The following is a 247598-nucleotide window of genomic DNA, read 5'->3' on the forward strand; positions in this document are numbered from 1 at the left end:
CACACCTTCCAAAAAGTTCAACTTATGTCTCATCAGTCCACAGAATTTTTGCCCAAATGACTTTGGGATAATCAAGATATTTTTGGCAAATATGACATGAGCCTTTGTGTTCTTTTTGGTCAGCAGTGGTTTTGCCATGTAACTCTCCCATGGATGCCGTCTTATTGTTGAATCATGAACACTAATTGGGGCAAGTGACTCCTGCAGTTCTCTGTGCTAGACTGACTGAGACTTGTCATGGCACTTGAAAACAGTAATAACATAATTTATTCAAAAAAAATTCTCCCCAAGTTACTATCTTCCACTATTTTGGATTAGTATTAGTACTATTTTTATAGTATAGTATAGTATAGTTACATGTTATAGTATAGTATGTAGAGATCAATTAAAGCCGCACATCATTACGTCACCATGTGACGCCCCTCCAGAATTTCACGTATAAACTTATAGTTCGTCTTCGCTATGATGCCATATACAGTTTTGGGTGTTTAATTTTTTATTTACTGAAAGCTTCAAGTGTAATGATTGAATTATCATTAATATCTTGAATATTGTTGTCCATGTAAAGGTACTGACTGATGCATTTTGGCCTTCATCCTTCCACAGAGTGTATCAGGTCTCAAATGAATGGCAGGTGTATGAATAATTAGTCTGTGACATTGGGAGAAACCAAAAAAGCCACTACAAAAGTGACATGACATTCAGCCAAGTATGGTGACCCATACTCAAAATTCATGCTCTGCATTTAACCCATCCAAAGTGTACACACACAACAGTGAGCACACACCCGGAGCAGTGGGCAGCCATTTATGCTGCGGTGCCCGGGGAGCAGTTGGGGGTTCAGTGCCTTGCTCAAGGGCACCACAGTCGTGGTATTGCCAGCCCAAGTCAAACTCTCTAACCAATAGGCAACGACTTCCCCAACATTGTTAGCCCTTACAAAGTATGTTGAAAAATGAGAGAGAGAGAGAAAAGTACCATAACAATTATTATTATTAAGGGGGTGAGTGCGGCATACTAATAATGGTTTCACAAAAATGGAGTAAAATCTAATTCATCATTCTACCCAGGAAAAATGGTAGCTCTCAAATAAAATATCCAAAAAGCTTCCCGTTGTAAATGTCTTTGTAGTCTACCACCCTTTCTAATAGATCCAGTCACTGTTTCCAAACCAATAGTTTTTTAAGTAGAGGGATTAGAATCACGAACAGACACATAATGCACTGACATAGGATAAACTTTGTTTCTTGCATGAACTGCATTTTTTGGATCCAATAATCTATCTTGCAACATATTTTTTGTTTAACCCACATAGAAACAGTAACAAGGAAACTGAGGTCTATAGATTACATAGCTATACATACTCTTACAATGTATAAATGATTTGAACGAATACATTTTCTTTGCAGACATCTACAAATGATTAATTACATTGTCACAATGATTGCAACGTCCACACTCAAAAATCCCTTATATTCCTTTATCCAACAATAACTTCTCACAACTTTATCATTGATTGAGGGAGGCTTTCTGTAGCTCACTATTGGAGCTTGATAAATCTTGCATGAACTATGATTGATTTCCCAGTTTATTATAATTAATTATATGTTTGATTGGTGTTCTTCTTGCTTTTCCTTTTAAGAGGGTCATCCTGTTGTAGTTGTCACTTTTATTCAAAGCCTGATCCACACTTAGATGTTCTTAAGATTATGTTTAAAAGTACTAAAGAATAATTTTTAGTATAAGTGCAATATTAGCACATGAAAATAGAGCACTATAAGTACATTATGGAAGTGCAAATTTTTCTCCTGGTCAAGACATCTGTGGTTTGTGGTTGGAAAGAAACGCTCACTTGCAGTTGATGCAGACCTCTATAAAAGAGCTCCACATGTCTCTGAGGATCACATCTGAACCTTGATTCTGAAAGCTTCATCTTCACACTGGTTAGAGATCCTCTGCTAAGATGCTCCGCAACATCTTTCTTGTCAGCTTGCTCATATATGCAGGTAAAATAATCACCAGTTCAGTTCTAATATGACTTCTATTTTGTGTTAAATATTTGTTTTATGCTTGAAACATTTGTTTTAAAATGAATTATTGTCCATTTATTTGTAGTTTGTGCAGCTCATTGGGATATCAGTGAGGTGGACTCTGCTGAGGACCAAGATGAAGAGATCTCTGTAAGCATCTCCTGATTACAACAGTTTATTAAATAAGTGTATACTTTAAAATAATGACCGATGCACATATCTGTTCAACTAGACTAGGGAGGAAACTTTTCACTCATTTGCATGTAATTAACAGGTGATCGTTGACTGGCTAAGCAGCACAGTTTATTACATTGTCTCTATGAATGCAGAGAGATTTGAAGATTTGCTTTTGTTATATTGTTATCTGCTTTACTGTATATGATTTATGTTTGCTTTAAAGGACGATGTTTTTCAGGCTGACAGCATTCCGAAACAGCAGTCAATTGGTGAATGCCTTATATGCAAAACGATCGTACAGGCGGTGAAGACATTTCTCTCCCATAAACCAACAGTGGTGGGTGTCATGATTAATACTAAATTATTGACCTGACCATACATCTCACAACAACTTTGACTTAATTTATATATATATTTCCCTCAGGAAGAAATCAAAACCAAGCTGAAAAAGCTCTGTGATATATTTAACCATAGGAAAGATCAGTGTGAGAACTTCATTGAGAAGTATATTAAGACGCTGGTTGATGAGCTGATGACAGATGACGCCCCAAAGAAAGTCTGCTCTTTAATTTTTATCTGCTAAAAGGTACAGAAAAACCCATGCTAAAAATGTACAATCATGTCTTTTTTTCCCCGCAGTAATATGGTGATAATGGTTAAATGAGGAGATTAAATTAGTTTTTTTGCCTTTTTGTTTGTTTGTTGCAGGTCAGAACCATAAAGGAGATCATTCTTATACATGATCAAGCTCATGGCAATTTCTGAATGAGAATAAATTACTTTGAAAGCATTACAGCAGGGTTCCTCAAATCTTGTCCTGAAGGACCAATAGACTGCTGAGTTTAGCTCCAACCCTGATCAGACTCACCTACCTGTGATTTTATAAAGATCCTGAAGACAGTGATTAACATGCTCAAGTGTTTTTGAACAGAGTAGAGCTAAACTCTTCAGGAAAGTGGATCTTGAGGGCCAAATTTGGGGATCCCTGCATTACAGTGAAAAAATTAAATTAAATAAAATATGAATAAAGCAATCATTTATCTCTTTTCTTTTCTTTTTATTGTTTTCTAATTATTATCAAACATTTTTAAAACAAAGTACATAAAATCTAAAGAGAATAAATGTTAACAACAACAGCTCAACAGCAAAAAAAAATTAAATAAGAATAATCATAATTTCTATCAGATCTGTTTCATACTAGTGCATTGTTTTGTCTGCATTGCAAAGAAATAAATCAAATTAAACTGAAAAGTATATGTTTACATCAAAATAAGTCAACTATGTTTCTTGCAGAATAAATATCAGTTCAGTCCATTGTGATTATGACAGATGTGGTTGAGGTTTGGACAGCTGCAGATAAATGAAGGGTCAGTTTACTTCTGCCATATCCAGGACAGATCAAACCATTTAATGTGGCTGATGATGTCATTTCATGAATAAAACACGTTAGAAAAACAACAAACGTGGCAGATGCAATCAGATGAGATGTTAGGAAGAGATGGCTAAAATTGCACACGATCCATTGCGCTTTGGTGAAGGATTCCACAAGAGTATCTGACAATTGCATCACGTGGGTCAAGTTTAATTACATGACTGACTTTGCATTATTTTTAATGTTAAAAAATTTACTTGTTTCTGAAGGAGCCTGGGCCACAACAGTTGTGCTTTGTTGTTTTGATGCATCTGATTGCTGGGCTGGGGACACAAAGACATGACCACAGCAAAACTGGAACAAAACTATGTCTGTGTACTGACTTTATGTAAATTCAACACAGAAAAGTACTGCATCATTCACCAATGACAGTCCCAAAGCAGACAAGGTGATGGTTCAGAAGTTTCAGTCAGTGTCCAGAGTTTAACTTCCTCTCCAAAAGTGCTCTATTTGTGGAGGTGTAATGAGGATGGATAACATAAGAATTACAATTGATCTGAAACCAAAAAGTCAAACAATAGAATTATAAATAATAATGAAAAAAAATTATACTTGCGTGTTAATGTTAATGTAAAAAAACCTTGACTTTTAGGGTGGCAACATACATTTAAAATGTAAAGAGTGCAGCATCTTTCATGATAATCCTATCCCTGTGAATTAAAAATTAAATGTGAAAACAACCTCTTCATATGACTTTTTATGTTATAACACGAATGCTAGACGCATACATGTATCCGTTCATTATGCACTACGTTATTTTAACACAAGCTACCCAAACATACTGTAAGTTACACCTATGCTAGCGGTCATGCATGAAATCCTGGCGACGCCATCTTGATTAATTCAAGTGGAGGTGATGTATTTCCTGTTCGAGAGCCTGTTCAGTTTATGCCTGGCTGTGATAAACAGCAATGCAAGCGATGTCTTCTCATCTGTAATATCAGTAGTGCAGTGGGCAAAAAGACAATTAATGAATAATTTTCACACAAGCGACCCGAGTTCGAGAACACCTTTACCAAAACTTGTTCTAGGCTACTCCTTTTCCCACCACATATCAGATTAGAAAGGTGTGGCGAGTGGGGCGGGGCCGAGAGGCGTGGGAACGAGGAGTGAGGCCAGGTGTAGTGATTGGAGATGAGCTACACCTGCGCCTCACCGCCAGTATCGAGTCCCACGTAGGAGATGGAAGGATATAAAACTGGAGTGACGACCGTGAAGGACGAGAGAGGACCAGGCCTGGGACATTATTTTATGTTTTGCTTTTTATTTGTGCGCGTCCAGTCGCCGTGAGGGGCTGACGCGCTGTTTTGTTTATTTTTGAATTATTCAAATGTTTTTGATTGTGCGCTGGTTCCCGCCTCCTTCTTCCCGATGTATAGGAAGTTTGAATCGTTACAGTGGTGCCGAAGCCCGGGAGAAGGAGGGACGCGCTGCTGAAGATCCCTCGCCGCTGTGGTGAATCCGCGGTGCCCTCGAGCAGGCAAGGTATGTGCCGCCATGGACGCTCGAGGCGGTGGGCTGGAGCGAGTTGCCGGGGACGGGCGAGCTCGCTGCCGACCGCCCACGATATGGAGGGGCGGCTGCCGTCCGTGAGGGAGCGGAGGAGTCGGCGCCGTTCGCCAGGGGGCCGGAGCCTGCCGCCTCCGTGACGGAATCTGGAGGGGCAGGGAACGGGGGACTCCTGCCGCTGCCCAAAATCGGAGGAGCCGTCGCCGTCCACCGGGCGGCGGAGGAGTGTCGTGCCGTCCGCCGAGGGCCGTCCAGTGCCACCGCCGGGCACCGCGGAGGAGATCACCCAGCTGGTGGAGGGCCGAGCAGCAGTGCGTCTGGGAACCGGATTTTTTTTTTTTTTTTTTTCTCCCCTCTCTCGTCCTTGTCGCTCCTCCTTCCATCTCCTTTTCTCTGGCCTCGTCTGTCCTACCCCCAGGTTCCTGCAGGTCCCCGTGAGCGGTCCCCCCCCGGAGGGAAGGGGGGGGGGGAGTAGAGCGCAGTCTCGAGGGTACCCCCCGGCCTGCGAGGGGCGATGGGGGTATGTGGCGAGTGGGGCGGGGCCGAGAGGCGTGGGAACGAGGAGTGAGGCCAGGTGTAGTGATTGGAGATGAGCTACACCTGCGCCCCACCGCCAGTATCGAGTCCCACGTAGGAGATGGAAGGATATAAAACTGGAGTGACGACCGTGAAGGACGAGAGAGGACCAGGCCTGGGACATTATTTTATGTTTTGCTTTTTATTTGTGCGCGTCCAGTCGCCGTGAGGGGCTGACGCGCTGTTTTGTTTATTTTCGAATATTAAAATGATTTTGATTGTGCGCCGGTTCCCGTCTCCTTCTTCCCGATGAGTAAGAAGTTCATATCGTTACAAAAGGCATTTACTTTCAATAATAATAAAAGAAATATTTGAAAATTTGAAATAAAATATCTCATTAATAATACAATGTGAAGGGGTGGTCAGAAGTATAGGAAGGCTTTTGTCCCAATAAAGTTGCATTCATTTAATAACATTTTAAAATATTATTTTAAGATGTCTTAAAATAATCTTTGAGATGTTTGTTTTATTAAAGACTTTTTAATGAAATTTAATTTAAGAAAACTCACCCTGAGGGATTTTGCTTTATTTGCACACATGCTCATAAATACATTTTACAGTTCGCATACATCTATTTTTAGTCACAAATGCGATTGAAGTTTTCTCTAAAAAGGATGAGAACTCCATGTGGCACTGCATCAGCAACAGTTGCAAACTCTTGGACTAACAGGAATTTCATGCTTATCTAAGAACCCAGCATAATTATAGATTGAACCATTTTGATTGAAAGGTTTAGACGCACAAATAATATAATTTTTAAACCAATTACTAAAAGAAAAGAGATTTGTGTTTATACAGTTGTTTCTTATTATTCCAGATTAGATATGTGTGAGGTGTAAAATTGTGTTTAATACCAAACTAATAACATTTGCATATGAAAAAGGGACAATTTGACAGGGATTTTCACAATGCTTTAATTAAAAATTAATAAGAAACTTAAATCACATAGTTTGGAAAATATAACATCAAATTCCATATAGATGACAGCTTATTAATGTAGTTCTTTATCCAATTTATTTTAAAGGTATAATGTGTGTCAGGACTGTATTGAATATATTACAACTGGTGTGACATCTTTGGGTCACATGTCTAGGAAGTTATATAGATTTAAATATTTGAAAAATTCACCAAAATTACACAAAATCATATTTCCAAAATCCAAGTCATGTATGGAATGTGTCAGGATTGTGTGAAGATCAGGGCCATGCACAGACATTTTTGAGTGGCAGTGGCCCAAACAAAAAAATGGGGCAAAAGGAGGGTGGGTGCTTGTTATTACAAATTATCCAGTTTAAAAGAAGAGATAGCACACTGTAACAATTGACTTTATTGTAGATGTTTTGATAATAGTGGGCTTTCCCTCACTCTCTGAGCCTGCTTCTGTCTCATCTTCAATAGAAGAAGTGGAGAGTGGGGTAAGTTGAGCCAGAGGGTAAGCTTACCCATCCACTGCATCTTGGCAGCTGTTCACTTTTACTGTCATGTGACTCTGTATTTTGGAACCACCAATCATTTTTGCCAGACTGTGAAAAGGAGAAACACATGGTGGGAATGGAAGGCACCATGGCCATAGCCAGGGTTTGGTCTGGGTGGGAGTTGTGCTATAATAACCCCACTCATTACACACACTAAACACTTTAAAAGAGACAAATATAGATGTTTGTGAAAGATGTTTTCTCTGTTTTGGAGGAATGAGCATTGTTAAATGAAATCACATTGCACCATTACTTTAGGTTAGGGGTATATGATTTTATCAGTGGTTTATTATTCATTCAGGAATACATAGGCCTATTACTGTTATAGTTTTCATCAATAACCATTGCTACAGTATATAGATGATAACTTTGTCAATGTTGTTTGTACGACTTTGAAAATGTAACAATATGAAATAGCATAGAAGTAACACTTGTTTTACAGATTTCTGCACTAGTGTTATTTGCTACTGTTTTGATAGCATTGATAAAGTTTCTGACAGATAATATCATGATGTGTTTTTTTTGCGTTTGCCTTACCGGATGTGGTATCCTGCTAGCGGTAACATGTCTGTGAGCGCTTTTGATTACTATCAGTTTAAGTTCTGGGAGTGTTGCCAGATATTGGTATGAAAACAAATAAAAATAAATAAATGTAACCTGTAATTACTAATGGCCAACAAACTCTGTTAAGTCTGTTTTTAGGAAGGCTACAACTTTGGTGTTCAACATATTGTTTCAGAGTGCAAACAATTAAACATCGAAATTTAATCTTAATTTGGTTGGATTTATGTTGTTAAAGTTAACTTTAAGAAAATAAATATGACTGTCTTTAAAATGAAATAATTATAAGTTTTAGACATTTAATGTAATTTTGTACATAAATCTATATTTTATATCTACTAATAAACAACTACTTTAGAACATTTATAATATTTTGTAACTATTTACATTCCTACAATTAATATGAATATGAATACATTTTAATAGAATATGATATGTTATAGATTACTAGTATCAAGACAGGTGATTATAATGGGAAATATACTTAGTTACAAGAATTAAAGTGTTACAAACTGCTAAATATTCTGAATGATTATTTACCTGCGTGAGCTTTGTAGGCTATTTATGTTTGTAATGTTGAACTGTCTTTAGCAGCCTCCCTATGCTCTTTCTCTCTCTGTCTTCTTTTTTGTGAATGCATTTATTATTTATTTATTTATTTTTACTTTTTAGTCTGTTGTGTGCCAACCACATAATATTTGGTGTTATCTATATTGGAGCTGTTGAGCTACAATAATTTGATTGGACTCTAAGAATATGGATATGCATATTTTATACAACACTTTTAGAAGGTAGAGTCATTACCAACAAAAACAAAAATGAATTACTAATTCAGTGTATACAGCTTTGAGCTGGGGTGATTGGTGATTGGTGAGAGAGACTCTAGCTACCAGGTGCATGGCCCTTGTATCACATGACCAGGAAGTTATATAGATTAACATTTTTGAGAAATTCCAGATAATTGAAAAATCCTTCCATATTTCCAAAAGCCAAGTAATGCATGATGTGTTAGAAGCTTTATCGAATATATTACAGATGCCAGATCAAGTTTCTACAACTTGTTGGAATACAATGTAATAACAATGTAACAAATCATAGTGTATATCCCATTCACAGCTTAAAATTATGAATTAATGTTTTTTCACTTAATTCACATCTTTACATTTAAATTTTATTGGCATGATGCTTTGCATGTTTTCGAATCTTGGATTGCATATCTTTTATATACATTTCATGCACTTTCATGCACTGGTCCAGTCTGACCGATGGCCAACATAAAACCAACTTCACCGCACTGTCTGTGCCATCTGTTTACTCATCCACCGCAAGTGAAAGGCAGGATGCATCTTAGATATCATCAGTTAACTGCTTAACTAAGTCATGGGCAAGTACTTCTGTTCTTCTGGTTGAAGTGTCACTGGATAGAGGAATTTCTCTACATCTTCTGTCTCTCCTTTTCCTCAAACAAAGCCTCTGCTATCTCCACTAAACACTTCTTAACTATCTCTGAATCAGAGAATGGCTTCTTGTTTTTGCCTAGTACCCAGGTCACCCAAAAAAGATGCCTCTGTAGCTCTTTCTTGATGTGTCAAAGCTCTCAAAAGCAACTTGTTTATGGATTCATATGAAGTCTTTATCGGTCGTAGTTTTGCTGTCCTCACCTCTTTTTTTTTTGTGTAGATATTGCCATTCAATATGTCTGTGCTTTGTTACAGAGAAAATATGGTAAAGGTTTAGTTCACCCAAAAATTTAAATAACCCCGTGTTTTACTCTGTTTTACTCATTGCAGTAGGTGTTTGTGTTGAACAGTACACAAAAATAAAGTCTGCGCATTCATCCATTACAAAATATGCCTCACACAGCTGCAGGGCATGAATAAAGGCCTCCTGTAGTGAATCCATGTGTTTTCTAAAGAAAAATGTCCATATTCTATCTTGTACGAATTGCATTTTTGTGATCCCATAATCTATCTTGCAACCTACGTTTAGCTTGACCCACACAGAAACAGTTACAAGGACACTGAGGTCTATCGATTACATACATACTCTTACAGTGTATAAATGATCCTTTTGAATACATTTTCTTTGTGCAGACATCTACATCTACAAATCATTTAGTTTGAATTACATTGTCACAATGATCACAACATCCACTCTTAAACATCTCTTATATTTAATAGCAGATCGAGGGAGGCTTTCTGTAGCTCACCATTGGAGGTTCTTGAATAATCTCACGTATACTTTCCCTAAGTTTCTATTAATTATACGTTTGATTTCATGTGATACAGAACTTCATTCCATCACAAAATATAGTTGTGTTGAGGTGTTCTGCTTGCTCTTCTTTTTAAGAAGGTCCTTCTGTTGTAATTGTGTCACTTTTTTAAAACCTGATCCACATTTAGATGTTCTTAAGATTATGTTAAAAAGTACTAAAGAATCATTTTTGGTATATTAGGTACATTTTTTTTTACCTTGTTTCCTTGGCAAGACATCTGTGGTTTGTGGTGGGAAAGAAACGCTCACTTGTGGTGGATGCAGACCTCTATAAAAGAGCTCCACATGTCTCTGAGGATCACATCTGAACCTTGATTCTGAAAGCTTCATCTTCACACTGGTTAGAGATCCTCTGCTAAGATGCTCCGTAACATCTTTCTTGTCAGCTTGCTCATATATGCAGGTAAAATAATCACCAGTTCAGTTCTAATATCACTTTTATTAGGTCTATTAATGGTGTTAGGTATAACTATTTGTTTAATGCTTGAATCATTTGTTTTAACATGAATTATTGTCCATTTATTTGTAGTCTGTGCAGCTCATTGGGATATCAGTGAGGTGGACCCTGCTGAGGACCAAGATGAAGAGATCTCTGTAAGCATCTCCTGATTACAACAGTTTATTAAATAAGTGTATACTTTAAAATAATGACCGATGTTCATATTTGTTCAACAAAACTAGGAGGGAAACTTTTCACTCATTTGCATGTGATTAACAGTTGATTGATGACTAATTAAGCAGCACAGTTTATTGCATTGTCTCTTTGATTGCAGAGAGATTTGGAGATCGAATTCTGCTGTATTCTTATCTGCTTTATTGTTATGTGATATAAGTTTGATTCTTACAGCAATGTTTTTCAGGCTGACGGCATGCTGACACAGCAGTCATTTGTGCCGTGCAAGTTATGCAAAACGGTCATGAATTCAGTGAAAAAGAAACTCTCCCATAAACCAACAGTGGTGGGTGTCGTGATTAATACTAAATTATTGAACTGACTTTACATCTCACAACAACTTTGACTGAATGTATAATTTCCCTCAGAATGAAATCAAAACCAAGCTGAAAAAGGTCTGTAATTTAATGACAGTTTATTTGAAGAAAGCTGAGTGCAATGAGTTAGTTGAGGATTCTATGAAGATGCTGATCAAAGAGCTGAAGACAAATGACGGGCCAAACACCATCTGTACTAGAGTTCATTACTGCAAGTAGGTACACAGAGATACCCATGCCAAAAGTTTACAATCACATCTTTTTTTCCCACAGTAATATGGTGATAATGGTTAAATGACGACATTAAAAAATTTAGTTTTTTGCTTTTTTGTTTGTTTGTTGCAGGTCAGAACCATAAAGGAGTTCATTTTTGTACATGATCAAGGTCATGTCAATTTCTGAATGAGAATAAATCACTTTGAAAGCATTACAGAAGGGTTCCTCAAATCTTGTCCTGGAGGACCAATGCACTGCCGAGTTTAGCTCCAACCCTGATCAGACTCACCTACCTGTGATTTTATAAAGATCCTGAAGATAATGATTAACATGCTCAAGTGTTTTTGAACAGAGTAGAGCTAAACTCTTCAGGAAAGTGGATCTTGAGGGCCAAATTTGAGGATCCCTGCATTAAAGTGAAAACAAAATAAAATATGTATAAATCAATTATCTGTTTACTTTTGTTATTATTGTTTTCTAATTATTAAGCTTAATAAAACATGTTTAATTCATCAAATAAATAAAATCAAAACAGAATAAAATGGTATTCAAATATTCAGAGACAATATTCTCACGTACACTTACAGGCTGTGATGCAGATACAGCAGGTACAGATACTGTACTCTCTCATGACTCCCATTAAAACTTGATGTTACAGCAGCACTTTTTTGTCTTTGTCTTGTCTGATCTGATGCTTCACCACTTCTGGGTCCTAATGCTCTGACAGACGCCCCCTCAGAAAACAACAAACTGTGCATATACTAGTGATGCAGTTAGACAGACTTCTTTCTTATCGTGTCAACAGCTTAAGAAAAATATGAATATGCAATAAAGTGCATACATTTAACAACATGCTTCTATTTATATTTATTCCGACAGACTGATGAGTTTATGGATGCCAAATGAATATTCTGATGCAAATGATAGTTACGTCGCACTGTTTACAAGTGCAAATGAGTGATTACATGAGACATTTCAGAAAGAAACTGTTTCTTACAAAATACCTTTTGATGTCTATTCATGTTTATTTCCAAAATTAGTAAAGCCAAAGATGTGATGGATTCACATGCCACTTGAACTGAGGTGCTAAAACCTGTCATGCTGTGACATAATGATCTGCCGTTGGTCAGTAACATGGTATCATGTGATGCGAATTCACAGGTCAGAACAAAAACTTGAATATTTATTTATGTTATGTAATAATCTGTGTGACTCCATCATTGCCTTACTTGATGTGATGTTCCAGAGCGTTCCAAAAAGTCCATTTAAAAAGATATCTCCTGCTTAGGGAGTAGGGAAGTGTAAACACTGTGTAGGGAACACACCTATAGTCCTCTGCCCTGTTAAACTCCACCACTTTCCAGTTTTAGACTAATAATATTGCATCTCCTGCCTATTATGAGCAAATTACACAAATTTGATAGCTCCGTTAATTTCATTATTACACATGTGATATTATGTTATATACAATCATCATATACCACTTGAAAATAGACATTATATTCATATAAATAGATAAGTCTATTAGTCTTCACTGTTATTTCTAAGCCTTAACTGGTGCAAAATACAGTGTATCACAGACCACATCCAGTCATCTGTGATGTATCTACAGGTACTTGTTTTACACTGTTTGTCCACCAGGTGATATTGTGAGCAAATGAAGCCTCAAGAAACGAACCCTTTTTTTGAGCAACTTTGCTGAAAAGCTTCATGCTTCATCTCGCCATCACTATTAGCAATAATACTGATTGACTGAATATTTAAGTAAAAAATGACATCTTTACAGGTTCAGGTTTAAATGTTGACGGTAGATAATTTTTTTGGGTGAACTATCCCTTTAACTATTTCAAGTGTTTAATGCCATAGAGTGTTCGCTTTAGTTGGAAAGTGTGGTGAAATTCTACACTAGAGCTAATGGTGTGATGTGGTTTTGAATATCAGGTTGTTGTTTTTTTTTTCTTGCTTATTTTTCATGTACACAACATTTTCTGGAAAATAAATGTGTGAAACTATAATGTTGTGTGACATGATACTTTTCCAAACAGAGGGTGCTTGAATCAGTATTTTATTGGTCTGTTTCTTGGTCCACGGCACTATACCATGCATGCACATTGATATCTCATGCCTGATCATTGTCAGGTTGTCAAGATGGATGTTGACACATCCTTCATTTCAAATTTTGCACTAATGAGCTTCTCAAACAGCTTTTCCTGTGAGAAACTGCAAGATCATGTGTTTACATGCAGCTATGTAAATAAAAATGAGACAGGAAAGAGTGTTTTTCATAATTCTGAGTGAATCTGTTCCATAATATAAGGCTGCAATATACACAAACACAAACACAACGGATGCCAAGGAAGCAATACTTCCGGTCTGAATTGTCAGTAAACCTATTACAGGTAAAGTACCCTCAAATTTCCTTTGAGTTTAAACACCCTGAGTTGAGTTCATCACTGATTTTTTATTTGAACCTAAAACCTTCCCAACATCAGCTCAAATGTTTTACCAATCATTCCACTGGCAGGATACAAAAGAAAAATATGCAACAAAATCACAAATGTATGTATCCGAGCTGACAAGACACTTGATTAAATATTAAAATAAGTGGAGGAATAGAATACACCTTGAGGATTGAGATAGGCCAAAGGCCTAGTGGCAGTAACCATAAAATGCAACTAAATGTCCTTTTTTCCACAAGGGGGCATCAGAGAAACTCAGTAGTCTTTTGATGTTAACAATAACATTGAATCACAATGATGTCTTTTTTTAAATATTGTAAATAAATGTATATATATATATATATATATATATATATATATATATATATATATATATATATATATATATATATATATATATATATATATATATATATATATATATATATATATATATATATATATATATATATATATATATATATATATATATATAATTGTTGCTTATTGGTATGTAAGTGTTTTGCCCCTGTCTGTTGTGTACCTTGTTTGTCTCCATAACTACCATCATTAGTTAGTCATTAGCCATAGACACTCACAGTATATGCCATTGTACTACATTATATACTCACATTATTAGGTAAACCTGTTCAATTGCTTGGTAAGACAAATTGCTAATTGTGGCACTGAGTATAGTTTCTGACCATGTCCACCCCTTTATGACTACAGTGTACCCATCTTCTGATGACTACTTCCAGCAGGATAATGCACCATGTCACAAAGCTCAAATCATCTCAGACTGGTTTCTTGAACATGAAAATGAGTTCACTTTACTCAGATGACCTGCAAAGTCACCAGATCTAAATCCAATAGAGCAGCTTTGGGATGTGCCGGAACGGGAGATTCGCATCATGGATGTGCAGCCAACAAATCTGCAGCAACTGCGTGATACCATCATGTCGAAATGTTTCCAACACTTTGTTGAATCTATGCCATGAAGAATTAAAGCAGTTCTGAAGGCAAAATGGGTACTAACAAGGTGTACCTATTAAAGTGGCCACATGTTCCATGGTAGTACCACAGCAGTTTTGGAAGTACCTTATGATGGAAAATTCAATTTCAGTGCAATCATATTTATTACTGACACCATATTGTCTATTTGTAGATATCGATATCTACTGATTTTGCATTCTAGAAATTAAGAAATGTGATTAAAAAAAAAAAATGTTAAAAACACCCACCCTCTAATTTTTTTGACACCCTGTCGCACATACAGAATGTACAATTTTTATTTTATTTTATTTTTTTATCAAAAACACACCCTCTGACTTTGTCACTAGTAGCACCCTGAGTATCACATAAACAAAAAAATGCCAAGAGGGACTGTACATCTTCACATGTTGAGGGTTGAACTGTTTCTCTTCGTCTGTGGTTTCTGGTTAAAACCAATATTTTTAAAAAGACTTGCACCAAAGTCCCTCATCAAGCAGAGTGCAGTTTGCAGTTCATTTACACTCTTTTGCCAAACAAGATGCTGCGGAGTATCATCCTTATCAGCCTGCTGATATCCTCAGGTAAAATGAGCAGTTTGTCTTTTTATTTGTGTGCCTAGCTAAAAAAACCACAGACTTAATTGGACTAGCTTTAGTTCCTTGATGTGCTATGCTGAACCAGCTTTAATATGCCCAATATGTTTGACTGAGCTCATGCAGTTTGTCAAATTACTCACATACTACATATGTCTTGGATTTTTCCGTACAGTTTGTGCTCTTCAATGGGAGATGCAGAAAGAAGATTCTACTGGAAATGATCTTGGAAAAGGCTCTGTGAGTTCTTCACAACATGTATCATGAAGGTTTTTCATGACCTATTTTGTGTTCACCTGTACACAAGTACCTCAGTGAACTGCTTTCACCAGATTTTGTGTTAATTTTTAATATAGAAATTTCTGTCTTTTAAAAGATTGCATTAATTTCTGTTATTTTTCAAAAAAATTAAAGATTCCCTAAAGTTTAACATGAACGTGTAAACTTTGATGTAAGTAAATAATGTACACAAAATTAACTAATATATCTGTAGGATTATCTTAAGTGTCCATTTTTCGAAATTGAGATTTAAACATCATATGAAAGCTGAATAAATAAGCTTTTCATTAATGTATAGATTATGATAGCACAATATTTGGCAGAGGTACAACTATTGTATAACAATCTGGAATCTGAAGGTGCAAAAAACATTAAAAAACTGAGAAAATCGTCTTTTAAAGTTGTCCAAATGAATTTCTTAGCAATGCATATTACTAATTAAAACTTAAGTTTTTATATATTTACAATAGGAAATTTACAAATTATCTTCATGGAATATCTAATTAATATCCTAATGTGTTTCAGCATAAAAGAATAATCTATAATTTTGACCCATACAATGTTTTTTTGGCTATTGCTAAAAACATACCCCAGCAACTTAAGACTGGTTTTGTGGTCCATTGTTTCATTTTACACCTTTTATCAAAATTCACAAACTTGTTTGAAAATGGGAAAAACAATCTGATCTGTTTACATTATGATGAACGAATTTACAACTATTAATAGACCAGAAAAATACATTAGATTTTCAAATGTATGCATCAATCATGATAAGACGTTAGATCTATATAATGAAAGAGTGTTAGCAAGATGCAAATGTCCGATTTGAACTGTTAGGTTCTAACTGTCATACTGTATGTAAACCATTTGACTTGTTATTATATCGTATCTGTTGTCTTGTTAGGGGGAGATACAAACAGAACAGCAACCTGCAATGTGCAAGGTTTGCAAGTGGGCAATGAAGAAGCTGAAAAATCAGATTTCCAATGGAGCAACGCAGGTTGGTAACAGTTCTGTTTCATACGCTTTTAGAAAAATTCATGTGAGATTAATAGCTTAATGTTAATTCTTCTGGTCACATTTCTGCAGGACGATGTTAAAAAGATGCTGGCGATGGTCTGTGATGAGATTGTCTTCCAAAAGTCACTTTGTTGGATATTTGTGAACGAATACAAGGAAACTCTGGTCGAAGAACTTTCAACTACTGATAATGCCACAACCATCTGTATTAACATTGGAGTTTGCAAGAAATAGGTTTTTAAAGTTGAAGAATTCAGTTTTCTTTGATAAACTGAAGAAATACGCAAGGCTTGTTTGTTTGTTTCTAAAGGACTTTTTACACAGTATTTTATTCGTGTCATTATAAACCCAATTTCTAACTCTGGTTAATGTGATGTTTTGTGTGTTTCAGCTTTGTCAGTCCATTTAATTCTTACATTTATATTCAGAAAAGTCCATTCAGGAAAGAAAAAAAAACCTTTATAGAGTCAGCAATATGTGAGGATGTGCAATGTAAGAGTGATAAATGACACCAACCCTGCAAATATGCAAAGCTGAATGTTAACCCAGGATTTAGGAATGTAGCATCTGTACCAAATGTACTCAGGATTTCGTTTTCCCATATTTAGAATGACTCGGGCTGAAAGGCATACTTCATGCTAAATGAAAATACTGTCATCATTTACTCACCCTCAAGTTATTCCAAATCTGTATAAATTTATTTCTTCTTTTGAACTCAAACATTACAATTATTTTGAAGAATATGTGTAACCAAAGAGTTGATGGTCCCCATTGATTTCCATAGTATTTTTTCCGTACTATGGAAGTCAGTGGAGACCATAAGGTGTTTTGTTACCCATATTCAAAACATCTCCTATGTTCAACAGAAAAAAAGACATTCATGCAGGTTTGAGTGTCAGTAAATAATGAGAGACCTTTTATTTGAATGTGGACTACAACCTAGCTATTTCAAGTCTAAAAAGCCATTGAATGTTAGCTTTAGCTGGGAAGTTGGTGAACTTCCTGGAACTTCTGCACTAGAGATAATGGTGTGGTTATTGTGGTGTTGTATGCCACAGTTTTCTGCATATTTGTCATGTATACTCTACTTTACACCACTTTTTTGCTTTCAGTTGAAAATAAATGTGTGAAAAAAACCTTAATGTTTTGTGACATGAGTTCTCACTTATTGGTCCATCCACCGGTCGCAAATACTTTTACAAACAGAGGATGCTTGAATTTGTATTTTACTGGTCTGTTTCTTGTTCTATCAGCACTGTACCATATACATTGATATCCCATTCCAATTTTAAACTCACAAATAATCCGCAATAGAGAAAATTTGGAGAAAGACTGTCAAGACTGTGAAAGACTGAGAGCCTCTCAAAAAGAACAAGAAACATTACAATAACGATCATTATCAGTTTGGTTGTCTTTGCGCAGATGAGCTTCTAAAACAGCTTTACTTGTGAGATACTGCAAGATACTGCTACTGCAAGATTATGTCACCACAAGCAGATTTTAGCAGTAATACAATTTATTGTGTAAACAAAGAAGAATTATATCATATTTGTACTAGTAATTCCTCCCATTTGCTATCAGTTTTGAAAACTTGGAAAGCAATAGTACAGGTCAATATTGTGAACCTATTACTATTCCTTTAAATATGATTTCATCATTGTTTTGAACTTACAATCTTTGCATTATCAGCCCAGACCTTTACCAACCAAACCACTGACAGGATACAAAAGCAAAATGCACAATAATTTGACAATTTATGTATGTGAGCTGATGAGACACTGGTGATTAAACCTGAACATCAACTGAGGAAAAGAAAATATTGAAGATTGATATAGGTCAAAGGTCGCTGGGCCTCCACGAGGGCGTTAAGAAGACTTTGAAAGCTAACTGAGATCACTAAAGGGTTGGCAGACAAGTCCAAAGACACAAGAGAGGGGATAAAAGGAAAAACATCTAAAAACAACCATAAAATTCAGACCTGTATGACATGCATTATTCTATGGAACACAAGAACCAAGAACCACCTCTTTAAATGTATCAAATTAGGTATTAATTTGATTGGTGTAAGAGCAAAATAAATTCTCACATCTAAAATGGAAAACCACCACCTCAAAAAAAAAAAAAAAAAATTGGTGAGGTGAGATTTTGTTACTCTCTCTAACAACAAGAGGATGATGGTTAGAAAGAATAAACGGTAGCACTTTATTTTACAGTCCTGTTTCCCATGTACATACTATGTACTTATTATAGTAATTACAATAACTATGTAATAACTAGGTACTAACCCTGAACCTATCCCTAAACCTAACCCTACCCCATGTAGTTACCTTGTGTTACCAGAACTTTCTTAGATAAATACACTGTAAGTACACTATAAGTACATGTTAGTACACGTACTGTAAAATAAAGTGCAACCGAATAAACACAAGAACAACTAAACCCAATGATGTTTGGTTCCTTTAACAGTTTTCTTAGGCGAACTCTAAAAATTTATTTAACAGATTCAACCGTGTACAATTACAGAACAAAGGACTGTAATGAATTGTTTCTTTTTAGTCCATCAAACACATACAGTACATTTTGAGCGGCCAAACAGGCCATAATTATTGAAAAGCTTCTTGCAAACTCTGGTGAAGTAAACACTTATCAACGTTAGTGAAATTGATTACTGAAAAGCCTGTAAGTTTCTTGATTAGCTGGATCTGTTGAATCTGAATCAGTCAGAATCTGTTGAATCTGAACTCTTTTGGCCAGTGGCTCTTCTACTTGATCTCACAGCTGCCTTTGATACTGTGGATCATAATGATCTTATTTGCCGTTTAGAACATCTGATCAGTATCAGGGGCACAGTCTTATGATAGTTCAGTTCTTATTTCAAAGATAGGTCTTTTTCTGTAAAGTTACTCAAGTTTTCCTCATCACCTGCCTCAATTATTAGTGGAGTACCTTATATATGCACCCTTTGGGGAATATTATCAGGAAGCACAATGTTTCTTTTAATTTATATGCTGATGTACCTCCCACTAAAAGCTGGTGATTCCATTCAACCATTGCTGGACTGTATCTCAGATATCAAAAAAATGGTTATTAAATAACTTTCTTCAACTCAATGAGAACAAAACTGAAATTAATGTTTTTAGTCCCAAAAAATGAAAATAGATATTAAGGAGCTGGACAATCATTTCCCCTCCATTTCCTCACAAGTAAGAAACCTGGGCGCTAACATAGATTCAGAATTATGTTTGTCCAAACAAATTAATTCTGTCATTAGGAACCGTTTTTATTGATTACCGGTCATCTCCAAACTTAAATAATTTTTGTCTTTTCAGGATTAGGAGAAGATTATTCTTGCTTTTATTACCTCATGTTTAGATAGTGTAACTCACTGTACTCAGGTGTTCCTCAGTCATCACTTTCACGCCTCCAGTTGGTACAAAATGCAGCTGTAAGGCTGCTGACTGGGGCAAAGAAATATGACCATGTCACTTCAATTTTAGCTTCACTTCACTGGCTTCCAGTCCATTTTAGGGTTCAGTTTAAAATTCTTTTTTTTTGTTTTTAAAGCTCTTAACAATCAAGCTCCATTTATCTTAAAAATCTTATTATCCCTTTGCCATCTACCAGACTTTTAAGATCCTCTGACAGGGCTCTTTTATCTGCCCCTTATTTCCATTTGAAAACTAAGGGTGACAGAGCAATTTCAGTCTCTGCCCCCTGTCTGTGGAACCAGTTGCCTCTAGACTGCCACCTTGCAGCTTCCATTACCATTTTTAAATCGAGGTTGAAAATGTATTTTCTTTCCTTAGCATTTAAATTTCACTTCATTGTTGTTTTATTGTCTGTATTGTTTGCTTTTTTCTGTTTCCTTTTCTCTTTTCATTTTGTTTTACATTGTTCAGCACATATTCAGCACTATAACTGAATATTGGCACGTAGATGTGTTCAGGCCAGGACTCTTATTAAACATGTTAAGTTTGGGGCAGATTAGACACTGCATGTTTAAAGGGGGGGTGAAATGCTGGTTTTCACTCAATATCCTGTTAATCTTGAGTACATATAGAGTAGTACTGCATCCTTCATAAATCCAAAAAGTCTTTAGTTTTATTATATTCATAAGAGAAAGATAGTCTGTACCGATTTTTCCGGGAAAAACACGACCAGCTGGAGGTGTGACGTGTGGGCGGAGCTAAAGAATCACGAGCGCGAATAGGCTTTTGCGTTGAGAGCATGTGGAAACTGTGACATTACCATGAGGGAAAACCCATCATCCAAAACAAACCATGGCTTACAGTCAGATTCAGCCATTTATTTATGATCCAGAATCAGATCCAGAGGCTGAAACTGAACGAGAGCAGCAGCAACGACTCGCTCCGAGCGGGGCTCGAACCCGGGTCTCTGGCATGGGAGGGGACGCACTAACAAGGAGGCAGAGATATTTGAAGCAGTTTTACTCACCGCCTGCGGTTACAACACACGATCGTGACCCTTTTTCCTTGGGATTGCATCATTCTTAAGAAATAAACGATACGCAAATCCGTCGTCAAACTGGGCCTTGTGAACAAGCATCTTCGAAATGCAGGGAACAAACAAAAACACTTGCGCAACTCCGTTGATGCTCTGTAAAAATAAACTCAATCCACTGGTCCCTTAATGCTGTTTTTTTTTTTTTTGGTAATCTGTGCAGGGTTGTCTTGCCCTGGCAACCAAAAACACACTCCTTCTGTGACATTTCGTGACGCTCTCTCTCTGATCAGTGAAGTCTGTTGTGCTCTCAGTGCTCAGCTATACGGGAGCGCACGCTCTTCCGGCAGAAGTGCCTTAGGACCCATATAAGGAAATTCCGCTCCATCTAACGTCACACAGAGCCATACTCGAAAAAAACTTGTGACAAATTCCGAAACTTGTGACAAACCGGAAGAGGTATTTTTGGAACAGAAATACTCCTTCAAACGTACAACTTAATTTTTGAAACTTTGTCCATGTTCAGCATGGGAATCCAACTCTTTAACAGTGTAAAAAACTCAGTATGCATGAAATAGCATTTCACCCCCCCCCCCCCCCTTTAAGTTAGTGTAAAAAGTCATTTCCTGTTGCCAGCAAGTGGTGCTATGATTATAAATGAATACTGGCCTTTTGATGTGTTCAGGCCAGGACTCTCATCAAATGTGTGAAGTTTGGGGCAGTTCGGACATTGCATGCATGAGTTATAATTTCCAAGGTTCGTGGTGTTACTAGCATGCTTTAGCACTTTGTAAGTATTGCTAGCATGTTTCATGTTTAGCACTCAGTGGCTTATTTTAGTGTGTTGGAGACTAATAAAACTGCACAAATATAAAGATAACGTTTGACCCTGGACCACAAAACTGTTAAGTGTCAATTTGTCGAAATTGAGATTTATACATCATCTGAAAGCTGAATAAATAAGCTTCCATTCCATAATCCATTGATGTATGATTTGTTGGGCTAGGACAATATTTGGAAACAACTATTTGAAAATCTGGAATCTGAGGGTGCAAAAAAATCTAAATATTGAGAAAACTGCCTTTAAAGTTATCCAAATTAAGTCCTTGGCAATGCATATATTACTAATCAAACATTAAGTTTTTATATATTTATGGAAGGAAATTTTGATCAATGTATTTTTGGTTATTGCTGCAAATATACCCCAGTGACTTAAGACAGAAGTTTTTATGGTCCAGGATCACAAATTTTATCACAATAGATTGATATAAGCTTTCTGGACCAGAACAAGAAATATTATTATATACCAGGTTTTGTTACTCTCTAACAAGAGAGTATAAATACAAAATAACTAAAGTAGGCGTGCAAAATTTAATTTAATTAATTTCAACACTGTTCCACAATACATACCATAGTTGTTTAATGTATAATGCCAGTTATTAGATTGCATTATAGATGTTTCATGGTTGTACAATTGCAATGTTGAAAGCAGCTTCTCTTATGATGGCACATTCAATTTCTGTGCAATAGCATTACAGTCTGAAATATGGTACTATTTAGATATAGTGTGTGTAATCAAAGTACTATATATATTTTTTTTAAATAAGCATCACGCATACAGGAAGATGTATAAAACAAAAAAGTAATACAATCTTGACATGTTCGTGCTACTCATCTCACCCCACAATTTATGTGGTTTCTGGTTTAAAGCAGTGTTTTAAAAAGGAGTGGCACAAAGACAATCAAGCAAACAACAGTTTTCAGTCACATGTGCTCAGACTCTTTTGCCAAGCAAGATGCTGCGGAGTATCATCCTGATCACCCTGCTGATTTCCTCAGGTAAAATTAGCACAGATAAGTTGTTGTTAATTATTTATATTAAACAATTTCTATATATTTTGTTTTCCTCACTGAAAAACACAGCTTAGACTGATTTGGAGCAGCTTAAGTTCAGTGATGTGCAATGCTGGTCATATGAAAACCAACTTGAATGTACCTAAACTAAACATATCATTCTTACGGTTTAACTGAACTCATGCAGTATATTGCAGAACATTTATTACTTAATATGTCTTATATAAATCATGCATTTATTCCTTACAGTTTGTGCTCTTCACTTGGAAATGCACAAAGCCAAATCTATTGAAAATGAATTTAAAGAAGACTATGTAAGTTGTCCTCAATGTTGTTTATCACAATCCCATTTTGTGTTTACATTTAAAGAAGCAAAGCAAACTATTGCACCAGATTGTGCATAATTAGTGCTCAAACAAACATATTTAATACAGATATTTTCTTGCCTTTTTATGATTGCATTTATTTATAGTATTTTGTCAGATTATTATTGTTTTACCAAGCATTTATGCCTGTGCAAACTTTTATAATAACAAATGTACACAAATGTATCTAATTTAGTCATTCCCAATGATCTACATTGCTGCTACTGCCATTAAATCCTGAACAATATACATTTTAAGGATGTTTAAGTCATAAATTACACCATTTGAGCATATTAAAGTTGATACAAAAATAATTTAAAACATTTTACAGCATTTTAAACCGGTATTTCCGCATCCCATTTTCGAACAGACTTACTATGACTGATATTTAATTTTTATTTACATGGTTGTAACACTTCTCACTATTGTATACTTTTTTCCAATTATTAAATGTAACAGTTATAATAAAGGTTTTTAGTGTGTGTTTAGATAAGGTGGTGTACATCTTTGATAGTGACCCAACTGTCATGTAACTATTGACTTTAATATGCTGTATCTGTAATCTTGTTAGGTTGAGATGCCAACAGGACAATTCCCTGGAATATGCTGGGCTTGCAAGTGGGCCATGGGGAAGCTGAAAAGTCAGGTCACCAATGGCTCAACTAAGGTTGGTAACAGTACTGTTTCGTACTCTTTAATAAGTTCATATGAGGCTAATGGCCTAATGTTAACTCTGCTGGTCACTTTACTACAGGAGGACATTAAAAGGATGCTGGGGATGGTCTGTGATGAGATCGGCTTCCTGAAGTACCTGTGTAGGATGTTTGTTAACAAGTACATGGGCACTTTGGTCGAAGAACTCTCAACTACTGATGGTGCCAGGACCATCTGTGTTCATGTTGGTGTTTGTTAAAGACCTTTGAAAGTTTAATCATTTTTTAAAAGTTTAAGTCCTTTCTTTGATAAATTGAATAAATGCATAAGGCTTTTTAGTTTGTTTGCTTCTTAAGGGCTTTTCACACTGCTCTTCAAGAGATAGTTCATCCAAAAATGAAAATCACCCCATGACTTACTTACCCTCAAGCCATTCTAAGTGTATATGACTTGCTTATATGACTAATACAATCGGAGTTATATTAAAAAATGTCCTGGCTTTTCCAAGCTTTATAATTTCAGAGAATGGTGGTCAAGATTTTGAAGCAAAATAAAGTGCATCCATCCATCATAAAAAGTGCTCCTCACAGCTCCAGGGGTTAATAAAGGCCTTCTGAAGCAAAGTACAGCATTTGTGTAAAAAAAAAAAAATATCCATATTTATGACAGTTAGCAGCTAGAGATTATTTGATATTTTTCTTACACAAATGCATCAGATCGCTTTAGAAGGCCTTTATTAATCCCCTGGAGCCATGTGAAGCTCTTTTTATGATGGATAGATGCACATTATTGTTCTACAAAATCTCAACCACCATTCACTGTCATTATAAAGCTTGGAAAAGGCAGGCTATTATTTAACTCTAATTGTACAAAACTACGAAAATCATATGCTTGATGGTGAATAGATAGTCAAATGCACAATTGTCATTTTTGGGTAAAATATTACTGTCGTTCTAAACCCTGCCTTTAACCCCCGGGTAAATAAACCTTTCACACTTTAGAAGCACTATATATAGTGTATATATAGTGCGAAACAATGGGGTGTTTAAATGTTAGGGCTAACCACTTAGCAACAGTTATGGAAAAGTCGCATGATAAACTGTAGGTTCAGCTTTTAAGGGGAAAAAATGTCAAATGGTGACTGAAAATGTGCTAAAATTTGAGTGATAAAGAGTCTGTTTCATTCTTAACTTTACAGTCCAAAAACTCCATATAGAGAAAAAAGGAAGCATACTTGGAAACATATAATATGAAGATGAGCAACGCAACTGTTGACCCAGAGTTAACTGTTTCAAGTGTGAAAAGCCCTTGAGTGTTCGCTTTATTTGGAAAAACTGAGCTAATATCAAGTGCACTAGAGCTAATGGTGTGATTATTGCACTTTTGTATACCACAGTTTTTTTTATACTGTATAATTTTTCTTTAAATTACGCCACAATAAATGCATGCAACTCATGTTTTGTGACTTGTTTTTGCTCTTCCAATTTTTGGAGATACTTTTACAAACAGAGGATGCCTGAGTTCATATTTATTGGTCTGTTTCTTGGTCCATAAGCACCACACAGCATATTAATAATATCCCTTGCCCATTTCAAATTCATAATTTCTTACATTTACCAAAAAATCTGCAAAAAAGAAATGGGTTTGAAGTCAAGTATAAACAAACATGCATGTCCATACAAATAATTTCAATAACAAAAATACATAATGACTGTACACATGCTACAGTATGTAGACAGTATTTACAGACACATTTTTTCAAGAATTTGTCCATTAGACTATGCTACTGCCAGAAAGAGTTTACTGAGAAGCTGCGGTGATGGTCAGCATGCATTTGGAGTTGTGAGAAAACACATGGGTTCTGATCTCCATCTCCAGCTCTGCTGCAATCCTGGTCTAGTTTATTCAGACAGACTTTCCAAACAAACATCACCCAGAGGTCCTGACACCTGACAGCCTGTCATGAAAAACAAGAGGAACTTCAAACATTAAAGGACACAGTAAAAAGTCATATTCATAACAACAGTGATCATTATCAGTTTGGCTGGTGACACATCCAGCAATTCAAACATTGCACAAATTAGCTTCTCAAACAGCTTTTCCTGTGAGCAACTGATGCTGCAAGATTATGATGTGACTACATGCAACTTTATAACAAAAATAAGCTTGAAGTGTCACAAGTGTCAGAAATGTGTCATCACTTCCAGTTAATTTGATATCTAATATGTTCATGATATGCCTTTTTGCAGCAAATAAAATGTTACTTGTCAAAAAAATTGAATAACATCATACTTGTACTTGTAATTTCTCCCATTTTTGATCAGATGCTCAGAAAGCAAGGTCTGAATTGTCAGTAAACCTATCACATGTAAAGTACCCTCACATTCCCTTTAAGTTTAAACCTCTTTGCTTAAAAGGATAGTTCACCCAAAATTGGAAATTCTGTCATTAATTACTCACCCTTATGTCATTCCAAACCCGTTAAGACCTTAAGATATTTATGATGTATTCCGAGAGCTCTCTGACCCTCACATAGACAGCAAGGATCCTTACATGATCAAGGCTCAGAAACGTACCAAGGAGATTGATGAAATAATCCATGTGACATCAGCGGTTCAACCATAATGTTATAAAGCTTACATAACTTTATTCAACAATTTTATAACAGTACAAAAATAGCCAAAAACAGCCCACAAGTCCAAACATCTTAACATCTTCAACACAAGATCAAAACCAGTGGAGCCCAGTTTATTATGGGAGAGGCACACTGTCCACATATTTCCAGTGCCTGTGAGAGCATAAAATTACAGACGGTATAGAAACAGCATTCATTCAGGTGTATAACAAAGGTCACTTCAGATAGACGCATCTGATGGGGCACCTACTGGCCATGGCGTTGGCTGAGAGCAGATGGTGTTGCTGCAGGAAGCATGCAGAGAGGCCACAAGCTTGCAGGGACAGAGTGGAGAGCAGGGGACAGGCGGACAGAAGACTTGCTAATGCCTGCATCCAGCCATCACCCAGAGGATTCATGCTTAAATTCAACTCCTCTAGACACTACAGAGAGAAAAATGTGAATATAAAAGGAGAGAGGGGAAATTAATATATAACATATATAATCAATGTATGCTATTAAAAAGTATATTATGCATCACTCTTTTCATAAAATGATGATCAACAAGTTCTCAGCAATCTGATTTCATGATGTGAGAATTTTACATCTGTTCTTTTAGACTTGACCATTAACGCTTTCCTCGTGAAACCACTGAACTAAAAAAGGGAAGAAGTTCATTTCTTCTCAGAGAGGAGCAAAACTCATGACCACATACTGACAAGAGAGTCTTAAATATCTTATATTCATTCTTCACACGTAGCTGCAGATCTCAGTGAAAACATCACTGGGTGACTCATGCAAGTTGTGGTGATCAGGCAGTTAAGATCAAAACTAAGATATGCTTGTTAAAACTCAGCTATATATATACATATATATATTCTGGATATTGGACATTCATATTGCGATTTGCTATAAATTACATTTATGCAAGTGATAAGTTATTAAAAGTGTAATTAAAGATGCTAAATTAATCTTAATGTGAAAATAGGAGAAAGAGCTTAAACATGAAATATAATAATATTTTAAATATCTATTATCGACTGATTTCATTAAACAAAAAAAATATGATAAGAAAAACTCTAATAATGGCCAATAACTGATAGGAAAAGTTCTGTAATGTCCGTCCCTAATAGATGATCTTATATTACTGGAACAATGAAAGTACACTTGCATGGAAAGCAGCTTGACTCTTCATTTCAAATTTTTTGAGCCCCTCTCTAATGATCTGAAGGGCTGATACATCTAAAATTTGGGCATGGTGGCTGCCGCAGACATCAGTTCTGGAAGGAGCTCATTATTCAGAAGTTTGGCAGAGATGCGCAGCTCTGTGAGGCTGGCCTGCAGTTTCAGGGCTCGGAGGAGAGGAGTCAGAGACGCTGGAGGCAAACTGAGTCCACAGACATTGGCTGCTGTCCTGCATCTCTCACAGCCATGTGAGCCAAACAAGCATGTTTTGTGATAAAGATCTCAGAATAGAAAGACACAACACTCACCCACTCCCAGACTTTGACAGCAAGAACCTGCAATAGGTGGATTGACCAAAGGATTAAAAAAAGAAAGGTTTGCAATGAAAAACAACTTCAACTTTCAACCTCTACACCACACAAGGATAATGTATGGCTTCAGACTACTTAAATTGATATTTTTTTTTCTTTTTGGAGCTTGACACACTTTTGTTTTAAGGTTAAAAAAAGCAGCCTGGGCTATTTAGTTAATAACATGGAACAAATAAAATAAATAAACAGAGAATGCTTTCATTTACTTGATGTAACCTCGGTTCCCTGAGATGTGCCCAGTGTTAGAGCACTAATAAGGGCTCTAAGGGACCTGGACATTATCTTGCCCGAGCTTAGCTTGAGAAAATCACTACATCCATGGGAGGTTAGACAGCTCAGATCCGTGCCTGCAGGGCGGGGATGTCTAAGTTATAGAATCTGGCAAAGTGGACACGACGACCAGCCAGTGGCCGCACAGATCTCACTGATAGATATGCCACTGGACCACGCCCATGAGGAGGCCATTCCCCTTGTAGAGTGGGCTCTCACACTAATAGGCCATTCCAATCCTTCAGCTGCATGAGCCAAAGCTATTGCATCAACAATTCAGTGAGACAATCTTTGCTATGTAGCCGGTAGACCCTTCTGGTGGCCTCTAAAGCAAACAAATAACTGTTCAGACTGCCTGAACAGTTTAGAACATTCCACATAGACCCTCAGAGCCTTAACAGGGAAGAGCTTGTTTGGTCCCTGCTCACCGTCTTCAGCGAGGAGCGCCAATAGGGATATTACTTGCACTCTAAAAGGAGTAGAGAGCACTTTAGGAACATAGCCGTGTCTTGGTTTAAAAAATTACCTTACAGTCATTGAGCCCAAACTGAAGACACAAAGTGCTGGTTGACAGCGCTTGCAAGTCACCCACTCATGAACTGATGCCAAAGCAAGGAGAAGGGCCATTTAGAGCTATAAGGGCCGCAAGTCAACCGAAGTGAGTGGCTCAAACAGGGACCTTTTCAGGGCCCTCAGGTCCATGGATAAGTCACAACGCGGCGAAGTCTGAGGGTGAGGAGGATTCTGTCTCCTTGCGCCCTTCAGAAAATTAACAACCAAGTTGTTCCTGCCCATTGGGTGGCCGGCCTCGAGATAATGATTAGTTTCTTTGAGCATGCATGGGCATGCTTCTTATACAGCAGCTCTTACGGAAAAGTCAGCACGTAGGATACATAACATGAAAATGGCTCCAATTGCCATGCAGAGCACCAGTTGAGGAATATTGACTATTTCTGGCCATAGAGCCATCTCTTGGACGGCGCTTTTGCCTCAAGAACAATATTACTTACTCCTGCTGGGAGCCTATCAGACTCTTATCAGACTCAGACTCCCAACTAGGCACCAGTCATGAAGGCTCCACAGCTCCAGTGTTAATTTCGTTGACGAAGACTATGACGAAAAATATTCGTCAACTAACCTTTTTCACGGACGAAAACTAAATAAAAACTAAATAAAAAGTCAGGTATGATGACGAAAAACGTGACGAAATATAACTGACACTTTAGTCAACGAATAAAAATGAGACGAAAATATATGGGAGGGACGAATGGAGAAGAGATCCAATCAGTGCGAATCTTTGAGGGTAGGTTGATCTATGCAGAAGCAGCCGAGCCATTTTAAAAAGCCGCGGCAAATGCAAGCGCAACAGCTAAACAAAGCAGCAGTTACACAGAAAAGAGAACAAAGATGAGTTTGCAGAAATTCGCACAGTTTCGAGGACGTTTTCATAACAGTTAAGTTGTTTACACAGGAACTACACTGCAACCTTTTGAAATGCCATTGCGACCCAAATTTTTATGGGGTCGTAAATGTATCACTGATTATTTTTGTACCTACTTATGTGTAATGCTATGTTTTAATATGAGCATTTATTAAAACAGAAATGTGTATTTTAAGAATACGTTTTATAACGTGCTCCAAGCATTCAACACATCAAGTTGGCTTCAGCCCCGCAATGCGGGAAAGTTGAACTGAGCAGAGCAGCTGGTTACTCGCGTAACACTGAACCGAGCTCTCTTTCAGGACGTTTGCGTCCTCCTGCACCCTGAACGAACAAATACAAATCGCATTTTAAATAAACATAAGAAAAAGAGCGAAAAGTGAAAGAGCTCAATTCAGCAGCGTGGTGTTCTGGTGTTCAGGGAGCAAGCAGAGACGCGTCTCAAAGTCTTCTTGCTTTTGTACCGACAACAAATACATACTAAATATGTCGAAATACCCGTCTTGGAAAGTGTGTTCGAAAAAGTCTGTAGTTATGTCTTCAGTGAAAGTAAAGCGTTGGAAAGAAATCGGATGCGTATCTTAATAATGGATGCATTTGTCTCTTAAAGTGACCGCGCCTAATTTACTAGCTCTGCTGTCAGTGTCTTTAATGTATGAAAATGAAAGTAAATCACTCACTGCTCTTGATTGAATTACTTTGTAGTTTTAACAAGAATTTATCCAAAGTCAATCTGAAAATCAGATAGAATAGATTATATTGTTTTACTAGTGACAAAAAAAAAAAAAAAAAAATATTAGGGACCTGAGCATGTTTTGCTTAAGTGTTTCTTTCTTTAATTTCTAATGCAACCTTTTCACACCACAGACTGAACCAAATTAAGCATTGCATCAGACATTATCAAGATGAATTTGTTGTTCTGACACAGTTTAACCCTGAGTTATTGTCATATTTTATTACCAATTTCTAAACTACAGCAAATAAACTGTGATATTGTAAGAAATGTTGAAGGTGTCTGAATACATTTTGGTTGATTGTGTATTTTATTTTACAGTGAAGACTATGCAGTGCTATTTTAAATGAACAAAAACAAACTAAAAAAAATGTAAACTTTGTGTAAATAGCACAAATAAAGAAATAGAATGAACATAAAATACAAATATAATATAGGTGGTTGTCTATTTCAATAATACTGTACTTCATCTTGAAAGAATGTCATATGCATTGCATATCATTCAGGACGAATGCATATCTTTTTCAGAGAGCATGTATATTTTTCATTGAGAGCAGGCCTTATGTTTATTTTATAAATACCATTCCATAACAGACTGATGGAAACATTTAGTCAATTCAACTAAGTTGACTTTGTTCTACTAAAAAAAAACTAGACTAAGACTAAAAGACTTAAGACTAGACTAAGACTAAAACTCTTATGATTTTAGTCGACTAAAACTAGACTAAGACTAAAACATTTCAGATGACTAAAATGTGACTAAAACTAAATGGTGTGTTATTCAAAAGACTAAGACTAAGACTAAATCCGAATTTGCTGTCAAAATTAACACTGCACAGCTCTGGGTGGGGATGCCAAATCATGCCTTTTGCCTGTGAGAGAAGGTCCCTCCTCAATGGAATGGGCCACAGGGCCATCGTTATGAGCTGCATCAGCTCTGGAAATCAAGCCCTGTTCCTCCAGAGTGGAGCTACTAAGAGAAAGAACCATTTTTTCCCTGATTCGCCTGATGACTTGGGGAATCAGGGCGATAGAAGGAAATCCATACAGGTGAGCCCTGGGCCAGTCATGGACCAGGGCATTTTGCTGTATCAAGTAAAATGGTGGGCAATGAAAGTTGTCTTCTGAGGTAAAGAGGTTGACCTTTGCCTTCCCAATGACCGGCCAGATTCGCTGTACCTTCTGAGGATGTAGCGCCCAATTGCCCCTGGCTACTTTGCCTCTGGAGAGCATGTCCACTCCCAGGTTCAGCTAGCCTGGCACATGAACAACCCTTAGCGAAAGGAGTTTCTTCTGTGCCCAAAGCAGGAGGTGACGAACCAACCTGTATAAGGTGTGAGACCTAAGGCCGCCTTGGTGATTGATATAAGACACCACTGTCATGCTGTTCGAACAGGGCAGAACGTGGTGACACTTGATGGCCAGAAGGAAGGTCTTCAGGGCTAAGGAGACCACCAATATTTCCAGGAAGTTGATAAGCAGGCATCGTTGCTGAGTTGCCCAGGAGCCGAATGCCGGATTGCCCTCCAACAGCACACCCCACCTGGAGTCTGATGCATCTGTTGTGATCACCTTCCTTCTAGAGGCCACGCTCATCCTCACTCCTGTTTGGAACAGGTGAGTGGTCTTCAAGTGAGCCACAGCCGCGATACAGTGGTGGTCCACCCTGACCGGAAATCTTGTCAGATGCCAAGTGTGGGGCAGGACTAGGGCTTTCAGAACAAGCCAATCGTCGAGGTAGTTTAATTCACGGATATGCCTGAGAGGAGAAAGAGGGGACAGTCCGAACGGAAGGACAACATACTGATAGGCCACTCCCTCAAAAGCGAATCTCAAAAACGTGTAGACGTGAAATTAAGCATCTGTCAAATCCATGGTCAAAAAGCGAGCTGTTCAGATGTCTGAGATCTAGAAAGTGGTCTGAGCCAGCCGTCTCTCTTTAGGACGAGGAAAATAGCTGGTGAAAAAGCCTGACTCACTGTTTGCTGGAAGCACTATTTCCACAGTACCTTTTGCGATCAGTGTTTGCACCTCCTGCCGGAGAACAATAGCTTCATTGTGCGGAACAGAAGTTTGAATAATGCTTCTGAAGCGTGGTGGTCTGCGAGCAAACTGCAGCAAGTAGCCTCGTCGAATTGTTTCTAAAACCCATATCGATATTCCCGGAATATATAATGGGAGGAGAGAAGCTTTATTTTCTCGCAGCTGAATTTGTCCGCTGGTCCTCACTTGTGAAGCACACCGGTATGAGAGGACACGGGGAGGGCAGGGCATGCGGGCGTTGATGAAAAAAGGCAACACGTGAGGGTAGACAAGAAAGGCTCATGCTCACACAGAAAGAGCACAAACCATCATCGAGCGTAACCTCTGCATGGGAACTGCCGAGAAAGATGGCACACTCGCTTCTTCGTGTCTGTCTTCATGGTGCAGGAGCTCCTTGCACGATCCACACTCGCGGCGTGACATTTAAACATGCGTGCTGAAATTTGCTCTTCCACTCCTAATCCCGGATGTCTGTAGAGATTGCGACACGTCACTGCCACGGCTTCTTCTATGGTGGTGAGCAGAGCTGGAGCTTCTTCCATGACTTCTTCTTTGCAGTAGAGTCAGGAAAGAGATGATCATTGTCGCTGAATGAGAATTGATCTGATGAATGGCGCTACGGGTCGACTTATATAGCGGTCGGCCACGCCCATTCTGGTGGGTTGAAGCGCCATTGTTTTTCGCAGCTACACAAACGTGAACAAATCAGGCTTCAGCAGAATGGAAAAAGGAGTATTTCCCATACATAACAAGAATGAACTTCACTTCAAACACCTCCAAGTTATATATTTATAGCATATTACTGTTTTGAGTCCTTTGTTTTTAATGTGATGGTGCAGTTGCACTGATGCCATACTAAACCACATTATGACTAATATTATCTTTTGGTTTGTATGTCAAGTTTAAAATTATTGAAATGATAATATAAAACCAAATGAAATGAAGAACAAGTATTCTAAAGACTTGACCATACAATTATGATTTTGGTAATATCATTTAACTAAAAAAAAAATATATATATATACGTAAATATATAGTTCCAAATATATGAAAATGTGATTAAGAAACTTCAGAATAGGGGAAGACATAAAACTAATTAGCAATGGGAAATAAAGTTTAGTATCATTAATATCTGTCTATTCCTTTTATTATTATATTATACTGTATTGTATTGTACTATATACAAAACTGTTATATATTAACAATTTCTTGTTAGTAAATGTTTAAATATTTTTACATTTTTAAAATATGTATTATTATTATTATTATTATTATTATTATTATTATTATTATTAATAATAATAATAATAATAATAATAAACTATTTATTTTCCTGGCAACTCTTTTGCTCCCAAAGAATGTTTATTTTCTACAATCCCTCTGTAAATGACTCTAATCGTGGCTTTCATTCTTTAGTCAAAAAAAAAAGTAAAACTTATGTATGACAAAAATTATTTGCTTTTCATTAAGCTCTTTAAAAAACCCTACAAACAATAGAAAAATACAGAGACGTTCGCCCATGATCTCTGACCTCTTCATTAGTGTGTAGGACAGTCAGCATTGGATCGTTGGGTAAGAGAAGAGCGCCCTCTTTCTGCAGGGATAGACACAGCAGTGATCCACAAGTCTTCACACAACCACGCCACCGTACAGGAGTCTGCCTCATTGCACAACACAACATATAACATCTACAATTACATACATTCAATGACCACTAAACACTATCTGATACATTCAAAAGCAGCTTCAGACCTGTGTGGAACAGGAATCAAGAAGACATTGCCCCGATCTCTGACCCTCATCCTGATCGGTCCAGCAACATGGGCTTTATTGACTGATGATATTAATTTTACTGACTGATGGGAAAGAAGTGCAGGGGCATTGGATGGGCTCAGATCCTTGAGTCATGATGGGACTTTGTGGCCTGAAATTAATTAATTTCAGTGTTGGGAAATGTTAGTTTTGAAAGCATTTCAAGAAAAGTGTTACATTACCATATTTATCATAATATAAAAAACTATAAAATATTATAATTTTTTTTAAGATAAGCTAGCTATGCAACTCATCCTCACTGCACATTATGTCTCTGCACATCATCTGTTTAGCAGTTTAACATATTGTGTATATTTAATTTTTTGTATTGTCTTCTTATTTTTTGCAAAGTCTAATAAGAGTATGCCAGATGTATCACTGCTTGTTGTATGTCATATAACTTGTATGTGACAAATAAAATCTTGAATCACCATCTGCCCGTCACCATCTCACTCGCTCAGACAAATATCCTGAAAACATGCATAAATAAACTTCATTACATCAAAATATACAGGACCGTTTTCTATCATTTTTTTAAGTATAGAAAACGCAGCATTGCACATTGCATAATTACTTAATTGAACATTTAACTTATAAAATGTTTTTTTTTTATTATTATTATTCATTCAAATGGAGCTAAAATAAAATACAAATATTTGATCAAACACTTATACTAAAGAGAAAATTAGAACGACTGCCTTGGCAACTAAATTAAAAATAAATTTAAATAATAAATTGACTAAAATTGAAATACCTCTCCTTGAACTGTCACCTTATCGTGGTGGAGAGGTTTGAGTACCCGAATGATCCTGGGAGCTATGTTGTCTGGGGCTATATGCTCCTGGTAGGGTCTCCCAAGGCAAACAGGTCCTTGGTGACGGGCCAGACTAAGAACAGTTCACAAAACCCCTTATGGCAAAATTAAAATCAAGGACCGTGACCGTGACGTGGCCTGGAGCCAGGCCCGGGGTTGGGGCTCGTATGCAAGCGCCTGGTGGACTGCAAGCCCGGGTAGTCGTGGAGGCAAAAACTCGGGCCTGGGAGGAGTTCGGTGAGGCCATGGAGAAAGATTATCGGTTGGCCTCGAAGAGATCCTGGCAAACTGTTCAACACCTCAGGAGGGGGAAGCAGTGCCCTACCAACACTGTTTACAGTAGAGATGGGCACCTGTTGACCTCAACTGGGGATATCGTCGGGCGGTGGAAGGAATATTTCGAGGATCTCCTCAATCCCACCGACTTGTGTTCCGTTGAGGAAGCAGTGGCTGGGGACTCGGAGGAACACTCGTCCATCACCCGGGCTGAAGTCATTGAGGTAGTTAAAAAGCTCCTCGGTGGCAAAGCACCAGGGGTGGATGAGATCCGCCCCGAGTACCTCAAGTCTCTGGATGTTGTGGGGCTGTCTTGGCTGACACTCCTCTGCAACATCGCATGGCGGTTGGGGACAGTACCTCTGGACTGGCAGACCGGAGTGGTGGTCCCTCTTTTCAAAAAGGGGGACCGGAGAGTGTGTTCCAACTATAGGGGGATCACACTTCTCAGCCTCCCTGGCAAAGTCTATGCCAGGGTACTGGAGAGGAGAATTCGGCCGATAGTGGAACCTCGGATTCAGGAGGAACAGTGTGGTTTTCGTCCTGGTCGTGGAACACTGGACCAGCTCTATACCCTTTCCAGGGTGCTGGAGGGTTCATGGGAGTTTGCCCAACCAGTCCACATGTGTTTTGTGGACTTGGAGAAGGCATTCGACCGTGTTCCTCGCGACATCCTGTGGAGGGTGCTCCAGGAGTATGGGGTCGGCGGCTCCCTACTTAGGGCTGTTCGGTCCCTGTAAGACCGGAGCAAGAGCTTGGTTCACATTGCCGGCAGTAAGTCAGACCTGTTCCCGGTGCATGTTGGACTCCGGCAGGGCTGCTCTTTGTACCGGTTCTGTTCATAATTGTAAGAGCCATATGTTATTCATTTTATTTGTTTTTTTTTTATATAGATGTGGAATAAATAAATAATTGTGTGTTAAGAATTGTAAATAATTATAAAAGTAAATAATTGAATATGTGCATTATATTTCATATTGACAATGATGTCATTTCCGGCCAGAGCCGTTAGTTTTTTTGTGATGCAATATTGAAGCGAAACAGTTTTTTGACCGTGTAACATTTTTCCAGTTAATTTTGTTATTAAACTTTACCTAAAGAAAGTTTCTGGACTACGGAATGTTATTCGAGTTCAAATCACGCTTATACATGAGGAAGAAGTAAAAAGGATAAAAATTTGACGGATTGCAATCACATAGAAAGTCAAAAAACTCGCAATGAAAAGAAAAGAAAGTGTGCGGAAGGTGCGCACTTGATTCGACGGTAAAGACATCATCAAGGAAATCAACGTCGGTGTTTGAACACTGAAATGTTTAACGATCGTGGAATATGAATAGGGGACAGTGCTTTATTCTCCAGTGGATTTAAAACTGCGTCACAGAGAAGAACGTCGCTACTTGTTAAAGTTCGGCTCTTTTGATTGAGGTAACGGACTTTAAATCAGCTATAAAAAGGCAATGCATGTTTGAAGAAACTGGAATGTATACGATTGATACAGAAAGGTGCTTTGCGTACTTTTAATCGTCTGCAAGCAGTTTGTGCATTGATTGAATTAAGATGGCTGAAGAGGGAGAGGACGTTGCACTTTCTGAACACAAGAGGGCGCCTTAACCCAATGAAAGAGCGTTGGAAGAACAGCTTCATCGACGCATTGGACTAAGAAGAGCGAAATTATCTGCTCTTACCAGTAAAAGCAAAGCCATTGAAAGGTTGATGATTGATGAAGAAAATCTGCAGAATGTACAAGATTTGATGCAACTTGACTTTGCACAATTGCTAAACGAATTTACTGAGTTAAATTTGCAAGTACAAGATCTTTTGCCTGAAGATGAAAAGATTGCAGATCAACAAAATTGGTTTCAGCCTAAATTGGACTCCCTGAGAGAATTTGAAAAGAAAACAGGAAACTGGATAGCTGCTGTTAGTGATAAAAAAGGCCAAAAAGATAATGTTGATATGGAGGATGATGTTAGTCCTCACGACAGTGTCTCACAGGTATCTGCAAACAAGAGTGAATCTAAAAAACATGATTCAGATGTTGGAAGTGGATCAGTTTCCTCCTCAGTATCATCAGCTTGCGCAAGAGAAGAATCAAAACGTGCAGCTCTGCTAGCAAGGGCAGCATCCCTTAAGAAGAAACAACAACTTGAAATTGAAAAAATGCAACTTAAAGCAAAAATGGAGGAACTTGAAATAGAAACAGCTCTTGCAGAAAGCAATGCTAAATTAAAGGTCCTAAAAGAGTATGAACGATCAGATGACGGCAGAAGCAGTGTACAATCTAAGCCAAGGAGGGGAATCCACCAGAAGTATTCAGAGCTGAAAACAGAACTGAGTAATGATTCACCAGGTCATTCATCTGTGGAAAAAACTCAAATGAAGGCCATCTCAAGCCCAGTGTTACTTGCACCACCATTTGACGCATCAAGAGCCACAGGCCACAGTAACAATCGTCAAACAGATGACAGCCTTATTCAAATTATGCAGAAGCAAAATGACTTGACTGAATTACTTGTGAAACAGCAAAGACAAATTCAGCTTCCAAGTAAAGACATTCAAGTGTTTACTGGTGATCCACTGACTTTCAAATCTTTTATCAGGTCCTTTGAACATACCATAGAACACCAGATAGACAATGAAAAAAACAGTATACCGCTGGGGAGCCACAAGAGATTGTAAGAAGCTGTGAATATATGCCTTCAAGCAGAGGTTTCAAGGAAGCAAAACGATTGCTCCAAAGACATTATGGAGACGAGCTAATCATAGCTAGTGCTTATATTGATAAAGCTTTAAAGTGGCCTCAGATCAAGTCTGATGATGGTAAAGCTTTGAGTGCGTATGCTCTGTTCCTGATTGGTTGTCGGAATACAATGGAAGATGGAGAGTTCATGGAGGAAATGGACAATCCTACCAATATGAGAGTTATACTGTCAAAACTACCATTCAAGATGAAAGAAAGGTGGCGATCAGAAGCTTACGACATCAAAGAAAGACAAGGAGTCAGAGCAAGATTCACTCATTTAGTTGACTTCATTGATCGTCAAGCTAAAGTGGCCATGGACCCTCTCTTTGGTGACATACTGGACCATCGCAATGTTGTAATAGCAAAGGGAAATCAGAAAGAAAAGTATCCTACTAAAAAAGGAGTAATAAAGAGCAGCTTTGCAACCAACATTTGCATGGAGGAAAGAAGGCCTCAAATTGTGTCCAGGAAACAAGTCAGTTCCCCCAAGAGCCTCAACGCCTTTGAAAAACCATGTATGTTTTGCACCAAGGATCATGCTCTAGAGTCATGCAGTGAAATAAAAGAGCAGCCACATAATGTACGTGTGGATTTCCTGAAGTCTAAAGGCTTATGTTTTGGCTGCTTAACTCAAGGCCATCTTAGCAAGACTTGCAAAAAGAGAATGGAATGTAAAGAATGTTCTCAAAAACACCCAGACATTCTGCACATTAAAGATAACCAAAAAGGTACAAAAGATGTTGAAACACAAGAACAGAAGATCTCATGTGCCCAAGTCTCCCTTAATCACCAATCAAGTGAGAACACAGAGTCTGGAGGAGATAACTGTGTGCTTTCAATAGTGCCAGTAAAAGTCAAGTCGAAGAAGAGTGACAGATATGTAGAAACATATGCTTTCTTGGATGCAGGAAGTACAGCTACATTTTGTACTGGTGAACTGCAAAGGAAACTGAACCTGAAAGGGAAGCCAACTCAAATTCTACTGAGCACTATGTGTCAAAATAAAACAGATGAGCAGAAGATAGTAAACAGTTTCATTCTCACAGACTTGGAAGTGTGTGCATTGGAAGACACAAAATATTACGAGTTACCTAAAGTCTTCACACACAGCAGTATCCCTGTTCAAAGCGAGAACATTCCTAAACAAGAACACATAAAAGAATGGCCATACTTAAACGAAGTAAGCATACCTAATATTGATGCAAATGTAGACCTTCTGATTGGAGCCAACAATGCAAAGGCAATGGAGCCATGGTACATCATAAACAGTCAACAGGGTGGACCCTATGCTGTGAAAACTGCACTGGGTTGGGTGGTGAATGGACCCATCAAGAAAGAAAGCAACACTGCAGAAAAGTCCAAACTGCCACATCATACAGTTAATCGTCTCTCAGTGGTGGAGATAGAGAAATTGTTGATTCAACAGTACAACACAGATTTCCCAGAGCGACACTATGAGGAGAAAGAGGAAATGTCAGTGGAGGACAAACAGTTCATGCAATCAGTGCAGGAAAAGACTAAGTTTGAGAATGGGCATTACTGTGTAAGACTACCCCTGAGAAATGAAGCAATCAAAATGCCAAATAATCGATGTGTTGCCGAACTGCGTGCTGCTAACATGAAAAGAAAGCTTCAAAAGAACTCAAGTTTGCTTGAAGATTACTGTAGCTTCATGAAAAGTATAATAGACAAAGGATATGCAGTTAAAGTTCCCCCCGAACAGCTTGTTCGCAATGACAACAGAGTCTGGTACATACCACACCACGGGGTGTACCACCCAAAGAAAAAGAAAATAAGAGTGGTTTTTGATTGTACTGCTTCGTTTCAAGGCATGTCCTTGAACAGCCAATTGCTACAAGGTCCGAACCTCACAAACACACTCATTGGTGTCCTTACCAGATTTAGGGAAGAACCAATAGCCATGATGGCAGATGTGGAGTCGATGTTCTATCAGGTGAGGGTTCCTGAGGAGGATGCAGATCTGCTTCGTTTTCTTTGGTGGCCAGAGGGCAATTTGAATGCACCTATAGAAGAATTTAGGATGATGGTGCACCTATTCGGAGCCACTTCGTCACCTAGCTGCGCCTCTTATGCACTGAAAAGGACTGCTGAGGACAGAAAAGAAGTAGCATCTCCGAAGGCTGTTGAAACAGTTATACACAATTTTTATGTTGATGACTGCCTGAAATCTGTGTCCACAGAACAAGAAGCTATTGACTTAGCAAGTGATGTTCGGAAGTTGTGCGCTGAAGGAGGTTTCTGCCTAACCAAGTGGGTAAGCAATAGTAGAAAAGTACTATTGTCTATTCCAGAAGATCAAAGGGCCAGTGGAATAAAGGACCTTGACTTAGATCAGGATTTTCTGCCTATTGAGAGAGCACTTGGCATCCAGTGGTGTACAGAAAATGACGCTTTCACATATAAGATCAAGGTACAAGAGAAGCCATTCAGTAGGAGAGGTATTCTCTCGGTTGTTAACTCAATTTATGACCCCCTTGGGTTTCTGGTGCCACTCATCTTACCAGTCAAGCTTCTTCTGAGGGATATGTGCAAACAAGGATATGGATGGGACGAAGAGATTGACGGTAAACGAGCTGATCAATGGGTCAAATGGCTTGAAGATTTAAATCACCTCTCAGACTTTCGGATCAAAAGGTGTGTAAAACCAGAAAAGTTTGGTAACACAACAGAAGCGCAACTGCATCATTTCTCTGATGCAAGTGAGAGTGCGTATGGCACAGCCACTTATCTTGTACTTACAAATGAACAAAATCAGAAACATTGTTCATTGTTGATGGGAAAGTCAAGAGTTAGCCCTCTCAAACAAATCACAATCCCTAGACTTGAGCTGACAGCAGCAACTATAGCCGTCAAAGTAGACAAAATACTTAGACAAGAGCTTCAAATTCCACTACAGCAGTCGGTTTTCTGGACGGATAGCACTACAGTGCTCAGCTACATTGGCAATGATAGTGCACGCTTCAAAACATTTGTAGCAAACAGGATCTCACTTATACGGGATGCTACTACTTCATTACAATGGAGGTTTGTCAAGTCAGCAGAAAATCCTGCAGATCAAGCTACTAGAGGTCTTAAAGCAAAGGACTTTGTGCAAGAAGAAAGATGGTTTAAAGGGCCCAACTTTTTGTGGAAACCAGAAGAAGAATGGCCACAAAGCCGAGATCAAATTAATCAAGGAGCACAACAAGACCCTGAAATCAAAGGTGAAATCAAAGTCAATGTTCTTAACATTAAAGAAGGCAAGGACATTGTAAGCAAGCTAATTGATTTCTACTCAAGCTGGTTTCGTCTGAAAAAGGCAGTGGCATGGATGATAAGACTAAAAGAAACACTTTTACAGTTATGTAAAGTAAGGAGACAATTCCAAGAGTCCATTGCTCAATCAGAGAAAGACCCAGAAAAACAAGCATCTCTTCTACAGGAGCAAATGCAAAAATACAGATCAACAATGGAGAAAAGGTCATTGAGCCTGGAAAACCTGAACCAAGCAGAAATTCAGCTCATTCAATTCAGTAAAAAACAACAGTTTCAGGATGAAATTGAGGCTCTGAGAAAGAATATTCCTGTTAAGAAACGAAGTAAGTTGTTCAAGCTTGACCCTGTACTTCAGGATGGGATACTAAGAGTGAGAGGTAGGCTCAACAGAGCAGCCATGCCAAAGGAATCCAGACATCCCGCAATCCTCTCAAAATGCTCCAAGATTTCAACTCTCATTTTAAATGATATTCATCAAAGATGTGGACACTGTGGTCGAAACTACATGTTATCTATTCTCAGACAAAAATTCTGGATCCCCCAAGCCAATTCAGCAATTCGAAAACTTATCCATAAATGTGCAGTTTGTCGCAGACTCAATGGAAGAGTTGGATGAGCAAAAAATGGCAAGCTTGCCAGAAGACCGCTTGCTACCTAATAAACCCCCTTTCACGAACGTGGGCGTAGATTACTTTGGACCCTTCGACATAAAACGGGGTCGGAGTACTGTAAAAAGGTATGGAGTGTTGTTCACTTGCCTAACAATCAGAGCAGTACACATTGAGATAGCAGATAGTTTGAACACTGATTCTTGCATAAACGCTTTGAGACGTTTTATAAGTAGAAGAGGACAGGTGTCAGTCATGCGCTCAGACAATGGAACAAATTTTGTCGGCGCAGAAAGAGAATTGCGAGAAGCACTGAGGAACCTGGACCATAACAAAATTGGAAACACCATGCTACAGAGAGGGATTAAATGGATCTTTAACAGTCCAGCTGCTTCTCATCAAGGTGGGGTTTGGGAGCGTCAAATCCGTACTGTAAGAAAGATACTCAACGCTCTCTTAAAGGAACAGACTATTAATGATGACAGTCTTCATACCATCATGTGCGAGGTGGAAAGCATTGTCAACAACAGACCAATAACTAGTACCTCAGAAGATCCAAATGACCTTGAGCCTCTGACACCTAACCACTTATTGTTGTTGAAAACTCAACCCAGCTTACCACCAGGTGTCTTTAATAAGGAGGACCAATATGCGAGAAAACGTTGGAGGCAAATCCAATACCTTGCTGATTTGTTCTGGAGCAGATGGACTCATGAGTACCTGCCCATTCTACAAGAACGCAGTAAATGGTCAAAATTAAAAAGGAACTTTGAAACTGGCGATGTGGTTCTAGTTGTGGACAGTTCTTCCCCTCGCAATTCATGGATAATGGGAAGAGTAATTCAAACCATACCAGACTCCAGTGGAACTGTACGCCGTGTAAAGTTAAAGACCAAAACAAATGTACTGGAGAGACCTGTAAATAAATTGTGCTTAATTCAGGAAGCAATTTAAGCATGAGGAATAACAAGGAACTATCAAGAGTAAAGATAATTAAAGAAACATGTGGAAGAACTAAGTAGCTATTTCTTATGCATAAATGTCCAAGTTTAAGGGCTCTTAGTATTAATGTCTATAATAATTGTTTGGTCTCCTGCCCAACCAATTAGGGGCCGGATGTGTAAGAGCCATATGTTATTCATTTTATTTGTTTTTTTTTATATAGATGTGGAATAAATAAATAATTGTGTGTTAAGAATTGTAAATAATTATAAAAGTAAATAATTGAATATGTGCATTATATTTCATATTGACAATGATGTAATTTCCGGCCAGAGCCGTTAGTTTTTTTTGTGATGCAATATTGAAGCGAAACAGTTTTTTGACCGTGTAACATTTTTCCAGTTAATTTTGTTATTAAACTTTACCTAAAGAAAGTTTCTGGACTACGGAATGTTATTCGAGTTCAAATCACGCTTATACATGAGGAAGAAGTAAAAAGGATAAAAATTTGACGGATTGCAATCACAATAATTTTTATGGACAGAATTTCTAGGCGCAGCCAAGGGCCGGAGAGTGTCCGGTTTGGGGACCATACGATTTCATCGCTGCTTTTTGCGGATGATGTTGTCGTGTTGGCATCCTCAGACCAGGACCTTCAGCGTGCACTGGGACGGTTTGCAGCCGAGTGTGAATCGGCTGGGATGAGAATCAGCACCTCCAAGTCCGAGGCCATGGTTCTCAGTCGGAAAAGGGTGGATTTCCCACTTCAGGTTGGTGGAGAGTTCCTGCCTCAAGTGGAGGAGTTCAGGTATCTTGGGGTCTTGTTCACGAGTGAGGGAAGGATGGAAAGTGAGATTGACAGACAGATCGGTGCAGCTTATGCAGTAATGCGGTCACTGTACCGGTCTGTCGTGGTGAAGAAGGAGCTGAGCTGTAAGGCAAAGCTCTCGATTTACCGGTCAATCTACGTTCCTACTCTCACATATGGTCATGAGCTGTGGGTCATGACCGAAAGGACAAGATCCCGGATACAGGCGGCGAAATGAGCTTTCTCCGTCGGGTGGCTGGGCGCTCCCTTAGAGATAGGGTGAGAAGCTCGGTCACTCGGGAGGAGCTCAGAGTAGAGCCGTTGCTCCTCCACATCGAGAGGAGCCAGCTGAGGTGGCTCGGGCATCTATTTCGGATGCCTCCTGCACGCCTTCCCAGGGAGGTGTTCCAGGCACGTCTCACCGGGAGGAGGCCCCGGGGAAGACCTAGGACATGCTGGAGGGACTATGTCTCCCGGCTGGCCTGGGAACGCCTCGGGGTCCCCCCGGAAGAGCTGGAAGAAGTGGCTAGGGAGAGGGAAGTCTGGGCATCTCTGCTTAGACTGTTGCCCCCGTGACCCGGCCCTGGATAAGCGGAAGATGATGGATGGATGGATGGATGGAAAATTGAAATAAAATTAATTAAACTAAACTTAAATATTAATAAAAGCACGTAACAAAATGGTTAAAACTTAAATTAAACTTAAAACTAAAAACATAAAAGCAAAAACAAATATAAAATATGAATAATTACAAAAAATATTAGTATAGTGCTATCAAACGATTAATCATATCCAAAATAAACGATTTTGTTTACATAATATATGTGTACTGTGTATATTTATTATGTATATATGTATAAGTATGTATGTAATTTTTTCTATTGTTTCTTGTTTTTTTTTTATTAATTAATTTTGTAACATTTTGTAAACTTTCATAACATTACAAATGTCTTTACTGTTACTTATGATCAATAAGTATTCCATCCAATCCATCCCTCCTGAATAAAAGTATAAGTCTGCGATGTAAATGCATTGCTGTATGAAATCACTGTATGAAATCATTTCTTCATCCCATCACACAGCCCAGATTCAGCAGCAGACGGGCTTTCATCTCACTCAGATCTCGTGATGATACGGTACCTACAAAAACAGAGATACAGTATACAAAGTCTCCTTTTATAGCAAACATAGTAGATTATCATAGTATATATACTACCTACAGTACTAGTAGTAGTATTTTGACCAGGTAAACCATGTCATTTTATATGCATAAATTCATTCTTTAACCTTCCAGGTGCTCATATACAATGGCCAAACTCTTCTTGAATGCATCTTCTGCATGCTTCAAGCTGTCCCGTGAATTATCCGAATCAAAGAGGAAGAGGATTGTTCGTCCAATAGTGGCCAGAGCCCTCTGCTCCTCTACTGCATCATGGACAGATCGAGCCAGATTCAGATGAAGCCTCTTGTGCTGAGAGAGAATCTACATGTGAGGATGACTCTAACTAACATGTCCTTGCAAACTTATACAAACATATTTTATACATATATTTTAAATTATATATGGATGGATGCATAATTATACTGAATCACAGAATGCAACCAAAATATGAGTTTTTGTTTACATAATATATGTGTTTATTGTGTATATTTATTATGTATATATAAATACACATACGCATATATTTAAGAAAAATTTTACGTTTATATATTATTATATTTATATGATATAATATTTATATTATATAAATTATATGATTTAAATACATATAAATATATTTTTTAAATATGTGCTGTATGTGTGTTTATTTACACAAATACATTATATACACAAACTTTTATCTTTGATACGATTAATCATTTGGCAGCACTTAGATATATACACACACACACACACACTTACATTTACATATGTAAACAAACCAAAACAAAAAAAAATGTGTAGATGGGGTGGCTGATTGGCTACTGTAGTTCACGTCAGGAAGCTCCCATGATGCTCTTTGTGTCATAATAATGTCCATATCGAGTAGCCATCTTGACGAGGACTTTACCCTTCTTTTCTTTTTTTCTCAGTAAAATGTTTATTAAAAAGCCACATATCATATAACGGTGAGGTACACATATAAGATTCTGTTTATTTACTTTTTTCTAATCACCAGTAGTCTCAATTATATTTAATGAATATTAATGTTATTAAAATGCTTAAACCAAGTTTTTTTTTTAGAGTAACAGGTGTTACTATTATTATTTTATGAGACTCAAGCGTTGATAATCATTTACTTAGTTTATTTTTTTCTTGAAAGTGTATTTACGAAGCCAGCGATAATAAAATAATACTTTTAAGCATAGCTTTGGAATGAATTTGGGGAATACACTGGACTTTCGTGGTTAAAAAATTATAAAAAGTTGTACAACATATAGCCAAGTTCTTACATGTATATATGACATGTCTTTCAGTTCTGAAAAACAAAAAAATGACAATGACTTTGAGCAGCTTTGAATTTTGTTAAAAGATTTAAAAGCCAAGCCATCACAAATTTGTACAATCCCTTAACTAGATAACCACAGCTGTTGCATTGACCTTTGCTAAATTATTGCACATTTTTATTGAAAATCTTTTTTCACAGTTCATGAGCTTATTTATACAGCAGAAAAAGAATAGCCTGCAAGTGTGCTTCCAAATAAAAAGTCAAACAAACCCATGTTTCTCATTTTGTACATATTTTCTCATTAACAATAAATATCTGCTCTACAAACAGCTGTACAGTTTGGGTTTATTATCATACTGTTTCATGTAGTTAGAGTCTGTGGACTCTAATAGGAGTCTCTTATATCTCGAGACTCTTATAGAAAGTCCAGCACAATGTGAGCAGAAGAAAGGCACTGCTGGCGAGCGATGTAGTTCACATTTTCTTTCCAAGTCACTTGCCAAAACTTATTAACACATCAGCTGTGGTTGGTTGTGTAAAATTAAGATTGTTTCAACTCTAAACTGGCATTAATAACGTCAGGTAGCCGAAGAGTCCTTTAGATTTGATTCTCAAGATGATGATCTTGCTTCATCTCTTCCTGTCGGTGGTTTCAGCTGATCCAGCAGCTCCATGAAAAGGGAAACACGCTGAATGAGCGGGACGGACTTTTCGGCCCGCAGGAGGCGAGAATATACGCTCTTGTAGATCTTCACATGCTCCTCTTCTTTACCACTGCATTTAAAAACAAAAAAACACCACATATACATTAAGCGCCACATCTCGAAACACTATAATGCTTTGTTAGTAATGATACTAAATCTGTTGAGTTTATATGGAATATGGTACTGAAGTATATTGCGTATAAAGTGTGCATATTTCATATCTCTCACCTAAGTTTGCGTTTGCTTGCAGTGCTGAGTTTGATAAGCTGCAGCAGCAGGAAGGAGAAACTAGGCTCAAAGACACCAGTTAACTTCACAACCTCATCAGTGTTGAGCTCAGAAGAGGAAGAACTATCTGAAGCCTGGAGTTCTTCAGGTCTGTCCGAGTCTACTGGCGTCAGCATCTGTCAACATACAGCACATAACAGTGTAAAACTGACCATTCAACAGAGAACAATTGTTGTTGTCATTATAAATAATAATATAATTCTATAATAATATAAATCTAAGACACTTTTTCAAAGGGACTTACAAATGAGAAATCATTATTGTTCATAATAATAATAAACAAAATATTAAACACAAATAATTAAATATATAAGACACTAGTCCATGATGAGGAGGATCATGATTATCATCATCATTATTATGATTATTATTATCTTTATTGTCTTCACAGACAAATTCATGCAAGGGACTAACAAATGAGAAGTTATAAATATTAATATTACCAATAATAGTAATGATGATAAATATTAACCTTAATATAATACAGTTTATCCAAGAGAGTTACAAATGAGAAATATTTATTTATTATTTTCAATTCAATTGATAATGATGATTAATAAAATAAAACTAATATAATAACCTTTTATAGGCTATATTGTGCTAGGGAATAACAAATTAGAAATTACTACTACTAATAATAGTAATGATAATAAATATAATTATATAGTATAAATATAATAACCTTAATACTCATTTATTCAAGGGATTTATATATTAGAAATTTATATATAATAATAATCATAAAAATAATATTATAATATTTATATAATAAATATTAACATCTTAATTTAACAACCTTAATACAATGTACTTGTACAATCTACAATGGACTAACAAATGAGAAAGCATTATTATTATTATTATTATTATTATGATCATAATGCAAATTAACATTAATAAAACAATGTTTATATAAGACACTCACCTAAGGGACATATAAATGAGATACTATATTATAATTATTATTATTATTATTATATGTCTGTGTATATACCTTCTCTTGTTGCTCCAGCAGCTCTTTATGGATGAGTCTGAAAGCGTGACGTGTTTCACACATGATCTCTAGAGCACCTGTCAGAGTTTTCAGTTTCACAGCACTACTGTTCTGACCTGGAAAACACAATCAAACACCCGATAAGAGGTTTCCTCGTGTCCCTTCAGCCTCTCCCAGATGATATTTCCTGCAGTCTGTTTCTCACCTGCCATGGTGAACTCAGCGAAGGCTACTCTCTCCAGAAGCGTGCGGAGCAGCTCGCACGGGGCGTCACTCAGACTAATGAAGAGACGCACTGCCTTACAGTAATGCTGCTCTGCCAGAGCTCTGTGCTGCTTACGGAGACTCTCGTCTCCAACCTGAGAGAGAACAAACCTTGTTAAGTCTCACTGCATGTTGAAGATGAAGGTGTAGCTTCTTCCTCTGCAGGTTTCTGATGCTGTACCTGGTTGCGGTAGCAGCTGTGGTACATTGAAGCCAGTCTGTGGTGGATAGTGGCTGCTCTGTACTGGTAGAGCGGCTGGCGAGCGGACTCCGTCTGCAGATCGCAGTACCTCAGGGACTTCATCATGGTCTCGGTAACTTCCCTCTCGATCTGAAACACAGTCCGCTCATGTCAAGTGGAGTTCATGGTACAGACAGAATAAAGTGTGCGTGTGTGTGTGTACCTGCTCCTGTGCTTTACGGGACAGCGGTGCATAGTCCTGGAGGAGTGTGGCTAATGTGAAATATGTTGTAGAGAGTTCCCAGTTTACAGAGTCCCAGACGGCTGAGTGACTCTCCCTGCAGCCCAGAGACTTCAGTGCCCGCTGATAGTAATCTATCGCCTATTGATGCAGAGAGAGAGAGACAGCTACTGTGATTAAGCTACAGTAAACAAGGACCCTCTTTCTAGTCTTATTATGAATGAAGTATAACATTTACAAGAATCAATTTATCCAAGGGACTTAAAAATCTGAAATGTATTACTACTACTAAATATTATCTTTTTTTTGTATTATTAATAATATTATTGTTGTATTTTGATATAAAAATAATACAATTATCATCACCATTAAAATCATTATTCTTACAATCGGCAAATCAAATGCATTTCAGAAGCTGTTAAACATCTTAAATGTTCAGGTACAGTTCAAGACTTTATGTGTGATAATTAACCTTGTTGTAGTAGAGGGCTTCTTCTGGTGAGAACTCGCCGCGGCTGTGCTCTGATGTCATCACGCAGTGAGCCTGAGCGCAGATACGCATGAGTCGACCGATGTTACACAGCAGCAGGGCTGTGTTCACAGAGTCTGAAATTGCATTGAAATCCTGCATGCCCTTCTCAAAACATGAGAAACTCTTCTTCCACAGCTCCTGCTCAGCCATGCACACGCTCCTGCGTGCTGGAGAACAAAAAGCTATACTTCACAAACTACTTTCGATAAACCACCCCTAATGTTTGTTGTTAAAGTCTAATAGAAACTTAAGAACCCCTTACCTCCTTGTTTCTCCGCCTGCATGGCCGCGGCCTGGTTCATATAAAAGACCCCCATCTCGTTACGGATATTACCAAGCCGTTTCAGAACCTGACCCAGCTGCTCCTGTCCCAAGTCCTTCAGAACTCCTGAGGTCAAAAGGTCATGGGCGGCCTCGTAACACTTGCAGCTGACGATCAGCTGGTACTCTGGGTCTGAGGCCAGATCAGTGGCCATGCTAAAGGCTGAGAGACCAAAAAACAAATGTTATAAGACACAGTCTCTTCCAAGAGTTTTAATATCCAATCCACATCACTGGTCCAAAATCCCATTCCACATCGGTGTTGCAGTAATTACAGTAGCTGCTACCATAATAAACAATATATTATAATTTCTTCAGCACAAAGAGCGTGTGATGTAGTGTACAGACCTTGGCAGGAGCTCTCGCGGTGCAGGCAGTGGAGGATCTCCTGGTCGTCTTTAGTCTGGTAGTTGTATTCCTCCAGATAGGCGGCTCTGTTTGAGGTATTCTGGGCCAACATGAGCTGAACATCTCCACACAGAGACAGACACTGGCAGTGGAACAGAAGCACCTGCGGGTGGAGACCACCACCAATGGAGCAATAGCCATCTATAGGAACAGATAAAGCACATCTCGATCAAGTTTGAACAGATAAGCTCTAAAGAAGCTGCTTAATTAACAGTCTTTAATTATATATTTTTAACTTCCTGTTTTAATAAGAACATATCATGCTCAAGTGTAAAATATTCACATTCAATATTCATATGTCTGAGGTCAGTAAAATATTTGTAATGTTCCTGAAACAAGACTTTATTATAAAAATTATAACATTACAATTTTAAATAATTGTTTTCTGTATTTTAACTTTTTTAATATATTTGAAAATGTCATTTATTCCTGTGATGCAAAGCTGAATTTTCAGCATCATTAAACCAATCTTCAGTGTCACATGATGCTTCAGAAAACATTCTAATAATTTGGTCTCAAGAAACATGTATTAATTTAATTTAAGCATTAATTACTTAAAAAATTAAAATCTTACTGATCCCAAACTTTTGAATGACAATGTATGTCCTGAAGTTTTTTGACAACACTGAGAGCTGCTTGTTCTTACCGTGGCACTGCAGAGCCAGTTTGATATAGCGCAGGGCCCGTCCGTACTTCAGCAGGTTTGTTGCAGCCTCTGACAGGACATAGTACGCTTTCGACGCTTTCAGGAACAGCTGCAGTTTCATGCGGTGCTGCCATGTGCCCGGTAACATCCCAGAGCGGGTCGGCACCTTCAGCTCCTCATTACACGGCCCGACTGTGGGAACCAATATGAAGATGAGCATTGTACATAATCAAATAATGAAAGAAGAAACCGGTTCAGAGGAAGTGAATGGATGAGGTGACTGACCTCTGTCCAGAAGCAGAGCGATCTCTTTCTCCACGTCTCTAGCTCCATTCTGACTCCTCTCCTCGTATTTTAGAGGGATAGGTGTACTGGGGTCGGCCGCAGGAAGGTCACTCTCTTTCTTTATGCTGCTATCCACAGCTTTTAAACCCTAAACACACAGATGAGGTTTTGCATTAGGGTTATTTTTTTGAGATGGATGGATGGATGGATGGATTGATGGATGGATGGACAGACAAGATAGATGGATGGATAGACGTACAGACAAGATGGATGGATGGGGACAGACGGACGGATGGATGGAGGGCAGAAAGACGGACAAGATGGATGGACGGACAGACAAGATGGATGGAGGGATGGACGTACAAGATGGACTGATGGATTGACGGACAGACAAGATGGATGGACGGACGTATCGACAGATGTACTGATGGATCAATGGACAAGATGGATGAATGAATGGACAGACAAGATGGATTGATGGATGGAAAGACAAACGGATGGACGGACAAGATGGATGGATAGATGGACAGACAAGAAGGATGGATGGACGGATGAATGGATAGATGGATGAACGGAGAGACAGGATAGACAGATGAGACAAGATAAATGGATGGACAGGAAGGACAAGACAGAATGGCAGATGGATAGATGGAAGATTATGGATAGATGGATAAGACAGAATGATGAACAGATGGATGGATGGACAGATGGATTATAGATGGGTGGGTGGATGGATGGATGAATAATAGATGGACTAATGGATGGATAGAAAAATAGATTGATGTATAAGATAGAACGAAGGATAGATAAATATAGATAGATAGATAGATAGATAGATAGATAGATAGATAGATAGATAGATAGATAGATGAAGTCCAGAGAACTAAGAAAATGCATACACATGAACAAAAATATGAAAATAAATATTGATCTAATTCTCTTACCTTTAGAACGTAGCTGAGAACCAGTCGGCACTTCACCTCCTTGTCTTGGGACACAGGAAATGCACCGTTGGGCTGGAAGGCAACATAATGCTAATAGTAACATGATACATTGGTAACATGATGCTAAATCATTATGCAAATTCATGCAAGGTGGAAAAGAGTACGTTTACAAATATCTAAATAGACCATTTTATCTTCTACTATACATCAAATAGCTTATATTCAATAATTTCAGTGTACAAAAAAAGACTGATCTCATACTCTGATTTGATGTGTGCTCTTGTATTTCTCTGGAACCGACAGCTCCCAGACAGACTTGATGATGGCCACAGCTTTGGAGTCATCCTGCGGCTCAAAGGAGGTGCTGTAGGAGCAGCTCTCGTCTTCCTCTTCCTCCTCCTCCTCCTCCTCCTCATCACTGTAGCTGTCTTCAGATCCCCCGCCCCTCAGTGACTCCCCGTTCCCCTCGTCCTCACTCACATCATCCAGCTGAAACAGTTCTGCCAGTGTGTAGTGAGCCGAAGCGATGATCTAAACCAGCAAACAGAAGAAAACTGTCAATATCATGCATCAGCTCAATATCATGCATTACATTAAATTAATATAATGTAATGAAGCTTCATACCTGTGGATGCCGCTCCTCATCCAGCAGTTTAATACAGTTGAGCAACAGAGTTCTGATGGTCCCATAGTTCTTCCTGTTTTGGCTCTTCTTTAGCATCATGTTGCTAGCCACTCTGTCATGCAAAACATCAAATAGATTTGTCTCTGATGCTTACTGATGAAACTTATGGAACAGAATGGTAGTTATGAATGTAAATCATACTTGTAGAGAAGCACCGCTACAGGAAGTGTAAAGGGATTTTGGCATTTCTCCTCTGCCGCTTCTTCACACAGAGTAGTGAGGTCATACAGCTTCACGATGTCACTTCCACTAGCTGAATGGACACAAAACAGACATTAGTGATTTAAGAAGTCACTTTAGCTGAAGAAGTTAGAAAGCAAACTTAAGAACATCAGCCGCCCACCTTTGAAGAGCCAGTACGTGTGTCCTTCTTTGGTACAGTTGGATTTCAGGAATGATAGGATATTCTGTGCAATGTCTTTGACAACCCGCGTCGAGAACGTAGAGTTCTCCAAATTCGGGATGTCCTCTGTCTTTATCATTTCATATTTCTGTAAATGAAATAAGAGTTGTTAGGAAATTGTATATTGTTGTACATCAATATGTGCAAAGCTATTTAATAATCACCTGCACAATGCCATTGACGTGAAAGCACATGACCAACTCTGGTACGTTACACATCAAATTATCTAGCCAGTAATCAATTCCTGTGAGAATGTTGATTGGTTTGTTGTTGTCCCTGTTAAGACAAAGTGAAGTATTTAAAATAAATATATACAATTCTTAAAAGATATACGAGTACAAAAAATATTTCTGCAAGTTGTTTCCTATGCTCAACAAGTCTGCATCTATTTAATCAAAAATGAATTGACGTGAAAACGTCAATAATGTAAAATATTGCTACTATTAAAAATAACCTTTTTCTGTTGTAATATACTTTAAAATTTAAATATTTAAATTGACAAACCTCAATTGATGCTCAAACTATTATTATCAAGGTTGAAAACAGTTGTACTTCTTAATATTTTGTGCATTCTTTGATGTATATAAAGCTAAATATTATATTATAATATAATATAAATATTAAATATAAATTTAATGCATTCTTGTTGAATAAAATATTACTTTTTTAAATCTTACTGACCCCAAACTTTTGAACACTGGTATAGAGTTTAGCCTTCAAATTTAATAAATTTGGAAAAATTCAAAAGCAGATAAATATATCCTAAAATATATGAAATGGCACAAAATTAATTAATTAATTAAATGTAGAAAGTGAAGTGACATTCAGCCAAGTATGGTGACCCATACTCAGAATTTGTGCTCTGCATTTAACCCATCCGAAATGCACACACACAGAGCAGTGAGCACACACACACACACACACACTGTGAGCACACACCCGGAGCAGTGGGCAGCCATTTATGCTGCGGCGCCCGGGGAGCAGTTGGGGGTTCGATGCCTTGCTCAAGGGCACCTAAGTCGTGGTATTGAAGGTGGAGAGAGAACTGTACATGCACTCCCCCCACCCACAATTCCGTCCGGCCCGAGACTAGAACCCACAACCCTTCGATTGGGAGTCCAACCCTCTAACCATTAGGCCACAACTTCCCCTAGATCTCTAACCTGAGTCGTAGACTGACTGCTGGGTATCGGCCACCTCCAAATATGGGCATATTTGATCCCACAAGCATGTGGATGTCCTCAAACGTCCATAGAATATTCCGGACAAAGTCATTCCTCAAACCCTGAGACCATAAGAGAGATAGAGAAAACTAACATAAAAATATTTTTTAAATGTTGTAAAGGCAAAATGTTTAGGTGCAGGTCAAAGATATGACTTTGGAAGTTACAGAATGTTAATGAAATGTTTATTACCTGACTATTTTCTCCTTCATTGAACAATGTGGGCAGATTCTGCTCTTTAGAAACCGAAGACACGTGACCTAATGTGTATGTATCCACCTGCTCCTGAAAGACAGTGAACAAGCTGATTCAGCCTCAGATTCCCTCAGAGCACATGAGAAATGAGAAGCAGACGAAAAGCTGAGCGCACCTGCTTTGGTATCGCAGACTCGTCAGATTCAGTGGTGGAACTGTTGTAGGTGGCAGGCCAAGACGGTCCTTCAGCCGCCGTCCCACATCCCTTTTCTGCCGCCTGCTCTGTATCTGACGGCACAGGCACTGCAGTCCCATCACTGTTAATACTGAAACACAGGAGAGTATTGTGAATGGAAGTGATGAAATCAGTGCTGTAAGGGGATGGCAATCATGTAAAATCAGTTCTCACCTGTAATAGAGAAACTTCGAGAGGATGGCCTTCTCATTCCAGTGCTCTTTACTTTTCTTCTTTCTTTGCCACTTTTGGTCGATCAGACGCTGGTAAAACTCCTTAAGCCACGTCCAGTCACCAGTCTACAGGGCATTTGGAATATTAGGCTAATCTGATGGCATAAACACTCCCTTCATATATAAAATAAATCCTACATCATTTGAAAAGCATAAATAAATGTTTTCCTGCTAAATTATTCAGTATATTGATACCAGGTTTGAGGAATAGACATTAGAAGGTTAAATGGAGATGCTCTTATAGGCTCCATGACCAAATACAATAATGCTAAGAGAATAAAGTGACTATTCCCCGTTACCTGTGATGACCTCATGAACAGCTCCTGAATGTCCAGTTCATCTAGCAGTAGCGTGCCGCCCACTCTGTGAACAGCCATGCTGACATGAGACTTACTGTAGGGGATCTTCAACAACTTCTTGATATTCTGTTTAGATCAAGAAAAAAAAAGTCATAAATAAACCATTCAAAATGTAAAAACTAACTTAAAAACAAGGCTGCATTTATTTGATCAAAGAAACAGTAAGAAACATAATATTGTAAAATATTACTGCAACTTAATATATGTTTTCTACTTGAATATAATTAACAATGTAATTTATTCCTGTGATGCAAAGCTGAATTTTCAGCATCATTACTCCAGTCTTCAGTGTCACATGATCCTTCAGAAATCATTTAAATCTGCTTTGCTGCTCAAGAGACATCTGTTATTATTATCAATGTTGAAGACGGTTCTGCTTCATATTTTTGTGAAAACTGATAACATTTTTGGGATTCTTTGATAAATACAAATGTAACTTTATTCATGTCTTTCCTGTCACTTTTGAACAATGAATACATCCTTGCTGTATAAAAGCATTAATTATTTCACACACAAAAAAAAAAAGTTTACCTTGCATAATGTTTAGTTATATTCTCTAATATCATTATACAAACATATGACAGCAGAGCACTGTGATCAACCAATCAGAATCAAATATTCAAGAAAGTAATTTTAATTTATTGCATCATATAAAGAAGACTTTGTATTCTCAATACAACACTCACCTCTGAATCAGACACAACATCAACATCATCACCTATACAGTCAATGAAGTCGTACGCCATCCCAAAACTGCAATTTAACAAAGAGAAAAAAAACAAGTAGGTGCAGAAAGATCAGCTTCACCGCCATCTAAATATACAAATTTTCATTAAAGGGGAAGTTCAACCAAAAATTATAATTCTGTAATTAATAACTCACCCTGATGTTGTTCCAAACTTGTAAGAACACAGATTAAGATATTTTTGATTAAATCTGAGAGTTTTCTGACCCTGCATAGACAGCAACACAACTGACACATTCGAGGCCCAGAAAGATAGTAAGGACATTGTTAAAATAATAAATGTGACATCAGTGTTTCAACCATACATTTATGAAGCTACAAGAATATTTTTTATTTGCAAAGACTATTTTAAAGATATCCTCACAACCTTTCTGGGCCTTGAGCGGGTCAGTTGCACTGCTGTCTATAGAAGGTCAGAAAGCTCTCGGATTTCTTCAAAAATATCTTAATTTGTGTTCCGAAGATGAACAGAGGTCTTACAGGTTTGGAAGGACATGAGGGTAAGTAATTAATGACATTGTTTTCATTTTTGGGTGAACTATCCCTTTAAATGTAACGTAAAATGGAATACATTTGAAATGTAATACAGAAAAGCTCACATTAAATGTGACACAAGCTTTCCTGCAGATCAAACAGCAGAGCATGATGCTCGCAATGTCAAGATCATGGGTTTGATTTCCAGGGAATGCAATGGAAATCGAACACAAGTTACTTAAGATAAAAGCATCGGCCAAATACACAAATATATATCTAAACTAATAGTGATACCTGGAGAAGGGTTTGCTCTTCCTGCTGGATCCGAGTACGGTGGTCCCTGCGGTGCCCAGCTGAGTATTTTCCCGCAGCCAGTTTGCTGGGGGCAGCTTGAGGTCGGTCTTCTCCTGTAGTAATGCATAGGATGAGGACGGCGGAGCGGCCGAGTACTTCACTACCGCACGACTCTTCACTTCATTGTTACCCAGACAAATAATCTAAAACCACGAATAACATACATACAACATTCATCTCAATAGGACTGAACATCTTTGAACCTGATGACATCCATCCACATTTCCAGAAATGCAAAGCAACATAAATGCATAATTAGTGCACATTCCTGTGGCTCAGTGGTAGAAAAGGGAAAAGGGTTGTGGGTTCGATTCCCACATGTTAGGTAAAAAATGTAAATGCACTGTAAGTCGCTTTGGAAAAAAGCGTCTGCTAAATGCATAAATGTAAGATATGACCATCATCTTACTGTAATGACAGTCTCTAATAGTGTCACATTATAGTGTTACAGGGCTCAGGACACAAACTATCAGACCTGTTTGTTGTCTTCAGATGCAGGGCTGCTCTGATCCTCCTCATGTCTGGGATCTGAGTCCGTCTTCTTATCCTGAGAGCTCATATTCACCTCACTCATCCATCCATAACCTCCACAAAACGACGAATTACACGAAGGTAACGTTTAAAACATACAGTCGCTGTTTCTTTCACTCATACGCAGTAACTGATCATAAATCTGCTAAACTAACTAACGTTACTGGATCACACAGCAGACCATGTTGCTTTTTTCATTACATTTCTCACAGTTTTATCTTAAATGTCGATATGCAAGTGACTTGCAGAAATCTGTCAGATTAATCGATAACTCTCAGGCGACTAAATAAAAGCTGTTTTCTGAGGAAATCCTGTGTCTATCACCTGGCAGCTTCTCTAACTGTAACTGTGAGCGTTCCAAACTTACTGTAGCTCTAACCCGGATGTACACGTGACGTCAGCGAAAGGACGTTCTAGAAAGGAGTGGAAAAATGTAGAAATGCGTTAAAAGTGTCTTTGACTAAAATACTACATATAATTTTAAAAACACATCAATATGAATTTGTTATATATTTAAGATATATAGGTTATATAATGTACTAAATACTCATAAATATCAGTTTATTTGTATATATTAGTTTTTTCATATCGTAGTTATATAAATAATATACCCGTTAAAACGCATTAACGGTATTTTAAACTAAAATAATTACGTTAGATTTTACTTAAATGTTATTTTACGTTATATTTTCAATTATTATAATAATGGCATTTTATATATTGAATGTGATTAAAGTATTATATTACTATATATACATGCTAGCTTTACTATAACGTTATATAAACGCTAGTTTATAATTATTACTATACATATAAATAAATAATAAACAATTGTATATATATTATTATAAACGTTTCTCATCATAGTGTAATATTATTAACTTCAGTGTATCTACATACAGGTATTGCGTGTTAAAAATGCATATATTTATTGTGATTGTGTTTTTTTATTATTATTGTGGTTGTGTGTTTGTTTTCTGTGCTCGGTTGTTTATGAATATCGTATGCGTTCTGTTGCCATGGTTACAGAATCACAGTTTGCTCTCGTTCACCTGAGTTCACCTGCTTTAGTTAGTAGTAAACTTAGTTATGTGTTGTGTTTAAATTTATGCAGTGACAATGAGTAATGGAGGCAAGAGATACTTTAATAAGAAGAACAAGAGTGGAAACTGGGTAAGATAACCACTTCTTCAACAAGTCTTCAACTTTAGGCTGAATTTTACACTGCTCTCGCCTAGTTCTTTCTTTCTTTCTTTCTCTAATTGATTTATTCATTCATCATTGTGCCTGCTCGTCTCTTCCAGTTTATTCCCACGGTTGTGTCACAGACTGAACAAACACGTGATCTGTGCATGAGCACAGGTTCAATGCTGGCACATGGAGTTCCTCAAGCCCTGACACAAGAAGAGGAGAGATATCCCAAAATATTCATCGATCCTGAAAAGGTTAGCTATTGCTATTAAAATAAAGTGATATTTTGATAGGTATTTCATATTCAGATTTTACTACAAAATACAGCAAATTACAGCCAGTGTTAGATAGTAACTGATTATATAATCTGGGTCACATAATCAAAAAAAAAAAGGAAATATTAACAAATTTAATATTAGATTAAATGTTCGGTTTGATTATTTTAAAATACTCAATCAGACTACAGTTACTTTTTTATTTATTGCATGATTATGTCATGGCTTATGTTTTAAGATTTAATTAAAATATTATAATAACAATAATTTATTAACCCCTGTATTCACAAACCCCAGTTTGGAAAACTATCATGTAATTTAATATGAGTAATCAAAAAGTCAGATTATATTACCTAGAATGAGTAATGCAACGGATTTCATCATTAACTACAATTTCCGTCATGTAATTTTTATTCAGTGATGGGCTACAATTAAATTGACTACGAAAAAGAATTTCATCGAGCACTGGTTACAGATAGAAAATTTCTGGAGGAAATTATTTTTTAACTGTAATCATGCTGATTCATCCTTTTATGAAGAAAGATTCTCATGTTGAGGCTTTCTGTGGCAGAAAATAATGGGCAGAGAATATCCACTGTCAGCACATGATAACCGCACAGCACTGCAGCACTCTGTTGACGTGTATGATCAGGTGAGCTCAACATTATGATAAACAGTTATTCTATTTATCATATCTCAAATCTTTATGAACATGTCCCTGTGTATGTGTTCAGGGTTTCGGCCGTAAGAAATGTTTTGATGAGCGTCGCCAGCATAACTCTCATTTCTACCTGTGCCATTATGATGAAGCCTTGAGTCCGGATAGCACAGCACAGTGGGACCACTCAGCTTATCGAACCGACTTCCTGCCTAAACAGGAAACAGAGGGCAGAGAAGACACACTCAGAAGACGCTTCCCCAGAGATCACTCAGCGAGGTCTCAAATGAACACTACGGATCAGGCCGAGGAGTGTTTCATGTGGTTTGGGAGGGATGACTCTTACCAGAACACTCCACTAAGTGTACTAGCAGTCACCAACCTCTCATTAACCCCTTAAAATAACACAATCAGAGATGATCAGACTTCAGTTACTGTTTGTGACACAAGCATGATACTCTAATGTCATTCTCTGCTTTAACCAGCAGAGGTCAGTGTCCTATTGTCTGTCTATGCTGGGCATGACCACTAGAGTACTATAGCTTTGCAGGGTCACAAATTCTGAAATCTGTTTCACTATGTAAAGAGCATCAGTTTTGAATGTGATATACTGTATAATAAGAAAACAATAAACAGTTTCAGCTCAGTTGTATGTGAAAGAAAGATTTTTTTTTTAAAAAAATATTTCTTGTATTTATCAACTTTGTCAGCCTATATGTATTAGAACAAACTTATCTCAGAAATAAATAACTGTGACAATAATTTAATGAAAAATAGTGTTATCTTACTGACATATTGACTTTTTTTCATATTTGGAATTTTTGGTATACCAGCATAATATTTAACTTATTTTAATAATTACTAACATTAAAAAAAATATATTAAAAATGATGTTACTATTACTAGAGTAATACTACTATTACTTAAACTTTTTTTAATTTTTGCTATAGGCAAAACGTTTCTAATTTTTGCTTTGTTGAACTTGAGATACTAAAATACCTGAAGTAAACCAATAATTAAAAATTAAAAAAAAAAAAACAATATAATAATTTTTAAATAATAAAAATGACACAAGTACATAATAACACTACTAAAACTTTAAAATGAAGGTGAAAAAATGAAAAATATATAATGTTGTATCAGTGAGAATAGTGAGAACTAGCGAGAATCACAAAATTAAATGGCCATTTAATGTGGCATTTTACTCACCTGATGTGGTTCACAGTGAGAAATGGGGATTTGTGTGGATATAAGGGGGAAAAAACTCAGCAGGGCAGTGTGACGTTCGGGCTAAAGCTCAGAATCCTGTCTTTGAAAGAGATTAAACAGTGAACGGCGTTACGTTATCTCAGCTTCAAAGAGAGAGCATGAGATTGCCATCTTATTCTAGCAGGTGTTGCATTTGAAACGGCAGCTGTATCGCAGTCTGTGCACACCTGGAAAAACACAGCGAGGAGAATCCTCTGTGCTCTCCAGATTTCCTTGAGCCACACGTCCAGATTGCAGGAACCCAGGGAGAGTTACTGGGAGGAATCGCCGTCTTTGTTTAGCCCACATTTTGAAATGTAATCCAAGAACATGACATCAAGTAATTAAGTATTTATTTCTTTGATGGTAATGAAGTTTTGCACATTGCATTTCTTTCATAACCTATTCTAGAGGATAAGCATGTTGCCATGGCGATGGCACAGAGAATTCTCTTAACATTGTCTGTTCTCTTAATATTGTCTGACTTACTCTGGTGCTGGATCAACTGATAGTCTTTGTTTTTTCAAATGCTAAACTTTGATCTTAATGTTATTTGTCTCTGTGCTGACAGCTAATTGCAATTCTGTTGAAAGATATATAGAAAAAAAATAAATAGCTGGACACAAGCTGATGGATTTGCTGAATGCAGAATAACCCGGTTGAGATCAAAGAACTGCATCTCATTGAGATTCATCTTTTATTGTGCTGCACTTTAAAGGGCTCCGGCGCACCAACAAGCATTTGAGTTGTGTTAAAAATAAACTAAGTGCATTTTCTTCCAAAACAGGAAAGTTTTCAATAGATTGTTACATTTCCATTTAACCAAACCTGTTCTGGTTTCTATTATGAAAGGATAGTCAGATGTCAAGGTACATTATAAAACATTAGAGTGCATTATGTGTTAATAGAGTAGATTAATCATCATAAATCATTTCTGAATTAAGAGCCTTAACTTAAGGGCATTCCATCAATTCATTTCACTGGCCTTGTTATAATTAATACTGCCAGATAATGAATTAATGAAACAGTCTGGCATGTTTTACACGAGAGGTCAAGACAAATAATTTAACCCATACCGTTCTCTGCTGATGAAATAATTAGTGCATCTTAACACTCTAATTAGATTTTTTTTCCAGACAAGTGTAAACACATGTTTCTTTGTAATGCAGAGATCTGTCTGCAGTTATGTTTCACAACGCTGAGATCTGCTGTCTAAACCCTACCTTTGATTATAATTCATAGAGCATAATTCGGTTATGTTTTCTCCTCGTCAACAGCATCTTTTCCTTGACGCTGTTATTGTGAGATATTGCTCACTGTTGCATCTCAGCTGCACATCCTTGTTTTTCAGCTTGGCCCGGTGATAACTCTGTCTAACCTTGAGAAATGGCTGCAGGAGACCCGGCACACAGCAGAACAAACCTTCATTGCGATTAAATATTCATTCAAATGAGTTTGAGAGAGCTGCTGCATTAGAATATGTCATTGTTTAAGATTGCTCACATCCGTACAGGCGTATATCAGTCTGAGTGGATGTTACAGCACAGAAAAACTCAGTGTTTGGTGTCAGATGTCAGTATTCAGTGCTGCACAGGTTCACTCAAGTGCTTCATTTTACAACTATTTGATCAAGCTACTCAGGTGAAGCATGTTCTTTTAAAATGAAAACACTGAGTCAAGCCAATTAAAAAAAAGAAAATGAAGCAATTTTTAAATGTTTTAATGAGAACCTAGCTAACAAAATAGGTTCAACATTCAAAATTGGAACTTTCCATTTCATAATTTTCCATGCATTATGTTTACTTTTGAATATTCTCTAAATGATTTGAAACCAACAGTAACATTTAGAAGAACGTCCAACTAATATGTTCCAGAAATAATACATTCCATGAATGTTGTTTATAAATCATTTTTGTGCTAATGTTTACTAATATCAAAACATTTGTAAAGATCAGATAATTTTGATAACATTCTATTACATTAATAAGAGAATGTTTGTTTATAAATTCGAGAGAACCTTGCCAGAACATTCGAGTACATTTAAAAACATTGTATTTAGGGCTTTTTACACTTGAAAGTTTTAATCCTGGGTCATTCTAAATCTCCTGGGTTATCTTGTTTCACTTTACACACTGCTCACAACTTTAACATACGCTGTCATTTCATTTTTCTTTGTTTTGTTTTGATAACTGTACTGCCTCAATGCTTTGATGTTCTGTACTGTTAAAGGAAAAAAAAGCAAGAATTGAAGAAGATTTGCGATATACATGCTTAGAAGATTAGAACTTCAAAGCGAGTTCATGATTCAGATTCATTTAAATGCTAATCATTCAGATACTTCGGAGTGGCTTCTTGTATCATTACTCACATCGGTACAATCATTGATTTAGATAGAAACTTTGGAGCACATATGGCGAATCAGATGTTTAGATTGTAACCTTTGAGAAGGTTGAGGAATCATTTTGATTTAGATTGGAACTATCACAAATAATATAAAGGGGTCCTTTTTCACCTTCATTTTGTTTTTCTTGAGCCTTTCAGAGGTGGACTTGCTGGTGCGTTTGGGATCATCGTCCTGCTCGACAAACTGACGGCCGGACATTCTCCTTCAGGATTTTCTGATAAGAGTGCAGAATTCATGATTCCATCAATTATGTAAAGACGTCCAAGTCCTGAAGCTGTATAGCAGCCCCAGACCATCACACCTCCACCACCATGTATGACTGATGGTATGATGTTCTTTTTATGAAATGCGGTGTTGGTTTTACGCCAGATGTAATGGGGCACACGCCTTCCAAAAAGTACAACTTTTGTCTCATCAGTCCACAGAATTTTTGCTCAAAAGTCTTAGGAATAATCAACATATTTTTTGTCATATGTGAGACAAGCTTTTGTATTCTTTTTGGTCAGCAGTTAATTTTGCATTGGAACTCTCCAATGGATGCCATTTTTGCACAGAATATGTCTTATTGTTTAATTATGAACACTGATCATAATTGAGGCAAGTGATGCCTGCAGTTCTTTAGACGTTGCTCTGGGTTCTTTTATGACCTCCTGGATGAGTCGTCGTTGTGCTCTTGGAGTAATTTTGGTAGCCCGGCCACTCCTGGAAAGGTTCACCACTGTTCCAAGTTTTCTCCATATGTGGATAATGGCTCTGACTGTGGTTCACTGGAGTCCCAAAGCTTAAGAAATGGCTTTTACAACCCTTTCCAGACTGAAACATGTCAACTATTTTGTTTCTCATCTATACCTTCCTTTATTTAGATCACTGTATGATGTGTTGCTCTTTAAGCATGCTTCATTTTGTCAGACAGGTTCTATTTAAGTGATTTCTTGATCCAACAGCTCTGGCGGTAATCAATCCTGGGTGTGGCTAGTGAAATTATATAAAATAATGTTTTTAATCACATTTCTTTCATGATTTAACAAGAGGGGGCAATACATTTTTCACATAACGCCAGGTAGTTTGGACAGTTTTTTTCCCCTTAATAAATGAAATCATAATTTAAAAACTGCATTTTGTATTAACTTGCTTTACTTTTATGTAATATTACAATTAGTTTGATGATCTTAATCTTTTAAGTATGACAAAAATGCAAAAATAAAAAAACAGGAAGGGGCAAAAACCTTTTCACGGCGCTGTATAAGGGGAGAAAAAGAGAGAGGAGAAGATGTGAGGGATTTGTGAGGATGAATATGTGTTTGTGTGTGTGTATCCTACAAGAAAAACAAATGTTTACTTGAAACTTATTGCCTAGTTTCACAAACGCTTAAGCCAGGACTAGGCCTTAGTTAAATTAAGATATTTAAGCAACTTTTACAAAGTGCCTTAGAAGAAAATATTAAGGTGTGCATCTTGACACAGAACATATTTTAAGATATGTCAGAGCAAGATATTTTCAGCTGCAGACAGCTCAAACATGGGACTAGCTTAAGCCTTGTCTGTGAAACTGGGGGTATATGAAGTGCATTTGCAGTTGAGCCAAAAAAGACAATGTCTTATAGAGAAGAGAGAAATTCTGTGGATAAAACATGTGCATCAATAACACATGCACATTTTATTATCACATTTTATTAAGCTTTGCTTGCATATTTGTATTCAATATCACTGTATTTTATATTGTTCTTTTTATGCTGCATTTTTTGGCATATCTTTACATATTTTGGAATTACATTATCTGCATCTGCACTACAGTATCTGCTTAACCACACACATCTATATGATTTATTGTCAATATTTACTGTTAATCAGTGAAAGTGTTTGTATTTATTGGCTAATCAACCTGATGTCACTGTGGCTGTCTTGTAAAGATCTGTGATGCTCTGACCTGAAGTGACAATAAACTACTTCGATTTTTTTTATATTAATCTACCTCCAACTGAATGATGTGAAGAAAAGCACTGACATACCTCTCACTGTTGCCACTGTCAATTATGAATGATGAATATTTTCATTTTTAAAGAGGAAACACAAATTGCAGAAATATTTCAGATTCAGTACTATTTCTAGGTCACTAATCTGCTCTTTTCTCTCAGATGTGAGCAGAATTTTTTTTTTTATTAAATTCAAGTTCAATATAATCTCAGACTGAAATATATACATTAATATTCTCATCTAGTTTCACATATTAGGCTATTTCATACTTTGTAATTCATTTATAGTAAATACCTAACCTAATTATTCAAATTAAATTTCACATAAACTTCAAAAATGAGCTCTCTTAAAAGTAACAAAAATCAACACCAGGGGTCAAGTATAAGAGAATTTCCAGTACAGTGCGAAAATAATTGATGTTTGTGTTCCGCAGGCCTGCTGTGGTCAAACTGACCAGTAAAAACGCACTCGATTGTGGGCGTGACCCCGCGCTAACCGCGCCGCTATTGGCCAGCTCAACCCAAAGCCCCGCCTCTTTCAAAAAGATAGAGAAAAAAGAAAAGGAAAACAGAGAGACATCTCAATCCTTGCAACTGGGGAAAAGAAGAAAACGTAGTGCACCATAGTCTCCGAATCACCTCCTCTTTTTTTTGAACCCCTTAAACCACCTTCTTGCGCTCTGAACCAAACTGAGCCACATTTCTAAGTTATTTCAATCACCCAAAGCCAAACATCACAATCAGATATTCAGTTTTGGGCCACGCTGGATTAAGTTTTGTAGCATTTTAAAGGTGAGTCGTTAATCATGAACGCTTCTACGTTGTATCTGAGCAGCGGATTGTCTCTTAATGGATATATGAACCCGATATCTTCATACATACATAGGCGTTTGTCCAGGTAAGATATAAGATGTTCTCGCCGGTTGTTGGTTTGAGGAACCGCGGCTGGTTTTGCGCGGTGTGTCCGTTCATGTGTGTGTTTATTCGCCTGCGACATGGAGGGGATGGGTGGGCTTTTCGCTGTGTTTCTAATATCCGAGGACATCTTGAGCCACTCAGCGACTGAAATAGTTTGAATGACTGTAATATTGGCTCTTTGATCCGTGGCTACATTGTATCGGCGGATTCTTCTGGATTTGGTTACATTGCGCCCGTTAGATCAAGTGTTGCAACAATGCATAAAACAGCTTTATTAAAACTGTTGACATGTTGCATGTGTACTGATAGGATAGCATTAGCTTAATGTTGCATGTCTTTTAAGGACACTATGTAAGGAAATGTACAATTTGATACAACGTGGATGTAATATTTAGTTGATAATGTATGATTAGGTTGCTAAATAAGGTTTTGGCCAAGCCAACAACCCCTTGTATGATGTAGTTAAAAAGTTTAGTCTGGTTGCTGAACTTATAACATAAATGTTTTTGAAGATTTGTGATGATTTCTTACAGAATTAAAACAAGATATTAAGAAATGTGTGTGTGTGTGTGTGTGTGTGTGATGCCCCTTTGTCTGTGCTGGAGGAGAGGGGGTGTGTACAGATGTTCTCTACCAGGACATCTGCTGTTTCTAAGGGCTTTGTCAAGGGCCCTTTCAAGGAGGCACCGGGGCCCGAAAGAAAATGTCACTTTTCCTAGCTAAACTTCACAAACTATGAAATGTGATGTAATCCTTGCCGGTTTAATGGATGCAATGCATGTGTTACTCACAAGCAGTTATGTATTCTCAGTAGGTTGCATGTTTGGGTTTGACGACTGGAGACCTTGATTTCTAACACGTCCATTATGTTTCCCGCTGAGAATTCTCTCTCTCTCTCTCTCTCTCTCTCGCTCACCCTGGAGCGCTCACATATCACACACTGAATCATAGTGTACATGGCAGCATACGAAGCAAGAAGGCATTTATTAGAGTCAGACAGGAAAATGCAAAGGGCTTCTTTAATATTTTTGGCACCCTGTTCTTCAGGTGTGAGGAGGGAATGTGTGCATTCATTTATATGTTGCTTGGATCAGTGATTCTCAAGTGGGTTTACACTGGATATCAAGTGGTGACCCAGTACAGAAATGTTTCTTGAACAGAATATTTAGATTTTTGAGATTTTTTCTTTAATGTTGTCTGTTGAATATTTTCTCGTACCTTTCATGGTGGTGAATTTGCACCAAAATACCATAGAAGTATCTTCTCTTTCTTTTTTAAAAGTTGATGAGCCTGTTTGGTTTTTGTCCTAATTATGCACCATTATATAGGTCATGACTTCACACTTTTGGGCCGCTGTGACCGCTGTTTTGTTTTTTTCTGTTACAGGCACTTCAAATATCTTCCTACTTTTAAACAACTTCATGCTTTGGATTTATGGTGCTTATATTAGCAAATGAAACTATGATTTCTGCAGGCTTTAAACTATAAAGAAGTTATAGAAGTAAAATGTTAGTCTATGTTTGTCAACAGTAGATTTTCATGTGTTACATCGACATCATTTACTAAAGTGTCATGCAACAGTTAGGCCTGTTTCAAACTTATGAAGGACATGATTCATACTCTCATGTGTGAATATCTAACAATATTAAGAACAATGCATTTGATGTAATGGAAAACAATACACATGTTCAGATAATGTTTTTGTTTGCATACATTTGCTGTTTAAAAGTGTGGGGTCTGTAATGTTTAAAAACTTATTTGATAAAAAATACAGTAAAACCGTAGCATTGGGAATTTTATTTCTATTTAAACTTTTAATCTATTTTATTCTGACTATTTTAGTCATGTTCCTACAGGAATCATTCTAATATGCTGATTTGTCGCTCAAAAACGTTTATTATCATTAATGATGAAAATTAGAAAAAAAAAAGATTTTCATTTTTTTTTGCAATGCTAACTTTTGATCAGTTTACTACATCCTTGCTGAATAAAAGTATTAATTTCCTAATAAAAAATTCTTAGTGACCCCAAGGTTTTGAACAGTGGTGTACTGTATCTTGCATATTTCAAGGTAGAACATATATAGTCATATTTTTTGTATGTGCTGCATTCATCGGGTTAGAAGTGTTGTGTTGTTTGATAGCATATATGCTGAGCTGTGTGTTTTCCAGCCTGTAGTTTTGTCTTTTACATGTGAGCGTGTGTTCTTTCTTTCCCAAAAGTAATGATAACATCCAGTGTAGCTCTTTTTTTCCATTGCTGTTAAGACCAGGAATGTTGACATTCCTCCGTGAGCGGAGCACAGAAGAGAAATGTGTTTGTTTTTGAGCGAGTGTAAGGTGATTTTTAAAGAGCGACGCTCACTTGAGTGGTACAGAGAGGATGAATATTAATGATTTTTCATCAGTTTAATACCTTGTTTAACACACACTAATATGGCCTCTTCTGCATATATTCTAGTGTAGCATTCCGGTGATTTTCAACAGTAGAGAACTGAAAGGATGTCTGACGGTGCCTGATAGGAAGGTAATTGGTATGAAATTGGAACATGGCATCAGCCTAGAGCTGCAGAATTCAACCTGTATTTCATTCGCCGCTCGTCTGAGTCTCAGGGATGTGTCTGGCTGTCAGTCAGAATGTGATGAGATTCAAGCTCAAACGTCTTGAAGAAAAGATTCATTCATTCCCCTTCTTTACTATTAAAGAGTAGATTTATAAAGAGACTTTGAGGGGTGAAAAACATAATGGAATACTGCAGGAACTCTGTTTTGAGTGGTTTTTGCTGTAGATGTCAGTGGACCTCTTCTGTTTTGTGATCATTCACTCTTTCTCCTGCCAGACTCAGTTGTAAAGGAAATGCTACAGGCTTTGCTTCCGGTTTCTTTCGTACAGGCATGAGATCCTTCATGTGCTTGACAAGGGTGGAAATCCTTAGTGTAAATTTCAGATCTGATTTGCCTACAAAAAGAGAATTTGGTTCAGTTAGCATGGGTGCTTTTACTGTGTAACTAACAGAAATTATAATTCCTTTTGTGATGAACCCATATGCATATAGACATTTTGGCCAATTCTGATAAAGATGATAAGACTGCATTTCTAAAAATGCATTTCTAGATTATGTTTATTACACTGCGCCATGTCGTGTTTTCGCATGCAAAAATGGTCTTTCAGTTGTTTTGTGTGTGTAATCAAGCACTAGACAGACGTGTTTAACTGTTGCCCTCGCATCACACACCTTTTGGAGCATCTCACACTTAAAAACTCTCTACTCAAGTTAAAAGTAGTTCAATTAATTTTCTTCTTTTTTTGTATATTTTTAAGCTATTTTGCTTCAACATAATTTTTTTTCTGCCTAGTGACAAGTAAACATCCAGTTTTGTACACATTTAGGTATAAATTTTATTGCACTGTTATTGACATCATTAGATTTCAATTGTGTCTTTTAAAATGAGTAAAATGTCTTTCTCATAATTAATTGTTTTTGTTATGTGCTGAGGCAGAAAAAAATCTGCTTTAGTAGCACTGACACCAAACATTCAAGTTTTATTTCTATCTATATTCTGAATATTTTTAACAGAGGGGTCTGTTGTTATATCATTCACCTGGTTTATATAAAATTTTATTCCTAAAAAGCATGGTTCAAAAGTATTTTTTTTTTAAAGACAATTTATTACATAACAGTCTTAATGTATGAATGAAAGTTATTGTAAGTTAACAATTTTCAAATTTCTCTCTATTATACGTTATACATTGTTTTTACTAAAAGTACACCATTGAAATAGGAAAGACATAAGATCTGCTTCGGTGATGCTGATGATACTGATAAAATTGGCAAAAAGATGAGCAAAAATCATTTCTGTTTCCAATACTGATGTGTTCAGACTCATATGATCGATTACCAATATATTGCACGACTAAATTGTTCTCTTGGATCTTTTGGCTTTTCATGAACATTTTGAGCATCTCTGACAGATAAGGGCATAATAACCCCTCGTCCTCTCAGGCTAGAGCAGATGTCCTTTAAGTCAGCCTGTGGATGTGAGGAAAATGTCTGAAATTGCTGATGAATGTTGAGTATTAATCCCCGAGCTGAAATCATTTTGCGCTGTAGGAGGTGATGTGAGCAGTCTCTCCTCCAGGTTATTAAAGTTCGACTCCAAGAGCGAGAGTCAAAGCAGGGTCACTGAGTTCAGCGTGTTATGAAGGGGTCAGCGAGGCAAGGGGCCCCTTCATTGTGCTCGGGCTGTGAGGGGTCTCTTGGCTCATATAACTGTGACCATCACAGATCAATACAGCCATCACGGAGGTATTTGTGGAGTCCTTTTATAAATGCCAGTTCACTTGCTTTTGCTTGTTGCCTTGTATTGTGGTGTTTCTGTGATGAATGTGAAGAGGTTTCTGTTGTACATCGAGATGAAGAAAGCGAGAGATATGACTGAGAAAGAACGTGATGTGTTTGGAGATACAGATGTGTGGGAGCGAGGTCAAGTGTTTGTGATTTCGCATGAGGAGGTTTCTGTTCACGAAGAGCGGCACAGAGGAACATTTTGTTGATGTTGCAGTTGCACTTTTGTTGCTCAGACTTAATTGAGCTCTCAGTTATGTTCCATTTAAAGCTGAACACTTGCAGCATCAAATACAACTGCAAAAACAATGGCTTAGTTTTGCTGAACGATTCTTTTATGTATCAGTTTGAAAACTTGTCGGCATCTCTCTGAATCTATCTCTTATACTTGTGTAGCTAATAATAATAAAAATGATCATTTTAAAAGATAGAAAGATAAATAAATAAATGCAAATCTGGCCAGGAAACATTTATATAAAAAATATAACAAATATATTTTGGACCAGAACAGCATAATGAAATACATTCTTCAGAGTGATTATTATATTTGGTGTAAACCTTGTGCTAATGTGCTTTGAATGGCCAAGAAAAAAGTTACATATACACATATATATCTGGACAAAATAAAAATATTTACATTGACACACTGATTATACACAGATTTTTCTTTTTTTTTCTGAAATTGTTTTCTGCCATATTGAAAGATGTAAAGACATTTAGATCTTAAACGGAGAGTTTCTCTTTCAGAGCCCAGGTGACTTCATTGTCCTCCAAAAATGTTCTTTCAACAGTTTTTCCATGTTGATTTAATACTCTGTTATGTTTTGCAGTTAAGTTTCATACTTTCAGGAAAATTAAAGGTAGAGCCAAATGCGTCAGTAGTGTGGTTTAATATTGGAGGAGTTTGCTTGAGAAATATTAAGATTTCTGGCTTTTGATTACAGATTTCAGACAGTACTACAGTACATGGTCTAGAGGAGTCTAGGCTCTTTTTCTTAGGAGAAAATCATTTAATTTGCATTCTAAAAAATAGTGCTGATTCTGAATAGCACTGAAAGTGGTTCATTGGCTTGTAATCATAGGGTAACCTCTTAAAGTGCTGTATAGCTCCTATCTTTAAAGTGCTGTACAGCACCTCTGTCAGATAGACTATAGTGCTGTAGAATTATAAGAGGAACCCCATTCTTCTCCTCAGATTTCAGATATGTTACTTCACACTCATATGTTTGCTATGAATGGGAATTTAATACAGGGGCAAAAGTTGGTTTGAATGACTTTTTTATGCACTGGAATATTTCCTTTTACAGGGGGGCCTTGAGAACAAAATGTTCAAGAACCGTGCTATCTTCAGGAAATACAGTATTTTAATGTCGTTTTTGAATCATTTCCCAAGCTAGACTAAGAGACAGTTAGACAACCTTTAAAAAGACGGGCTTAACAGGTTCTTATACAGTAGCAGGGCTATGTAGCACCTCAACGACCTCAAAGAACTGCTTAAGAACCACATTTTTTTGTGTGTGTTTAGAGGAAACAGTTGAGATATTAAAGAGATAGAAAGTGAGATATGTGACTCAGACAGAAAGTGATTTGTTAGGAGATATAGGAGCGAGGTCAAGTGTTCATGACAACTCGGTGGTGTCTGCAAAACAATGTTAAAACCATAGACATGGCGCTTTATCTTTTATCACGCTCGATCAGTGACACATTGGGAGTGTTCTCTCTGTTCTTCTCAACTCTTTCAGTGCCTCCTCTGATAATCTTCCAGTATGTTTCGACACACTTTACTCAAGTTGATTTAAAATCCGTCTGCTCTCTTTGTGTGCGTTACAGGAAGTGAGACAGTTCAGAGTCCCGCTGCTTTGATGAGCGCTGGCATTTCTAAAGGTCTCTGGAAAAAACTGTTGTGATTTGATGATCTGCATATTTCAAATGCCACCTCAACAAAGTGCTCCAGAGCTTTTAAAGACGAAACATCTTGAGAGCGATCACACAGGAGTTTGAAATTCACTGCTCGATTTGGTTAGGATTTTTAGTTCAAGTGGTAAAAGAATATATAGATGAATCTGATAAAGAAAAGACCAGCTCATATTTCACCACAGGATCATACAGGAGAGGGAAATATTTTTAGGACCATTTTTTTGTGACATTATTTTCATAATAGTTGCGCACATTTTTCCAACAAAAGTCATAATGGAAAATAATTCCTCAGTTGAAATTCATAAAATAAATTCAGTGCAGCAAACACAGACTGATCAGACTTGAAATTGTAGTAACTACAAGTTCGTATCTGGTTAGTTTGCAAATGCCTTTTATTCCCTAAAGGTGTGTGTGTGTGTGTAGATAAACAAAATATATATTTTTTACTTGTATTATTATCGTTTTGTTTGTATTCAGTTATGTATTTTTATTTCAGTTTTCATTTTTTTTATTAGTTAATTCATTTTATTAATTTTATTTTATTAATTTTATTTTATTATTTATTTATTATTTATTATCTATTTTTTGTAATTTATTTAATTTTATTGTTTATGTATTTTTATCCATCCATCCATCCATCCATCCACTTTTATTTATCTGTGTTTTTATTTTTTCATTTGTTTACTTGATTATTTTTTCCTTTCTTTCTTTTAGGCTGAAATATGACACAAATTTCACAGTTTTCTTGTGATTGAGGAGTGAGTGAAAGAGTTTGACACCGAGAGTGTGGAGTATCAATGCAACGTTTAATGAAAGTATTCACATAACAGCTCGGATTTGCATAACACTTAATGAATATTAAGATGAAGTGAGGTCAGTGTAAATGTGTCTATTGTGCAGGATAAACATGAGGAACGAAACACACAAACATCAATCACAGAGAGTCATACCACACACACACACACACACACACACACACACAGGTGCGGCTGAATCAAAGCAGCAGGTTTGTGAATGGAGCAGATGTAATTCATGCTTTGTGTGAAGGAGTGCTTTAGAAACGCGAGTCTCTGAAGTGGATACAGCTGATGTCTCTTGTGCCTCTGAAAGGTGTTTTCTCTTCTAGTGCTGCATGAACCCCCACAAAAATGTACATCTCAAACTCAAATCACTTATTATGACTTGTGCAGCTCTTCAGATCAGTCTTATTGGTTAATTAATTAAACAGAATGACATAAAACAGTCTTTCTGCTAATATTCATCTAGCTAATCATCTAAATGCTACTGCTCTTTTTTAGTTTTTGCTCACTGTTTCTATGGCAGGTTTATGCCGTTCTTTCCTCTGACCTTAAACATAACAGTACAGGTCACAGGAAGTGATGGTTGCCTTGGTGACAGAGGATGGTCATGGTTAATTATTACAGCATTCTGTCTTTTTTTGTATGGAATAATATTGTTATTGTGTATCTACTGTAGTTAGCTTTAAAATAAAATTTACAATATTTTATTTAATGCATTTCTGTTATGATTATTCTATATATGTGTCTTTAGATGTTTTTTTGAAAATGAGTAAAGACTCAAGTCTCATGTCTTCAGTGTCACATGATCCTTCAGAAATCATTCTAATAGCTCTCGGAACATTTTTGTGTAGAATGACTAAATAATGTTTTTCTTTTTATTCGTGGTGTCTGTTAAGTCAAGCAAGTATTGCTCATATAATCTGAGCCATAAATAAAGACTTGCTTTTGACCCAGTAAATAACCACCTAGCTACTGGAGGAACACCCTGGCAACCACCTAAAAATGACCTGGAAACCACCTCAGCATCATGACACCACTCATGTTTCCTTAAAGGGACCTACCCTCCTGTTTTTCAAAACCTGTGTATTATTATTTTCTTCTTCTTCTGTTGAACGCAAAAGAAGATATCTTAAGGAATGTCAGTAACCAGACAGTTTCTAGTAGCCATTGAAATTCATAGTATAAAAAAATAAATAAATGCTCTAAAAGTCAATGGCTAGAAATGACAAAGCGATTTTCATTTTGAGGTGAACTGTCACTTTAAATGTGAGTGGTAAGTATAAAGTCTAGTGACCGCTGTATTTCCTCTCCAGATACCTCATGAGATGCAGGAATAGTTTAAGTCTTCTTTTGCCATCGGCGATTATAATTTTGACAGTGTTTTAGGTCGAGTGAGCTGTGAAGGTTTCTTGTGACGGAGTGCGATATTAAACTGTGTGTGTGTGTGTGTGTTAAGTTGTTAAACTCTAATACACTGCTGAATCAACGAGGTGTTAAAGAGCTTGCTTTCACCTCCTCAAACACTAATGTTATTGGCTATTGTTGCTGCCTCGCAGGTCAGATCTTTCAGATTACCCAGCATACAGCTGGAAAAACTGAGTCTTTGCTGACCCTGTGACCCACATTGCCTTGGAGAACAGATTGTGTGTGAATGAGTTTGTGCAACAACCACAAAACAAAAACAGTCAATCGTGGCCAAGGATGCTACAGAAATTGCTTGTGCACTTACTGTGGTCATTGAAAGAGAGATCAGGAAAAGATGGAAAGGGAGGAAGTGCTCAAAAGGATGAGGACTGAGAAATGCAGGATGCCTTTTTTTAATTGAAAATGATCTGTTATGAAAGACCCTTTATAAAACGATCCATCATGCATTTCTTTCATGGTTCTCTCCTGTCTGGAGGGTCGATATTTGTCCTTCAGCAGGATGGATGAAATTGAGTCGTGTTTTTGTAGGATGGCTGTGTGTGTGTGTGACGTGTGCTCTGATCAGTTTCAGGTTGAGTGAGAGGGCACCGGTTCTTAAATCGCTGAAGCGAGATGTGTCTGGGTGAGTTCGTCTCAGCGTGGGACTGGAAGTCTGTTTGTGTCTCTTTCTCAGCTCAGGGAGACTGGCAGCTCTGCACAGACACTTTCTGATTTCAAATGCTTTTTTTAAACCTCAAAGGCCCAACAAAACACACACAAAAAATATTGCTGGTTTGAAGTTACAGACTCCAGTCACCTCGAGTCTTGTCAGAATCAAATACAGCATGAAAATTGACCTTATTTCTGTGCATGATTCATCTCAAGAAAAATGTAAATTACTTTAATTTCTCTATTTAACTTTTCTGCTGATGGTATCCAAGGTCATATAATGAATTTGTTTTACTCCAGTAATTTTAGTGTTGTTTGGCATTAATCTCTAGACTGTTATGGTGCTTGCCAAGGCATTTTGAGCTACGGTAGTTGCTTCTAGGGGTGATTGCTTATTAAAAACACATCAAAACTCATCACTTATTATGTAATCGATATAATAGTCAGTAAGATGTTTATATGATTTTTAAAGAAAATTAAACTTTTTTTATTTAGCAAGGATGATTGACAGTAAAGACATTTAGAATGTTACAGAAGTTTTGAAATAAACTGTTCTTTTGAACTTTAAACTCGTCCTGAAATGTATGACAGTTTCCACGAAAATATTAAGCAGCACAAACACTGATAATATATTGTATTTAAAAATATATTAAAATAATAAATTATTTTAAATTATAACAATATTTTACAGTATTGCTATTTTACAGGACTTTTGATCAAATAAATGCATCCTTAGTTTTTTTTTTTTTTAATGTGAACATTTTGTATCACTACTGGAGTTTTATGTTATCTTTTAGTTATCAAAGACTGTTATCATATGAAAATATTAGTTTATCTATTTGTTGTTTCTCCAGCCAAATGAATGCTTGAAGCTCATTCTTATTTGAATAGTATCATGATGGCTCCCTCTAGCGGCTAAAATCGTGTCATTTGTTCAGTTGTCCTCTGGTTTCATCTGGACTGTGTTTTTCTGTGCAGGTGTACAGTGGCGTTATGCCCACTGGAGGATTCTGGGGGCTGTAGTTTCCTGTTGCTAAGCTCAGTGAACAGCAGAGGAGGAAAACAGAGCTGCCATGGCTTTGATTGACAAACACAAGGTCAAACGACAAAGACTTGACAAAATCTGCGAGGGTAAGAAATCTCACAGTGACTCTTAAGTACTGTGTCTGTACCATGGTGCAGTGATGGTATCAAATGATAATACATAATCTAACATATAAATGCTATTTTATATGTCCAATAGACTTCTAGGAATATGTAAGAATGTGTTTTTTATGCACTACAGTTTATAAGTCTCTTATGCTCACTTATTTGATCACAAATACAGTAAAAACAGTAATATTGTTAAATATTTTTACAATCGAAAACAACCGTGTTTTATTTGGATATATTTTAAAATGTAATTTATTCCTGTGATTCAAAGCTGAGTATTCAGCATCATTCCTCCAGTCTTTAGTTTCACATGATCCTTCAGAAATCATTCTAATTGCTGCTCAAGAAACCATGAATAGAAAGTTCAAAAGAACTGAATTTATTTGAAAAGGAAATGATAAATATGTTTAATGTCCAGCTTCCCAAATGTTCTTATTGGTCCCATTTGAAAGCCATCAGAGGCAGATTAAAAAACCAAAGGAATAACTAGTGAAACTAAATGCACATTTAGTCCAAAACACATGCTGAACATTCACCAAAGTTGACATCAGTCATGATGATGCAATGTTCCTGTAATGGAGCAGGAAGTTAAATGACTGTTTAAACCCCATATCACATATACAGCGAGACACACATACATGCAATCAATCTGTAATCCCCGGATGCTGGGAAAGTTTTCCATCCTTTCCACAGAAAACCCATGGTTTGGCATCTCTCTGCTGCCTGATATTATAAGTGTATAAAAGTTTGCATTTGGCTCCTGGACCCCCTCGCTGGGACTCCTGAATGCGGTTGATCTGGCAGCCTTGCGTTTTCTTCCTCACACATCAATTAAGCTCACGGTTTGGAAACCGAGGAGGGGAAATGTGCCTCAGGGGATGTTGTAAACGACACTGTGTACAAAGAGGAAGGGCCAGGGAGTCATTAGTTTTTTGGTCTGACAGGGTGTAGTTTTCATATGTGAGATGGAGACTGCTGACCGCTGAAATGTTGTTCTACAGCTTTATATGTTTATTTGTTTTATCTTATGGTCTTTTTTAGTATGTCTCCATGTGCAGTAAAGGAATGTGTTATAGTCCCCATGATCTGTGCAGATTATTCCAAGGAAAAAAGTTTGCTTTTGTAATCTTCAATCAAAACATTTCTTCCTAAACTAATTTGTTTGCGTTTGACGTCATTGGATAATGTTAACTAAAAGTCAAATAGCTATTTAGACAGTGTTTTGGTAAACTTGTAATCAGTCTGTCAGTCTCCATTCTGGTATGGAACGGCCCTTTTTAAAAATTGATTTGACTCATCCCTCATTTTTTCATGCTGAATAATACTTTTTCACTTGGAAATGCATCATACTGTGGACGTGAAAGAGTTTGTGATTAGTCGTGATTTAAAAAATGTGTTTTGTTTTCATGTGTATTGCGTTGCTTTTCTTCAAAGAAGCTGAGAGATGAGTTGAAATAGATTTCTGTGGTCATCAACATTATTCCTCCAATCCTTTTGACTGAACTTGAACTTGTATTGAACCTGCAACATTCCTTTAATGCTATGCAAGTTGACCTTGTTGCATTCAAAGATATTTCATGCTTGCTTGCATTAGACAAATAAAACAATTTCAATTGAATGTATAATTGTTTATTTATTTCTAATAAGAAATAAGATTTATTTAACTTTTTTTAAAATAGTTTTTGATTTTTTTAAATACATACATTTTAATAATAATATAATTTGATCATTTATTTAATTTATTGTATTAAAATAATGTTTATTGCTATTGCTATGTTTCACTACAAAGAGTATCTATTTTTATTTTAGAGTGAAATGTTACAAAAAGTAATGATTCTTGTTTAATAATATAATGAAATACTCATTTATTATTATTTATTTTACAGATCTATACCATATCAATACAATATTTATAAGTCTTTATTTCTTCATTTTCAATTGTTAAATCATCAAGCTTTTATTTTGAACACTGTGTTGTACTATAAACATGCAGTGCATATATTTATTAAATTAAACCACAGCTTCCGTGATTTGGAAATTGCTCTAAGCCATGCTTGACAGACATGCTTACCTGAGACTAGATGTGTCTCGATGTTCATCAGGTAGTTCAATTTTCTCCTGTGAGATTGTAATTTGTTGGAAGATAAGTAAGTTCCTCTAGGAAGCATTTCATTGTGGGGTTTTTGGCTATTGTGCTGTGGTGTCCCCTATCACACTAGTTAAATAGTGCTTCCAAGTAGTGCAAGTGTGTGATACATTAACCGCTAGGTAAAGTTCAAGACTAAAAGATCAGGTGTCAGAAACTCGAGTCGTAGTCATATTCCCTACAGCTCCAGCACAAAGCCTGCAGTCATCACATCTGACCAAGGGAATTCTGCTGGCAGAGGAGAAACCATCAGAAAAGAAGAAATAGAGAAGAGAAACGAGGAAGTTAAGTTGTGAAATGAGTTATAGTGAGATGTCTGAAAAGAGAGCTTTCAGCTGCATCGCTGTGCAGAGGCTGCCTAAGAAAAATCTATTAAAGGGTGTAAAATCTGAGAGCTCTTCTATATAGCTTTTCAGTAGAAGAATTGTTACTTGAGTGGTTATGAATTGGACTGCACTGTTTTTCCCCGAATGAATACTGTAGCTGTATGTGTGCCTCAACCAAGGTTCCTGTGCTTCTGAGAAGAAAAGAGACCAGGCTCATCACAAAGAGTTAATTGTATTTGCGGCTCTTGTGATTTATATTGGAAGATTAGGGTATTCAGATTATTATAGCAGATGACAAGTAAATGTTTAATACCCTTGCTGGAAAAACAGGTCAAGCTGGTTTTCTGGAACAGAGTAGCTGGGTTGTTTTTGTAACAATGAGATTGACCCAGATGGTCTACCAGCTCAAACTTGGATCAACTAGCTGATCGTCCCACTTATCAAACATGTAGACCATCTTAGACTAGTTATTGTTAACTAAAACTATTAAAAATGCTTTCAAGTAACATGCATTATAATATAGTGAGAATTTGTCTCAAGTGTCGCTAAATAAAAAATGAATATGATATATGAGAAATTTGTGAAATGTATTTTTTATATAGATTTTTTAAAAACAAAACGTAAATTGGCAATTAACTGAAATAAAAAAAAGTTTGTTGAAGGGCTACAATTTCTGAAAAAAATGAATAAATCAATGCTAAAAAAAAATTATAAAAAAATATTCAAATATTACAATGATGAAAGCATGTAACAAAATGAATAAAACTTTACATTTAAATAAAAAAATTAAATAAAAGAATTCAAAATAATAAATTATAATAGTGTGTAAATAATACAATAATGCTGTCTTAGACCAGACTGAAACCATGATAGAGCTTAAATCATTTTGTACACACAGCATTTCTTTTAATCCAGTGTTAGTTGTTCTTGTTGCATCAAAATGAGAACATTTTTCATAAATTGGCAATTTATAAGCAACTTTAATGAATAAAAAAACACACAGTATACAGCATTAGGAACTCCCAGCTGAACAAGAAAGTGAGTAAATTAGTTGAAGCAATGTTTCATTTCACCGCATTCTGCTTTTAATCGCTTCATATCCTTTTTTTATGAATTTGCTTCCCTCAAAGAGCTCTCGTATTAGTAGTCATGTATAAAATTGCTTACACATGTATTCCCAGATAGGCAGAGAAGCTTGTTGAAGCCAAATGTCCCACGGGGTTTTGTATTAGATTAGTCACAGTCTCTCAGGCACAAAGGATTTATGAAAATTCTCTCTCTTTTCCTTTGTTTCTGTCTCTCTTTCTTTCTCTCTTTTGTTCCTTAAAGTTCTGCAGAAGGATAACTACAGACAGTGTTGCCATGATACAGCTCTCCTGTTTTTTCCATTGTAATGCAACTGTACTGATCCATGTTGTTTTTTTCTTTTTAGTAATTGTGTAGCAGTTGTTAAAGAATCCAATATAATCCTCACTGTGTCTGTAAGCAAAAGTCACAAAAAGAAAAAAGACTCTTCCAGAGAGATTTGATTTCATTTGGCTGTGTTGCATACTCTCTCTTGCTCTGTGCCAGAACCTAGTGAACTAGTAAGGCATCAGTGCCATGCTCCAAAAAAAGTAGGCAGCATAATTATAGGGGAGCTTGACTTGTAGCACGCACAGAGAAGTAAATGCAAGCACGCAGTGCACTTATGAGATGAGAGAATTGTTGATTATGATTTTGAAAATATTTATTTTATCTGTTGCTGAAAATTGTTGACAAAAATAGTGCATTCTAAAATAAAGCGTTTTGTGTGTCACTGGCTGAACAATGAGTTATCTCTACTGGCATTAGTGTTTTGGTTTGAATCTGCAGTGTCGAGTGCTTTTTGTGTGACGTGTCTGTGAAGAGAGGACAGTTAGGTCACTTATGACAAGGAAACTATAATGGGGGTCGTTTGCAATCTGGGAATGCTAATGTATTTAGGTGTAGTTGATTCTGAAAGGCAGGCTTAAAGCCAAAATGAAATTCCTGCCATATCTGTATTACAGGCATGAAACAGTGTTTCATAAAAGTGAAAGGATCAAAACAAAGCAAAGTACTGGAAAGACACTTTAAACTGTGCAGAGCTTTAGAAGGTGTCAAAATGCAGAATGTATAACAATGACAGTGGATAGTCAAAGAATATGCCCTATTAATTTTATCCTCACAAGTCTCTTTCTCTCCGTCCCTCTCAATCTCTCTCTCTCTCTTTCTCTCTCTCTCTGGTGTTTGTGGGGATCAGAAAGGATTTGGGTGGAGTGTTTCAGTGGCAGGTGGACAAAATCTGTTCACAACAAAAAGCTTGTCCTAAACCGAAAAACTCAAGATTCAACTGTTAACATTCATATTGCTGGAATGTTTTTCATGAATTGCATATTTGCAAGCCTTTAGATATTGTAGTATTATTTGATGTCCCAGATTTTGCCTTTCACCCCCTGTGGGTTTTATAATGCTTGTCTTAATAACATAGCCATGCTTTCTCAGTGGGGAATAGCAAAACACGGGGTGATGGCTTCTTTATGTAGAATGAATGTTTAAAAAACTGTATTGGTGTATTCAAGGGATTGTTCAACTGAAAATGAAAATACTATCATTATTTACTCAGCCTCATGTTATTCCAAACCTGCAGGCATTTCTTTCTTAATGACCTTTGGGGTCCAAAAAACACTAGATCCCATTGACTTTAATTTTATGGACAAAAAGTGTCCCTTTAAAGGGTAACAAAATATTTTTATGTTGTGCTGATATTTCTAAGAAATTACAGCATCCTTATGTAATTTCACTAAAAGTGGTATCGCAATTTGCTTGAGATCTAATTTGTTTTGTAATGAAGCTGTAATTCATAAGCTTCAAGAAGCATTGTGACCTCATTTTTGGTGTACTGTGAAGGGTGTTTGGGGGCAGGGGTTCATAAAGCTGCACTGGTGTTGGCTCGGGTCATAAAGCAATAGATGAGTGGTGATGCTGGATCTCTGCATTTGCATTGCTCTGCAGGCATTGCTGGCCCATCATAGGATTATTGTTCAATCAGGATTTGACGTTTCCTGACAGTGCTACACGATTCTGCCCTGCTGCATTAGATCTGTATTAGTTTCACTGGCCCGCCCCACTGGCCCATCTCTTGGAGTCCAGCAAAGACCGCCTGCTTCATGCCAGCTGGCCAGGCTTATGAAAGAAGCACAGACCACCTCAACCATTGGCATCAGGTAAGTGTGTCCATGGCAGCATGTGTTCCTGTCCAAAGGGATTTCATTTTATTCATTATCATCAGGGACACATTTTGTTTGCGTTTTCATGTGACGTCACAAGGGTGAAGAGTGGATTTAAGCTGGCTTTATTTGGTCTGTAATCCCTCATAGCAATCTGAATGAGTAAAATGTTCAGAGTTCAGAGCGGATCAGCTTCACTGGATTATCACAAGCCCCTGCCTCCCCCACACCAACCCTCCCCTTGTTAAAATTTTTCTTCCTGTCTCTCTGTTTTTTCTCTTTTTCTTTCCCTCTGTCTGTTCACGCTTGTCGCTTTGCATTGCCAGAATGGAGTAGTAAGGCAGGCTTCGGCTACCAACATTATTTGTGAGAGTGCATGGTGTCCTCTTTCCTGCTTCCATCACCACCAGCAGTGCTTCCCAGATTAATTATTCACTGATCGCCAAGCAAGAGGAGCCATTTGATAGCCAGACCTTGCCACTGTGATAGAGACGGGAGACAGAAATTACAACTGGACCTTCAGGTGAAAAGCAGTACTTCTGTTTACATTTTTTTCTTTCACCCTTCTTCCTCACACCACTTGACAACATCTTGCAACTAGAAACTTAAAGGAAAACCTTTCTAATTTTTTCTTCCCTGCGAGTAAGGTATATCTCTTCCTCATGTTGATCTCCAGTAAGCAGTTGCCGATCGGCCGCTCCCAGAGCTGGGACACGCTGGGTGGGAATGAGGGTCATTGGGAGCGCAGTGATGGTGTTTACGAGCAGCAGGCCCGGATGGCTGGTCGACGCAACTCGCTGAGCTATGGAGCGGATGTGGGAGGGGGATGGTATGAGCCACCGCCTGGAGTGCGTCCCCCTGACCTGGATTTGAAACGGGAGCAAGACTCCTACCAGGAATCTCTTTACAATCAGGGATATTTGGATCGTCCGGACCCCCGTAACATTAGAAAGAGTTCCGTTCCTGAGTTGAACAGCCATTACGACCGGTCACCCATGGCTCACCGTGGTTCCCTGCCACCCCACGACTACTATCAGCAAGACTCAGGCATGCCACCACGAACAACCGAGGGTTTTTATCGTGGAGAGCAACCTCATTCTCTTAATAGGTCATCTTCACATTATGGAATGATGGCTGGTCCTCGGCAATTGTGGGAACACAGCTCAGGAAGTCGGCCTGGTTCTGCTGCCCCAACACCTGCCATACCTCCTCCCCCACCTCCAACTGCTCACGACATGGGTCGTATTTATAGAGAACCGTCTCTGCCTGGACCCCCACATTCTACTCCTGGCAACAAAATGATGCAGGATGGGCAGCGCATTCCAAGCCGTGCACCATCTCCAGCTCGTTATTTTATGGAGCCAAATTCTCCCCGTTATGGTGCTGAGCCACCTGCCTCTCTAACTAGCCATCCAGTCTACAGTGATGTTAACGGAAGGCAGATTGATCCTCATCAGCCAACCCCCACCTGCCTGGTGGTTGAACCAGTTGCTCAAGGAATGGATGGAACTGCCCGAGGTATGGTCATGCATCCAGAAAACCCCTCACAATACATCATACAACAACAACAGCAAGCCCAACACCAGGCTCAACAACAAGCACAGCAACAAATGCAACAACAAATACAGCAACAGCAAATGCAGCAGGTTCAGCCAGTCCAGCAAATGCAGCAAGTTCAGCCAGTGCAACAAATGCAGCAAGTTCAGCCAGTGCAACAAATGCAGCAAGTTCAGCAAATGCAGCCCAGTCAGCCAGTGCAGCAAGTTCAGCAGGTACCACAGGTTCAGCCAGTGCAGCAAGTTCCACACGTGCAACCCATGGCACCCCCAAACCCTGTCTATACTCCAGCTCCCCCTGTAGCTGCTGCCCCAGTAAACACTCCAGGTGTGGCCAATATTCCTGCTCCGTTACCTCAAATTCCAGCTCAGCCTTTTACTGCTCCTCTTCCCACTGTTCCTCAGACCCCAGTGGCTCCTGTAGACCCTAAAAAGAATGCGGACCCTGAGTTTCTGGCATTGCTGCAAAAGGAGGGCCTCTCAGAAAGCACTATCACCTCTCTACTGCAGCAGGGCTTTGACTCCACTGCAATGCTGGCTGTAATGGAGGAAAATGATGTCCGTTCTGTAGCTCCAAACTTAGGACAAGCTCGTGTTCTGTCACGTGTTGTGCTTTGTTGCAAGCGACCACCTGAAATCCTTCATTCTACCCCCCTGCATCCCAATGCTCCGGCCCGTGGCAGATCCAACAGCTTTAGCCATCGCAGTGACATTTACATGCACCAGCCACCACCCTTGACTCCAGGCATGGAGTCCCAGTATATGCAGCCACCCTCTACCCCCATGCAGACTATATCTCCAAGGATGGGTGAAGGTTACAGTCGCAGACCCAGCAGTGCTCCCTCCCAGCAACTTCTTGAGACCAGTGGGTATCCTGGAGCCAGGTCTGTAGGAGCATACAGTGGTGCTGTGGTTCCAGTCCAGCCTCGCGCTTTGTCAGGCTACAATCCTCATGCTGGCCTTCCCATGTCACATATGACTGCAATGTCCCAACAGGTAGCCATTCCATCACATCTACCAGGAATGCCACCACAAATGACAGCTTTGCAGGGACCAATCCATGCAATGCCACAGTCATTTCCAGCAGTTCCCCAACCAATGACTGTTCCTGCTTTGGCACCACAGCAGGCTCCGAAGGCATATACCACCAACTATACTGTACCAATGGAGTTGATGAAGAGGGATCGAAGCTTGGCTACAATGTCGCCCATGCCTAGTCCCAATGCAAGCCCACAAGTACTACGGAAGGCTGGAATGTCCTCAGACAGAGCACTAGTACCCGTTGGTGGTTCCGTCCAAGGCCAAAATGTGAGTCTGTCTAATCAGAAGCTCAGCCGGCGTACTGGACCTCCGGTCATTGTCTCCACTATGGCATCGCCAGACACAAGTAAATGAAAGCCCTCTTTCATAGCCACCTTCATTTTCTCCTTTTTTCCTCTCCTCCACCCCTCCAGTGCTTCAGCTCCTAACTGTCTGTGTCAGAGTGAGCGTGTGTGAATCATACGGTTGTAGGTTAATTAATTCAAGTTAAATTTCTCAACTTGAACTTGTTTGTTTTGTTGTTAAAATTGTTATGAATAGTGTTGCTAAGGATGTTCCTAGATGTTTTCCAACCAAGGCTCAGTTTTTGTTAAATAAAGAGTATCAAAGCTTAGCTATGATAGATCAAATTCAGCTTTCTTTTGTACATGAAGGCTTAGGAAAGATTAATTCATTTAGTGTGTCATAATTCATCATCTTTTTATACCTTGTCATTGCATAATTACATATCACTAAACAATGCATTTCTGTAGTCTAGCACAAACTCAATTGAAATGTATTGTAAATTGTGCTAGAATGTGCAAGCATGTTTTCATTATGTTGCCTTGTGGTTCAGTGGCATGATATGTTATAAGTCAGTCACATTTTTGCAGTATTAGTTATTATCAGCTTCAGGGTGTCAGTGACTTGGATTGTGCTTTATCTTTCCTTGGTATTCTGTATTACATTGCTTTTATGTATGTTCTGTAGTAGGCGTATCTAAATGGATTTGGACTGACATGTTTTATTTTTATTTTCATGGTTTGTCTTTGCTAGTTTAAACCTCTGTCACTATCTGCCTGTCGCAGCTGATCTGTCTGACTAAGATACTGTGAGTGAAGTGTAGTTTGTCAGTTAGCGGTAGAGCCCTTTGATACCATTTGATGTGAATTGTCACCTTTGAGCCAAACACAGGCTCAGGGAGAGAACGACAGTTTAGTTTTTTGCCAAGCACAAACTTCAATAGGAAATTTCCATTGCGAGAATAAACTGAGCATGTCGTTTTTCAGTTTATAGTTAACAGAGTGACATTACTTACATGACATTTAAGGAACAAAATTTCATTATTATAATGCAAAAACATTTTTTATTAGCATGAAATGTCACAATGCAAATGTTTTTTTAATTTATTTTATGCAATATATATATATATATATATATATATATATATATATATATATATATATATATATATTTCTTTTGATTTTGGTGTGAAATGTTTTTATGGGATTCATTCGAATGTTTTTGCAGGACTTATGTTGATGCATGTTTTGCCAATCGTGCTTAAGACTGTAAAGGGTCATATTTCTCTGTTCTTTAATCCCACCTGGTGCAGCTGGTGTAAGAGACAGTTTCCAGCCCACATTGGCTGTTTCAAAACGATGACCAGTGACTGCATTGAGGGGGAGGGGAGGCAGCATGGGGACTTTTATTCTGAGCCGAAATGGAGATGCAGTGTCAGACCCCAGCAGGAAATTAAACAACACATCACCATAGTCAGGCTAATCACATTGTGGTGATAGTAATCAGAGTGTATGGATATGATTGGAGAGCCTCTGGGGTGGGAGAGAAATGAGCGGTGATAAATATTATTAAAGGCTGACTGGTTCAGTGCCTTGTGAGCGAGCAGCTTCAGTAGTGTTGGGTAATATGTCCAAAATCACGGTACGAGTTATTATATTTCATGATAACAGCATGTATCCCAAAATAGTTATTAGTGCTGGAAATACAAGGAAGGATTGTTTATATGGTAGATAAGCGTAGAAATTACTATTTTTAGATAATCTAGTGGATTAAATACTTTGGAACTAGATGGGCTGAAATCACAAGATAAGGTTATTTATAACAGATAAATCTGACATCAATCCATCAACAGTTATTCGTTATGAAAATCTTAAATTAAAAATAAATGATTTCAAATATTTCCACCATGTAAAGGATATATGTGCTTCTTGACACATTTCTGCTGTTATTCGCTCTACCATACAGTGCTTTTAGATCTTTGAAGGATTGAAAAATCTAAATGTTTGATATGTTGTTGAAGTGCTGGTTGACCTAACCAGCCTAGATAGCATCGTAATCTTTTACGACCGACTCTAATCCACGGCCTCCTCATGCATCCTCATTTCTTTTCTCTTTCAAAGGCTTCCATTTCCCTTTGTATCTTTTTTCCCCCTTTGCTTCTGATACACCTTCCCTGCCATCTCACATGAGTTAATGGGTTTAGCTGGCTTTCGTTCCATATAATGAAACCATTTCTCCAGTGCCCCAGTCATCTCTGACTCCAGATGTTTCAGGTTGGATAGAGTCAGAGTACATTGCTCATATTCTAAACATCTGTGAAAACCCCAGCGGGCAATAATATGAGCACTTCTCTTATGAACAGCAAAGTCATTTGCATGTGGGAGATGGTTGTTTGTTTAGCCAGTAATTTCGTCTGCTAATGGACAGGCTGAAGACTGCGGGCTCGCAGGGTATTCCTTAATTGTGTGTTGCTAGGTGACCTGTTTTTGGTAGCATTGACTGCTCTCGTTTTTTTTCTTTTTTATTATAATTATTATTGTTGTGCCATATCTTTTAGAAAGCATGCACATAAACCATCATTCTTTTTTTACGGTCTAATACATTTCAATGAACTGAACTGAAAAGAGCCTGCTTCCTTGTTCCTTGACCATATATGGTCGTTCTAAATGCCCCCAAGACTAATTGTGTCTATATATGGACCTGCAGGGACAACCCTGGCAGAAGACCTTCCTTTCTAGTAAGAAGGGATTACGTAGCCATGGCGATGGGTGTCGCAGTCAAGCCATATGAGAATTTTCCAGGTCAGGTGTGTCCATGTGTTTGTGTATAGTCGTTTGTGTTTTATTGTATCTGGGGTATTATTTGATATTGATTTTGTTGCTGGAAGTTCTTTTAGGAAGAGAGCTCTTAGGACCGAGCGTTTAGAGTGATCATCCTGTAGTCTGGGATAAGCTGCTCCTGGTCATGGATCAGAAGCGTTATGCTGAAAGCAGGCTTCATGGTACGATTTACTCTAGTGCAGGCTGTTTAGTTGAGCTAATTCATTCTAGGCCACAGTGTTTCTGTGTGGTCGCAGGTGACTGTTAGTGCTAAAAAAACTGCAATTGTACTAGATTTGCATTTTCTGTGTAATCAAATGCATCTTGACAATCAGCATGTTGTTATTTTAGTTTTAATGAAAGGAGAATCAGCAATTGGCTATATGGTTAAATATATGCAAGGACAAGGCCAATCACAATTCAGTATGCAGATATTGTGGTGATGTCATCACTGTTGTTTACCTTTTGAATGGCAAATGAGTCTAGCTAACTACAGCTTGATACATAGATGGCACATTTAAGGTTAAAATGTTCAAAATAACATTTTACTTTTCTGAGAACATATCGTTGTAATAGTGTGATATTAGTAGCATGATGCATACCTCTGTAAATGAATATAGAAATTATTCAGTACCACTGTATAGATTAAACAATTTGATGTTTGATGTATAGTATAAAATAAATGCATTTATGTTTATGCCAATAGCTAATGCGGTTCAGATATATACATTTCTAATAATTTAATAATTGCAAATGAGGTTCTCAGAAAATCATGAAATTAAAAGAATACTTATTTTGCTCAAAATTCAATACAAATATTGAGTTGAATTCAATAATCTCAAAGTGACCAAATACTGGTTTATGAATCGGCCTATTGGTATCTGATACCATTCCTGTGCCATACTATTTTTTTGTGAGGATTGATACTTTTTGATTTAGAACTCTATTTATAGTGACTGAAGATTTAAATAAAGACTGAAGACTGAATATTAAAGTAAACATGTATTTTTGTATACCTGGCATGACTGTCCAAGAAAATAAAGGTGGCTGGTAGAGCATAAAAATGACTTGTTCACAGTTTTTTTTTTGCAATAATCTGTAGAAATTTGATCAGTCTCGTAGGAAATTTGGACAAAAATCAACATGGAGTAGGAAAAAGAGAGGAAACAATGAATAAGAATGAAGGGCAAAGAGGTTCTAACCCAAAAGTCGTTTCAGTGACAATTTGTCCAGCTCAGCATATTCATTTACCGTTGGTTTCAGAAATAAAAAGAGAAGACTGAGAGAGAGAGAATGAAAGAAAAGAGATTAGAGAAGTAAAATCCCACTAGCCATCTGTGCAGGACGGGCCCAGTGGTAAGAGGAGGGGGGGGGGGGGGTTTAGTGCTCTCCATCAGAACATAATCCTGCAGAAATGAATGAATGCGTGTACTGTAATCCCTGTCCGCAGCAGGACGAATCCTCTGACCTGTCTCTGACGTACAGAACTGTCCTGCATCATGGCATATTTGCATTATAGAATCAGAAATGTGTGTGATATTGGTTTGTTTGAACGTATGAATAATCAATTTGCCCTGGTGCAGCATGCAGACGAGAGCTGTATGTAAACAACTCCCAGCGTCTGATATTTCCTACTTCATAAAATGTTAAACAACTTGTAAATCACTTATGCTGTAGCATTATTTATTTGTAAATGGCTTTGGATAACAGCATCTGCTGAATTAATACATTAATTTCATGCTGCATGTATATTCAGTTCACTGCATTAGTCTGTGTACACCTTAAATCTGTCTTTTTTCTGTGCATACTAAATGTTTGCACAGCGTCACAGAGAACAGAGGCTGAATGAATAAATGAGTGTCAAACTAGGATTAAACTGTAAGGATGGGCTGATAGAGTGAGATTCTGGACAGTTAACAGAAAGGTCACTTGCATTATTGGGCCAGTACTGTATCACAGTATTATCTGTGTCTCATTCTGTATATTCTGTATTATCACAGTCTCATGTGGATTTTTTGCATTGCAAACTTAAACATTTGGTTTTATGTGATGTATTCAATATTGTTGTTGCAAAATCTGCTGAACTAAAATGTCACTAGGTTCAGGCTGCATATTTGTCTGATAGTCTGGGAAGCATTAGTTATTGGCAATGCCATTGTCTTCCAGGAAAGCTTTTTTTTTTTTTTTTTTTACATTTATTGCTCCTGTAGCTGTATCATTTTTTGTATAATTTTTTATTAAAAACAGCTTGTTTTAACTTGTTTGGGGGGGGGGCTATCATGATTAAATAAAACCAAAAATACAAATTATATAATTTATTTATTTTCTATAAATTTATATATATATAAAAAATATCATATTATATTAATAAAATAAAATATGTATTATTACAAATATAGTAAATAAAAATGTGTTCTAAAGCATGAAAAAGCATGAAAAAAGGGAAAAAATAATACAAATTATAATTTTTGTGGCATGTGAAAATATTGGGAGGGCAAAGAACAAGCCTACCAAATATATTTAATTGAGCTCTGTCTGTCAGTGTTATTATAATACTGTTTAATAATATTTTTAAATAAGTTGTAATATGAAAGTTTTCTTTGGCAGCCATTTGATTTTTTTCTTTTTTAAATATTTTATTTTATTACCATTGTTTTTTCAGTTAAATGTATTTTTTATTTCAAGTTACAAAAGGGGTTTTATGGTTTTAGTTTTAGTTACCTATAATATCCCTGATCCCAGCGTAATACCAAAAAGTTTAAAGATACAAACAGAAACAAAGATATGTACTGTACCATGCTAAAGATAAGTGTCTTTGTAAAGAATGAGAGAACATGTGGATGGTTGCAGAAGAGAATCCTTGTTCACAATTTCCTTTGTGTGTGTGTGCGTGTGCGTGTGCGTGTGTGTGTGTGTGTGTGTGTGTGTGTGTGTGTGTGTGTGTGTGTGTTTGTGTGACAATTTGAGATAGCAAACAGGTCCCGGTGAATTATTCATTGTGAGAAAATGAAAAGGTCACGGAGATTGAGTTTCATTCGTAGATGGAGAGGCAGATCTCTGTATGAACACAGACAGCGCGTGCAGACGCAGATGTTGGACGGGCCTGAAATTGTTTAGCACTTTAATTCAATGCAAAGTGTAGAAGAAAAAAGACAAGAAAGAATTGTCTGATACTTTGAATGCTTTGTGAATTTCTATACCTGCAAGGACAGACTTGCATGTGTACATCTGCTCAAAGAGACTTGTTCAAGTAATTTTTGTTTAAACAATGTGAAGTATTTCCTATTCAAACAACAAGAAAAAAGTAGACTAGGATTTCGGGAATTGATTAGATTGTGAAAAGTAGGTGTTGAATATCAAAACAGTGTGTACAAGTATAAATGTGTGTCTGTTTTTGCTGTAACTCTACCCCTCATGTTAAGCACTGTCACCTCATAAAGAGCCTCTGTCTTTATTGTAACAAAACACAGCTGTGTGTCTCTCTCTCTATCTCTGTGTGTGTGTGTGTGTGTGTGTGTATTGTAAACCTCTCGTTCCCCGGTCCAATCTCTTGTTCTGGAAGGCCAGATGGCTTCTGTCATATAGAGATCTAACAGAAGGAGGGAGCGAGAGAATGTGAAACTAATGAATAGAGGGGAAAAAAGTATTTTGGGGAATGAAACCAAGTGAGAGAGATCACATCTGCTGTGTGTGTGTTCGCGTCAAGAGGAGCGAATGAAGATTGAACGTTGGGCTAATTATCTGTGTTAACGTGTTTGTTTTCTCTTGTTTGCTCACCACACCAGGTTTGCTTGCCCATCACTATAAAGTAACAGTTGAGATTTAGTGTCTTTGTGTTATAACGTATGTGAGCTGAAGGATGTCATTTCATCCACACCAGATGAAATTGCATTCTGAGTTTTGGCTGGAAGAACCTGTTTGTCTGAACAGGTGTTTAAAACGGGTTAGGATTATTATTTTTGCAGCTCTGTTTTGTTGACCAAAATAACACATTTCACTCTTATGTATCTTTACTCCGTGTTCTTGGTCGGGGATTGAGGGGAGGGGGGGTTGTTATAACTGTGATTTCCATGATATGAATAGTGTTTGAGAATAAAAAAATAATTAAATAAATGTAAACAAGAAAATGTTTTCACTGTATATCAGTATGACTACAAAATAATAGTAACAATTAAAAATAAATTATTATTTTATTATTAAAAAAGAAATGTTACTCTTGGAATATTTTACTGTAAAATAAAACATCTAGTATTTATGAAAAAATAACAATAATAATGTTTCTTTACAGCACAACTGTAAAATTACATAACTAATATTTAACATGCAGAGATAAGATAAGATTGTGCAGATTTTATCGTGAAAACACCAGATCATGTGCCGCTTGAATTTAATGAAAACAGTGATGCGCTTCACTCTAAAACACACAGTGAACGTAATTAAATCACAGTTTGTGATTTGATCATTTATTTGACACGTCATGCTTCAGTTTTTCCACTTATGATGTCTGTCGAGGTTTCTTGTCCCAAAAGCAGTGATAATTTTAGTTTTTATTGCCCATTTTCTACCCTCTCGTTCTGATCCTTTTAATTCAGCTCATATGGGCTGTTTTTCCTACTGTACCTTTAAGACTGTTATGTAAATGAGCTCTGCTATGATCTCTGACTGGTGTGCTTTCATCAAGGTTTGGAATGTTTTAAATACCAATAGGTGTTGATTATGTAAATGTGGGCGGGCATATGATAATGAGCTCATTGTAACATCAACCACAATGATTTTGTTTCCACAAGATAGTTTCCATAAATCTTCTGTTTGAATTGGGGGATGCTTTGTTTTGTGAACAACAGTATGCATGCATGTGTACACTGTTTGATTTTAAATGCTTAAGGAAAATCTTGTTTTCCGTGGCAAGTCCCCTGTAAGGGTGATATTGTACGTCAGAATAATCATGTTGATCTTGTTCTTCTGTGTTGTGTTGAGCAGCTGTGTGTTAGGTGACCTTCCGCTCATATGGTGACTGTTCAACAGCCTTAAATTCCTTTCTGTATGTGTATTTTCTGAAAAGTGTGGCTAATGTCTTGACTTTCAATGGAAATCCTGTTAAGTGATTTGGGACGGCGTGTATTGGCCACTGTGACGGTTTGCTCGTTTGGTCTTAAATAGCTTAAAATCACTCATTCAGCTACAACGTGAGCAGCTACATCTTTTGTGTCTGTCTGCACTATGCTCTATGTTCTGTTTCCTTTCAAGTGTTATTATTCATGTAGTGTTCAGTAGTTCATTAATTAATTTGCTCGTTTGCTTCGGTGGTTAGTTTGTTCGTTTTATAGTTTGCCCTTTCATTTATTTATTTATTTATTCTTTCATTAATTCAGTGTTTGTTCTTTCTTTCATTTGATGTTCGTTCATTTATTTTTATTTATTTAGTTTGGGTCTGTTCTTTTTTTAATTTGTTTTTTAGTTGATTCATTCATTCATTTGTTTATTTTCATTATATATATATATATATATATATATTTAATTTTTGGTCAGTAGTTTGTTGTTTTTCTTTTAATTTATTTTTTGTTTAGGCCTTTTTAGTTTGCTATTTTTTTTTTTACTTTTTTAGTTGGATAATTTGTTTGTTCAAATTGTTTTTTCCAAAACATTTATTTTTTTATTCATTGATTTGTAGATAGATTTATTGATAACCAATCAATCAATGTTTCAGTCTTTTAGTCTTTCAATCATTCTTTGTTTGTTTGGTTGTTGGTTAATTCTTTTTGTTCAAATATTTTTTTTTCAAGCACGTTTGTTCATTTATTTCTTGATTAATCAATCAATCAAACTATCAGTCTTTCAATAATTCCTTTCTGTTTGTTTGTTTCATTTGTTTTATGTGCATTTAATTTATTAAAATATAAGTATGTATATTTCTTTCATTACTTTGATTTTCTTTCAAACAAATATATTTTTTATTCTCTTTCTTTTTTTTTTTTTAGCTTGTTTGCTTGGTCATTTTTCGTTTCCGTTTGTTCTTTTCACTGTTTTCTTTTAACCTTCATTTTCCTTTTTTCACAAAGCACACACACATACGGTGTTCACATTACATAAGCCAAATAAATAGCATTTTAACAGACAGAAGTGACTGTAATTTTTGAGCATAGAGGGAGGGTGAATAAAATTCAGAAAGAGCAAGAGAAAATAAAAGAAAGAAAGGCAGGCGGAGAGATGTGAGTGGAAGGGAGAGGCTGGCAGTCTCTAACCACTGTGGTCTCCAAATCATAAATTTGAGAGCGAGGGAGTGTGGTTGAGGGGGGAAAAAAAGGAGTGGGTCGAAAAAAAAAAAAGAGCAACAGAAGGGGGAGTGATTGGAAGCGTGAGGAGTGGAACGGCACAACTCGTTTGCACTGGCACTCGTGTGGGAATTTTTGACCCTCTCCCTCTTTCCGTGACTCTCCTCGACTCGGCCAGGCGTAATTATTCCTCTCCTCTTTCACCTTGAGAGGTTTGCTCTAAAATGAGACGAGAGAGGGGGGATGAAAACGGCAATCAAGATGGACAAACCCAGAGCGAGAGGCTAGAACGAGAACAAGGAATGAAAACAACAGGCTCTTCTGTTCGTCTCTGAACGCTTGCCATTCTGCGTGACTGACCGAAGACGAGCAGAAATCTCCGCTTACCCACATATGGGGGAGTGAGCGCGCGACAGACAGACAGCGAGAGGAGGGAGAGACCCCCAGGACACAATCACAGGAGAAAGCTTTTTCTCTGCCACCTCCCTCCATTTTTTTTCTCCTCCGTTTTTTGGGCTGCCCTTCATGGGAGGAATGTGGAGGCAGCATTTTCCAGGCAAGACGCATGTTTCCGAAATCGGCCAAAAGAAAAAGTGTGTGTGCGTGTGTGTGTTTGCATGCATGCATGCATGTGTGTGTGTGTGTGTGCAGTCCTCTGTAGTGTCACAAGCGCATGTCTTGGCTGTTCTCTGTGACACATCTGCAAACTAGTTTGTGTGTGTGTGTGTGTGCAAACACACACAGTCCATTGTGCGCCTGACTCCTTTATCATTAGTGTGTGTGTGTGTGTGTGTGTGTGTGTTAGGGCAGCCAAATCCCTGGCTAATAGATCAGGAGGGGTGGAGAGAGCAGAAAAAGTGACGCAGCACAGATACGCTCTTATTTGACACTCACATATGCACCTGGTTTATTTCAGGTCCTGGATTGCCATTCAGTGATCTGACTGTTTTAACTGCTTTTCCTGCAAGCGTCTATTTGGTTTGGAGGAAAAAAGTGTGTTTTGTGTGTTTTCAGAAGGATTGTGTGTGTGCATGTGTGTTTGTGTGTGTGTGTTTATTTTGTGACTGTGAAAGATGAGGTTGCTTGGTAACCACAAGCAGCAGTTGACAGTGAGGTGAGGCACTTGGCTGCCAGCTTTTTTTTTTAATCCAAGATTGCTTGTGTCACACACACACACACACTTATTAAAATCACAGCGGCACACCTAAGCAAGAGGTGGGGAAACTCACACATACAGTGTGATGTGCACGCTGCCATATTTAACACACACACACACAATCCACGTCAACGCAGCTCCATGGAAAAATCTTCTCATTTCCTTTTGTTTTTACAGACTTTTATTGTTCAAGGGATTTCAAAGAGAGTATTACATTTCTCTCGCTCGCTCGCTCACTCTCACTCTCATTAGTTTCACATGCATTACAGGGATAGTTTACTCAAATCTATCATTATTTAAATACCTTTGTGTTACAAACTTTATGATGGAACACTAATGGAGATGTGTCTGTTTAATAAAAGCCATCATTTACTCCTAAAAAAAAATGCACATAGAAATTAGTGTTTGAATAGAAAATTTCACATTTAAATTCACATTTATTACGAACAGACCTACATTTTGAGAGATTTTTTGCCTTTCTTTGCATGTAGCTTTCAAATATAACACATATTTGGCCTTTAACATTGTGACTGGTCACCTGTCATGTAAAAAACAATGGTATGCAGTATTGGTCACTGCAGAAAAAAAAAAAAAAAGATTTTCTTAGTATTTTTGTCTTGTTTTTCAGTATGCATATCTAAGTGTTCTTAAATCAGCATATACTAACTTGAAAAATGTATAAAAATAAATTGAGTTTAAGCTTAAACAAGACATCTTTATTTAAAGAGAAAACAAGAATATTTTAAAACTGAAACTAAAATCAAAACCATAAAAATATTTTTTTTATTGTTTAAAAATAATTGTTAGCTGAGAATAAAATGCAATGTAAAAAAATAAAACATTTTATAAAAATAAATATGAAAATAAAAACATTTCAGCTAGCTGCCAAACCAATCATTTCTAAATTAATTTGGTTTAATAACAATCATAATCTAAATTTAAAACTAAAATTTAAATAATTAGCAGATATTTTTTCTTGTTTTAAGCAGAAAACCTTTTGATACTTTTTATAGTGTTTTAAAAAACAAGACTTGATGTCAAATGTACAATGCAACGTATTTGAATGTTTGTGAGTGCAAATGAGATTTGAAAGCTTTGGTGGAAGGAAAGTTTTCCTCATATAAAGTCATATGTTATAGAAGATTATGCACAAAAATCATATGAACTACTTTTATGGTTCTTTTGTTTGACATCTTTGCAACGTGACAGCCAATGGTCACCATATGTTTTAATTTTTATGAAAAAAAGGATAATTGTCTGTGTTCCAAGGAAGAGAGAAAGTAATGGTTTTTAAAACAACATGATGGTATGTAAAAAAAAAAAAAAAAAAATTATCTCTGCTGGAAGAAAACTGTAAGACTGAGAGAAATTGTGTAGACAATAACAAATAAAAAGCCTTGCATGTCTCAAATGTTTTGTCCGGATCTTTTGTGCTCTGTGATCAGAGTAAATTTGGAGATGCCTGTGGAAAATGGCTGAAGGGCCGAGATTCCCCCTGCTGCTTTCTGATTGGATAATTCCCCTGTTCGTCTCTGATTGGATAATGGTTGTGTACTGCTCGGCTCAGGCTCTGTTTGTTCTAAAAATCATTGAGTTTAAGTTTATCTTCGTTGTTCTTGTCCAAAAAAGCTTTTAGAGCTCCGAAATTGTTTATGGGTTGGAAAATGAACAGTCGGCACAGTTTTGTTAACATTGATTGGTTGAGCACCTACATGAGTGTGTGTGCATGTGTGTGTGTTAATGCTGGTCTTCTGAGAGTCCAGTCGTCTGTCCTTCCCTCTCTGATTTCTCCCGCTCTGATGTAGCGATCTCTCCAGCATGTCATTTGTGTTTCTGTTTGATGTGTCCACTGCTCATTTAAAGCGCGCCAGACCCCTGATCTCTCGCATCCCTCCGAGAAACCCAGCTCTGCCTTAACATCTCCCACACAATTATTTTTTAATAATACTCTGGTAAATAATTCTCTTTTTTAAATACATGGTGGAGAGTGAAAAGACGGAAAGCAGAGAACAAGATGTTTCCCCAAAGGCTATTAAATATAATGTATTCATAACTCTGCCCAAATGCTATAATCACCATGACAACAAGACACATGGCAGGGGGCGAATGGGAAGTTCACGTCTCTCTCTCTCTCTCTGCAGGTATAAGGCCGCAAATCATGAACGGTCCGATGCACCCTCGGCCGCTGGTCGCTCTGCTGGACGGGAGAGACTGTACCGTAGAGATGCCCATCCTGAAGGATTTAGCCACTGTGGCGTTCTGTGACGCTCAGTCAACGCAGGAAATACATGAGAAGGTCTGCCTCAACTATTTTTCCTGCATCACTAGTACGACAGAAAACATATTGTTTTAGCTGAGTTGTACGTTTGCAGTATTAATTGAATCAGCAATGTTTTTAAATTAAATTTTGATTCAAATTGTTTAGTTTAATATTCCAGTACTAGAAACCATAGGCAGAGGCACTGTTCATTTTGACTTTGTTAGCAACATACATAATAGATGTAATTTGTTTGTGCAGGGACATTTTTGTCCAATTTAGTGACATTTTTGCCCTAAGGCTAAGCCTTAAACACGCTCCGACTATACTAGAAACTGTACTCCAATACTGGAACTGGGGGGGAAAAAAAAGTGTGTGTGTGTGTGTTTGTGTGTGTGTGTGTGTGTGTGTGTGTGTGTGTGTGTATGTATATATATATATATATATATATATATATATATATATATATATATATATATATATATATATATATATATAATTTGACTATCTTGTTGTTTCATTGTTTGTTTATTTGCTTATTTATTTCAGCATCAATATGTTAAACATTTTTACCAAACATTGTACCTTTATATAATATAATATGTATTGTGTGTGTGTGTGTGTTTATTTTGTGTATAGTTGTATATATAATATTTTATATATATATATATATATATATATATATATATATATATATATATATATATATATATATATATATATATATATATATATTTATATATATATATATATATATATATATATATATATATATATATATATAAGCCTTTTGCCAATATTTAAAATATATCTCCATATTTAAAATGTTTTACCCATCAGGAATATATTTTATATAATAAATATTTACATAATATTTATATAGGTATTTATATAGATATGTTAATGTAACTGATCTGTCTGTATCAGAAGATATATTATTTCAAACAGATTTTCTACTTTTCTATCTATCAGCTTCAATGCTGTTTTTCTACTTAAGTTTAAATCCCACTGTAAATAAATAACAACCAAGCATGCAGCAACAAATAGCATGACCGCTGTTGTCTGATTCACAAGCTCCTATGAACCATTTCTATTAAATAATTGATCTAACAGACTCACAAATGCACCAGCTATGTGAATCTGATACTGACATACTGACTGGATGTCTATATGAGAGAGATTTGTTGTAATAAATGGTATGTTAATTAAAAGAAAATTGAAATATGGCACATAAAATAGATTTTTTCAGTTTGCATGTATGCATGCTAAACAAAAACTGGAAGAAACACTGGCTCATAGAAAAACATTAATTTCATAGTGACCCAATTATCAGACCCACTAATGCTGCATATATTCATTTAGTCTAGAATCTCTTTCTCCTGTTCCATCACAAGGGAAAATTGCCTGTTAATTTTAATCATATCTTTTATTGCCGTCGGATTCAGAATAACGTGTTTGTAATGTGTGTAATTGCACAGATTACAAAACAAACAATTATCTGGAGTAAAAGCATGAAATGACATGTAGATAAACATGGCAAACTCATCATAAGAAATGCATTCCACCCACATACTCCTCCCAGGGTGCTAAAAAATGATTTATGTGTCCTTAATAAACACCCCACTGCATTATTTTCTCATGTTTATAGTGTGGTATAAATGTGTCTATGGCAGGTTTTGAATGAGGCGGTGGGGGCGATGATGTACCACACCATCACTTTGACCAGAGAAGATCTGGAGAAATTTAAAGCCCTCCGAATCATAATCCGCATCGGTAGTGGATACGACAATATCGACATTAAAGCAGCTGGAGAGATGGGTAAGAAGTGTTTCCTGATCAAAATTTTTGCTCTTAAAGGGATAGTTCACCCAAAAATTTACATTTTATCATCATTAACCCTCAGGTCAACTGTTTGGTTACCAGCATTCTACAGAATATATACTAAGCATTACATAACATTATAATACTTTCTAATACTTATATTATATACTTATATACTATATACTTATATACATTGTTACACCTTTAGAAAGTGTAATGCATTGTGCACATAAATGGGTAACAAGGAATTTGCACATATGATATGCATTATTATATATATTATTATATGTAAAGAAATCTTTTGGAAGTTTGCATAATAACAACAGCAATAATAATAATAATAATAATAATAAAAACCAGTAACACTTTATTTTAAGCATTTATATATAATGCATTATGAAAGTATTTTTAACACATTAATTATTCCTTTTTAATTCAACTTCATGATGCGAACACATTTGTAACCACAGTTCTAATGCGTTGTAATATTTATCTATTCATTGTTATATATATATATGTAATTCATTCAATGCGTGACAAAAAAACAGGTGCAGATATAGCAAGGAATCTGCAGATATTATAATGCAATTTAACTTTATTTATTATTTATGGAACAATATAATGCATTTCAACATATGCATACTGATGCTTGACACACAATGCATTATACATATAAAAAAATATATATTTTGTGTAAAAATAAGGTGCAATGTTGTTTTCACAGCTTTCTGTACAATAAAATACCTCTAATTAATGACAGTGAGAAACCTGAATGGTAGATGATATTGTGAAAAGCAATAGCAAATAAAATCTTGAATGAAAACATGCTACTGAAATCAAACACTGCTTAGCTGAGAAACCAGGTTTAATCTTTGTTCAGAAATACAAAGTCCTCTGCATGTAGTGAAGAAAATTTGGAAACCGAGACAGGAGGAGGTACAGGAGAGCTAACTGTACCTCTGGGACTGACAGTTGATATGGTTAGAATAAAAGGAGAACTATTACAGAGACAGCTCAATACAGGTCAAATCCATGAATGGAGATGATGGGATCTGGGGTTACTTTACTGTAAGTGTTTATAGACCATCTGAGGCCATCTGAATCTGGTTTATAGAGTGTTCTGAAATGAAAAGATTCATATTTACGTTGTGCATGTCTGCAGGTATTGCGGTGTGTAATATTCCATCAGCTGCTGTGGAGGAGACGGCAGACTCAACGCTGTGCCACATCCTGAACCTGTACCGGAGGAACACCTGGCTGTACCAGGCCATGCGCGAGGGCACACGGGTCCAGAGCGTGGAGCAGATCAGAGAGGTGGCGTCCGGGGCCGCCCGCATCAGAGGAGAAACACTCGGACTTATTGGCTTTGGTGAGCGACTTAAATATTTAAACAATTATGCAGATTATTTTTATGCAAAGGTGTTGTTTTTATTAATTAAACTATTAAATTGTTAAATTACATAATGTGTAAATATGATTACATAACTTAAAATATTCTTGCCTTGGCAACTAACTGAGTTGAAGTAAGCATGTAATAATGCTTGCTATGTAATAATAATGCTTGTTTATGTAATTTAATGAAAATTGTTGCTATTATTATTGAACTGATTATTAGTTATCATAATCATAAAATCTAATCTAAAATCTAATTATTATTTATTCATTGTTAATATATGCACTCATACATTTTATAAAACTTATTTAGTTTGTTTGAATGAACTCATAGACTGTTTTTGTAAAAGTAAAATCATCATAACTATGAAATGGTGCAAATTAAATTATAGGAATTATAGAGATCAAAACATACGTAGATATCTTCATCTGTGACCCTGGACCACAAAAACTTAAGTGTTTTAAGGGTCAATTTTCCCGAGCTTTCTATTGATGTATGGTTTGTAATGATCGGACGATATCTGGTCGGGATACAACTATTTGAAAATCTTGAATCTGAGGGTGCAAAAAATACAAAAAGTACCTAAATACTGAGAAAATAGTCTTTAAATTTGCCGAAATGAAGTATTTAGCAATGCATATTACAAATAAAAATGCAGTTTTTATATATTTACAAAATATCTTCATGGAACATGATCTTTACTTAATATCCTTAAGGTCAGCTTAAAAGAAAATCTATCATTTTGACCCGTACAATGTATGTTTGGCTATTTCTATAAATATTCCTCTGCAACATGGTTTTGTGCTCCAGGGTCACATATATTGATAGTTATATGTAGACACAATTTATCGCTGTCTATAAGACAGATTTCAGGCATTAAAAAAAATTTCTTTTAGTATTCAATTTTGACCTCAAGACATGAAGATGTTGCAGATGAAAATAAATGATGTCATCATCGAATCAGTCATTCATGTCAAATTTCAGTCTGTGACAGTGGAGGTTTTCATGTTTCAAAAAGGACAAAAAAGCACCATAGTTGTCCATTTAAGTTATATATGCCATCCTAAAGTCATTTCTGTGTTTACATGTTTATGTGTATTTGTCTCATAGGCCGATCGGGACAGGCTGTGGCTGTTCGAGCGAAAGCGTTTGGCTTCAGTGTGATCTTTTATGACCCGTACCTGCAAGACGGTTTAGAGCGATCGCTGGGCGTCCAGAGAGTTTACACCTTACAGGACCTCCTGTACCAGAGCGACTGTGTGTCCCTCCACTGCAACCTCAACGAACACAATCACCACCTCATCAACGACTTCACCATCAAGCAGGTACGGTACACACAAACAGCCCAATAATCCCATCCAGAGATCTTGTGTGCCATCTGGTGGCTATGAGCTGAACATGACTGTGAAATATCATGTATGATGTTTGGTTAGATGCGACAGGGAGCATTTCTAGTCAACACAGCACGAGGCGGTCTGGTAGATGAAAAGGCCCTGGCTCAGGCTCTCAAAGAGGGCAGGATACGGGGGGCCGCCCTGGACGTCCACGAGTCTGAACCCTTCAGGTAACATTTGGAATGACATGCCAGTTGTAATCCAAACTCCATGTTACTTTATCTTAAGATATTGATTGCAACTCCAAACTTTTCTTCAGCTGCACCAAAATTTGCAGGTTGTAGAAATAAAGGTGCTTCATGATGCCATAGAAGAACCTTTTTGTCTAAATTGTTCTATAAGAACCTTTTACATATGGAGAATCAGATTCTTTAAAGAACCTTTGACTGAATGGTTCTATGTGGAACCAAAAATGGTTCTTCTGTGGCATCGCTGTGAAGAACCTGTTAAGCAGCCTTTAATTTTAATAGTGTATGAAATGCTAAATCGTCTATTGTTTTTGGTGGATTTTCAAAATGTGCATCCATGAATGCTTTTTTTGTGTAGTATGTTCCCCAAAAAACTGCAAATCTAATTAATGCTTACTTTTTAGCTCTGGCATTATACTTTTCTAGAAGATTTGATATGTGCTGCACTATATGTTTATTTATTTATTTGAGATAACTGGTTTAAATTGTTGCTATTTTATTTATTGTAATGATCTCAATTGATTATTCTTACTCTCTTTGATAATTACTTTTATAACTAGTATCCAAAATTTTAGTATTAGTATTAATTCATTTTAATATTGAAATGTATTGACCCAAAGTTGAGTCATAATAGATTTTAATTAGATTTAGACATCCAAAATAAAGGTTTTATTTACATAATAGATGTGTGTGTGTTGTGTATATTTATTACGTATATACTGTATAAATACACACACATACAGCATATATCTAGAAAATATTTACATGTAAATATTTGTATTCATATAATTTATATCAAATATAAATATATTTATATAAATGTAAAACTTTTCTTAAATATATACATGCATTTGTGTGTATTTATTTATACATAATAAATATACACAATACACAACAAATGTATTTGTGAATGTATGTATATATGTAAACAAAAACTTTTATTTTGGATGCAATTAGTCATGATTAATCATTTGACAGCACTGATTGTAAGGAAATTAATTTAGTTAGAAGCTTTTTTTTTTTTTTAACTGCTTTAACTTTCTATTCATCAAACATTCCTGGAAATATATAAATGTTACAGGAGTAATGATGCTGAAAATCACAATACATCACTAGAATAAATTTAATTTTTAAATATATTCAAATAGAAAACAGCTTTTTTAAACTGTAATGATATTTTACAAAATATTACTGTATATAAATGCAGCTGTAATAAAAGCATAAGAGACTTTCTTCAAAAACATTAACAAAATCTTATTGCAATAGAGTATGTACATTACCAGTGACGTTTCATGTGTAGTAAATTGTCTTCCTCATCCTCTGGTGTTCTCTCAGTTTTTCTCAGGGTCCTCTGAAGGACGCCCCCAATCTGATCTGCACCCCTCACACGGCGTGGTACAGTGAGCAGGCCTCACTAGAGATGAGAGAGGCCGCGGCCACTGAGATCCGCAGGGCCATCACCGGTACGAAATCTCCCATTGACTTCATGTGTTACGATATTTGCTGTTCAGAATGGAACCACTTCTGATGATGAGGTCAACATTGTGATTATCAATGGGCAAGATCGAGTGTGTAGAGAGGAGTCCTGATTTATCTGTCTTTCTTTCACTTCTATCTATACTGCAATCTTTTCAAACTATCATTTTTTTCTTCAAACATTATTTTTTTGCTGCCTGCTAAGCACTTGTATTTCCTTCAGGAATTGCAAATCAAGTTCCTTTTATCCGTCTCTCAAAGCATGCGTCCTATTCTAAATCAGCCGTGTGTTGGGTTTGTTCTGGTTTTCAGGTCGTATTCCAGACAGTCTCAGAAACTGCGTCAACAAAGAGTTTTTTGTGACTACAGCGCCATGGGGGGTGATGGAGCAGCAGGTACATCCAGAGCTCAACGGCGGCGCCTACAGGTGACAAAAGAGATCTTAAACATCCACATCCTTCACCTCGTTCATCATATCATACTAACCCTTCTGCTATCCATCCTTGAGTTTGTTACCATCACATACACCCTCTTTTCTACGATTGACAATCTAGGACGGGTTCTTATTTAGAACTAAACCCAATGGATTTTCAATGCATTATTTTCTGTTAATCTTTCAGTCCTAAAAATATTATTCTAATATAATTAACCTTTTTGAAAATCATTTTCTTAAGTATAAATAATATATAATTTTTTTTCTTTGACTGAACTATTCTGTATACTATAACTATATAAAAGTGTGTGATAAACCGTATAGACAGAATTTTTATTGAATAGTTTAAGTTTTTTTTTCTTACTACACTGACAATTTTTTTTCCTTCTTGTTTTCAGTTTAAATCAAACATAATTTAGTGAAATTTATGACCATAAAACAAGAAAAACTTTCTGCAAGTGAGACACATTCTGAAAATCATGTAGTAAATGGTATAATACTGAATAGTAATAGTTGAACAAATAGTATAATAAATATTACTTGCTAATAAATGGTATTTTATCATAGTATTTACTAAAATTATTTATTACTTAATACTATGATAATAAATATTGATTAAATCGTAATAGTAATAAATATTTTTGTTATTAAATCAATAGTAGTTTAAGTATTGTTTTTTCTAAAATAGTATAGTAACAGTACATTTAAATTGTTTATTTAATGGTATGATAAATATAATAATTTTAATTAATAATAAATGGTGTTTAAAAAAAAAAACTCAGAGTATGTTACAAAAATGCTGATGTTTTTTAGTTATTGAAAAAAGTGACCAAACAGACACAAACGTACCAAATCAATGAAATTGGTGATAAACCTGAATCATCCAATTAAATCTGAATCCAAACCAGAATGAAGCCCTGTTCTTTTCCACACTGGACTGAAGATCGCTCCTTACTCGCTGTGAGATGAAATACTTAACAAATGATCATTAATCATTGATTGCAGCAGTACAGCGGCTGCGTTCAGTAATGCACACGCTTCATTAGTTCATCCGTGTGTCATGAGTGTTATCCCTCCAGATCACCATATGCAAATAGACTCAAACGAGACCGCCGTCTGTCCCTGTGGCACACATAAATTAGCTTCGACAGACTCACCCCTAGATTTACCCGCTATGACCCTTCTGAACATTCCCCTGAACTAACACCTCATTATAAAAGCATTTAAACTCTCCAACCCACACACACACAAACCAGCCCCGATTGTGTTTCTCAGTCTGACTGCTTCTCTCGCTCAGCAGAGTGGCCCAGCCGCTACCAGCCGTTTCTCCTGGCGGCCTGCAAGACAAAATGTATACCTAAACAATGACAGGTAACTACTTACAGTGTGCTGAAACACACTGTCCAAACAGATCTAAAAGACACTTGATGAACAAAACTGATGTCTGAAACAACAATGATATCCTCACCTTTTATTTTGACATTTCTCATTCCCATAGAGCATGCAAATATCATGTGATGCCTGCTGATTGATTGCTTATTGGTTCTACTGTAATTTAAATGATACATAATCTTTGCTACCTCGTGTTTTTAGCTGTGTTGTGTTTGCATCTGTTGTGCTAAATTAGACTGCCACTTTTTTTTTAATTGAGGAAAATTATTTGAGAATTCAGTAAATCAGTCAATAAATAAATACATGATATTAATGTGAACATAATGAGTATGTTCACTTTTAGAAATGTCAAATTTTTGTAGAGCGTAATCACTTTCTACATTGATATTGATGTCTTTGTCATATTTAACATGCTGAATTTTTTGTTTTTAAACTATTAAATGAATAATTATTTGATTTTAGCCATATAAGATAAATAAAATGGATACATTTAAGTCTCTTCTGATTTAAAAAAACATAAAAATACAATTAGAATTAGAACAGTAGAATCATTACTCCAGTCTTCAGCGTCACATGATCTTCAGAAATCATTCTTATATGCTCAAGAAAACATTTATTGTTATCAATGTTGAAAACCGTTCTGCTGCTTAATATAGTGATTTTGTAGAGGCAGAAATGCATTTTTTTTTTGGTAGCACTTTATTTTACAGTCATGTTCCTCATGTACATACTATGTACTTATTATAGTAATTACAATAACTGTGTAACAACTAGGTACTAACCCTGAACCTACCTGTAAAACCCTACCCCATGTTACCTTGTATTACCAGAACTTTCTTAGATAAATACTCTGTAAGTACACGTACTGTCAAATAAAGTGCAACCAGAAATCTTTTAGAACAATATAAAAGTCTTTGTCACTTTTGATCAATTGAATGCCTCCTAGCTGAATAAAATATAAATTTCTTAAAAAATAAAAAAATTACTTATCTTACTGGTTCCAATCTTTTGAGCAGTAGAGAATATAGCAGTGATTTTGTTTTTGTCTGCAAAATTCAGTTTAAGCATTAAAGCTGAAGTATTGAGATCAAATATTATTATTATTATTTTTTTTTTAAGAAACCTGCAAAACATTTCAATTAAGTGTGCCCAAACCTTTGCTAGAGTATCAATTTAAAAAAGGCTTCTCCACCGAAGTGATGCTTTTGAGTCTGTAATCTTGTGGTAAAGGGCGGAGCATAAAACAGACGACCTCATCACACAGTGCCTCTCATTATTTCCTCTGTGTTCTCTCAGGTTTCCTCCTGGTGCGGTGGGTGTGTCTCCTGGTGGCATGGGTGGACAGATCGAGGGCATGATGCCCGGGGCCCATCCCCTGCCGCCGGGCACCCAGCCCAGCCTCGCCCCGTCCCCCACCCAGCTCCTCAAACACAACGACCATAGAGAACACCTCGCCAAGTCATAACCACCTGATCACTGATCGACAGTCATTCAGCAAAACTGCAAATCAAAGAGACTAAGAGACAGTGAACGGGTGAACAAGCAATCAGCTGCCGCTAGCTGCACCAGAGACATGCTTCATGGACGTCTCTCCACCGTCTTGTTTTCATTTTCAGTGTTTTTCCATTCATTTCCGTTGTTTCTGTTGTTCTTGTGAGGGGAGGACATAATTTCCACCTGTTTTTGAAACAGGTGGGCGGTGCTTTCTTTGTTGGGGGCGTGGCATGACATAATGGCCACACCTCTTTCTTGTGCACCAATTACAGAGTTCGAAACGTTGACAGTTATCAGATGCCATGCACTTGTCTTCTTCCTCTTCGCCTTATTTGGGCCCCTAAACAAAACTCATAACTGTTTCTTTCTTTACATCCACAGAATTAGTGCTTGTCTTTGTTTGAATGTTAAAAGTGCTTGATAATGAAAAAATATATATACAGTGTATCTATTAAGAGAACAGAGAGGTAAAGGACGGTCTTGGGCAAAAATGAAGATGAATTATTAGCTTTTCCAACATTTTGCATAGCTGATCTCTTGTTTACAGAATTGCACAAATTCAACAAGCACCAGCTCAGAAACAAGTCCTCTTCAAGACCCAAGAGCACACTATTTTACTGATATAGCCATTCATTTCAGTTCAAAATGAGTTTGCAGGATTTCAAATACAAATTTGGTTTTAAGATGTCAGATTCCAAAATCTTCAATTTGGATTTGAGTGAACGTCACCTGTGAGGGACATCATTTTGTTTTTGTGTTTGCTTTCAAATAAAGAAAAGAAAAAAAAATTGATAGATGGCAGCTCACATAGAAAAAGGGACTGGAGTGAAAAACCGCCCCTGTCTCAGGAAGAACATTTACCGGTTACTCCAAAACACTCAACTAAATACTCGCTCCTTCCCATCAGCCTACCCGAGGTATTTTTATAGATCTGCCATCCAGTGCGTTTTTGGTGTTGAATGTATGGCAGTTAAATTAGATTTGTATTGTCTAGTTTAATGTTTTTGTAACCATACTTGCCTGTGATCCTCTCCCTGTTCCTTTTCATTTTGGGTTCTTTATGTGGAAGCGCACTGTTCGGAGCTCATTGTGTTGTTTATATGCAATATTCTGAGGTCCTCGGCCAACTCCAGTCAGGTTGGTTCTGGAACTGTAGGTTTGGTTTTTAGTGTGAGTATTTGTATTTGTTTATTGTACCGAGGTGAACATTTAGCATACAGTACAGTTCAAATAAAAAAATACCATTCTGACTTTCTGTACTGTGCTTGTGTGTTTGTCTCGCTTTACACACACATTTATGAAGGTCTGACAGGATTTGCAGTATGTAATGACCTTCAGATGACCTCTGCATGTGTCTGGACGCCACAAGGGGTCGCTGTAGATCTGGGTTTTTAGGTTTTTTATGCACTAATACACTAATGCACTAATAACTTTCACTCATATTTATATGCATACTTTAGGGAAAATTATAATAAGAGAGAAACTAGTCTTTTACAAAAAAATTAAGAAAAGAGAACATTAAAAAAAATATAAACAAATCATGCTTAAGTCATATTCTACAAAACCATTTATTAATTTCTACCAACATCATTAAAATGCTATATTATCCACTGTTATTTAAAAAAAAATTATGTTAAAGTGAAATTATACTATTAAAAAGTTATTTTTAAATCACTGTACTCCAAGTATTTTTAGTAAATTATTTCCTAAGTAAATTGTTTGACTATATTTAAATACAATTTTAATATTAAAATGTTCATGATTTGTGTGTGTGTGTTCTGTAAATTTAGTCTATTTCTTTTTCAATATTCAGATATTATCTTGTTGACCTGATATGCCTGTTTTTTTATCCTTGCTTTCACTCTAATATTTGCTTAGTGCTGATATTGTAGGGTGTGATGTTCAGATATGACAGGACTTTGGACACTGGCATTGTTCTATACGTCTCAGTAGATCAATGCTGTCATAGTTTGAATAGTTCACATGAACAGACAGATGCCAGACACTGTTTTAGTACTACAGTGAACGTCATGAAACTAAATATATTCTTGGGTAGAGCATTTGTCATGTGAGATGCATTACTATCTGGTAACATTATTGTGGACATAATGGAAAGCTAGAGCTTTTTTTTTTTTTTTTTTTTGCCCACCAGAATATCCCATTACATAAGAAAATGAGAGAGAGATTTAGAGCTCTTCTGCATTCGCAATGAATATCCTTTGTATTTTGGCTCCTCCCACTTTTTTATTTTTATTGGAAAACTTGTACAAAAAAATAAAAATACTGTAACAGGAAAACGAAAATTAATCAATTCCAACAAAACAAAAACAATCATAAAAATAATAACAGAAAACAAATATTTGGAATTTGCATATGTCAAATTCTAGTATCATCGATACATAAAAGTGCAAAAATAAACGTGAATTATTTTGGCCCCTCCCACTTCCGCTGTACAGGTGAGTCGTGCGTGACGTCATCGGACATGAAAGAAGGAAACTGCGTTTGATAGCCAAGTTTGTCCTTCTGAACTGGGTTCAAATTCACGGATACAGATATGTGTGATTTCGGTAAGACGGTCATTTATTTCTTTTTAATCGCAGGTGCACGAATTATACGTGATTTATAGTTGAACTTTATAGTAAACAACGGTGTCCAGAGGAAGAGTAGCCAGCGACAATCAGATGTGTTCTCGTGAAGTGCGCGTCTGTTGTAATGTTTACATTTTCCTCATCTCTATTCACTGTAGAAAATAATATTTACCAGCTGATTAACCCTGTAGGAACAATTTTTTCTTTTCTTTTAAGTCCACTGTATGAAAGTGTGTTATATTCTAGACAAGCAGAAGGGCCCTGGACGGCTGATGAAGAAAGGATTGACCCTTATTGTCATCGGTCATGTTAATTTCATCCTGAGTGCCATCGTCCATGGCAGTGTGTTACGCCATGTATCCAAACCCAGTAATGGGATCTCAACAGAATATACCGTATCAAACATCATCTCCGTCTCTTCAGGACTGCTGGTGAGTGGTTGCACTTCTGTGGCTCCTAAATGATGCTGATTCAACTCATGCATGTAGGTCTAATCTCCAGTAAGTGATGCTTTCTGAATGTTGAGAATATTCTCTCAGAAAGGGCCTGAGTCACCCAGTTCACCCGAGTTAAGTCTGCATATTGACTTAAGGAATATATCACACAAAAATGAAAATCTGCACAAATTTTACTCGCTCTCCCTATCCAACTATGTAGATTCTTCAACAGAGAAGATTTGGAGAAATCACATGCTCACCAATGAGAGTCTTAACAGCTGATTAAAACATCACAATAATTCATGCTTATCCACACCACTCCAGTCCATCAATTACCATCTTTGTGTCTGTAAGAAACAAATTAATCATTAAGCATTTTAACTTCAAACTGTTGCTTCTTGACTAAATGAGTCCATAATTAATAATCCATAATAATGCTTACTCTAGTGAAAATGTCCCTCCCGTGTTGTCCACTCTGAAAATCCACTAACCTATTTGTTTAGAACTGTTTTCGCTTGTGAACAGTGCTTGATCTGTGCATATTTCTTTCCTGGTTCAGATAAGATCATTTTTTTTCCCTGGAGAAAGCAATATTATGGATGCAGGACATGTTTAAAGTAAAAAAAAGTTTATTACCAATATGTAGCTTTTTGCTTCACAAGATATAAACTGATAGACTTGAGTCTTGTGGATTGCTTGTGGAGGATGTTTTTATCATGAGTTTGGTCTCTCGTTCTGATGGCACCTTTCAATGCAGAGGATTTACATTTATCCAAATCTATTCTGATGAAGAAACAAACTCATTTTTATCCTGGATGGCCCGAGGATGAGTAGATTTAATACACTTTTATTTTTATTTTCTTTTTTTCTTTAGATGAACTATTGCTTAGCTGTTTAGAACATTGCTATAAAACTCTTTTCATACCTATTTAACACACTGAACTTGATAGGGGTTCCTGAGTAATTTTAACATTTGTACATTTCCCCACAGAATAAGAAAAATTTGAAACATTATCATGTTAACATGTTTTTTTCTCAGAGCATTGCAAGTGGAATTGTTGCAATATTGGTGTCAAGGAATATTACCAACTTGAAGCAGGTAAGTAGGCCTTATCTAGGGTGAATATGTTATCTTTATTAGATGAGTATGAAAGCATGAAAACAAAACCAAAACCTGGACATTTAAGATGATTTAGGCATGTGGGAAAAAGAGGATGTATAGTCACACTAGCTTATCAACATAATTGTTGTGTATACCAATGCAAAAATACTATAAAATACCACGTTGTTTCCCTTTAGTGTTTAACACCGCTCTGTTCTTCTGCTTCCTGTAGCACATCGGTCTGTTAGTGAGTTCCTTTCTGAACGCCTTTCTCTCGCTGGCTTGTTTAGTGGGGCTGGTTTTGGCGATCAGTATGACCATTTCAGCCGACGGGAGCACGCTCATGAAAGGATGTAATTCCACTAACATGCCTGTGAATGCACGATCTCCGGTCATCGTCAACTGTCCTTTCGATGCCACCCGCATCTATGTGAGTCAGTCTATTGAAATGCATGTGGTGTTTTTGAAAAAAATTACATATAAATGAACAAGTTTGAACTTTAATTTTGTATGTGAAAACTGAACTGCTGTTTCTCCTCCAGGACACAACTCTTGCTCTGTGGTTCACCTGTGCTACATTGACCGCACTGGAGGCTGGACTGTCTGTGTGGTGCTTTATTGTGGGTCTCCAGTTAAGAGGCATTGGACCCTGTGCTAAAACCTACATCAGAGAGCAGGTACATCTATCAGTATTCATCTAGACAGCTCGACTGAATGAATCTGCTGTTTAAAACCATAGTAATTTACATAGGGATTTTTCATGAACCTCTAACGGATTATGGAAATGATTTGGCAGGGTCCTGAGCTCTTCACATATACATTTATGCATTTAGTTGTTCACTTAAAAAATGAACATTTACTCACACTCAGACCATCGAATGTATAGATGAGCTTGCTTCTTCATGGGAATAGGTTTGGAGAAGTTTAGCCTCCCATCACTTACTCACCAGTGGGTACACACTGCAGTGAATGGGTGCCGTCAGAATGTTGGATTTATGGACTGGAGTGGTGTGGATTATTGTGATGTTTTTATCAGCTGTTTGGACTCTCAATCAGATGGCACCCATTCACTCATGTAATTTTAAAGCTGCGGTAGGGAACTTTTGACGCTCTAGCGGTTAATAAACAGAACTGCTTGCGTCTTGCGGAAGAACATTGTAGCCGGAACTACTTCTCTCTGTTTATGTCTATGAAGAATCACAAAGGTACTGGGTTACTCCGCTGAAGCAATCTAAAATAGTCCGAATATAAACACTTATTATAGGTGCACCCTAGTGATTCAGGACAAGCCAAAAACACGATTTGGAAAATGGATTCATGGTGTACTCGCTTATTATATACATTTTTCTACATTTTGAACACAAACAAAGTTACGGACCGCAGCTCTGATTGGTTGTTTCTTAATGGGAGCGGATGGCTTTCTGCAAATGGCAATAGGACACTGGGAGGAGCCAGAGGAGCTTGATTTATTCACAGATTATCTGTCTCATATTCTACTGTCAGGACATAATGACAGGTTTAATAAATATGTAAAAAATATTTTTTTTTACTAAAGTTCCCTAAAGCGCCTTTAAGAGTCAGAGAGTGGAAAAATGTCTTGAAAATCTGTAATTAGAAGTGATCAGTGATTAAAAAGTTATTATATGCCCTCTTTTAATCGATGTGATTTTATTTCACAACAGCTGGAAGCGGAGGCACTAGCATCAGGATCAAAGATGGAACAAGACCACACGACTCAAGGAGACCGTCTTATCGCACATCACTCGGCCAGTGCATAGAGAGACAGTCTCGAGGTTAAGGTGGAAGTTTAATTAAACGCAGTGTAGTGCAACAGATCATAGTAGTAGTTAGTTACATTCTGAATCTATATCAATTGATAATGGTAGATGATCTGAAGCACTGAGGTTATGGTACACAATCAGTTGAGCTCCAATCAGATGGACGTTTGGACTGAATGTTTTCAATGTTTTCAGTCCACACATGTAATCAGGCCGAAAACATCATTATATCCATGATGTTGTTTTCTGAAACTGTATCTGGAGTTATGTTTTGTGGTTCCTGTTTACACTTAAAAACCCATGTGCATAATTTCCAAATTAACCTGATGATTTTTCTAAAGCGACTATTTGTATTATTTTTTATATGAGATGTTATTGTGCTTGCAATGTCGAATATACCAAAGATATTTTCGTTAACTTGAAAGCAGCTGTTTTAATAGCTAATGTGCAACAGACTGAGCTCTTTATAACCCGTAATCATTCAGATATTCCAGTATGCCATATAGAGAGTTTGATAATCCATTATGATTAAATGATTTCCCTCTACATGATGCATTATAGTTCATTTCAAAAGACTTTGTTTGTGTGTTTAGAAAACTGTAATTTTGTTTCATTCCTGACGGATTATTCAAAAGTCCCTCATCTCAGTTCAGAGAGCTATTCAAGCATTGCTGTCTACGTTTCCTTTTATTACTGTTTAACACTGTGGTATGTTGTTATCAATGTGCATTATATTTGAATAAATATTAGTTTAAAAATCATTTTCAGAATCTTTTCTCAATTTGAATGTGCTCCATAATGAATAATTGTTTACATAAGTCTGTGAAATAATATTTTTCGATACGCAGATACAGTAATTTCATTTTAGATTCCAGAAAAGAATGGTGAATGTTAATGTTTTATCTAAACTTTAACCAAGAAAAAATTACTAATTGAACAATTATCTAACATGCAATTACCTATAGCATAACATTTTTGTTTTAAAAAGCTCAACAATTCAAACAAAAGTTATTTGACCCTTTTGATGTGGATGTCAACATTTTCTGAAGACATACTTTGACCAATGCTTTTTTTAGATTGTAAAAACACTGATCTCATGCTGGCTCTGTTTAATTCCATATGTATATAAAGTTATATATAAATGGTAAAGCTGACCTCATTCACTTCACCTGTTGAATTGTTGGACATCTGCTGATTATAATTTGCCAGTGACTATGTGGCTAATACAATTATTATCATGATATTTTAGTCTTTCACTGTATTTTCAATGTATTATAAATTATGGTATGCATCGCTAACACGTAGAGCGGGTTGGTTCACATGGTACCTGTTACTTTTCTCAGCGCTGGTAAGCCTTGACTAATCAGAGTCGATTTCGATTACCTTAAAATAGTGTTGAAATTAATTTTATAGTAAGAGTTGTGATAGGTTTTTCACATTTGTATGACAGATACTAATCTGTTAAATAAACGCATTTAAACAATTGCAGGTTTTAAAGGATACACTTCTCTAACAACACGTTGGATGTGAAAGGGATTCAATGGCGGATTGTGTTTTGGAGCCACCAAGCGCCCCCTGGAGGAAAATAGGTGTATGTCTCGCTATTGGAAGGTGGGGCGAATCGGGAGTTTTGCTGTGAATATGCAAAGCCACCAGCCGTCCGTGACGCTCTTCATGTGCTCGTTTCTGGTAGTTTACGATTTTTGCATCCCTCAGCGTCTCAATGCAAATAAGCGAGTGTGTTGAGGTGTAACTGTCTTAGGAAAGCTACAGCGCGCACTTCAGTGTGTTACATGAGTGTAGGTGCAGAAATCGAACCTGATGCGTAAATCTACACCGAGGCACGCTGTATTGTGTCATATGGACAAAACCAGAGGAGCTCTGCCACGGAAAGGTAAAGTTTTACATGCATAATATTACACGCACCGTCCGCGAGTTTTAACCCATATAAATGTGTTTTTATCCTTTATTTCGTAAAACCATACATATGGTCTGCTGTCCATGTCTGGAATTGAATAATGTTCAGACATGTGGAGCCCCATAATATGTGTAACATTGCTGACACTGCAGTCCTGCATGAAATATCCGAATATTCGGAATATTTTATATGTGTAATGCAATGTAAGGTGTGCTACACCCTATAATGATAATAAATATATAATCATGTCTATTACTGTGTTTTCGTATAAGACCATTCCTGAAGACTTTATTCGGATTTTTAAATATCTGGTTACTGTGTTTCCTGGCTGGTTGGAGCAGGTTGTGTGTTGTAGACTCACACAAACGTGTTGTAAGGGGGATGGGATATGTTTACACTGGCTTCTGTTAATTCAGATTTAACACAATCGGGATTGAGAAGGGCGTGTGAAGTGATATGTGAGAAAATGTATCATTATTTACTCACTGTCCATATTACGATTACTACTTAATAGTTTATCTCATTGGATGTGTGTGTGTGTGTGTGTGTGTGTTTGTGTGTATTAATCAACATTGGATTCATTTGCGCATTTAAATCGGAAATGCATTAAATATATCATTTGATTTGATGCATATGAATCCAGTGTTGGTTATTAATTTGTGAAGGAAGTTCATATTTCAGCTCAGTCTTAAAAAAAGATTAAGTTATTTAATGCATAATAAAAATGAAGTATTTACAGTAAGATATTTTTACATTACACTTTTTAAACATTATTTTAATGACAATGAACCAGATTTCTCCACAGAATTTCCAATAATTTAGCAAAATAAAATCTTGTTCTCATTACAATTATACAGAAATAAATGCAATGTTATTTTTTTAAATTAAATTAAGCATTAAGTAAATTAAATTAAAAATAGTACCATAATGTATACATTTGTTTTTTATATATATTTATTATTGTTTAATGCCTTACATGCTATATGCACTAATGCATTTTTTTTTTTTTTGCACTAATGCAATTTTCACAATAAATGCAATTTTAAGGGTTCTTAAATAGGCTCGATTTTTTTCTGTTCAAAATAAAATATCGTTTTTTTTTTTTTTTTTGTTGATTTTAGAGCTAAAATATGACACGACAGGTTTTTGTGAGGTTATCTAGATAATGGATTGTTGGTTTTGGTTTACGGCTGTTATAGCAGCTGTTTAAATGGTCTTTCCTGCTACAGGAACTGTTTACAAGCTAGGCTTTGCCAGACACAAAACTAATGAAGTAAACCAGTTAAAATAGCTAATTTGTTTATTGCAGGCTTGCTTCGGATGAGTCCGGTGGTGTCTGTATTTTACAAATCCCCTTGTTTTAGACTTGTCTTTTAATATGTGTCGTTACAGGTATCCAGTATCAGTCGTAGCCACATCCTAAAGCCGATCTATTGAGGACCACCCTGATCAAAGACAGATTCTGTAGTCTTGTATGAATGTGAGAGGATGCATTAGACTGTCGAAGGGTCTGATCAAAGCGTGCACTGACCCGAGACGCCGGTCAACATCAGGTATCCATGAGGACCGGACAGGAAGGAGATGGAAGCGGTCGCTCGTAGCGGTATACCTTACACGCTGTGGTTTCTGCGTAGAGAATAAACCCTTGTGCTCACGTTTGTCCTCTCAGTCCTGTCCCGCCGTGTTCTGCCGTTCAAGCATGGGGCACATTGTGGATTTAGCTTTGCGAAGGATGTGGCTCTTCTGTGCTCTGCTGGTTCTGTCCCAGTTCGCCGGCAGCCTGGGCATCCACATGGATTCGGTGGGCAGTCACAGCATGTTCACCTGCGAGTCGATCGGCCTGCGAATGTGCCAGGATCTTCCCTACAACACCACCTTCATGCCCAACCTCCTCAACCACTACGACCAGCAGACGGCCGCTCTGGCGATGGAGGTAACCATGCTTTTCCTTCTGTCTTATACAGCTGGGATTTAGAGAAGGTGGCAGGAAATCTAGGTTGCCATGGAGCTGTTTGTCGTGGAAGCTTGTGGTTCGTGGTTAGTGCTTTGATGAGCTTGAATAATTCAGACTGACGGTGGCTCTTGACAAGGGAAATAACCTTTATTATATATCTTTTTTTTTATGTGAGAGCTGAAGGATTGTAGGTGCTATTTTTAGGGGGTTGTGCATGTTAGTAGTAACATGCTGTTAAGGTGCTTTTCTTGTGATGTGATCTTGTCTTATAATATATATATATATATATATATATATATATATATATATATATATATATATATATATATATATATATATATATATATATATATATATATATATATATACTTATATATATATATATATATTTATATATTATAATGTATATTTTATATTTATTTTATGTTTAGTTTTGTATTACAAAATAGATTTTTATATATAACCTACCAAAATTCTTGTTTTGAATGGTTATGGTGGCAAATAATGCTAAAAACATACTACAGTTTTAATTTTCCTTCTCCTTTGTGTAATGCAGGACATGCTTGCTCAGGAGTTTCTCAGAGTTTTAATGTCTGCCACGGCCATTTTGATGAATCATATCCATATGAAATGCAGTGAGATCATTTTTGCCCTGAGGTTTTTTGTGTGTGTGTAATAGATCTGTTATTCATCAAGAAAACTAACTCAGATGCTGATGTGTCTGTCATCAAGGATAGTAGATCTACTATCTCCCTATATATACTGTGTCTGTGTATTTATACTGTGTATGTGTGAGTGTGTGTTGGTGTGTCACACACACACACACACATATATATATATATATATATATATATATATATATATATATATATATATATATATATATATATATATATATATATATAGTGAAAAATATATTATGATAAAATCTAAATAATATTATATAATGTAGAGCTGTACGATTATGACAAGAATCATAATAATAGATTATTCCCTTGAAATTGTAATTGCAATTATTAATTACGATTATTACAATTAACATTGAATGATATTTATAACATTGTTTGATGCAACTGCAAGCCGTATTTTCAGATGAAAATAAAGAAGCTGAAAACACTAACTGAAAAACTTTGTACTTTAAAAAACCTCAAATGTCAACTCTAGATCGGATTGATTTCTTTAAATTATAACATATATATATATATATATATATGAATGGTATTATAATGTTGTACTAAAACTAAAATGTAAATAATGGGAAAAACCCTTACGATAAAATGAAGAAAGAGAAAAAGCATCTTAAGTGTGCAGAATAACATAAGGGGACTTTGAACGATTAATTGCTGCTTTGAACGATTATGTAATTGTGGCATCCATAATTGTAATCGCGATTAGAAATTGGATTAATTGTGCAGCCCTAATATAATGTATGTATACTGAAACTTTTCCTCCTGCTAAATAATTAGACTTAGTTTTATTTAGATATTGATTATATTGATATCAGATGTGTCACTTATTATCCTCAATCATAAACATTATTTGTCTGTTGTAGAAATATCCAGAGGGAATGTCGAACAGCTCTAGTATAACTCTTGTCAAAAGCATCCGTGGCATCTCAGGAGTGGCTCGTCTGTTGAATCCCGCTTTATTCATGTGTTAGAGGAACTAATGGTGCCATCTTCAGTTTTTTCCCGCCTCTAACGAGCTCATAATCTGCTGAGAGCTGTAATGGCTGGATTGATTTGAGGCGTGGAGTAATGCGCTTTCTCTCATTGTTTCAGTCAATTAAACACCATCTGTGTTGTGACATCACAACAGAGCAGCCGGTGTCAGTCGGTCATGTGACCCGGTCGGCCCTGAGGCTCATGGTGGCTCATCTGTCAGGGGTGTACAGTATCCCCTGTGGGTATGTATTACATCACCCCGAGATGCCCTGCTGGTGAACCAGAGCAGAGACCGTAAAAACATCACTTCCCCCTTCCCATGCTGCCTCTGTGATGAGCTAGGGTTAAATCAGTTATCTGATACACTGCTCTGTTTTATGACTTAAAATAGAAGCAATAAAGTGTTTTTAACTATATGTATGTATTTAGTGTCAATGTTTAATTGTTCCAGCATTACTGAAATTATTTTAACTTAATTACTTGCAGAATTACACCTTTAGTAACATCCGTATTGTTCCCAATATTTGTAATAATATTAATATTAAATATTCTTTTGACATAAAAGTGAAAGAAATTAATATATTTATAGATTTTTTTGTGTACATAATGTTATTGTTATTATTCCAACTTTATTCCAAGAGTTATGCCATCAAACAACATCAGTATTATTCCCATTATGTTTTCTTCTCTTTATTTGTACATTTGAGTATTACAAAAAATTAAATATTTTGAAAATAACATTTAAATAATGTTCCCCATATTTTTATTGATATTTGTTATTTTTCCCAAAAATGGTTTAAATTGTTTGTAGATAAAAATTTTTTATCACTCTAAATATATAAATAAATTATATATTATATTAATAAAAAATAATCACATAAAACAGTAAGTTGAACTTTAGAAACATTGCATATTGTTTCTTTTGACTGAAAAAAGGGGGAAAAACATTTATGTAAAATATAGACATATTATAAAATGTGTATTTAAATATTTTAAATACAAATATAAATTACAATTACATTGTAATAATTGTATTAAGAATGTAAGAATAAAAATAAAAAACTCCAGTTGCTCCTATGAGTTAAAATAGAGACTTACTATAAATTACAATATATATATATATATATATAATAATTTATCTTTTTTTTTTCTTTGTATATTGACGTACACCTACATCAGTATTGGTCACAAAAACTTTAATAATATTATTTTTATTATATATATTTTTTTTTCGAGATTTCTATACAGATTGATCTCATGCAGTCTATTGATTTGACAAATGCTGTGTTTCAGAATTAATCAAATCGGTTTGAACTAATGATTTGTTCGTAGATCGGGCATCACTAGTGTGTGACTGTTTCACAAGGGCTTTATGTTTCTTTTCCTCTTCATGAGCTCAGATGGGATGTGATTATATGGAAATCTTGTGCGTATGTTGATTAAAGTTTACTCCAGTGTGAATGAGGCAGGCGATTAGTTCTGATTTTGACCCTGATAAAAACCATAAATATAGGTTAGCCATGTATTATGTGCTTATGTTGAGCTGGATTCAGTGCTTGTGAATCCAATCCAAGGAGAAAGATATACTATTCACTCACAGTAACAGCTAAGATTCAGTTTGAACTTACAGAAGTTTGATAAATATCTAATAAATCATTTTTTCGTTTTGCTTTTTTTTTTTTTTGTGACATTATTTCCATTGTGATAAGCACAGACATTTCATTTCTGATTCAGAATTTTCATTACTGTAAAATAAAACCTTGTTAATACAGTAATGAAAACCATGCTGATTCAATGCATTCATTGTGACTAAAAATGCATGTCGTTTGACAGCAAGCTTTGTGATTTAATTTGCTTTAAGGATTCAAGTGTGCAGACAGTTTATATTGTGAGATTAAAAATGCATTAAATTCACTATAACAAATACTTCCATAATATATACATACCATAACATTTTAAAATGTCATTATTTTTTCCACATTGCAATACAGATGAATTGGTAAAAATGTGCTTTTCATTCATGAAAGAAAATAAAAATCACAATGCATTAGTTATTTTAGACAACATAACAATAACAATATTTTGAATCATACTCTGTGAAATATGGCTCGTTCATGTTCTAGACAGATTTCATGGGATGTAGCCAGTTTCTGAAAAGGTTAAGAAGCTTGTGAATTCATTTGATCTGTTAACCCTAAGTTCAGTCGTTTAGGTTTTCACTGAGTAATTATAAATGAACCAGAATATGATGTGACTGTGGCTTTCCTTCATGGAACCAAAAGCACTCAAGCTTCCCACCCTGCGCTGATTAAAGATCTCCAGGGAAACTGGTTTTGGGGTCTAAACGCCTGCATTGTGATGCGAGCAGTGATGCTGTAAGTGGGCGGAGTCTGTGTGATAATGACAGACCTGTGTGTGAGGTCATCAGTCGTTGGCTAAAATGAAAGACTGAGGCTGTTCAGAATGAAACACTAGCATACTGATTAATGCATGCAGCACATCATGCTGTAAAATGCCTAAAAATACTATGTGCGCTGCATACAGATAATTTGCATAATAATAATAAATACTTTTATGGTAGTATGCTATTAGAAAAAGCCACCGGAATACCAGAATACTGCATAATGCACATTATACTCTGTATACTATTTTTGTTTAAAGAAAAAAAAAATCTTATAATATTTTTGTTGTTTTCCAGTATACACAACCATTACATTCTACAACAGTCAAGATGCATTCACTTGAGAGACAATGGTGATTAAGTCATACTTAAGTGTGAAGAATGTTTATGAAAAGTCTGCAAAAATGTTTGTATGCTTACAACAAGACAAAAAAAATCAGCTAGTGGGGTAAGAAAAAATAAACCTGTTTTCCCTTAAAAAGAAGTTTAGTTTTCTGACCCCAATGGCAGATTGTTGTTTTGTTTTAGATTTAAACTTAATTATGATCATTGTTTACAGAAAACAAGACTTGACTTATGTCTTTTAAGTAAATGTCTCTTGTTTTCAGAGTGTTTAAATATTTGTGCTGGAAAACAAGATCAAAAAATTATAATGTCCAAATAGTCACATGACCTCAGTACTTTTCAGCACTTTTCATGTTTTGATCAAAGAATGATAAAAAAGAGAGACTTTTATTACTTAACGTTTTATTTGTAACATTTAATAATATATTTTTTTTAAGGTGAAAGGTCACTTAATAAAGTTATTTAATTATTAATTATATTTGTGCTGGAATACAAGACAAAATACTATAAAATGTAATATTCAGATTGTTTTATGCTACATTGTCACATGACCTCTGCACTTTGCTTGTGTACCGTAATTCAGAATTGCATTGCATTGCAGGATACAGTTGAATGCACATTTTGGCAAATATAGAATGCCGCTTGTGTAATCCAGGCATAAAGGAAACTTGCCACACAACATCTATACTGCAGAAATAGCACAAGTAGTATGCAAATGTCCTATTCTGGAAGATTTTCCTCAAGAAAGCAGAAGAACTTGTGAATCTGAGATAGAAAACAAGTGCTACTTTTATGCTGGCATGTATCCTGATGAAAGATAATGCATAGAATATACAAAGAACTCCCTGACAGGTAGGTTTCTTTGGCTTTTTAAGTCAAAATAGTTCAGCTCGTCTGCATTCAGTTGCAGTCTAGCTGTGTTTGAACACAAGAACACGTCCTGTGTGAACGGCCCCTAATTCTGTACGTCTTTGTGTGCATTCAGATTGAAATAATTGTAATGGTGTGTTGTTTGTCTGTAAGACCCCCTGTAGTTTCTACAGAACTGCTCTTTTTGAGATGGACTCAAATCTCTCTTTCACTCTCTTCAATTCTCTCCATCTTCCTTAACTGGGTAGAGGCTTCACCATAGTAACAAACCGTAATTGTACGGCCTCAAAAGGACAAGCTTTAGTGTTCCCAGGAGGCGGTCCCTCGGGCTGACCTCTGACCCCTGAGGATGAAGAGTTGTCAAAAGCCCTCCACTTCAGATGGGCCTGTTCCTGCATCGGCGTTACCATGGTGCGACTATTAAAAATGTCAGGAAAGAGTGCTGAGACGAGTGAAAGATGGGGCCAGGACGAGAAGTGGTCTTGATTCAGGGCTGGATGAATGACAGGACAGAAGGAGTGTGGGAGCGGGCTGTCCTTTCTTTCTCCTGTTATTCTTCCAGAGCTCAGATGAAGGAAATCACTCCCCGTTTGGCCAATTTTCCCCATTCAAGGCCCTTGAGTCTTTCACGCCTGTGTGAAAGTGAAGGGCCGCCCAGAGCCAATTGGTGACTGCAGAAGGAGTTTATCTTTGTTGTTGTTCTAGGAGAGACAGGATGTGTTTTATTCTCTGTGTGCCCCTGCACGCCACAATTTATTCAGCCGTTCAGAGCAGCCAGCATGTTTCCGTGTCACTCACATGGACGATTCACTTCTCGTTTTGTGTCCTCATTTATAAGCACTCAATCAGTGTCTCTTTACATCTGTGAACGCAAAAACACTGGAATGTTTTACAGCATTTTGAATGCATAAGTATAGCATTCTCTCCTTAATAAATAAATATCTGTTAGGAAGGTCGATAAGATTTTTTTTATTCAGCAAAATGTCTGTAAAGACATACAGTTATTACAAAAAATCAAAGCCTATTTCAAATAGATACTCTTCTATTGAGATTTATATTCATCAAAGAATTCTGAAAAAAACAAAAAACATTGGTAATAATAGGAAATGTTTCTTTTTCTTCTGGAGTAATGATGCTGAAAATTCAGCTTTTTGTCAAAGAAATAAATTAGTTTTCAGATAATAAGATAGAGAAAAGTTATTATAAATTGTAATAATATTTCATAATGTTACTGTTTTTAATGTATTTTTGTGCAAGCCTTGCTGAACATAAGAGATCTTTAAAAGAAATAAATTAATCACAGCAATATTTTAGTCTATTAAAATGATATTTTAGTTTAGTAAAAATGTTCTGTAAATTAGTAAATGTTAATATTGTTACAGTTCGTATAGGTAATATATTGTGGTGGTGTTATTTATTTATTTATTTTTACTATAAAGTCATTTAAAATTGAAGTTAAGCCAAAAGGGTTATGTAACCTTTTTGAGGAAATTGTGCATTATTTAAAAGTTAATTTTGACATTTTCTGAAGAAGTCTGAGCAGGTTTCTACCTGAGCATTCTGGCAAGTTTTGCAAAGGTGTTACTGTGGTATTTTATATGGTTTGCCAGAAACACTGGATCTTCAGCTCTTCAGCGGGGATGTGGAGCTGCAGACAGACTGATGGTGGGTCACTGCTGATGGGAAACGTCCTGATAGTATCTGACAGTGTTCTGGGCCGGAGGGAAGAATCTGTTACGTAAGGACTCTTCTACTACTCTGGCAGTTCAGACTATCTAGTGCACAGCAGTTTGTCAGAGCGTGTTAACTTGAGACTTGTAGACAGAAAGAGATGGAAATGTGTTTGAATGGGTTCTCCGTGACTTCCAATCACCTTCACCATTGACCTGCTTTTATTAATGGAGTTTGCTAAGACAAGCATCACCATTATAATCACTTATAATCTGGGTTTGTGATTGGATAATAATTGTGCAAAATATCTGATGGAAATCCATCAGACTTCCACTGAATGAGAAACTTGAGCTTATTATCTACGCAAAGACAACTAAGCCTTTAAATCTACAGTAGCTTAACAAACTCTGCAAATCTTATTTAGTTGACTTCTAAAATAAATGGTTCAAGACAGTACTAAATCCACATGAAATGCATTTTGTATGATGCTACTTATTTTGGTAAAATAATCAACATTTTGCAGATTCTGCAAGGTGTATGTAAACATCTGACCTCAGTTGAATATATGAGTAAATGACTGCAAAATCTGTCATTTGACCTTTAAATAATGACAGTTTTGGGAAGCATGTCGAGCAGAAACGCAGTCATTCAGAACTGATCAGGATGACACACACACACACACACACACACACACACACACATCACATCACAGTAGTGAAAGGGTGAGCAATTCTTGCATTAGAAAGACTCAAACCCTTTGACTTTCTAATCTTGAGAGAAGGTTTTCTCTCTGCAGAGTTGGTAAACTGGATTTTCCACTAGCACAAGGTCTGTTTGCTTGGCGATTCCACCTGCTCTGTGAGCGGAGGACGGGTGTGGGGGTTTTCCTGTTCGGATCTGATTTCACTCTTTCACTATGTCCAAATCCGCCAGAAAACACTGTCAGGCAAGAGTCCAGTCCAGACACCTGCATTACCCTGCAGACATCCATTATGAGACTGCTTTTGTGGACACATACTATAGTACTACCATGTTTTTTACAGTAGTCATTCAGCAGTACTATCGAAGTACCCTGGTGTTTTAGACCTGTATCTTTATAATACCATGTTTTGGGCCAGATAACATGGTAATGTCATTTATTCTTTGAATTAGTGTCATGCTGTTTGATTTAAATCATTCAGTTCTTTGGTTAAGTATTAAGTTTGGCATTTCCATGATATTTTAGACATTTACTGTGGTATGTGCATGTGGTAATCGACAGCAGCACCATGATATATGTCAAACTATGAGCGTAATCATATTTTGTTATGACATATAGCATGCCACGTAATACCAGGGTATTCCTTAAAGTAAGATGTAAATATACCATGGTAAAAGAATATGGTAATCATTCAGTACCTCTCTATATCATAGCACCCTGGCATTACGTTATTATTTTGATACATATGGAATTTAATTTGAGTTCCTTGTAAATGAGGTATCATGTAAATATAAACATGGTATTCATTCAGTGATACGTGTGTATAAAAATAGCATGGTGTTACCATGACGTTTTAGATTATATTGTGTGGTAAAAGTGTGCTAATACCAAGTTTTGGGTCTGTGACATGATAATGCCGTGATATTCTTTAAGGACCACGCAATATTATTTAAATTTATAAATATGCTAATTATTATTATCACATCACCAGCCATTGGCAGGTGTGTCAAAAAGTTAGTTTTAGGCCATGATTATAAGTGTTTGATCACCACTTTTGAGTTATCATTGCAAACAGTGTGTTTTTATGTAGGCTATATATTCTGTTTATTGTATTCAATATAGTACCATTCAAAAGTTTGGAAACACAAATGGGAAGTATGACCAAACTTTTGACCATACTGTACTATAATATATCCTATACATAAAGAATATTGGCTGATATATTGGTAGTGATCTTTTTTACTCCCTAATATCGGCATCGGCCCCCCAAAAAAACTATATCGGTCGGGTTCTATTTAGCATGATAATACAAAGTTTTCTTTTTGGGCATGTATCATTGTACTGTCGTGGTTTTCTTTGAATTAGTACCATGCAGTATGATTTAAATGTATGAATATTATTATTCAGTTCTGAGCCGAATTATTAAATTACCTTGGCACTACCTTGGTGTTTTGGATATATGCCATGGTATATGATTGTGGTGATCATTCAGTTACATGGGATGTCAAAGTGCAATGGTAATATCTTGATTTTTGGAAATAAACCATGTAATACCAAAGTAATTTTTCAATTCCTTTTAAGTATCATGTAAATGCATTGTGGTAAATGAAAATGGCCATTGTTTAGTACTACTCTATATTAAAGCACCCTGGCTTTACATGGTTTTGAACATGTATCTTAAAATAAAACATGTTTTTGGACATGCATCATGGTAGCACATGGTATTCTTTGAAAAAGTACCATACAGTACAGATGAAATGCCATGGTATTGGCAATCTTTTGCCAACCTTGTACCATGGTGCTGCCAGAGGACATTTTTGCTTTTTTCTGCAAAACCCAAAATGGTGCCAGGTCTTGTCCAGATATCTGTGCTTCCTTTTCTACCTAATCCACACTGAAATACAGTTTGTAGACGTCTTAATGTGTTATTTTTCTCACCAAGAAGTAGCCCAGGAAGCCGTAAAAGCATGCAGCATTACTCTGAAAGCTTGAGGCTTTCAAAGGTAACCTCTATTCATCGATTCTTTAAATGAATCATGAGTCTGACAAAAGAAAAACAGGCCGAAACTTAATCCATCCATTGAAGTGTTAGAGGAGTGGCTTGGCGACTGTGAGAGACAAATGTGCTCTTTTGCACCGCTGCCAGAAACTCACCCGTTTCCTCGGGCTGCTCCTCCTACACAGTCTGGGCTCGCTGGCTCGACGACGCGGCTTTCACATCAACCCCGCAATGTTTTAATTACCATTACCGTCTTAGACATGGAGATTAGGCTAAATAATATGTATGAATCTCTCTTTTGGGAACGTGTGAGTGGTCTTGATTAATTACACCTTCACGTCTCACTGACAGGCGAACAGAAAGATCCGTTCACAGAAAACGCAACTCTTATATGCATTAGTCTTGCTTTATTTTTTGCTGGTTATACTAATTCACAGTGTGAAAGGTGCAATGTGAAAGCTGTAGAAAAAGTAAATACTGCACTCGTCTTCCAGCAAGGGACCTGGAAAAAGTTGTCCGTGCTTATATTTTGTCACGTCTAGACTACTGTAGTGCTCTTAATGTTGTCATAAACATGTCACTCGCTTGCAGTTAGCACTAAATGCTGCTGCAAGGTGGTTAATGAATGCCAAGAGATCATGTTACTCCCTTCTTGTCTTTTTAGGATGGTTACCAGTACAATTTAGGACACAGTATAAGCTTTTGATATATGATTTTAAAGCTCTTCATGGAATGGCACCAGAATACCTAGCTGAGCATATTAAGCCCCACAGTCCAAGTGTAATACTAACATTATCAATTTCTTCTAACACTCACTCGTGCATGTCTCAGATTGAAGGGTGATTGTGCTCTCTCTGTCTCTGGTCCAAGACTGTGGAATAATTTGCCACTGGATGTTAGATCTTCCTTAACTTTAAATGTTTTAGATCATATTTGTACTTCCTGGCATTTAAGGATTCTACTGTGTAGACTGCAAGCTGCTATATAAATAAATAAACAAACGAACACTTATGCAGCATAAGTTGCATTTTTCAAAACAGTGTCACACAGGGCCAGGCATTTACTCTGATGAGCGCAGTTTTTTAGGCTGTTCGTGCAGAAGCTGAGCTGTAGATGTGAAGTCAGTGATGTGAACGCAGCACTGGTGTGGTGATGGAGACCTATGAGAGGCTGTTAGAGGAGGAATCGTCTCTGAGAATAGGGTCAGCGGGGTTTACACCCTCCGGGAAAGAGATGGATAGAGAGCTATCCAAACGCTCTCCCCTCTGGGAAGTTTGCGGTCATCGATTTTAAGTGCACATGCTTGAAGACGCACGCTATGTGACTGTTTACAACACACGCGTGTTAACGCACATATGGCTGCGTGCTGAAATATTGAGAGTGATTGTGCCTGTTAAAAGCATATGAGTATGTGAGGTTGAACACGCTTCAGTGAAGAAAAATCAGTTAAAAAAAATCTTACAGTTGATTTGTATTACAGTAAGTGTATATTTCATTAAATGGTTATTTTGGGAACACTTTAATAAGGTCTAATTTGTTAACTTTAAAGCATTTGTTAATGATAATCGAAATGCAGTTGTTCAAGTTAGTTTAGTGTTTTGAAAATGAAATTAACATTTTTAAATAATTGTTTATTATTAGTGTATTTTTAGTATATTATGTGAAAAAATTTAATATACAATAATACAGTAATACTATTTCTACAGTAATTCTACAGTGTTTATTTGAATGCTAATAAGGCAAGGCAAGGCCTATATATATACTATATATATATATATATATATAGTAAAAAAAAATATTAGATTAAATTACCAAAGATTATTAAATACTTTAGAAATATTGATCATTGTTAGCTAATGTTAATTAATGTAGTTATCTGTTTAAAAAATGAAGCTTTATTGTGCATAAGCACCACTATTTTAGGTATAAATGTAACCCAGAAACATTTTATATATGAATTAATCTTTGGTAATAAATTAGGTAATACTTTAACATGTTATCATTAATCATTAACTTGGTTTTTGTATTTTTTTTTTTTTTTTGGACATGCACCATATTATTCTGACAGATCATTGCTTGGCAAAGCTATTGTTGAATTGTGTCTTCATTGTAATGAATGAAGCTGTCAGCTCTGGAACAGTCTGTGAGAGACTTTGGAAAGTAGGCTATTGTTTCTACATCAAATCAGATTTTTTTTAAGCACTGCGGAATAAACGACATAGAAGAAACTTCAATGCTTGACACATTTCTGCCTCCACACAGTATATACAGCCTCTTTATAGATCTATGTGTCATTTTAATCCAGCTTTCTTCATGTTAAAGTAGTTCATCGTTTCCCAAATGTCTGTGGCTTGTTGGATGTTCAGCGCTCTTTTCCTCTTCACAAGGCATCAACTCTCAGGATTGTCTGTCTAAATTTGGCAGCGCTCCTTTTTTTGTCAGTGTTCGTTTTTTAGAACCTTTAATTCATGCTCACTAAATAAAAGGCTGTGATCTCCATTCTGCATTCAGAGTAAGCATGCAAAAGGGCATTTCATGCTCTGACAGGGAGAAGATTCATGGCGTTCTAGTGGCGTCTCTATCTGCTCGACAGATCCACAGATTCTACTGAGAGACGATCTGAGCTGCCGTTTGTAGTTACACCCCTGTCATTCACATGCTGTACAGAATTAGTTGCTACCTTCAAAGGGTGATTTATCAAAAACAGGTGAGTTTTGACATGTTTAAACATTACACACTAACGTTAAAAAAGTCTTCATGTCTTTCACTGTAGAAAGAAAGCCAACAACATCAATGCTTACAAATAGATATATTTGCAGAGCTAGCCGTGTGTTTGTGTATTGTATGTTGTGTGTTGTGTTTCCTTCAGCATGTTGTACATGTGCCGCCACAAGGCATCCTGTCACGATATGACTGCACTATCGTATCAGATCCGCATAAATAATAAAGACGGCTGGTGTAATTCAGTTCCTCTGTTGTACCCGAGCTCGATTCCCATAAGACTACACTGTTATCTCCTCCTGAATGTACCAGTAGAGCAGGGAGTGATGGGGAGGACGCTCAAAATCAATAAAATGACCAGTCTGGCATCTACAGGGGGCAAAACATGTCAAGAGCCATTTAAATTCTGTTCGTACAGCTCAATTACTGAAGTGCATGGGGTTTCCATGCAGGAGGCCGATAGTAGCTGCTCGTGTTTCTTTTGATGTTGCTTTAATTCACTCGCTCCAGAGGCAGGGTAAATATTTTATAACCTTCCTCAAATATTGATAAAGCTTTTATTCACGGCTCATTTGCATCATACCAAATTTGAGAAAGTTATTTTGGAACTTTTTTAAGACGTTCTGGAGCTCCTCGCTGGTTTTCTCAGCAGTATGCTGGTGTCTGTGTCTTGGTGGGAAAACCGTAACTCATGCAAATGATCTGTAAATATTGTCCTATGTGGGGATTAAGTTCACTGGAGCAATCCGGCAATGCTGCGGTGTGTCAATCTCCCCGTTCTTTCCAAAAAACACGGCGGTCACAAAGGGCCAGACCTCAGCAGGAAGTGCATATGTATTGGCTAACCCCAGGTGGAGGCTTATTGTCTGTTCCTTCAAAGATTTGAATTTAAATGCCCGGCTCTGCAGCTGCTCTCTCTCCCAGCATGCACTGGGCCCCTTTAGGGCACAAAAGCGTCCTTGGAGCTGCCAAACTGGCCTGTAATCCTGCTGAAGGGGCATCAGGTTACTGTACCCAGACAACTTCCTGCCTGTCTTCTTGCACCTTGAGATTCTGGGAGGCACGAAACTCTTCTCAAGGGAGAAGTTAAGAAATTTCTTAAAACTCGAAGACATTCGTGAAAATGTTGAACATTTTTAAATAATAGAAAATGATAGATTTTGTTATTATCAGGCGCTGGACTTATGAAAATCTTCTAAAGAAATAAATCAAGAAATGTTTTAAGATTAATAAAAATAAATGTCTTTAATCCCCAGATTGTTTCAGGAAGTTTGTAAGAATGTTCACAAGTAAAATTAATAAAATAAAATAAAAATTGTGTGTTCTCATGTATATATTTTTAAGAAAGTCTTATTTATCTTAAGAAATTATATTAAGAAAATAACTAAGAATTGAGAAAATAAAATTTTTCATAAATTAAATAGGTTTGTTAGAAAGTGTAACTGTTAAATTAAAAAGTTTTCACATTTTCTTAGGATCTTTTTTATTTTCTTAAGATGTAATGACTAAACGCACTTTAAATATATATTTTTTTCCCCTACCAGATTACTGTAAATTAAGCATATTAAGAATGCACAATATTTTTTACAGCATCTGGCCTGATGAAAGTACTTTTAAAGTATTTCTAAAGACTTCTAAAGAGATTGATTTGGGCATTTGAGACCAATTTTAGGTGTATTCTAACCTGAAAATATTACGATGATAATATGTTGAAAATATAAAGCCTCGATGACATCATCTGAAAAGTAGTTTCAAAAGCAGAGTGAGTTGTACTTTGATTCCACGGGCAGACATCTTTGTTCAAAGAACAGCTCACATTGGATAACATTTTTAAGTTGTCAGTTTCAATGTTTTGTTGACTTCTACCGGAGAAGTTTTCTTGCATCTCTTCCTTCTGGGCAATCTAAACTCTTGCCATGCAGGTCCAGTGGAGTTCATTTTTCTCCCAGACTGCTGCCAGAGCCAAGCTGTGTGTTTTTACGAGATCTGTCATAAACTCTCTGGGTGCTTGGCACGAACTAACTCTCTGCTCTCCCTCCCCAAACAGCCCTTCCACCCCATGGTGAACCTGCAGTGCTCTCCAGACCTCCGGCCGTTCCTGTGTGCCCTGTATGCCCCCGTGTGTATGGAGTATGGACGGGTGTCTCTGCCGTGCCGGAGCCTGTGCACGCACGCCAAGAGAGACTGCCAGAAGCTCATGGACATGTTTGGAGTCACCTGGCCGGAGGAGACGGAGTGCAGCAGGTACTCATTCAACAGTTTGGGAAATTTAAGGTGGTTTTTGAGAGAAGGTACAAAGTGTACATTGGCCATTGTGTCAAGATGTGATTGCCACATAATTGCTCAGCATTTCTGAAGGTAAATAGTGCTGTAATGTTTGAACATGTTTATTCTTGGACACGGTTGATAGAAAAAGTTTTCTGACTGAAATGTCGGTTTAAGCAGATGCAGATGTTGAGGGAAACCTTTAATCTCCAGTGAAAACCAGAGAAGAATGTGTTCACAATTCAAACCAGGTTGAAATAAATCTGCAGCATATGTTAGATTAATGTTAGCAGTCAAACATTCAGTGGTTATATGGAAACATACTTTCAAAGCAGTAGCTGTCAGAAAAGAAAGCATGTTTTATTACTCCAGAATCAACCTTTTAGTAGAGTTTAGTGAAACAAAACTTGCAGCAATAAATTCTGTGCAACATTTCTAGTGATTTTGTATAATATGCACCTGATGGACTTACTAGCAATCTCTTTACATGCTAGTTAGTAATCAAGAAAGAGCTGGTGTCAAATAATTAGCTTGGCCCCACCCCTTTAGTTACTGTTGCTAGCACTGGTTATTCATTTATTGTTATTTGCAACTGTATATATATATATATATATATATATATATATAATTAATATTGTATGTAAAATGCATGTCTTTGTCTCTTGACTGCAGGTTCCCAGACTGTGACGAGTCTTACCCTCGTGCTGTAGATCTGCTCGTGAACGAGGATCCCACTGACCAGTCGTCCATGTCTGTTCAGCGTGACTATGGCTTCTGGTGCCCCCGCGAGCTCAAAGTGGATCCCGAGCTCGGCTACATGTTTCTCGGTGTGCGCGACTGCTCCCCTCCCTGTCCCAACATGTACTTCCGGCGCGAGGAGCTCACCTTCGCCCGCTACTTCATTGGCGTCGTCTCCATCGTCTGCCTCTCGGCTACGCTCTTCACCTTCCTCACCTTCCTCATCGACGTCACACGCTTCCGCTACCCAGAGCGGCCCATCATCTTCTACGCCGTCTGCTACATGATGGTGTCACTGGTGTTTTTCTTGGGCTTTCTGCTGGAAGATCGCGTAGCGTGTAACGCAGCCAATCCCAGCCACTTCAAAACGTCCACAGTGACTCAAGGCTCGCATAACAAGGCCTGCACGCTGCTTTTTATGGTGCTGTACTTCTTTACCATGGCGGGAAGCGTTTGGTGGGTCATTCTTACCATCACCTGGTTCTTGGCTGCTGTTCCCAAATGGGGCAGCGAAGCCATTGAGAAGAAGGCATTGCTCTTCCACGCCAGCGCTTGGGGGATACCTGGCATGCTAACCATAGCCCTGCTGGCTTTGAATAAAATCGAGGGTGATAACATCAGCGGTGTGTGTTTCGTGGGCCTGTACGACGTTCACACTCTCCGCTGGTTCGTGCTGGCGCCGCTCTGTCTGGACGTCCTGGTAGGAGTGTCCCTGCTGCTGGCCGGGATCGTAGCGCTCAACAGAGTCCGAATGGAGATTCCCCTGGAGAAGGAGAATCAGGACAAGCTGGTGAAGTTCATGATCCGGATCGGTGTGTTCTCGGTGCTGTATCTGGTGCCGCTGCTGACCGTAGTGGGCTGTTACCTGTATGAACAGACGTACCGCTCCGTTTGGGAGACCACATGGGTGCAGGAGCGCTGCAGAGACTACCACATACCCTGCCCCTTCAAGGTAAATCAACACACAAACATATTTTAGATTTAATTTCTACTTCTGCAAGTTTTGTTAACGGGGTCATTTAATACCCATTTTCCACAAATGGCTATGATTCTTTTGGGACTTAATAAAAAGTCTGTAACATAGTTTGGTTAAAATTTCTCATTCTCGTTTTTACCTTGTCAAAAAAGGCTTCGTCTACAGCAAACTGTTTTCTTGCATGCTGCTTTAAATACAAATGAGCTCTGCTTACCCGCCTCTCTCTTCCGTGTTGCTCTCTGAGAGACGGTAAACTTGAGCCACATTTATGGCAAAACTTACTAACTAGCAAGGTAAGGTAAGACCAGTCCAGTCTGTGCTGAAACGCTACTGTCAATCAAACTACTGCGGGAGGGGCTTTGTCTGTGGATCGGCTCGATTTGAGGAAGGGGAAATGATTTAACAAGATCAAAAAAAAAAAAAAAAGAAAATCTGTGTGGATCTTTACACTTCCAACACACATTTCAGTTCAAACTACTTTTAAAAGTGCAGGTCGCATCCGAAACTATTTACATCATTTATTTGGATAAATAATAATATTAGACTGATATAAATAAATTGTTAATAATTTTGTATTTATTTGCTCAAACATTCAGTAAAAACAATAATATTGTTAATTATTGTTACTATTTAAAATAATTATTTCCTATTTTAATATATTTCAAAATATTATGTATTATGACAAAACAGAATTTTCAGTATTTGTCTGAAATAGATATTTTTTAAACAATATTATATATTCACTTCCACTGTTGATCAGCTTAATGCATGAATAAAATGATTCATTTCTTTAAAAAAAGAATACAAATAAATTACCACAAAATTTGTAATGGATATTTTATTGTACATACTTATTTGCCTTCATATATATATATATATATATATATATATTTTTAACTTTTGAAATTATTTATGCCACAAAACTTACAATTGCATAAATAAAGAATGAAAAGAATCCTAATAGCAATACCCAGTGATTGATTGATTAATTGATTGAATTTATGAATAAATATGTCATTCCCTGTATTTTTACAGTCAACCAATATATTCTTAAGCTAATATTTAAAACCTTAAATAATAAAACTATAAAAATTTTAAGTAAATCTCAGAATGAAAATCCTTTTTCTATACTGTATATGCCTACATTTTATAATATTGTAATATTTATAATTATTGTTTTTTAATAATAAGGAAGATTTTTGTATAAAATATTAATTAGTATTAAAAATAATATACATATTGGATATTTATCATTCATATCAGCCTTAACATGAAAATAATGATTGGCTTATTGATATTGTCAATAATTTTAAGAGAAGAGAAAGAAGAAGGGTTGCGTATGTTATATAGGGTTGTAGACATTATATATGTAATATAACACATTGCATGTATTTTTATATTCAAAGTTGTGGCATCAATGTTCTGTGTTCATAATATAATTTCTACTGGAAAGATGAGTCTTTAAGCACTCATATTAATGTTTCTGGCAGCTAGAGAGGCAGATGTGGTTTAGTATCGTACCTCCCACTTTTCCTCCCCTGGTTTCAGCTGTTAGCCTCCTCCAAGTGTTGCACCAGTGTTTCTAATTCTCTTTATGAAGATGGAGACATCAGATGGTGAGGCAGTAGAAGTGTGTGATTGATTTACTGTACAGCTGCTTTGCTGTAGCTGACTGAATGAAGATGATTGTAGTAAAGCCCCGCGTTTGCTGCAGATATCCATGTTAAAGGTTCTTTTGTGTTGTGCAGTGAATGAACGGTGAGATACGATCTGGCGCAGTGATGCATGAGGCATTTTTATTACAGTGTAACCGTAGCCGCTCGGCCTCTCCCTGCACACAATCATAAACGAATCCGAGCCGAAGCGTCACGTGATGCAGTAATTCTCTCCCCTCCCCTCCAGCGATCTTCTCCGTCTGCACCATCGCATGCTCTCTCGTAAGATGAATGCCTACATTTAACTGGGCCTTACTGTCTGACAGAAGCCAGTTGGCACTATAGCAACAGAACACTATATGAGTTGTTAGGACCTAGAAAAAAAACCATATTCATGCAGTATATGGGTGTGATTGAGAAACATTGCATATTGTGCATTATAGTTTATTATTAAATCATGTGCTATTATAAATGTATTTTCTATTCATATACATCGAACCTTTTTTATAATATTTTAAAATAGTTTATTTTTATTGTCAAAAAAAAAGGATGCCATTTTTAGTATTTATGTTTATTTTTTATTTATGTCTTGGAAGTTTTTTTTTTTTTTTTAATGAACTTGAGGATTTCATGTTCATATTTAAAGAGGTATTAAATTAATAAGCCTTTTAAATTTAGTAATATGTAAATAATCTGTTGATCAATCTATGTTTCTATTTAGTCTGTCTGTCTGTGCATAAATGTATGTCACCATATTTTTAAAAAATTAATTAATTAATGAAATAAATATAATTAAAATAAATATAATTAAATGAATTAAAATGTCAGAATATGTTAATAACATGCATTTTAAAATATTTAAGTTTATCATTTTTGTAATATTTATTATATATGTAATGGCAATATAATGAGACAACACTCATTTATTCCTAATATTTTATAGAAATATATAAAGTTGTCTTGTTTTTATATTGGTGGGATTTTTATATTAGCAGTGTTTTCTGTATGTAATATATTTCCTGTTGTCCAGCGGTGTTTCAGGTGTATCTTTTCAGATACAATGCATGTGTTTATTTCCTCTCGGTGTCTTTCTTCACTGGGCTTGTTAAATCACGCTGTGCTGCCTGTATTGTAGCGGAGGGGAGATCCAGCTGAAGGACAGACCCCTGACCTCCTGCTGTGATTAAAGGTGCTCAGGCCTGTCATTACCTTTGATTGGCTCTGCATGAGAGTCTGTGAGGTCAGATCACACGGCCGTTCTGTGAAAGTGAAGCACTTGAAGGATGGAGGATGTCCGTCATTGACTCCCCAGTATCTGATGATCTGGAGACATCCTGGTTTATGTTAAGGAAGGGAATGTGTAGCTTTATTAAAATATTTAGTCATTCAAAAGTGTGGAATTAAGCTGAAGCAAAGCTGCTTTCCAGTTTTTAAGTTGAGAAGGGATAATTATTCATTAATAATTATTTTCATGGTCAATTTGTTTGGTCCAAACCCAGCATTTCACCCCAGAAAGCTCATATATTTTTCAGCCCCTATATAGACAGCCATTATTTAAAAAAAAAAAAGAGTTAAGATAAATGTGTGAAATATTATCTGGATAATTTTCTAGTTTCTGCTAAGTTGCCGCATTTTACGTTTTTCACCTTTGCTGTAATATTTAATAAAGTTTACTGTATTTTTTATTTCTAACAATTTAAAATCATGATTATAAAAATTAATGTTTAAAAAAAACATATGTTTATATATATATATATGTATGTATGTGTATATATGTTTTTTTATACACACATATATATATACACACACAGATACACTTAATAGACTTTAAACTTTACACAATTTAACAGATTGCAAATTGCAGCTTATAAACAATGTAATATTCCTTTCTTATATATTTATTCATTACAAATATTGTATTTTTTGTATACCTTGAAAGCGATGTCATTTTGAATAAAAGTATCTTCCAAATGCAGGCTTGCCATAAACAAGTTAACTTCTATTCATATTTTCTTGCAGGTTTTATGACTATTAATGAGCAGTAAACAGTGCATGAAAACTGAATTGTACATTCAGCTTAATTAAGACTGATTTGCTTTGAATTATAGATGCCTCACGTTTCCTGCTATGACTCTCCACGCTCCAAGTAAACGTAGAGTTTTCCTCTTATTTCTGCTCCTCGGTTTTATCCTTGTAAATATGATAATCCTGACATGTCTTGAAGGCAGCATACATTAGTATTTTTCGGTGAATATGTTTCGGTGTATGTTAATGTGTACCAGAAAGATCCCATGCCATCTGTTGATCTGACAGCCTGCAGAGATAGCACGTTTTCTTCCTGTGTGTGTGTGTGTGTGTGTGTGTGTGTGATGTATGCATAAGTGCAGCATCAGGTGTGTTAAGTGTGAGTTAAATATGAACTGAAATACTAATAGTATCAATGATACTAAAATATCAGTGTAAAAGCTGTCAGAATAGTTGTAATAAACGCTGCAGTACCAGAGTGTGCGGAGTGTATGTGTGTGTGTGTGTGTGAGCCTGAGGGAAGCGATCTGATGATGATCATCATCTCTGTGTGTAGGTGGAGCAGACCAGCAGGCCTGACCTCGTCCTTTTCCTCATGAAGTACCTGATGGTGCTGGTGGTTGGGATCCCGTCGGTGTTCTGGGTGGGCAGTAAGAAGACCTGCTTCGAGTGGGCCAGCTTCTTCCACGGCCGCAGGCGCAAAGAGTGAGTTACAGTACCTTCCTCATTCTGCTTCACTTCACTTCACAGGAGAAAAAAACTAGACACCATCAAGTGCTATGATTGTATGCACTGAATTCTCAAATTCTGTATATTACTTCTATTATTTTAATGTAATTATAACACACACACACACACACGTACACACACAAAGGTTTTTTTGTACATTTTTACCATTAAATTTCCAGTTTTAAGATAATTTTCATGACCTAATGTTCCATTATTTTACTATGAGAATAAAAATCTTTTAGAATTTATCATAGCAAATGTTAAATTAAAATAAATGACTATTTATTTATTAGTCACACACACACACATATATAATTCAAAAATTCTGTAATATACGATTATCTATGAAATATAATATTAATATATTTATTTGATGTACATTCTTAATTTAGGTGCTATAATAACATGATATATTGATAAAAGATTACATATTTTATAAAATATTAAATATTTAATGTATATACATTTGTAAATGTCATTGATTATTCCACTTGTGTTTAATTTGAATCTTTTAATCTGATTAGAAATGTTTGTTTATTGACCTGTATTTGAACTGACTGACCATGTTGTTGGCATGAAGATGCTGATAAATGCATTCATGTGTTTGTCTGTTATGCAGCAGCGGCGCGGTGAACGAGAGCCGGCAGGTTCTGCAGGAGCCAGACTTTGCTCAGTCTCTGCTGCGAGACCCCAACACTCCCATCATCCGTAAATCCCGCGGGACGTCCACTCAGGGCACGTCCACCCACGCCTCCTCCACACACCTGGCCATGCTGGACGACGTGCGAAGCAAAGCCAGCAGCGTCCACAGCAAGATGAGCAGCTATCACGGCAGCCTGCATCGCTCCAGAGACGACAGGTCTGTTCAGCAGCAGCTCGACTAACGCTTTAATGCCACAGACATCCAAATATGATTTACTAATGCCTATGCATACAGCATACTCACATACAGACATGTACACTATATGTGACCCTGGAGCACAAAACCAGTCTGAAGTCACTGGGGTATAACTTTAACAATAGCAGAATTTACATTGTATGGGTCAAACTACTGATTTTTCTTTTATGCCAAAAATCATCAGGATATTAAGTAAAGATCATGTTCCATGAAGCTATTTTGTAAATGTTCTACTGTAAATATATTAAAACTTATTTTTTGATTAATAATATGCATTGCTAAGAACTTAATTTGGATGACTTTAAAGATGATTTTCTCAGTATTTAGATTTTTTTGCACCCTCATATTCCAGATTTTCAAATAGTTGTAAAATATGTATGCATGTCCAGTTTTATCCAAAAACATGAAGTAACTGAGCTACTTAATTGCTTGCATCATCACAAAATCTAAACCATGATATTTTCATCCAGTTCTTATATATATAATATATATATGTATGTGTAGAGATGTATAAATAAAATCAAGTAGCTGAGTTTTGCTATATACTGTAGTTTTTGTAACATATTGATTACATTTATGAAGATATTTAAAATATTTAATTAGATATTTAAAATCAATTATTGTATAATTATATGAAATGTAATATTTAACTTTAATAGATATGTCTTGGTGTATGTGTATATTTAATTTTATTATATTATTAAATTCAGAAAAAAATATATTTCCACTTAAGTAAAACAAAAATGTGCTGTTTATTAAAGTACTTTGTAAATATTGCATTTTTCTTAATTATATAATAAGTGTATACATGTGTTTGTATTATTATGCATGTCATAATTAATTATATACATATGAAATGCATATATATATATATATATAAAACATTTTCTGTGCCACTGACCCCAACTTTGTAACCTCTGTTCTAATGCGTGTCTGTTGAGCTTCCTCAGAGATTGTCATATAGCTGTGCTTGTTTAGACACGTAGACATAGGTTTAAAGAAGCCTGAACTCAAATAAGCTTTGGGTTTTCCCTTTGAACCCAGGTTCACCCCCTCCAGCCACAGAGCCATGGAGGAACGCCCAGCATACGGGAGCACGCCGCGACTCAACGAGCAGCTGTCCCATCACAGCAGCCTTCACTGCCTCGACAGCCAGTCCAGACACGGCAGCGCCCGAGACCTGAGCGACGCGCCGGCCGCCAACATCACGCACGCATCCAGTGTGAACCGCCTGGCGGAGGAGGACGGGACAAGTGCGTAACCCAGAGACCGACACGAGAGGAACGGGAGAGTCCCTGTCCTGTAGCTGCTAACAGACAGATCTGTTTTTGGCAGCAGCAGGGGAGTCAGAAACTCAATGCATGTGTTCTGACAGAGCTGTCCTCTGGATTTGTCCCATTAGTGGCGCACCTGAGTAAAAGATATGTTTTCACTGCGAAGTTCTGCCAGATGAAGTTTACTGCATGTGATAAAGCAACATCAGGACGGGCCGCAGCTGTCCGACGGGAGATTTTCTCCATTACATCCATCACACAACCCAGAGTTAATGGATCACGATGCTTCAAGACTGATGACTGTCCCATTAGAGATCAGGTTTCAAGCCCTTGAAAGCCGAAGGATGGTTCAAAGAGAGGGAGGATCAGTGGCTTTGTGCCTCTAGCAAGCTGTATTTAGTTTCTGATGGTAGTTTGGTTGAGAAGGCATGGGGGAATGACGTACCAGAGTCCTCACCAACACCTGATGTGCTTTTTGTTCGGCCGCTTGACGGCTGCCTACCTCATCACATCGGATCGCACTGCCCTCCCCACACTCGTGTCACATTACACTTTCAGAACATCATCTTACACACAGATGCTTTTCCGCCCATGTGTACAGGAGTCTTAAGCTTTGTAAATGGTGCTTCTTTCTAGTGTTGCGTCATGAATATTTCAGCAGGCCAGAGCTCATGCACCATGTTCATGGAACATAGACACATGTTGAATTGTCATGAATCCTGCTGTTTTACGATGCTTTAAACGTGAAGTTGAGTGTTTTTGTTTACGTGTTGGATGAGATTACAGTGGTACTCAGTGCCTGAACATGTGACTTTGGACCTGTGCTTTGTAAAAGCTGTTTTTCTGATCGCTGTTACTGCTTCTACTGTACCTTTGCCTTCGGTTTCCCAGATTTTCATGCTTGACTCTTCTGTCCACTTAACTAATGAGGAACAATATAGCACTTTAACTGTGGCTATCTGTTGAATGTGTAGGCATTAAATCCAGTCATAGAGTCATGCAAGATTTCAAATAAAGCTTTTGTAAAAAATAAATAAGATGTTTTGTAGTTCCCAATTTTATTGAAATAGTCCGATAATAAGCTTTCCATGTGAAAAGTGGTGTCCAAACCAATACAAATAACAGTACTCCACCTTAAATACACTTGTGCAAAAAAAGAAATAAGAAAAGGTCTACATTGCAGTATGGAGTAATTCATGTTCACGTCCCAACCATTCAATAAAATACAATAAAAATAAAACAATTCAGCCGTACAGTCCTTAAAACAAGTGATTACACCTATGACATGCAAATCTGTACACAGTCTTACAAAAATCAAAATCAAGAAGAAATTATATATGATATGAAGTAGCAATTCACTAACAAGGCAAATGAAATCCTCATGTGAAATGCAAGTGTGAATGTGTCTTTTAACAAATCTCCAGTCATCATCTCTCATTCTACCTACACTGACCAGTTTACACTGATCTAAGAAAACTAAGGCACCTCCCGTTCTAATATTGGTCTATTCTGTACTAAGTAACAGTCCTAAAGATCAAACGACGTCTTGTCATTTCTACCATCTCGATCTCCTCCATGCAAACATATAATCATTGGTTCTAACATACCTGAGAACATTTCAAACAGGTTTCCTGTTCATGTTAATACCATAACCCTGGCAATTTTTTTCTAACCCGTTACAGCCTTATTAGAATAAACCTGTATTATGAATATTATTTTTTTTGTTTGGAGTTAACCATGATCATGGATTTGAGCAAATGCTTAACTAAGGTCCCGAGTGATATCTGAGCTCATTGTAAAATGTATGTGCCGAGTTCGCTCCACAGTGAAGGTTTCAATAGTGCTTGCATATAATGAAACATACTAAATGCTGGCAATACTAGAATTAATAAAACCACAGTTACATATGCACAAACTTTCATTACTTCTGTACTTGGATGTGCTTCAATACTGAAAGGTCATACATTTTTTCAGCGTACTTTAAAAAGAATAGTTCACTCAGAAATAAAAAAAAAAAAAAAATTCTGTCATTCCAAACCTTTACTCTTATCATATTTTATGTTAGAGTTTTCAACAATATTTAATTTCAAGTAACATTTGTTTTTTGAAAAAAATATTAATAATACATACGGCTACAAAGTGTAGTCCATTACTGATTCCAAATTACAAGATAAAAGTTGTAATCAACAATGTTATCTGTTACAGATCACATTTTAGCTAATATAATCTGACTACTTTTGCTTTACTTTATTGGACAAAGCAAGCTATAAAGGTTTGCAAAAACAACGGTGAGTAAATATACATTTCGATTTTTGAGTGAGCTATTCCTAAAAACAATCTGGAATATTTGGGAATTCAGAACAGCATCTAGATATACAATGAGCGTTATAAATATGCTTTGCAAAAGCAAGCAGTAATGCATGTGAATAATTCCTAAATGCCATTTAGTGTATGTAACCGGACAGAGGGACAGCTGAAATTGTTGTGCTGATGAGGTTCTGTAGGAGTCGTAATGGCTTTGCTCTCTAATCTGAGGTATTCTGAGGTTCAGGGATGTTTGATAGTCTGACCCTGCATGTTTAAAACATCACTACAGCAGCTTTACTGTACATCCTCGATTTATTTATATTAATATCAAATGACCTAATCTCCGGCTGGTCCTCGGGGTCCCAGTTTATCCATTATGTGTTAGAGGAAGTATTGGAGCCCTTTAAATGCTCCACCTGATGAGTTTAGGGTTTGCGCTCTCAATCTAGTGTTCCAGGTTTCACTACATGTTATATTCACATGTACATCTTAGGCAAAGTTTGGTTTTTGTGAGTTGGAAAACAAAATCATAAACCACAAAATAAAATACTAAACGAATAACAACTGACATTAATATTTAAAGAAAAAACGTCTTTGGAAACAGCATTATTGCTTCGGTAACAGAACCGTGAAGCACAGATGTAGGCAAGAGTAACATGAACAAGGCTGCAGTGAATCTCGGTTACATTCAGCACAACAGCTTATTTATGATCACATGACTGTACGTGTTTACATATCTTGATTTGTCTGAATGATAGATCTTGCTCACAATATGCAACAACATTCATGAAACACTAGGAGACTGCTTTCATGTAAATTGTTCTTAGGAAACATTCTTGCGTCAGTTTTGTTAAATATTGCTTGATTTAAATTTCATTCAACAATGCACTAAATTTAAGACTGCCACCCTCGGGAATATTGTATTTAATTCAAGTGTACACCATGTTTTTTTAACAAGCATTTTCATTGTAGCTTTCTCTATCTCACATTCCATGCAACAATTCACTCAAAAATTTTTTCAAACAATTTTATGATAGTCTTGTTCAAACGACAATTTACGTATGATTGATTTAAGACCTTGTGGCGAAATTTAATGGCAACCTTGTGAATCTTGCATTGAATGTGACAATTTATGCAAGAACGGTTTTATAAAATGTTATTGCAAGCTTGTAAATCTTGCATTCAATGTGAAAGTTTACAATAATTGTTTTATGAACAATATACCTTGCTTTCAGTTCAATAATATACAAACCGATTTTATGAATGTGAATGCAACAATTTACACAGCAATGTTTTTATGAAAATTTTCACTGCAAGCTTGTTTACGTCATATTCGATGGAAAATTGTAAAAAAAAGAATGGCTTTACGAACAATTTACACAAAAACTGTTCTCCATGTGTTTTATGAATGAGGCCCAATTTTTTTATGTAGTGTTCCCTTGCAAGTCTTGACAATTTTAGTGGAATTATGAAAAACTATCATCTTGACAAAATAATGCTTAAATTGACAAAATTTCTGAATAATTGACTAGAACCTTGACATGGAAGAAGCCTCTCTCAAAGCCAAGTCACTTATTTAACAACAGAATATATATTATACTCTACTTAAACTCTATTTACATTATTGAACTCAGAATCTATTCTTGAACTCTGACCTCTGACTGTGATGGTCAGCATGGCACTGGAGGGTAGAGGCTGAGTTATACAGTAGTGCCGCTCTATCGATTGGGGCTGAGCTCAATTGAAGTGTTCATGTTTTATCACATGGAATGGAATGCCAAGAACAGTTTCCCATGATCCTCAATGAATGTTTTCATGATCTTTAGTGTTATGTGTTTAAATTAATATCCCCCCCGGTCCATTAAGACTTTTTTCTTGTGTTAGATGAGGCACACTTGTCAACAAACACAGATAAATTCACGTTAAAGCTCTGTGTTTGTCATTTTTGACCGCGTCCACACCGGTGGCGGTAGGTGATGAGCTACACTCAGTGGTCTGTTCCCCCATCCAACACAGGAACATTGGTGATGGGTCCACTCAATAGGGATGTAAGGTGCACAGTAATGTGTGTGTGTGTACAACAATCACACGTGTAATGCATATGCACACCAATACATGCAAACACACACACATCTGGGCCCAGTGGCGTGTTTGGGAATATGATGTATAAGGAGTCAGCTCTCGGTCTCAGGTATATGCCTGACTCTCTCTGGGCCCCACAGGAAGTCAGAAGGAAGAGGGCAGGGCTCATGTCTCCCAGCCCAGGTGATCATCACGCTCCAAAGACCGAGTCTTGCTCTTGTGTGGGGATGAAGGGCTCGGTGGGCCGCTCAGGTTGGAGCTGTTGGAGGCTGTGGAGTGACGTGGAGAGTCTGAGTCCTAAAGTTAGGACAAGAGGGAAAAGTTAGTGACTAAGCTTTGTTTTAATTCTGTAGACTTTAGGTTTTCTTGTCTATTTCGGTCAAACATCAGTCTTTTCAGGCCAAAACTAATCAATGATATGTTTATAAGGATGTTAAATAGAGATGTTCAAATCAACATTTTCAAAGTGAGTGAAATGTCTGAATGACTAGACGGAGTTAAAGAAGCTTGTTTGGGATCATGTGACCAGACACACATATGAGTAATTAGAATAAATAGTAAAGGTTTGAAGATTTTTTTTAAACAAATTAATATTATGATTTCTTCACACTATTTATTTAATAAATAGGGTGCATTAAATAGATTGAAAGTGAGAGTAAAAATGTACGTTACAAAAAAAAAAACATTTAAACATTCTATTTTTTTTTTATTTCTCTATTTAGATTTTGAAAATCCTCAAGTCCTGAAATGCATCACTGTTTACACTGAAATATTAAAGCAGCACAACAGGTTTCAGGATTAGTAATAAGAAATGCTTCTTTAGCAACAAATCAGAACATGATAATGATTTGAACGATCGTGAGACACTGAAGACTGGAGTATTGATGCTGGAAATTCAGCTTTTCAACAGAAATAAATAGCAATTTACAATATATTCATGGAAAAGTTATTTTAAATTGTAATATAGTTCACAAAATTACTGTTTTACTTTATTTTTGATTAAATATATACAGACATCTTTCAAAAACATTTAGAAATAATCATAAAAAAAAGGAAAAAGTGCTTTTTGCATAATATCAGGGATATTGCTCACTTCAAAAGATTTGATGTCCAACTGTAATTGCCTTGAAATGTATTATTGAAGGTGCTGAATTCATTAGAAGTATGGCTTTGAAGGCTGTAGTGACAGTGCTTTAAAGATGAGGAATTTAAGAGACTTAACTGAGGTGGTGGTTTCATGTGAAGTCTCACTGGACTGCTAAATCCAGTTGAAATCTCTAAAAACATGTCTCTAAATTCTTCCCTTTAATTTAATACTCAACATCACTAATTTCCTAGTTAGTAGTAGCTGTGACTATTCTGGTCCGTCTGTTATATTCAAAGATAAATGCTGTAACTGTGGTATAAATACTGAAAAGTTGAAACTAGAAAACAAATTGAAATGACCAATCAAAATTGCTAAAAATAAGATACTTTACTGCATAAAGTATGCATACTGCACACTCAAAATTTACTTAAACCGTATCTGAAAATATTGATCCATTTTCTTAGCTGTTGGCACATTTATTGGTTGACGTGGTCATCTCTAAATACCCAAACAGCATCCCATTAAACGGTCTATTACTAGCTTGAACAACCACGACATCAATCCTCCTCTTCATAATATAAAGTGGATGGATAAAAGGTGCTATAATGATACATTAATGCTATTACTAAAGCTAGCAAATGCTGTACCGTTCCCACCACCTACACAGATCAAACACGCTTTTAACAAGGAGACAACTCAACTAACCCATTTCCTCCATCTGAGGTCTAGGATGGAGCTACAGGGTTCAGATCTGGGGGAACTGGGTCATGTATGTTACCTTTAGCTTACTAAGCAGGGTCCTTAAAGCCCTTTTCAGATCAGGAGTCTTCTCTGTGGTTGACACTCCTGGACACTAAAGAGTCACACACATCACCCACACGTCATTATGGAGTCGATGTGCACTGAGTCAAACGTGGGGCTGAGATGCAGACTGCATGTGTGTGTGTGGGAGGAGTGTTAGCAGGTCAACACCTCAATCTGTGGATATGCGTCACTTCACACACTCAACACATGCATATAGCGTGAGAAAGAGAGGATAGAGACCCTCCAAACACATTTTTGCAGGTGAAGCAGAATGGATGCCTGGAATTGTATAACACACTTCTAGTGCTCTCTATAGAGTTTAGCGGTGATCAGCGGCACAAAGAGCTCCAGGAGTGAAACTTTTACCTGCTTTGATCAGTCTGGAGGTTGTATGAACGTTAAATCAACATTCACAAAAAGAACACTAAAATACACCTTTTGAAATCCCACTGGACTTGTCATTTGTAAAATTGAAACATTTCCACGACTACAGATCTCAGTAGCATTTATTTTATCCATAGGGAGCCATATTTTTTAGCAATAAACAAGTCTAGTTTTTCAAATACGTTAAGGTATTTTTAAGAGTGTTTTCAGAAACAAAAGGCATCTGGAAAAGCAGGCACTGACAACTGTTGCTGGTACTGACCTCTCTGTCAAATTGGGACAGGGGAGCATCACCCCCGCAGTCCATGCCTCCTCCGGACGACAGCGAGCCATCAGAAGGTGACGTCATCTGCCGTTTGGTGGAACCGTAGCTGCCAACGGAGGGGTCCTGTCTCAGTGCACTGCCATTTTGAGAAGAGGAGCCTGGGATATGGAACAGACATCAACAGATCTTAAAGACCTGAAAAGTTTGAATAACACTATGTCTGGCCCAATATCAATTAAAAACGTTAAATTTCAAAGTAAAAAAAGGAACATCCGAAAGTTCAAAAGAGTGTCCAAAAACTCAAAAAGAATGTTGTAAAGTTAGAGCATAAAAAAAAAATGTTTGGAAGTTCAAAAAACAGATCGAAAGTTCTAAAGACAATTTGAAAATTCTAAATACAGTCTGAACATTCAAAAGTTTGAAAATTTCAAAACGAAATGAAACAGAACTTGTCAGTTCTTCATCAGCTGTTCTATATTCAAATGTCCCTAAACAACAGAATGACCCATCTGACAACATGTACGTCACTTTTAATTTACTTTCAAAATATCATAATTGTAACCCAAATTGAATATTAGGCTTATGTCCTTTAAAACAGGCACTGTTGTTCTAAATGTCCAATTTAACTTGTTTTTTCTCTCTTAAAGGGGAGAAATGATGTTGCTAAAAAGAACATTATTTTGTGCATTTGGTGCGATGCAATGTGTTTATGTGGTTTAAGGTTCAAGAAACACATTATTTTCCAAATAGTGTACATTATTGTTTCTCCTATATCCCCCACCTTTCTGAAACACGTAGATTTTTTACAAAGCTCATCGTTCTGAAAAGCGAGGTGTAAGCTGATTGGCTAGCTATTCAGTGCATTGTGATGGCCGAATGCCTCAAGCGTTTGACGGAAATGTTACACCCCTTACTATACTGTGATGCCTTGTGTCCAATAAAACCCATCACAAACAAGGCATTTGTTGCATCCAGTGGGGACATAATTACTGATTATAATGACTTGTACCCTCTTTTTACACGTTGCGTATCACATTGTGTAAACATAAAACCATGTCTGCATTTGTGATCGGAGAAATGACAAACAACAAGCGCTACTCTACACTGCTCAAACTCGCATTTAAATCATCAGTGGCAAATTCTTTAAATATGTAAACAGATTGTCCTTGCAAAGGCTGAATTGCTGCACATTTTAGAAACAGACAACGGCTGTAGCATACTCACACATGAAACAGTCCTGAATATTTGGGTTGAACTGTTCTGCAACATTGCTGTAAATACATTGCTTTTTTCTTTGTGTGAACATTTGGGCGGTGTTGTGCAAATCTTCCCACATAGTGACGTAGACATGTGGGTGCGTGTTTGAATGAGCCGTTTTATGTGATTGTGGTTTACTCTTAAATGTTATAAAGAATATCTCTTTGGGTTTGAGACTTCAGTCTTTGCAACTTTAAAGATCCTCTTTATGCACCAAGAGCTTGTTACACTCTCTATAGAGAAAGGAAGAACTGAAATCCCCATATCTCTGTCCATGAACACATCTTTCAGTACTCACGTGTGCCCAGGCCGCTGCTGGCACTCATAGATCGTCCCGGTTCAGGCCTGGCCTTGCTGATGGAGGGGATACTGACGGATGCTCCCAGGACACCACGGCTCTCCTGAGGACGCACATTCTGAGCAACAAAAACACAGAAAAAATCTCTTACATATTACTGAAATAAAACAATCAATAACTTTACAAAGCAGGGGTAGACCGTACATAATCTTAAATTATATAACGAGGGGGAAACTAAATTATTTTCTCAGTTTTTGAATTATCTACATAAAATAAGCAGAAAACACAATCCTTCGTTCCCATGTATGAAACCCCATGAAAAGATAAAAGTTTCTTGTAGCTTATAAACAATATCTGTTAGCTTTGAGGTCATACTTTATTTAATACAATTATTAATATTTAATATAAATATTAAATATATAACTTATACTAATATCCATATTATTTAAATTAACAATAAAAATTAATAAAATAAACAAAATTAAATTTGCATTCAATTTTTTTTTAATTGCCAATATATATACATTTAATAATAAAGGTTAGAAATTAAATAAAAATGAAGGGAGGGATGATTTAGCATGCAAGAATCAGATTGTAAATTGAGAATATTACATGTAACTGATGCAGGTGGAAAAAAAATGGAACAGATTTGTTTAAAGAATCTGAAAGTGAGCTAATGCATGTCCTCTTCAGAGAACAGATGGAGTGTATCTGTGTATGTCTCTCTGGTCCTACCAGAGAGCAGATGGAGGCGGGGGTCCCGGGGGCGGAGCTGAGGGACAGGGAGTGGGAGGAGAGAGGGGAGGAGTCCTGGAACAGGAAGTTGTCAGCAGAGGTGACAGTCATGTGACAGACATGCTCAAAGCTTGTAGGGATGGAGATGAGGCGCAGATGAGGAGAGGGGAGAGGAGAACCGGGCTGCAGCCGAAACCCAGGAGGAGCAGATATAGAGAGAGATGGAGGAAAAAGAACGAAAAAATAGAGATGCATGCAACAGTTTTCTGCTCAGTACTGGTGTAAATAAGAAGAGGAAGAGGTGAGGTCATTTAAACGACAACATGAAAGCAAAATTGACCCTACTTCATAAATGTGGGTTATTCTAAAGGAAATAAAACTGTAGCAGCTTCACATAAAAAAAAAAAAAAAAAAGTCAAATGTGGTTTTATGTTGTCTTTCAATCAAGCTCATCTATAAATCGCAAATAATAACTGTGAACATGGCTCATGCTCATTAAAACAGCTCTTAGAAACAGATGGATGGAGGCGTAGAGAAGCGGGAGAAGAATATGAGAGGTGACGTTCCTCCTGCTGTTAGCTGCTCCTACCATTGGCAGATTTTTCAGGCTGTGGATCCCGTCTCCCGGGCCCATATGAACCACATGGTTGAAGTTTGTTGGGTTGGAAATGAACTTATTCCTCATTTCTGGGTTTTTCAGCATCACCCTAAAGAGCATAAACAATGCAGTGAGACCCACAGCACACTCAAAACTAGAATAGTTCAAGAAAAATTGCAAACGTGAAACTTGGATTACAGTTAAGGCCCTTTCACACTGTACTGAAACGTGAGCTATCAAACTGGCTCAGCGTTTACCTCTTTAAATAGTCATATTGATTTCACAGAAACTTTTGCACAATGTTGAAACTGTAATCAGTTTATTCATTTATTTCGGTTTTAAGTGTTTTGTAACAGCCAGCTTTAAACTTGCATGACATTTTTCACACAGCTCAAGTGGAAGAGCATTGCGTTAGCAAGCGCAAGGTTGGGCGTTCGAATCCCAGGGAACACGTTAGGAAAATTGTTAGACAATGCAATGGAAGTCACTTTGGATAAAAGTGTCTTCTAAATGCATAAATGTAATTTAATTTAATATAAGGGCTACACGTTAAAAAAGGACACTGTGATATTTTGTTTTTGTCTAATATATATCGCTATTTGAAAAAAAGAAAAAGAAATTTTAAACAGGTTACTTGAATAGCTATATTAAGAATGAATTCATTAATTGTAAGCTTAGGGTGATTTTGTTTAATTTATTTTATTTTTTCTTTCAATTCATGTTTTTATTATTTATTATCTATTCATATTTGGAGGGAAACAATAAAACAATGTTTACAATAACCAAATCAAACTTAACTATTTTAAAATCTGAAAATGAAATGAAAATAAAAATAATAATTTAAACATTATATTATAATAATACTGTAAAATAAACCATGTAAAATAAATAATAAACAGTGTAATTTTAAAGTAAATAATAAAAAAAAATTATATTTATGCCTTAATTTCTCTCTCTTTTTTTTGTTTTTAATCGTAAACCATCCAACTTTATTTTTATGGGTAGCTGTTTTCTGATTCTGAAACACTATTATGAACTACATGCATATAAATCCTGCACTTTACAGTGAAATCAGTAAAAAAAGAAAAATTATGTATTTCATGCATTTCATTTATTTATTAAAGCATATATTTATTTAAATCAATGAAGATGGGCTGCACAATATAATGATTTTTTTTTTTCATATGGTTTAATGCCATTGTCAAATTCCTGTCATTTTCTCATTAATTAAATTAATGACAGCCTTCAAATCCATTCGATTTTGATATTTCGTGTAGACCTACTTTGTAAATATGCAAAGAAGAACATTAAAAATAAAAATTATGATTAGTAAGAACATTAAACTTAATCCCCAGGGGTTAATGGTTTCCTTTGGAAGTCACGATGTTAGTGTAGTTAGGCTTGAACATCACCTCCTCTGCAGAGCTCTCTCCTCCTCCGGCACACGGAACGAGAAGCGGCGTTTGCTCGTCATACTGCGCACCATCTGTTTGCGGCTCTTATCAGATGTCTCTGGCACCACCAGCTCATCTCCCTCTGCACATCATTACACAGAACACAAAGCATTACACACATTTCACAACACATAAAACAACAACTTTGTTACATCACATATGCATGAGCTGATGCACACTATTCACAAGACGCAGCATTTTAAGCCAGTTCTTTACATTTTCACAACAATATGAAATCAAATTGGTCCCTATTCTCTTTCTAATGCATGCAAATCATTAAGAAAACAATCTGCATTGAAAATATTATTCAAAATGCATTAGCTTTGTTTTCTCTTTCTCTGAAACATATTTATTTCCTGTTGAATATGCATAAATACTTGGGGTGGGAATATTCAGAAGCTGGATGAGCAGCTGTAGGGAGCGTCTCACCTGCTGTCTTGTTTTTAAAGTAGATGAGCCGTACGGTCTCCAGCCCCAGCAGGTTCAGAGAGCCATCAGCGTTCAGAGGATGAACCTGCAATGCAGGCGACCCACAGCTCATTAACACACCGCACTTTCATTTACCACCTGCTTCGACGTATATATTTATTTCAGAGACTCTGAACTCTCTCTGGAAGACGTCTGTCTTTCTTATAATCTGTTTTTTAATTTATAAAGATAAATGAAAAATGTACCCTTTTCAAAGGCATCGTTTGAATCCACTCCATAGTGTTGACGTCGAATACATCCACTGCATTCTCACTATACACTGACAGATACGGTGCATTATAACCTGCAAGACAAGAGTCACAGAAAACTCTTTTAATTTTAAATTTTGTTAAAAACACTAACATTAAGTGTGAAAAGCAATAATCTTTACAAACACCACTAACTATTAAGCAAGCTTTCCAACACATGCAAATAAACAATCTTTATGACTGTCATAAACTATGAGCAAGCAATTACAACTAGGCGCAAATTCTCAATTTGAGTGCCTAGAATTTTTTTATTTTTATAAAATCATGTATTATACAGTACATTTCAAATATTTATTATACTATACATAAACCCAAGATCTATTTTTTATTTAAATAAAATAGTTAAACTTTACATCAAAACAATCCAAAAATATTACTTTGCCTACAATTTTTAAATTATACCTCATTATTTTCATATATCATTATATTAGACTATACGTATCAATAATATATATTTAAAAACATATAAAAATATTATTAAACATATTTTTATATATCATACTGTTTTATACAATTGTATTTATGTAATTAAAATACATAATACTATATAAGACGACAGAGTTTTTTAAGATAAATGACTATAAGATAAATAGATGTCAGATCACAGTATTAAAATTTAGGCTTGTTGTGTAGTTCACGTTTGATGATGGAAATGTAATGCATTATTTCAAGTGCAGTAATTTCATCTTGAACCTTGTGGATTGGTATTACCATACTGTAAACAAGTGAACACAAGCCACAGAAACACAGATGGTCACTCACGACATGCGGAGGGTGTAGCAGGCCACATCAGTTCCTGTTGTCGAGACCGTCTGCCCTGACAGTCCACGTACACGCCGATACTGCTGAAGCACAGGAGCAGCTCTTTACTGGAGATCTCCACTGCGCAGAGAGCCTCCAGGTTCTGCAGCTGGATGAAGCCCAGGGTGTGATCGTCAGGGTGGAGGAGGGTGGAGGTAGTTGCATCCCCCTGAAGATTATAACGCAGGAACCTGGACTGGAAGCCCACGCAGAGCTTGTCGCCCTGGAGCCCCATCCACTGCACGGATCCCGGGACGGGGATATCCCGCAGCTTCCGATGACGTGTTTTGCTCTTGTTGAGCTCGAAGATCATCACCTTGTCAGGTTTTTTCATGGACACAAAGAGATACGTGAGCGATCCTTGTCTGATCGTGCCCGAAACCAGAGTTTGGCAGCCTTTGGTCTCCGCTATCTTGGGAAACTCGGCCTCACGGTCATCCAGAGACGCCATTGGGTAGAGCCGCACATGCCCGTTTCGACCCGATATCACAGCGATCAACTGTTCGGATGGGATCAACTCAATCTGATGGACCTTTTTATTGTCTCCTACCTTGATAATCTCTGTGAATAAAAACATATAAACAGAAAGTGGCAAAGAAATGCAGTGAGTCACCTATGAATGCAGCACAGTGAAGTACAGTAAACTCAGATACACTTACCATCTTTGGTAATATGAATAATGTACAACCCCTCCTCATTGCCCAGGGCTATCCTCTCATGATCTGCAGATAAACAGAAACGTAGATAAAAATAAACTGAAAGCAGAGTTTAATAAAGCAAGGCTGGACTGAAATCGACTAGTGGTGGACTAGTTGTGTAAATTGTTATTTTTCAAAGGAGGATTTTGCTTCTGATGTAAATATGTTGTTGAACATTAGCTCAATTGTGTTGAACCTAAGTTGTCTGTCTGAAATAAACTAAAATAAAAAAATTAAAAAAACTAAAACACTAGAACTAAAAGGAGGATTTTTCTTACCCTTTTGAAATTCTAACATTCAATGTATCATGTAATTATTAAAAACAATTCAGACTACCTTTATATATTATTATTTTTATTCATTACATTATATAATACACACACACACACTCAAACACACATACATATATATAAATATATATATATATATATATATATATATATATATATATATATATATATATATATATATATAAAATTCTATTTCTATTCTATTTATAGTTCTAATTCTATTCTTTTAAAAAAACTAAATACCTTTCTAATCTTTTTGTATTCTATTTTCTGTTCATTTATTATGCAATTGTATGTGTGTGTGTTTGTGTGTGTGTGTGTGTGTGTGAAAAGATCTCTAACACTAGCTTGCTCTATTCTATTCTCTGTTTTCTAAAATTATTTAAAATCCCATGCTACGTGTACTGTGTTAAGCTAACTGAGACTTGTTATAGCACTTATATATCATTGCTCTTTTTGTTTTTTTTTGATTGCTTCCACTGTCTTCATCTGTAAGTCGCTTTGGATAAAAGCGTCTGCTAAATAAATAAATGTAAAAATGTAATATATATATGTGTGTGCGTTCTGTGATATAATAATACATAATGAATATAGAATTATAATAAATAATAATATAATTCTATAATATAATGAATAATATAAAATATAATGAACCAAGATTATTGGTGCATGTGGTTGACTGTACCTATAATAGCAGCAGACTGTGTGGATTTGATGAGAGGCAGTGCACTGTCATACGCTTCTTTAGGGAAGTAAACAAAGCGTTCTTTCAGTTTGCTCTTCTTCAGCAGACGGTGCAGCTCGTTCAGGAGGCCGACCCACTTGGTTCTTTCCTGATCGCTGTCAGCCAGAATCAAGATGGAGCATTTCTTATTGCTGGATGCAGAGAGCTGGGATGCTGTCACCTGCAGGAGAGGAAGAGGAGGACAACTTTGAAATGCATCACCTGTATTTATTTTTAAATTACAACATAAAACTTATCAATATAAAGTTGTGTTAAAAACAAAAGTGGAAAAAAATACTCACCCTAAAAATACAGGGAATGTCCTTTCTATTCGCATGAATGACATCTGATTCCAAAACTGAGCTAACAGAAAACTCCTCATCCCTGAACCCAAAAGAGAGAGATTTAGCTGTCACGCAAACACAGAAATCAGATGTTTGCTTTGAAGCCCTCACTGACCTCATGTCAATGACCTGGTTCACCTCAACACCAGGCTGAGCAGCTTTGCCCTCTGGGAGATCATATAAGAAGAGCTTGAAGTCACAGACTACAGCGATGGCCCTCTGCCATCCCTTCTTCACACCTAATGGTTTGGGGACCTGAAAGAAAAGAGCTCAGAATTAGCTCTCAATTAATTGGGATCTCCTAATATATATCCAATACAGTATCATCTTTCACTGTTTTTGTTTTTTTATTTTATAGGATGAAATTATACCTTTCCAACTTATGTCTGGTGCATTTTGCAAGCTACATTTGTATCTGCTAATTGTTCATTATGATCACAAAACTTTCATGGGTATTTAAAATGAAGCTTCTTACCCTGACATGGCCCTCATAAGCTGTGCCGATGCCCTTCTGGGGGTCGATACCCAGCGGTCCTTTGGTTTGATCCGCTGGGATAGGACACACAGCAGGAGCTTTGTCCGCACACGTCACGTGACAGGAGAAGTTACAGACTGTAGGAGGAGTACAACAAGGTGAACGCCAATCTTATCGCTATCTACCATATCCATGACAGCCTCAGCTGCTGCTGTGGTGACCTCTCACCTTCACACGTACAGCCCTGTCGGATAAGTCCCACCATCAGAGACGTACACTGGTTACATTTAGTGGGTGTATTGAAGGTCTTCACCACGAACTGATGGGCTTTTGGCTAAAAAGAGAAATTTAGAACACTATAAATGACAGAATATCAGAATATAGGATTTGACTGATATGAAAGGAGCTAGAATCTTTAAGAAAAGGTTATTTATTGGCCTTAAAGGTTCCATGAAGAGCCTTTAACAATCATATAACTTTTCCAATGCACATAAGGTTCTTTACAGTGCAAAAAGATTCTTTAGATTATTAAAATGTTCACTGAAAGGTTATTTGGAGGACCCAAATTGGTGGTTTTATGGTATCTCTGAAAAAAAGAAAAAACCTCATGGGACCTTTATTTGTAAGAGTGTAGGAGCAAAATAAACAAGTGATTGATTTACTTTAGGTGTGGTGTATCCAGAGCGCATGGGAGTTTGTGCACCTCGTTGTGGCTGATCTACCTGCTAAAAACAGTCATGGATATTAGTCACAACATGCTACCATTCTTCAAGTCTCTTTTCCTGAATGAATGAAGCTCTGTTCTAAAACCTACTGATTTCAGATTCATAATGCATCACAGTAAGGTGGCATCCCATGCATTTATTGTGGCTAAGGCAATCCCAGAATGCACATCGACAAGCATCATCCACAATGGCAGTGGAATATACTAAGTTTCTACATTATTAAGGTTCAAAACAGAGATTCAGCATTGCTAAAGGGGGTCAGAATTTAAAAAGTCACCTCTTGAGATTCCATATCACTTGTGGTGGAGGGTGAGCGAGAGTGGGACGTGACCTGGGATCGTCCATCTTCCTCCCGGGAAGGTGTGTTGGACAGGCTGAAGTTATCGATGGAGTCGATCTATTGAGAAGGATAGAAAAAAGGAAATGTTTAGAGAACAGATCCAGCCATACCACAAACCCATGAGCAGCAGATGGAAAACACAACGACAGCATTTAGACCCAAGACATGCCTGCTACATGGAACACAACAGGCTGTGTGAAAACACATCATGCACATTAGCAGCAATTTGACAGGACAAAGGTTTAAAAACAATTCCCAAACACCATGTCAATGATGGAACAAGAGCAAAGCATGAATAATGAGGAAATCTGAAACACTGCTGAACACAAACGTCACACATCTTCTTCACACCAAGCTTGACAAGTTTTAGAAACAGCAAACATGAGTTAGAAGTTGAGTCATCAGTTGTGGTATAGAATAAAACCTCCATTGGTAGTGCAAGATGAATAAAACAAAATACTGCATATGTATTAGCCACAGAAAGTGACAGTTTGTAGTCCAAATGTGTATGATGAAGACAAACTGAGATGAAATGGACCCTGAATGTGACAAACAAGCATGTGTACTTGGAAAAACCCTGGGAAATGGGGGTTTATCACTCATGCCATGCAGTAACACCGCAGACATGCATCAAAGTCACACAGTCCAATCATTGTAGGGTTCAACCACTTCACCAAATACACAAAAAGAGCTTACACGTCTGCCTTTGCCGGCCGGCCCACAGACAGTGGAGCGCTTCATCACAGACAAAAACAGACCGATAGGAGAAGAGAAAGAAATAAAAAGAGAGCAAACAATATATGAACACAGAGAACAGGATTCACACACACACACACACACAAACACAAGCTCACTTGCTTTTAAAATTACTGTCTCAAAAGCCCAGAAGCAATAAGCGAGAATGCATTTCACCCAGTAATTTAAACCACACTAAACCATTTAAAGAGAATATGAGAGGAAACAGAAATATCAATAAAAGCTGATTTCCCCTGAATAATAAATGAAAAAGCAGACAGAACAAATTAATGTTACAAAGTCAGTTCCTAAAGCCACATGTAAGTGTTTGAAATGCTTACATCAAACTGATCCAGGGCAGAGGTCGGAGCATTCAGGAATGCCAGGAAGGAATTCTGGGAGTCTTGGTGCTTGACCCCTGAAAAACAGAACATGACTTAGATGTTACATATGTGCAGAAACCGTCTTAACAATATCAGGCCTGTCACTAAAATTTTGCCTGATTGATTTCAAATGTTTGTGTTTTTACCTCTGGACGTGCGCAGACTCTCAGTTTCCTGTTTCAGCCTCTGGATCTCTGCCTGCAGGTCCTGCTTCTTCTTCTCAGACTCCTCCAGCTTGCTGTGCAGAAAAAATATCAGACACAGAATGATGAGCCTATAATATAACCTGATTAATATACCAACATATGGCCTTTTTTAGATCATCAATGCTGGCTAACGGGTCAATTAACATTTTACTGAATTATTAATGGAAGCATAGAGAGATCTTCTGTGTTGTGATACTGATCTGAGAAAAAAAAAAAGGCAACTTGGCACTGCAAACATTTACTACCATTTTTGAGTGCAATGTTGACATCAGATGGATAGAACACCATGTCAAATAAACATTTGCATGGATGAATTGCATGATTTGTTTGCTATAAGATCAATAACTGTTAATTAGAAAACTGATAAATAGTTAAGACTTTAAGGAATTAACAGATATCTAAGTGCATTTTTCATTTCAATCTCTTCATTTATAAAACTCATAAACGATCGTCAAAATTGCACAAAATTGTAACTGGCCATCATGTTCTTCAGATATCGACATTGGTCAAACACATATCCATTGATAAGTAATGCTGATTCTTCACAGCTATTCACCAGAATATCTACAAGAAAACACCTATCAAATAATTTCCTATCGACAGGTATGTCCCATTGGAAGCTTAAAAAGGAGAGATGTATGTTTTACCACTCAGTGGCCATATGTGAGGCTTTGACTTTATTGAGCTCATCCTGGATGGTTTGTTTGGCTCTAATCTCGGCATCAAGTGCAGACTGCAGCTCCAGACGCGCAGACATGTCCAGCTTAGCCAAACGTCTCACCTTCCATGGCATGTCCTGGAAACCAAAACACCCACTGGCTTACAACACACAGTAAGATTTGATGCAAACAATTAAAGTTCAAAAAGAACGCCGTTTAGAATAAACTGCATTACTCGCACATGCTACAGTGCATTTCTAAAACTAAGAACTAAGTTTACAGTCAAGATCAAAGTTTAGTTGTCAAAAGGACACTTACAGTAGCACGTGCACCCAGACTGGCGGTCCTCAGGCCTTCCAGTTCTTCTGTCATCTTAGTGGCCAAAGCCTGCAGATAACCCCGAGCGTCTTTCTCATCACTGACCCTGAGAGAGAAACACAGAGGCTGAGAACTGCACTTACAAAACATCACCACTAGATGGACCCACGGCAACACAAACACCTTGGGTTTGGTGCATAAGTTGCATTAGTGCAATAAAAAAACACTTTTTGGGAAATTTTCATTAAATGTTAAGATTTTCAGCTACTGTGCAAAGAAAACAAAACAAAATGACTTGAGGACTAGCTAAGTATTTGGCTAATGCTATGTCACTCCTGATCAATTCTACACCCTTGCACTTTTGCCTTTTTGGCTTCAAGCTCTGGATTTGTACATCCTGCAAATTTACTGATGCATTTGGTAAAGCCATTAAAATTGGAATCAAGAACTCATCGAAAACCTCAAGTAAAGTTTTTTTGTAAATGCCAATTGTGTGTTTGGAATATCTATAATTTTTGAGGATTAAAAAAAAATAAAACTTGTAGCGACTTCAAAAAAAGACAATCTTACGAATAAAAAGCTACAAGAGGGTCAAAAAGTAAACCAGGGTTTGAGGGCAAAAATGCCATTAAAACAAAAGTGCCAAAGTGCGCCACAAATTTAAGATGTGTGGTCTAAAATGGTGAATTCAATGTTAATTAACAAAATGCATTTCATAATATTGAATGCTATACCTGTCTAGTAATACATTTGTGTTTAGAACCCTTGCCTGCAATGTACAGCAAAGGCAAAATACAGTAACTTCACTATCACTGGAACTAACAAAAAACTGATAGCAATTAACATAAATCTAAGCAAATTTGAACCTGGACACAGGACAGAACAGATCAAAGTCTAAGGCCCCATCCACACGGAGACGCGTTTCTGTGAATACGCACAATTTTTTTATCGGATAGGCGTTTCGTCCACACGGATCCGGCGTTTTCATCAGGTGAAACCGCTATTTTTTGAAACCGGGTCCCAGTGCGGATAAATTTGCGTTTTCGTCTGGACGGCTAATCCGTATATTTTCTGAAACGATGACGTCATCAGCCCACGTCTCCCCCTAGTCAGACACCTCTACGTCACGTAACAGCATCAAAAACATGAACAAACACTGAACGATTATCTTTTTATTAACTAACATTAACACTGATTAATAAATGTATTGTTCCATGTTCGTTTGTGTACCACGCGCAAGGTTTATGAGCATAGTCCAAGTCGTCTTCTCTGTTTTTAGTGTATCTCTGTGGCAGAATTACAGCGCCACATACTGGTCTGGCATGTAAACTACATCATTTTGCGGTTTCGTGTGGACACGGACATTTCTTGAGACGAGGAAAAAAAAAGATTGGATTGGGGTAAGCTCCGTCTCCGTGTGGACGGGGCCTAATAGAGTGTGTGCATGTTGTGTGTTTCTCACCACTGAATGATTTCTGTGATCTGGGCCTCCCAGTGAGCCACACTCTCTTTCTTATCAGTCAGTTCTCTCATCTCCTCCTCCAGCTGTTTGTGACTGCAGCTCAACTTCTCAAATGAAGCCATCATCTACACACACAAAAACATGCTACTGAACATACACACTACTGATCACAACATTTTATTCACCTTTTTTTCACCAAGGACGATTTAAGCTTGCAGGCAAAATGTAGAATATTTAAAGTGAGTGCATTATGAATCCATTTTCAAGCCGTGTATTTGGCTTATCACTACAGTACACCTACAATAAGTTTTTATTATTCTGACTATTTTAGACTGGTTCTACCTCATCATACACATAAGCTACAATGTTCTTTTCTTAGCGCATGTAGTTCTGTTTATTAACCTCTAAAACGGCAAAAGTAATGGACTGCAGCTTTAAATTTGTTCACCAATCCTCATTTGAGGCTTTCACTTCAGCACGATCCATGTAACACAACAAGCTCGAAAACATGTCCATTACCATGTCAGAAAATCACAAACCAATACAGCAATTTGAGGGGCCAAATGCAATTATATGGACCAGAGAGACAGCGACTGGCTCTGATCAGAGCCTGCTGGATGGACCACCATGCAAAGCCACCCGTGTCAACGTAATACCGTAACCACCAAACGCTCATGAATAAGCATGACCCCCTCCATCTGCAAGGACTCGGTTGAGTCCACAGTAAACACGTCTGCTAGTACATGCATCCAGTCAATCTGATTTAGACACTCTCTGTCTTAAGCAAGAGCTGGTGAGGTTGACCACCCTATAATTAGCTAAGCTTGCATTATCCGAGGTTTTCATTTAACACTATGCTCTGACCGAAGCACTGAACCTTCGCTGTGGTCCTCGGGAAAAGAGCTCCAGATTCCTGTCTGTTGATCAGCATATTTTCCTGTGCTTACAAAGCGGGAGGATGCTGACTGACTTCCCAGTAAAACATTGGCACCGTGGACCATCTCTTCAGCACAACGGACTCATGGAAGACCGCAACATTTTAGTCCGCAAATGACAACGGCATGTTTTCTTTCTTTCACAACTGAGTGTTGCCCTCCAAGGGTTCTTCTCTAAACATCTCTAGCTTTGCCGTCAGGCTCGCTGAGAACTACGAAACCGCTACACACACACTACAAACCTTTCTTTGAACCACTCTGTGTGCTTTACACACTGTTTGAAGCACTCAGAAACGATACCCAGAATTCATTTCTGGTTTTAACAAAGAGCATCAACGCTGACCACTAAGACGTGAAGCCCCCTGTCATCTTCAGCGTAATCACCACATCAAAAGCGACGTGGAATCTGTGACTTCAGGCTTCAGTAACATGAGAGGTGGAGGCTGTGGTTTCAGGGTTGTGTATTAGTGTTACACAGCATCCCGGAGCCACTGTAGTGTCACAGTATCCAAGCCTAAAACTACTGGGGCGCCACAAAATAGTAGTACAATTTTACAGTACAATACCCAGCAATGTAAGTACAGCATCTACAATTGTTTGCACACCAAAAGCTTTATTTAAATCTAGGCTGAAATAAGCTAAAGCAATATAGGAACGGGAGGATGACAAATACGTGAGAATCAACTGTAATTCGAGAAGATTTAAGATGACAACACTCATCACAATCTATAAGAAACATCCAAACATGAATAGCACTGAGATACTTCAGCTGGAAATGCAGTTTTTAACCGATTTCACTTTTATAATAGGATGCAGGAAACAGTACATTCAGTGAGAAAATGTTTAAAGACGATTTGATATTATGGTCCAATTCTCGTTATTAAAAAATCTATTAACTACAACTTTTAACTCAAACTTCTAATTTGCTGCTTATTAACAATTCATAAGGTAGTTGTTATGCTTGGGTATCTAGAAGGATTGGGGATGTAGAATATGTGCTTTATAAGTACTGATAAATAGCCAATATGTTAATAATAGGCATGCTAATAAGCAACTAAAGACAATTGGGCCCTATACTAAAGTATACCAGTTAAAAATATTGGAAATTAATGGAAAACAAGTGAGTTACATCAAAATAAAGAGTGTGGCAGCCATAAGTTTTAAAACCTGGAAAAGTTGTGTTTTTAAATGGGCTTTTGGTTAAATGGCTAAAATACTGTTTCTGGTGAACACAACCTCAATATATTGTCAGGTTATATTCTATGATGAAAAACATCAATAATTCCCCACTTGTGATTTAAAAAAACCTCTCCTTGTCTTGAAATAGGCTATTGCTAAAAAGTGGCTAAATGGGACTAAAGGGATTGTAGTTGTGTAGTTTGTTCTTCAAAACTTCAGCTTTTAACTTCTGCTGATTGTACCTCGCCTTCATAATTCATAAAAGCTATATTCATTTATGAACAGAACAAGTAAAAATCATAAACATTTGGTAGTCACAACTCTTGGTAGTCACATTTGGTAGAGTGTAATTTCTTCAATAATCCAAAAGCCAATTGTCTTTTTGTTGAACCAGGTTGATGCAAACTTCGAGACTGGCCAACAAAATTATGTCACCCCTACATGAGTTTCAGTCTGGCTATTGGTTTACTTTATCCAATTGCCTGTGGTTCCTAAGTGACATCATTGGAAAAGAAAAGTCATTTCAGAGGTATATCAGTTGAAAAACGATTTCTTTGAAATAACCTGCATCAGCACATTAAGTAAATGAACTGCTCAATTTCATGTTGACTTTAAGATATCATGACAGCCCTGACAGTGTGTGCATGTTCACCTTGTCAAGTTCGCTGGAAAGATTCTTGTTCTTCTCTGACAGCAGCACTCGCTCTCTCTCGTACTTCTGTTTGTAATCGCTCTTAAACTCCTCTCGTTCGCTTTCGCTGTGAGGGTGAAATGATTTATTGAACATCAGGGTTACTGCACTCAGCATCTAACACACACTGCCAACATACTGACACAAGCCAAACTCCATAACTTATTTCATGGAACATAATCTACACTGTATTTTATTTCTTCCCCTGAAGTCCACTTATAATGTTAGTCAAGGTTCCTTGCACCACAAACGATTGCAATTTAGTTTTACATGACCACATTCCAACCTCTCTGACCCTGAATTATAAAGCAAAATAATAGATGGTGGTATTAAACGAAAGAAAACTCTCTAGCAGTGAGATCAGTACCTGTCTCGACGGGCCTTCTCCAGCTTGTCTTTGAGCATCAGGATTTCTTTCTTTAAGGTGAGCTGCTGTCCCTCTGACTCCTGCAGCTCCTTCTTCAGGTTCTTCAGTTCATTGGCATGTTGTTGTTCTCTGCGTGACACCTCTTCCTCATAGAAAGCGGTCTTGTTCTCCAGGTCTGCTCTTAATTTACTGAGCTCCTGGTGCTGCTCAGGTGACCCAACTCTTGGAGAGCGGCCCACCTGCTTCTGCTGCTCCACCACACAGGGAAAGAAAAGATACAGACCTCTATACAACTTATTTCAAGTTACATGAAAGTAATAATAAAATAGCTCACTGATTAACATAAATAATGCATGAACTATAATAATTTTTAAAAAAAATTATACGTATGCATTATAATAAACAATGTTTGAATTGTAATAAAATTACGCTTTAAAATTAGTCAAACTAAATAATGTATTATCGTAATCTGTATAATGAATTAAAAAGAATAAAACTAATTATATACTTAATTTTATACTTCTATTTAAACAATTTATGAACTATAATAAAATAATGTATTCAAAATCAATTTAATTACATATATTTAAATTATTTACGAATAATAGTGTATTAAAATTAATAAAATAATCAATAAAAATTATTTAACTATTTGAATACTTCTAATATGATAATATATTAAAATGAATAGAAACAACTGATAAAATGACTAATTATATAATTAAATTGAAAATATATATTAATTACAATTAGTGCTGTTGAATGATTAATCGCATTCAAATTAAAAATTTTGTTTACATAATGTGTGTGTGTACGGTGTGTATATATATATATATATATATATATATATACACACATATACATTTAAGAATTATAGTCTAAATATTTATTAAACATATGCATGTTTGTGTTTTTATATATACACAAATCGTATATTTAAAAACTATATGTAATGTATTAATTTATAAAATACACACATGTAAATATTTCTCAAATGTATATATGTATATATAAATACACACATTCATGTATATATTTAAATATACGCAGTTCACACAAATATTTTGTAAATACAAACTTTTATTTTGGATGCAATTAAATCACAATGAATCAATATGACAGCACTTTCATACTGACCTGTGATTATTACTTAATTTATTAAACATTTGAGTCTTTTATATCGCGGTTGTTGTCGTTTAATAAAAACAAGCCAACAAACGTCCCATGCTACTCTTATGCAAATTTCCCCGTGTTCGAAGGCTTGCACTGTTCCTAAAACCCCCTTAACAGTATTTTAAGAGAAGAAGTGTTTATGTACACAAACCTTCATTCCCTCCAGCTCCTCTTCCAGCTGTCTGCTGTACTGCTCACTGCGTTCCCTCAGCTTCTTCTCTTTCTGAGTCTCAGCAGACCACTCTTCAGCCTGGGCCTCCATCTACACACACATCCACAGAGTTCACACACATTTAATGAACAGACTCCTGCAATCAGCCGCTCTCCTCCACACTAACCTCTTTCTTGGCCCGCTCAGCTTTGCGCACTTCTAGCCGCAGCGCCTCCACCTTCTGATTGAGGGAATCCATCTCCTCTTCTTTGTCCCGGAGCTGTCGGGAGAGCCGTTGCTTGTATGACCGCAGCTCTGTCACCTTCTCACTCACTTCGGCAAACTGCTGCATGGCCATTTTCCTCTGGCTGTCCGCCTCCTTCAGCTCCTTCCCCTGAGTCTTCAGCCTCTCTGAGGACTCCTGCAGACTCTGAACAACACAAAGTGGAAATAAGAGACATACTACATCATTTTATCAACTGAATACATTTAAATTATTTATTAATGGTACATTATCAGAATAAAAACCTAATTTAAAGTAATTTATTAATAATTACTTCATAGACTTTTATATTGACTTGTGATTATTGCAAACAAACCACTTATTAATTGAACATTTGTATTATATTGTGGTTGTTGTCGTTTAACAAAGCAAGTCAACAGATGTCTCTAATGACAGAGAATTTGTTAATTATAATAATTATTATTTTGTATTATTATTTATTAGTAGTAGTAGTAGTAAATACATTATTAGTAGCAGTAAATACAAAAGTAAAATAAAAGTTAAAGAAAATAAATCACAAAATAAAAACAGAATATGTAGTATTTAATAAAAATAATATAATTGTAATGTTTTATTTTACATTACAGTTGCAAAATTAAAATACTAATATTTATGGCTCTTATTATTTCTTCACTTTCAAACATTAAACCGTCAAATGTTTATTTTAATGATAAGCACTTCTCAATACAAATATGGGAAGATGGTTTGTGCATAACGCATTCTCGCACCCCTTCATTCTGAAATAAGCAGAGCGCATTTCTTTAATTAACTGTGATTTGATATTCACACTAAGCCATTACGTGATTTCGGCTTTCGATTAACTGTGTCCTTCTCACTTTGCTCGTGAGAGGCATTGCTTGTGTGAAGCTGCAGTGGAGCTGTACCTTCTGCAGGTCATCTCTCTCCTGCTTCATGCTCTTGAGCTGTTTCTCCAGAGATCGGATCTGTTTGGAGGAGTCCTCCAGATCCCTGCGGGCAGAACTGGCCTGTTCGAACTGCTGCTCCACCTGGCCTGTATCTGAAGGAGGAGAGAGACATAAACTAGAAGCACAAACTATAATGTGAGGAAGTAAAAATAGTGTTTGCTTTTCATTTCATTTTAAACACAACTGCAAACGTAAAAAAACTAAAATAATGTCTGGTTACGTGAGAAAATGTAATGATGCGTGTTTATATGCAGCCACTGAGATTACCAGCGATCTGTTTCCTCAGCATCTCTATCTCCTCCTTCAGTCCACGGATCTCAAACTCTCCGCTGGAGGAAACAGGCCCGTCCCCGCTGGAGTGTTGCAGTACCTGTACCGTTTTGGTGGACTCTGAGGGCCAGAAGACATTTTAGCTGTCATTACTTCAGCAGAAAATAAAAAGGTCACTCGACATGTAAGACGGAGAGACACCTTGTAGTTTGCGACTGAGCTCCAGCTTCTCCTGCTCCAGACGACGGATCCTCCGCTCGTACGCCTCAGTGGCCAGACTGTCTTCCAGGCCGCGCTGCACGGACACATCTATCTGCGCAGGTGCCGCAGACTCCCGCAGGCAACCGCGGTCAGACAGAGTACTGTAGGAGAAAAAACGGTCAAATGATCACAATGTAGACTCATACGGCTGTTTTTTGTTTTAACCATACCATGTTAAAATACTGAGTACAACTTTTGTGTTATGGGTCAAATCGCCCCATATTGGTGTCCAAATGAAACACACTAAAGATTCATGCAAAGATGAGAAAATATCTAATGCAGCTTAACACAAAATATTTGAGAAACTTAATAATTCCCATCTATTTCTATTGTGTTTGGTGTCAATTTGATAATTATTTTCTTAAACTTCTTAATGCAGTCATCCAGTGATTGAGATGCAAACAAATTAAAACCTAAAACAGCCCTCAACAGAAACTCAACTAGATAAAGAAAGATTTTCCTTTGATGTTTCAGAAGAAAATCTTCAATTTCAAGTAAACTTTGAGTCTTACATTTCTCAAGTTCTCACTGTTTGATAACCTACAATAAAGCTTTTCTATTTTTCAAAATGTTTTTGGCAAACTGCATGGAAACCAGTGGAGGATCAGTTTGTCTTTCCAATAGTGTTCTATGTGTAGTGAAATAAATAGTTTAACCAATGTTTCAAGCAGTTTAAAAAAGATCAAATGTGGGTCAAACAGACCTGAACACAGCAGGAGGGTTCATTTGAGAATACAGGTCATGCAAGATCATCTCAGTTGAGTTTTACAGTGATATCTTACCAGTTGCTGGTGTAGGTGAAACCTACAAATGGGAGATGGTGTCCTGAGAAGGTGGTGTGGGAAGGAGGCGGCATTGTCTCCTAAAACAGAGCAGGGATTGTAAATAGCAGCTGTACAATCTGAGTTGATCCACCAAAGGTTGTGGGTTCAAACCCAGCAATGAGTGATCTTATTAAGGTGTGTCTAAAACTCTACCGTGTTCTTGAGGCAGTCGTCATCCACATCAAAGTTTGATGTGTCAGATGGGCTGCTGACTTCAGGGATGTAGGGGGCCTCACATTTGAGGATGTTCTGCCAGTCAATGCCGGTAAAGAAAGGGTGCTGTTTGAAGTCCTCAATGCCGTTCTGTCCCAGCCTGTGCTCTCTGCAGCAGATGAGTCTGCGGATCAGGTCTTTGGCATTTTCAGAGACGTCGGTCACATGAGCAGGAAACTGGAAGCGCTCCTGTGGTGAAAAACAAGGGGAAAAAACACTTTTAAAAAATGGAGACGCATCATTAGGCATTCTTGATTTTTTTTTAATATAATACAAAAAAAATTATATCGCTAATGACTTTAGTACTTGACTAAAAAATAGCTTGTTGTGTGTTATTCCGTACCTTGTGGTTCATAATCTTGCCATACGTTTCCACCAGGGACTCTGCATAGAAAGGAGTTTCCCCATACAGCATCTCATACATGCAGACGCCCAGGGACCACCAGTCACATTCCGGCCCATATTTCCCCTTCCCGTCCTCCATGGCTTGTAGGATCTCAGGAGAGATGTAGTCTGGAGTACCGACAGCGACGGAGGACTGCACCTGTGAGGAAAGTAAACAGACATTAGAGGAAAGGCTACATACTGCACACAAAACTGGAACACGTTGTTAATCTAACAAGCTGTAATCAGATTTTTGAATGTACAAGGGCGCATACATTATTTTTATAAATTTTTCTTTGGAAATAAAGTCGAGTTTACAAGGAACACAATTTTTAGGAATACTGTATATTAAGGTAACCATACATTCTCTTTTATTGTCTAAACTGCCTAAAATGTGCAAGCTTTGTTTTCTATTCACATGCTCTCTATAGTCATCATACATTATATTATATTATATCTTCATATTTTTATTGCTTTTTGCATCATTATCTGTAAATCCTGCCTTTTTGTACAATGCCTTCACACTACTGGTCGAATAACTGTTCAATCATAACCTTATGACCCCAAGTATGAAAACAACAGTGTATATTATGCGTTGTTCTCTTATTAATGTCTTTAAAAGTCTGTACTAATAGTCATTTTCGTCATATATTCTGTACAAATGCTCTCAGAGGCTTTATCCTGTTAACTGTCACTCACTTACACTTGAAAGTGCATGATACAAACCTACATTTTTATAATTCATGACTGAAAATATTTTGTTACTTGATATTGATGTACCATTTTCATGGTAATGCAATGTTTGATTTAAAATGGGTTTCAAAAGGATGAATCTTGAGATTTTAAGTTTTAATTTTTGATGATCTCTAAAGTGTGAAAGACAAAAAGACAACAAAGAAGACTTTTTGACAAAAGGTCAGAACTCCTGATGTCGGTTTTTGAGGTGCACTCTTGCCATAAATTAATCTATTATTCTTCCTACTTAATTTTTAACAAAAAAGATTGGTAACATATCTATTTAGGAGTCTTAAACCTTTCCAACGATATATCGTTTGTCATGATTAGATTAGGATTTAATTGTAATACAGTGAAGTAAATGTATGCATCCCGTATATGGCACGGAGTGACCGTTAACAGGTTAAATAAGAAAAAGTCACCATTATGAGATTTGCATTATGTTTTTTTTGTCATTTATTCAATTGTCTTGAAACCTTTTAAAGGTCTGTCTATTAAATCTAGTCTTTAAACTGTAATTCTTTTCAGATAAAAAAAAAAAATGTTTTATATAGCAGCTGATAATGACTTTTGGTGAATCTCACAAAACCTGTTGAGAACATGTACAGGTTACATTACACACACACAAAAAAAAAAAAAAGTAGAAAAGAAAATCTGATATTTTGCTTAAATCATTTTGTACAAGATTTCTTTATTTAATCTTATTATATATTTTTCCCAATGTAGTTTCGTCATGAAATGTGAACGGTGTGTTCCTGACAGGTTTTCGTGAGATTTATCTATTCACTGTGGCGTTTGTTATTAAGACTGCAGGAGAATTCAGGACCTGGCATGTTGAGAACAGAAACAGAGAGGCATTCAGTGTCTGTCTGAGCGGATCAGATCACATCACATCCTGTCAGTGAACAAGGCTGCAATACAAAGTAATCCCTGGAAATGCTTTTTACTGGCACAACACTCATAACTATAAAATGCAAATTTACAACTCAAAGCCATCGCATTGGTTGCAGCCAGCAGAGGTGGGCGGGGCTTAGGTGAACATGACGGTCAAAGTATTCAGATACACAAAGACCTCTCAGAACACAGACCGCACTGAGAGAGAAAAACAGAGAGAGGTATCACTAGAGACCACTAATGAACGGGGGATGACTGGAGCTTCCTGGCCAGGGTTCAAGGGGGATGAGCGGGCGGAAACCGTCTGTAATGCAGCCCGTGGCAGATGTGTGCAGCTGGAAGAATTTGTGGAAGTGAGGCAGTAAATGAGCTGCTCTCGCTGGCAGTGACACACACTTGGAAACACATGAAGATGTGAAGAGTTAGGCACACACGTGCGAACACGCAGAGACCACACTCACATTGCTCTTGTCAGAAGTCGAGGGGATATCCTGCCGCTCTGTCTGCGACGTGCCAGAAAACAGCAGCACATATCAGATGAAATACTCACCCCTGCTTCAAAGATGTGTGAGATACAACTCTGATCATAAACTGCCTTTCAAACCAAGGGGGTCCTCTGGGTCTCCCATTATTTTATATTAAAACAGCGTGCCTACGGGATAGAGCTGGAGCCTAAAAATATTTTGAAAATTTTTTTTTTTTTTTTTTTTTTGTCAAAGCACAATTCACAATTTAATGTCTAAGCACTTCTACAAAGTGAAAGATGTCATGTGACCAAAAACTCCTTTTGTAACATTTTTGATGAATTGTGTAGTAGTAGCAGTCAACATACACTAAACTAAGAGCACATTTTCAAAGTACAGATTGGCAATAATTTAAATGAACTGCTTTCTATTTAAATCTGTTTTAAATTGTAATTTAATGCTGAGATGCAGAGCTGCATTTTTAGCATCATTACTCCACTCTTCAACTGTGTCACATGATCTTCAGAAATCATTGTAAAATGCTGATTGGCTGCTCAAGAAACACTTATTTTCTTATTATTATAATTGTTGAAAACAGTTGGGCTGCTTAATATTTTTGTGGAATTTATTTATTAATGATGAATAGAAATAGAATTATTGGAAAGATGAAAAATGTCTTTATTGCAACTTTGGATCAAAAAAAAAAATCTGTAGTGTAATTGAGCAAAACATTCTTTGGACAGGAAGTGAACTAAATCATGGGAAAACAACCAGATCTGAAACTGATCCCAAAAAGTATTTGGAACTTGCATCATACTTAAAAAAAAAAAAAAAAATGTATGAATGTCATTGGTTCCTGAAGCATTCTTTTCATTAGTAATAAAAAAAAAAGTCTTCAGTAATGAGCTCTAAGGGACCAATTCAACCAGTTTCTCAGATGAATCACAACATTACAAACTCTGATTTGAAGTCTCAATAACTTAGGAAAAATAAGACCAAGATAAATGACTTTGGAGGAATGAACTACAATATAAAAATACTGCAATGTTGCCAATCATTTCATGAAAAAAAGACTTGCATTTCCACATTTCTGTCGTTAAAGCTTTCAAATCCATTCCAGTATAAATAAGGAGACCCAGTTCACACTTTCAGCATTAAACAACAATCCCTAATGACTCTTTTCTTCTTCTGTGAAATATGATCATTAATAATCTGGTGTGATATTCATAAAGCTAACATACTGACCGTTCCATCCTCCGTGAGTTTAAGACAGGAGCCAAAATCTGCCAGTCGAATGTGTCCGTTCACATCCAACAGAATGTTATCGGGCTTGATGTCTCTGTCGGAGAGAAAACAGAAAGGAGATTTACGTTAATATCATATCAACTTCAAGTTGTTAAAAACTTCCAAAGTTGATTTGATTCCCAGGTAACACTCACACCGATTCTTTTGAATGCAATGTAAGTTGCTTTGGATTAAAGTGTCTGCAAAATGCATTGACATAATTGTGTATAGTGCTGTTACTTTATTTGGTTTACATGGAGAGAAGCTCTTTTTGAGGCATGCTATGACTTGCTGCTTCATTGTACAACCTTTAGAGCCACTTCAAGTCCAGTGCACATCTTAGTGAGACAGAGCTGCAATTCACAGAGGACTTCACAGTGAGCACTTGTGTCCGCTCTGTAAATCACCTCTATTCCTGAGAGATAGCCACATAGGAAACACAGAAACCCTCCATCCCCTCCGAAAACCCCCGGCTCTCATAAGAGGAAGTCAAAACAAACAGGTCAGAGTTCTGAGCCTGTCATTTGGACGGCTGGATTAGTCTTAATAGCATTTGAGAGGTGTTCACTGCCCCGTCTGTGACCTGCCCGTAGGGCACTAGAAACACAAACAAACAGGAATCGGTGTCGCAAGTTCATGTCTCCATTACAGCAGTGTGTCAGAGAACACGCTCGCGGCGAGAACGAAACACAGACGGTTCTTATTCTGCTTTACGCTCTCACTCATTCACCCCTTGTAAATTTGATCCAGGAGTTTGACGTGGAGCTGTAATAAAGACAGAGCGCATATGTTTGCGTGTGCCTTGTATAGACATGAATTATGACAGCGTTCTTGAGGTGAGTTTCCTTTAATATCTCACCCAAAAGGGCTGCAGAATCCTGTAACAGTGTTCAATCGGCGGCCAGCCATAGAAAAAAGCTCTATTGAGATTTATACTGAAAACAAGGTTGCAAAAAGAAGAATGGAAACTTGATACTGAGATCATATTCTACATTTTTGTAGACGTTTTATATTCCTGAAGTCTAAGAAAATAAGTCTGTGTACACTGAATACAAAACGCTATAGAATTAGAAACCAAGCAATCAACAAAACTTCCTGTCGCTTGCGGCGGTTTGGCAGAAAAAAAAAAAAAAAACTCATGATATTTACATGAAAGTAAGCACACTGTGTCTGGACGCGTTTTCATTTTTCACTAGAGTTCACTAAAAGCATAATTAATCCTTTTTCATTTTTCCACCGAACATTTTCCAACCTCTTTTAGACATTTAGAATTAAACACTATGCTTTCTCTACAGTATATTTAGACTATTAATAAAAAAAACTGACACTTTTATTCAACAATGATGCATTAAATCGTTAAAAAATGCTGTTGAACTGTTTTGAAACTTTTTTTCATCAAAGAATACTAAATATAAAATGGTTTGCAAAAAAAAATATTAAGCAGCACAAATGTTTTCTACATTGTTTCTTGCCCAGCAAATCAGCATTAGAATGATTTCTGAAGGATCATGTGACACTGAAGAAAAATTTGTCTTTGCATCACAGAAATAAATTACATTTTATAATATATTCAAACAGTTTTTTTTTTACTGTATTTTTGATTAAATAAATGCAGTCTTGGTGAGCAGATGAGATTCTACATTATGATCTTTTCACATTCACAGAGATTTTGTATAAAGTGACTGAAGTCATACTATTTATGATATTTTCTTGTCATTTTTAGCTCCTGCTTTTATTGTATTTTGCAAAAATGCAGCATGAAACATTTATTCACAGGTCGTTTAGATAAAAAAGACATGAGCTCATGTAATTTTTTTTGGTAAACTATTGCTTTAATGTTCTCATGAGTGTGACATCATATCCATGACAATCTCTGAATACCTCATTTTTGCATTTTAGTTACCATAAATGTTCTGGTGAAGCTGCGGTTGTGAACTATGGGGTTTTTCAGATTAAACAAAGCAGCATTTTCCATGGAATGTCCCCTTAAAAACACTCCTGCTGAGACTCCATTTGAGAGCGGAGGAATGAAAACAAAGAGTACTTTCGTGGCCTACTACAATTTATAGTCATAACTGGGGACTCTTCCAAAAAAAAGTCAGCACGGGAAGCCTGGACAGCCATGGAGACTTCCTCACAGGGAACTTTTTCTGGGCATATTAAAGAGTTGTATGAAACGGATCGCTGATTTGATAATTTTATCACTGATACAGCAGCGGAAATGTAACATTTTTCCCAGATGAGGACCTGTGTTGATTTGGCCCATGTGTGGGTGCGGGCACGGCACTGGTTTGGATTGCTGCATTAGAGGCCGTGTTTATTTGTTCCGCCCCTCTCTCCGGCTGCTTTCCCTCCATGTTTACACAGAGGCAGAGCTACTGTGAAGGGAGGCCGCCTCAGGAGAACAGACAGAACCATTCACATGCAAACCAGCCCAACTGACTAACATCACTCATCTTGTGCTCGAGCTCAGGGTCTCCTGGAGTCTGTTCTGGGATCAGTGGAGAACAGTGATGACACTTAAGAATACAGTTTCACTTTCAAGAATCAAAATTGCAACAGATGAAAAACATCTGCAAACATCTATAAAATAAAAAATAAAAAAAATGTTTGTATATTAGACTATCCTTAAAAATAATTAATTACTATTATATTATAAATAATTAATTGCTTTCTGCAAAGTTCTGCTTCAGAAAAAAAACAAAAAAAAAAACAGTACAACATTGATTTTCAATCTCATTTGTATATCACATACAAGATAGGAAAGTTTTTTTTTTGACCAATGCCAATGAGTCAGATTACGGCTGTTAACTGAAAACTACAAAAAAAAAATGTAGTAAAATTTAATTCACTGCTGAAATAAAATTTTTAATTAAAGGTGAAATAAAAAGGAAATACAAACTTAAAACTTAATTTGAAAAAAAAAGGTAAAATCAAATAAAAAATGCTGTCTTGGCAGCTAACTGAAATAAGTTTAAAAATTAATAAAAATAAAAATGAATTTAAGAATTAAAATGGTCAATAAATTGCACTCTGAATTGTACTTTATTTCATAGTTATGAATGACGTTTTATATGACCAATGGCAATTATCTTTAGGTTTTAGAGTCTGAAAATAGTGTTGCTATTAACTGAAACTAAAACTAAAATAAAATAAAAAATAAATAAAAAAAAACATGGCTGAAATAAAACTGAAATCAAAGCTCAAATAATATACAAATATAAAGAAAAATGGCTTGGGTAAAGTTTAAGTTGAAGTACTGAAATTACTCAAACTGAAACTGAAATCAAATAAAGCTAAATAGAAATATTTGCCAAACAAACAAAAAAAGAAGAAAAAAAAGAATATTACCTTAAGTTACAAAAACTTAAATTACTTAAAATGAAAACTGAAAATATAAAAATAAAAAGCTTATTAGTAAATATAAAATGCCATACAATTATATAAAAAAATTCTAAAACAACACTGGTCTTATAAATAATATAAATAAAGTTTTATGGATTTTTCTATGCTATGCTAAAAGTCCATATTATGGATTTTTGAAAATTAACTTTCATGCAAAGTGCAACATAGTGAATGAAAACATCATGGAAAGTTTTTTTAAATCAGAAAGTGCACTGTGTATAAATGTATTGTCTCAAACAAGAATTGAAACAAGTCGTTTTTAAAACGAATCCCAAACCGTTTCATGTTGACGTTAACATGAACCATTAGCATACTGCCCGCCCAAATGCAAATTCACTCTTTGCCACTAGGTGCCACTTTTGAAGCAGTAAAATAGCAGTTCCCTGTTAACGCTGCACACAAAGCAGCACTGCATTCACAAATGCTACTTTATCCGGCATTACAGGCATGATGAAATTAAAATGAGACCAATTGGATCAATCACAGCTTATTAGCATCGTGCAAAGGAGGGGTTTCGAAAAATTTATCGTTTGGGAGTCATTGAGCAAACAAGGTAATAAATCAATCCATATTATAAGACAAAGTGTCCCAACACCAAAATATGAACCTTTCATTACCCATTATAGGGGCACGTTAGTGGTTGTCTTTTTAACACAATAATAATGAATTTGCAAGTCAAATATAGGGATGTAACCTAGTGAGACCACATGACAAGCGTCTGTTCACTCCAGGTCAACTTCCCTCCTGCCAACAAGTGAAGTAAACCCTGACAACACCGGAGCTAACATCATCCCGTCGAGCAGTGAATGTGCTGAAAGAAAACCTCATCTTCTTCTTACATGAAGGATGCTGCACACAGGCCCTGACAGAAACACAGCGCTGGGAAGCAGGACATTAAAATGTGATTAGTGCTGGTTTCCTGCCGTCCACGCACGATACCACAGCTGCACGAGAGACTATGCAGCTTACAAACAGAGTCCAAACCACCATTAAGGTACAAAAAAAGCCTATAAACCACCATACACGACTTAGGTATGCACAATATATCAGTAGTAACATCTTTTAGCCAGTACGGGAAAAATATTAGCCAACATCAGAAATAATATGAATACTTTAATTTATTTTATTTTTTTTTCTGTTAGGTTTAAAAGTAGTAAACCCTTAACAAGCTTTTTGACGCAATATGCTAATGTTCTGATCCTTACATTTTTGTTTCAAATATAAAAATTGTATATATTAATCATTTCTAACACAACATAACACATATTATAATATACATTGCATAAGCTATTGGTATCAGCCAATTTTCTTTTGTCAACTGTGGTCAATAGAGACTCGGAGGACATTATTAGGAAGAGCTGGAAGCAAACAATAGAAAATGAGAGAAATGAGTCCCTGCAGACTGCATTAACCTCATCTCCCACTGAAGAAACAGTCATCATTAAAGAACTAAAGTTTCCATCCAAACTAAATCAACCATGAAAGAAATGGTGTTTAAAAAAAATTCACATTTTTAGTCACAATAAACGTTCTAAAGCAGCTTGAACACATCTAATAGAACAGATTCACATTGTTTGTTTCAATTAAGTATGTGTGAAGAGTTATAAATGATGTTAGTGTGTGAATGGTCATGCAACGGTTCATGTCCTCGGGGTCTCTTTAACACACACACACACACACACACACGCACAGGAGGAGCAGCAGCTGCTTAATAGATGGGCAGGTGGTGGAAGACTGTGTGTGTGTGTGTGATTGAGACCGTAAAGGATCAGTGAGCACTGAGAAACAGAGCCATGGTGTTAAAAATAACTTGCGTTTCTCTCTCAGTAAGCCCAAAAACTGCTCTGACCCTCAGAACATTCCAACACACTTATCAGATGCTCTCTGGAGGACATGATTCTGATTGGTCCAGTATGGCATTCTGGAGTCAAATATTCATCTAATGGCTGTATAATTTCTGGATAATTATGTTTTATTTATTGATTCAGAAAATAGTCATGTAATAAACAGGTTAAATGTACAGCCAGCCAGTAATTACAGCAAACTAAATGGCTTCACATCAGGGTTTATTTAGCCATAATCACTAACATATAACATCCAGAAAATAATCTGAACTATAATTTGGGGTCAGTACTTAAGTATTAATATTTTAATTCAGCAAAGGTGCAGGAAATTGATCTGAAGAGTAAAGAAATGTATAATGTTACAAAAGAGTTCCATTTCAAATAAATGCTTTACATTCATCATCACAGATTCCTAAGGAAAGTATCATGGTTTCATAAAAGCACAACTGTTTTCAACACTGATAATAATAAGACATGTTATTGAACTGCAAATGAGAATGATTTCTGAAGGATCATGTGACACTGAAGACTGGAGGAATGGAGTGATGCTTTCCATCACAGAAATAATTACTTCTTAAAACAATGTAAACATAATGTAAAAAAAAAAAACATCCTAACCCTTTGAATGGTATACATATATACTGTCACAGGAGGAGCACAAGACAGACACAGTGGGCGTGGCGTCAGGCCTCGGAGAGGCTTTTATTAACAGAAATCATAAAACACAGGGAATAAAAGTGGCCAAAAGGGGGGAAGTGTCCAAAATAACAGGGAATCTGGTGTCCTCGTCGTGCTGCGGGATTTGTGTAGGTCGGGCAGTGTTCATCAAGCGGCTTCTCCTAGCGGCCGCGTCTCTCTTGTTGGCCGCGGCGCTGGTAGGGGATGGACGGCCCGGCATCCTGGCCCGTCGGCCGTGTAAACGGGTGCGGTTCCCATCCGGATCGCGGGTCCGGCAGCTCACGTCTTGGTGGAGCGGGAGTCCCTCAACGCACCCTTCCTGGACCCACGAGGACACCAGTGTGCATGCACGGGGAAGAGACCGGTCTCCTGAGGAGAGGCGCGTTGGGCTTTTAAACAGCGGCGGTAATGAGGCTCCACTTCCTTCAGGTGTGCCCCATCACACGCCGCCAGCCCTGACTCGTCCAGCGCCCCTCCTCTCACACACCCACTCCAGTCGGGAGCCTGGTGAAGGGCGGCGATTTAGGACGGGGTGCCGGTGATAATCAGGGAGGAGGCAGCTGACTCGTCACAATACATTAATAATGACTAAGATGCACTCTTTCTGAGTCTGGCGGGAGGGACACAACTGGCACACTTGTTCTCAAATTTGGCAGCAGAAGACGCCCCATAAAAGGCCAGGAGGGAGAGAGAGTAAACTCAGTAAACAGGTGAAGAACCTTGTTTTGTGGACAGGCCACATAGAAGCTGTCAGTTCTCACACAGCTAGAGGAGTAAAAGATAGAGAGAAGGAGTGAAGAAATGACAGAGAGGAGGATGAGTCAAGTGGGCTGCATCTGGAGGACACGTGAACTGACAACAGAAAATCTGGGATGAGCACCAGTGCCAGATATGGAGAGATGATGGAGATCTGCAGCTGTGGTTCTCACAAATGGGCTGCAGGTCTGTTCGGTTTCGATCAATGACAATGGGGGAAAACTGATAAATGCAAATAACAGAACGGAAAGATAAATAGATCCATCAACCTTTTTACTGACAGCCCATATAGACTTTATCCTAGAAGATCAGTAACAAAGCTACACAAGGTAAACGAAAATATGATGTGTGTTCACTTGGAATGAGGATAAACTGGTTTTGTGTCACGAGTTTTTGGTTGCTGAGAGCATGACACAAAGTAACCAATAATTAATGTGTTAATACATTTCAGTGTTGCTTTACTCTTTATTTTGTACAATTAAGATTTTCAATATTGTGTTATACTGATGTTCAATATAAAAACAAAGGAAAGGAAAAAGTAACGGGATGTCCAAAGAAAAAAAAAATGCTTGCACAAAAAATAAATCGATAAATAATAAATGCAGAAAGGGGTAATAAAGACGGACCCTGGGAGAAAAGAAGCAGGAGAGTAATGTCCTATTAAGGCAAGCGTCTGATGCCAACCTCACTGCATGACGGCGAAACCACTGGAAACTCTTATCAGACGAGCTGCTGTGTTTACTGAGAAAGAGATTCGTATTGCCAAGACACCGAGAGAGAGAGACAGAATACCACACATTCCCTATATTAACAGCGTGAGAGAATCTTTTACGTTTACTTTGCACTAGTTGTGTTTGCAAAGGCGACCATCACTATTACTAGAGCTTGTGCTGATTTGAATAAACCCCAACACTAAGTTTTTGTCATGCCAATAAAGCACTGTGGAATTCGCATTGCCAGAAAGAGAGCGCACTGAATGAACTGCAACAGTTTCCCATGGCTAGGCCGTCCAAAGTCATGAGCTGTTCTTAAAACCCTGCAACTCTCCATATAAATGCGTACACAGTAAACACTGATGGCCTTTATATTGACCCAGCATTCCTTTCTATTGCATCTATTTCTTATTTGTCAGTCTCGCGAGTGGAAAGGGGGTGGACAAAACAGCAAACATCCCCCCAATCCTTCTGCAAATAGGCCACTTACAGTGATGATGACTAACAGCTATTTTCTCTTCCTGATCTTCTCTTTCCACAAAGATGGACATAGAAAAAAAAAAAAACTTCTTCCTGTTGTTCAAGAAATTTTAAAACTAAGTTCTATTCACATTAAAACTGGCCAACAAAAATAGCAGTTTTGGACTTATAAACAAAGAGTATGTTGTCTACTGGTAGATAAAATCAATCAATCAATTAATAAAAAATAAAATAAAAAACAGTGACTCAGTGTCAGTAAGTCCATCTCACTTTCTGGTGTCCAGCTGGCTTTAAATACTTTTGTTAAGAGAATTCCAGACAAAGCACATATTTCCCAGATACTTCACATAAACCAATTAGCTCCATATCACCAAATAAAGAGTCAAAGATGTCAGCTTTGTGCATCAAGTCTTCATAACACACATAAAACAGAGATAGAGGACAAGCTGTCACAGGAAGGGAAGTAATCCTGCTTTAAAAGAGCACGGTTGATCTGTGGACACCATCTGCCCTGACTGCAGACGGACCGAAAGAAGAGTCATGGCTAACTGACCGCTAACATCTCTGACGGTCAGCTGTCCAGCCACATGTCAGTCACACCAAGACTCTCACAAAGAACCGTGTCTCGTTTCCTGGAAATCAGACATCACTTCCTATGAGGAGCAGAACAACTAGCTGTGGTGAACCACTTCCTTCAAGTTTTACACCACATCCTGTTTAGTGGTTTACATCAAGCCTCAACTTCCTTAACAGGTGCTGTTTTTCTTAAATGCACTTAAAATTACTTAAAAAGGTCTAGAATATACAACAAGCGTGAGAAGAACAGTGTACAGATGAAGTTACTGCACCCCAGAACAACAGGATATAGATGAAGGCCTATATATATATACAAATAGATTTTATTTGAGAGAAAAAAATATTTGAAAAAACTTGAATTTACTGTTTGAATATTGCAATACAATGGGCAGAATCGAAATCTGAGACTTTGTTTCATATTAAAAGTACCAAAGCACAATGCTTATTGTGATTTATCGGATGAAAGGTGCCCTTCAATGTTCCGTTCATTGGCTGAAAACAGGCTAGTCTAATAGATTCTTGGGATTTAAGGATCGATATCCTGTCATGAAAATGAGAATCGATTAAAATCGAGATTTCAGTATTTTGTAACCAGCCCTCTCATAAGAGCTCAATGCGAAATGTTTACCCTCTTTCTCTTCCCTGTTCGCACATCTCAGACCTCAAATACATAAAATATTACCCTTTTTAGATTGTTTAGTTAAGAGTAAAGAAAATACTACACAAAACTTACTAGCAGCTGCCAAGTGGTTATCAGTCTTACTTTTCCAGCACATATAAGACCAGTCTACCTCTTCACAACTGAATATAAAGTTATGACAAGTCTGCAACCGGACCCAGTTCTTTATTCACCTTTGTAAGATCACAAGTACCCTTGTAAGAACCATGCCCTTAAAACACTTTCTCACTGGATCGAAGCAAATCTCACAGGTGACCTATTTTGATCTCAAAAAAGAGAGTTTGAACCTAAAGGTGAGGTGTTTTCATCTATGTATCATTATTATTATTATTATTTATTATTATTTACATGATACTGTGCATGAACAACCAGTAAGTACACTCACCAAAATCTCTTTCTCTAAAATAGCATAGCACTGCTTTGGTTTTTTATGGATAGTTTGTCTAAATAAAAACTGGAAAGAAATAAAAATACAAATTAATTAATTAATAAATAAATACATGCTGGCTCATCCAAAAATTCATCATTTTACTGGTCACCTGAATGACTTTCTGTGGAACGTAGAAGATATTTTGAAGAATGTTGGTAACTAAACAGTTTTGGTTCTCACTGACTTCTAATACATGATAAAGATAATACAATGGAAGTTTTTTGGAATACAAAGGAAACCAACATTCTTCATAATGTTTTCTTTTGTGTTCCACAGAAGGAACAAAGCCGTACAGGTTTAGAACGAAATGAGGCTGCGTATAGGTTATATTACAAACGATTGTTTACAATTATGAGGATGTGTAAAAAAAAAAAATGAAAGAATGTTCATTTTTGGGTGGATTATCTCTTTAAGTTTCACAGCACCACAGTTTTTAGTTTGAAGATCCCAAATTCCACAATTATAGCCTTAGACAAGCATAGCTATATATTCATTTAAAAGTTCATTTAATTCCCAGAGCTAAAAAATTGATGCTTATGCGTAAGGACGCTGACTAAGGCATTTCCAATCATTATCTAATGACAGCTATTGGCAGTCGACTCTCAGAGACCCTGAGGACCTGTCCGACCCATCAGGTTATCATCTCGAGAGAGACGGAAAAGGGGTGGACCTTCAGGAATTCTGATCAATATCTGCACACAGTACAGGGAAGATCAATAACTGGATTAATCACAAACCAAGCTAAATCACTAGAATGAAGATCTCAGGAGCTTCAGAATGAATGAGGGGTGTGTTTGCCAATGCGATAGAGGCCTGAGCTTATGATCACAATGAGCTCCAGGCATGATTTTCTATGCCAGCAACTCATTCGAGCAGAAAACATGCACACCTGAATCAATATTAACCCAGATTACACAATCGCTTGGAGCAGAGCTGTGAAGGAGAGGTTAATTCCCCATCCAAAACACCCCTGAGAAGACTCTTACAAGAAGAGACAAAACTTAACATTCTTAAACCACAATAGCCTACAGTAACGGATGACTTCCTCCAGTTGGACAGTCACTGTACTTCATAAACTCAAGCATTACAGTTGCTGCACTGTAAGAAGAGGAAGCTGTGAACCGCCACAAAGGTCACGGAGTAGTTTACTGCTGACTTCAGCGTCGGCTTCCTGGTGAAAGAGACCGCAGGAATGTGAGGGGGCTTTCTCCTGCAGCCTACAGGACTCTGCAGATGGTGATCAGCGATGTGGTCGAGAATCTGGGCTCGAGATCTCGCCTCAGAAGCTGTAGTGCTGTTCATTCCTCTGGGAGCTCCTGAAATTCCAGGGAAGATGGACGATCCTGGCGATCCCAAGAGGCTGTGCAGCTGTGCCACACCACACCCTGAATCACCCTCAGGGTCTCACGACACACTTCGCTTATATTCTGGATGTTACAGTCCAGTTTAGTCTAATTCCTTTCATTTATTTTTAAACAGTATGCGGTATATAACTATAGATTGCTTCAAGCACGTGTATGCTACAATTTATCGCACTTTTACCATTTCAAATCCAATTTTGAGACAAAAAATAAAGACTGATCAAATTACACAAAGGAGTGGTTGATATTGCTTCTGATATATCCACTCCACTCAGGTCAAGTTAAGCGCACAGCATTGTGGGATACCACAGAAACCAGAAACAAACCAGCACAGATGTAAAAACATCTGCAGATATCATCTTGGTTTAATAGTATGGCAATCTGAAAATAACCCACCCAACAGAACAAAACCATGCCAAGAGCACATACAAGTTATATTTCACTTCAAAATCAAACGAAAAATATAGATTTTGCATAAAACAAATTAAAGTCTATGTTTTAGCTAATAAAATATTTAGCACAGTGACATTTACAGATTTTAACATTAACATTATGACAAATAAATCTACTTCCCTAAGTCTTGTCTTGTCTTCCGGGTCTGTTGTGAGCGAGTTCACAACACTGCAGTGGCTCTGCTGATGTGTTATCTTTGTTATTGGGCGAACCAGAAAACACGTTAGCAGCATCCTACGTCAGCAGCGTCGTGAACGCGCTAACAACAGACCCAAAAGAGAAGACAATGCTGAATAAAGTCGTAATTTTTGGACCAAAATGTATTTTCAATGCTTCAAAAAATTCTAACTGACCCTCTGATGTCACATGGACTACTTTGATGATGGTTTTCTTACCTTTCTGGACATGTGTACACCATACACACAGTTTCAATGGAGGGACTGAGAGCTCTCGGACTAAATCTAAAATATCTTAAACTGTGTTCTGAAGATATATATAAACAAACCTTCATACCAAACGCAATAAGTCTTTTGAATAAGAGGTAGGAATGTATTTTTTAATTTTGTTATTGTGGATGTGTGTATGGCTAGATGTATTCATTGGATGTTGTGTATTGTTAATTGTTTTGTGATTGTATGGCGAGACCAAAGATCAATTTTAAGCTTTGGCTGAACAATAAACTACTACTAACTAACTATTTTATTATATATATATATATATAAAGAATAAATACAACATTAAATAATGTGATAAGAATCACTACTGGAAATGCAGGTTAAAACATTCTAATTGTAAAACATCTGGGCTATTTACAGTAACAAGTCTTTGGTGGAGGAGATGTGTTTAATTTTCATGAACTTATCACAATGCAAAAATCTTAAAGGTCCTAAAACAGGCCTTATGCATAAGTCTTTCTTGTATACATACAAAAGTCATTTATTACTGGCTTTAGCTGATTCTGAAATCTTTGTCCAGATTAAAACAGCTATGACGGCAGTGCAAAAGAAATCAACCTGACAGCTAGACGAGAGAATTTCACTCAAATTTAGTGATTTCAACAGGAGTACATGTGGCCAACATAATGAAAACTTTAAGGAAATGAGCTGCAAATCGATGCATCAACCACCAATAAGAGTGAAGCCACAGGAGCTCACATGATCAGAGCAGAGCTAGACTGCAGATGGCAGTGGTGTGGCTGTCAGAGCCTCAGAAGTGACAATGAGGTGTCAAAATCCCTGTCACGCTGCTGGGCTCTCGGAGGAATATGAGTGTTATATGTCTCTCAGACGCTGGCCAGACTGGCTAATAGCCAGACGCTGAGGGGAGACACTCAAAATACCCAGCATTCAGGAGAGGGTTGCTGCCGGTCTGCTGGTGTTCAAAGGGCTGGGCCGGGGCGTGTCACATACCTGTGTGCATGTGGAATGAAAGTCATGTGAGAGCTGAAGCGCTGACCTCTGGTGAACAGGTCTGTGCAGTGGTCCTGTCCTCTCAACAGGAGCTGAACAAGCAAATATTCACATTTATCCTCATAAAGAAACAGAACGGTGACACTCTCACTCTATATTTTGATTGTTTTAAAACAACATCACAATAAACTGCTATTAAAGGAGTCTACAGCCGCCTGCCTCAAAGGTCAAAAGACCACATTAAAGAATGACAAAAATTACATTTATTGTTTTGTGATTAAATGAACAGATCTAAATTTGAGACTTTGTCAAAAGGCCAAAGCTTACTGTAAATATTTCATGTTCAAGTCAAGGGAAAGATTCCTATCACTAGCACGCAAGATATACCAATACTAGCAAAAAAAAGAATAATAAATTAGAGCAAATTTTTTTTATTTTAGAACAGCTAACTTGCATTATAACCCGAGGCAACAGTGTAAAAATTAGCCCGGGGTCAGACCCACCTCTCTAGCATCGGGATCTGCACTTCAAACTAAACTGAATGGAGGCGTGGCTAATTTGCATATTCTTAGATCCGCATACAGTAAAGCCCCTTTCACACTGCACGTTGGACCCGGCAAATTGCTGGAACATTGCGGGGTCCCCTTCTATGTGAAAGCAAACATGTCCCAGGATTGATTCTGGCATTGAACCCAGGTTGGGGACCTAGTAACATTGCCAGGTTCAATCCCAGGACGAGCGCTGTGTGAACAAAAGCCAGATCTAATGCCGTGTCGAAGTGATGACGCGCGTTATCACGCGACTCTTTTACCGGCTGTTTTGAAGGAAGATCAACGTTCGCGACAAAAAAATATGTGCAAAATGTAATGAAGCATAGATCCGTTCCCTTGCTTCTGTGAAAGCATAACGTGCCTAACGTTTTCGACTCGTACATTACACGTCACGCCCTGATGTCACGTTTCGTTACGGGACCTTTATGGGTTGTGTGTGAAAGCACGCACATATACCAGGTAATCACTGGCAGTGTGAAAGTGCAAAATCTAGCGACCCAGGAACAATTGCCGGAACACTTTACCCGTGTATTTGCCGGAATTGCAGTGTGAAAGGTGCTTAAATGACGCAAGGGTTGCATGCAAGCTATTTTGAGGCATGAGAAAATTATTTTCACAAGAAAAAAACTTTTCAAAATGTCATTTTGATGATCAAAGATGAGTTTTAAGGAATAAAATATTTGACTACAGAGGGACTTTAAGTGATTGGACTTAACTGATTGGATTGTAAAAAGAGACAGCTGGTTTGAGGGAAGGAGTATAAAAATAAAAGGACAATCATTTTAAAGGCAAACCAGTTATGTTTAGATTTTTTTTTTAAACTGCAAAAATAAAAAAGAGGAAAAAAGTGCATTTTGTATTTGTAAAAATGTGCAAGGATAATAACAGTAAGACCAGAAACATGTTAAGAAAGTACATGGTGTCAGTTTCAATTTGCTGTTTGACTTCTTTTCAGTTGATATGTTTAACACAAAACTCCAAATATGGAACCAAAAACACAAATTCTTCCTAATCACACCATGCGAGTGCATTCACATAAGAGAGATGCAAGATAAGAGGAACAGCTGTCTTGGCCAAAAAGTGTCACAGTTTATCACCGAACATATGGTGTGAGCGCTGACTACCACTCAAACACAAACAGCTTTAACTGGACAGCAGGAATGTAGATGGAGCGCATCAACTCAAGAACGCTGCTGCAGGGGGAAAACATGCGCTTATATTCGAACAGTGAATAATAAGCACTTGAGAATTAAAGCTCTCATAAAACTAATGTGATACGTAACAGACTCGCTGAACTGTAAAGCATCCAGCAAGAGGGACAGAATGACAGGAAACTCACAGCCTGGGCCACAAATAGGCAACTTCCTGCATAAATTACAACAATGGAAGGCCCACCCCTTTGTCAATCCAGTCTACTCAGCACCTCAGGTTTAGCTTTGGGTTTTACTATGGATGAGGTTATGTAACTATTCATTTCAAGCTTGAGTAAATCTGTCCAAAACTGGACAAAGCAGTTAAACATGGGTAAAAATGGAACTTTATCTATTTTCCCCTCTTTGGACGGGAGTTTTAAATTGTCCAAAACAAATGTCTCACGGCCGGGGGGGATAAACCTGTAATTACAGTCCTTATTTGAGTTCCCAGAGTGCATACTGTACAGAGCACGGACCTGTGCTCGACTCAGCAGCAGCAGCCTGCAATTAGTAAGACCAGAATAAATCAATTCCACTGGAGCCACATCTGAGAGCCCAGGCGCCTCCGAGCGTTATCCCTGGAAGTGTGCGCTCCATGTATAGAACATGGCAGCACTGAAACGTCCTCTGTGATTGTTGAAATCAGAACAATTTAGTCCCTTCCTGCGTTCCCAAAATAATTCACATTCCCACAGACCGGCACACACACACACAAATCATTTCCATGCAATTTGCTCCAAATGTCGAGCAGCAGAAATCAAATAAAAGGGAGAAGGACATGTAAAACCAGGCAGGTTTGCGAGCAGAAAGGTCTTACCTGTGGACATAGTGGAGCTTATGCACAGAATCGATTGCTAGAACCATCTCGGCCAGGTAGAATCGGGCCATTTCTTCTGGTAAACGGTCCTCAAACTTGCTGAGAAGGGTCAAGAGGTCACCGCCCACGTAGTAGTCCATCACCAGGTACTGCAGAAGACAGAAATGTCAGAACTAAATAGTGTAAAATCAGACAGACACCAGATAGAACAGAGTTGTGCATGCCCAGAATTGTACACTGAAAGTTAGAGCCACCGATAGAAAGAACAATGGAATTAGATGAATAGGTAAAATGACAGATAGAAAGATAGACAGAATGATAGAAAGAACAATAGAATGATAGAACGACAGAACAATAGACAGATCGATAGACAGCCAGACAGATATAAAATGAGAAAAACAGGCAAACAGACAGACAGACAGATACCCAGAAGGCAAAAGCCTACCAGGAAGTTGTCATCCTGAAAGGCGTAGTGTAGTCTGGTGATCCACTGACAGTCTCCATTTACCAGGACATCCCGCTCCTCCCGGAAACATGCTGTCTGGAAACAAGATGACAAATTTGTTCACAAAACACTCAAAACTAAGCTTTCCTTACCAAACCAGTTCATTTTGAGATGGAAAGACTCATGAGTGTTTGTACCTCTGCTCTTTTCAGCATCTCCCACTTGTTGAGGATCTTCATGGCAAACACCTTGTCTGAACTTTTCACCTTTACAACTGCTACCTGTAACACACCGGAAAACACACAGAGATCTGACACCCCGCTCCTCCATTAAGAAAGCAGCAGGGAATTTCTAGAGGTCCTGATACGATGATAACCCGCTGTGTGTTGCTTTTGTTCTATCTAGATTTCCAGATCACACATGGAAGTGGTTATCAGTGACAGTGGAGTTACAGGGCAGGCCAGGTTACTACGAGTATACACACACACACACACACACACCTATGATATCATAATATAGTTCATACTGAGAGAAACAAGCATTCTTCACAAAAAAAAAAAACTCATGGCTCAAGTAAAAACAATCAGCTGGCAGCAATTTGATCTCAAGCCAGTGTCAATAGACAGTCAAAATGACAGTATATAAATATTATATAATGATTTATTAAATCTTTAATCTTAAATATAAGATATAAAGTATATAGTATTTAATTATAATACATAATAATGTAATAATGACAGACTTTGCTGAGCAAAAACTAAATTATAGAGAACACGGATCCAAACACATTCACTTAAATGGCACATAATGGATCAATAAAATGATGTTTGGTCCAGATGTTTCTAAGTGTAAGCATCATGGAAAAAGAAAGGGAAGTGGAATGGACATATATTTGTCTTGAATTTAAGGTGTCCAAGCGAAACAACGGTGTGATTCACTCCCTGCGATTAAATAAGCCAAAACAAGCACGCATTGAGAGGTCTGCACATTCCAGCCCGAGTCGGGATACGAGCATTATTCCAGACAGAATTCACACTCTTCTCTCTTCCATACACTTGATAGGGATTCAAAATAAACCAAATCCCAAAGGCACAGACCTTAAAATGCAGTTTACGATTGCTAAGAGAAGTTAGGCTATCTGTTAAAAGTTTAAGAAAATATCTGATTGAAAGGACCCAGGGACTAGAAAGTGACTTTAAAAATAGCATTCAGAGATTTGGCACTGTGCCTTCCAAAACACACAGCCTTACATGGGTCAAACTTCCACAATGCAGACTTTGAAATACAGTTTTGGAAAACTAATTATTACTCAAAAATGACATTTAGCTTCGGTCATAACATTGTCAACAGTATGAGATATGTGGGTGGACAGGAGCGAGCAAATCAAATGAAAAAAGCAATGAAAACCAGGGGGAAAAGCAACAGCAAAAACATTTGTTCTTCACTCAGATTCACTGATGTTCTGAACACAGATAATTTAATCCTTGGCATCTTCATCTTTGGTCCTCTACTATTACCACTGCTGTAGTACAAAATAACCTAATGTATCACTTATTAACTAACTTTCATTAAATGGAAACATATCACTGAAAATGTAACCTAAAAATAAAATATTTTCAATAAGAAAGTTACAGTGCCTTGTGAAAGTATTCATACCCCTTCATTTTTTTCGCATTTTGTTATGTTGCTGACTTATGTTAAAATGCTTTAAATTACTTTTTTTTTTTTTTTACATCAATCTACTCTCTATACACCATAATGGCAAAGCAAAAAAAACAAGTTTTTAACATTGGCAAATTTGTTAAAAATAAAAAAAACTTAAATGATTCCATTGCGTAAGTATTCATACCCTTATCTGGGACAGTTGAAATTTAGCTCTGAGCAGCCGTGCTCATCACCTGCAGAGTAGCATCCCAAAAGTAAAGTGTGCTGACAGCAGCCTCATGCTGTGGGGCTGTCTTTCAGTGGCAGGGACTGAGGAACTCGTTGTAGTACAAGAAAAGCTCAATGCACCAAAATATTGTGAGCCTTAATAAAAAAAAACAGTCCAGGGCATTCAGAACCTCAGACTGGGAAGAAGGTTCACCTTCCAACAGGACAATGACCCTAAGCACACAGCAAGAGTGACTTATAGACAACTCTGTGAATCTCCTTGAGGGGCACAGCCTAAGCCTGGGCTTGAACCCAATCAAACATTTCTGGAGAAACCTGAAAATGTGCATCTGCCCCCATCAAACCTGACAGAGTTTGAGAGGTGAAGAGGTGAGGACAAAAATGGAAGATAACTGCCAAATCCTGATGTGCAAAGATTGTCACATAATACCAGAAAGACTTGAGGCTGTAAAGATTCTAAGTAGTGAGTTAAGGGTATGAAACTTATGCAATGTACTTATTTCAGTTTTTTTTTTTTTTTTTTATAAATTCATGACATTTTGACAATTCTGTTTTTGCTTTGTCATTGCGTAGATTGATGTGGACATAACAAAATGTGAAAAAATAAAGGGGTATGGATACTTTTGCAAGGCACTGTACATGTATTTTTTTTTTTTAAATAATGGATTATGGCATGAGGGTACAAGACAAAAGCGCATGTATGCATGTCTCCCAGCTATGAAACTGATCAATCAACACTCAATAATCGATTAAACTAATGTCAATCATCAATATAATCACTTATCAGAGAAGAACCAGAGATGTTATGAGAGATTTAAGCTACACGCTCCAGCCTGGCTCCTGTCAGTGTCTTTATGAAACCAGGATCAGCGCGGCACGGGGCGGCCAGGGTGAGAGGTCAACACAGAGACGACCCTTTCACAACTACAAAGAGCTCCGTTCAGAGAGCATGACACCCATCAGCATCTGCTCAGTGTAGCTCTCATTCTGCAGATGGTGACGGTGTCATGCTCTGCAAACATTAAATATGCAAGAGTGAAAATAGGTTGATTTTGGCTGCTAAACTGTTAGCTCAGGTTAAACACTTTCCCATTTTCATAGGGTAACAAACTGTACTTTACTCAGTTTATGACACGTAAAATAACTTGGCATACCTTTGGGTCATGAATGAATTTTTTTGCACAAAAAACAACAATGGCACCACAAGGGTCCTGGCCACTTCTCTGGCACTTAAACGACTCACTGGCTGCATCCCAATTCACACACTTTTTTAGAGTATGTAGTTCACTGGTAAAAGCACCGGAAAGTTCTAAACTCTACATAAAAAATATATTATTTTAAGACATTTTAGATTTTCAAATGGCCACCCAGCATAATACCAAAATTGTTCATTGCACAAAGTCTTATTAAAAAAAATGACATCAAACGTATCAGAACATTTCTGGGTTACAACCCATCACTTGAGAGACCTTGCTATATATTATGGGAATTCAGATCCAGTCATTCACCAGAATCTCAACACAAGATGGACGCTTACCTCGCCGAAAGCTCCTCGACCAATGACCTTCAGGATCTCAAAGTCCTCCTTGTGCAATCGCATCTGTTTCACTTTAGAGGTGAATGGTTTGGCTGTGGAGAGAGAGAGAGGAGAGGTTATTACTGAAGACGTTCAAATCCATCACTTCATGATGGTGTGCCATAAGGGCCTGATCTTCTCGAAGGGATTTTGTAGCAGTTTCAGTTACAGCACATTCACACAAGTCAAAAGTTCAGAAGCATCTCTGAGCAGGTGTGAAGGACAGATTGATGGTGTACTGCAATAAAGTATTGCAGGGATTGAGCTAAAAAAAAATTGGCCACTGTGACTTGTTTTCCTCCCATGATAAAATAACTCCATTAATATTTCATGTCCACTTATCTGGCAAGTAGAAGCCAGGATAATAGTCATCCTGCCATTATCAAAAAAATAAACCTGTTCAAGGTGGTATGAGAGGTTTTATTTAGCGATGAGCAGCTTACAGACCTATATTCTTATTTCCCCTAACATCTAATTAGAGAGAAAAGTCTTTTCGTTTTTAATCATGAATGGCAGCACAGATTTGCCATTTACCCTGTTATTGTGACTGATCCTGACAGTGAGGTTTGTATCTAATATACTTCAAATCATGATTGTGTACAATCACAAAGCTTTGTCAACAAGTATGGGGCGACTGCAGGATGACTTCCAACTACCTTTAGCAATCAATCATTAGCCGTCATTATTATGATTTACTGTGTGGTTGAGAAGATGTGCAAGGAGTTTCTATTGAAACCTGTTAAGAGGATGCACCCAACTCAAGGATGCATGTGATCACCATCCAAAATGGCCAAGAGCAATTAGCACATTTGAATTTGATACATTTAAGACCAATAATTATGCTAATAAGACCTATTCAAATTTGTTTGATACCGGTTTTTCTTTATTTCAATCTTTTCCCTTAGAATAACCAGAATATCATAAAGAATTGGGCATGGGACATTTTGACTTGGATAATTAATTAACCAACCACCTAGCAACTAAATATCAACCTCCTATAAGACACTAGCAACCACTCTGAACACCTCTGCATCACGTGGCAAGATTTGGCTAAATCCACTTACATTTTCTTCCAAAACTTAAGAAATGTATTTGAGGCCATAAATGATTTCAATAAGTATCGGGTAAACTATAAATTACTGTATGATAAAGAGAGGAAGGGCTTCTACGTTCTACTGAAGTAAGATTGTACTGCTACAAAGCTGCTTGCTGCGTATGAATGAACTCTGTATATGTGTCAATGAATGTCACACTGAGTTCATGACTGCCATCACTGGAGACCAGACATAAAGACTGATCTCTCTTTTTTAAACTTGGACTGCATTAAATCCAGTCTATTGCACAGACGCTGAGCCTTGTGCTGTTCAGTTAACCCTGAAAAATAAAAATAAAAACTGATGTAGTTAGCTGAAAGTTATAGTATTATTATTCTTTTTCATTTTTTGTGTGGGGGGAGCTTGTTCTCATTAAAATATCCACATAATATCATATAAAAAGATCACTCAAACCATTTATTTAAACTAAGTTGCTTGTTCAGAAATTATAATGGTTATTATGATGTCAAAACCATGAGTAGATAAGACATTTTTAGAACTGTAATCAACAATATTGTTTTTACTCATTTAAAAACTTAAAGAGGTTATCTAAACCAATTTGTTTCTATGTGTGAGAGACAAACTGAAAACGTCAAGGAGGTTTCAATCAAAGTGATTTGCTTATATCCCGTCAGAAAATCTTCGGTTAAGGTGCTGCCTCACTTCTATGGAAACAGCTGGAGAAAACTTGGTATATCTGAACTCTCTCGTCAAACACGCAACTCCAGATTCCACGTTCCTGTTGAAATCACCTGACTAGGCTGTGCATTTACTCTCAAGCCTTTGGCAAGAGTGTGCCGTTTCTTTACTAACAGACAGCAAAGGTTCTAAACGTATAACTTACACACTGTAAAATGCCAGAAAGCAACAACAGTTCATGGCTGGTGTGGCCTAGTGGTTAAAGATCTGGGTTGGTTGCTAGTTTTAACCTCTTATCAATAAATTATTAATTGACCAAGTCATTTAACACAACATCATAATTGCAATGTTATTCTAGTGACATATAATCCACAATGAGTATGAAAACTTAAAAAGAATTACAGTGGCTTAATGTGGATTTTGGATCAAAGCGGTTTCACTGAAACTACCCAGAAATTGTAAAAGAAACAGAAACCAAGTGACAATCAAAATTTCTAGTTCCTTATTGCTCTATCTGGTTAAGAATAGTGGCAGAGCCAGTGCCAATTCCCAAAAAAGCAGAATGCCAATGCTGATATAAATATTGTATATCTTTTAATTTCTTAAAATTGTTCACTAAACATGATCAGTAAAAATTATTAGATTATCAGTTAGTGCCAAAAATCTCCCAAGAACTTTATCAGTCTATCAACACAACACTTAGCAAGAAATATATAAGATAAACCGATTATTTCTCGCAAAATCATGACAAAAATGATGTCCTCTGAGACAGATGACCTAATATGAAGCAAACAAGACTTCAAGCTGCAGAGGACGAGTTCCTTTAGCCAAAATGTCAGGCAGCTGAGTTGTTGATATGAAATCAACACACACACAGCTTTGTGGGATATGACCAAGATTTCCATGTAAACAATGCTGTGAATATCAAATGTTACCACAGTGTCTGGCATCTTTTTACAGGGCATTAGAAACAGATGGAAAACAGACCACCTGGAACTGCCATCACGGCTCCAATACATCAAACAGGGAAAGTGTATAAAGTCTATTTATAAAGGACAGCTTAAAGGTCAAGCCTACCAAAGGAGAACCTACATTGTTTCCAAAGTGTCCAAAACAACTGCAGCACACACAGGTCGGTGTTCCATTAAAGATATGAATGCAGAAAGCTCAATGTATATACATCACTGTCACATGCTCCAGCATAAGAGGACACAGAGCTGCAAATCAAATGAACCACACCATCTATCTCCAGCAATACCCAAGAGACCATATAAAGGCAAAGACACTGGCAGGATCATTAAAACTCGATTTCCATAGAGGGAAAGAAGCACCAGACTGCAGAAAGGCCTCAGATATATTTGTGAGTGCGTGCCGTGTTCAAACCTGTTCTGCTCGACTCCAACATCAAGAGCATTTTCACTCTGAAATGTCTGCATAGCACAAATAAATAGTCAGACCTCTTCAGCTTTTGTTCAACGTCTGAAGTTTTACTTCATATACATAAAACGAATCATTTAAGACCCATTACATAAACTGAAATATTATGATTAAGGTACAATCATTTAAAAACTACAAAAATTTCTACAAAATTTTTGTTTTCAAATACTTGAAAACACTGGTAAAAAAAAATCTGAAATCAATAAACAAATACAAGAAACTGTAGATGTCAACATTAAATGTAAAGCAAGTTAATACATTAATATGATAAAATCATAACAATTAAGGGAGTAAATTTATTGGGATAAAATATTTAAATTGTGTTTAATCTAAAAAAGACAAGACCATAAAATTATGTAAAAAAAAAAAAACTTAAATAACCGGATCTCCAAACATAAGCCAGCCAGTTTTTCTGAAGATCAGTAATGTCATGAAACATAAACGGATTTTAACTCAACTACTAGTGTTTACACTAGCGTTTTCATCTGTGAGAGAGCAAACAACAATGGAGGAACAAGTCTGGTCCTAAACCCAATCCGTTCAGGACAGACAACAAGATTATTTCCATCACTAAAATCATATTGGCCTTGCCAATCACAGCGCATGACACTCCTAAACAAGCGTTGACATGCTCGAATACAGATACAAATAATGACTGAATATAAAAGGAAAATCTCGTGATGAGGAACATTTAACCTTTGAATACGAGAAACCTCCCAAAGTTAATACAAACCTAATCCTAAAATATGAGACCGGTTTTACCTGACAGCAAACCCAACCTGCATAAATAAACTTATCCAGTATGAAAGCTAGAACACTGGAAAAGCAGAAGTTGGGGCTGTGACAGGACAGCCATATAAAACCGCCTGGGTTGTCAATTTAAACCAGCTGTCCAAGGAAACTCTCTACACAGGGGACTTCTTCAAATACCAGAGGGTAGTTGTTAGTCACCGTTCACCGAGTCAGTCTTTCTTTAAAACAGTTGGGCCTGAAAAGCATCTGTGACTTGCACATTCCTACAATGGCCTTAAAATAAAAGTCTTCAGGCCTATTTCCAATAAGCAGAGAGAGCATGAAATCACCACACTAATTACTCATTAGTCAACCTTTTTGTTATTTTTAAAGATGCCTGATATATGCCTGATTATCTGGGTAAATAGTTAAAGGAGACAATATCACTGCCTACCTTTTCTAATAGGTTTTGTACTTTTTATTGCCCATTGAATGTCACTTCACTATTCACTATTATACAAAACAATAATTTGATGCTGGATTTGAGGTAACCTGAAGTTAATGTTTTGCTTATAGGGTTTGAACCTACAAACTTTCAGTTACCAGTCCAGACTAGACTAGACGATTCAACACCAACAGAATTATTTCAGCATGAACACAAAATGTATTTCTCATCCAGACATTATAAATCAAACCATGACACCTAATATGATGGATATTGCATGCACCATCTCAAGAACTGTCAGCTGTCAGATAACTAAGTTAAGAAATCCCATCTGAAGCATGTGGTTGTCCCAGGTCCCTGACAGAGATAACACATATCTGGCTGGTGATCTGGGCACGAGTTCAAGCTTGTCCTGGCATCGTCTCAAACCAACCTGTGGCTAAACAGTGCGTAAGGATCATTTTAGCCTAATGCAACAGAGAGAGATGTTTACAGCATTTTAAAATGCAGAATTTACGTTTTATAACTAAAGAATGAATCAAACACATGAAGAGCCTACAAATTCCTCCCAAGTCCTGAAGAATATATGCAAAAAAAACAAAAAACCCAGCTCTTTTATATATTCTTGCCACAGACAGAAGTAGATTTCATTGATTACTTTTCAACGAACCCTCAACACATTCGATAGCACATGTACATATAAATCAAAATGGTTTGTGACACTGTTTAATCAAATTCTAATACCATACACTCCCTTTCTGAGGTAATTTCAATCCATGCCCCATGTTCAACATGCTGGTATGATGGCTCAGAATTTAAAAGCATGTTGCTACTTGACTTTTCCAGGGCTGTACACACACACACACACACACACCTATGATTTAGTGCTGCCTAATGTGGCTTAAAGAGATTTGTTGCATGAACGTCAGTGAAATATCCTTATTTATGAGCTCTTTACAACCCAAACATCTACTAACCTTAGGTTCCATAATAAGATGATTTAATCAATAAATAAGATGACTATTAATGCATGTATTTGATATGAGTTTCACTTAAAAATGCACTGGCTTACAATGGTTTAAACATGAAATGCATTGTATGATATGGGTTAAACAAAAAATGCATTGGTTTAAGATGGCTTGAACGTGAAATGCATTGATTTGAAATGGGTTAAACAAAAAATGTATTGGTTTAAGATGGCTTGAACGCGAAATGCATTGATTTGAAAGGGGTTACACATAAAATGCATTGATTTATTAGAGTTTAAACATTAAATGCTTTGAATCAAAATGGTCTGGGCATAAAATAACCTGATTTAATATGGTTTATATTTATGAAATGTTTTTAAAGCATTATACTCACTCCATTCCAAAAACTCAGCAATGTTCTTCTCTCTTCTGAGTGGAGAGTTGATGCACCCATCATAAAGGCAGATGAGAACATCCAGAAGAGTTTCCACACTAAAACACTGTCCACTGGACTGGACAGGGCCATCCAGAATAAGTTTTTCCAGCTTTTTCAAACGCACTTCTCCAGACATGGTTCAATACCAGTGTCAGTCCAAAATTTGTAGTGTAATGTTATTAAAATAGATGAAAACACGCGAGAACTCTTTGGAGGGGATCTGTAAAGAGCTATAAATATGACCCACCCATCATCACAGGAAAATGCAGTCACCAAACTGCAGTAAACTAAAAACTAATTTTAATTTCATAATTTAATAAAACTTATCACTACATTTTTTTAATGTACTATGTACTCGGTGACCAACAAACCACCAAATGAGGGGGAAAATGACAATTTATGCCATTATCCTTACGACTAAAACTGTAATGTATCTCTTGTGTTTTTTAAGTGTTAATTTAACTTACATTTAAGTGCCTTCTCTGTAGCTACTCAAGCTAACCAGCTAACAACATTCTCGTGACACAATGTATCTTAACAGTTTTTCTCTCATATAAATACAAAACAAATCGTGTATTAATGTTACAAGTAACGTCAAACCATGTCAAGCACATAGACTTAAAAACATTCCCAGTTTGTTCAACTTTAACGTGTTAAAATAACTGATGCTAACGATCAGGCTAATAAAGACGGTCGGCTAGTAAGCTAACAGATTTTTATCTCACCCTGAAACAGATTTTTCATTAAAATGGACAGATATAACGTGGCACGCCCCCCAAAATGTGACATTTAGACATTACGTGTGTGGAAAAGATGGATAGAATATGTTTATGTCCGCTAAACAGAGTTTAACGAAGTTCCCCAAAGGCACCGATTGAGTGTCGCTTAGTTTTCCATAGTCCTTTTCCCATGAATAATTCCTCAAAAATAAGTCCTGCCCACGGGATGAAGTCCGTCAAAGGAAGAAGATGATGATGGGGTGAAGATGAGGAGGAGGATGGTGTGGATGCGGGGTGAAGGGGTTATTCTCTCTCATCTGCCCACCGCCGATCAGTCTGATTCGGGAATGATGAGGAGAAACATGGCGACTATTCGCTCGCTCGCTCGCTCTCTCTCTCTCTCTCTCTCTCTATCTCTCTCTCTCTCTCTCTCTCTCTCTCTCATGCGCGCACACACGTACACACGCGTCCTTTCACATTCAGACACATACACATAATGTATGTAAATAAATAAATAAAAATAAACATACAAAGGCTACATATATACATGCATTTACATAAACATATCTTACACATATTTACACATTCACGTGCCTATAAAACATACATAAATACAGATACAGTCTCTCATATTTATTGAAGAAATAACATATAAATTAAAACAAACATAACATATACACAAACAAACACACATGCATATAAACGCATAGAGACACACTTTCAAAATACACAAAAATAAGCACAAATATAAACACCAATGCACCTTCATAAAAAAAATACAAATAAAATAAAAACATAAATGTGTCCATAAATACACATATATAAAAAATACTGTAAAAACACTCTATAAAGCTTTTTTGCTTAATCAGGGAACTTGGGAAGATTATTTTTATTCTTTATTGTATTTAATTATTGTATTGGTTTAATGTAGTTTAGTTGAATGTGTCTGTGTCTATTCTAGAACAATATGGGCATTTTACCTTCATTTTATTTGTTTCTTTAAATGTTTTTTTATTTTATCTTTACAAACGGAAAACTTTGTAACATCCTTTTGTATATTTTTTAATTCCAATAATTGTATGTTGGGCATATTTGTCAGTTTTATGAAAACATTTTTATGAAATGTAAAATACAGAAATGTTGCTCTCGCTGTATAATATCTGTGAACTTCCAAGTACAATAAGTATAAAAAATAAAAAAAAAACTTTAATTGCTAGCTTAAATGTCTGCGTAACAGCCGTATGTTTATGTAAGTGGTACAAATGTCACAACCTACAGTCCTAAGTTAATTGCAATTCATTAAGCCAGGCTGAATTGGATTGCCAATAAAGGAAATAAAGTTGAACCTCTGTAACTGAGATAGCATAAATAAAGGTGGCCAATTAAAATGGATTAAATTATATGCTGATATTGTTTCCTTGTGTTATTGTTGCTTTTGCACTATGTTCCTTTGTACTATTGTGATATGATCATTTTTATTGTATTAATTTTGGGGATGGGTGCTTATAAGCTCTTTTGCTTTGGTCCACTCCTTTCGAGCAGAATGGTTACTGCTCAAATAAATAAATATATAAGTTATTATGATATAATAATAAAAAATACATTTTGGTCAATTCTACAGATGCCAGAGCGCCCATCTGTGCACACTTTCCTGCAAAGACATGGTAAAGCAGCGACACCTGTTGGTCATTTTAGTGATCCACTACTTGTCTGCAAGACATTTATGGAAATAAACTGTGAAGAGTTATTTCAGAATAAATGAATGAACAGAATTTATGGCAAACTGTGATGCGGAATAAACCTTTTATTCTGTTTTGGCATTTCCAAGCAAAGCAAACCAAAACAGACTGTGTATTAACAGTTTGTCTGGCTGAATAGCTTAATTTCATTTCTATTAGACTTGATAGTGGATCAAATAAAGCCCTCCATCACTGATGTGTGTAGCTGGGCTGGTTTCAATGAACAGCTTCTATAACGCTCATCATTAACACCTTTTGTGTTTATTGGGGCTCTTGATTAAAAGACTGAAATTCAGGAGAGTGTTATTGTTGGTTTAATCCTTTTTGATCCCTTTTCATATGCAATCAGAAAATGAGAAATATCACTTTCAGTCTAGATCATCTAATTAATTGATGTGCTAGAATCTGCAGCATGGAGAAATCAAAGAAAGTCAATTGCAGCACCCCACCCTCCAAAACAACCGTCTAGAAATAATAGTTTGGCTTAATGAGTCATTGAAAGTCTCATGCCTAAGATCTTTTTTATGAAGGTGTGTATTCAAAACATTAAACTCAATACAGTTTTAACTGGACTATCTCATGAAATATCTTACAATGACAGAAAGTACCACTAAAATATACAATGTACTGGAACTAAGTATTATTAAATTATACTTAATTTAAATTATACTTAATTTAATAATATCTCTTACGAACTACCACAGTCCAAAAATAAGTATAATGGTCTACTACATAAAGAAATAAATAACAATACTATTACTAATAATAATAACAATTTAAAAAAATTACTTTATTCTCATAAATAGGTTTAATAAAAATTAAAGATATTTCAAATGTACTAAAACATTGGAATTATCAACAAATTATTAAAATATTTAATATAATAATAAAATATATAAAGCATTTATTTAAATAAATCTGAGGCACTAAATACATTAATATTTATCTACATACATTTTTAACTTTTTATAAACTTTTTTCTTTCTATGTTTATTAATTTGTCAAATGTCAAACTGTCACTGTCTTTAATCAAGGACACTTTTTTAAGGAGCAGCTGAAGGATTTGACAGAGATACAACTTTGTAAACTCACACAATAGCATTTTTAAGTCTTTACAAAAAAATTTATTTATATGAGTTGCATTATAAGTAAATAAAATCAATTCATGTTTTAGATGAATAACTTTAAAATAATAAATGCAATCATAAATAAACACCTGCTAAATTGTTTTATTATAATTTAATTTTATTCATTTATTTGTTTATTTTTAAATCTCAGACTACAAACAAGGCTGCAGTTTTTCAAATATCTAGTTTAGTTTTCATATATATAGTTAATAACATATAAAGATTTCAAGTTCTGTATGGATTTTCGTTCTCAGATTTATGTTAGAGAAAATGTGGCTTATCCATAGTGCTATTGACTTAATTTAGAATAATAATAGCCATGTTGATTTGTAAACATTGGTTTATACTTGTCTTGCCCATCCTGACAAACAGTGTCAGATAATAACACGATTACCATGAAAACGTGGCTGCGTAGCAAGTAAATTTGCTTAGCTGTCTGACGTGATGTGATCCGTCATCAGCCGTTCCTGTGCCCTCATTGTCTGACAACCCAGGACAACCTGCAGCCCCAATACGCAATACACAGACTGGGGTAACTTTAGTCCCGTGTTTGCAGGAAAGAAGAGGTCTGAGCAGTCCTGCAATAGTAACAGATAACCACCCCCTTGAGAAACTCCCTCCAATCCACATCTCTGAACACACTCCTGGATTTACCAAAGATGGTTACAGCTGAAAGCAGAAAAAAAAACTTGGACTGTAAAAATGCAACAAATAAATAATTGGAGCACTGATTACATTTTTGAAAATCTCATATTGCTCTATACTCACAAAGAAAAATATTCTTCACAAAAATACATTCAATACAGCAATTTATGCTGCACAAATAATACATTAATTTAATAACAAAAAAAAATCATAAATATAGTACAAAAATGTTCATCATATATATATATATATATATATATATATATATGATGAACATTTTTTTACTATATTTATGATTTTTTTTGTTATTAAATTAATATTAAATTAATAACACACATATATATACACATATGTGTGTGTATATATATATATATATATATATATATATATATATATATATATATATGATGAACATAGTGTACATCTGAAAAACTAAAGTAATGAGCAACAATAGGTGGTCTAAATGGGGCATAGCTTTGAAGGGTGTCTCTTTGTTAGAGGTGTGAAGAGCTAGACGAGGAGGGGGGAGGGAGGGGGCCACTGAATATAAACCCTGAGAGACTCAAGAGTCAGTCATTCATCAGGAGAGCGACACTGGCATCACTTCATCAAGCATGGCTCTGCTCATCCAGCTGTTCATTTGCGCCACAGTGATCTCACTCAATGAGGGATTCGACCATGAGGATATGAAGCAGGCCATGCTCCAAAAACTTGGACTAACTGATCTCCCCAGGATTCAGAAGAGAGATTTGGAAAATCTAGTCATCCCAGCTCATATCAAGAACAAATACCTGTCCATGCTGAAACTCCATCACAAGCGCAGGAGGAGATCTCTGCCAAGCCTGGCGGGAATTCTTAGAGGCATCCATGGGAATGCAGGTGGGTTATTTTTACTAAATGAAATTGAAAAAGTTTTTAAATGTGTGCATTGTATCTATATGTTAATATTAGTAAGTGTATTTGGTAACAAAAATTTGCAATAATAAATACTACAAATTACTGGACCTTGCACTAATTACATTTAAAATTTGTTGCATAATAAATGAATGCTAAATATTCTTTGTCATGTATGCTTTCGAAATGATAAATAAATAAAAATGCAATTAAAAATTGCTGTGAAAATCTTATATTAACTATTGCAACTAATTACTGTGAAAGTATTAATTGAGTTCATATTAACTGTTGCAACTAATTAACTTTGTGGCCAAATTCTACCATTAAAATCTCTTTCAATTAATTGCTTACTTTATGTCTTAAAATGTTGTCTAGGTTACAATTTATATCATTACAGCAATTTTTTGACTACTATGGATTTAGTTACTAATTAAGAATATCAAGTTAAAATGATTATGCTGAATACCAAAAAAGCATGCCATAACATTAAGATGATACATTTTTACAGTGCATCTCCCATAAACTATAATCTAATGTGTTCTCGGTTTCTGTCAGATATTAAAGGAGAAATCAAGTACTCCGACACAACCCGTCAGCGTCTTGTGTTCGACATGGAGTCCCGACTGCAAGAAAACACTGAGGTCACAATGGCCGAACTGAAACTTTTCCAGACAGCTGCACAGAATCCATCCAAACCTGAGCGAAGGCACCACAGACCCATTAACAATGCCAGAGTGAGCATCTACTGGGTGGAGGTGCTGGCAAACGGCTCCAACAGAACATCACTCATTGACTCAAGGTACATCAGATGCCCACATATAATAAAAACATGAATAAATGCACAAATAATAACAGTATTTAATTTTATAATGCATGAATGGGAACTTATGTGTCCATATTCACTATTTTAATAGACTGGTTCCTATCCATGAGTCTGGCTGGAGGAGCTTTGACGTGACTCAGGCCATTCATTATTGGTCTAAAGCCCAGAAGAAAGCACCTCTGCATCTGGAGGTGTGGACTGAAGGAGAGAGACCTGGTAGCTATGCGGCTGAGATGGCCAAAAGAGTGCGCTTTGCCACACAGGACCCGAAAGAAAACACCCTGGAAAAGGATGTGGGTGCACCTGAGCTTGTGTTTTACACTTTAAACCTGGATGAATATGGGTGAGTATTGTTATTAAGCTGCAGCTTCTTTAGTTTACATGACTTGCATTGAACTTTATACCTGTCAATCATATATTCCTCAACTAAAATCCTTTATTTCCATGTCAACAGATCACAGGGGAACTGTAACTCCAGCCCAAACAGCAGCAAGTGTTGCCGGGAGGAGCATTTCATTAATTTCCGCGAGCTGACCTGGACTCAGTACTGGATCATCGAGCCGGCCGGGTACCAGGCCTTCAGATGTGCAGGAGGATGCAAGCAGCCCAAACACAGTTACTATGGATACGGACAGAGGACCTGTGCGGTGATGGAGAGCGCACCGCTGCCCATGATGTACCTGGTGAAGAAGGGAGATTACACTGAAATCGAGGTGGCAGAGTTCCCCAATATGATTGTTGAGAAGTGTGGCTGCTCCATGGACAAAATCCCTCCAGTCTGAGACTGATGTTTGCTCACAAATGAGAAGTGATGTTATGATTTAAATGATATGTCTCATAGTTATTGACATTCACATTTTACAGTTCCCCACTGAGCACTTGAAAATCTAATTATTTATGAATTATTCATTTATGTATTATAGGCATTTGAAATCGCCTGTTGTTTGATGTGTTTTCTGAACAAATAAAATAAGTAATTTTATGTTTATGAGTCATGTTTTCATTTTTTATTAAAAAATGAATCGTATGAGTTATATTTTTTTGTTTCAGTATTATACGCTTATATAAACTACATTGAACATTGAACGAGAAGCGGGTGACAGAGACCTCTGGTAGTGAGATAAATGTACTGCACTGGATTCACACACATTTGAACTATACAAACCGTCCCCACGCCGTCACTAATATTGATACTTGAAATACAACATGTACCACAAACAGCGGTATTTCCCTCTTTTAAATGAATCAGGGAATCACTGGAATGCTCTTAACACAAATGTTGCCTTTTATTTAATTAGATTTTCTCTATAAAAAATATTACATTTTCACTCACTGAATACCTCCTGTTCTCAGAACATCAGCTCATACATTTCTTCATACATTGAGTAACATGATAAAATAACAACCCATAATATTTTTGAGCTCAAGGTCTAAGCTGATCATTGAATGCATTGAGTCCACTGCCACTTTTAATCAATTTAATTAATTAATGCAGAGTAAAATAAAATATTGATTGCTTAAAAAAATAAATAACAATCTTAGTGACCCCAGACTTTTGAACAGTAGTACAGTAGTATACAAAACTTAAAAAAAGAAGAAACATATCCTGAAAGAAAAAGAAAGACACACTTATACATTTCATTACTCCAGAAAAACGCTGTTCCTTATTAAAATATTGATTGCTTAAAAAAATAAATAACAATCTTAGTGACCCCAGACTTTTGAACAGTAGTACAGTAGTATACAAAACTTAAAAAGAAGAAGAAACATATACTGAAAGAAAAAGAAAGACACACTTATGCATTTCAAACATTACTCCAGAAAAACGCTGTAACAGACAAACCACACTTAATCAACAGATTAATAGGTTTACAACTTGATACATACATTTACCTCATTAATTTGTTAATTAATGATGATTACAGTAGCCATTCAACTTTACATGTCCCTGACAGGCTTGAAAATTCCACATAGGACATTCACTAAAATGTACAGTAGATGCAGGGCAGTGAAATAAAATAAAAAAACATGCATACCTGAGACATGTTTTTAAAAGTTGGACATCTTTTTACTTGAATAAATTACATTCTCAGAATGCCACTCATGCACAAGAGACAGCTAATGACGTGAGTGAAAATGTTGATGACGTCCGTCTAGTGCATGATGCTTTCTTTCACTTTCACTCTTGTTTCTTAAAGGGTTATTTTTAATCTAACACAGAGAAACTGAGCTGGCAAAATAAACCCCAAATCCAGCATAGAGGGGTTCAGTGAATATAGTGTTGAATGTGTGTATGTGTGTGAGTGTGTGTGTGTCAGAGATGCTGTAGAAGGACAGACAGCCGGCCGACCAGTTCAGATACATTCCTACTCTGTTGGAGAATGAAGAGGCAGATAAGATTGTTCTTTTATTATTGTATTTGATAGTGAAACTATTTTTTAAACAGATCAGACTCCAGGACTTTTTATTGTATCCAAAACTACAGTCCTCACTCAATCCTTTCCTGTTGATTCCTTTATATGTCACCGATATATTAACCCCCTCTCCGCTCCATTCAGCCTCCCAGTAACAGCGTCCAGTCAGACTCTCTCTACACAGAACCTGATGAAACTCATCAAATCTCTCTGGATGATCAGGATACTGCTGCTTATCTATCACAAGTTTCACCTTTCTGTTCCTTTCAGACAGAATGAGATGTGTGTTTGCTGTGTTTGGATCCAGTGTGAGATCACATACATCTGAACACAAGAAGAAATACATTATTAAAAAACAAAGAAATAATGATTAAAATCTGTGTTTTAATTTGACTTATATTGCTTCTCACTTATCTATCAACTGTAATGTAAACAATCTAATTAATCAAATGTACAAATTACTTTCTGTGAAGGTTTGTTGTAGAGTTAGGGTGTAGAAAATATAAATCATTCACTATTAAAAAGTGTAGAAACTTACATTTCTGTATTCCTGTTCTAATCCTGAAATCTCCTGCATGATCCACACTATAAAAATACATTTTATATGATAATGACATAAATAAAGAGAAGACCATTCAAATCCACACACATTAAAGTACTTATTACTAATTATTATTATACAATCAGTCATAATTTTTAGTTTTTAAATTGAAAATAGGTTTAAGACTGTAAGGGAGATAAATCCAACTCTGTATGTATCTAACTAAGACTATTTGTCTAAAATATATGTTTTATTATGGTTGCATCATAATACGAACCCTTTTCTTAATCTTTCTGTCAAAAATCTATCAACTGTAACGGTTTTTAACAGCTTGCACATGTACTTTACAGCACACTCATGAACAAACACATGTGATGATTGTTAGTGTTGAACATACTTGAGTTTTTTCAGTCTGTAGTTTGGATCAGAGAGCAGCTTGACTAATGATTGTCCTGGGTGATTGTAGCTCAGATCCAACTCTCTCAGGTGTGAGGGGTTTGAACTCAGAGCTGAAGCCAGAAAACCACAGCCTTCCTCTGTCACCATACAGCCAGATAATCTACACACAAGCACTCAATATTACTTCATCTGAGACTGGAGATCATCTAAAACTGATACAGACACAGGAGTCTTCAGATTCCTGTAATTTTGCTTTAAATCAAATTATTAATTCATTCAATTTGGCATTTTTATCCACAGATCACTGATTACAAGTTTAGATCAGATGAAGTAACTGTGGGTTTAGTGTTTAACTCAATGTTGATGAAGCAGATGATCTCCATTCCCCACAACAAACATTTAATTAATCAAAGGAAAACAGGCTAGAGCAAATACAAACATATTACAACCATCCAGGAGATCAGGACCAGATCAGAGGGCATATTTAATTTCATAACTAAGTGAAGTTTGATCTGTTTTATTACTTCAGTATGTTGAGTTGACAGTGTGAACTCTTCAGTCCATCAGAGAGCAGCTTCACTCCTGAATCCTGCAGGTCATTGTTACTCAGGTCTAGCTCTATCAGTGAGACTGATGATTGTAGACATGAAGACAAACTTTCACAGCACTGATCAGTGAGATTACAGTCAGCAAATCTGCAATGCAAGAGGAAATATGGCTCAATACAGAAGATATGATTGAATAAATTACTGTTGTCTGTGTTGATATATTACACATTGATCAAATTAATAATGAGTAACATTTGAATTACTATAATCTCAAAAAGGTTTACATAAGTGTGGTCAGTCGGGTTTAAATATTCTAAATGTAGATGTGTTATAGTCTAAAGATTGTGCTGTTGCAAACATTTGGAAAGAGTGTCTTAAATTTATTATTAACAAGATTCCTGATCATTTCACATTTACTTTAATAGCCTGAGTAGCCAAAAACAGTCTGTTTAATAGTAGCAATCAGTGAGATGGAATGTATCATGATAAAGTAATTCTTTGAATATAAATTGACACTCTCAACTGCAGTACCTGTCTAGATAGAGCTGAGTGATATGGCCCAAAAATTATCACAATAAAATCAATAATTCATGAAGTTTAAAGTCAGATTTTTGCTTCTAAGTGAAAGTTGTAGAAACCAGACCATTAATTGTGGTTTTAAACTAACCTACTCCTTAAATTAAGAACATGACAAATTGTTTTTTAATTCTTTACAATTTTCAAGCCATTTTTGGACAAAATAAATATCTTAACAGAAAAATGTATTTCTTCCTTAGTTTCTGCATGTTCTAAGGAGTGATATTGTTTCAAATCAATACAATTTTAAAATAATAATATTGCAGTGCATTACATTTTTTGTCACTTAGAAATGCACATTTGACAGTAGATTGAGTTACACTTACATTGCATTTAATCATTTAGCAGATGCTTTTATCAAAAGTGACTTACAACGTCCTCTTTTGGGAGCTAAAAAATGCATCCAACCGGGATTTTTAAATCGGCCAAAATATCTGGGATGCGGCTTTTGCTTTGTACAGTCACCATTCATTGTGCATTTTTGTATTAGAGCCTTTCACAGGACTGTTTTCATTAATCCTGCTCCTGATGAATTTCTTTGCAATAGGCATTCCCGCAACTTAATGTTCTAGTGCAGGACAATTTCGAAGCACTGCTATGTGAAGCTTCAAAACTTTTATGAATCATTTCGGAACAGTTGTTTGGCATGCCTTTCAATCTGCCAAAGTCACATGATTTCAGTAAATGGGGCTTCATTACATTATAACCTAACCCAACCACCAACCATTCAGACCTATTGATTACCACTGATAAAGCGCTAATTGATGGATTTTAACATTCACGTTGTTAATATAAACGATGCATTAAGAAGTTTACTGACCTAATAAAATGTCACCGGGCCCACTCATTGTTGCCCATGCCAAATGACTGTCAACATGGTCACTATCTTCTCTAATATATTAGAAGCTGTTGCTCCAATCAAATTGAAAAAGGTTAGAGAAAAACATACTGTGCCATGGTATAACACTAATACCCAATCTCTCAAGAAAGAAACTCATAGTCTTGAGTGCAAATGGAGAAAAACTATCTTGGAAGTTTTTAGAATTGCGTGGAAAAACAGTATGTTCAGCTATAGACAGGCTCTAAAAAATGCCAAGGCCAAACATATTCACAAACACATTGAGAATAACCAAAATAATCCAAGTTTTTTTTTTTAGCACAGTGGCTAGATTAACAAATAACCAGATGCATAAAAATTTATATGTGCCTGTATATCAGATGTGTGAAGGTCTTAAAGTGACAGTATGCCTATTAAACATGCAGCCTACTGTCATAACAGTCAAGGGATAGATCACCCTGAAATATAATTTCTATCATTATTTACTGTCACGTTATCCCAAACCTGTATTAATTTATTTCTTGTGCTGAACACAAAAGAAGATATTTAGAAGAATGTGGGTAACCAAACAGTTGAGGGTCCATATTGAATTTGATGGTAGCAAAAAATAAATAAAATACTATGGAAGTCACTGTGGACCAGCAAGTGTTTGGTTATCCATGTTCTTCAAAATAGCATTTATGTTCATTATTTTTTAAAACCGCTTTTGAGCATGAGCATATATGCAGCATGAACCAATCAGCTTGTTTTTTGCAACTTGTATACCCTTTTTAACTTTCAATATCTTATTATGTAATGTTCTATTGTGTTTTTAATGTTGTTGTAATGTTGTTGGTGTTGATTTTGCACTGTAATCTTTTTCTTTTTTATTATAAGGAACTGAACTGAACTGAACTGAGTTACTTTAACAACCCGTCAGCCTTTGGCATCTAGAGTTTCATGACTGAACTATGTATTTAAAACCACAGATAAAACCACAGAAATAGCACCTCAATACCATGGCAAAAATGTAACTATATGGTTTCTAGGTATTTGTATGAAAAACAGTAGACCTAGTCTAAATAAATTTAGTAAAAATAACTCTATAGCTTAATCATAAAAAGAAATACTGTAATTTTATTCCATTACTCCATTTGTATATTTAATACATGCCTACATTACAATAACATTTTATATAAATATCCCACAACTTTGCCTCAGTACCAAGGTGCAGTAAGAGTTACTAAAGAAAATCCATGAAAAATGATGCCGATTAGTAGATCGAAAAGCCTTCTGCATGTATTGTTGCGCACATTGTTACTCCTGCTAGTCAGTGCTCTTGTTATAGCTTTATTGAGGAAAATTATATGGCGATAATTATCATTATAATTTGATCGCCCAGCACTATGTCTAGATTATTATAACGGTGTACTTTTCTTGGATATCTAATCTAAATCGAATACAAAATAAAAGTAAAGGAGGGCTTTAGGAAAAAAATGGCACATCTCCAATCACATCCATTAAAACTCACAGCGCTTTTCTGCAGTTCACCACAGCTGGTATCAGTCTCCTTCTACCCTCATCTGATGTGTTATATTTCTTTAGATCAAACTCATCCAGCACCTTCTCTGATATCTGCAGCATGTAGGCGATTGTTGAGCAGTGACCAGGAGAAAGATGATTCACTGAGTGATTCTCTGATTTTACAAACTTCTGAATCTCTCTGTACAGAGTCTGATCCTTCATTTCCAGCAGACAGAGGAACAGATTGATGCATCTGTCAGCTGAGAGATGTTCATCGGCCTTGACTATGTCTTTAATGTTCTGAGTGATTTTTCTTATGGTCTTTAAGCTGTTCACTGTGCGCGTCAGTAGATCCTGTAAGAGTCTCTGATTGGACTCCAGTAAGACGCCCAGCAGAAACCGCAGAAAGATCCAGGTGTCCATTTTCACTCTCTACGGATTTATCAACTGCTGCTTTTAGAAGCTCATACAGAGAGAATTTCCAACTGTAACGCTGATATTTTTCATTCAGAAACAACTTCAGTAATTTATTATTCTTGACTACATGTGTATAAAATGCAAAGAAAGCAGCTAGAAACTCCTGAAAGGTCAGGTGTATGAAGCAGTAGACTTTTCTCTGATGAATCACAGATTCCTCCTTAAAGATCTCAGTGCAAATCCCAGAATACACTGAGGCCTCAGTGACATCTATGCCGCTCTCAATCAGGTCCTCCTCATAGAACATCACATTGCCCTTCATCAGCTGTTTGAAAGCCAGTTCAGCAAGTTTCACAATCACATCTCTATTAGACTTCAGGAGTTTCTCTGGATCTCTCTCATCATACTTCTGACTCTTCATGTTGATCTGAGTCAGCAGGAAGTGGATGTACATTTCAGTCAGAGTTTGAGGGATTTCTGCACTGTTATCTTGTTTCAGGAGGTTTTGAATGACAGTGGATGAAATCCAGCAGAAGACGGGGATGTGACACATGATGTGGAGGCTTCTTGATCTTCTAATGTGTGAGATGATTTTGCTGGCTTGATGCTCATCATTGATTCTCTTCCTGAAATATTCCTCCTTCTGAGTCTCATTGAATCCCTGAATTTCTGTCACACGGTTGATGTATTTTGAGGGGATCTGATTGGCTGCTGCTGGTCTGGAGGTGATCCAGATGAGAGCAGAGGGAAGCAGCTCTCCTCTGATGAGGTTTGACATCAACACACCCACTGAGGAAGACTCATTCACATCACAAACTTTCTGTCTATCTGAAAACATCAGTGTCATTCTGCTTTCATCCAGACCATCAAAGATGAACACAACTTTACATTTATCATAAATCTCTGAGTCTAGATCTTGAAGTTCAGGATGAAAGTCCAGCAGAAGTCTATGAAGACTGTACTGATGATCTTTAATCAAGTTCAGCTCTCGAAATGGAAGAACAAACATGAAATCTACATCCTGATTAGCTTTTCCCTCGGCCCAGTCCAGAATGAACTTCTGCACAGAGACGTTTTTCCAATTCCAGCGATGCCTTTAGTAAGAGCAGTCTTGATTTTGTCTTTCTCTTCACGTCCTGGTTCATGTAAGGGTTTAAAGATGTCATTGCAGTATATTGCAGTGTCTTGTGTTCTGGGTGTTTTCTCCATCTGTAAAACCTCATGTTCTTCATTCACTCCTTCACTCTCTCCCTCTATAATGTAGAGTTGTGTGTAGATCCTGGTCAGGAGGGTTTGATTCTCTTCTAGTTTGATTCCCTCAAATAATCTCTCATACTTGTTCTTCATGCTGGTTTTGTGTTTGTCTGTAACTCTCTGTCTCATGATCTGACTGTCAGAGTTAGTGCAGGTCAGAGGAGGCGTCACTGATCTGATCACATCATCTCTCTTCACTCTGCAGAAACCGTGAGACGAATAGGAAAAACTGTGAAAACCCATTAAAATTGAGAGAAAATCATTCAAATGTTCGAGCTCATGTTCACACACTTATGATACTTAATCATTCAAGGATCAGTTCAGAAAATAACAAAGCATATTTTAGATAATAAATCACAAAGAAACCTTACATAACCTTTTTTTCTCATTGAACAACTGTAGAAATGTTTACTGTAACAGCAGTTAATTCACTTTTATACTCACTCAGGGTCAGAGGTCACTGCTACATCACTGACATTAAGGGGGATTTCCATTGAAACATCACTCTTCACAGACACACAGCTGGGTTCTGGAGATGCTGTACTGCGTGTGTGGACATCCCTCTCCTCCTCTCTCTTCTGATGGAGACTCATTTTACACGTAATGCTTTATAACATCAGTAAAAAAAAAAAAAACAGAAGAAATAATCAAAGTTTTTAGCTATTTACAAAAATGTCACACAATACTTTTCTCTGTTGTATTAAACTCACAAACATAAATGTAAAGAAAAGGTAATTTAAATCATAATTTCTTGATAGATCTTGAAACCTCCTGGTCCTAATCTCATTGTGTGGTCTGACTGAGTTCAGGTTTAATGCAAAAACTCCTGTTATAATCAATGCAGCTGTTTATACTGCACAATGAATCTCTTGCTAACATTGGTTTCACACTTTGCTTATCATAATGACAGCATTCACAAGAATACAGAACTCCGATTTGTTGCATTCATTTGCCTTTGACACAACAGAAGTAGTTCTAAATGAAATGCTGTAATCAACACCTGTCATGATTAGTTAATCACAGCTATTTTTCTTTTAATTTTCAAGACTTCATCTGTCTCATCCGTAATGAACTGAACACAAACTTTTTAAATGCATTCTGTTAGTCTCTAGTCTCTGCTCTAAACTCATTAAGATTATTCACTTACAGATCTTCTATATTCGAATGCTGTAGGCCTAATATATTAATTGCTAGAACTGTTTATATTATACCTTACATAGAAAGAGAAACTGAACAACAGTGTTAGCCACCCATTTGACGCTTTAATCTGATATCAGATTAAAGACATTTTACAGACATTTGACACAGGTGGAAGCAAGTCACAGATAATTATTAGCCATCTTCTATATTTATAAAAACCACAACATTGCATAGCTTTTCTCTCCTTCTCTCTTCCTTTTTTTCACTTCTGAATTGGACTTTGTGATGAAGAAAGATGTGGCTGTTGCATCTATATGCAACCCTTTCACTCCAATAGTTAAATTATATTTACACTCACTCAGGGTCAGAGGTCACTGCTTCATCACTGACATTAAGGGGGATTTCCATTGAAACATCACTCTTCACAGACACACAGCTGGGTTCTGGAGATGCTGTACTGTGTGTGTGGACATCCTCCTCGTCCTCTCTCTTCTGATGGAGACTCATTTTACACGTAATGCTTTATAAAATTAGTTAAAAAAACAGAAGAAATAATCAAAGTTTTTAGCTATTTACAAAAATGTCACACAATCCTTTTCTCTGTTGTATTAAACTCACAAACATAAATGTAAAGAAAAGGTAATTTAAATGATAATTTTTTGAGAGATCTTGAAACCTGTTGGTTCTAATCTCATTGTGTTGTCTGACTGAGTTCAGGTTTAATGCAAAAACTCCTGTTATAATCAATGCAGCTGTTTATACTGCACAATGAATCTCTTGTTAACATTGGTTACACACTTTGCTTGTCATAGTGACAGCATTCACAAGAATACAGAACCCCAATCTGTTGCATTCATGTGCCTTTGAGACAACAGAAGTAGTTCTAAATGAAATGCTGTAATCAACACCTGTCATGATTAGTTAATCACAGCTATTTTTATTTTTTATTTTCAAGACTCCATCTGTCTCATCCGTAATGAACGGAACACAAACTTTTTCAATGGATTCTGTAAAAGTCTAGTCTCTGCTCTAAACTCATTAATATTATTCACTTACAGATCTTCTATATTCGAATGCTGTAATATATTAATTTCTATAACTGTTTATATTATACCTTACATAGAAAGAGAGAAACTGAACAACAATGTTAGCCACCTATTTGACGCTTTAATCTGATATCTGATAGACATTTGTAGGTGGACTTTTTGATGAAGAAATAAAATAAGCAATTTATTGCAGCAAGCATAAAGACTTTCTCACATGTTAAGAACACGCTGCAGAGGGTATCAATGCACATTCCCAGCAGTCCTGTATAAACTATTGCACGCAAAGTTTTTATTTATTTATTTTATTATCGTGAGATGGCGGAGCACAAGGAAACAAATGCATTCTGAAGCTGCTCAATAGGCGATCTTGCTCGTCTCTTGTCTGCTCAATCCTGGTGATGTCAGTGCCCTGGCAAATGCCACCCTAAAAGAAAGCCTTGCCACCCCTGCTGCCACCCCAGTTGGCAGCAACGAATTAAAGGTTATGGCCAATTTGAAAATTTGATGAACAACTAAAACCAGCCAAACAGCTTAGGCTGGTTAAAAGGAAAGTGAAACATTTTCAGCAGACTCCAGTATGTGAAAGGAAACATAAAATCAGGAGAGAAAAGCTGAGGTGGAAAATGTAAATCAGGTTGTAGGACCTGCCACTAGAGGGCGCACACTGCCCCGTGTTTAGAATGGGAATTTTTATGAAGTAGTTAGTAATCAGCTGGACAAAATATATAACACTAGCTTAGTGGTTTGTGGATATTTTACTGCAAATATGTTACAAATTGTACCTTTAATAAAATTAACTGGAGGGGGTCTGTTTACACTAGCTAGTGTTAATTCAACACCACAACTTTAAAGGGTACATAACATATACAGTTTCACCTAATCTCATGTTATTCTTGAGTACCTATAGAGTAGTACTGCATCCTTCATATATCCAAAAAGTGTTTAGTTTTATCATATTTTTAAAAGAAATATACATCTTTACGATTCTTTGCTGAAAAAGCCGAGCTCCCGGAGGCGTGCCGTGAGCGGAGCTATAATACTGATGTTTCGTGTTGTTTCCATTGACATATATTCACTTATTGGCTGAGTTCCAACAAAATATAGAAATCTGATGCGACTGTACTTATATGAATGGGGTCTTTTATCACAGGGACTGTGTTCTGTCGATGTAGCATACTTTGTCAGAATAGCATACTGGAAGTTGAATTTTATAGCAGAGTCTGTCAATTTAGCCTACTTTGTCTGTATTAAAAATACAGTTTATAAATAAAGGGGTATGCTGTTTACCGCTTGTAATCTTAGGTTTTAATAGCAAACGATCCAGCAACTTGGGCTTTGTAAAACATTCGTCACTCAAATGACCACACAAAGAAAGTGACATGACATACAGCCAAGTGGTGACCCACACTCAGAATTCGTGCTCTGCTTTTAACCCATCCAAATTGCACACACACACCGTGAACACACACCTGGAGCAGTGGGAAGCCATTTATGCTGTGGTGCCCGGGGAGCAGTTGGGGGTTCAGTGCCTTGCTCAAGGGCACCGCAGTCGTGGTATTGAGGGTGGAGAGAGAACTGTACATGCACTCCCCCCACCTACAATTCTCGCTGGCCCGAGACTCGAACTCACGACCCTTCGATTGCAAGTCCGACTCTCTAACCATTAGGCCACAACTTCCGCTTTATACACTTCGTGGCTGCCCTAGAAAAACAAACTGCATTCACTGTTCATGTAATGTTGGGTTCTTGGGGAAATGGTAAATGTTCCCTCACATCCAAAAATTCACTTATTTGGAGGCATTCTGGAACAAATCCTATGCAGCACTGACAATGATTTTGAAGCGCTTTGATGTGCGTGGTCTCGCTCTCCTCTGATCAATGTGTGCACGGGCATGCTTTTCCGGGAGAAATGCTTATATAAGGACTTCTGTTCTCGTCTACGTCATTATATCCACGATAAAAAAAAACAGCCGAAACTTGTGCCACGTTCCAGGCAACCCGTAACCCGTGTTTTTCCGACCTTAAACCCGTGAAAGTGCACTGGAACAGTAGTCAAACCCGTGACTTCTCACCCGTGAACTCGTACTAGATCGATGTACTCCGAGTTCCAAGTTCTGACGTCACACAGCACGCGAAACGCTTATACGTCACACAGCACGCGCACGCTTATGTAAAATTTTATAAATCTACAACTTTAGGACAATGTAACGTATAATCGTATAATAAAATTAATAATCTGGCTACAATTCCTTGCGCTCAGGAAGTTTGGCGTGACTTGACTGGAATGGTACAAAGTTGTTAGTCGTGGTTTGAAATCGTAACTTACGAGCTCAAAAACCTGCCTGGAATGCAGCATTGTACCAACCCAGAAGTCATATTTTCAGCACAAAAAATCTCAGTCTCATAATAATAATAAAAATCATAATTTCTTCTAAATTATTTTTTTAAAACCTAGGCCATGTTTAGCATCAGGATCCATCTCTTTAACACTGTAAACAACTCTGAATAAACTAAGCCCCATTGTACCTCCCCTTTAACACTTTACTCTAAAAGTACCCAACACTAGGATTTCAACACTGGAGATTTTGCTGTGTGGTCTCTCTTTTTTTTCCAAACACTTCACATTTACACCAATTACTGTAGGACTTTTTTCATTTATGGCTTTACTGAACTATCGATGCTGACATATTGTCACAGGATCATTTTTCTTTAGTTACTGTATTTCTGTGAGACTGCTAAAGCCAGACTAAAGTTTACAAAAAATAATCTAAAGCATTTTAAAATATTCTTTCATATAAATATAAGCATTTACACATGCAGATTCACACTTGATTGAGCCAAACCTACCTCTGACTCTGTCTCACGATGAAGATCATCAAACACAAACTCCATTCAGTTCATAAATCCATTTTACTTCTGCATTTCAGAATTAAATGGGTCGATTTACAAACTGATTTACATTTTCCACCTCAGCTTTTCTCTCCTGATTTTATGTTTCCTTTCACATACTGGAGTCTGCTGAAAATGTTTCACTTTCCTTTTAACCAGCCTAAGCTGTTTGGTTGGTTTTAGCTGTTCATCCATCCCGGCTAGTCATACCACAGTCTAAAAAAATGTCTTTAATGCTTCTCGAGTTACAGGCATTTATACATTTACACATTTTGGAGCTGTCACCAATGGCAATTTGCATAAGGATTGCCAAATATTTAACTATGTTAATCTATGCATTTAATATTTATTGTAGCTACTAAATATGTTCCTCTTTCACCAGATGAAAATGATCAAGATTTAAGATAGGGCCATTACTGCACTAGACGTGAATGAGATGAGACACACGATTATTATCTTTTAGTCGCGAAATAACTTGATAAAACATTAACATATGTCACTCAGGGGCGGAGCCAAGGGTGGACTGCGCTAGTTCAATACACAGACGTGTTCGACTGGCTTAATTAGTAGTTTCATTTTAAACTCAAAAGGATTGCAGGGGTTCGAATCCCCCTGAATCAGTTCTAAAATGTTAATTATTTTGCCTGAGGCCCCTACTTCATCTTAATTGGTTCGCCTCTGATCATAAGCTATGCTAACATTCCTTACAAGCTGTGTTCCTCTCAAGTCTGATATAAAAAAGTAACTGTTAGGTTATATTTGTCAATTTGTTTGGATAAACAGCACGATTGTGATATTGCTGTTATACAACAGTTCAATGAACAAGAAGATGTTATTGATCAACGTACAAGTTAATTAGTCTATTTTTGCTTCATTCCCACAAAGAAAACCACAAAAAGCCAAATTCACTTTTGATTTGATTCAGTGAGTCTCTTGTAATGCAGTCACTTTGCATACTCTACTGGCGTAACAATGTAATTACAGATAGGGCTACCGAGAAAAGTCACCGCTTTTTATTTTCTTCATTATATTATATTATATTATATTATATTATATTATATTATATTATATTATATTATATTATATTATATTATATTATATTATATTATATTATATAAGTTATTGAAATACATTTGTTTAAATATCCTATCATTCACTGTTCATCAGGGTCAAAAAAGTATAATAATGTGACCATTATAGGATAGGAGGAGAGTACTTTTGCATTTCCATCCGTTTCTCAGAGACTGTTAGCCTTTATTTTAATATAATAAATCCATCTGTCAGCTACTCACTCAAGCTGCTTTTATCGTATATATATGTACAATTTATACTTAAATAGCCAATACAGTTAGACTTTGTAATACAAAGTCAAATTTTGCAACTGACCAAAAGGCATCATTCACGTGCCCTGTTTTAAGTCAACTGTAAATTTTCTTTGATAATGTAAATGTTCTCTGCTATCTTTCTGTACAATGGATGTGTCATGATTGGTAGCCTAACTTGCAATGTTTTTTTATTCACATTAACTTTAAATGTTAAATTCACATTAAAAACTCTTTATATTAAACTAAAAAAAATTATTGTTGTAAAGTTATGGCATGACACCCATATCTGTTAATGAAGAAAACAGGTAGGTTTTTTATGCATAGTTAATAGATTACATTATTAGGTTATTTTGACTGTCATAGATCAACAGGGGGCACCTGAGCTTGTGTTTTACACTTTATACTATATAGTATTGTAATTAAGCTGCAGCTGATTTAGTTTACATGACTTGCATTGAACTTTATACCTGTCAATCATATTTTCCTCAACTAAAATCCTTTATTTCCATGTCAACAGATCTCAGGGGAACTGTAACTCCAGCCCAAACAGCAGCAAGTGTTGCCGGGAGGAGCATTTCATTAATTTCCGTGAGCTGACCTGGACTCAGTACTGGATCATCGAGGCCTTCAGATGTGCAGGCGGATGCAAGCAGCCCAAACACACGTTGAATCCTTGTTAGAGACATGAGCACCCGAATGAACAAGTTAATATAAACTAAAGAGTTTAACTAGAATAATCAAATGTCAGAAGAATAGGCTTACTAATTAGAAACAGACGTACAACCAATTTCCAACCTAAATTCGAGGTCATGCTAAAATGGAGTCAGATTAGATAAGAAAATGGAGTCAGATTAAATAAATAATGGAGTCAGATTTGAGTTTAACCTAAACTGAATAACTCTACGCGCTGAAAGACTGAACACGCAGGAAACCTTCATCCAGCACCGGATACCTTCCTTGGGCCGAGTGCCTGGACCTTAAATTGTTATAATTCAAATGAAATGACTCCTGGTTATTGTACTGAAAATCACATGTTGCAAATCCCCGCTGAGCACTTGAAAATAAAAAAAATTATGGCTTATTAGTTTATGTAACATAAGCATTAGACATTCTCTGTTGAGTGATGCGTGTTGTGAAAAAAAAAACTAAAATATATTTATGAGTTAATTTTTTTTCATAATTGTTTCAATTAACATCATTAATAACAAAATAATTCATTATTTCACATTCTTAAAATAGAAAAATATTTGAAAGGAACAAACATAGCTTAGCCTATATCTTATGTTTTTAATAAAATACACCTCAAAATCGCAAGTTTTGTCAGAAAAGCATTGTTTTCTATTTACATATTCATAATCTATGATCACTGACATCAAATCTTCGCACTGAGTGATAATCAGTTGCTGATTAATATTTAATTGTTACATATTAAAATACTTAAGCGGGTGTCAGAGACGTATGAATGTACTGCATTGACTTCAGACACCCATTTTTACAAACAAATATCAAACCATCAGTCACTTTTTCTTGAAACAAAAAATTGCACAACTTCACTTGTCATAAGACTTTAAAAACATGTTGACATGACATTGTTACGTCCTATCCCTTAACCCTTTATATATATAGAAGTTATATATAGAAACCTTATATAAATATACCTTAAAAAGAAACTGAACACAGAGAATTAATACAATATTTAAGATAAGTTCCATAACAGACACTGAATTGCACATTACAAAAAACTAAATTATAGCCACAGAAAAAAAGAATATTTATGCTGTTTGGGTGTTCATGTAATATTTTAGTACACAAACTGCTTTATCTTCCACATTTCAGTAATTATACATTTCTGTGTCACTCAGCTGTTGTCACAGGTTGACTATTAAATGTCATATACTCTTATTAATGTACACTCTGAATTCAGCAAAATGATTTTTTTATTTTAATTTTTTTTTATCTGACAAAGATTCCTATTTAAAACCGCCTAAAGAAAACTGAGAGGTTTCGTATGGCTTATAACAACTGACTTTCTTCACAGGACGGTGTTTAGTTTTACACAGAGACACTGAACTATCAGAATAAACCCCGAATCCAGCATAGAGGGGTTCAGTGAATGTAGTGTTGAAAGTGTGTAAGTGTGTGAGTGTGTGTGTGTCAGAGACACTGTAGAAGGACAGACAGCCGGCCGGCCAGTCCAGATACACTGCTACTCTGTTAGAGCGATTAGAAGGAGCTGATATGTCTGTGCATCCATTATTGTGTTTGGCAGTGAATTTGTCATTGAAACAGGTCAGACTCCAAGACTTTTCAGTGCATCCAAACCAACAGTCATTACTCCATCCTTTCCTGACGATTCCTTTATATGTCACTGATATATCAATCTTCCCTTCATATCCAGCCTCCCAAAAACAGCGTTTAGTCAGAATCTCTCTACACAGAACCTGCGGATACTTATCAAATCTCTCTGGATGATCAGGATATGGCTGCTTCTTTTTCACAAATGTCACACTTATATTCTCCTCAGCCAGAGTGAGACGAGTGTTTGCTGTATTTGGATCCAGTGTGAGATCACATGTATCTGTCAAGAGAAAACGGGCTGGATTCAGTTGCGGGTTACACTGAGCTTTATTGAAAGCAGATAAGACAAGGCAGATGAGTATCGTTCCACAGTTTAGCTCATTCGACCGCCGAATACCAGAGACATGAGAGCGTGAATCTTCTTGGAGTACTGCATTTGTGAGAACAAGAGACAGAGCAAAACAGCAAAAGACACTGGAGCCTGAAGACAAGACAAAACAAGGTGAGTACACAGACCAGCTCGAGCTGTTGGTAAGAGTTACAACAGTCTGGCGATGGACAGAGAAACACAGGGAATTATAAAGGGAAGATATTAGAGCATTGAGAACAGGTGGCAAACAATTAAGGTTAACAACGGAGAAACAAGGAGGGCGGGAAAAACTCAGATAAAACAGGTGGACACAGAGAGCTGTCAAACCATCCAAACACACACTCACAACCCCAAAAGGCAGGTAATTTGCCCCAAACCCTGAGAGTATCTGATCACAAGACAAGAGATTATAACATTTAACAAAACAACAAAAAGTGTCTGTGTGTGTGTTTGTGTGTCCTACATTTTTGTAGTCCTTCTATAATCCTGAACTCTCCTCCATGACCAAGACTATAAAAACAAATAAATGATATAAAAGAAAATAAAACAAATCAGATAAAATATTTAAAGGAAAATGTCAAACGTAAACAGCAAATGTGGTACATTCAATGTTTAATAAGTAATAGTGGCTAAGGAGAAGTGGCAATTTAGATAATACAAATAAAGACAGCTTGTAGCTTTATCATATCACCTCTTGTTAGGACATTGTGCAAAATGCAAACATTTAAAATCCACATTCTCTCCCTCTTTTGCAGGTTTCCAAAATACAGTTCTGCTCATAAATTTTAATACACATCATCATCCAGTTAAAAAGTTTACACCCAGTGAATAGGATGAATATCAGTGTTGAACATACTTGAGTTTTTTCAGTCTGTAGTTTGGATCAGAGAGCAGCTTGACTAATGATTGTCCTGGGTGATTGTAGCTCAGATCCAACTCTCTCAGGTGAGAGGGGTTTGAACTCAGAGCTGAAGCCAGAAAACAACAGCCTTCCTCTGTCACCATACAGCCAGATAATCTACACACATACACACAGATGCTCAAAATCACATTGAAATCATCTAAAACTGATTCATACACAACACTGCTCAGATTCCAACAACTCTATTGTAAATAAATAAGAATCAGCTAAAAACATATATCTTCCATCTTCATTTGACCCTCTAACTCTTCTAATTCTATTCTTTATAAAATAAAATAAAAAAACATGCCCCTTTTAGACAAGGAACTCTATTTATTTACTACAGAGCCCACACAAAAAAAAGTAGGCTTAATCATGTGCACGATTTATTATTGTGTTCACTCGATTTATAAATTGTGCGCTTGATTTACTACTACTTTGTTCCTTCGATTTGCTAAATCGTGCACACTATTTAAAAATAGAGAACAAATTTGTAAATCGTGCGCACAATTTTATTTTTTCTTGCATGTCATACATGAAATTTACTGCTTGTTTTCTTTAAAAAAAAACTAACACTAGCTTCTCTTTTCTTTTTGTATTCTGTCTATTTTTCTTTTTCATTTATTGTACAATTAACAAAAAAAAGGCCTCTAACACTAGCTTGCACTATTCTTTTTCTTTTCTGTTTTCTTTTTATTTATTATATAATAATAATAATAATAATAATAACAACAACAACAATAATAATAATGTAAATAAAAAGATTCAACATAACACTCCACAGATTACTGGAGGAACTCTGAAGAGATGGCAACTTTAATTTAAAGTGAATATTTTTTCTACTTCAGTATGCTGAGTTGACAGAGTGAACTCTTCAGTCCATCAGAGAGCAGCTTAACTCCTGAATCCCGAAGGTCATTATGACTCAAGTCTAGCTCTCTCAGTGAGTTTGATGATTGTAGAGAGGAAGACAAACTTTCACAGCACTGACTCGTGAGATTACAGAAGGCAAGCCTACAACAGAATTAAATATTATTTTTCATCAGGAAGTAAACAACATGTATGGACTGACAATCAGCTCTAATGTACAGTTCAAAATGTTTAAATTACTCTGATACTTTGAAATATCACATAAGTCACATATATGTATTAGGGCTGCACGATGTGTCGTTTAAGCATCGATATCGCGATGTATGAATCCACGATAGTCACATCACAGGATGTGCGATGTAGGCTGTCGTAGTTGATCCGTTGTTCATTAACTTTATGGGCCAGCTGCTCCCCGGCCCTTGACGAATGTCACGAATGAGAGAGAGAGCACGAGAGAGAGAGACAGAGAGTGAGAGAGAGAGAGAGTGAGAGAGCGAGAGAGCAAGAGAGAGAGAGCGCGAGAGAGAGCGAGCAAGTGAGCAAGCCCCGGACGCACGGTCACTGTCTTCAAAACAACACGAAGCGCTGTCTTGCTCTCTCCCCCTCACGCATACTAATCAATTGACACGATGGTGTCAATGTTTAAATCATTTAAAATGAGAATGTAAGTGTGCTCACCCCATTTTTGTTTGTAAGAAAAAATTTGATTATATTTCATATCGCAATATATATCGCAGAAAAATAAAATATCACAATGTCATTTTTTCCCAATATTGTGCAACCCTTATATGTATAATATCACATACGACATAAGCATTCAGACCCTCTGGTACGCCAGTTGATATTTAGCTCAGGTGCATCCCATCCCATTTCTCTGGACCATCTTTGAGACGTTTCTATATTTAAAAATCCATGTGTGGCAAATTTAATTGATTGGACATGGCACTATGGAAGGTCTAACAGCTGAAACCAATAGTCCCCATCCAACCAAATCTAGGTGTGCAAATTTTTGCATCAAAACCTAAAAAGATTTTGGCTATAATCTAAAGGCTATGATTGATGCCAAAGGTGTTAAGGTTATTTAAAAAAAAAAGCTGAAGAAAATGTAGCCAACAAATGGCTAAAATACCAAATTTACAGAGATGTTAATTCAATTATACACATTTTCACTAAATGTAAAATGCTGTTTGATCTCCAATCACATTAATGAATACTCACAGCGCTTTTCTGCAGTTCACTACAGCTGGTATCAGTCTCCTTCTACCCTCATCTGATGTGTTGTATTTCTTCAGATCAAGCTCAACCAGCACCTCCTTTGATATCTGAATCATGTAAGCGATTGTTGAGCAGTGAGATGGAGAGAGTTTATTCACTGAGTGATTCTCTGATTTCACAAACTTCTGAATCTCTCTGTACAGAGTGTGATCCTTCATTTCCAGCAGACAGAGGAACAGATTGATGCATCTGTCAGCTGAGAGATGTTCATCGGCCTTGACTATGTCTTTAATGTTCTGAGTGATTTTTCTTATGGTCTTTAAGCTGTTCACTGTGCGAGTCAGTAGATCCTGTAAGAGTCTCTGATTGGACTCCAGTAAGACGCCCAGCAGAAACCGCAGGAAAAGATCCAGGTGTCCATTTTCACTCTCTACGGATTTATCAACTGCTGCTTTAAGAAGCTCATACAGAGAGAATTTCCAACTGTAACGCTGATATTTTTCATTCAGAAACAACTTCAGTGATTTATTATTCTTGACTACATGTGAATGAAAAAGAAAGAAAGCAGCTAGAAACTCCTGAAAGCTCAGGTGTATGAAGCAGTAGACTTTTCTCTGATGAATCACAGATTCCTCCTTAAAGATCTCAGTGCAAATCCCAGAATACACTGAGGCCTCAGTGACATCTATGCCGCTCTCAATCAGGTCCTCCTCATAAAACATCACATTGCCCTTCATCAGCTGACTGAAAGCCAGTTCAGCAAGTTTCACAATAACATCTCTATTGGACTTCAGGAGTTTCTCTGGATCTCTCTCATCATACTTCTGACTCTTCATGTTGATCTGAGTCAGCAGGAAGTGGATGTACATTTCAGTCAGAGTTTGAGGGATTTCTGCACTGTTATCTTGTTTCAGGAGGTTTTGAAGCACAGTGGCTGAGATCCAGCAGAAGACGGGGATGTGACACATGATGTGGAGGCTTCTTGATCTTTTAATGTGTGAGATGATTCTGCTGGCTTGATGCTCATCACTGATTCTCTTCCTGAAATATTCCTCCTTCTGAGGCTCAGTGAATCCCTGAATTTCTGTCACACGGTTGATGTATTTTGAGGGGATCTGATTGGCTGCTGCTGGTCTGGAGGTGATCCAGATGAGAGCAGAGGGAAGCAGCTCTCCTCTGATGAGGTTTGACATCAACACACCCACTGATGAAGACTCATTCACATCACAAACTTTCTGTCTATCTGAAAACATCAGTGTCATTCTGCTTTCATCCAGACCATCAAAGATGAACACAACTTTACATTTATCATAAATCTCTGAGTCTAGATCTTGAAGTTCAGGATGAAAGTCCAGCAGAAGTCTGTGAAGACTGTACTGATGATCTTTAATCAAGTTCAGCTCTCGAAATGGAAGAACAAACATGAAATCTACATCCTGATTGGCTTTTCCCTCGGCCCAGTCCAGAATGAACTTCTGCACAGAGACGGTTTTTCCAATTCCAGCGATGCCTTTAGTAAGAACAGTCTTGATTTTGTCTTTCTCTTCACCTCCTGGTTCATGTAAGGGTTTAAAGATGTCATTGCAGTATATTTCAGTGTCTTGTGTTCTGGGTGTTTTCTCCATCTGTAAAACCTCATGTTCTTCATTCACTCCTTTACTCTCTCCCTCTATGATGTAGAGCTGTGTGTAGATCTTGTTCAGGAGGGTTTGATTCTCTTCTAGTTTGATTCCCTCAAATAATCTCTCATACTTGTTCTTCATGCTGGTTTTGTGTTTGTCTGTAACTCTCTGTCTCATGATCTGACTGTCAGAGTCAGTGCAGGTCAGAGGAGGCGTCACTGATCTGATCACATCATCTCTCTTCACTCTGCAGAAACCGTGAGATGAATAGGAAAAACTGTGAAAAACCATCAAAATAGGGAAAATCATTCAAATGTTCCAGCACACCAAACATACAAGCTCACATACACACACTTGTTATACTTAATTTATTCAAGTGTCTGTTCAGAAAATAACAAAGCATATTTTACATAATAAATCACAAAGAAACCTTGCATAACCTTTTTGGCTCATTGAAGAACTGTAGAAATGTTTACCGTAACTGCAGTTAAAACACATTTATACTCACTCAGGGTCAGAGGTCGCTGCTCCATCACTGATATTAGGAGGGATTCTCAAGGATGTATCACTCTTCACAGATACACAGCTGGGTTTTGGAGATGCTTTATTGTGTGTGTGAACATCGTCCTCCTCCTCTCTCTTCTTATAGAGACTCATTTTACAGGGGTCTGAGAAAACCAGTCAGTTGTCGCGCTGGGACTTTTTCAGGAAATTCAAAAAAATATGGTTGCATGTAATTTTTTTTGTCAAAATCAGGGTTTCATTCAAAATATTTCTATAACATCTTATCTATCATCTCTGAAATATCTTGCCGATTTATTGCAGCAAGCAGAAAAGACTGTTTTTCTCACATTTTAAGAACATGCTGCGGAGGTACTTTCTCTTAACACCACAAAAACCGTTAACCTATCAAAATAAATAAAGTAACTTATACAATAGAGGTGTATCAATGCACATTTCCCACCAGTCCTGTGTAAACTACCGCACGCAAAGGTTTTATTTATTTACTTATTTTATTATCTCACTATTTTATTAGCTCACTGGAGACAGGTCACATAGGGGATCTTGCTCGTGTCTTGTCTGCTCAATACTGCTGATGTCAGTGCTCTTAATATATGTTATAATTGATTATTTGACATCCAGAGATAAAGAATCGGATGATGATGTTAATAAAGAGGAGGAGTCCGAAGACGGTCTGTTGTATGCACAGGTGCGTTTATCTAAGTACAAGGTACACTATTTTTGCTATCCAAACATACAAGGGGTGATCAAAAGTTCAGAGACTATGCCCATCTTGATAAACAACGGAAAACTGTTGCATGTTACATTTAACTGTGAAATTTGAAATCTTTATGAATTTTTATGCAAAATAATACTAAAATAGATATTAAATCAATAGTAAAACAAATGATAGGCCCTACACTCCTGACAAACTGGCACATTCACACTCTGAGGCTAAGCCACAACACTTTGGATGAATAATCATCCATCAAAAGCTATTCATCAACTATGATTCACATTAAGTAGAGCTGATTCCACTTCAATCTGCCCAGTCACCTTTACACATGTCTACACCACTTACTGTAGAACTAATTTATTGCTTTACCAAGACTCATTGCAACAGGATAGTTCTGTTTTTTTATTATTATTATTTTTTTTTTTTTTTTTTTTTTTACTGTATTTCTGTGAGAATGCTAGAACCAGACTGTATTTGTTCAGCAAGTAACTAGAAGACTGCCAAGAGTCAGAAATCCTGACGAGAAACTAAAGCATTTGAAAGCAAAGCATAGCATTCTTACTTTACACCTGCACATTCACATTTACTGACGCATCAAAAATGAATTCAGTGATGTCTTGTTTCAAACCTACCTTTCTCTCCACGATGAAGATCAATAAACACAAACTTCATTCAATTCATTAATCCATTCTGTTTCTATATACCAGAATTAAACTGATCTGTTTACAAACTGACTTACATTATTTACAAACAGATTTTCTTTTCCATATTAGTATTTTTCCTTTCACAAAATGGAGTCTGCTGAAATAGTTTCACTTTCGCGATGTCTATTTAAATGCCTGGTGAGGTACAACTGGTTTTACACTGGACATTGGTTAGACATTCGTCAAGCAATTTAAGGGACTGTCTCAAAAGTGCTTGAAAAACATGAAAAGCATCATGCAAATAAAATGTAAAGACGTGAATTAAGTGGAAAAAACATTAATACATGATTTTAAGATTTGAATGATATATTCACTATGAATTGTTATATTGTTACTATATTGTATTCCAACATTTTATTTTGACTGATAGAAACAGGAGTTGATATGGCATCTGTAATATAGTCAGTAAAACTTCTAACACATCATACATGACTTGGATTTTGGAATTATGGTTTTGTGTATTTTTGGTGAATTTTTCAAATATTAAAATCTATATAACTTCCTTGTAATGTGACCTGATGATGTCACACCAATTGTAATATCTACACAATCCTGACACACATCATACATGACTTGGACATATGATTTTGTGTATTTTTATTGAGTTTTTCAAATATTCAAATCTAAATAACTTTCTGGTCATGCGACCTCGTATTGCAATACCCTCCATATTATAATCATATAATCATAATCATTGTCAAACACCTTTCACGAAGTTGTCTGTGGAATTATGTCTTTGGTTGGTATAAAATATATTTTTTTTATAAATAATTTGTGTGTGTGTGTTCTATATATACAGTGGTGGCCAAAATTATTAGAACCCTAGTATTTTTAGCTGCTAAAAATGTTTTTAATCAGTTATTTCTATCTTTTGCTGTAATGTGTAATTAGGAAATATCAGTTTACACTTCCAGACATAAATTTAGCCAATAATTATAATAATCCAGTAATAATCTGACAACTGCCAGTGCTCCACACAGAGATCTGATCTCATCATCATCCCATTTGTCTGGAATGACATAAAGAAACAGAGCAAACTGAGACAGACTCAGTTCAGAAGAACTGTGGCAATGTCTCCAAGATTCTTCAAGAAACCTACCCGCAAATATACCTGAAAAACGATGGCAAAAAGCTGCTTTAAACTTAAAGGATGGGCACACCAAATGTTTATTTAATTTAGTTAATAGAAGTGAATTGATAAAGAAAATCTATTTATGATATTATTTTTGACAGCATCTTAATTTTCCCAAGTTCTTGAATCAGCTTTTCCTGACAATCTTCCCAAGGCTGTGATCACTCCTGTTACTTGTGCATCTTTTCCTACCTATTTTTATTTATTTATTTTTTTTACTTCGAGGCAACTTTCTTATTTCCAAAATCAGTCATGTATGATGTGTGTCAGGATTGTGTCACATTATGAGGAAGCTATATAGATTTTAACATTTCAAAACATTTAAAAAGGTTTTATATTTATATATATTTAATCTAAGTTGTGTACTATGTTGCATGTATGTATAAATGCATTGTAGGTTATTTGAGCTCTTTAAATAAAAAAACCATAGTTAAATTAATTTCGGTAAGACATGCAGTTTACTTACATATTTATAACAGATATAATAATATTTTTTAAAATAATGTAAAAAACCATCTTAATTATCTTAATCTGTTTGACAACATAAACTACATAACTAAAAAGATTGGGCTTTTAGTGTTTTTATGGAATAATGCACATATTTAATCAAGTTTATTTTGGAGTGTGCACTTTTGAGACGCTCCCTATCTTGTGCAAACCGAGATCATTGTAAATTGTAAATGGACTGCATTTATAGCTTTCAACAGACCACATGGCCATCCAAAGCGCTTTACAATTTGCCTCACATTCACCCATTCACACACTCATTCATACACTGACTGCGGTGTCAGCCATTCAAGGCGCCTTCCAGCTCTTCGGGAGCAGCTGGGGTTAGGTGTCTTGCTCAAGGACACCTCGACACTTGTCAGGTGGAGCCGGGGATTGAACCACCAACCTTCCGGTTTGTAGACAACCTGAACCACTGAGCCACTACCGCCCCAACGTTGTGCGGACTTCAGAGGTTTAAAACAGTTACATCGAATCATATTATTATAAATTGAAATAATATTTAAAAAAAAAATACTAGCAATTTGTACATTTTGTAAATGCCAAGTTTAGTATAAACTAGACTATAGACTAACCTCTGCGTGTTTACTTTCTTACGATGCCCGTAAGGTAACATGTTCGGTTTACTTAGTTTTGTCGTGGCCATGAAATAATAACTCGTGGGAACGTCATATTATGTCGTGGCCACGACGGGACCATTTTGTCGAGGTAAAGACATGTCATGTTAAGGGAACAACATCCATTTCTCGTGGCTACGACTTCTTATGTTGAGGGAAGTTTAGGGAATGACATGTTTTTCTTGTGGCCATGAGTTTAATACATAAACAAACCTGCATGACCATAACACCCAGGGATTATCAGAGATGGATTCATTCATATTTTATCTTGAAATAATTAATTGAATAAATCTTGAGTAATTATTATATTAACCATATGCTTTGGCTACAGGGTTGTATTACATGCGATTGTCAGCATTCAAATGAAGTTTATCATAAATAAATATTACATAAAGTGCATAATAAAATATACAACTTTTTTTTATCCATCTTACAGTCTTGTAAGTCCATTAACTGATAGTCTTTCCCCGTAATATGCGTACATTATTATTATTATTATTATTAGCCTATTATTATTGTTTTTTTCCGTTTATATTCTTTTTTTAATTCAAATTCGATCTCTTCACTTAACATTCTGAATACTTTTGTAATAGCGTACTGTAAATGCTCAACATTAACATAAAATTTCATAATGTAAATGCATTTAATATGTATAAATAATATAAAAAAAAAATCGTAATTCAAAATAAAATATGAATGAATCCATCGCTGATAATCCCGGGTTGATAGACCCTTTTACAGTTGGTAAACAAGGTGACGTATTTGTGTGGGCGGGGCTTAGTTGGAGGCAGAAAGATTTCCCTCAACACTTGAACAAACGGTAGCTTGCGAGTTTTCTTAGCTTGTTTTTTAACAATGGCTAGAGAAAATCTGAATATATCTGCTTTATAAGACCCGGGTTGGAGCCCCGCTCGGTGCGAGTGCGAGGAGCGTCAGAGAGGACCCGGGTGAGAGGGGTTACATATAGTAAAGAGAAACAGGGCGTATAAATCCTTAGATTAAAGAGTGACATTACAGTAAAATTATTATTAAGATGTAAATAGTTTCTAGAAATAAAAATTCTGAAGACTGCAAATTAATTATAAACTTTCTGTATTTATTCTTTCTTACCATGTTCTTAAATTCCGGTCACAATTAATCACAACAATGTATATAAAATGTTCTCCGTTGATTCTGGCAACCAACAACACAACAAGATGACATTTTAAGTTCCTTGAGTAGCCGACCCTATGTTGGTTTGTATTAGCCGCCTCCAGTTTTCTGTCTGTTTTGCCTCCAGCTAGCGCCGTGACGTACCTGTGACGTCCGCGCAAAAGGGGTGTATTGTAACGCAGGTTTGTTTACGCATTAAACTCATGTCCATGAGAAAAACATGTCTTTCCCTCAACATAAGAAGTCGAGGCCACGACATGAGGATGTCGTTACCTCGACAAAATGATCTCGTGGCCGACATATTATCATGTTCCAAGGACAAAACTAAGTAAACCGAACAAGGCACCTTACGGGCACCGTAGTTTCTTGATTGACGAGTTGTGTCTGAAATCGCTTACTCATTCACTAATCCCTATATAGTGTATGGCAATTGAGTTCACTATATCATGAAGGAGTGAACAAATAATAAATAAGTCAACGGATTCAGACAGTGACGTATAGCCTACACTGTGCGTGAGACTTGGAGCTGTTGCAAAAACATTGCCATATGTACTTTTATATGTACCTAATTTTAGAAAATAATACTAATAGCAATAATACTCAAAATTGCAGTTATACATACCTCCGCTTCAGCTTTGTGGTTTCATTGATGGTATATAATATATATATTTTTTTGGGTAATGCTTTTATGTTCATAATCATTAAATGCTATTAAAATAAAGTACTGAGAACAAAAATAAACACACATAAACACGTTCATAATTATGTATTTATTATTTTTAGTATCTTGACACTTGCTCAAGCAGCCTTTTGAGCTCAGATAAGGTTGTAGAGCGTCCTCAGGCTACCGTTAATTTTACATCAGAATACACTAAGTTACCTGTTATTAACAAAAAAAAATAATTATCCACCAAATACAGGTTGTACACTCGAAATCAGAATGAATTGTGGGTAAAAAATAGTGGACAAATGTAGGGAATGAAGTTGTTCACTCAGAATTTGGACAGCACTACAAAATGGCTGACACCCCATATAGTGCACTATATAGTGGATAGGGAGCTGCTTCAGACACCATAGACATATAAAGTTATTTATAGCTGCGTCCGAAATCGAATACTGCGTACTGGGTACTACATTTGAATTTGAACGTACTACTCGACCGTTAGAAAAGTACGTTCTATATAGTATGAATGTGGGTAGTATGAATGGAATTCGGACGTACTACTTGCTTCGCATACTGTTTTTCGCCTACTATGTAGTATGGAAGTTTGCGATTTCGGACGCGGCTCATATGTCTATGTCGGACACAGCAATGGGAGGCGGGGCCAATCCTGTTGTTGTTGTTGTTGCTGTTGGAAACGTTCTTGCCAGCAATGGCTGCTCACTGGAATCATTCGTAGATCATCTACAACAGACATGATCCGACTTCTTCGCTGAATTTCATTGCATTTAATGTACGTTTATTTAGCAAGAAACCTTAAATTTAATAGTAGACTATGTAAAATGAAATATATTTGCTTAATTTTCGAGCAAGACGCAATACTTTTGCGCTAGCAGTGGTTTGTTGGTGTATTTTCAACTAACGTTAGCGTTTGAGATTTAGTAAAGCTAACGTTACAACATAAAAAAATCATTGATTCAAACATAACGTTACGCATTGCAGCATTTTTGGTATTCTCAGAATCGAATTAATAATCATATGAAATCTAATTAGTTTTTTAAGCTTTTATGCTAGTAATGTAGTAGCTTATGTAGCATATAATAGTTGGATTTAAGAGGTGTTTCTGTGTTGGCGGTAAAGTTAAATATTACATAATCTGCTTAGCTAACTTAAAATTTTAGTTCTAGTAAGAATAACTAAACTATTTTCTAGTAGATTTTTCCTAAATAAGCGAATAAAGACTCTCTAAAGGTTGCACAGAACTTAGAAACAGCAGTTTGTCTGTGATACCATTGTAATGTATGATATTATCAGTTTTAGGATTGTTGGTTCCAGAATGAATTTATCCATAGTTCATCAGAATGCCAGCAGGTGAGTAAAGATAACTCATACTTAATCTAAAACAGCTGTTTTCTCTGTCACTGATGATCGTGAATGTTCTTAAGAGCTGGTTTCTCTGTAAATCTCTGTTTGACAGGTCAAAGTGATGTGAGAGCTAAGACCAAAGCTCGCTTTGACGAGGTGTTGAAGAAATATACAAACCCTCCCTCAGAGAAAAAGAAAGCCAAACAGATCACTGACCAGTCCCAGGAAATCATTGTGGTTAGTAATAGTAAATATCATAATTTAACCAAGAAAAAACATAACTTAATTCACCCTGCATCTCATAACATCTGTCATTTGAACTCCATACTTTTTCTTGCAGCTTCAAACCTTGAAGAAGAACCTAGATTTGACTAAAGACACTGAAGATGATGAAGCTATCCTCCATAACACATATGATCCAGCTCAGGGCAGCCCTAGATTCACCAAAAACAGGCGCAGAGAGAGGGAAGCATCAGAAAAGACTAACATAAACAATGCTGTAAGTGAGGAGGAACCAGCGCTGACCGGTGGGAAGAAGAAAAGCAAAAGGAAACTCCCACAACCACCAGCTCTTGTACAAGATGAAGAAGACCACGACAGGAGTACTGAGACAAAGATTGATGGAAAACATACTAGGAAGACTAGGAAAGCAAAGAGTAAAAGTGGAAATGATGTTAATAGACAGAAAGAAGACACAGAGACAGAAGATGATTATCTGCAGGCGTATCAACATCAGATCTCACAGGAGGAAGAGACGGCTGGAAAGAAGACGACACGGAAGAAAGCCACAGAGAAGCTTGCAGAGAGCCAGCTGTTAAACAATGAGCTGGAGAAGAAAAAGAAGAAGGTGAAATCAAACAAACACGATGGTGATAGAAGGTAAAAATCAATGCATATTCATAAATGATCACAGTTAGCATCATTTATATTAGGACCAAGATTATTTAACATTATGTTGAACTTTTCATATTTGTTTGGTGATGCAGCAGAAATTACACACTTTGTCTTTAATTGAAGGTTAAAAGTTGCTTTAGCCAGCAGATAAGCATATTCATGAGTACAATAACATGACTTTTTCTAAAAAAAAAAAAAAAGTAAGGTAATAAGATTGGCCTTTTTGTTTGCAGTCGAACTGAAGCATCAGCGGATAACCAGGCAGAAAATGTCCAGGATGATGTTGTGGAGGAGTTCAAGGAGGACACAGTCAAACCCAAAGTGAAGAAGAAAAAGAAACAAAAAGATGGTATGATAAGCTAAAAATTGCCATTACACATTAACATTTTTCTTTCATTTCTAGACTCAACATCAATATACATATCAGATATGTAATATTTCCTCAATTTCTAATATAACATGTCTAATATAGCTGCACTGCGCTGTTTTTATTTATTATTTTGGTTGCCACCACCATATTCTCTCAATATGTACATACTGTATATATTGTGTGCATTTCATTAACACTATTATTTACAGATGTGATATTAATGTTGATTGGTTGTAGTGATTGTTGAGGAGGAACAGGCGGAGGAGAAACGATCCTTTGACGACAGTCTGGTGCTGGGAGTTTATATCCACAGGACAGACAAGCTGAAGACGGACCTGATGGTGTCTCACCCCATGGTCAAAGTTCACGTGGTTGATGAGGTCACTGGACAGTATGTCAAGAAAGAGGACAGGTTTGGATTTCACTTGTATTGTTTTACCACCAAAACCAAAACCTGCTAGAACCATTGGTTTATAATCTTCATACCAAATGCAATCTTATTTATTTTATTTGGTTCTCAGCCATCGTCATGTTTCATCCTTCTATGAGCAAGAAAACATCGAGCACATCCTGCCCATCATAACTCAACCCTTTGACTTCAAGAAACACAAAAATACAGTTCCAGAATGGGAGGAACAGATCATCTTCAATGAGCGCTTTGGATATTTCCTTCAAGATGATGAGGAGAGTCCACGAGTGATACTGTTTTTTGAGGTTTGTGCACTTGGATAAGTTTAAAACTATATTTGTATTCTCAGAGGAAAGAATGGAATCACTAAAAAACTTTGTGTTACAGATTCTGGATTTCATTAGTATGGAGGAAGCACGAACAAATGTCTCTGTTGACCGACATGAAAGGGGTTTCCGGAAAATTGCTTGGGCTTTTTTGAAGGTAACAGCTTTGATTTTACTTTTGATTTGACCTTTTTTTTTTATAGAAGTTTGGTCATTTTATATGTCAGTTTCATAGATTTCATGTAACGGTATCTTTCATAAGTTCTGGGGTAGATTCCTATTTGCTGTTTCTTCTAGCTTGTAGGAACCAACGGTGTCTTGAACGTTGACACCAAACTGCGTCTACAACTTTACTGCCCTCCTCCACGAGCAAAGAAACTGCCACAAACGGTTGAAGTGTTTCAGTGGTGGTCAAAGTTCCCAAGAAACAAATACGCCTCCACCCTCTACGTCACAGTGAAAGGCCTCAAACCACCAGAACATGTAGTGTCACTTTTTGAATTCAAAAACCAGTGAAAAGACTAAAAACTGGTGTCTGCTGATGTTGATTTGGACTGTTTGTTGAACAGGTGGACCCCGGTATCCGCTCCATGATGGCTCTCCAGCAGGAGCGCGGCAGCACCTCCTACAGTGATCTCAATACTGAGATGACCATTAAAACCAGCACACAGATACAGGAGAGCAAATCAGAAACCATTAAGTGGAGCCGCATACCCGGACAGGTATTATAGTGTAAAAGTAGGTAAAGGAGTCAGTAATCCTTTTTGTTAGACCTAATATGTTTCTTATTGTTTTTTTGAACAGGTGTGCCGCATTCCGAATAAGCCAATGCACTCCTTCCGTGGAGGTCAGATGGGCTGTTTTACTCTGCGTTTCTCTCATGATGGACGCGCACTAGCAGCTGCATGTGCAGACAGAGATGCGTTTCCAATCATAAGTGAGTCATTTTAGGTATACTTGTTTTATTTGTTGTGTACTGTATATACATATACATAAGCGTTGTCAAATGATTAATTGCATACAAAAAAAAAATTGGGTTGCATATGTGTGTGTTCTGTGTATATTTATTATGTGTGTGTATATATATATATATATATATATATATATACACACAGTATATATTGTGAAAATATTTACATGTATTTACATGTCCATATTTATATTCATATAATGGTAATTATAAATAAATTATTTTATATGTAAACAACAGATTTTTCTGAAATATACACATGCATGTCTTTGTATTTATATATACATAATAAATATACACAGTACACAAAAACTTTATTTTGGATGCGATTAATCACAATTAATCATTTGACCGCTCTAATATATATATAAATATAAATATATATATATATATATATATATATATATATATATATATATATATATATATATATATATATATATATATATATACATACACAATTACATTTTTTATTACATATTTTTGTCACAAAAACATAAAACTTGTTAGTTGACAAAATATTTTTGGGAAGTTAAAATTGTAACATGCAATACTTAATCTAAAACTATTTTAAACAGAATTTTGCACTATTCACTTTATATTAATTAAGAGAATAAATGGAATATTTGTATTTATCAAACCAAACTGTATATTACCACTCATAACCATTTAAAATAATGTTGTCAAGGCAACTGTGTTAAATGTGGAGAAAAACCTGATGAAAAGCCTAAAAGAAAAGAATGTGATGTGTGTCCAAGTATGGTGTCCCATACGAAATATATGCATGCCATGTATATAATAAAATAATATACATTTTAACCTAACATTAAAAAAATTATAAATGCTATGCATCAACTTACTGTATTCCTGTATGTAATTTTATGAAATCTCTTTATTTTTAGTATATGAGATTCCGTCTGGGAAAGTTCTGGCATCTTTTAATGGCCATCTGAGTGTAGTATATGATCTCTGCTGGTCCAGAGATGATAACGGACTATTAACTGCATCCTCTGATGGAACAGTAAGGTAAAAAATGCCCTTTTTGCATATGCAGAGCTTACCCCATAATATTATGCATCCTATAATCACATCACACCACAATTATGAGTGAAAGTGTGAGCCATAATTTTTTTATTTCCTTCCTCAGAGTGTGGAACGTTGAACGACTGCAAAGTTTTGCTCATAAGACTCTTCCTCACCCTTCATTCGTGTACTGTGCTCAGTTCCACCCGCAAACCCAGAGTCTGGTGGTGACGGGGGGTTACGACGGGGTGCTGCGTGTCTGGAGTGTACATGTACAAGACGTGAATGGTCAACTTCTGCAAGAGTTTGACGGACACAAGACTTTCATCAACACACTGTGTTTTGATCCAGAAGGTACTGAGGAAATAAACATATTAACTGTCTCAGACATTAGCGAAATTAGAGTCACTTTGCTGAAAAGTGTCTGCAAAGTAAATGTAATTGAATGTAGTAATATGTTGGTCTTCACATAGGAAGCAAAATGTTTTCTGCGGACAATTCTGGCCTTGTTATTGTGTGGGGAACCAAGGTGATGCCTGGGTCTCACCGTGGACTGACCAACCAATGGAGCATTGAGAGGGTAAATGCATTCTCAAAGATTACATTGAAGAGCTAAATAAATAACTAATAAAACTAATTTAATCATTTTCAAATGTAATATTTATCTTCAGGAAATTAAAGAGGCAGATCTGAATGGAATATCCATCAATTCACTAGAGGTGCATCCAAATGGAAGACGACTTTTAATTCATGCCAAAGACAGTGTTTTAAGGGTCATGGATTTGAGAATGTAAGCATTTACCTTTTTATTAATATTTGAATATTCGTTTAATACCATAATGTAAAATTTGGAGAAAAATATATTCATATCATTCCAAACCCGTAAAAGCGTCGTTCATCTTTCGAACACAATTTAAGATATTGTGGATGAAAACTGGGAGGCTTGTGACTGTCCCATAGACTGCCAAGTAAATTACGAACAAAGCTTTTACAGGTTAGGAATGACATTGGGGTAAAGTGATTAATCACAAAATTTTCATTTTGGGGTGGAGTATCCCTTTAAGATCAATCATGTGCAGCAAGTCTATGTATGTGTATTAAGAGTAATCTAAGCCAATTTTACTTCCCTGTTGACTTTTTAAAAAGCACATGAATCAGTGCATTCGTTGACAGTACCAGTAATTATAGGCAAGTACTCAACCTAAATAAATGCAAATATAAATTTAAAAAGAAATACTTGTTTTACAGTTTTGCAGTGAAGAAATACATAGGTGCCACAAACTACAGGGAGCGAATCAACAGCACATTCACTCCTTGCGGAAGCTTCGTTTTTTCAGGAAGTGAAGATGGACTGGCGTATGTGTGGAACTCTGAGACAGGTTTGGAGATTCTTTAGAGTCTCTTTAAGTGTGAATACAAAGAAAAATCCAAGTGGAGACTGAACTGGGATATCTGTTGTGTAGGTGACCAGGTCGCTGTGTACTCTGAGCTGTGCTATACATCTGCGCTTCGATCTGTAGCTTTCCATCCTCAAGAGAACATGGTGGCCTTCTGTTCCTTCGGCCAAAACCAGCCCATCCATCTATATCTGTATGACCAGAAGGGTGAGTCCTCTAAACGACTGAGGATACCACTGATTCATTAGTATTTAGGGACAAGTCAAATGATCATTTTCTTTTAAAAATGAGTGTTTTGTGCTTGTACGCAGTCGCTCAGATGGAGGTGGAGAGTTTGAGAGGCTTGAGCCGGTCAGAGTACCTGGACAGTAAGTCGGGCAGGAATTCATCAGAGGTCACGACCTTCCAGAACACTTCAGCCACCGGCATGGACCGATTCGCCAGCACAGCTCGTGTGTCTCTAAAGATGCAGCGGGTCAAACAGAAGCTAGACTCTGTACTGGTAAACATGTTGATGGTTATATTAAACTAGATTTTAAAAATAATAATAATAATCAAGACAAACTTTGATGTTGGCTTGACAAAGCCTGACCAGAAAGTTTGATTCTCTGTTTTAAAAGCTTGAAGGTTTTTAGTTTGAATCAGTTTGAAGTTTTAAGGGCCAAAAATAGATAAGCTGTTGTAAATGTATTAAATTGTAACTGATTATTATCAGCATTATAATTCAGTCAGTAATCTGTCAGCTATACTTCTTTTCTTTCAGGAGCCCCATCGCAGTTCCCCTGGTGTGGATATGTATGAACAAGGCAAGTGATGTACAAGATCATTTTCTATTTGAAATTGAGAAAATAAGATGTATTTCTAATGCATGTGCAATGAATTCTGTTGTAAATAAACACAAATAAATATATACTTTCTTTTTTTTAAAGGTGTCATGTCTTATCTGGGAAGGAGTCAAGAGGTGAATATTTGTGTCTTTTGCACTTGGCTATAGAGTCACTCACACTTGTAAAATAGATTTTAGAGTTGATTAAAATTATGTTTATAGACACAAACAGTACCAGTTTTGGTCGAAGTAAAATTATTCTGTCTAAACCTGATTTGTTGTAGTTGACAGGTTCAGTTTACTCCTTGAACTGATTATACAATGATTGAAATCATATGCAATGAGATTATAATTCACTACAAGAGCAGCACTCATATTTTTGTATATCCAAAATAGAAACCCTATCATATAGCATTCATACTGAAGCTCAGTCCTACATCGAGCTCTTGTTATTGTGGCTTCTTTCAGGGCCTGGCCTCGTATCTTCCTCCTCCATCTCTGTTGTCTCCTCACTCCAAACTACGGATGTCCTCATCACTCAGCGCTCAGCTCATTCCACAGACGACACTCACCTCACACAGCAGTATGTTCTCTACATTATCCTTCTTATTATGTAGGATAACTTGAGCATGCATTCTTTTGAAGAGCACATCTCACACTACAATGTAGAGAAGATTGAAAAATGTTAGTATTTATATTGACAATTTTAGATTTTTCCAAAGCACTTAAATTACATGTTCATTGTCTTTAAATTGTCCTCTCCTCTCAGGTGGTTACAGTCCTGCTGGGCAGCCCATTAGAAGAGCTCCATCCCTCAAACAGCAGAAAGTAAGACAATGTGATCTGTTTTTGTATTAAACTACCATTCAAATGTTTTTAAGGAAGTACACATTAAATTGATCAAAAGTTACAGTAAAAGTTTTTACAGTGTTACAAAATATTTCTATTTCGAATAAATGTTATTTTGAACTTTGAACTCATGGTTTCCACAAAATGCAGCAGCACAACGGTTTTGAACATTGATAATGATAAGCAATGATGGTTGAGCAGCAAATCAGCATATTAGAATGATTTCTGAAGGATCATGTGACACCGAAGACTGGAATAATGATGCTGAAAATTCACATCACATTAATAAATTAAATGTTAACGTATATGAAAATAGAAGAGAGTTCATATTGAGTTTTCATCAAATAAATGCAGGATTGATTCGCATTAGAAAGTTGTTTTCATTTATATTTTTGATTAGTTTTTGTAGTTTTGGTTTGTTTAAAAGATACAATCCCAGTCTAATAATTGAAGATTGTGTTCATGTCTGCAGAGTTTACTGGATTATGAATTCTCTCAACAAGCAGAGACAGACTTTGGGCAAATCCATCAAACGGTAAACTTGAATGGTTTCTTATAGAACACTACTATTAATGTGGAATCACTTGGAGTCAGTTAATGACCTCTTGTATTAAATGTTCTCTAGGTCGTGTCTTTATACGAGTACAGAGCCAATCGATCAGATGAGCTGTCGATACGCCGCGGTGACGTGATCCATGTGCTGTATAAAGACAATGACAGCTGGTGGTTTGGGCGACTGGTCAGTGGACAGGAAGGATACTTCCCAGCATCCTATGTGGCTGATGAAGGTTTGTGAATAAGGTTTGATAACCAAAAGCACATGTATGATATTATATTGCCTAAATCCATGTGTATCTGCCACAGGGAGTTTCGATGACGAGCTCTCAAGAGCTTTAGAAGCACAGCCGTCACCTTTAGATGAACCTGAAGGAGTTGAGCGTGCAACACAAGTTCAGGTAATGACACATTTTCATTTATTCCTCCCATAAAGTTAGTGAAACTTCATAGTTTGACCCTAATGATCTCTATACCTGCAGATGTCTGCAGCCATCAGTGCCTCTGGAGAGCTGAAGATCATCTCAGAGCTAGACACTGACCCTGAGGCGTCCTCCACCATGTATGAATGATGCACATCCGTCATCTGAGTACTTATATTCTTGAGCACACATTGATATTATTTTCTTAACAGGACAAAAAAGAAAAAGAAAAGGGTGAAGCGGAGTGAAGTTCCCTCTGATCTGCCTCGGCTCCCATCCTCAGCTCTTGAGATGTCTTCAGCATCTTCCAGAAGGAGGAGACCCCTCCCCAGACTCAGACAAGCAAACGGTGCGTTCGAAGGTGAAGGAATCTGAATGCTGAGACTTACCTCCGTTATGAAGGAACTAAGGACGTAGACACCGCGTGTTTCCAAAAGTGTTTTATCTGGATGTATTTTTTGTAGTTGGGCTTATTTTAAAAAATATATATATTTTGTAATTTTGATACTGATAATTGTATTATGTAGTTTTACAAGATATTTTTACTGTTTCTGTATAGTATTTTGTGTACTTGGTGTTATTTTTAAACATTTTGTTAATTTAAGTTTTGAATATAACTGCAACAACTCCAGGAGTAATCATAATGAAATATCTAATAGGGATATATATTACAGAAGGGAATAAATTATGGTATTTATCACCATAATTAAATATGCAGTTATATATATATATATATATATATATATATATATATATATATATATATATATACACACAGAAACACATTTCATATCACAATTAATTCATTTTAAACAAGTAGTTGCACATATCGTCATGTAAAAAAGTAAACAATTTCTGCAGTGTTGAAAGGGTCAATATTTATGCAACAGCTCCAAAGAACCGAAGGATCTCATTGCTATGAAAATACTGTAATGCACATTTTAAAATGTATTTTGTGAAATGGGACATTTGTAGAAGTTGTTTCCAACAGGAGTATGGCAGGGATTTTGTAAATCTGTAAAAGCCGTTACAATGGGAACAGTCACAAACTAGGGCTTGATGGGTAATCTGAGTTAAGTAATATTAAAATATAAATCCCACATTCTTGCGCCAGTCCAAAAGATTTCTGAAACCTCAACATGACTTCAGAAATAATCCAGTGTACTGTACTGTAAGACACTCTGTATATGAGGTAATTAATTATTATATACACACAAGGAACTTTCAGTTTACTTAAAAAATCTACACCCATTTTTTTTTTTAAATCGATATTACATCTCATGTTAATCAAAGTTACTATAAGCCCCAAAAATAAAAACACTGTTAAGTGTTTATCAAAAAGCACACCTCAGATGTGTTTAGTGTAAATGTCATCTTTTTACTATTGTGCATTACTTCTCTCTTAATTCAATCTTCTTTTACAGGACTTTTGCATTTACATTGTAAATGTTCACTGAACTGTGTACAGGTTCAATTAAACTTGAAATAATACATTTATGACATCTTTGTTGTTAAACAGACCTTCTCTGCCTTCTTCATTTGTCATCTGTCAATCATATCCCACATCACCTGTATTTAGCAGCAATATGATTAGGTTTGTTCTTCCATCTAAAAGCTCGCAGGGGCTTATTTCAGCGGACGTCAACTGTGAGATGATCTGTCTTGGGGAGAAGAGGAGATTTTTCTCCCTGAGATGAAGATAGGTCAGTCCTGTTGGCCTTTTGTGACCTGAAACACATATAAAAACAAAATTAAAAAAATGTGATGCATGATCAATGGTTTCCTATGACTATTTACTGACTATACCCCATTTACCAACTTAAGAAATACTTCACAGAAAAAATTAATTTCAAATATTTATAGAATTTAATTTTAATGAATATTTACCATATTGCTGAATAAAGTGATAGAAATATAACAAGAAACTGCTTACTTCTTTTGTATGTCCTCTATTGTGAAATATATTACTTGTAGTAAGGCCTAAAGAATGTTTGGGTAAACAAAGTCAATAAATTAATATATATCATCACAGTTCATACCAAACTAAAGTTTCGGTTACGGAAATGCATATAAATTAAAATAAAATTTATGCATTTAGCAGAGGATTTTATCCAAAGCGACTTACAGTGCATTCAGACTATCAATTTTTACCTATCATGTGTTCCTGGGGAATCAAACCACCAACCTTGCGCTTTATAGCACAATGCTCTACCACTTGAGCTACAGGAACACTGTTACATATGTATGCATATGTACCATAAAAATGAACTATTGTGCTTTTATTTGGAAATTAATTTTTCTTACAGCAAAAAAGGCGAGTGCGCCTTGAACTCCTGCACTCCATTCAAAGTTGAGTGCTTGTGTGATGTATCCTCCAATAGTCGGCCCAAAGAACATCCTTCAACACGAAAAAGATGATTCAGGTTTCATGATGAGAAATTCTAAAGTATATTCTTAAACTTTATTTTCTTACACACCCAGCAGACCAGACTGCAGAGAACAAGCCTGACACCAGCCCCAGAGTACTCAAGCCCTCCTCAAAGCCATTTTCACTGCAATACGAGGAACATTTGCGTCAAACATGTTTCTATTTTTTAGAGGTTTGTATTGTTTTGCTCAGTTTCAGGGTTAACTGCATTTATTCAAACCACTTCAGGAATTTAGTGTGACATAACTGAGTGAATTACAGACACGCTAAGCTCTTAAATGGCCTAACATAAAATGTGACTCAGTGCTGAGTGGGAGAACTAGAAGTGGATTTGTATGATGATGTATTTGCCTCACTGTGCACAAGTGATCATCTCAGCAAAGGTGGGGATACAGGTCAAACAGAGAGAGAAGCCCACCACGATCAGCATGAGGACGGTTAGCCAGAGCTGACTGAACACACAAAAACATTTCACCCATTTGTGATTTGATGTAGCATAAACAGCAAAAGCTGAGGAACTGGCATTCAAAAAGTCCAAAATGAATGTTTCACCTTCTAATATGGAAAACAGGAAGTGGGCCGAGGAAACAGAAGCTCACCGCTGTGGCCATTCCTCCAACAACCATCATCCATTTCCTAATTGACTGCACCAAGAATCCTCTTACAGCCACAGTTGAAATTATTTCTTAATAAATCAAATTTGTTCCAAAACAAAACATTTCCAAAAGCTAAAAATAGTTATATATGTATGCACACACACACAATTAATTAATAAATATAATTAAATACATAAATAGGTAACATTAAAGCCTCAAATGTCACTAGGAATTTTAAAAATGTCAAACTTTTTCTTTTTTTTTAATCGGAATTTTCAATTGTCACTGTAAAAAACTTTAAATATTGACTTACAGGATATTTATCACTGATCACACCAAAGATGGGTGATGCCGCCCCATACGGCAGTGAAAGTCCAATCATGAGCAGCCCCACCGAACCAGCACTGAGATTAAGCTGTTCACAAAAAATATATAGAGAGGTGTTTTACATTATAATATAGAATGAGAACCTTTACATTAACATTTACAACAGTATTTTGGAATGAAGAGTTTAGAACATTAGAACACTCACTATGGTGAGTTTACATGTAGTCTATACGTTTAAGCACAAAATATTTTAGATATATATGTATATATGTTTTCATGTAGTTTCTAAATCTTCATAACCTTTTCTATGGCAAATATGGACAGTGTTGCATCCAGGAAGCCAATTCCTGAACTCAACGTGAACACCACGAAGCAGATGAGAAGGATCTTTATTCTGGTACACAATCTGAGGAAGGAATTCTGGGAAGGAACAGCATCTATATTTGAATGAAATAAACAGACATCTATCTCCATGGCTGGAGGGCAAACAATAACAAAAGGGAAATCAAATCCTTGTGACATAACTTAACTAGGAGTATGCCAAATGGAATAGACTTAAATTAAATTATTAAAGACATGTAATATTTAGCAAGTATGAATTCTGCACTAACCAAAGCTTGGTAAAATCCACAAATTAAGAGGCACTGTCGCAAACAGAAGACATCCTGTGAAAACGAATGGGATTTCATATCCAAATGACTGATAGAGCCAGCCGCCCAATGGAGGCCCCAATATCAGCCCAAGACCTGTAAAAATCTCCATGAAGCCCTGAGAGAATGAGATATCACTGTAGAGACACATTTAACATTTTAGCACCCTTGTGTGAATATGAATAAAAACATAAGAACGGTTCTGTGTATACGCCTTGACCGTGAGAACCCAAACAACCAGACAGACTGAATAACTGAATCTACAGATGATTCTCTTGAGAAACAGCACATCTTTTATGACGTGCAATAGTGCTTCCTTTGTCACTTTACTCCAAAACACCATTACTGCACTGACCACAACTCACCAAAACAGTCGCTATGTGTTCTGGGAAAACTTTTGCTGAAACTGCAAAAGACGATGTAACGGCGGCGGAAAAGCCAATTGCATTTACGCACCGTGTGATAAAACAAAGCACGATGAAAACTGTCCCATCAGACACTTGGTCAAGAAATCTGAAGAAGAAATTATATCATTAAAGATGAAATAGTACATGATTGTTACATGATGAATCACCAGTCATTTTCATCCAATTTCCAAGATTAAAGTGATTTTATAAACATTTAGGCATAATCCAACATGTAAATTATCTGAAAGCTAATTGACACATACTAAAGTACACAAAATACTATATTTAAAACACAATAAAACATCACAGATTCACTGACCCGAAGAGTACAGTGGATCCGCTCGAAATGAACAACCCTGCCACAATCATAAACTTGGCTCCTATCTGGACAATCTGAAACAGAGGTCAAGCGCACTGATATAGTGTGTATATATATATATATATATATATATATATATATATATAGTGTGCTGTCTATAATGGAAAACTGTTGAAAGCTGTTGTGTATCTTCTGAAATTAAAAGTTATTAACTTACATATTTACCAAGTATCAATGAGCCCACCAAAGTGCATAATGCATAGATTCCGAATATTAAACCAATCATAGCTTGGCTGACACCTTTCTTCTTTGCCTAGAGAGAATGAATCCGATTGAAAGCAATTCATTCTTATCCTACTGTAGCATAATTTAAGCACAGTACTTGGAACAAATTTTATTTCACATTGTTGATCATATTACATAAAACATCATCTTTGTACCTCATTTGGGAAAAATGGTCCAAGAATGGAGTAACAGATCATTGAACTGAAGTTTATGGAGGCCATTGAAATAAGTGTTAATATCTGCTGTCTGGATATTTTAGTGGCTGGAGCCTCTGGTGTTGAAGAATCACCTACATTAAATTAAGTTAACATGCGTTCACTGATCAGCAAATAAACAATGTCAAATGCAAAGATTCAAAAACGCTGCTAAATGCTAAACACCCAATAACATTAACTAATTTAAATGTGTTTACATACGTATATCTTCATCGATATCCATTGTCAAGTCTCGAAGATCTTTCACCGCGTGCTGCTTAACCTGTCGAGATGGGTATAAACGGAGGTCGGAGCCAGCTCCAAATGGGTGGGACTTCAGCTCCAAGTGGGCTGAACAAACCTCCAGAGTCTTTTGATTGGTTTATTTAATGTCATGGGGTTAATGCACGCTGCGATTCCCCACCCACCAAAAAAAAAAAAAAAAAAAGACTGTTGCTTCTAACTCTATTTTACATAGAGTATATACATAAGTATAGCCGAAATCACAGTACAATCATTATCTTAATCTTATGTGTATGTGATTTCATTAGACATTGTCATAAATAGGATTTTAGTGCAGAGATTAACATTTTTGAGAGCTGGTTATGTAGTCTTAATGGACCGCGTTTCATTCATTATAATATTAATTCCGTTGTCGGACAACAGAAACATCAAAATATAATAATTAAAAACTTTTATTGAAAATTTTGGCTGCCTTAAAATGCATTACATGAGCACAGAAAGGGCAAGATAATATGACACACTTACGTCATGAATATGCTAATTAGCGTTGTGACGTCATCTAGCGACATTTAGCGACTTATCAGGCAGGGTTTAGCTACTTTCCATTGAAAGAAGTTGGCAACACTGGTTGTACAACGTATTACAAGTTGTGAAAAAGTGCAGTATCTTGGCGGTTGATGTTTTAGTCTTGACGTAGTTAAATCATGATTACAAGCTCATTGCATTCCAGTTTGAAAATTGGAGGACATTCATGTGCAGTTTTTACCTTCAAAACTCATATATAAGATTATTCCGAGATCACGTTAAAACAGCATTAGCAGCACAGATAAATTACATCTTTATTGTGTCTGTTACCCTTTTGTGCTAAATATTTCTGCAATACATATTTAGGATTTACGCTGCAGATTATGGACACTGAAGACCATATTGTGACTAACGTTACGTAAAATATGTAGGCCTATGTATTATAACTGCACTGATACTTAAGCGATCAATAACTATTAATAGATTTAGTACAGTGTTCCATAAGAATGAGTCTTAGTTAAAACTCCTAACTGATTATGCTTGACTTTAACAAAGCTGGTCATTGTTTCAAAACCTGCTGGTATATTTTTTAAATGTTATCTATTTTTTACGTGTAACGTTAATTCAAATAATGTAATGCAATTGAAACATTTGGTTTAATCACCAAATTCATTTTTCAATAACAGTGGATATATGAAGATAACTGCAGTGTCCACTACCATGCATTACATATCAACAGTAGCCTATAAGATGTAAAATTAATTTTGTCATTGTAGTAAACACCAACAAACAAAAACATTATGTGTAAACTTTGTGTTACAGAAAGTTCAAGTCTGGGTGGCCAGAAGTAAAATTTCAATGACCTGGTTACCGCCTCTCTCTGCAAACCAGATGCATTAAGAACTTTTGAACATGATGAAGATGGCCAAATTTGTCTTATTTTGTTGAAATATATATTTTTTCCATTTAGTTCTGCCCTTCGTAAGCAACAGAAGATACTTGTATGTTTCCCGGTACACAAATTGAGTACAATTTACCTTGATCTTCAAATTCCAAAAGTTTTCACCCCCCAGCTCTTAATGCATCTTGTTTCCTTCTGGAGCATCAGTGAATGTTTGAATCTTTTTAAATAGTTGTGTTTGAGTCCCTCAAATGTCCTCCGTGTGAAAAGATGTATCTCAGAATCATAAAGTCCCTGCTGGAAAGGGTTTAAATATGCAAAGATGCTGGAAAACTGAAGAATCTGCAGGACCTTAAAGATTTTTCTGAAGAACGCTGCTCAGTTTAACTGTTCAGAACAAACAAGGGACTCATGCACAACCATCACAAAACAGAAAGACAGTCGAGGATCATCAGGTAACAGAACACAGTACTAAGAACCAAGGGTTCCCAAACTTTTGAGTGGGGTTATTTTAATAATTTCAGCATTTTTTTTTTCTTTTGGACTAAATGTTAATATCTTTTATGTAAAATATCTTACTCAGGACAATACTAAATAAAATAACATGCATTTAGTATGATCTCTCTTATTTTTTGAAAATCACTCATATTTTCACAGATTCTGCAAGGGGTGCCCAAACTTTCGAGCCCCACTGTACATTTCACTGCTTTTTGCATGTCATATAACAAATAAAACTTGAATTTTGAATGGTGTGGAGTGTTACCCGTGATTGAGTTGGTGATAAAAAGGAGGTGGAGAAAAGAGTGTCTTAAATTGGACTTTATTACCATTAATATTTTCCTCTTAAGTCTTGGAATGTTTTTTTTTTTATTATTAATTCTCGTATTACTATTTAGATTTTTTTTCTTTTTTAAATTAAATGTTCGTCGAATTTACTTCCATGTGTGGCCTTTTGTAATTTTGTTTCACCTAGAGCCAAGGGGGTTGTAACAATCTAAACAATATAATTCTCCCTCAGATTTCAAACTTGCATTAAAGAAAAACATTAACATACAGTAGGCCTAAACATTTTATTGCTTTAAATTACTCATTCATTTTCTTGAAACTGATGTAATTATGAAATGAATATCATTTAAT

The 247598-nt window shown here is 36.6% G+C and overlaps 10 protein-coding genes and 1 pseudogene across 26 annotated transcripts; 6 read left to right on the forward strand and 5 right to left on the reverse strand.

Annotated features, from left to right (window-relative positions):
• Positions 1–46169: 46169 nt before the first annotated feature.
• LOC127976546 (erythroid differentiation-related factor 1) lies at positions 46170–57924 on the reverse strand. 3 transcript variants are annotated; one of them, XM_052581019.1, is made up of 25 exons: positions 57452–57924; positions 56917–57119; positions 56090–56156; positions 55344–55469; positions 54986–55110; positions 54752–54902; positions 54574–54666; positions 54322–54443; positions 53323–53434; positions 53099–53246; positions 52897–53008; positions 52696–52807; positions 52332–52601; positions 52071–52142; positions 51127–51274; positions 50842–51033; positions 50136–50336; positions 49729–49950; positions 49407–49633; positions 48917–49075; positions 48694–48843; positions 48454–48607; positions 48249–48364; positions 47195–47370; positions 46170–47036 (listed from the first exon to the last, which is right to left on the reverse strand). In XM_052581019.1, exons 1-25 carry the CDS (start codon positions 57548–57550, stop codon positions 46874–46876), a joined length of 3720 nt encoding a protein of 1239 aa, XP_052436979.1. In that variant the 5' UTR covers positions 57551–57924; the 3' UTR covers positions 46170–46873. The 3 variants fall into 3 exon arrangements, with proteins under 3 accessions (XP_052436979.1, XP_052436980.1, XP_052436978.1); XM_052581020.1 differs by having other exon boundaries at positions 49407–49648; positions 56917–57029; positions 57452–57897; XM_052581018.1 differs by having other exon boundaries at positions 49407–49648; positions 57452–57897.
• Positions 57925–58533: 609 nt separating this feature from the next.
• Positions 58534–60274, forward strand: tex36 (testis expressed 36). The gene is made up of 4 exons (XM_052579731.1): positions 58534–58680; positions 58812–58952; positions 59545–59625; positions 59708–60274. The coding sequence occupies exons 1-4, from the start codon at positions 58627–58629 to the stop codon at positions 60029–60031; spliced, it is 600 nt and encodes a 199-aa protein (XP_052435691.1). The 5' UTR covers positions 58534–58626; the 3' UTR covers positions 60032–60274.
• A 5547-nt stretch (positions 60275–65821) lies between these two features.
• On the forward strand, positions 65822–108392 carry LOC127976434 (C-terminal-binding protein 2). Of its 6 annotated transcripts, none has more exons than XM_052580853.1 (10): positions 65822–66048; positions 76288–76440; positions 97431–97585; positions 99220–99364; positions 100530–100736; positions 101871–102085; positions 102194–102324; positions 103678–103805; positions 104131–104245; positions 106940–108392. In XM_052580853.1, the coding sequence occupies exons 2-10, from the start codon at positions 76383–76385 to the stop codon at positions 107106–107108; spliced, it is 1323 nt and encodes a 440-aa protein (XP_052436813.1). In that variant the 5' UTR covers positions 65822–66048; positions 76288–76382; the 3' UTR covers positions 107109–108392. The 6 variants fall into 6 exon arrangements, with proteins under 6 accessions (XP_052436813.1, XP_052436810.1, XP_052436811.1 ...); XM_052580850.1 differs by lacking the exons at positions 65822–66048; positions 76288–76440 and adding exons at positions 82808–85106; positions 105549–105622 and having other exon boundaries at positions 106940–107088; XM_052580851.1 differs by lacking the exons at positions 65822–66048; positions 76288–76440 and adding exons at positions 82811–85106; positions 105552–105622 and having other exon boundaries at positions 106940–107088.
• A 1158-nt stretch (positions 108393–109550) lies between these two features.
• LOC127976071 (keratinocyte-associated protein 3) lies at positions 109551–113803 on the forward strand. The gene is made up of 6 exons (XM_052580172.1): positions 109551–109704; positions 109972–110156; positions 111202–111261; positions 111497–111694; positions 111807–111941; positions 112947–113803. The coding sequence occupies exons 1-6, from the start codon at positions 109692–109694 to the stop codon at positions 113040–113042; spliced, it is 687 nt and encodes a 228-aa protein (XP_052436132.1). The 5' UTR covers positions 109551–109691; the 3' UTR covers positions 113043–113803.
• A 706-nt stretch (positions 113804–114509) lies between these two features.
• On the forward strand, positions 114510–140882 carry fzd3b (frizzled class receptor 3b). The gene is made up of 7 exons (XM_052580171.1): positions 114510–114936; positions 116353–116893; positions 131333–131529; positions 132223–133240; positions 137501–137649; positions 138293–138532; positions 139616–140882. Exons 2-7 carry the CDS (start codon positions 116435–116437, stop codon positions 139830–139832), a joined length of 2280 nt encoding a protein of 759 aa, XP_052436131.1. The 5' UTR covers positions 114510–114936; positions 116353–116434; the 3' UTR covers positions 139833–140882.
• Positions 140883–140886: 4 nt separating this feature from the next.
• cdc42bpaa (CDC42 binding protein kinase alpha (DMPK-like) a) lies at positions 140887–197165 on the reverse strand. 7 transcript variants are annotated; one of them, XM_052580170.1, is made up of 39 exons: positions 196016–197163; positions 190268–190359; positions 187035–187118; positions 186838–186933; positions 186393–186541; positions 171009–171102; positions 167630–167830; positions 167227–167475; positions 167032–167111; positions 166190–166350; positions 165986–166108; positions 165677–165810; positions 164697–164939; positions 164510–164620; positions 163186–163433; positions 162780–162885; positions 160014–160138; positions 158552–158657; positions 158222–158370; positions 157515–157606; positions 157327–157403; positions 156947–156985; positions 156188–156307; positions 155848–155910; positions 155414–155519; positions 155186–155322; positions 154826–154965; positions 154669–154750; positions 154328–154547; positions 153314–153376; positions 152616–153215; positions 151791–151888; positions 151546–151630; positions 151075–151198; positions 149654–149771; positions 149065–149247; positions 148330–148447; positions 146772–146932; positions 140887–144531 (listed from the first exon to the last, which is right to left on the reverse strand). In XM_052580170.1, the coding sequence occupies exons 1-39, from the start codon at positions 196191–196193 to the stop codon at positions 144400–144402; spliced, it is 5487 nt and encodes a 1828-aa protein (XP_052436130.1). In that variant the 5' UTR covers positions 196194–197163; the 3' UTR covers positions 140887–144399. The 7 variants fall into 7 exon arrangements, with proteins under 7 accessions (XP_052436130.1, XP_052436124.1, XP_052436123.1 ...); XM_052580164.1 differs by lacking the exon at positions 149065–149247 and adding an exon at positions 169761–169802 and having other exon boundaries at positions 155848–155907; positions 196016–197162; XM_052580163.1 differs by lacking the exon at positions 149065–149247 and adding an exon at positions 169761–169802 and having other exon boundaries at positions 196016–197162.
• Positions 197166–200881: 3716 nt separating this feature from the next.
• On the forward strand, positions 200882–202967 carry lft2 (lefty2). The gene is made up of 4 exons (XM_052581230.1): positions 200882–201166; positions 201737–201980; positions 202096–202347; positions 202459–202967. Exons 1-4 carry the CDS (start codon positions 200902–200904, stop codon positions 202784–202786), a joined length of 1089 nt encoding a protein of 362 aa, XP_052437190.1. The 5' UTR covers positions 200882–200901; the 3' UTR covers positions 202787–202967.
• A 466-nt stretch (positions 202968–203433) lies between these two features.
• LOC127976643 (NACHT, LRR and PYD domains-containing protein 3-like) lies at positions 203434–215660 on the reverse strand (annotated as a pseudogene).
• Positions 215661–218167: 2507 nt separating this feature from the next.
• LOC127976644 (NACHT, LRR and PYD domains-containing protein 3) lies at positions 218168–226234 on the reverse strand. 2 transcript variants are annotated; one of them, XM_052581229.1, is made up of 7 exons: positions 226040–226234; positions 224679–224869; positions 222552–224417; positions 221307–221477; positions 220419–220580; positions 220026–220072; positions 218168–219472 (listed from the first exon to the last, which is right to left on the reverse strand). In XM_052581229.1, exons 2-7 carry the CDS (start codon positions 224825–224827, stop codon positions 218865–218867), a joined length of 3003 nt encoding a protein of 1000 aa, XP_052437189.1. In that variant the 5' UTR covers positions 224828–224869; positions 226040–226234; the 3' UTR covers positions 218168–218864. The 2 variants fall into 2 exon arrangements, with proteins under 2 accessions (XP_052437189.1, XP_052437188.1); XM_052581228.1 differs by having other exon boundaries at positions 222552–224447.
• Positions 226235–230864: 4630 nt separating this feature from the next.
• Positions 230865–240313, forward strand: ahi1 (Abelson helper integration site 1). The gene is made up of 27 exons (XM_052581176.1): positions 230865–230973; positions 231495–231551; positions 231658–231782; positions 231886–232424; positions 232673–232788; positions 233047–233221; positions 233331–233523; positions 233606–233701; positions 233842–234027; positions 234114–234266; positions 234349–234481; positions 235417–235540; positions 235662–235891; positions 236011–236117; positions 236209–236327; positions 236786–236916; positions 237001–237141; positions 237246–237436; positions 237698–237740; positions 237864–237895; positions 238229–238343; positions 238530–238588; positions 239082–239144; positions 239235–239397; positions 239474–239565; positions 239647–239726; positions 239799–240313. The coding sequence occupies exons 2-27, from the start codon at positions 231542–231544 to the stop codon at positions 239959–239961; spliced, it is 3579 nt and encodes a 1192-aa protein (XP_052437136.1). The 5' UTR covers positions 230865–230973; positions 231495–231541; the 3' UTR covers positions 239962–240313.
• A 630-nt stretch (positions 240314–240943) lies between these two features.
• slc18b1 (solute carrier family 18 member B1) lies at positions 240944–245114 on the reverse strand. Of its 3 annotated transcripts, XM_052581177.1 has the most exons (14): positions 245015–245108; positions 244754–244887; positions 244531–244626; positions 244314–244387; positions 243953–244100; positions 243549–243705; positions 243238–243374; positions 242924–243025; positions 242567–242658; positions 242371–242466; positions 242064–242138; positions 241891–241984; positions 241520–241566; positions 240944–241314 (listed from the first exon to the last, which is right to left on the reverse strand). In XM_052581177.1, exons 1-14 carry the CDS (start codon positions 245034–245036, stop codon positions 241218–241220), a joined length of 1371 nt encoding a protein of 456 aa, XP_052437137.1. In that variant the 5' UTR covers positions 245037–245108; the 3' UTR covers positions 240944–241217. The 3 variants fall into 3 exon arrangements, with proteins under 3 accessions (XP_052437137.1, XP_052437138.1, XP_052437139.1); XM_052581178.1 differs by lacking the exon at positions 242371–242466 and having other exon boundaries at positions 245015–245114; XM_052581179.1 differs by lacking the exon at positions 241520–241566.
• Positions 245115–247598: the final 2484 nt, after the last annotated feature.

Source organism: Carassius gibelio, chromosome B17 (genome assembly GCF_023724105.1).
Source record: "Carassius gibelio isolate Cgi1373 ecotype wild population from Czech Republic chromosome B17, carGib1.2-hapl.c, whole genome shotgun sequence".
Taxonomy (NCBI): Eukaryota; Metazoa; Chordata; class Actinopteri; order Cypriniformes; family Cyprinidae; genus Carassius; species Carassius gibelio.

Bases quoted from the DNA above. Each gene is read 5' to 3' on its own strand.
- LOC127976546 (XM_052581018.1), bottom strand. From the start codon at position 57,550: ATGAGTGAGGTGAATATGAGCTCTCAGGATAAGAAGACGGACTCAGAT. The intron at 51,034-51,126 runs GTCAGTCACCTC...TGGTTCCCACAG, and splicing joins CGCTCTGCTTCTGGACAGAG to TCGGGCCGTGTAATGAGGAG. The intron at 50,337-50,841 runs GTAAGAACAAGC...CTGTTCCTATAG, and splicing joins ACTGGCTCTGCAGTGCCACG to ATGGCTATTGCTCCATTGGT.
- tex36 (XM_052579731.1), top strand. From the start codon at position 58,627: ATGAGTAATGGAGGCAAGAGATACTTTAATAAGAAGAACAAGAGTGGA. The intron at 58,681-58,811 runs GTAAGATAACCA...CGTCTCTTCCAG, and splicing joins AGAACAAGAGTGGAAACTGG to TTTATTCCCACGGTTGTGTC. The intron at 59,626-59,707 runs GTGAGCTCAACA...GTATGTGTTCAG, and splicing joins CTGTTGACGTGTATGATCAG to GGTTTCGGCCGTAAGAAATG.
- LOC127976434 (XM_052580849.1), top strand. From the start codon at position 82,826: ATGTTGATCTCCAGTAAGCAGTTGCCGATCGGCCGCTCCCAGAGCTGG. The intron at 99,365-100,529 runs GTAAGAAGTGTT...GCATGTCTGCAG, and splicing joins TAAAGCAGCTGGAGAGATGG to GTATTGCGGTGTGTAATATT. The intron at 102,325-103,677 runs GTAACATTTGGA...GTGTTCTCTCAG, and splicing joins CACGAGTCTGAACCCTTCAG to TTTTTCTCAGGGTCCTCTGA.
- LOC127976071 (XM_052580172.1), top strand. The intron at 111,262-111,496 runs GTAAGTAGGCCT...TGCTTCCTGTAG, and splicing joins ATATTACCAACTTGAAGCAG to CACATCGGTCTGTTAGTGAG. The intron at 111,942-112,946 runs GTACATCTATCA...ATTTCACAACAG, and splicing joins AAACCTACATCAGAGAGCAG to CTGGAAGCGGAGGCACTAGC.
- fzd3b (XM_052580171.1), top strand. From the start codon at position 116,435: ATGAATGTGAGAGGATGCATTAGACTGTCGAAGGGTCTGATCAAAGCG. The intron at 133,241-137,500 runs GTAAATCAACAC...CTCTGTGTGTAG, and splicing joins ACATACCCTGCCCCTTCAAG to GTGGAGCAGACCAGCAGGCC. The intron at 138,533-139,615 runs GTCTGTTCAGCA...CTTTGAACCCAG, and splicing joins CATCGCTCCAGAGACGACAG to GTTCACCCCCTCCAGCCACA.
- cdc42bpaa (XM_052580170.1), bottom strand. From the start codon at position 196,193: ATGTCTGGAGAAGTGCGTTTGAAAAAGCTGGAAAAACTTATTCTGGAT. The intron at 166,351-167,031 runs GTAAGATATCAC...TTTCTCCTACAG, and splicing joins TTCACCTACACCAGCAACTG to TACTCTGTCTGACCGCGGTT. The intron at 165,811-165,985 runs GTAATCTCAGTG...CTCCTCCTTCAG, and splicing joins GCTGAGGAAACAGATCGCTG to ATACAGGCCAGGTGGAGCAG.
- lft2 (XM_052581230.1), top strand. From the start codon at position 200,902: ATGGCTCTGCTCATCCAGCTGTTCATTTGCGCCACAGTGATCTCACTC. The intron at 201,167-201,736 runs GTGGGTTATTTT...GGTTTCTGTCAG, and splicing joins AGGCATCCATGGGAATGCAG to ATATTAAAGGAGAAATCAAG. The intron at 201,981-202,095 runs GTACATCAGATG...CTATTTTAATAG, and splicing joins ACATCACTCATTGACTCAAG to ACTGGTTCCTATCCATGAGT.
- LOC127976644 (XM_052581228.1), bottom strand. From the start codon at position 224,827: ATGAGTCTCTATAAGAAGAGAGAGGAGGAGGACGATGTTCACACACAC. The intron at 220,581-221,306 runs GTAGAAAAAATA...GTATGTGTGTAG, and splicing joins TGTCAACTCAGCATACTGAA to ATTATCTGGCTGTATGGTGA. The intron at 219,473-220,025 runs GTAGGACACACA...TTCTCTTGACAG, and splicing joins TATAGAAGGACTACAAAAAT to ATACATGTGATCTCACACTG.
- ahi1 (XM_052581176.1), top strand. The intron at 237,741-237,863 runs GCAAGTGATGTA...TTTTTTTTAAAG, and splicing joins TGTGGATATGTATGAACAAG to GTGTCATGTCTTATCTGGGA. The intron at 239,145-239,234 runs GTAAACTTGAAT...AATGTTCTCTAG, and splicing joins TTGGGCAAATCCATCAAACG to GTCGTGTCTTTATACGAGTA.
- slc18b1 (XM_052581177.1), bottom strand. From the start codon at position 245,036: ATGGATATCGATGAAGATATAC. The intron at 242,139-242,370 runs GTGAGGCAAATA...CTCGTATTGCAG, and splicing joins GAGATGATCACTTGTGCACA to TGAAAATGGCTTTGAGGAGG. The intron at 241,985-242,063 runs GTGTGTAAGAAA...TTCGTGTTGAAG, and splicing joins TCTGCAGTCTGGTCTGCTGG to GATGTTCTTTGGGCCGACTA.